At 44.7% G+C, this 288358-nt stretch overlaps 1 protein-coding gene across 1 annotated transcript; it reads left to right on the forward strand.

Moving 5' to 3' along the window:
* The first annotated feature begins 39472 nt into the window (after positions 1 to 39472).
* plxna1b (plexin A1b) lies at positions 39473 to 224751 on the forward strand. The gene is made up of 32 exons (XM_069678988.1): positions 39473 to 39565; positions 74033 to 75485; positions 90814 to 90996; positions 123301 to 123441; positions 139587 to 139687; positions 142441 to 142564; positions 143512 to 143665; positions 144778 to 144877; positions 152243 to 152357; positions 167886 to 168086; positions 180248 to 180344; positions 182406 to 182596; positions 188761 to 188912; positions 191659 to 191782; positions 191885 to 192021; positions 194524 to 194691; positions 198131 to 198224; positions 199262 to 199498; positions 201679 to 201822; positions 203012 to 203246; positions 206290 to 206438; positions 208667 to 208923; positions 211547 to 211613; positions 215282 to 215428; positions 215764 to 215923; positions 216600 to 216703; positions 217016 to 217112; positions 218087 to 218277; positions 220122 to 220291; positions 220553 to 220765; positions 220856 to 221006; positions 221143 to 224751. Exons 2-32 carry the CDS (start codon positions 74304 to 74306, stop codon positions 221236 to 221238), a joined length of 5682 nt encoding a protein of 1893 aa, XP_069535089.1. The 5' UTR covers positions 39473 to 39565; positions 74033 to 74303; the 3' UTR covers positions 221239 to 224751.
* Positions 224752 to 288358: the final 63607 nt, after the last annotated feature.

Below are 288358 nucleotides of genomic sequence, written 5' to 3' on the forward strand. Positions count from 1 at the left end.
TCTGTATTTAGGGCCTGGAATCTTCTCTTGCGCCGGCAGTAGGGGCTAACATGGATTCTACATTTCTTTGGCTCTTTATTGGAAAGCAGTGCACGGGATTTGAGAGCAGCTTTCCCGGAGAAAAAAGGATTTTGCTGCCATCAACAATCATGCCGCCGGCTCCTGGCAAGGTGTGATATTGTGATATTATGCCAGGAAGTGTCGTTACAACTTTACCCTTGGGAATAGAGCAACAGGTCTGAGAGTATTTAAAGGTTGAGTTTTATGTGAAATAAATATGTGGATTGTTTTTAAAGCTGCAGGCGGCTCATGCAGTTGTCCTATCGTAACCTCCCCAGGCCCATTATTTGAACTGGATCGTATACAATTAAATGTTTCCTCATCTCTGGGCTTTAATGTGTACCAGATATAAGCTGGAATTGGTGCCAGTATTATATTTCATTTCATCCATTTTCACCCATTTAATGTCACACTCTATACTTCTTTTTTCCCCAGATTTGTCCCAAACACTCTTTGTGCTTCATCACCTTAAAGGGGGGGGTATTATGCTTCAAGCTTCATATTTCACTCTGTGATACCTGAGGAGTAGCTTAGCGTAATTTGCAGTTAAAAAAACTCTTTTCTCTCACACTGGTGCTCTGTGCAGGCATTCATAGCCTCTGTCTGAAATGACAGTCAGCTCTGTCCCTTTAAGAAACCACGCCTCTACAAGCCCACTTTCTTCTGATTCTCTCTGAAGCCTGCCGTGTTTGAGGCACGCCTCCTATCCTGTGGCTGTATTACAGAGTTGTCAGCAAAGCGTAAACTTCACTTTTTTCTTGATTTTAAATTAGACACATTTTAGAAGTAAACACTGATGTCTTTCCTCCACAGCCAAAGAAACACTTTCTCCAAGACATTCTGATGAGCAAAGCTGTTCAGCAGAGGGGGAGTGAAAAAAATTTCCGATGCAGACTGAGCTGCTGGGTAGGCATGTCCTTGAACTGTGCCAGAGGCAGGAAGTTCTGCTGTGTCTCGGGGAGATACTCGAATATAGAGTTCCTCCACTTTGTGACATCACAAAGTGAAACGCCTGGAGAAGTCTGTCTGAAAGCAAGCGTTCACAGCACACCTTTTTAGCAGGGGATTACGCCAACATACTTTTACCTACAGATTTGAAACTCTTCACCCACGTTTAGTCTGGACACCCAACATTGTAACATTATAAATATGTCTTAAAATGTGAAACAGCGTTATACCTCCTCTTTAAGAGGCGTCCAAATTAGCGAGGAAGAAAGACTAAAAGGCTGACAAGATTGATGTGCCTTTTTGTTGTTTACTATCTTTTCTTGTCTGGCTTCAAAAAATATAACCAGTGTGATGCTCTTTGAGTCGTGAGCTGCAATTAAGGGCTTCACAAATTCATGTGATTTTGTTAAGTGTAAGGGAAGAAGAAGTAGAGAGGGGCACAATTGGAAGTAAACAACAATTACAACTAGACGCAGTTTCTCTCAGACTGACATCTTAAAAACATGACCAATAAAGAAGTTTATTTTAAAAAATAAAAGTGTTACCAAATTTGGTCACAAGCACACGCTTTGGACTGTTGTCATGAAATATGTTCAGAAAATGTGACAAAAGTCGCCGTACAGCCGGTTGTTTGAAGCAACTGTCAAAAACTGGCCACACAGTAAAACTACCATCTGATACACTCTCTTCTCCATACTCTCCCTCTCTGTCACTCACACACTCACACACAAATGCAGTGTATATAATAGCAGGCTGCTGTTTGTATAATGATCCTATCTTCCCTGATTGACGGGGTGCTGTCTGCTTTGTCTGTCACACAAAGAGGAGAGAGGCAGCGTGAGTCCAAGTGGATCGCCCCTCCGCACACGACGACGACATGGCGTCCTCCCATAGACTTCCTGTGTCAACAGAAGCTTTGATTAACAGGGGGACAGGCACTAGCTTTTCTACGACTTGGAAAAAAGCTGCTTACATGGTGAGTTTCCATTGAAGGCGGCACACTGCAAGTTGAGAGTGAAATTATGTGGTACAGACCGACACAGCGTGGGAGCTCTATAAAGAAAATTAGATTTTAATACATCAAATCATTTTCAATTTAATTTTGAAGCCTGGTGATTTGTTTTTCTGCGTCTTGTTCGTGATTAATAAAGAAAGAAACAAAATATATATGCCAACGCTCATCTTGTTACTTTAGTCAGAAATCAGCGAGAGAACATAAATTAAACTCAGCCAATTTCCTTGCGCACCGACAGTGATTTTACCTTAAACTTCCAATTAGCTGCTTTCACTTTAGTGATCCATCACTCTCCAGAAAGGCTTTCTCTTCCCTCCACATGATGTACATCAGCCACACTGTGATCAATTTATCTCTGGTGATAGGCATGTGGACTGTATCCATCATACGTGGCCGGTTATGACAGCTAGGAAATTAATTTTAAGCTGTTTTCATGTACGGAGCCGGATATGACATTAGTATGTGCATGCTGTGCGTGTGCTCACTCCCCTTGAAGCAGTGCATATGTGTAGTAGCAGGTAAGTGACAGGGTTAAGGACCTCTGAATGATGCCCTCTGCCTCTTTACCTGCTGGCAGGGAGACTGCCAGGTGAGAAGCTGGCCAGTGCCAACAGGGCAACTGGATGCCAATCAGCAGCAGCCTGCAGGTCAACTGTGTTAAAGGAGGGGCTGATAAAGCTGGAGTGTGGACTTTGTAATGTTTAATGAGCTCTGTGCGGGTGTAGCTTCACATCAGAGTCATGTGACACATAGTTAAGAGGCTTATTAAGAATGCTCATGTTCAGGTATGAGAGGAAGTGTGTTGAGGCATCAATGGGAGCTTGCTTCCTCCTATAGATGGCAGCATTACACTCAGAGTGCTCCGTCTTTGTGTCACACCCCTCTTTCAGGCGTTTCATTGCAGCACAGCACAGATTGTCTGTGTGACACTGTTGATCCCTGAAGGGAAATTTGCTTTTCACCTCACAAGGAGGTCAGAACAGGAAGGCTCCTGAAACTGCCAGAGTCTCAGTTTCTTGCTCAGGGACACTAAGGCAGGTCAGGTTACGTGATGTCATCGGGCTGCTGAAGACACTGGGTCATATTGAGATGGATATTAGCATGTTTTTATATAATACAGATGAACAGTCACCTTATTACACAACTCATTCCCCTAGTGAAAATCTGTACTCATGTCATGACCCTTAATAAAACAGTGTACGCTGGCACACTCTGCCCCCATCTACAAGGCAACATTAAATCTACCTCCCACCCTCAACACACACACACCATCCATCAGTACATGTAACTCTGGATAGTGTGCAGTTTGGAATTATTATTATACAACCTCTCCTACTTTTAAGCTCCATCAGATGTTACATGTTGGCATTTAAGCAGCTGTTTGTTTTTACAGCAGGAGACAAAAAGGATTCTGTGCTATGAGGGGGCGGGACTATCAGGGTTTGAATGTAATTATTGGATTTGGTGTTAAGTTGTAAATATCAGCTTGCATGAATCATCAATGTATCATTATTTCTTTGAATCATGATTTAGTAATATGCAGTAAGGTAGTTCTGTGCCAGACTACTCCTTGTCCATTACTACTGTCCACTCTGTGTCGCTTACCCTGCTCAGGGTCGCAGAGGGGGGCAGGAACCTTTTCCAGCTGTCACTGGGCGAGAGGCAGGGCACACCCTTGACAGGTGGTCGGTCAATCACAGGCCTGACACATAAGCCCTTTTTACACTGCCAGTTCAAGGCGGGATTATTACGCCTCTGTTACATTCCCTCTTCTATGTAGAACGCACAGAGGCGTAGTGGTGGGGCCAAGTTCCGCCTCTGAGCCGGCATCGTAAGGAAGTAACAGAGGCAAAACTGCAGAGCCGGCAGGGCGAAACAGCGCAGTGTGTGTATTTGAAGCATGCGCTGTTTGTTTACACCTTGTGCAAGTTTTTTTAAAAACACATACCTTTACGCCGGCATTGCGTGGTCCAATGTGGAATGACAAAGATGTCATGGGGACGGAGCTTCATTAAGGCGCTGAGGCAGAACTGCAGTGTAAAAAGGGAGACAAACACAAAGTCACACCTACGGGCAGTCCCTAATGAACCTAACGAGCATGTCTTTGTACTGTGGGAGGAAGCCAGGGTAACAGGAGAGCACCCACGCATGCTCGGGGAGAACATGCAAACTCCACACAGGAAGAGCCTCTTCGTCCGAACCGGGATTTGGACCAGGAGCGTTCTAGCTGTGAGGCGACAGCGCTAAGTCCTTGTTCCGAGTCACTGTGCCCAATTATATTAAATATATTGTGAAATATTTACACACATAACACCTTGTTTTTAGTTTTTACAAACAACAACAACAACAAAAAAGTCAATTTATGTTGTTTAGTTATGTTTACAGTATTTATGCTAAGCTAAGCTAACTAGCGTTCCGCTCGAGCTGTATAGACATGAAAGTGGTATCTTCTCATCTAACGCTCAACAAGAAAGCAAAAAGCAAAAACGATTCCTTTAAACCGGAGTGCCGATCGTTTGGGGCACACACCTGCGTGCAGCCCGTACAAACTGGGTCACACAATCTGCTGTAGCTACAGATGCCTCTACATTCTGTTTACTATCACCACCCATGAAATTGATTCTTTTTATCTGTATGTTTGTGAGCGTTTTCACGGCTTGACACGGGTTTGCTCTCCCTCTTTCCCTCCATGCCCTCGCCATACACTACCTGGTATGTCTGTGTTGTGTGCGAGATACTCATTTCATGCTTCATTTGTCGCCTCACGAGCTCCGTTAATAAACAAGACCCTTTGTTGCTGCTGTCTCTCTGACGCCTCTGCGTGCGTGTGTGTGTGTGTCGGCTCAGACGGCTCATCTTCAGCGCTCTTTCGGGATTAGGTGCGGCGTCATGCTCATCAGCGCCACGCCGTTGTGTCGATCGTTACCAACTTCATCATCACACATTTATAGATTTTAACTCAACAAATCAGTAAATCTGATTGTTCTCGGGCTGTGTGGCAATTTATTTATGAATTTATAAAATGTTAATAAAAACAGTTGAGCTGCTGTTCCCTGCCTGTGTTATCCGTCTGTCCATGTGTCGTCTGTCTACATGCGTGTGGAACAAAAAATATTACATAAGAATCGCTCAAGGCCAGGGTTCATCTCCAATCTGCCCACAATGCACCTGTGATGGAAGAGAGCAGCGCTAACACCTGAAGCGCACACAAAAGAAGGTCCATTTTTCCCCCCATTCTTCTTTTTCTAACATTTTATTTTTTCACAGACTTTGACGAGGCTGTCGCACTCAATTTTCTTTGCATTTTTTGTAGAAACACTTGTGTAAAATTGTTCTCTTTCATGACACATTCATCGTAGAGTTGTGAAGACGCTTTGAGAAAGACGCACAAAAGAACATCTGACATAACAGCGACTATAATAATAGCCTTTATGATTATCAGAGTAGTTTTTTGGATGTGTTTTTCAATGTTGTTTCTGTAAACTTAAGCAGACACATTCATGACAAGGAAGAGGACAACACAATGATTTGTGTTATTTTCACTTTATGCCACATTCTATTAAAAAGCCGCTTCTGTGGAGGCTAGCATGTATTTTCTTTTGGTGTATTTTTCCCACTCAGACAGCATGAAGGAGTGTTTATATGTCGTGTTATTAAAAGGGAGAGAGCTGAGACAGTGACTAATCTATTTCCTTTCACACGCAGCAGCCAGTAATCACTGTTCTATGGAGCCGCTCGCTCATCCATCCATAATGCTACCAGGAAACATTATGTGTGTGTTTCTGTGTGTGATTTTTTAGGGGCTTTGAAAGCAGGTGTTAAAAATGTGTGTGTGTGTGTGTGTGCTTTTGTGTCACAGCTCTGTCCGAGCTGCAGATCCAAACGCAACACATTCTCCCTGCAGCCTGTGGCTCGATCTCACATTGTCAAACTAGCGGAGGTCACACTCTAATGTGTGAACATCTCTCGCTCTGTCCGGCCCTGAAAGGCAGATGAAACTTTCTGCTTGGACAAGGCCACAGAGACACGTCTCCCAGCGGGTTTTTAACAGGGCTCGGCTTATTGTGCTGCCACCAGTGTCTCTACATTAGAATGGAAGTTTGCAGAGCTTTGGATGTTGTAAATGTGTAGAATCGGATGTTAGTGCACATGCAGGTGAACTACCGGGTAGAGGATGGATGTGCTGGGATGCAGACGGGATGAAGGCATCATGGAGGTCCTTAAAAAAAGACGCAACAGGGTGTTTTAGTCGGTGTCGCATCTCCTAAAAATGTTTTTATGTAAAAGAATATGTGATGGATGATAGGTAAGTATAAAATGAGCATTAGGTTTAATATATAATGAGCTACCTCAGCATTGTGGGAGTACATTCATCAGGATCTATCAGCTGTTTCGCTGTGACATCAACGGACTCCTCGACCACATATCTGCCGTTTGTGTTTGTGTGCGAAGATGACATTCGGCGGTCAGGCAATGATCCTCGTGAGAGCGTTCGGACCTCGACCTCCTCGTGACCCCCGGCTCTGTTTTACTGCCCTCAGCCCGCTGCACCACCTACACCTGTCGTCACCCATTAGATATTATGGCACACAACGCCGCGGGGTGTATTCTCGTTCGATCTTTGACCTTTTCTTTCACTAACATGTAAACGTGATGTCAGTAAACCTCTCCGGTTGAATTTCTCCTGTTTTTGATCAGCGGCGGAATCTGTCAGACGGAGACGTGGTTGGAGGGAATCCACGGTTGCTCGGCTTTGAGCCAAGGCGAGTATATCAGCTGCTACAGGTCTGTATGATGCGTTATGGTTGGAATTACTCACCATTTTAGCTTGGTAAGTGACTTGAATGAGGGCATGTTTGCCAAATACACAAAAGCTGTTCGGTTCACCTCTCGATACATTTCAAATTTGATGCCTGTGTAACAAATAGAATATGTGAGTGTAGGCCCCATCCAAAAATAGGAACTTTAGAGAGCTTACACCTATTTGAAATAGAGTATCCAAGTATAAGACAGCTCTAAGGTAAGGTGGAGAAATATTTGTGTGTACGGTGACTCACATGGTTCTCCTTGCTTCTGTCTGTATATTGGAAAGCTGCCCGCGCGCCTTGACTCATTCCCTTCTCCCCGGGGAGTCCTCTCTGTCAGACTGCAGGGGAAATTGACCTGTGAGTAAAGCGGGCATTTTTGGGAATGGTTATTTATTGAACTGGTAGAGAGGAGACTTGATGATTCACTGACACTTCACAAACACACACACATACAAATGTTCTCCCCGCACTGCAAAGAGTCGAAGCATCAAGGCAACTTCCAAATGTAGCAACGATCTTTTTTCGCTCTGCAGTCAGGAGTGTTTTCTTCTCCTCATCCTTGTTTTTCTCTCATCCCACTCTCATTCTGTGACTCACAGAAGAGCGCTCCGCTGGTACAATATGATCCCGTCTAGTCTCTGTGTAGTCAGCTCTCTGTAATATGATTTTACCTCTCCTTGTTTCCTTTGACTTCATTGTGCTGCTGTCAGATGAAAACCCACTAAACCTTTCAGCAGCCAGAAATACATTATATGAATTTGTCCTGTGGGGTTTGAATGCAACAGAGGGGTAGTGTTGCTATCCTGTAACAACAAGCATGTTAGCTTTGTGCTAAAGATCAGAATCTGCGCTCAGATGTCCAATTTTTTCTGCAAACTATTAAGTAAAAAGGAAATGATGTGATTCTGATTATCAGGCTACAAATGTGATCTTTCAACAGACATAAGAAAACAATCAAATTAGATTCACGAGGCTTGGATTTATTCAAATACTTATTTACATCACATTAAATTCAGATGTTGTTTATGGTGATGTTGCAATTCTCAGTCCAATATTTACTCTGCTTTTAGCTCCGATTTAATCTCCACCAACTCTTGGGGGAAATATCTCTTTAGTTGCCAAAAACTCAATTACATTTATCAGCCTGTTGTTACCTTTATCTGCTGGTGTGGTAATATACAGACACAGTCTGTCAAGTTTCCTAAGTGAATGTTTTTGTTGTCTTTATATTCGTGTTGTCATTTCCTGTGTTATTTTGAAACTCACACTTGTCAATTGTTGCGTCCCAATCCACGGGCTGCAGCCTTCGAAGGACGCGGTCCATGGAGGATGTTCCATTCATAGCCTGCGTGGACCGTTAAAGCCGAAGTGAAATGAGACGGTCTGGTGTCACCCTTGTGTCACCAAACGCCGCTCCTGTCACCTAGCAACACTTTGTTTGAATTGGCGCGCAATGCATCTCAGGATATTTATCTGCAGGAGCCTTCGAATTGGGTCAGCCTTCGGCATGATCCTGTGATGCAATCAAATACGGACTTCGAAGGCTGCAGCTCTTGGATTGGGACACAGCTCTTGTCTTCCACATATCTGCTCCCTGTGTCTCTCGCCTCTTGTGTCGACCCCGCCCTGATTGGACCCACCTGTGTCTCGTTTCCCCTTGATTATCTGTGTTTATATACAATGGCCAAATCCCAATCTCCACACACACAGACTTATGGACTTTGAGGCGCCTTCCCGGTAAGTGTGTGAGCGCTTAGTGCTGTCCCACTGTCAAATCACCAAGAGCGCGAGGGCTCAGATGCGGCCTTAACACTTAATTGCGGACTTTACGTGAGTCAGCATATCTGCAGACTTTCATTTGGTAGTTACCCAGCATTCAAAGCCAACTTGGTGACACATAGAAACAAGATTACTCAGGCCCCCACTAAATGTAAACACATTTTCGTATATTGAAGTAGTATTCAATAAATAAGTAATGGACGGTGACAGGAACTGCAATCTGACAACATGTAGTTAATCACTTTTGTGGTTATTTATGGCACGTTTTTAGAGATGTTTATGTTTTTCAGTTAAATATTTGCAAAGGATTGAAAATGATGCCTCTGACTTTGATATTTTGCTTAAAATGTAAACAGTGCAATGTAAGGCACACAGTTTCAAACTGGAGGTCGGCTTTTTTTCAATTATTGAATGGCGCATCTTGTTTCCAGGCAACATGTGATGCCATGATAGTGTGTCACAGACTCCGACACTCACGCACTGCACGCCTGAAGTCATTTAAGTTTGTAAGGGTTCAGTTCTTAGGCTTTGGGGTGGAGATTGGGATTGGGCCCATGTGTGTCTTCCCTCTCGTTGGCAGTTTGTTGTGTGTTCCTTTCGTGTCGCCTTGTTCCAGCATTTTTCCTAGTGAGTGATTTTTCTGTGTTTGACCACAGCCTGATTTTTTGACTTGCCCTTTGCCTGCCCCTTTTGGTTTACTGCCTTCTGACTACCTGTGTTTCAAGTGTGGGTCCTGCATTTTTGAGTCATTCCATTGGTTGTGTCGTATAGAAGATTTATCAGAGCCTCATTGAAATCCAGGCTGAGACGGTGATATGTGAGAGTGACTCAAAACAGTAAAGTAGCACACAGTAAAACCAAAACAGTCAGCTAAAGGACAAGTGCTCACTAAAACTGAGGGAAACTTAAGTTTGGTAATGTCTGTATTTGTCACTTCATACGAACACTTTCACCTTACACGCACTGAATGACTACTCAATAAGACTGCAGCCTACAGGGGCTAAAAAAAAAGAGATTAAAATGAAAGAAATTAAAAACCTGCATCCTCTGAAAACTTGACTTTTGCTCGACATGGTTCAACCACCAAACTGAACCGAGTGAACAAAGCAACACCGAGGTGCCTCGAGAGCATTTCATGATACGACTCTTTGAGAAACACACAAACGCACCCCGCCCAGGCCAGCGGCCCAGCTGATCTGATGCTTAGCGACATGACCTTCACGTCTTGCCCAGCACCATGAAAAGCCCCCCGGGTGCTCTCCCGTCCTTTCTGTCTTTCTCACCTCCCCCCACCTCGCTGCCTGTTCGGGGCTCCCCCTGCTCTGGTCTGGTACCTACTGTCACTTGCTATTCACGGCCTACATGTGGGCACAGCTACCGCACAAGACACAGGTGCAGCCGAGCATGATTAAAGTGCACGTAAAATCCTGAATACACACTCAACCATGCTGCGCACAAATGACAAATATTCACAAGAAACGCACAGAAGCACGGGTTTATAAGCAAATATCTAGGACAGGCAGGCTGGAGGAGGGTGAACAAAAGTACTCATTGGTGCTTAATGTGTGACGAGTGAGGGTTCAAGATGTTAGAGAATATTTAAGTTAGGGTGATTCTGTGATAATAATTTCTCTTTAATCACACTGTGATGTGAATCAACAGGAGGCCCGAGGAGGTGCTCATGGTCATGGTGTGTGTAACTGTGTGTGTGTGTGTGTCCTAACAGGCAGGACTGTAATCAAGCACTAGTCTGTTCTGTCCTGACATGAACTGCCCACTTACCATGCTTAAGACACACTCGCTGTGACAGATTACATTATAATTCATGAGGTAGATGCCTGTCCACTCCACACACACACACACACACACACACACACACACACACACACACACACACACAAAATGAACCATCTTTAACCTTTGATGCTAGTCGACACAGCAGAGAGAATTTCACCTCCTTCATCTCACAGTGTAACGTCACAGCTATAAAGACAGCCCTGCAGCCGGCCTGTGTTACAGCTGCAGATTGTTTTCCTCACCATGTGAAGAGCATGATCAGTTTATCTGCTCTGCTGGTGATGTATCTCTGGAGTGGTCTAGTAACTTTTTACAAGGTAAATTGTGCAATACTTTCTGCTGTGATACTGCTTTAAATAGTAAGGCCTTTGTTTGATGTGTAGGATTGTGAGCAAAGGTTAATCTTGAAAAATACCAACAGGAACTTTGCAAATCCTGTTAATGCAATCATTTACCAAGCCTACTTTTTACAGTGTTACATGTTATAGTTTAATTTAGCAGACGCTTTTGTCCAAAGCGACATACATCTGAGTTAACACAACACAAGCTATGATCAAGACAAGATAGTCAGTAAGTGCCAACAAACAGCTTCAAGTGCGATTGGACACTGGTCCGATAGGCAGTGTACAGGGCGTTTTCTTTTTATATCATCAACGACATCAACAAGGTCAATATAGTCATCATCATCAGGAACTGTAGTTTTCTTATCCCTTGACTCATCATTAATGACCAAATACCTGCAAACTAATAAACTAATTCCCATCAGCCACAGTTATACTTTGGTATTCACTTATTAGCTTATAAGCAAGTGTTACAGCCTGCTAACATGCTAAGCTAAAATGGTAAACATAGCAAGGATCATAGCGTTCTGATGCTAGCATTTAGCTCAAACAGTATTGTCATAATATAGCTTTCAATAAATGAGAATACATTTCAGGTTAACTCACTGTTAGATCTCATGAATCTGATAAGAGGATGTAGGAGGAGGAGGTGTTTTACTGTGAAGCAGCTGCAGTCTTATGCGGGCCATGTAGCTCGAGTTAGCCCAGAATGCTAACTCTAAACCAAGTGCGTGCATGAATGTTTTCAGAACTTTTTTGTTGTCTAGCTTATTATTGTCTATTATATTATCATGTATATTGTTTAGTGGGAATTGAACATATGGAATGATTTTAATACTGTGAGCTAAACATGTTTAATATTTAAAGCAATCACAAACTACAGCTGCTTTTACACAAAGAGCCAAACAGCAGCTCTTTGCTCTTTTCACCTTCGTGGCAGGCCTGATCTGTTCACGACTGTGAGGGGGGAATGAGAACATCTGATTTTTGCCACAAAGGGTAAAAATATCATCTGAACTTGTGTCTGTATAAATGGAGACTCGTGTAGAAGTCAGTGCTGGTATGTTCCATTTTCAACAGAAACACAAACATGACACGTCAGCAGCAACAAGATAAAAACAACATCCAGACACATTTCTGATCAATTGGTCATTGTACTTTTTCCCCTTGCCCTTTCTGTCTGTGTTTCCTTTTCTCTCTGTGTGTGAAAGAGGAGCGCTGCAACTAGAGCAAAGGACAATGTAGGTGTGCATTTCCTCTCAGGGCATGTTTGTTAGACGGTAAAAAAAATGCACTTTTGTCCACAAGCTGATTAACGCACGTCTCCCTGTGACATATCTGTCCGGGGAAAGTCCAGCTCAGAGTTATCTGTTTCCTTCAGGGTTATAAAAACTTGTTTGCGTCAGAGTCTGTTCTTCTCTCTCGGTGTAGGATTCTCTGAGGGTTATAATTTGCACAATCCACTCTCCAAAAAATTTTAATTGTTCCACAGCTGCGCTGAAATATGTTTTTGTCTCTCCTTCCTTTGCAGTGAGAATGAGGCCAGTGTGAGCGAATTCCTTGGGTGTGTGCCTCGCTGGACTAGATACTTGGATAGCCGGATAACGTCTGCGCTATGAATAGTCATCCCCGATCTGACCTTAAACAACCCAGCACATTATGGTGTGTTGTTCACACATGCTCACACACACGCGGGGAAAAAAACTTGGTGCTGTTCCTCGGGACACAGGGTCCAGGGACGTGCCAGACATCGCCAGCGGGCTCAAGAAGACGACAGTGTGTGTGTGTGTGTGTGTGTGTGTGTGTGTGTGTGTGTGTGTGTGTGTGTGTGTGTGTGTGTGTGTGTGTCAGTGGACCTGTCTGTCTCTGTGTCTGTGCATCTCTGCGTGTTGGTGTTTTGAAGGAGCCAGACATGATAACACTGTGCCTTTAATGGGGTCTAATTATTAATAATCAAGTAGAGTAACATTTCCTCACTGACTCCGTGTATTTGTTGCGTGTTTGTAGAATATGGCAAAGACTGGTTTTACTTCAGTTTCACTCTGACTTTGGACAAAATCATGTTTATAACAAGGACACATCACACCTTGTTTCGCCTACTTCACTGGTACTTTCCCTGTCTGCAGTTGTTGCTCTCATGCTTTCTTTAAAATAAGCTGATTTGATACCCAGTTTGCTCTGCTACAGTTTCACCTCCAAAATTAGCGATTTGCATCGTACAATTTGAGGTTTGTTTACAGGTCCTGTGCCCCCAGGCCTTATATTCATATTAGAAAACTCAGTTGGGCATAAATTAAATGCAAAAGCAGCATTCAGTATCAAAGCAGGAAGTAGTGTGTCCTCTATGTACTATGACGCCATTTATAGGTTGTGACATCTGGAACATGGAAATTGGATATTCTAAGACTCAACTCTGAATACCCAGGATGAGGAAGCAATTCTGCTGTATGAGCTCTGCTTATAATTACTCAGCAAGGAAGCTTCTTGTACAGACAGAAAACATGCACCTAGGTGATTTTCCGACATGTTGGGTACAAATGGAAAATCTGTAAAGTTTGCATTTCAGAGGTGGCAAATATACACACATTCTTACTTATATACTAGTAGAAGTACAGTGTAAAAAAAGACTTTGGTGAAAGTAGAAGTACTGATTTAACTCCTTTACTCAAGTAAAAGTAAGAAAATACAGGCTCTGAAATGTCCTTAAAGTCGAGGTGAAATGAAAAATGTTAATCCTTTAAGATCACATCCCCGGTTATTGTGCATCTATATGACAATATAGGCCAAAATAATACAGAAAATCCATTTCTTCATATTCTTATATCAAAAGCCGATCATATTTTCTTCCTGTAAAACAAAATATCACGTGTGCTTGTGTAAGCTAGTACCAACCGATTTCAACCAATAATATCATGACATCCACCTGTCAATCAAACTGCAACATTAAGCCGCAGAGTGCCAAGAATGATATGACACGCCCACTTCTCAATGATCAAATCAAATCCCTCTAATGATATGTCCCGCCTGCACGTCCTGTTTTTTTTTACAGCTTTGAAATCAGTCGTGATGTTGGGAAGGCAGCGTGCAGAGACGAGAATGTAAAGAGTTTAAAGTACAGATTTTTGTGTTCAAATGTCGGGAGTAAAAGTGAAAAGTTGTCAGAAAAATATATACTCAAGTAAAGTACAGATACCTGAAAAATCTGCTTAAGTACAGTAACTAAGTATTTGTACTTTGTGACTCCCACCTCTGTTGCATTTATACCTGTCTAAGATCTGATAATGTTCAAATTACTATTTGTTCTGCATATAAAACCTGCATTTGCAGGCGTTTGTCCTCATCCATCTAAGGTATAAAAATACAAACTGCATGTTAACAACATTGAGACATGGGCTATTTACGGTGCGGAAGTTGTTTCCCATCTGTAACTCTTGTTTTACTGTAAAATGAAGCCAACATATCTTAAGATAGTCAGTTTTAGTGACGCCCTTGTATCCCTTTATTAATAACACTGTGAAGAACATATTGTAAAAGCCAACAGGAACAGACCGTCGTAAGAAAAATATGGTCAAATAGTTCCCCCTTTGCAAACACCATGATATTTATGATTAATACATTTATTCAGTGGCGCTGTCGCCTCACAGCTAGAAGGTTCCTGGTTCGAATCCGGGTTCAGACGAAGTGGGCCTTTCTGTGTGGAGTTTTCATGTTCTCCATGTGCATGCGTGGGTTCCTCCCACAGTACAAAGACATGCTTGTTAGGTTCATTGGTGACTCTAAATTGCCCGTAGGCGCGAATGTGAATGGTTGTCTGTCTCTGTGTGTCAGCCCTGTGATTGACTGGCGATCAGTCCAGGGTGTACCCCCGCCTCTCGCCCAATGACAGCAGGGATTGGCTCCAGCCCCCCCCCGTGACCCTGAACAGGAAAAGCAGTTCCAAATCAGTTGAGGTAAAATCCCGCTACCCATCTGCTATCGTCTGAAGAAAATATATAGCCTCTGGGAGGGATGACTTAATATTTTATTATTGTAGTTGTAGTAGTAGTAGTAGTAGTAGTAGTAGTAGTTGTTGTAGTAGTAGCAGTACACAGTGTATGAGTGGTTGTGAAAGTATCTGTTTCTTTGTGCCGTATACACTCACAGGAGGGAGAGTGAAGGAGAGCAGCAGCTTGTGCTTAGAGACAGGTGCACTCATCTTCAAGACACTTCCCTCTCTCTAATAGCTACATCTGCATCTCTTCCCTCCCCTTCTCTTTCTCTTCCTCCCTTCTCTCTCTCTCTCTCTCTCTCTTTCTCTCTCTCTGCAGTGTTCAGGTGGGATGGTGACGCATCACCTCAAGCAGGCGTCTTATTAGCCGAGCGCTAACAGGCAGCCTGTGTTCCCGTGGGGGCTGAATGCTGCTGAGTCATCCTGTACAAGCTGAACAGTGCAGGTCTTCACTCTCCTCCCTGACACACACACACACACACACACACACACAAACAGCTGCTGAATGGAGAATACACTCACCTGCGCACACACAGGAACTTATGATTTGCTGGATTCCAATGGGAGTTTTTCAGTGTAGGTGTATCGGCTTCTGTGTGTGTGTGTGTGTGTGTGTGTGTGGGAGAGGTTTTACCAGTAACTGCTGCAGCCAAACCTCCAGCTCTCTTTGCCTCCATCACCTGCGCAGTGCTGACAGATCTTCTCTCCGCGCTTTAAGTCGTCCTCTTTACCTGATTACACCAACTCTGAGTTTGTAACAGGCCACACTGTAATGGATCACCGTGCTGACAGACCAATCACTGCGCTGCTTCCCGGTCATCCATCACAACCTCCTCATCTTAAGTCATTGTATGAACTGTTTGCTTTTCATGGCAGCTGCCCATGTCTTTAAAAAAGAAATTAAACATCCGACGTGCTGAATTTTTGGACACTGGACTTTTATTCTTGTGAAAATTACTTTTGCAAATGTAAAACTGAAGCCGTGGTGAAGATCTGCCTCTGCTGGGTTAATATAGAAGAGTCAAGGATGTCTCAGGAACTTAAAGTGAAGTCTGAGACTAAAACTCCAACTGAAATCGTCTGTAGTTCCTCCCGGCCACCAGCTACATAAGATAGATAGACAGAACTTTATTGATCCCCAGAGGGGAAATTCAGTAAAATGACAGCACTAACCTGGATGTATAAAGATAAGATAAAAAAATCTATGAACAGTCCCTTTAAGCAAACATTTAGTCATGCTAACATGTTTGCATCAGTTAGAGCAGACAGACACATCATTAAATCCTTTATTCACAAGCTTTTGTGATTCAGGTTGTAACAATGTAACAAAAAGACACTTTTGTTTACACAATGCAAAAGATTTTGGCACAAGGAGAAATCCAAAACTTAAAAGACCTCCTTAGCTGACCAAGTTGCACTTTGAGAGTTGCTGTCTGTATAAGGGGGTCTCTATTTACAGATTCAAAAACTAAAATGAAGTTTGTAGTCTGAGTAGTAGCCTATTGACCAATCACGTATCAGCAGGCTGCTGTGTATGCAGGAAAAAAAGTCTTTGTGGAGAGCTCAGCTTCTTATTAATCTCTATAAACAGATATCTGGATGCAAGTTTAGCTAACAATCTGCTCGAGATCAAATATTCAATTTGAGACAAATTACCTAAAAGTTTAGATTTCGATCCGGCCTCCGTTCAACAATTGAGCATTTTCAAAGTTTTTTTCAGACCTAAAAAAGCTTCATTTTGACTTTTTAATAATCTGCATCATGACGTTGAAATTTCAGCAAACATAAGACACGTTAATTAAAGTAAATCACAGGACAAACATTTTCTCTTTCATACCGCTGAAGTGAGCCAGAGTGCAGCCTCTGTGTAACTATTTACAGTGAAACTGAGACTCACCAGAAACAGATGAACAGTCGCTCGTCCCAGGGGATGTTATGCCAATTTGTTTTGCTGGAGTGTGAACAATGCAGCGCCCGGAAGTCTTGGCTGGAAGACGCTAAATACAGGCTAACGCTGGAATGCCCGACAAGTTCACTGTTACTCCCAGAGGCTATATCGTAGTCAGACTATCGCTGAAGGGTTCCGAGATAGACGTTAGCATATTCAATTAACATGCGACTGTGTTGAAAAAAAGACATGAGAAAAGACCGCAATGTTTAAAGCTAGAGACCTTTGAAATTTAAGCATGCAATTTTCTTTTGTTCTAACACTTTCACTTTGACAACTAGCAGCAAATCCCCCCGAAATACGAAGAAGAAGAGTCTTGGGTTGTATACACAGGCTCTTGAACTTATCTAAAAACATGCATCAATATCCTCTTCACTGTATGAATGTTTTTATCCATTAACAAATAAATAACAGGGTGCGGAGGAGAGAAATAAAGAAAGGTCATAAGGGGTCAAACTTCATTGGCTAACCATAGACTTTATGTGAGTGAGAGATAGCTGGACAGAGGCTGTGACAGGAAGAACAGAGAGTGAGAGTAACAGTAAACAGTCAAATGATCGATGAACGCCTGACGTGACTCAGCTCTCGGTTGCCGGCCAGCATTTCCATGACTGCGCGACGATGACAAACGACCCGGCAATGAAGGAAAATGAGGATTTTATCACCCATTTCCCTCTCACACCGTTGCTGGCCCACGCTCCCCGGATCGCTCGTGTGTGTGTGTGTGTGTGTGTGTGTGTGTGTGTGTGTTTTTCCTGCACATGGAAGTTAACCAAATGTGAGTCCCCCCCCTTTCCTGACAGGCCGGCTTACGGTCGTACACATGGCCCTTGGGTGCAGTTTAGAGGAATCACTCAATCCGTCTTAGACTTGTGGAGAAATGCCCAAGGTCTGGAACATCTATACATTACCTGTGTGCGTTTATGTGTGTGTATGCAAGGAAGTGTGTTTAAAAGGACATTTATCTCATCCTCAGATATAATTACACCGCCCTGGGGTAGACGGGAGTTATCCAGCTCTCCCTCCTCTTTCTCACACCCCTCTATCCCTCTTCCTCCCTCACCTTCTCGTTCTTATCCGAGCTAAGAAAGCCGATCCGACTCTGCCATCTTCGGAAGTCATTATGGGATTAACTTATTCCCAGAGTATGGATCTCTTCCTTGGATCCTATAAAGGGGGCTCCCCCTGTTCTTCGCTTACCCGCTAACGGTTCACTCTTGCTGGGTTAATCAACCGGCAGCTCTCCCTCCTCCAGCTCGGAGCTCCACCTCGAGGGAAATCTCGCTTCTCCTCACTTTACCCGAAATATTAAATCCCCATAAATCTACTCACAGAGAAGAATTATCTATATGAAATTCTTCCAGATTCAGGAGGAGGGGTTATTACATTAGAAAAATAAAGAAATAGCTGCGGCTGCTGGAGCTGATGAACAAATGAGGCCTTTTGTAATAATAATAACTGCCTTCCCGCAGCCTCTAGGGAAAGAAGTGTAATACCATCACTTCCTGTTTGTGAATCCCTTACCCCCGTGGGCTGATGGGTAATGACACCTGCCAACATGCCAACAACTCTCACTTACTCTGAGGGCAGGATTAACAGCTGAAAGCAAACCAGTTTCTTCTGAAGGGAGAGGTTGATTGAAGAGGCTTTGGAGGGTCGACTCGGCTGTGGTTTATCGCACACATACAGTAAAATACAACATATACACTGCTGCAATGACTCTTTATGATGAGCCTCAAATTGTACTAAAACGTATTAATTTATTTTGTCAAACAATTGCCCTTATAGTTCAAGGATTTCATGATAGAGCAATCACACTCAGAAGGCCCTCTCTATCCTCTACTGTCTTCACAACTGTGCAGCTGTCTCCAGCCTCGCCCGGGGGCAGAATAACCATGTGTTGTTGCCACACACACACACACACACACACATATACATCATACACCCCCGAACACACATCTTCAGAGTCACAAGTTGGTGTTTTTTTCTGAATCATGCCATGTGGCAGCCTTCTGTTACAAAGAGGCCGCACATATTTTGGCGCAGGCCGGGCATTTATCTAGCATAATGTGATTGTGCTGACGTGCCCTCGCTCTCAGAGGCGGCGGGTCAGGGTGGGCCACATGGTTTGGGGTCGGCCCCTCCCCTGGGCCCTGTCTTTACTCAGAGCAGTGCTGGTCCTTGTTTGCACAAATGTCGTCTGTCAGAGGAGGCAGGCGGAGCACAAGTGATGACTTCTGGTTTGAGCTCTGCCAGTTCTTCTGTTGTATTTTCTGTCTTTGCTTTTGTAGTTGGGTAATTTTGCTGAAAATCTATGACAGAAAAACAGATCAGTTTATAACTATGAGTCGTTTTTTTACATCGTTAAACAAGGGTTCTGTTTTATTTATATGAATGATAAAGATTAGACTCGGAGATGCATTTGATTGGCGTCTGGTCCGAATCTTTTCTTTCTAGCTCGTAATATCCGTAAATACTATCTTACTCAGTAACTGATGGATGAACAAATGTAATGAAAAACTTCACTTTATTTAAAACAGACTTCAGTAAAAGTAAAATGACTGACTTTGAAAAATACTTTAAGTACAAGCACAAGAAAAAGCTCCTCAATTACAGTAACGTGAGTAATATTGGTTACTTCCACCTTTGCTGAAGTCGATTGGAAGTATGATCACGTAGGAGAAATGTGGGAACATTTCTTTAAACTACACAACAATTTGGATTAAATGAATCATCACAGCCCAACAGCAGAAAACTAAATAACTGACCTTAATCAACCCTAAAGTTCACAAAATGCAAACAACTTGGCCTTTATGTGCCCTTATTCCACTGCCCCTCTTTACCATATACACTCACTGCACACAGACACACGTGTGTGCATCCTCAGGCCTTTGAGACGTGGCCCTTTTAAACCTGTGTGTGAACAGGCCATCTTTAATTTTCCTTTTCCCTTAGGCTCTATTTTTCATCACTTCTATCCACATATAGGAGTTTGTGTCCTCCCTTACCTTATTCTTTATCATTCCTCCACTTCACCTTCCTCTATCTGACCCTTTACCACCTTTCCCTGCATCCTTCTTCAAAGCGCCGCTACCCTCTCTTCCCTTTCTTTCCTCTCTGTTATCCCCTCTCCACCCGCCCGCCTCCTCTCTACAGGGATTCCTCGAGTCCATCTACAGAGTAATGTCTCTTTTCTGACCGAGTGTTACGACTCTTTCAACCGCAAATGTCTCTTGATTGACAGCCTCAGAGAGGAGAAAATGCCAGTGAGATTGCAGTTTTAGATTGGCGACAGAGGAGCCAATCTGTGCTTATTTCAGATATTCCACCTGGATTGAGCTTTGGTGACACCATTGCGAGACGCGCGGCTACGCTACAAACACTGTTGACTGCATTTAGACCCACAGATACGAACATAAAACACCCCTCCACTTTCTCTCCCTCTGTCGCTCTTACTTTCTCCTCTCTTCCTCCTTCCCATCCCCCCTTCGCTGCTCTCTGCTTTCCTCCGCTCACCGCTGTGGTGGGTTCAGTTCTTGACAAGGCCCCACATCCTGCTAGTTGCTAAATGAATAATACATGCATGTTCTAGCTGCACTGTTAGACAGACAGAGAGAGAGCGAGAGAGAGAGGTGGGGAAAAAGACGAGATGCTGTGTTTGTGTGGGTCTTTCGAGGACTGTTTGGACTTGAAGCACTCTTATGGAAAGGCCAAAGCTGTCACAGAACTTTAGATTCAGTCTATATGCAGCATTTATCAGAGGAGATGTCGACAATCTCATGTTATATTCTGCTCTTCTTTCCTTCAGCAGAGATAAGAAGCAGAGGTTGCCGTTCCCATCGGGGTGAAAGAGAGGCCGGTGCAGCCCTAAGGATCGTGATTGAGAATATCAGTCGCATCCGCAAAGCTTTGATTTCCAAGACTCTATATGTGTAAGTTTGTGCGCTGGTGATATAGCAGTTAGGTCCCACCCGTTTATTCCAAGCATCACCAGTTCCCTTTAACCCAGCAGAACGCGGTTTGCCCTACATTTTATCAGCTCCTCTCGTTCAGTTTTGACGGAGATCAAAGCAATGTGCCGGCAGCCAGCGGAGCATGCATGCATTATCAATCATGTCTGTGGCTTTTTGTTGTACAGGAAAAAAATATCGCACAACACAGATCAAAAGGAAAAGGTCATCAAAGGGAAAATCGTTTTTTTTTGGATGCAGGGGGTAGATTTACACGCATACAAAGGCGGGCGCACAAACAAATCCAAAGTCTTTCAGCTGAACGTGTAGGTCCGGTGTGAATGCGCGCGACAAAGAAACATTTGATGCAATTTGTCCTCTGACCCTGAAATTAGACAACTGTATACTTCAGAGAGCTTGTTATATTTCTTCCCTCCCTGTCTCGCTCTTTCAAAGACGAGCAATTCCTGGTATAACCACGGCGCGTTATCTCAAAGAGCACATGCAGAGTCAAATGATTCACCTCTCGCTCTGAGCTATATCCGCCTTTATTAGAAAAAGCACAGCAAATGAATGGAAGCAGCAGGGGTCTCTGCGCTAACAGTAAAGTTAGTGGAAACAAGTGAGCCTGACATGTTTTAAGACAACATCTTTGGGTGAGTTTTTTGGGGGGTTTGAAGATGGTGTTAAACCAAGTGTGATGTGCAGTCTCAGCAGTTTCCAGCTCTGCAGGTACAAAGGGGGTTCTGGGCTCCGGAGTCGGCAGGTTGCTGATTGATGCACCGTGACTTCATGCCTCGCACACAGACAGGCAGCTCAGGAATCTGTCGAAGCAGCTCTGCAGCAGACACACACAAACATGCGCAGACACTTTGTTGCCAGGCAGAGTACCTGTGAGGGCAGCCCCGCCATTGGAAGAGCCTTTAACCTCGACACAGACTGCAAATGACCCAGATGTGTGACTGCTATGCTCCGTACTGTAACACCTCATGCTGCTATTTTTAACACTTTTTGAACGAGTTCAATCCAATCTGTTAGAGAGCTGGAGGAACAGGAAGCGCATGCTTTCTGCCATATTCCCCTTGTGAGCAATTTACAGTCGGCTATTATTTGGATTTTTCTGAAAACTGTATTGCAGTTGGGGTTGCTAACTGCTAACAGCTAGCTGCACTGTTAGCTAAAAACCGAAGCCATACAGCCATATTTAATTGAATTGTCGAGCATGTATTATTGCAATTAAATTATTTCCGTAACAGTCAGTGTAAGGGATTTCAATTTGAAATTCTGTATCAACATTAATTCCTGGAACATGCTGTAACTTTGACATTTTAGTGGGTTAGCTTGTTTGCTTGCTTTCAGAAGCTGGGGGGCTGTGTTGATAGCAATGACTGTATAAAAAGATGGACGACGCGTCTCCCATCTCCTCTCGTAGTACAAAATTAAAGCCAAAGTACCGCCTGCGACAGGCGCTACTGTCCTGTGCTGGTGATGGTTTTGAAGCCAGAGACTGCGCAGTAAAGGTCAGATGGTGGAGCCGCGGTACTGACGTAACGCCTCTTCCGCTAACCAAAACACATATTTGATTTACAGATAAAACAGTGTATTTAACAGCAGAACAGCTTCTTGTGTTGGTCTGAGAACTGACTGTAATGACAGAAACCATGTTTGAGAAACATGTATTTGGCATGTATTTTGATTTTATAGTTTGGCTCATGTCCCATCTGTTAACATGGAGGAGGCGGGCTTTATCACCTATACTGCAGCCATTCAGCAGGGGGCGATAGAGAGGTTTTGGCTTCACTTTTAGGGAGCTGTCATGTTCTCCATCTTTTTATACAGTCTATGGTTGATATCAGTATGTGCTTGTGCAATTAGCGACAAACCGGACATGGATTTGTTAGCAAGAATGTGGCTAGCACATTGTGAGTTTGTTGGCTGATATTGTTAGCCGCTGGTAGGCCTGTTCAGAAATCATGTGGTTTAGTTTGGAAATGAAATTGTGTTAACCTTGATGATTCACTGTGAGAACTTGTGGAGTAGAGGACTGAATTGAGATTGTGATCCTGAATGACCCAACACAACTCTTGCAGGAGTGGGCAGATGAAACTCGGCTGTGTGCAGAGAAGACGGTCAAAAAATAACCTGCAGGAATTTTTCACGGCTTGAAACATTGTAGAAATTAGTTCCTAAATGAGTCGGCCAGTGATCACACTGATAAATATATTTGATTTTTGTCGCAGGTATAATTCAAGTTGCATCCTCCAACTGCAAGAAGAAGACAATTGGTCTGATCCTTCAGGATGGTCATGCGATGGAAGAAGAGACTGTACACTTACATGTGAGCTCTGAGAACCACAGATAACACTGAACAGCGGGGGGTTTCAATGTGTGCATGTGTGTCAACGTTGGGTTTTCAAGAGTAATATGAAAGGTGTGTTAATTATCAGTGTAAAAGGCCGGATAATACTCTGTTTAGACAGACCATGACCATCACCTTGCTGCCATCGACTTTCATGCGTTTAACACCTTTTTCAACAAGGTTTTGATTAAGTACAGATCACGACGTAGCTGTGGCTGCAGTAAGAAGACTGACAAGTTCGGCCAACAAGCCAAGGTCATAAAAATATAAGGCTTTATTGAATATGAGCTGGACAAACTTTGTTTCCATAGCAACTGTACTGGCAGCTTAAAGAGACTGTGTGGATGAGTGCATTTGTCATAGAGGCTGCCATGGCGCTGTGTATCTCTATACAGTGTTAGCAGACAAGAAGACTTAAAGGGTCAGTTCACTCAAATCACAAACAAGCTAATTCACCTACCTGAACCTATTGGAATAGTTTTAGTGATATTTTGCTTTAAATGTATAATAAATAGGATTAAAAAAATAGAAAAATTAAATATAGACTTTTACAAATATAATATAATATAAATCATCACTTATGGGCCTCTATACATGTGTGTTGGTGAGTGTGTGTGCAGACACTTGTGAGACCCCTCCCTCTGCATCTATTCTGTTGTTTTGCTTTGCACGGGATGTTTTCAGGAGGTGCGCTGCTGTGGTTCCCTGAGCCAATCACAGCATATAGGTGACTGTGGGAGTGGTTCAAATTAGCAACTGGGCCTCATTCAGACCGGCGAAAAGGAAAAATAGCGATGCAGAGCTGGCTGTCTTTCTGTTGGACAGGTAGGTGCCTCATACAAATGTACAAATGTAACTGTGATGCTGTCGGTGTTATCATGGCAGGGCTGGCGTTTTGAATGTGTTGTTGACAAAATGCAAGGAAAGATACTTATTATACCTTTAAAATTTGCTTTAAGTTTTATTTAGTTGCATGTTTTTTATCTAATAAATAGTTTATTGTGAATTCATAGACCTCCCTGTTGACGGATTTCAGGTTTAAAAGTTGTTCCAAATAGCACATCAAACTAAACATATCTATATTACTTGATCTGACCTTTATTACTGAATTATTGGGCTGATAATGTTGCCATAAGACAAACATATTAAGTTGACTATTTTCTCTCTTCCTTACATAATGAAATGTCTTTTTCCCACAACTAGGACGCTCACTGACACCCTAATCTGAACCTCCCAGCTAAGTGTTTCAGGTGCCTCTGACTCTGACTGTGCGTGTATCTGTGCCTGAGTGTGTGCTGTGACCCTATAAAAGTGAGTTTAAAAGTATCAGAGAGTTCACTACAGCGACAGACACACAGAGAAACTCTCCTGATTAACCAGAGGGCAGACAGGCTGAAAGCTGGGAGCAGATGCCGCAGCACTACCCTGCACGCTTCAGCTGGCACAGCGGCTCAGCACCACCACAACTAGCATGACACAGTCGCATGTGAAGACGTGACAGCCTCCTGCCATTAAATATGCTTCAGCACAAACGAGGAGCGTGGCTGTGCTCCGATCTCTCTGATTGCAATTACGCTGTTGTTTGATGCTCTCTCTCTCTCTCTCTCTCACACACACAGTCTCTAATTTACCTTCCCCTTCCCAAGTGCCTCTTAATCGCTTGTTCTCTTTCGATCTCCCTCCAGCTCTCTCGCTTTCTCGCCTCCTTCTCCTGCCTCAGAATCCATTGAGGATTCGCAACAATAGAGTTGTAGACTGGATTAAGCAATACAATGTGTGATGGAGGGGGAGTAGTGGGGAGAAATCAATGGGCAGATGTGATTTCCTAAGCCGCTAAACATCCTCTGACACGTCGACCAATTAGCTGTGTCAAACGGGGATATCTTTACTACGTGTACAAGGTCATTAGATAAGTGCGTCTGTTGCACTGGAACTCTCTGCACATGTGTTTCGATGTGTGTGTGCTAAAACAAAGCGAGGTGTGAGATGGAAATGTCTCACAATAGAGCTCAGTGTACTTCCTCCGTCTTGATTACCTGTCTGCATTGCTTAATAACATTTTTGATTGCACAATTTGCAGCTTGTCACACTCGTTGCGATTGCACTCCGTTTAGAGAAATGAATCGAGAAGCAATTTTGCCGTCATCTCTGCTTCGTGTTGTGAGAGAATGCAGTTAGAGGGAGCCGCATTGGTTTGTACGAACACCTTTCAATACACCCACTGCTTTCCATTCCTCCTCTTTATGCTGTCAGAGGACACCTACTGAAGGAAATGAATGACAGAATGATGTCTTCTATTTGCTTCTCTGCATTGAAAAAGCACCGTATACAAGAGCAAACAATGGCGCTCATATATAACTGCCCTGTTTTCTTGTGTTATTGCAGGAAAGGATGCTGCTTAGCTGTGCTCGTTGTTCATCTCAGCAAATCAATTACAAATCTCTCTTATGTAAGTGTAACATTTAAATAATGGTGACGTATTGCTATTTTACTACAAAGCAAGCTAACTCCATTAAACTAATTCCATTGCTGCCTTTGGTTTAGGTCAGGCGGACAAATCCGATGTCTTAAAGTGAAATTCCTCACATGCATCCAGGTATCCACTCGTTGAGAGAGTCTGGTAAGGTTTTATTATGGGCGCAGTTATTGCAGACTGTTGCCCAGAGCTCAGACATATTGGCTGATAATATGGAACAGTGCCCTTAGAAAAAAACGCTACACTGACAGTCAGAACTTTTTTAAAGGAGTTTGAAAAGAATGAAAGTTGTGATATTAATTTGATGTACACTCAAAATGTAACTGCAGTTTAATGGTCACACACGAATGGACCAAGGTGGAGGTATCTCGTAACTCTCCTTCTAATCTTACAGATTGTAGATTAGATAGATTTTAGCACGGGAAGTGTTCTGGTTTACATCTGTCGTGCGTTTGTAGTTCGGGTAGTCGAGCTAAAAGGGTGGAGCACAATCTGCCGCAATGCCATCCTGGCTCGGTGGTCATCTGACGATGATTTAGCTTTTTATTAATCTCTATAAAAAGACATCTGCAAGCAAGTGCAGCTAAGGCCGAACATATTTCCTTTTTAACCTTGCGTTCGCATGCACAACCGGCAGCGTCATGAACGTAATTGTTCACATACTTGTCTTTGCACTACGCGTATTACTGGAGGATACCTCTGGAGGGCACTCCGGACAGCTCAGGCTGTATGCAACTACTGTATTTGCAGGATGTAAACAAGAGACATGACGACACCCAAGGTGGTTACTATGATGTTAATTCTGAGATCACGGCAGAAAAAGCGTGCCCCCCTGCCGTTTCTCCAACCTTTCAGCCCAATACTTGTTTCCATTAGTTTTACACGTTTCCACGTCGACTTCTAAAATGGAACTTCAAATCTGCCTCCAGCTGTTTTGACAGGCATGTTTGTCGCCGTGCAGTGGCAATGACACATAGTACAGATATTGCTTGCCTTCAGAACTCTCTGCCATTGTTGTCCCTGCTGCTCTGTTGACCCTGCGTCACATCCGCTCTGCCTCTACACTGCCTCTACCGTTCATGTGCTTACGGCGTCTTGCATACTCCTAGGACGTACATAGCAGACGCTCTAAACAAATGCATAGGGCGTGGGGAAGCCATTAAAAGCAAGTATATGTCCGGCTTAACAATCCGTTCTTTGACGGCATCTCTCAACTCCATTCTCACTTCCCGAGTTGTTAGTCAGACTGTCTTGGCCAGAAGTATCGCTCACCACTGGCTACACCAGAATGCTCGAAAAGTTAAAGTTGCACCCAAAAGCTATATCGTCCTCAGGCGATGGCCGATGGGTTCCAGGATTGCTCTCCCTCTACATTTAATATGCCCTAATTTCCAGAGAGACATGTCTTGTCATTAGCGGTAGCTAGTAGCCTACTATATTTTAGTAACTTTGTCCATCTGCTGTTTGATGTTGGGCAGGCAGCGCGTAGAGTCCATCAGAGAATCCAAAGATCCAAAACAAGGAGCGTAAAGATGCTAAAAATGCTACGTTGAGCAAAGATAAAATGCTTATATGAGGTTTTACAGCTTATATGACACATAATCACTTTCAATGTGACTGAAATTACTTGTTCTGTAACATACAGAACAAGAACGGAAAATACTGCTGATATACAGTTCATGTTAGCACTGCTGCTGAGCAGAGCGAGGAGGGCAGTTTTCCAGCTCCAAGACAACAGAGTAAGTCATCATTTCCTCACCGTCCAAAAATAAAGGTTTGGTCTAAGCAGGGCCAAAATATCACCCTGCTGGAAACCACAGCTTCCTCAAACCTCCACCCTGTCTCTGCTCCTGCTTTATACTTTAACTCAGCAGGGCCCAGTAAACCCTAACCTGAAAGAATAGAGTAACAGTGTCCAGTAACATAAATCTGCTATTACTCCAGTGAGTTATTAATGATAAATCGGAGTTAAGTGTCCTATAAACATATGAAAGAATGCGTTTAGTCCTGTAGGAAAGATCCTGACTGATGTTCCTCCTCTCATTAGCTGTCACCTCAGCCGACGGTCCCGTGGATATCTAATGTATATGAGCGTTGATTAAGCTTCCTACTTTTACAACATGTACTTCTTTACTCCTCCATATGGCAGCGAGCTGTGTGTCAGGTTTGATGAAGTTGTGCAGAGACAGCATTAATTGAGCTCTGTGCTGTACTGCAGGAAGCTTGTCACATCCAATGATGATCAACGTTACTCATGCTGTTCAAGTTACAGATGACGCTGGTCGGCTGCTTCTATATTTATTGAAGATTACATTAAGAAGGAAGACCGAACATCAGATATACAGCACTCTTTACAGTATCATGAGTGTACTTTGCTGTGTAGGAGGATTTGGGACAATATGAGAGCTTTTATTTGTGATTTTTTTTAGAAATATACAACATTTATTTTCTTTGACTCGATATATTTGTCTTCGCCCACTGACAGCTGGGATAGGCTCCAGCCCCCTGGACCCTGAACAGGATAAGCGGTATAGATAATGGATGGATGGAAATATTTGTCTATGTTGTCCATCCTGTCATGTGATGTGGTGGAGTGGCCTATATAATTACAGTGCCTATGGGATTGACATTCATATATGTTTTCTGAAGTCCCTTTTTGTTGCCCTTATGTTTCCTGTTTCATTTTCATACTCACCTGAGATCTGTCCTCCTTTGTAACAAATCCTGCTTTTGATTTTGCATCCTGTCGATGAGTCTTGAGTCTTCACCTTGGCTCATTATTGACAGATAAAAACACAGATAATGAGCTAAGTAGCACTTCAGAGAGGGGAAACTAAATCACTGCTGCCAAGCAGCTGACAAGAAACTAAACTTTCAGGGAGACCACTTCTCAATCTAAACACAATGGCCGCCAGGGATGCTTTAAAAGAGAAACACAATAGGCTTGGGTAGAAAAGTCCGGCCCAGCACCGACAAGCTTCTCTGAGAGAAAACTAGGAGTGGTGAGCAAATCAGGCAGACAGGTTCTGGTGGTTCTTCTGCAGACTCACAGACACCTACACAACAGGAGAAAACAACAAGACAAAGCACTAAGAGAACCTCTCACTACCTCTGATGGTGAGATAATGAGTCAGCACAGAGCACTGGAACCCAAGGGCATATATAGGCTTTCCACACCTGGTGTTAATCAGGGGCAATTAGACACACACACCTAACCATGCACTGAGAAGATTCCCTCACCAGATCCCACCTTTGACATTTGTAATTGCTCTGAATGCACATATATGAACACTAAATTCATACACTTTAGTTTGGTTTCATGCACCAAGTCAATAAAATGACCCTGCGCAGCCACCGTCAGCCCCCTAACCTCAAACCATTCCCCCGCTCTCCTCCTATGGCCTCACGCATCACATCCTGTGTGACCGCTCCCAGCAGGAAGCTGTCTGCGCTTACAGCAACAGGTCGCATTGTTTAGCATTTAAATGACTCCCCCGTCCCTCCGTCTCCTCCAGGAGGAAAATTGCACTGCCAGGTGCATCTTAGCATCCTCTCGTGTTGTTTTGCAGGTTTGTGAGCTTTGTGCTCGGCTGACTGAGTCCAGGACAGCTGTGAGTGAGGGCCACTCACCGCTCCGTCAGGGGTGGAGATGGAGGCACTGAACTGAGGCCGGGCATCCTGCGCTTGCTCCGACATGTCACCTTTTCTCTCTGTAATGGGTTCCTGTGTGGAAGACAGCTCGGAGTGAAAAGGAGAAATATTGTTGTTGTTTTTTTCAGTGCATGTGTGTGTTCACAGAAATGCTGAAGAATTCTCAGGTAAACAAATAACAGCGAGTCCTCGAGCGTAATCCTACAGGAAGCTCAAGGTCTGGGAGCAGAAGAGATTATGTAAGCGCTCACTGAAGATTACGTAAGAAACACTAAAGGTGACATAACGTGACCCCATCAGAATAAAATATGATTCTCTGAACCATAAAATCATTTAAAGCTTAAAGAGAAACGGTTGAATGATGTCGCTTCGAATACAACACAAACCACCGTTTCATGTTATCACAGTTTACTTGAAACATCTCTTCTCTTGAGCCTCGTGTCAAACACAAGTTCAGGCTTTCACTCCAAAATAGGTCTCCACTTGCCGATTTGTCCAGCCGACCTTTGAGTGATTCAATGTCGCTGCTTTTTCCCCTTTTTGTAAACATAACCTTCACTTCAGATGTGAAATGAAATCATAACCCACACACAGGAGGAGGCAGAGTGGCGGAACGTCGTGTCTGGACTACAACCTCCATGGTGCCATAGAAATCAAGAAGTGGAGAGGTGAGGATTAAACAGAAACAGGGTGCAGGTTTTTCTGCTGCTGTTGTAAAACTCTTCTGGGAATACATTTACTCACCATGTAACCATGCAAAACCACCTTACATAGAGAGCCATTCTATAACATTTATATGACCTTGCACTTCTCGATGCAGAGCCGGAGATAAAGCTACAACACATGAGGTCAGTGAGTGGGACGCCAGCTTTATATTGTGAAAACTCTTCCACAAGTGAAACCAGGCACTGTAACATGGTAAGTTTGTGGTGGCTGCGGTTGGTTTCTGCACATTACATTAAAATGTACGTCTAGATGCATCGAGCTGCAGACTCTGCAGCAGCGTAGGCTGCGTTTGGAGAGAAGCGTGGCAGGATTTCCTGTGTAATAAAAACACGAGTCTAAGGGGAGTCTGACTGCTGAACTTCTGCTGTACTGACCTTTGTATAATCAATCATAAAAGGACAGGAATGCACATCTTAGTCCACCACGGCTCATATTTAGTGTGTTACTGCGGTTGTTGAGCTGTTTTCAAGGGGCTGAGTATTTCTACTGGCACCACAGATTAGGAATCACTTGTAGTTTTAAAGATGCCACCGGGTGTAAAACACTTCCTGCGTAAGCTTGTGAGCATAATAAAAAACTCCTGTCGCATTGCTTAGTTTGTATCTTTAGCCAATATTTTCCCTTATAGGACCCACGGGTGAGATGTAGTTGCTTCTAGGGGCGAAGCTGCAACACGGTTGAGCTAGTGGATGAGACCCACTCGGTCTATAGATATTAAGAGCTCTCTGTAAGGTTAAAATAACACCACAATTCTTATTTTCAGTTGATTATACACCAATTAAAACAACATTAAGAATATTAGATTCCATTTCTAACACTCTGCCACTAGAGATCTTACACTTTGGACCTTTTAAATCTAGTATTTAAGGTGTCCCAGCTGTAAAACAATTATCATCAGCAGGTGGTCTGCTCCTGCAACGGCGACCATGTTGGACTTTTTTTTCTACGCTTACACCAGTGGGATGTGAACAGTGCTGTCTCTGACTACATGGGATCCTGTGTCCTCTCCACCCTCTCAATAATTCAATGGAAAAAGGAGACGTCAGCTCTGGTATAATTACTGTGTGAGGGTGACACGCTCCTCTGTCAAGGGCAAGATGGGAGCGAGCTTTACAGTGCTGGAGAGAGCAAAAAAGACACAGCAGCAATGTGTACCGTGACAGTGTCGATGACAAAGGTTCAGCTACGGGGAGATGATGAAACTGCAGGTAATATTGGGGGAAATGCACTGTGAACACATTAACTGTTTTTGTTTTTCAGTGAGAATTCAACTCACTTTCCAATTGTGGAAATGCACCAGCAGTTTCCAAACACTTTGACACCACTGCAACATTTTAGTTATGAGCTTTAATGTGTGTTTTGTGGTTTTAGTGTTGTTTTCAATTGTCAAGGGGCAACATGATCCATCACAGTTAGGCAGAGAGGTGTGTGAGATCTGATTTCAGCTCTGAGTCCAGCTGAGATGACAAAGCCTGTTAATGTAACAGCAGCCAAACCCCAAACTTCCTGCTCAGAGAAACCCTCGGCATAAGCATACCTGCCAAGATATGACTAAAACTGTTACTGTCACACAGACCTAAATCCTGGCATGGGCAAAGGCTTGGCAAAAGGCCCCCCGGTTTAAAAATGAGCTAGACAAAGTAGGCAGTCATTAGAAGTAGATGTTTTGACACACTGTCTCCCACGGGTGCCCAGGAAAATGTCTGGACCAAAACGTATCAAGTCTCCCAGAGTAGGAGTGCTGATTTGGAATAACTAAGCTGATACCCTAACTGTCTCATTCATCCTCATGTAAGGCCGAGCTGATTCAGGATCAGCACTGGTGATGAAACTCTTGTTATGTGTCTGAAACCATCATAAGTGGTCTAAGGATTTAACATTATAACCTCTTTAATGTTTCTCAAAACTTTAGTAATATTTAATTGCCTAATTATGTCTCGTATATCATCTCTAGTATCATCTGTTTGAGCTCAAGGCACATTTCATATCCGTACCATATCGTATCGTATCATATTGCATTGTATAGTGCCGTATGGTACCGTATTGTATGGTATCGTATTGTATCGTACCGTATTGTACCGTATCGTATTGTACGGTATTGTAACGTATCGTATTGTACCAAATTGTACCGTATCGTATTGTACGGTATTGTACCGTATTGCATTGTATCGTATTGTACGGTATTGTACCGTATTGCATTGTATTGTATTGTACCGTATTGCACCGTATCGTATTGTACCGTATTGTATTGTACCGTATGGTATTGTACTGTATTGTACCGTATTGTACAGTATTGTAAAGTATCATATTGTACCGTATTGTACCGTATGGTATTGTACTGTATGGTATTGTACCGTATTGTACCGTATTGCATTGTATCGTATTGTACCGTATGGTATTGTACTGTATTGTACCGTATTGTACCGTACCGTATTGTTCCGTATTGTATCGTATTGTACCGTATTGCATCATATCGCATTGTACTGTATCGTACTGTATCATATTGTACTGTATCGTATTGTTCCATATCGCATCGTGTCACGTCGTATTGTGTCTTGTCATGTGGTATCGTACCATACCATATCGTATTGTATCGTATTGTATCGTATCGGATCATATTGTACCGTATGTTACCGTATCGTAGCATATCACATTGTATTATGTCATATCGTATTGTATCATCTTGTAGGTGGTCCTTTAAGCATATTGCTAACATCAACATGCTAACAGGCATAAAAGGACAAGCTAACATGCTAATGTTGAGAAGGTAAAATGTTGCCTTTTGCATCACTTCAAGTTTCTGTTTTAACATTGCTAACACTTGCTAATCAGCACCTAACACAAACTATAACTTAGGATAGTAGGAATATTAATATATTATATATTATATTAATATAATTAGTTTGGTAGCTATTTTTTCATATATATATTATATATATATATTCATATAGTATTCAACAAAATTAATATAAACATACTAAGGGGTTAGGTTATAAGGAGTCCTACACTGTGCACCATTGGTATCCATACTGAACTCCATGCTAATACATACAAAAAGCTAGTTGTGGAAACACTTTTCAGTTATGGCACAAAATGCCTTGACATCCCTTCAGTATTTGTTTATTTATCTTATAAAAAATACCCTCCATGTTTATTTATGCTAGCTGACATCAACAGAATCTCTGTTTTGAGTAAAAATCTAAATATGAATTCAGTCAATATCAAATGACACTGCTGCTCCGTGTGGTATTTTCTGACATGGTGGAGGAGGATAGCCTTGTGATCATGTTCAGGCCATATGCTGTAATATTGTTTCAAGCCCACACACTGAGCAGGAAAGTCTGAATCTGTGAGCTCAACTCATAAAGAACATCTACAAAAGCAGCTATGAGTTGTACATCTAGAAAAGTCAAAGCTCCCCTGTCTACACTTCTCTCTCTACTTTCCTCTTCATTGTCCTCCAAATCTATTGCCCGAGGAATTGAAAGAGAAACGAATATCAAAAGAAAGTCATGACACAAGTTTCTATAATTATGATCATAATGAAATATGTTGCATTTAATCAAAAGGCCGGTGTTTGCCGGTCTCCCTGTCATGCACAGCCCAAGGCGTGCACATCAGAGGCCGGCAAAAAGGCCACGTTCAGTGTTTGATGGCAGCAGGGACGACACAAAGAGGCTGTTTGTAACTAATTATGTTCCTTTTGCCTCACCTAGATTTTAATTATGATTGGCCGCTTCAAATGTTTCTGCAAATATCAACGTACCTTCTTTCAAGCTGCTTTGTGGACAGGGGGAGGGAAAGTGGAGCTGCTAACTAGCTTAGCATAAAGCATCTCTCTGTCCAAAATTGACTCTGAAAAGCTTTGTGGTTTGGCAAACTTCTGACTTTCCATGCAATTACACTACTGAGTTTTCGTTTTTTAAGGTCTTAAGTGTTTTTAAATTTACACAAGACCTCCAGCGTATGTTTTTAACACTTAATCAGGTCACAAATTTGCTATATTTTCACACTGGCTCCGCTCTTCTGCCACATTCATAATTAGAGGAATCAGTCTTCAGGCTTACAACTCATTCACTTTGATCCATTCTGTTAATTTGAAGGTTTGCGAGCGCCTTTAAAGGATTGAGTTACAAATTATTATCTCAGCGCTCCTTTTCTCCGCACTATGACAGCTCGCAGCCCAGAGGAAAAACATTCAGCAGCCGAGGAGCTCCAGCGCAGGCAGGTGATTCACTTCTAATGGATGTTAATGCGGTGGACACGACGGAGGATATTCCCAGTGGTGTACACTTACAGTTAATTGATAATTGAGGTCTATGAAAAGATGCACATTAAATCATGGCCAATGAGCCTGCCTATAAGGTTGCAGCGATTTAAAGAACAAGTCTCAAGAGTCTCTTAAGGTTTCCCACGACTGGAATGCACTCTGAATGAATAATTAAGGAGGAAATATTCTTAACTCATATTACCTTACTTAAGACATTATTATTTCAAACATGTAGCATATGCATGACGTTGAAACGCATAAACGCTTTCACCTCCGCCAACTCCAGGTTGCTCAGTCCTCTCATGCCTCCTTGATGTCTGATGTTTGATCAGTGTCGTTCCTAATGAGCACATGTGCTGAGATGTGATTCTGTGATTTATTTAAATGCACTGTGTTATCAGATTTAACATCAATGATCTGCAGCATGTTGCACTTGAATAACAGTCTGTTTGGCTGCTCTTTCTACCAACAGATACCATACCATGGAGACTTATCCTACAGCATGGTAGCTCCTGAAAGCTTTTCACATTTTCCTCTCGCACTTTATGTTTGCATGTGCAAAGGATGTTTATTTAAGCTTCTTCTGACTACTACAGTGCATCCAGCTTTTGTTTTTTGCAGGTCTTGATTGGTCTGGAGTGGTGCAGTAGCTAACCTCACAGCTAGAAGGTTCCTGGTTCGAATCCCGGTTTGGACGAAGTGGGCCTTTCTGTGTGGAGTTTGCATATTCTTCCTGTGCATGCTAGGGTTCCCTCTGGGTGTCTGTGTGCCTCGCGTTTTTGAGGAATCGTCTGAGCGCCTCAAGGTGAAAAAACTTCAACGCAAAGCAGAAAAGCGCCCGATGTCATGGGGCGTTTTTTCTCATTGTCCAATCAGATGAAAGGAGAGGCGGGCCTTCTGTTAGTTTACAATATAACGGTTAGGTTAATGACAGCTATGATTCGGTGGTTGCCTTAACAACAGTAGAAAAAAAGGCTACTGTTTTTAACCATAGGCTTTAACAAAAAAGGCAGTGCGGTGTGCCTTGCGTTTTACAGCCTGCAAAACGCGCTCTGTCTGATCGGGGCCTTATAGGAATCATTAGTTCAGATAGTAAATGGACTGCACTTACATAGCGCATTTCTAGTCTTATGACCACTCACAGCGCTCTTTCACACACATTCACACCCTAATGGCAGAGGCTGCTACACAACATGCCAAACTGTCGATCAGTACTAATCCCATTCACACGCCAAAGGCTATGCCACCGGTAACAATGTGGGGTTCAGTGTCTTGCCCAAGGACACTTTGAGATTTAACTGTAGCAGTCAGGGATTGAACAACCACCCTTTCGATTGAGAGATGACCGACTCCACCACTGAGCCACAGCCGCCCCATCAGAAATATATGAAATAATAACATAATAGTATCATCATCATTCCACTGCAAGCTGATAAATTATGATTTGAACCACATATTAGATATTACTGGGCTTTACAGCTAATGTGAAGCAAGTCTAGGACTACAATAAAAGAACTGTAATACTCACATTTATTTTGGTCATGAAAATAGGACATCCTTTACATATACATGTCCCATTAAGGTAAAACAAAAAGATAAAGGACTCAGATGTAGACTTTCAAAAATAAGTTTAATAAGCCTTAATAAGACTTATCCACGATAAATAAAGTCCAACAAAAGGTCCAACTTAAATCCAATCAGAACAGGTGGGAGCCACGAGAAATCTAGGAGCCAATCACAAATGCGGGAAAACACACAAAGGCAGGAAGTGAGCCACACAAGTGCAGTAAATTACAAAATAAAACGGGATATGTATTCTGAGCAACTTGTGACAATACATTTGGTCACCATTTATATTGTTATTAGAATATATCAGAGCAGTTTACTATTTAAACATCTAAAACAAGGAATTATGGACCCATGAGCTCCATACTAATTTCCATTCTCACCATTTATTGTCTCCGTTGTATGCATATTCATACCTTTTAAATAAAAACACTGCACAAACCTACAATTCCACACTATTACTTACTTTAGACAGACCCACAGAATGACTGGCCTTAAGTGGGACTGCGTCAAAGTGGCGAACAGAGTTTCCTCATTATCAGAGTATTTCAAGTCACTAACTTCAGAATAAAACAAAACTTCAAACAAATGCTTGGAATCATCAATCTTGTCACGAAACCAGGAAAAATAAGAATCTGGCAGGTATTTCTGCAGGTATTTACCCAAACAGTTCAAACACTTTATCACTGTCTTGAATCCCAACAGACACACACTGAGCGTATTTTGTTATTTTAGCTTCAAACAGGTTTTTCAAGAAGTTTCTATTTGCCTGATCTGGCAGCGGCGTGCACAGATGGCGTGGCTCCATAACGGCTGAGGATCCTAAAATGGGATTGGAGTGAGTGAACAAACAGATCAGACTGGTTTAGCCAGATGATATCCTGTAACCGTGCTGCCTAACAGCCAGCCATGTTGTTGTTAGCCAATTAATGGCTCATTACCTGTTTAGACTACGCTGTGCCACCTCGGGTTACAAGGCCACCAAGCCTGCACTCCACCCGCCGGCTCAAATCTGATTAAGTTAACGTAATTGGCACAGATCAGATGTTTTTTTTTTGCTTTTAAGTAAGAGGGATCGAGTTTCATGAGCTGCTAAAGGGATGGAGAATAAACACAGATCATCTTACAGGTTTAGAGAATGATGATTTTATCTGTTTGTACGTTAGCTTTTTTTATCAGGAATATCTGGAAGCACATACACTCTCTTAATGAATGCTGTCCAGTGTTTTGTTTTCTGTCTCTATACAGAGCATCTATAGAAAAGCTGCATGCATCTTTAGTGTATATTATTGTATGTTTGCACAGTATCAAACACTATGTATGTGCAGCTTTATCGAGCCTTTGTGTGTGTTTTCAAGGACGACTGGGACTCTTTTCTCTCTGATCAGTCAGCTCTTGTATCTCTGCTCACTTAAAATGTTTGTTCTTCTTGCCAAACACGGGCCCATTAATAGTGCATGAATGTGAAAAAAGCAAATAGAGAGCAAAACAGCAGCAAACCACCAAACAGCCGTGTGCGTACATTTATTTAATATTCTCTGTGCTTTCAGCCCAAGCTACTCGGCCCGCGCGCTGTCTAGTCAAATCATGACAGGCGAGATTAATCTGGCTCTTTAAAGAAATACATCACCGGGAACTGTATGCAAAATAACCTTTGGTTGTACAGTGTAGGAAAGTACGGCGAAGTGCTTTATTTATGCATCTTTAAGGTGCTGTATCTTTATTTTGACTGCATTATAATACAACACTGGAGAACGGACATTTTTATACAGCTTAGTTCAACAGAAAAAAGGGGGTGCACATTTTTTATCCAGGTTAGCATAAGGCTAACTCTGCACTCATCATGCTGCATGAAAACATTCCCACGAGAACCTACAGTCAGCCTGATGTGGAACTGGACATGAACTGCGCTGACTGGGAGCTAATCACTGTGTTAGTGTTTAACAGTGAGATTGGGAATAGCTTTGTCCAGAGGCCTTTCACATGGTAAGTGAGGCTAATCTCCTGGTATTACTACGGCCAAACCAACCATCTCTAATGGCAAACAGTGGCCTTTTGAAAACCAGTCAAAGCTGACTGCTGTGATAGACTTGAGGGACATTTAGCAAGAAGTGAAATTCAGCAGCTTTAATTCACATAAAGAGCAGAAAGTCTTAATCTTTCCCTATCACAAACACACATTTTCCCTACTAACACACACTCTCTCTTATACACACACACTCGGAGTAAGAGGCCAGGTGGTGTGGTTAGTGCCAGATCTTGCTCTCTGCTCTCCTGAGTGCAATCGGTAACCTGAGCTGCCTGTTTGAATAACTCAGTTATCCCCAAAGCTTCCTCGCTGCAGAGACATCATGGAGCGCTGCCCAAAACACACTTTGTCTCAGCTCCTCCTCATATTCACAGACTGCGTGATGAATATTGAAATTCAGCTTTCAAAGTCACTTTCGCTGTCTCGAGGTCGCATGTAACAAGTAAATACTAAGAATTAAAAGTTGCTCAGAGAGCCTCAGGGGGGTCGAGTTTGTATCCAAAATCTGTCACCACAGTGTCACTCAGTGTAAGTTAGTCAGTGTGAATGTGTCGGCTGATGGGACGCGACAGGCCGGCCCGGGGCCTCCTCATTTAATTAAGGAGCCCGCCTTGTTTTGAGGAACTCACAACCATCCCGTCTCCAACATCATCTCCCAGGGCAGTTTCTATTTTGAACGCTGTTCACTGTAAATCTAGCTGAGATGTTTTCTGCTAAAGATGTAACATTAAGTTATGAAATGTTCTGCAGCACACTGAAGCCAAACTGTGCCTGTCAGGACTTTAATCACTATCAATGTAAGTTGTCAAGCCTGCCGCCTCCAACCTTTATTTAGTAAACCCTTAACAATATTTTTTGTAGTTGTCCAATTCTCGTATAAACTTGTTTTTTGTTCAAAGTGCAAAACTGCATTAAATTGCATTTTAGGATGATGGCAACTGCTATTATGATTTTAATGTGTTTTTGACTTTAATGATACTTCTGAATTTGGCCCCACAGGCCCAGTTGAGTAGTAACTTAAGACTCAATAATTCTGCTCGTACAGAGCATTTCAGGCATTAGGGTGACGGACTTTGTGTAAACTTGAATGATCACTTCTGGGAGTATTTTTACAGTGAATGTGAAACTCCCACGCGGTCTTTAAAGTGCGACAGGTGTTCTGTGTCGAAATTTGGCACTGAGAAATTGTTTCTTAAAAAGAACTTATTTTCTGACTATTAATTGCGCTAATTTCTCTTACCTGCCAAATAGATGGCTATTATATCTAAAATAAGTGAAAGATGATGAAGGTAATCAGTACAATTAACAGTTTAATGAAGCCTTTTTATCTGCTTTTTTATGAGGGAAATTAGTTTGAGTAGTTCAATGAGCTTTAATTATTTCATAAAAATGTTAAAATACGCACCTCAAAATTGGCATCAATTTACAACTGACATTACAATTGAAAAATACAGGCAAATAATAATTAAATGTAATATAAAACACTGTAGTACATGTATTTAAAAAAAAATATGCTGACAATAACATTTAATGAACACATTTGTAAAAGTATGGGACAGGTGTACTATTATAAAGCTCCAAAATGTCTCTGTCACATCAGGTGTTGGCGCGGGGGCGCCCTCTATGGGCTCAGGGAGGTACTGCAGCAGCAAAGCGCCTCCTCCCTCTACACTCTCTCTCTCCCCCCTCCCTCCTCCTGGAGCCGGAGTTGCATTCCTCTCCTGTCCTCTCCATTCACACGCAGGGAGCCGCCGGAGAGAGAGCACCGCCGCTCCGTGATCAGAGAGGAATGTCCCCAAGTTTTGGAATTTAAAACCATGGCGAGGATATCGAGCCTCAGGATCACCTGAACCTGTAAGTACCGTGAAAACTCCGACGCGAGCCTTTTTTTTTCTCCTGTGGAAGGAGCGGGGTTTTTTTTGGTGGAGCCGGCTAAAATATTTAGGTTACATTTTTTTCTCCCTCCAGTGCTCCGTGTGGTGAGTTTGTCGTTGTGTTTTCCCTCCGCTTCTCCTCATGTCTTCTCCGCTGTCGGCGTCTGTTTTTTCTCCACGAGTTTGAAGAGCTGGAGGCTTCAACCAAACCCAACCGTGAAAAGGCACGAGGAGGACATGTAGATATCCAGTTAATGTTTAGGTGTGTGTGTGGAGGCTCGTGCTTGTGTTAGCGGTGTGTTGAACGTGCGCCCCGGTGTGACCACCAGTCGGATTAATCCGCACCAAAACTGTAAAACTGGATACTTTGTCGCCGAATGAAGCTTTAGCTTCCTTACTTAATTTATTCCTACATTTCCTTTTGGTTTTTTTCTCGTGAAGCACCTGGAACTTAAAACTAGAAAGGTTGGTGTGTTTTTGCAAGTAACGTCAGATTTGGTGCAGTGTGAGGTGAATTTGTGGCGGCTTGGAGAAAACACACTTTTCTCGTGTGAGAAAGCTTGCAGTAGCCTTATATGTAGAAGAAACCTCTGGTATCAGTGATTGGTGACGAGCTCGTAGGTTTATCCGTGTTTGGGTGCGTATTTCTGTTGCATTGCCTCAGAGTAGGAATACCACCACCACCATGATGCATAATTACAGGTATTCACGAAGCTGACACTCACTGTCGCCTGGATAAACAGCCCGTGGAGGGTGGTTGGGGCTGTCTACAGCTTCACATTAAACATTTGCTCTCATGCTTGTTCGCTGCTTGTTTATTCTGACACATTTGAATGTATCCTGCTCTGGCTCTCTGTCTTAAATGGACCTGAGGGAAGAGTTGTGCTGGATTTCTCTTGGGAGGTGGACGTGGTTGCTTGCTTTAAAAAAAAAAAAAAAATCGATTCACCTATTAGCTTTGAAATAATTATAAATTGTGTTGGTGTGGCGTGAAAAGAGCGTTAATCTGCTAACGAATGGGAGGCAATTTGTGAGCTTTGTTATTCGACAGCAATTGAATTCCCCCTTTGAGCAGGGCTGGAGTGGTGAGGGCTGTCTGTGGGTGTGTGGAGTGCGCATTGGTTGTCAGCTATTGAAAATGCTCTCATTGCTCTATCGGATTCTCCTCAGCTCTATTTTTTTAATCAAATCCTGGTTAACCAAATTAGACTACCCACCACGACCCCGCACAGCTACGTGAATTCATTTGGAGCCCAATTTAAATATGTATTCATGAATGATATTAGAGGAGCAAGGGCTTAGACATCATTTTAACCTTTTTTTGGAAAAAAAGGAGGGGCAGTGAGGCCATCTGTAAAGAAATCACTGCAATATGTTTAGCTTATATTTAAACTGTGCATTAAACCCATTTAATAAAACCTAGTGCTTCTGATTGGTGTCTTTAATCTCCCGTGGCATCCCTACAAGACTCAGGCGTTTTATGACTAACGTGATAACTCTTTATCATAAGTGACGTGACCCAGTTTTTGCCTCAGTTCAGTCAAGCAGCAGCTCCTTATTGACAGTTCAATGCGGGGACCAGCATTCACATGTAAATGATGCAGGATTTAAACCGTGACATGAGTGTTTGTTTAAGAGGTGGTGCCCGGTCACAGCTCTAAATCATTCAGCCACAGGACCCGGTGACACCTCGCCAACCACACAACAGAAGTGTACCTAAGTTGTTCAGTCAAAACAAGCATTGCTTTACACGACAGTGTGACAGACAGCGAGGAGTGGCAGTCGTGTAACCAAACATAGTAATGGCTCCCTTTGTGCAAGAACTACAGAGCTTAATAACACTCTTTAAATTTAGATGACAGTCTGGAAACGAGGAAGAAACTCCAAGTGATAATGCAGGGGAGAGCTGTGGATAATAAGAATATTTGAGCGTGTTCACACATGTCGAAACAACCACAGATTATTATCTGACCTCAATCACAATAGACGTCGGGGAAAATCTGCAGGAAACAATCTCACCTCCGTGATTATCCCTTAATGGTTTTCAAAAAGTTCCCACCTTTCGGAGCCGAGGTCTCCACACAATCTTTTTCATAACCTTGCATGGCATTTCACATGAAAGCTGGCAACCGAGGCAGAAAATTACACGCAATTTGCCTCAATCTTCCCTAATTATGATACAGATCTGCCCCACAATAGCCCAGCAGTGTCATGAATTTTTGAAAGTCTGCCCCGTCCGGTCTGGCTGCTGCCGCGAAGGGTAAAATCTGTGATGTCCAAACTTTGGAATTCGAGCTGACATGTGCACTTTGGACCCCCTCCGCTCCTGCCTTTGTGTGGCTCGCCCCCCTGTCGCATTCCTCTGGACTTTTCAGTGAGCGGCATATTTAAAGTCTAATTAGATTGTAGATGGATGACAAAGCAGGAGAGTTTGCTCAAGTGAGAACTGAATTATCGCTTGGTGCTGTAAGACCGGCCCTAAATATGTTCATTTACTGCATTTATTGATGAATTTTAAAAGAGGACTTGAATTCAATCACTCGGGACTTTCTCAGCTGGAGTAAGAAAACGGCTTCAGTTGGACGCTGAAATTGTTTATATACGTGGAAGGATTTTCAGCGCACAGCTGTATTCTTCAGGGTATACTGCGCTGTGATTCATTGCTTTCATGCAGCGAGCCGATATATATGAGCTGTGTTCACGCTCACAGTGTGCAGGCTGAAAAATCCAGCTTCCTTTACTGGTGGACATTTTAAACCAGTGTGACAACCTCAGCCTTTTCTCTTCCCTCTGCCGTTCTTCCTGCCTCCAGATTTCTGCTGCCACTCAGGCTTTTTTTTTTCCTCCACCAGTTTTCCTCCTTCTCTTTCTCTCTTCCTGTCGGGAGCCCATCGCTGTCTGCTTCTGCCTCCCATCCTTCCACTCCAGTCTTCCAGTCCCAACCAATGATTCTCCCTTCCTCTCTCTCCTACACTTTTACATACCACACTCTTCTTTCATCATCCTCTGTCTCTCTCTCTCTATCTGCCCGGACTCCTTAGCATAGTTCTTGCAGTCCTAAAAACCCCCTTTTTCTGTTTTTCATCCAGTGTCTGTCGGTGTATGATTAGTTGCTGCTGATAGAGGACCCTCTCTCAGACCGATGGGTTTATGTTAGAGAGTATCCCGGTCTGAACTCTTCCCCCATGTGTGATTGGGGGTTTTCCTGGCACGGCAGCACTGTAATGTAATATCTGCTTTCATATCATAGGCAGCAGAGCTGGTGTGTTTTTATTACATAAGTTTTCATTTGTGTCAGTCTTGCTAAAGAGGTTAGCTATGTTGCTGGCGCTCTGCTCCTGCTGCGCTTCATTCAATCTACACTCGTCTGTCATTTGCTCTTTTTTAACACGTCAGTTTATTTTCCTCCGTTTTGATTTTTTTACTTCCTCTTTTGCCTCGTCCCATCCTCTCTCTCCCTCTCACTATTTGAGTGTTTTCACTTGGTCTCTGGGGTTTGTGTGGCGCCCCGAGGCGAGGAGCCACACAGCGGCAGCAATATTAAAACGCACTAAAGAGGGACCAGCAGCAGGGCTGTACCCCAAGGCCCTGTCACATACACACATCTACACACACATACGCGCTCACAGCTCTCGTGGTGCTAACACCTCTCCAGCCGACAAGCCTTAATATGAAATAAACTCACTCGCCAATACCTGGCGGGCCTGTCTTGACTGACTGCTCAAATAGGAATGACCTCCATTTGGCCCGAATAAGAAGCTGGGATTGAGAGTCAGTGGGCGGTGTTGAACCGCAAAGTGCTGGTGCATTACGAATCATATCAAGGGGTGAGTTTGCAGGTGAGCCGGCAGCAGAAACCCTCATCAGTGCCAATCAGAGGGGAATTTGAAGGCAGACTGAGCTATCTGCAAGCTTCATCACATTTTTAAGAAGGGTGCGCTCAGGGCTGGCAGTTTTTATTTTAGTCTCATGAAACTGCCTGAATTAGAGAGGATGCTTGAAGTGAGTGCCAGTGCGGAGAATTGGAAATGAAAGCTCGGTCTGTATTATTTGACACCTTGACCTTTTTATAAAAAAAGATTCCTTGTTGCATCCCTCACGTCAGATGTTGCCAAATAAATACGACCAACAGAAATTTCCTCAGCCAGAAAATGGCTTTTTTTTTTTTTCTTTGAGGGAAGCAGCCTTAGTTTCTCCGTCTCTGTCGTGCTCATCCAAGTGAACTGTCTGTTATGTATAATTAATTTTCTCCTCTCTCCCGGTTTATTTTTATCGCCCACTTTTAAGCATTCCTTCAAAGGACCCCTCCCCCGCGCCCGTCCTCCGCAGTGCCTGCTGAAAGTGACAGCTGCTCGGGTACGGGGGATGCTTTTTGAAGCAGGCACTAAAAAGGCCACTCACTCAAGACGACTTGGAATAGAAAAATCTCCTCGGTTCTGACAGTATCAAAAACATGCCCGCTAATCTGGCTGCAAATTGAAAATAAGTGGCGTCTCCTCTGTAGCTCGTGCCGCCTGTTGGGGAACAGAATTTACATGGTCCCCTTTTGTTCAAAGGGCTGTTGATTAGTTTGGTTGAAATGTAAAGCAGGGCGATGAGATCGACTGAAGTGGGGCACAAAGACGGTCTCTTGTTCTCCGTTTGAAGGCTCTTGGTTTTGACAGGAGCATTGGATTTTCTTTTCTTGTAAAATCAAATTGACACTCTGATAATTTGTGGAATTGGCTCTCATCCAAACCAAACAAAAAAAACGCCACTGTTATTGTTATGTTTGACCCTCGGGCCCGGCACGTCACCACTTCGATTGAGTTACAGTCATGCTGATGGTTCTGCCTGCAGGTCCAAAGATGCAGTATTGACCCCGGTTCCACTTCTGACCCACTGGCCTTGTGTAGAAATCCCACCGCCCCCACAGCTCGCGGGCACAGCCTCGGCGTATGAGGTTTCCCCCCTGGCATGCTAATGCTCTCGTCAGCATTCTGTCCATCTCCCCTCAGACACTGACTCAGACAGGCAGCTCGGGTCCCCATTCGCTTGGACATAAAAAAAAATGGCTTCTCTTGTTGCATTTCCTGTGAAGAAGATCTGTGAACTGCTATCGATCAGGATGTCACAGCTCCTTCCTGAAACTTGAGACAACAACTACACCTGTCGTCTGTATTGTTTTCTATATTTATCACAATGGTTTATCTTTGTGATGAAAAAAAAATGGGGTTTATGATATTTTACTGTGAAAAAATCTCCATTCATATGTAACTGTATTGACTTTTACAGTCTCTGGGCTTTATTGGTCTTAAAGGAGCAGTTCACCCCTGTAAAAAGCCACCGTCGGTCAAAGCTGGTGTTCTCTGTAATCGATAGAAGCAATAATATTTGAAATTGGCGCCATAGCTGTGGAGAAAGTCGCCCATTTTACATTCCTACAACACCCAGCGTGCATTGCGCCCCTTCCTCTGAAAGGAACGGCCCAGCGAGAGGCGCTGGAGTGAAATACTACCGTTTTCCAGTCAAGGACACTGATCACTGCATGGCTCAGAGCGGTATCCGAAACACGACGAGAATATACCGGTATCTTTGGGTCTGCAGTCTACATTTCAAACCTGACGATTTTGAGACATGACATCGGAGGCGGGCGTACTAGATTGAGGAAGTGTAGTTTAGCGAACTCCCTCGCCAGACTACGTAAAACGCGTTATCTGGCGGAGGTTTTCCAGGGCCCATTGGAGAAGCGGATAGCATTTTTTCCCTACCATAATGGCATGAGCTCCCCATGATAGCATGATAGGACTGAGGTTAAAACTCGGCAAACTGGCCCTTTCAGAGGTTGTTGTAATTTAAACTGGTGACCAACAATGTGTGGAGATAAGCAATGTTGGTGATTACTGTTTTGATTTGATTGGCTCCTTTATAATACCCATTTTTGCTTGATAATCCATTCAAAATAACATCAGTGAGCCTTAGCTATAGTGTGCAGTGAGACACTGAACAGAGGATTCCACACAGGTTTTGTTTAACGTTATATGGCGCCACATTTTCAATATTTTCCTGTATTGTCAGATTATGGCAGAGCCCAAAATGTGGGGATGTTGTCAGAACCATCCCTTACACACACTGTTTGCCTTTCTAAATTCCCCTTGAGCAAAGAATAGCATTTCCCCCCGGTTCAGTGAGAAAAAAGCAGATCCTTGAGCGGATGTATCCGGCCCCGCCTGTCAGTATCGTCGGCAGAAAGTGTGTGTTGCTGATGCTGAGATAGTCTCAGCGTAGATGAGGGAGCCTACTGGTTGTTTACCGTGCTCACCAGAGTCTGTCTGCCTCTTCAGGCATGTTTGGCTTGTTAATGAGAAGCACTGAGTGAGAGAGGAGGCAGCGCACTGTGGGTGTGTGCCTCTGCATGTATTTGCATTGAGATAAGCAGAGCATCTTCACTGTGCATTTGTTGATGCGCACGCTGTACGGTATACAGGATGCTATCTGAACCTGTCTGTGTGTGAGCATAGGCAGCCCTCATGTTTAATGTAAGGTAACACTCCACTGTGGAGGAGAACGGAGTTTACACAGGCACATAGCCATTTATTGTTGTGATTAATGTTAATGGTGCAGCAACTCATAATTGCTCAGTTGCTTTTTCCCGCTTCTTAGTGTCTGTATCTCCCACTTCTTCATCCCTGTCTTCCATCCTTCGCCCCCCTCCTTGCACATACACACCCTCCTGGTTTCTCTTGTATTTACCAAAGGGAATCTTAAATAATTCAGGCGGTCTGTTCTCCCCAGCCCTGTAAATAAGACTAATAGAAGGCGGGCCTTTGAAGAGAACCACTTGCCCAGGGAAAGCATGGCTGTGGGCTAGCCTATAAATCAGCTAGCTGCCTGTCTGGCCCCTTAACTGTGGCTGTGTTGTGGACTAACCAGCAACAACCTCCATGTTAGCGGAAGGAAGGGCGACTTGTTCCTAGTGGGGTCAGCAGCACGATGGTGTCGCCCCGGAGAGGCATTGAGAAAGTGTGTGCACATGCGTGTAGGACACAGGTAAGATCACCCTCCCTCTCTTTTCCCTAAGTTGCATTCTGGCTCTATTTGTGTGTGTGCACACTCCATGGCTCATAAAGCACAACACACTGATGTCAGCACCTGTATGTGTGTTTACCAGATGGAGATAAGTGCCCATTTATTCATTTTGTTTACCACTCATTTTTTCCCTTGAGTGCCTGGCACTCTTTAGATGTGGGCTGGTGCTTCTTGCTAGTTTAGTGTGTGTGTTGGGTGAGGGCTAATGTAGGCAGATACTTCACAGAAAATCCGTCTATAAAGGGACATTTTATTCTAGTTTTTCAGCGTAACAGAATGGGCAGTTAGCCTTTTTAAATCCTCTGTGCGATCCCACTTCAGCTGCAGAAAGAAGGGTAGATTTTGAGCAGCTTTAGGCCTAAATCACTTTGGAGCACTTCCCAGCCTCTCACCTCCCCATGTTTAACATGTCGGTAGCCACTTTTCCACAGCAGAGCCTGAGCCCTTGCGGAACCGGAAAAGTTTTGGGTCCAGCTCCGAACTTTTGTAAGCTTTGACTGAGAGCAATATTAGTTTACTTTAAACAGTAGTTAATATGACGTCCGGGAGAACCACAGAAATGTTATTTTGAACACAAATAATAGTACAGTGATTTTTACTCTGCAGCTCAAATCACAATGTTTTGTCCTTGTCTGACAAATTGTTCGCATTCCAGACATCCATTGCCCCGTGCTTACGGTGGAGCCAAATTCATGTTGTCAAACAACACATGCAGCCTGAACTCCCCTTAAAATGGTGCTGTAGCACCACAGAACATCCTGCACCTCCTCCCTCTTCCACCTCCTTTTCTCTCCACAGCCTCTTTGTCAGCTCCCTCTTTTGTGCTCCTCTCAAAGGGTTAAAGAGGGAGAAGTGATGAGTAGCCCGCCGAGTCTGGTCTCCATTGTGTGTTGGCATTGTGCCACTGCATAGCATGTCGACCATGGACACATGTACAAGGGACTTTTCTCTATTCACAGGCGCTACAGTTACCCAGTAATACTACCCTCACCTCTTGCAAATCAATGCAAATTCTCTCCAAAGGTTAGTAGCATTAGCAGGCTAATGATAACACTGGTGTGTCATTGCTGAATGCAAAGGACCTCAAATACTGTTATAAAGCTTTACTATTGCATATCATTGCTTCTCCGTTGGCCCTTAAACGTCCTTGTCGGCCTCGCTTGACAGCTTGAAGAACATTCTTTAAACGAACAACTTAAGGCGAAGTTTTTGGACGGACCAGGTTGTTTTTTCCTTTTCTCCTCCAGTGGAAACATGTGCACGAGGACCATAAAAGCCTCGTTTCCCTCCCTTTCCTCCCGTACATAGCTTGTTAAGAGGAAAACCACTCGACGGCATGTTGTGCAGAACATTGGTGGCTGCTCGGCCTAATTATTTTAGCAGACCTGGCTACCTCCATTCTGCAACGAGGCCAGTCCCGCGGGTGCTTTAAAGTCGCCTCTCCCTCTTCGACCCCCTGCGGAGGAGAGGCAAGCAGAGCAGGGGGACTCCAGGAATAAGCTCTCCAGACTAGACAATGGCAGGCAGATGAGAAGGGGGGTAGGGTGTTGATTGTAGCCAGAAATAGAAGAAGAGCAGGAGCAGGAGGAGGAGGCCTCCAAACTGCAAGCAGGGGTAGTATAGGAGGAGGTCAAAGGTTAGACTGATCCTCTTCTTTCAAGGTGGAGTGGGGCCATAGAGGTTTTATTGCCAGGGCCCTCTTGTTGCTTTTTGCCCAGCTTGGGGGGAACCTTTGAGCTGCCGCTGCATCACGGGGGAAGGGTGCTTACGTGGCCGTGGGTGCGAGCTTCACATTGCTGTCCCATGATGGCTCCAGTTGTGCTCGGTGACCTCTGACCCTGGCCTCCTCTCACCCTACCAGGAGCTGTCACATAGGTTAGCAGTGCGCCATCTCCCACATCAGAAGAGGAAGGCTTGTGAAGAGTGTTTTATGTTGTTGCTCACTGCTCACGAGTTTGCCACAGTGAGTCTGCTCTCTCTCTCGGCTGGTAGATTTTTCCCGGGCGGATAAGGAGGCAGAGCATGTGATGAAGCAGCAAACTTACATTAAGGAATGCGTCAGCGATGCCATTCAGCTCTTGACGGGCTGCAGCATTCCAAATCAAATGGGGTGTGTAACTTGTGACTGGTGTGATGTGCTGATGCATGGCAGCTGGGAGGAGTTGCTTCCTTTCTCCAAGCCTTTTCTCTCGGGGCTGCCCCTCCCCCGCCTAACCAAGATTCATGATTTCCTTGGTTCCCGTTGCATGTGAAGGAATGTGGCTGTTCTGGTTGATCAGCTTGGCTCTCCATTTCTACCCAAGTGTGACCTCATTTGGCTCTTGAGATCAGCGTGACATGGCCCCTGGTGCACCAGCAGACTCTCCCTGCTGGCCCTCTGACACTTGACAGATAGCATTAGTCTAACTGGCTCTTGATGCAGCACTGACGGTGAAAACAATGGCATTTATTTTACAGCCGACAGACATGGCAGAAAAGGTTGCATTATCCATCCTTAGACGCGCTCAAGCCTAAACCTCTTTTAGAAACAACCATTCACGACTTCCAAACTACTAAAGAAGACTCATCACAGAGCCACTGCCACATGTGCTGCACTCACAACACGGGGCAAGCTGTTTTGAGCTCATTCAAGAGGCACACCTCATCCTGCCCTCGGCAATCAGCGCTGCAGTCAAACTTGGCCGCAGCACAGACACATTTTCAAAAGTAGCCCGTCTCCCAGTCTGCTTGTAGCGGCATCAACATAAAAGCCTCGAGCATTTAGATTTGTAAAAAGGGCGGGGTATGAGAAATCCGAACAAAATGATGCCAGAGCGCGCACCTCGGCCAGAAAACGTCGGAGGGAAAAAAAATAAGACAACAGAGGAGTGAGGGAGGGAACTTGGCAGCTTAGCTGAACTCAGAACTGCAACAAGGCAGCTCGCACCAAAGAATAATAAATAATGTTGTTGTGGAGAGAAGCCCTTGTGTGGAGAAGAGCAGAGTGTGTGGGGAAAGAAGGATGACAAAAACTCAGAGAGGCTGTGTCAAACTTTAATTAAGGCCTGAACGCGGCATCGGAACAGCTGCTGCTGCTTGCGCCACCCCGGCTTTACGGCTTTTTTATTTGGAAGCCAAACAGATGTTACGAGGGGGTGGCGATTTTATCGGACGAGAAGTTTGGTTTCAGGGAAGAGGAGGAAATTAAACTCTCCCACTCTTTTGGAGTGGTGATTTCAGGGAATTACTGTTAAGGTCTGCTGGTCACACTAATGATGATTGTGACCCAGCTACATCTTGTAAGCTAGCTCCCCCACGTTACAGTGTGATCGAGTCCTTATAGAGGCATCCCCATCTCTGTTTAAGTGCTCTTGACCACGATACAGACCTCCTGCTTGATTCAAGGCCAACAAACATGAGTGCAATGTCGGTGTGCCGTATGTTTCTTGTTCAATCACTGCAAGCCTATAAGGATAAAAACATCGGACTGAAATCTGTGTTTTCTCTTCATAATGGTGCTTGTCATGGGCTGTATCTTTCCAGCGATTGGTCCACTGAGGCAAAGACTGAGTGTGATGTTTACACCCCCTTGCACTCCCTGAAGTTTCAGTCTCTTACTCCTCTGATCCGAGATGTCTGCTATCAACGTGGACAGAGATGGTCAGGCTCACTCCCCTCTTTTATCAGAGTGTCTCTCTCGCTCTCTCCCTCTTTCCCATTCTGTCACTCTCCTATGGAGGACGTGATGAAAATGGCTGTTTAATCATGCAGAGAGGTCAACCAATCAAAGGGCCGGGGCTGAGTGATTTAAGGGCCTATTCAGAGCACAGCTGGAGGGAGACAGAGAGGGAGGGCGACAGGGGGAGAGAGTGGAGACGGGTTGAGGTTTGATTGCTGCATGATGCAGGTCGGCTCTCATCCACTTACCACTGGTCTCGTCTCACCAATAATTGTCCCTGATAGATTGATGTATAGGCGGAGAGATGAATGGATAGAGCGCGTAGAGGGCAGATAGTCGGAGACACGCGCACATTAGCGAGTCGACCCGCTTGCGATGTGATACGTACACACACGGCAACCTCACACGACCTCATCAACAGCGGTATAGTCCCACGTCTTTCTCCCATTAACTTTGGCAGACTGCTTTGACTGTAACTGCTGAGCTCCCTACCCCACATCGACACACATGTTGTCTGCAGACGAGGCAGTTCTCACCTGAATGTCAATGGGAGAGAATGACAGATGGTCGGGAGGAGCAGAGGAAGTAGGAAGATAGCCGGAGACAGTGATTGTCTCCTGAACCTCTTATCCTCCTCTCACACAACCCCCACCCCTGATTTACAATAAAGATATTGTATGCAGAGTTTGGCAGTTTATACCAAACATCGTTAAAATGCGAGACCCAGGTCCTCGGCAGCAGCCTCACACACCCCGACGCTCGAGCCGAATTTTACAAGAGCTTGTATAATTCTGTGTGCTTAACAGGATTATCACGTTTCAATGTCACCAAAGTGGTTACAACAATGTTTTACGCTGGATATTCAACATGGCCGACTGTGTGGGCCAACCTAAGTGTTTCTTTATGTGCGCACCTTATTAAAGGTTAATGCAGTAGCTCCTTCTCCGCAAGAGCCATGAAATGAATGGAAGTATCAAAAGAGGGGAATTAATGGCCGAGAGGTATGAAGTCGGTGCCAATACCCGCCATAGTAATGTTGAAATTATAGGTTTACTGACCTGCTTGTGGAGTTTCTGTTGTAACTTCCTTTCACCTCTCGCTACCAAAGATGGCTGTTTCTGGACCTGCAGAGAGCCCTGGTTTGAGCTGGGTCATTATTGCCTCGCTCTCTCTTTCTCCATCGTTCTGTCTTATATATACTATTATGTTGCGGTGGCTGTCTTTCCTTTAATAAAATAAGTGCATAGAATACACGACGTGATTGTCTCTCATGCTGAGGAGAAGACTAAAATGACTCGGGAAGGCCTGCGTATAGATGCCGATTGCCGATTTTCCCATTGTCAGTGGAGTAGACTCCTTTCGGTCTCTTTTCTGCTGCATCGCCGTCTGATGTCACAAATGCGCCGGAGACAGGCTTAGTAAGCAATATTACGCACAAAGAACTTACATCATACTCTTTGGTAAGCAGCATGGAGGCCAGTGAAGATGTGTAGACGGGTCTACTGCAGAGTTATTTGACCCGGGTCTGAAGGCCCATTGTAGCCTTTCCCACTAGGCGAAAAAAGCCGGGTGTTAGCGGGTGTTAGCTGGTTTTTTGACCAGTAGGAAAGCGGCCTGTGTCATCCCTCATACTCTCTCCACTAGCTTGCTCAGTCTACACAGAGGTGTAATGTAACCCTTCGCTTCCCCAGCTTGGAAATGTGTGTATTTTTTCACAGTAGCGTCACCAAGAAGATGGAAGGGAATTTCACCGGGTCCTGACAGGGGTATTACCTGATCAACTTTATTGAGTCAACGGTATTGACTTTAGCTCCTGTTCACTCGTCACCCTGACACGGCAATTTTCCACAAGGTTTCTTGGGGAAGCTAAATGTTTGAAGGGGATGTCAGTCACTCCTGCCCTGCATTTTCTGCCTGACTGTCCCTCCTCAGTGCTTTCCTGACTTCTCTGTGTCTCTCTTCAAACACAGTGTTGGTTTACTGGTCAGTTGCCTCACATCAGTTTAACACTGGGACCGATCACACGGAGCTAATGTGGCTGCTGCCAGCGCAGTTAAATTAACAACCCACTAAGTAGAGTTTTGTTTTGGATTCATTTGGTGTTCCCTAATGCATGATGTCGGCTTTTCCTGCTGAGGCAGGTTTCAGACTATTTATATTTAATGCTGTTAGATTACAGAACCAAAGCAAAGACGACCTGCCGTGTGGGGGCAAAGACTTCGCTCATCAAGGTTAGACGTGGGAGCTAATGTAGAGAGGTGCATCAGTCCAAAGTGTTGATTTGACTCTTTATTCTTAGCTCTATTAAAAGTCCATCTTCAAGTAGCTTGTTTTAACTGGAACAGTCTTACAAATGAGGTTTTAAATTTACAAAGCTATAAACAGAGCGGAGCAGCAAATCTTGTGAAAGAGCGAAGCAGCGAATATTCAGCGTTTTTGTTTAATGAATTGATGAATCAGTGAATTAGTCATTAAAAGTTTTGTTCATTTTTCTGTCGGCTGAATAATTGTTTCTGCTTTTAATCTCTTTCCCATGATCTCTTGTGCTGAACCTTTTAAGCTGCATCATTCGTCTGTAGAGGTTTTGTAACTTTGTTCTCACTCTAGCTCTGCCACTGTGTCTGATACAGCCAATGAGTTTGTATTATAGAGCACCACTCCAGCAGATAGCTGGCCTTTCTCTCTCTCTCTCTCCCTCCCCATCGCTCTGACCTTGCGTCGGCGTGTGCTGATGAGCGCTGAGTGGATACACTCATGAGTGGTGTGTGTGTGCGCGCGCGTGTGTGAGCGCCGGAGAAGCCGTGGGAGCTCCATTTGTTGTGTAAATGTGAGCCGCTAATTGACTGCCGGGCACGCAGCCTCTCCTTCACCGGCTGAACCCTGCCCTCCGCCGGGTCCCGGGGATCCTGCCAGGGGAATGTTTGCCCCCTCATACACACACACACACACACACATCCACGCGCGCTCGCAGCCCCCCCTCTCTCTGTGTTCCTCTGTGGGAGCAGGCCTGGCACGGGGCCAGAGTGAGGATGGGCACAGCGCGGGCCTCTCTGTTCTCTCTGAGGCTGTCTGTCTCTGTGTTGAGCTCGTATTATGAAAAGCTACACGCCATCTACTCATGATAACAGGCCCAGCTTTTCAAACCCTTCTGATGACGTTTCTCTTTCTAAAAAACAAACAAAAATTTGCCGCTTTTTTTTAAATACCAATATTGTAACAGTTTGAAAAATTATCTTTTTTATACAAACATACTAAACCTTCATGAACAAAGACCCTCTCTTGCACACATGTACATGCAGTAACCCTCACTGCACCAACGTTTGTCAGGTATATTCCATTGTTAACTTAAAACTGATATGACCACTGCGCCATAGCTGCCGTGGTCATATCAGTTTTAGCCTCGGTGGTAAGCCCACATGAGACAGTTAGCCCAGCTGTTGGCTGGCTGGAGGCCCAGATCTCACACGCACTAACAGAGCGGTTTTTATGTAAGGCTGGATGAATTAACAGGCCCTCGCTGCAGATAATGCCCCTTTGACCTCTCCACTGAGTGTTTGCGTCTCTCTGTACTATCACATGCAAGTGCCTTTATTCTGCTGTCAGGGTTAAGTTGGTGCGACAGTGATTGACATGTAGATATTTTATACATTAAATAACTATATTAAGGAAAGCAGTGGTGGGAAATATTGTCAAAATCAAATATAAAGTGCCTCCTGACAATTTGTTTATGTTTTGGTTATGACTGCACCCAAGAATATGTTAAAATATAAATGTTGTTAAAGGGCCAGTTTGCTGATTTTGAACCTCAATCCTATCATGCTATTATGGGATGCTATCCGCATCTCCAATGGGCCCTGGAAAACCTCCGCCAGGGAGCTCACTAAACTACACCTCCTCATTCTAGGACGCCCACCTCCGATGTCATGTCTCGTTCAAAATCGTCCGGTTAGAGATGTAGACTGCAGACCTGAAGAGTTTTTGGACGATCCACCGGTGTATTCTAGTTGTATTTCGGATTCTGTACCGCTCTGATGGATGGATGTATTTTAAAACTTATTTTGAAGTTGAACAAATATAGATCTCCCATTGACTGATTTGACGACATGTGGGACATAATACTTTAACACTCAAACTATTACAGTCTGATAAAAAAAACAAATCACTGCATAAACGACACAAACAGCTGAGTGGATGGACATATTACGGGCTTTTTTACATGCATGTAAAGGAAGCAAAGACTAAAAGCGTTCGCACGGTTCAGCAGAAACACATGTTAGTTTACACAAAGTAACTGTGATTAGTGTGTCATGGAAAATGTTACAAAGAAATCACGGAAATGCAATCACAATCACAATACATATTTGGGCAAAATTGTACGCACGCACCCGGATCAGACCTCCTGCGCGCAGGTTTTCCCAGGCCAGTCTATTGTTCTGCAGAGGTAAACATCGGGGCGCACGGAGAGAGGAACAGACAAACAATAAACTGACACACTCTCCCGTAACTCTCTGTTTAGACTGCAAACACAAAAGAGCAAGTGTATGTGTGTTTGTGTGTGTGTAGCCGGCACCAGCGTAAACTGCAGGCCTGAGAAAGAGAAAGAAAGAGAAGTCGCAGCGGAGGACCTTGTGCATAAAAATGGCATGTTGCCGATTTCAGACCCACGGTTCAAAGCATCCAAATGTCAAGTATGTCACTTTTCCATTACTGGGCGTTTAAAATGCTGATAATGCAGCGGATTGCTGATTCAGTCCGAAAGGTATCAACAGTCAAATGCTCTGTCATCTCGACTTTTAAAATGGTCAGTGCTTAATTATGAAGGAGCATTATTTGTGGCGTTGGATGGCAGCAAATGAGACACAAAGAGACCCAAGCAAGGATTTAACATCAAGCTCGCCACTTATGCTCCAGCGACAACAACAATGGGATTAGCGGGCACGCTAAATAACTAAGGCCTTGGCCAAGCCTCTTATACTGTCACAAGGCTCTTTTTAATGTATGTTAATTTGGTCACCAGTTACTTTGATGCACTAAATGGCCTGAAAAGTGCACAATTACTGCTTTCTGAGACACAATAGAAGAAATATCTGGAGGGAAATTATGACATTGGCTTTGAGGGCATTGAGAGCATCACAGGTGTCATGTTTCATGTTTGTGTTTACATTTCACAGTGTGATGCACTGAACCAGTGGAGCCGTTAATTCACTAAGTTGCCCAACAGGTCTGATTCACCACAGATACCGCACATGAACAGGAACATCCAGTATCCACAAGTGGGAACAAAACAAAAATTAGAATAAAAGAGAGACGGATGAAAGCTGTCACTGTCGACGACCATTAAAAGGAAGACTATTTCCTGTTTTAATCCCCGCTGTAATACCCACCTCTGCTGAGCAAATAAAGCTTATTGAATGGTATTGACTGTGTGCGGAAGCAGTGAAGAAAAAGGGGATACAGAAAACTACAGGGTGGTTTAAAAGTGGAGCGGGGGAATGAAAAGGAGAAAAGAGGAAGTGTAGAGTGAAACACAAAGTAGAGGGAGGAAGGAGAAAAGGGGAGAAAGTAACAGAGACAGGGAAAAGAGCAAATTGCTCTTCCCCCCCTGCTAGCTGCACCAGCAGTATTGCAGCCAGACAGGCAGTGTTGAATCTGAGTCAGCAAGACTTGAACTGGGGCCCTAGCCTATAGCCCCGGGGCCGCTAGTAACACACACACTCGCAAACACACTCTCACACACAGACACGGTGTCAGACCTGTCGCCCTGCTCTCCTCAGCCCTCCAGCTCCAGCCCTAACTATAGCTGTTCAGCCAACCAGTCTTAATTAGTAGCTGCTGCTGCCCTGCCCCGGCGCCACCGTGGTAAAGCCCCATCCCCACGTCTGTGTGTGTGTGTGTGTGTGTGTGTGGTGGGTTTCGTTTTGTGTTTGCTCTGTGCATCAGCTGCAATCCTGCCTCTGTGCAGTCTTTCAAAAGTGAATGCTTGCTTTCTCTGCCGCGTAGGCACGTGCATGTGCGTTACAGGTGGAACAGGAAATACAGAAGCAGAGATTACATACCGCTGTGTCTGCTCAGCAGACGCACTCTGGTTTTGTGCATTCTATTGTTGCACCACATGCTCCGTCTCTTTAAGTCACTCCATCTTTCTCCTCTTGACGCTCAAGAGAGCTGCCGCTTTTAAGCAGCCATCACAGAGGAAAACTAAAATGCTTTCTTAGTGCCACTTCTGGAAGATCACATTGAGTTAGTGCATGAGAGGAGACGTGCTCCGAGAGGCTAAAGAGACTCAAGGACTGTTAGGGAAACCTATATTTCCCCCATTTCCGTTGTTCTGGGAGCGCTTCAGTAACAGACTGTTGGCTTTCAGGAGATGGTTTCAGGATCCTGTTTCACTGTTGTTCTTGTTGAGGTTTATGCCTGTCAAGAGAGCCAAGTGTGTGCTCACATTTTTGTGTATTTACTGCTTAAATACTTGGCCGTACGTCAGCGACCACAGGAGACAAAGACAGCGCTGCACACTGTACTCCTTCAGCTCCCCGTCCGGGCTCCTGCAGCTCCATACGTCTCCCTCCTTGCTGCTTCTCATCGCGTCCTGTCATGTTCATAGTGCGAGTGCGGCGGTGAGGGTCTCGTCCAAGCTGCGGATCAGGCTGACAGATTTCTCCCAGAGGATCCCCAATACAAGCACATAACTGGAAAAACCCTGCCAGACAAATGCCTCAGCCACTGGCCTGCTAATGAACACCATATTACAAGGAGGGAGATAAAAGAGAAGACTAGCTTAGCTCAGCACAGGAAGCACGCACAGCTGGAAAACAGTCAATGGATAACGTTTAACTAGCTCCACATGCACGCTTTCTATGCACATACATTCAGATCTGCTCCTGGGCTAACACAGGCCACAACCCGGCAACACAGTGACCCAAATTAGCGGCATCGTCGTCCCTTTCACTCCAAAGCTGGATCTAGGCCACACGGACTCGTGCTGGCTGGACGGAGCACCTCAAGCGTCGCCTAGCGCCATCCATTCGCACACAACCACAGCAGCACATCCATTGATGGATGACTCAGAAATCCATTGTGAAGTGAGAGATTTGGTTGTGTGCTCAGCCGGGAGCTTGTAAAATAAATGTTCAGAGCGCAGCGCTGCAGTCGAGGCTTTCCAGGATTTCTCTTATTTGACATGATAACAGCTTTAAGAGGGGTTTTTTTTGGTGGTCGTAGCGGTTGTGGTCACTCTACATAATCTGTCGATCTCGTTTACTCTTATTTTCATCCGTCCTCCTCTCCTCCCCTGTGAATCAGCTTACAGAGAAGCTTCATGTACTAGTGTGCTTGTTAAGCCCCACATGTAGCTGCACAATATCCCTTCTTTAGCGGCAGGCTGGCGTGTGTGACTACCCAAAAAAGAGATCAAAATAAAGGCTGCTGAACTGAGCCGTCTGCATCTGCTCAGCAAACATTAGATGTACTGACCCACGGCTGTTTTCAGGACCAGAAAGTTTCTCTCTCTCTTGCCTGTGCAGCGAGGTGTTTGCATTACGAGCAACAGTTTCAGTCGCATTTAAGATGCAAATGTAGCCTTTGGGGTGAGCAGAAATGGCGAGAGTGTGCCAGCGCTTTGTTTTGTACCAGTTATTCATTAGGCTTTAATAATTGCTGCCTCGCGCTTCATACAAACACCGCCAGCAGAAATGGATTCACTTCATTCTCTCCTCGGAAAGGTCAGGGCACATAGCAAGACACCTCCCCGACACCCAGATTCATGATTCATGAGTCACTTCTCTCCGGGAATGCGCTTTCTCTTGGACAATTGGAGCTGCAAAATCACTACTTGTGTGTGTGTGTGTGTGTGTGTGTGTGTTAAAGACAGTTTAAGGCAGCCGTTGAAATTCAAATGAGGCGTGCAGGTCGAGACTTGAATATTCCTCGAGAGGGAGAGAAAGAGAAGAAGGGATCCTCTGGGGACATCTCTCTCTCTCTCCTTCTATCTGGCGTGGCATTGTGAGTAGAGGTCACGAGCACGGCTCTGGTGACAGGTTCTTGTCATTGCGCGAGCCTGAACCTTTCCCCCCTTGTGAAATCACGACTTTTAACAAGCCAGAACAGATCATACAAGCCGTCCTTCAGCACAACCAAAGGAAGGGTCAGCCGACCTGCGGAGGAAAGTGGATTGCAGCGCTGCGATGGAGACCGGCTTAGCGCTGAATCCCATTATCAAACAGCGTTTGTCAAATAATAGGTCAAAGCCCACTGGTACCAAAGACATATTAGGTTGTGGTTTAATTCCAGAGCTTCGTTGAAGTGATTTTGCTTTGGACGGACTTAATACAGAAGCCCTTTGTTCTCCATCAAATCATTTTGCACAGACACCGGACTGAGACGAAGCTTCATCTCTGTTACTGTGCTCAAAGAATACATGGATGACAAGGCTGGTTGTATCCTAAAGGCCTGCACAAATATGGCCTTCCTTTGTTTTGTATTGAGAGTATACAGTATGTTTAAAGAGGGGGTATTATGCTGTTTCACATTTTAAGACATATAATGTTACAATGTTACAAAGTTTCAGATCTGTAGGTAAACGTTTGTTGGAGTAACCCCCAGGCTTCTCAGCTCAGTCTGCAGGCTGCTGTGAACACCAGGTTTTACACAGTTTTTTTTACCCGCTGCACTTTGTGACGTCACAAAGTGCGGCCTCAGCAGGCTTCGGAGAGCCGGCCAATCAGAAGAAAGCAGGCTTGTAGGGGCGGAGTTTCCTAAAGGGACAGAGATGATGAGATGAGTCGTTCCAGGCAGAGGCTGTATGAGGGCCTGCACAGAGCAGTTTTTTTTAACTGTGAATTATGCTAAGCTACTCCACAGGTATCACAGAGTGAAATATGAAGCTTAAAATTAGCACAATACCCCCCCTTTAATATTGATTATTTTTCAGCTCTCTTGGTAGGTCCTTTAACATGTTGACTTTGTGTTCAACCATAGCAGGTACTTACATACTGACACTTTACCTTTATCATTATAAACAGTGGAAACTAAAAGCCCTCATGTTTTGTTTCTTACCTCAACTTTCCATTATATATCCAAACATCTCTGGCATCATTACTAACACCGTTTGCTTCACTGTAATGCTCAGAGACCTCGCTTTCATAAACACCCATACAGCGTGCGATAATGGCCCTCGAATAACGCCTCAGTCATATTTTCAATCTGCTTTCAAAGTGGTGTTGAGTGGCTGAAATAAGCGAGGGATCTGGGAGTTATGAGTGGCAGTGGGTCCCTTGGGGTCCATGGAACATGGCAGGTCATTTGCTTGGCCAGTAACGGTGTGATATATTTGTACACTACGGTGAGGGGAGGCTGACTGAGAGCGCAGAGGAAGGGGGTGGAGAAGTTGAGGCAGCGGGGCGCTTATTCAGCACACTAGGAACGCAATAGAAACAGAGGGGGGACTTCATCAGACGGGGGCAAATAACATTTAAACACATTTAACTCCACAGGGAGCCGAGTGTTTCTTATCTTTTCAGTGATTGCGTCCCTCAGTGAGGCCGTGTCTGTCATGAGCAGCGATATTCAGACCTGAGACTGAATTACCGCCTTTATTCGTCTCCTCTGTCGGGTTCGCTCGGTGTGGGGCCAAGCGCAGAGACGTTTGTCTTCTCTGCGAATTCTCTTGTCAAAAAGTTGGCAGACGTACAACAAGAAGAGCCTGCGTGCAGCTTCAGGCCTGTAGCATAGCTTGTCCTATAAGACTTCTTATATGTAGCTTAGTGTTATGTTGTACAAGACGCTGATATATTTAGTCCCTCTCCTCCCCTCTTTGTCTCTGGCATTCCTCTCACTCACCACTCTTCCTCTCATCTCCCCTCTCCGCTCCCACCAGTCTCTCCTTATCTCTCTTCCTCTGTGCTCACATTTCCATCTCTCCAACACGTCTCCCTCTGTGTTTTTCTTTCTCTCCACGTCTGTTCTTATCCTCCCCCACACTCTCGTCCTCCCTGAAGCTCTGCCGCGTCCTGGGCTCTGTTGCTGTAACGACACTGACAAGCTCTTTGGACACAGTTCTGGCTTCGTCTCCTGAACCACCTTTTTCCTTTCCTTTCCTTCGATGTTCTTTCATTTGGACACAGGAACGTCTAATGTAAACTTGGTCGCACACAAAGACGGTCAGACACCCACAGAATACACACACGCCCTGTTTACACTAGCGCCAGCTTTACTAATTGCGCTGTCTGCCAAGTTGAAAGACGGCCTCTGTAATATGACCTAATGAACGTGTGTGCGAGGTTGCCGTGTGTGTTTTGTCTTGCGCTCAATCTCCCTGCTCCCTCCTCTCGTCTGCCCCCTGACTGACTCACAATGGCTGATGTTACTCGCCGTTCTGGACCGACCAGTAGGCCCAGCCCTTCCTTTTGGGTGGGCTCCAAGAACAGGCAGGCGCCTGTGAAAAGGCTCTGATCATGAAATGGACGTGTTGGACTGAAGACTGGAATTCTACTTAGACTCGAGTGCCAAAAGTTTTTTGGCCTGGGGAGGGATATTTTGGTTAGGAAGTTGGTTCATCATCAACGGTTAGAGAGAGAAGAATCTGTTATACCGTCAGGACAACCTTATTCCTGCTCCTTCCAACTGCATCGTATAACAGATGCTAGTTTGATACAATAGTGTTTACAATAAATTAATCTTTTATTTGCTTTAAAAATAGTTTTAAATCATGCTGGAAATGAGAGGCGATTTCAAACAGCCCCATTGTTCTTTGTTTTTCTTAATGCATGGCAAATATTATGCTTTAAACAATAGTATTTTCTAGAGGTGCAGCGATTAACATATTTCATACTGTTTTAATTTATATATGAAACAAAGAGAACACATTTTTTCATTAGACGTTAGCTTCATTAGCATAAAACAAACCAGCGGAAGAAGGAGGCTGTGGGAGGTGTGTGAAAATTCACACCTAACAATCACAGTTAGGTTAAATTTTCACAATAACAGAGCTTGTTTATTAAGAAGATGTTTCACACAGGCTTTAAAAAAACACCCAGAGCTGCAGGCTGCGATGTTTGACTGACTGTGGAAATAATGAAAACGTTGAATTCAAGGAAACTTAAAAACAGCTGAGGGACTTTGTCAGCCATAAAAAGCGACTCCCATCTTCTCCTCTTTAAACTCGGTGTAGTGATGAAATGCTGCGCCATTAAAACACTCGATTAATCTCTTAAAATATGTGGATCCTTGTGGAAGCGGCACCATAAAGAGTATTGTTTTGAAGTACTTGGTCTAAGTTGAAGTGGTGTTGGAGTGTAGTTATGTGACAGGCTCTCAGTTGCCCACTAGCTGGGAGAAAAAAAGTTTCCCTTTTAGTTAAACATGCACAGACCGCTCTTCTCTTATCTCCCTCCATTCCTCCTCGTTCCGCCCCGCCGCCTATCTGGAAAGGTATCGTCGACTCCTCTCATCTCGCCCCTCCATCCCTCCCTCTTTTTTCCCCCTATTTCCATCACCTTTTTACCCGCACCATTTTCTCTCTTATGTCTTCTCAATCTCCCGATGATTATAGCACACTTTCTCCCTCTATCTTCTCTTCTTACTTTTCACTCTCTCCCTAAGCTTGCCATCTAATTCTGATTTGAGTATGTAGACGTCATTAAATATACATTTAGTCTCTCATGTAGTTAAAGACAGTGGAACTTACTGAATACAGTTGTCCAATCAGATGTAGCCACACACACTTTTACACGCCAGCCTCGGCCTCTGTCTCTGTCACCGCCTCTATAGTGAAGCAGCGATGCATGCGGCGCTGTTTGTTGTGCTTCAGCAGGAATACAGTATGTGCTGACGATCTGGGACAAGACAGGAAATCGTCTGAGCTCACAAACCCCTATTCTCTTCCTCCGTGCACGAGCGTGTGCGCACGCACATTCACACACTCACTGTCTGTTGGCTTGAATATTACCCGGCTTAAAACCGGTGCTCCTGAGCTAAAAACGGTCGGGATAGATGAGCTTCCTTTGTCTCAGCTCCACGGCGGCGCGACTGAAGATAATTGGCGTTGGCCCCACATGACTCAGACGTAACCGTGCCATTTAAATAAAATGAATGGTCGTGTCCCGCTGAGTTCCTGGACATGGAAGAGTCTTTGTTTTGTGTGGATGCTGTTGCAGTGCTTCCTGTACATTGTGATGAGTTTGACCGTGTGGGGCAGCGGGCTTTTGTGCGGCTCACTTGTTAGCTTTTCACACCTCTTGTCTTGGGATTGAAGTAGAAAATAGAGCCAGTGAGAACTCTACTTTCCAAAAACAAATACACTTACTCGCATTAAACGTTTCCCTGTTAAGGAATCAAACCTGCACAGACATGTGAATCAAAGATGATGTCTTGTGACCCATCAGAGGAAATAAATCGGATGAACACCATACGACACAAGCCACACGCCTGTCCTAAAGCATTTAGAGCATGGCATAAAGCCCTGTGGTCATAGCCAATGATATGGTTACTAATACTCCTCAACAGCACACATCCGGAAACAGTGCAGGCCCTAATGGACAAAGATGGATAAGGATGCTGTCGGAGTCAATACTGTACCAGCACGGATACACTGTGTGCTCGTTTGTGTGCATACCGGCGCTGCTGCCTGTGTGCTGTCACTACAATAAAGCAAGACATTTATTTGTGTAAACTTGTACTGGATGATGTAATGTTGTAGACAGAGGGGGAACGTGGAGAGCAGATGGTCACTCGTCTGTCTGTTTCTGTAAACTTAATAAGTGGAGACCATTTCTGGTGTGATGGGGCAGCAGAAGAGCTCACAGCTCAAGTCTTTGAAGCGCTCAGGTCAGATGCCGGTCTCCTTTTATGACGCGATCTGAGATTATCTTTATCTATAGTGCATATTTCTTCACATTCTTCCCGTCAGTGATCACAGACATGATGGGCCAAGAGCAGACTGTACCTTGGACTTCTTTTTGTTTTGCTTTGCCTCGCACCAAGACTGAAACTTGCTGGTGATTAATGCGATCTCTGAGTCAGTATCAGATGTAAGAAAGAGCCGCTTTTCCCGCTGTTGTTTTACAGCTGGTGTGTTATAACAGAGTTAAGAAGGGAGACAATACACAGTAATTTCCTGTATTTGTGTCACATGGGTTTTGCGTTTGCCCCGCCCCCTTTGGGAGACTCACAGGTCTTGAATCTATTCAGTGAATGTGAGCGCAGATTGGACCGTCGCATGTCTTCAGGGATTTCTGAGACTTGGATAGCAGACAAATAACGTCAAAACAAACATGTAAAAGTGCTTACATGTGAACTGACATAAGACTTAAAAGTGTCATGATTATTATCTGTGTTTGTAAGCTGTGGAGAAAAGAGACGAGGCCCACTTAGGACACAGGATCTTCCCATTGGTGTATCTTATAATGTGTCATCTTTGTTATAGTCGGAGAGCTGACCAATTGTCTCGCTCTGACAGTTGGCGGTCCACATAAGCTCACTCTGGAAGCACTAAGTCCAGGAGGAGGAGGCTGCCTTTATTGCCCCATTAAAACAAAAGGAGACAGTGATTCTTTTTAATACCTTTCTCCTTGAGGCGACACCTCGTCCACCCACTTCCACCATCAACTTCACCGTCCCCAGATCCTTAGAGAGAGTCTCTATAATGGCATGCCTGTTTTTACAACAGTCAACACTCTCTGCTTTTTAAGAAAGCAGAGCCGCACAAGCCCCGTCCAGCACTCTGGGTGCCGAGGGTCAATCAGGCTCATAAAAGGAGGGTGTGAGGAGGAGAAAGCAGAAGGAAGGAGCTGCAGTTGAGGACGGCAGCGGTTGGTAATAAGCCGTTTCGGGCAGAGCAGGCTGCATTCCATTATAGTGAACTCAGCAGGGAGAGAATAAGCAGCGCTATGAAGGAATGCACCGGTTCAGAGCGGTCTATTCAAGAGTGAACATTCCTTATTCAAGTCATATTTCAATGAAGTTCATTGTTATGCAAAATAATTATTCTTGAGTGTACACAATTTGCTCCATTTTGGCTCCCACTTCACTCAGTCCACTGACAACCTGTTCTCACCTGTGGTTTCATGACATCAACACCTGTACACCCAGCGACTTGATTGCTGGTATGAATGACTGGTGGAAAAACCACAGCGCTGTTTGTGGTTGACCTTCATTGTGACTGACATTACTCAGTGTTGATTCAAGTCATGGGGTGGCACGTAGGTGCAGGCTGGTTTTGTGATTAGCAATAACAATGCCCGGCATCGCTCGCACGCCAATTTATCCACCAAATCCATCTGTGCAGACCTGTAGAGTTTAGTTGTTATGTAGCGTATGTAATGTACTATACTTGGAACTGCACCTGTGTTTCTTTTTGGGCTGTTCCTGATAAAATAACAGGAATTATTAGTCATCAGGAAACTTCCTGATAGCGTCATATCCAGGATATCTGTTTTTCTCCTTTATGTTTGCTAAATTTGCTAACTAGAATTAGCATTTTTAGCATAAGCTGCTGGTCGTACACGACCAAGTAAAGTTTAAAGCAGCAATGTGCCCCTGGAAAAAGCCTCTGTCACAGCTGGTGTTCTCTGTAATCAATAGAAGCAATAATATTTGAAGTTGGTGCCATAGCTGTGGAGAAAGTTGTACAGACAGCTCGTGGTTTCGCCCGTTCTACATTCCTACAACACCCAGTGTGGATTGCGCCCCTCCCTCTGAAAGGAACGAGCGAGAGATGCTGGAGTGAAATACTACTGTTTTCTGCTGCAGGCATTGGCTCAGAGCGGGACAGAATCCGAAATAGGACGAGAATATAAGATGAGGCATTTCACGTAGTCTGGCGGAGGTTTTCCAGGGCCCATTGGAGAAGCTGAAAGCGTCCTCCAAAGGCACAGAGTGAAATAGCATCTTTTTTCTACCATAATGGCATTAGCTCCCCCTAAAATCCGCGCACTGGCCCTTTAAGAGGATATTTTTGAATGTGGTAGTGCTATTGTCATTATTATAGACAATGTGCAACATAAAATAGTTGATTTCATTTCGTCTAGAAGCATTTAACTCTGCCTTGTAAGACATTTGCATATTACAAACTTCTGTATCAGAACAAGTTAAAGTGAAATTACCAACCTGCTGTTGCTTGTCACCACCTTCTCTGATCGTTGACTGTTGTTCTCTTAAAGCCCTGTCAAACACACACAGCATTAGCTTTATGCTAATGACAACACTACGGGCTCAGAGTGATATTACCTCATAAGCCAGTGGTGGAACACTGAGCTAACTGCATGTTTATTGCGTTCATATCTGGCTCATTGTAGCCTTGACCTACATATCGCCTACCTCTCCTACCTTCACACAAACACACATGCGCACACATGTACACACAGACATAGGATTTGTCATGGAAAGAAAGACCCAGTCGCACAAACACAGTCGAGAGATTAAGAGTAAACCACTAATCTGACGCTGCCTGCATCAGTGTGTTTGTGTGTCTGCGCGCTGCCTTTTTGGAGTGTGGGCAGGTTTTGTGCGACGGCTGCTGCTTCAACCGTTTTTCATCCTGTCTTAGCAGCTGGAATGAAGGCCTTTTGTTTAGTTTTTTCTTCAAGGATTTCACCCCCGGGAGAAGAAACGGGGAGGGGGAAATGTGTTCCCTTGCTCATGTCGTGTTTGTTGTGATTGTCATAAATTTGACGTTTGAGCAGTTTGATTTTTTATTTAGGTTTCCGCGCTGCTATGAGTCATAAAAGGTGGAGGAGACGACGGAGGAGATGTGAGCAAACCTGAGAGGCAGAAAAGGATTCCGTGGAGATGATTGGGGGAGATATAAAGATGTAGACGACTACAGTCTGTCTGCTCTTCCTCTGTAATTGTAATGACAAGGGGTTGCATGCCTTGGAGACACCCTGGGGCGCCCAACCCTGTGTTCACCAGCCAAATCAGACACAATGTTCATAAACTGTTCAGAGACGGTGCTGCTCATTATCCAACCACCTCGAGCTCCTCACAAACACAATGGCTGCATCACTTTGTACCTGATACAGAATGCTAGCTTAGCGCTAGCGATGTAGAGAGCGATCAGCTTAGAAGGGCGGACAAACACCTGTCAGACATATTCAGAATCAGAGAGGTTGCAGGAGCTGGTGTTAATGCTGCCTTATTTTGTGTGTATGTATACTAAGGTGTGTGTGTGTTCGTAAGGCCTCATTTTAAACACACACAGTAGCCGACGACCCCATTCTCCCTGTCTCGTATTTGACAAATGCACACAGAGTGATCGCAACTGTGCCCTGTAGCCTCGGAGGACGGGACCGACCGCCCGCCACACACACACATTACCACACACTTGTGTCTGAAGTAACGTCTGTCAGCATATAATCCCGTTTACCTCTGAAAACACAAGAGCGCGAGTGTGTTTATTGTCGCAGGGAACGAGGAGGAGAGGAAGAATGCGTGTGATGTGGTGCCCACAGTCTGTCTACTGTCTCCGAGTGGCAGCTGTCACACGCACACACACACTAACACACACGTCTGTAATCCACACGCCACATTGGGTGTCAGAGAAGCAGTTGTCCTTGCACTTATTGCCGCTCCAGCCCTTGAATGTGTGAGTTTATTGTCTGGCAGTTTTGACATCGTCCTTGCAGGCTGCAGATTCAAGCCTGGGAAACAAACAGGAGAGGACAGCGGGAATAAGTGACATCATCAGATTATTAGAGATTAACAGGCCAACATGAAAAGACTGTACTTAAGTTTTTTTTAAATAGGTGTTTATTTTGATGTGTTTTATGACCGTGCGGCTCGTGATACTTTCTTAAAAAACACTTTACAACATTAGGATTCCATTACGCCTCGGAGCAGAGCCGAGCGGCTTGTAAAGCGACCGCTGTAAAGAGTTTACTCTTGGCTAACACACTCAAAAACTAATACAGAATGAACAGAGGACGATGTTTGAAGCCTGTGTTCCTACTCTGCAGCTTTTCCTCTGCTACTTCGCGTCAAGGGAAGTTGCTAGACAGGTCTGGATCAGGTTTTTATCACCCCCGGTCGGGCCGACTGCTTGAAAGTCAGCCCAGCAAGGTCCTGTAAAGACATGGGGCTCAATTTGTTCCAATGCATGACTTCCTTACGCACACACACACACACACACACGCACGCACACGTACACACTACTTTTGTTTTGGCAGGCCACCTGCCACAGAGAAAGAGAGAAAGGGCACTGGCGCTTGTCCTTCACTAAACTGATTTACGTTGGCCCTAAAACACGACTCATAAGGACTTTTAATACACCTCCAGACTTGCCAGTCAGCTTGTTCCTGCAGCCGAGGCATGGAAGGAAACGATACAAGATACCACAATATACAATACGGCTTTGTTGTCCGACCTCGGGAAAATTGGTCCTGCCTCCTCTGACATTTGTCTTGGCTCGCTGGGTGACTTGAACATAAAGAGAGACGGTTGTTTTTGGCAGTTTGAAACCGCTAGCTCGTTCTTTGTGTATTCATTCCTCGTCTCTAAATACTGCTTTTTACCTTCTTCTAATAAAGTAAAGATATGACGAAGAATTACAATCAGATATTTGGACTGTTTCTGGTTATAGTGCCCCAAAGAGCCCTGTAGAAATACTCTCCATATTCCTTTAATGAACACATTCCCGCTGTCATTCAGCTGTTATTGAAAAAGGAGGACCTTTATGAACAATTCTCCACGGACTGCAACAGATGGGCCCAGCTATTTTTTTGATGATATTCCAGCGAGTTATTGCAATAATGTTGACATTCCTCGATAATCCTCAACAGACAGAGTGATTGCTTTGTTGCAGTGTTGAGGGTTGAGTTTTGGGTGGACCTTTTCAGCTTAAAATGTGGGGGTCTGACCCCCCCCCCCCTTGTAGCCCCTCTGAGCCCCTGAGAGAACCTCTGATTTGGTCATACGTCAGACTGGTGGGATAACCAGGCTGCAAATGACTAGCTTGCAACGTGCCTACCTGCAGTGTGTGTTTGTTCAAAGCACAAACCCACATCCTGCCTCCTGTAATAACTTCAAGCCGACTTTTTCTGTGCTTGTCTGAGAGCGCGTAGTCTGCCCAACCCATCCCTCCGTCAACCCATCCCTCCGTCAACCCACCCCTCCGTCGGTGCGTCGGGGGATGGTAATCCATTCTTCCCATATGCAGATAGTGGCGTTGAGATTAGGCAGACCCTGGGAGAGGATTAAGGCTTCAGGGCTTGGCTCTCCTTCTCTAACCATCCTACCTCCTGTACCACCATCCCCCCCCTCTTCTTCTTCTTCTTCCTGCCGCTTCCTTTTCGTGCTGCTCAATCCTAAACCCACCCCTCCCTCACCCAACTCCCCCTTTCCTCCCCCGGGCAAATCTCCAATCTCTGGAGTGTGTAGGCTGCTGAGTGAAGAGGTGGAGGGCAGATTAAGATAGAGACCCATTAGGTTTATGTACATGTGTGTTTTGATTCAATGTATTATTCTGAGGGGGGTTTTTCTTTCTGCATTTTGTAATATGTTTGTGCGCTCAGAGGGGAGGAGGATATGCAGTGTGTCTTTTGAACCACATTGCTTTCCTCGATTATGCCATGCTTGGGTTACAATAATTGACTTTATGCACATAGAGAGAGAGTGTGTGTCTTGAGAATTTGCATACGTTTTCATAGCTTTTCCCACCTTCTCACACTCACATCTCCTTACTAAATGTTTCTTTCCTAAACCCTCAGTTTCACCCCCTCACCCCAGATGTGACCCACGTGTTGTGAAAAGGCAGAGTGCTGCTCTTCTTCCTTCCTCATCATCATCACCCCTCTCTCTCTCTCTCTCTCTCGCCACCTTCTCTCCCCTCTCCAGCCGGCGAGTGCTGTAATTGATATGCCACCGGCAATAAATCAGCGCGGCTCTGGGGCTGAGCGGCGACCATTATCTGAAGGGACAGGTTTAGCTGCTTTGGCGAAGAGGGTGAGAGAGGGAGAGTTGATCCAGCTCAACTCACGAGAGTCACCAACAGCTCACCACTTCACCAGCACCGCCACCCCCCCCTACCTCTTCACCGTTAAGCCAAACAAACAAAAAGAAGTGAAGCTGTGAAAAGACCCCTCTTTTCTAAGCTTTCTTCTACTTCCTCATTCCAACTCCCAATATCCATGGAGACGCCGTACAACCCTGTCAATTGATAGGCCGTCCCGATATCGAATCCAATCCGCTCGTCCCCTTACAGCCCGTCCCCTCTAATGCTCTCCCCTGATGTGATAACGACCTCGGCTCCCCCGATATGGCGGCTGCCCATTCCCAAAGCCACAGACACGCTCCAGCCCAGAATGATTGACATGTTTTTCCTTGATGGTGCCAGATATGGCTCGCAACCTTGTTCCTGCGCTTTTCCCACCATTTGACTTTCGCTGTAGAGGAAATTGAAATTGAAGAGGGTTTGGAGGGATGAGGAGGGGCCGAGAAACCGAGGAAATTTGAGCAGAAAGAGGAATACGTGTGAGAAGCTATATCTCCTCGGTAGATGGGCGTTCCCGCCCTGACAGGATATAATTCTGTTATCCATCCTGCTTCCTTCTTTGTGAGTTTGATGTTGAAAGGAGTCACTTTTTCTTACATTTCCACATCTAAACAAACAACCGGATATGACATAACAAAAGAGAGTCCCGCCCATTAATGAAGGGTTTAACATTGATAAATATGCATCTAAATGCCAGTCTTGTCATTGCACATAAAGAAATCGTTAATACGATGGACCCCGGGCTTATAATTATCAGCCTGCTAGGTGTCAAAGAGACCAGGAACAGGCCAGGATGAGGAGACATGACGGCCACAGGAGAGACGTTGAGCTGTAGTGCGGCGAGAACCGGCGGAGAACTGGGCAGGTGTCGTGATGAGTGACCGGCGTATCTAGCGCTGTGCTCACATCACGACATTGTAAAGTTTTCTATCCTGATACTTTGTTTGATAGGTGCTTGTGTGTCCCGTCCCGAAGTCCTGTCGCTTCACCTGCACAAAACACACCCAGGCACGAAAGCTAGCTCCGCTCCTCTTCCTGTCAGGGGGGCTCGATGTCCTGTCGACCATAAGAAGTTCATAAGAACTGGTGAAATGCAATGTCAGACATCCTAAATAACATCTACACAATATGATACGACCGCTCAGACTCGCTACCACCTACTTCTGCACGTTGAGCTAAGGCAGTCGGACACAGCGAGTCCTTTGTACGTAATGTGACGCGACACTTTTCCCTCTAAATGTGTGCCCTTATTTCTTGCACATAACATGCAATCAAGGATTAAACTTTTCCACAGCCATTTTCAGACAAGATTGAGCATTAATGTCGTAAAAAAATTAACCTGCAAGTTGCTCTGTAAAGTACAAACCTGGATACTTCCTGCTGCCTCTGCACTAGCATGCGTTTGTGATGTCATCATCTAATTACGGTGCTAGATAACAAGCAGCGGGAGACCCCCAGATGCAATTTGTTGTGCGATTCACACTCTCTTACATCAAGCCGAGGCTGGTCTAAATGAAGAGGAATTACTGTAGGGACGTTTTTTTTTCCTCTCATTTCCCCGCTCACTCCGCCTCATTGTATCTTTCCCTCACTTGGAAATGACAAAGGGAAAATGAGGCAGCCAGCCTTCCTACGTGCCACCTCCCTTTAAATTGACATCTGCTCTCGTCTCGCGGCACGCCCGTACCGTTGAGCAAGAAATTAGTTTTTTTTTTAGGTTGTCTCGTCACTTTATTGCTGCTGCTCGCGCCGAAGAGGCTGCGATCTGCATCGAGTCGTTTTAATCTCGCAGACTGGAGAGCGGGGGTATATCTGATCGCTGCAGCTCAGGCCCTTCTGTCTGCAGTTACCGCGCTGAGCTGCCTCAATCCTCCAGGCTCCCCAGGTGTTTGATTCAAGCGCCGGTATAGCTCTGATTAAAATGCAACAGAAGTGCCGCCTTTTGTTTGGCTCCTGCTGCTCCGCGCTCACCCTTCTGCTCTTCTCTTTCTTGCTCTTTCTGTCCGTGCAATTGCTCCTCTTCTCTGTCTCCTACTTTCTTTTTTCTTCCTCAGCTCAGTTTTTTTTTTCTCACTCCTACACATTTGTCTTCTGCCGGCCTTTCATTTGTGGAAATTGGATGACACCACCTCTCCCTGAACCTGGCTAGCACTGTCTCAGCTGAGCTATGGTTTGCTATTCCATGAACATCGCCACCACTATTTCTCTTCCCCCCTCCTCTCTCCCTCTCTTTTCTCTCCCACACTGTTTGCAGCCGCAGTGACTAAAATTGATGTGCAATTCAATGACTCCTCTTACTGAGGTGTTTAATTCTTTCAATACTCGCGAAAGTGCATTTATTTTCCCTCTTAGTGCTCCCCTGAACTCTCTCTTTCCTTAAGTAGAGGTGTATAAAACAAAAGGATTGAAACACTTTCACAGTCATCCCTTTGAGCTTAGTAAAGTGACCTGTATATCCTCGGTGATTGATGGACAGATAGCCTCTCTCCTGACCACATGAGGAGCAGGAGGCAGGAACTGAGATAAGAAAGGAAAAGAAAGGAAAAACACGCATTCCTCTTTGCCTCTGCTCTCTCTGTCCTCCTTTTGATTTCCCTCCATCTCATCTCCCTCCCCCCCTTTACTTTCCTCCACATCTCACTGTAGCGTCTCATCTTTTCTGATTCGGCGTGGCCATAAAACACCCTCCGCGCAGACACTTTGATAGTCAAGGTGAAATTGAAGTGCGGGGTCCCTGGGAGAGTTGCGTCCTCTTTTGCATAATCAGCATTTACAGGAGAACTAATGTTCCAGTTTTGCAGGAACATGATTGGCCTGTCAAATAGCAGCATGCGGCCCGCAAACCCCTGCTCCTCATCATCGATGTATTGTTGTTGCAGGACGCCCGAAGGAGCAAACACTCTCCCTTTTGACTCCTCCTCTTCTCCTCCTCCTTGTCATTTACCTGTAAAACCTCCATCCTATAAATTACCTCCGCCCTGCCCTTTTAATATACTGCATCTGTTGTCAAGCGATAGCAGCTGCATGGTGTGGTGTGTGCTGTGTGGAATACTATAAAATATTTGTGTGTTTGTGAGAACTCATAAATAAAAGCAGATTTAAGTAAATGTGTATTTGGCAAGCATCTGCTCTTCATTTATTAGCTGGTATGAGAAGACAATGACAGCAGTGAGGGAGGAACACTGAGCATATGCACTGAAACACTGGCAGAGCTAGACTACCTTCCCACTGAAAAAGAAATAACACAAGGAAAAAAGACGACCAGGGGTTACATTGGTTTTCGGGGTGTTGCCACAGGTGTTGGGTAATAAAGCTTGGAAGTCCAGTTTCAAGGAGCAATTTATCACTGGAAAAAGGCACTGTCAGTCAGAGCTGGTGTTCTCTGTAATCGACAGAAGCAATAATATGTGAAATTGGCGCCATAGCTGTGGAGAAAGTTGTACAAACAGCTTCGTAGTTTTGCCCATTCTACATTCCTACAAGACCCAGCGTGCATTGCGCCCCTCCCTCTGAAAGGAACGTCCCAGCGAGAGATGCTAGAGTGAAATACTACCGTTAAGCTGCAGGCAACGGCTCAGAGCGGTACAGAATCCGAAATATGACGAGAATATTAACGGCATTAGCTCCTCATAATAGCATGATAGGACTGAGGTTGAAAATTGGCGAACTGGCCCTTTAAGATATTCATTCATAGATAAGAACATTTGTCAAATACAAAAAAGTATCAAAAAAGTGTCAAAGTTACCATGGCAACAATGCTTTTAACACAATAGAAAGAACATTTGAGGGTAAACAGTAGAACCAAATGCCAGATATTGTTGCTTTCAGGTTCAGATGATGTTGCATTCAGGTTCCAGTAGGTCAAGTTTTTTGCTAGGACCTACACAGGGACCCTCAACAAGGCATTATTTTCTTTCAGAAATTGAATGTAATGCAATTGTATTTGCGAACATAGCTGTAATCACATAGATAGCTGAATAACAGATTTAGCAGGTTTGCAGTGTGATTGCAGTGTAAAGGGGAGGGTGCAGGGCTGGCTGTGGAAGTATGTTGTGTGAGATAAGGACCCTTCAAAAATCAGTGAATTGTAAACAAGAGTTGTGCTGTGTATGTAACTCAATCATAGTCAGAGGTGCTTAAGTTATATTTGTCCTGATATGTACGTAATATATTGTAATCACAGCTCCCTGAGGGAAGGCAGAGTTTGTTAGGTGACTTGCTTCAGAGCCCGGTGCCTGGATACAGTTGCTAAAACTGCAGGCGTAATTACAATAAGGGGTTACTTGAGTGTGCGTTCTTGACTGTTGAAACCATGACAGGAAAGCCTTCGAGCGGACCTGGCTATAAATTGCTTGCTGTCAATGTAACTGTGCCCACTGGCAATTTTTCAAACCCACGCCTCCTCCAAAGCCACCATGGTAAAGTTGAAAGTTATGAAATATTAAAGAGTTCTATGTTGTGAGTCCATAACTCATTCCAGCAACACTCGCATTATGCGTTCAGAGCCTTTAATAATCGGCCCATGCCTCCCCGGCTATCTTCACTCGTAATTAAATGCCGACACGCATTTGCCTTCCAGACTTGATTTGATATAATTTATTTATCTCTGGGGCAAATGTCAGCCTGATCTTTTTTTTCTCGTTTTTGCTGTGCAGTGTGTGAGCCTCTCTGCCTGTTTGATGCATAATCAATAGGAGATGTTACTTGGACACTCACCATGTGTTCTTTCTGTCTTGCAGGGCTCCCACCTTGTGCCTCTGCGGATGATGTTCCTGATGACGGCTTGCAACGCAAAGACCGGGACAGCGGATCAATAGGAGTTTTGTTTTCCCTCCCTTCATCCCCCTCTCTCTCCCTCAAACTGTCTTTCCTTATTCTTTGAAGGAAGAGCCGAAACAAAAGAAAAATCCTGATTGTGGACTTGGTACCAGAGCTTGTACTCCTCGTCCTTCTCCTCCTCTCTTCCTCCTCCCCCAACCCCCCTAAGCCTCGCCTCCAGACAGCCCAGAAATGTGTCCCCTAGCTCAGTCAGCAGCTTCCCCAAGCCAGGGGAGCTCCTTTCTCCTCTTGGGGCTCTTGCTGATCATGGGCTCATCCTTCTCTGGAGGCCAACCCCCACCCTTCAAAAGATTTGCCCCTGCTGAGTGGGGGCTTACACATCTGGCCATCCACAACAAAACTGGAGAAGTCTATGTGGGAGCTGTCAACTGGATTTTCAAGCTGTCTAGCAACCTGACCAAACTGCGCAGCCACATGACCGGCCCAGTGGTGGACAATGAGAAGTGCTACCCTCCACCAAGTGTCCAGTCATGCCCTCATGACCTGGCTCAGACCCCCAATGTGAACAAGCTTCTTCTCATAGACTATGCACAGAACCGCCTCATTGCATGTGGCAGCACCTCACAGGGGATTTGCCAGTTCCTACGTCTGGATGACCTCTTTAAGCTTGGCGAGCCGCACCACCGCAAGGAGCACTACCTCTCCAGTGTGGCAGAGTCGGGCACCATGTCCGGAGTCATCATAAGCTCCCCGCACAGTCCGACCAGCAAGCTTTTTATTGGAACGCCCATTGATGGAAAGTCTGAATACTTCCCTACCTTGTCCAGCCGCAAGCTGATGGAGAATGAAGAAAATGCCGACATGTTCAGCTTTGTCTACCAGGATGAGTTTGTCTCCTCTCAGCTGAAGATCCCCTCGGACACTTTGTCCAAGTTCCCCGCGTTCGACATCTATTACGTGTACAGCTTCAGCAGCGAGCAGTTTGTCTATTATCTAACAATGCAGCTGGATACCCAACTGACCTCACCTGACGCCAGCGGAGAGCAGTTCTTCACTTCCAAAATTGTCCGCCTCTGCGTGGACGACCCAAAGTTTTACTCCTACGTCGAGTTCCCCATCGGCTGCACCAAAGACGGGGTGGAGTACCGCCTGGTGCAGGACGCCTTCTTGGCTCGGCCGGGCCGGCAGCTGGCCAACTCTTTGGGGATCTCTGAGAATGAAGACATCCTCTTCACAGTCTTCTCTCAGGGTCAGAAGAATCGGGCCAAACCACCCAAAGAGTCAGCGTTGTGCCTGTTCACCCTGAGGAGGATAAAAGAGAAGATCAAAGAGAGAATTCAGTCCTGCTACAAAGGAGATGGGAAACTGTCCTTACCCTGGCTGCTTAACAAGGAGCTCGCCTGCATCAACTCGGTAAGCTCCAATCTATTCTTAGTGCTTCTTGAGTTTTAAGTTGAGTGCCTACTTTCTGTGTTGCCTTTTTCCTTCAAATGAAACCGTCTACTTATCAGTGAAGGTGCAACATTATGTTCCGATAATTGCGACATTGATCCAGACAGCATTAGCCATTAGTCCAAGCTACGTTCAATCATAACGACCACCATAGGCCTGCAGTGATTAACAATATTCACCGTTTCTTCCTCATGCCGCTTTCTCATTCACTTCTTGCTGCCGTTATTCCCTCCCCCTACGACCTCTTTCTGCTTTGAGTTAGTCAGACGGGGGACATCATTAGCCCGGTCCCCTGGATTTGTGAAATGTCACTCAGGAGTAGCCCTCTCACACACGTACACACAGCGTGGTTCGGTGCACTGCAGCGTGAGATCCTGGGGGATGGCTTGAGCTAGACTTGGTTTTTACTAACTGATCCACGGTGCATGGCCCTGCATGCGTTAAAGAGGACGCATCTCAAACAGACACATGCACTCACACTGGAGTTCTTAAGGCAACACACACACAGTTTAGTTCTCTAAATAGTGAACATATATACCTCCTCTCTGACCTTCACTCTTCATTCTCTTCTCTTCCCCCTCCCTCACTCATGCTCCTCAGGCGGCATCCGCCTGAATCCTCTTATATTTTTGTTCCATCTATTAGTGTGTAGCGAGCCTCACTCTTAAATGACCACCTGTCTCGGCGACCCCATCCTCCATCCTGCCTGCTCTTTAAAGTCACCCATCCATCCGCTCCGTCTCGCTCTTTCTTAAGATGGCTTAATTAAAGGAGCTTTTTAAAAGCCTTTTCTTTAAATGTCAGTGCACACCATTTTCAGCGGCAGGTGTCTTCGTTTCTACATACACAAAAAAGCCATTTACCCTGTGTTGCATAAAAATGCTTTGGTATTACGGGTAAGAGCAGCCCTTTTTCTCTGTGTAGCTCTTTATTAGCTTGAGTGCACAGGTGTGTTTTGTGTGGCAGTGTAAGACCCTGCCAAGTCCTCTTTCACCTTCCTTTGTTCCTGTCTATTGCCACCTTCTGTAGATGTAGTATCTTTTCTTTTCATCGGTTGTCTTCACTCTTTCTTTTGCTTTTCTTTGTTAGGGCCAATCACTCTGACAATAGCTCTGAGGTAAAAACGCAGGCTATCTCATTTATTTCAATTAGACCTTTGCACTGGTGCAGTGGGAGCTCTTGGTGCAGAGTTCTGTGCTACAGAACCGCAGGTTGGTACAAAGAATGAGTGTGATGTTTATGCGCTACAGAGCATCACCCACTGGCTGGTCAGATACTAGTATGTGCAAGTGTACATGGCAGGTAGATAACTGCACTGTGCTGACACACCGCTGACCTCATCAGCATTTAGCAAGAGGAGAATTATTGCCGTCATGATAACTCTCAATAGAAGGTCTGTCCAACTTCAAAGGTATATAAACCGCCGTGCAGTGTTTGCTTTTGATAAGAAAACTAGACATCCTGGTTCGCATTTCAGCCATGCAAAGGAAGCCTGTAGTGATGTAGCTGGTGTTAGCAGGGAAAACAAAGGTGTGACCAATAACTTTAGAGTTGACTTTTATTGAAATGTTCCAAGTCATACTGTTGAGCCGGCTCGCACAACATAAGAGCGCTTCAACTGGCACACCTACCGTACAAACGGGAATATAAGTCGCGCCGGAATATAAGACGCAGTCTGTTTCTGTGGGTATCCCAGAGGGAAAAAGGTGGAGCTATTTATTAATAAAAATGCGTATACAAGTTTTTTCAATTTCTTGTAATTTAAAAAACACTCAAAACGCACACTAACTATAGCCTGCCATCTGTTTTCGCCATGTCGAGTTTGCCTGCAGTAGTTGAGCTCGGCCTACGGTGACGTTGATTGTTGTGCGGAAGGCGGCCGCACATGTCAGCACATGTCCGTGACGAAGCTTTAGCTAGATTATTGCCGTCGTCAGGGTAAAATACTGTAACACAATAAAGAACCTCTCTCAGCATTATATACTGGAATATTGGTCGCACAGGTATATAGGACACGGCCCACCTTTTTAGATGAAAAAATGTTTTAAAAGTGCGTTTTATACACTAAATTGTTTACGGTAAATGAAATGCAGCAATTAGTCATTTCATTATTGAGTATTTCTTGCTATTAAAAAACTCCTATGCTTCAACCCCCTCCCCCCATTCTGTGATTTAAGCCTACATTTGCATTCACTCATAACTAGCACCATTTAAACATCGTCTCAAAACCGCCCCATGTAAGCTGTCATCACCGATGATGTAATAGCCTCAGAGATAAGCTCATTGGCTGACCCCGTGACAGCAGCGAGGCTGGAGGGGTCGTCGTCAGGTTAATGACGCCTGCCACTCTGCCCCTAAGCAGTGACCTGATGTCAGCTGCCCACCACTGACCTTAACCTCAGTCAGTGGTCCGAGGGACCTCGTATGTGACCTCGGATGAATGCCTGATATCGTTTTTCAGCGTGGGAGCCGGTGCTGCGCAACATAACTAAACACAACAAACACAGAGAGACACAGAGAGACACAGAGCAGGCTGGATCAGATCTCACAAGTCAAATAACAGAGAGAAGATGTTTGATTTAAAGAGGGGAAAAAAAATACTCCATCTTTTCCCCATTTCTCCCACTGAGCCTGGTATATGAACCAGCAATCTCCCACTCCCCAGCTCTGTGTTTAAGCTACTGGTGTTTGATGCTGAACCACACCCAGATTTTCCCGGCCATTCCAGCCTTCCTCATGTGACCGAGCAGTGTGGGAAAAGCCGTGTAACGTGGGGTGGGCGGGCAACTGCGTTTAGGTTGACCCTGCCACATAGCTGTAGAGAGGGCGGGTGGAGGGGTGGAGGTGAGGGAGGCCTGGACAGCTGTTAGCCACACAGCCATGATGGATGGCCAGGCGCTCCGTCAGCTCTCTGTGAGGAGCTCATGTTAGTGCTGGACGGTGATTTCTTCGCCTCTGGCCATCTTTAGGATGACATGTTTACGGGCACAGTGCGCTGCGGCCTGTTTGTCTGCAAACACAAATGTTTGAGCACATTAGAAGCATTTCTGATACATAACGTTCATCACCTCAGCCCTGTTACCTGGCTATATTTGTCTGCTTTGTGTGTGTGTGTGTGCAGGCGCACACGTGTTAGTTTGTGTGTCTCTGTTTTGTCCCTGAGCTTTATTAGTGAACCCCTGACCTTCTCCCCGCTTTGTGAGTGGATCAATACAAACCATTTCCACACAGAGGAAAGAGAGAAAGAGAGAGAAGAGAGGTATAGAGAGAGCGAGGGAGAGAGAGGTGCTAAGTTACGGGATTGTGAGATGGAGATGAATTAAAAAAACAGGTGTGAAAAGGAGAATGTGTTGGGAATGGGAGTAGGGGGGGGGGGGGAACAAGAGGCAGCAAGAACCAGAGAGAAGAAGGGCGTGGGCGAGCGGAGAAAGAGAGAGAACACGAGGGAGTCGGAGGGAGAGGAAGAGTCAGACGCCAAAGAAACGTACAGGAGAGAGTAGAGGAATTTGAAGGATGGTGTTCAGGAGATGAGGGAGACGGAGTGAGTGTGAGAATAGAAGAGCGAGCCAAGGAGGCTTGGAGGGAAGCAGAGGAAGGAGGGGAAAGTGTTACCTGTCCGCACTGCTCGATGCATGTTGGCATGCATATATACTTTAACTGATGTTGCCGTTTGGAATCAGGAGCCCCAATCAGCAAGCTGCAGACTAGATGAGGAATGCAGATATGTTCTTCTACTGTAGCACCGTGAAAACGCCAAACAACATCAGTCATGCAGAGTTTGATGTGGAGCCATGTTTTGTGCTGCAGTCACGCAGGCTAACGTCAGAGCCTCTCAAGAAAGTTTCCCCAACATTTTTTATGTTTCTTGAGATTTAGGCTATTCCAATTCCAATCCATGCAGATAAAAACTATGAGCTTCAGGCCTCCGCATAACCATAAACACAAGAGTGGTGATTTTAATGGAAGAGAGAGAGAGAGAGAGAGAGGGATAAACAGAGGAAGAGAGGAAAAATGGCATGCAGGGAGAGAAGGAGAGAGCGGCAAGCCTTTTACAGCCAGGGTGTGCTCAGAGGACAGGCAGTGATTCACCGACGCAGAGAAGAGGGAGGCGAGAGGAAGAGTGATAGCCCCAGAAATCTTTTCGCCGCCACTGCCAAGAACAGCGGGAGAAAAGGGCGGATGACAGCGAGAGGGGAGAGCGATAGAGGGAGGAGAGGAGAGGGTGATTGAACGCTGGCTGCGACACAAATAATATCGTGTCCGTCACCTGGCCACCGCACTGTCCTCTTCAGCAGCACGCCTCTCTGTCATGTCAGCTCTCTATGCGTGTGTGTAGCTGTGTGTGTGTGTGTGCTCATCTGACAGGGAGTGTATATCTGGGAGTAGGTGCTGTATTAACAAGGTCTCAGGAACACAACAAAACTCCTTTGGTGTGTGTGCTACTTTGCTCAGGGGTCACTTTGCTGAATATATTTTCTTACTCACTAAATACGTCACATTAAAAGGTGATTACAGTTTTTTTTCTCTCCATAGCAAGCAACACATTCAACTAGTAACCTTCAAAGGTTATATGAACGCACCTATAAAGTGGTGATATTTAACACCAGGGCAGTTTGGTCATATTAGCTTGTGAATGTTCTCCTGAATGGCTCCCTACACGTCAGTCCTTGGTAGAGAAGTTCTCAATTTCCAGGGTTTGTTTGGGGCATGCTCACGGCACTTTTTTGGTCATCATGGCCGACATACTTGTGATCAATTCCCACTAGAAATCATTCTGCTCTGGACGCACACTCCTTCCTCAATAGCAGAGCTTTACTACAGCTGTCATTGTGCACCATTAAAATACTTGACGTGCTTTTTGACTACAGGAACCTTCCCCAGGTACTAGGAACCTTTTGAGGAACTTGAGGTCTAAATGTAGTTCGAGGGTAATTGATTTACCCCCTGAAAAGTCCCTGCTCAGCGGGTAGTACTTCCCAGTGGTCCAGGAACTTTCAGGGCGGGGCCTGCAGTGCTGATCGTCTCTGATTGGTCGAGTACTTACACCGTTTTATTTCACCCGCCATGTTTAAAAGACTGCTGCTGCAAGCTCACTGTTATCATCATTATCAGTCAGCTGTTCTCAGTGCAGTAAAGCACAATCAAATCGTGCTTTATGGCGTCATCTTTGTTGTATGGTCTTCATCTTCATCTTACCGCCACCTACTGGACTGGACCTACTGCACAGTTACTTTCATTGCTTCTCCATACGTCATTGGTCTGGTTTGTATAATCCTCCCGGGACTTTAGGCCTCTGTGGAAACGCAGACAACAATGGGCCACAGGAACCATTTACTTCCTTAAAGAGAAGGACTCAATCAAAGTTCCTGGTACTTTTGGTTGAAAAAGCAGATAGCGACATAAACGAATGATTATCAGCTACAGGATGATGTATTTTAAGTATGCCCGTAGCGCTTTGCTGTTGGTCAGAGCTGCATTTGTCATCACATATTTGGTTTATCCAGACAATGATGACCGGGCATTCAAATCCTGACCAAGTTTTTCCGCATGAATGATACTCAACATTGAAGCAAGCTCTCAGATAGGCACTAGTTTCTCTAAACAGAGCTGCTGTGAAGCTTTTAAACCTGCTAGCCTTTGCCTTACTCACTGCAAATAAGTTTGCTGCAAGTAACCATCTACAAGTATAGAAATATAGGTTAAAGCTCCTGTGATGTGTGAGGAGATTTCAGACCTATTTTCTCTTTGCTGATCTTGTCCTGTACATGTGTAAGTTGTGTTTTCTGGTGAAAAATCTTCTTTCTTTTATGATTTAAACATCACTAATCGAGAATCTTTGCTCTGAAAGATGTAAACAAAGGCTGTTTCGCCCACATGCTGTCAATCTCCTCGTCCGGCACCTACCCCGTGGCAGCAGTCACAGGCACTGAAAATATCTACAAAGAAATAATCAATCCTGTCGCTATTGGTCTTGCTTGCTTTTGTAGGTCATATAGATGCATCTGTATTCATTTCAGTCCGTTTCATAACAGGAGCTTTAAGCACAGAGAATTGTTACATACAAAGTCTTAAATGACTAATTGTGATGTAAGGAATAAAAAGACTCTTGTCTCGTCTTGTCTTGACCAAAGACCATTCAAAATGTCGATCTGCTTTCTCTCGATCGCAAGATGGATGAGGAGGCTTTGAACTTTGTCACAAGCCAAAGCATCAATCAATCAGAGTATTGGCCTTTGTGAAATAAAGGAGTTGATCTCAAGTATTCATATTTTGATGCTGCATAGACCAGCTGTCGCACCACCATCAGTGCCAAAGGTGGGGTTTGATGGATGGCCTGACATCGATATTGAAACTATTGGTTATTTAGATTTGTCACTGATGGTGCTCGTTGCTGCACTGCAGTCATAAGACTTTAGTTGCTGTGTGCACTAAATGGACTTGGCCAATATTGTCTAATGTACGTGACTCACTTCTGCTCTTTGTGAAACACAGTCGTATTTCTGCAGACCTAATCTAAAAGGATGTGCCTGCAAATGCGTTTAAGTAATTAGACCTGATTAATTGAGCCAGCGTTGACGAGTAGAGTTAATTGACAGTCTAAATGAGTCAAGCTAAGAGACACCGATTGGGCAGGTTGACTTAAACGTTATTGCTACTAATGGGTCATGTTTCAGTTAATATTCAGTGATTTGATTTTAAAAATGGGAATTTGTTAATTTGTTTACAGGTTTGACATTTGATTATGTGTGTGTGCGTGTGTGTGTGTTTGAGCTAACAATGTCACACCCACTCCGTGCTCGAGTGTGGCTCTCATCCCATTATTACAGGACAATAGGAAACCTTTTGGAGAAGACCCCATGCAGACGCTGTGTGAGCTGCTTAATTCTCCCTCTCTTTATTCCTGACCTTTCTCTCTCTCTCTCCGAGGAGTGTTTAGCTCAACAAATCCCCATCCCTCGCACCACTCTAATGATACTAATTGTCAGTGTAATTATGTATTGATCTGTACTGTGTGTGGGTGTTGTGTTGCATACATCATTATCAAGAGTAATCAGAAAATGTGGAGCCGGGTTTGTGTGTGTACCGCGCATGCTAATAGACTCTTTGTTTGTTTGCCTAAAGTTTCTTATTAAAGAGCTAAATCTGCTTTACAACAACACACTGGTTTTATAGACACATTACAATAAGATGATTCCCAGTGCTCCCAGTTGTGTTCCAGGTTTTTTAAAGCAGGCTTTTGTCTTGAAAGAATTTTTAAATGCAGTCTTTATTAAAACATAGACAAATTCCTGAATATCCATTTATAACCAGATATAAATAGAAACAGTTAAGTGTATGTTTTTATTTATTAAATCTATTTAATAGCAAGTTTTATTCACAAATTTAAAAACTTGATTCACTATATTGACTTTATAACTCCTTAATATGTCACCTCACATGTTTTTGACTGAGCTATAGGAAGCACTCAAATTTCTTGAAGTAGTAAAACTGCTTCTATGGTGTCAAAGGTCACAATCCTTACTTGGCAAATCACATTTTGAATGACATCCCACGGCGGTGCATGTGACAGTCAGGGTGGTGCAGCCATGTAATTTAAACATGCGATTCAGAATCAGAGGATAAAGCAGAAGCACTGCAATCTGATACTTATAAATTCAAATTGATCAATGAATGAAAGGTCACAATATGTTAGCGGTTAGCCTACACATGAGCTACGTGATGCATGATGATGCTCCTCCTGTTTTCAAAGGTATGAATGCAGTGCTTAATGGTGGATCTATACCACGAGTTAGGGGCATAGTATACATACGCCAAACTCCTCCTCCCTGCACTCATCACATGCCGCCAACATGAGGTCATCAGTGTCCCACACTAGAATCCGGCAGATGACAAAAGAACAGTCAGCACCTGCAGGAGTCAATAATTACCCTTAGGTGATGTCAGGCTGGGTGTGGATAGCAGGATAGCTGCTGTGTGATTGGGTTGCAAAATTTACTGCATTATTTTCCTAATAGAAATAGAAATAAAAGAGGTTCAATATATCTTTTGCTGTTGAAAACCTTCACATCTTATGGCGCTCCTCTTTCGCTGCTGGTCCTGAGGCAGTCAGAGGTGAAGCAGTGTGCTTCAGTGCACCTGTTGAGCGGTTTATAATGGCGGGAGAAGGTGTGTTACCCACTCACTTCCTCCACCCACGTTTCCCCGCACTATAGCGCTCCTCTTGTCTGCCTTTGAGCTCGCATTAGCATAGGTTTATTTTCAAAAGACTGTATGCTCCTTTGTGTGCATTCACAGGCGTGTTTCCTCCTCTACATACGCCATACACTTTACATTATTCCTCCACTGTCTCTCCCATTCAGTCAGATCTGGGTCTAAACATGTGGTGACAGCTTCTGGAAGCAGCTCTCTGAACAGGTGCCAACTGCTTGAGGTTTCTCTGTCTGCCTGGAGTGCACTCAACATCGAAATTACTACCCTGCAACCCATGAATATGGAATCATTGCAGTCATCTCTTTTTCTGAATTATTGATCAGTTAGGAGCCAATGACACATTCCTAAAAAACATCTCAGAAGGAAACAATTCATTTAATGTAAATAGTTTGAAAAATGTCCTTATTTCCTCAATCACATCTTGTCTTAAGTTTTGAATCATTAGCTTCTATAAATGCTTCAACATAACAAAAACACTTTTCCCTCAAGATGTTGGCAGTGCGTCGTGCTTTTTGTCCAGCACCTTTGAGACACAACCAGCGAACACACTCCATGGAACATATCTCCAAGGAGGCAGCAGCGTCACAGCTGACGTCCGTGTTCAGCCTTATGAGACTCTGTCTTTTCATAAACACAGAGGGTGTTTAAAGGTGTGTGAGTGTGTCTGTGTGCGGCCTATTTTTACCTCGTATACCACATTTTAATTGCATGTTGTGCACAGTGTTCTCCACATGGAGGCTCAGCCCTGGCAAATGTTGTGTTTATTGGCGTGGACTAAAATCAAATAATGGACAACTTTATAGAAAAATATGAAACAGGCTTTCGAAGCTTCTCATTGTTTAAAATAATAGTTCACTACTTGAATAAAAGTCAGACCCATTGTGTGTTTGGTGACTGGATGAGTCATGGCTGAACTAATGTCATGTGTTGGATAATTCCTTTAACTAAAACAGGAAATGCTTTTCGTTGTGTGAGCTGAATGGACAAGACTTCCATTACCGGCTGTTTATTCTTGGTGTCAGTGCTGTACTGTGCATTATGAAGCCTGTAATGCACTCTGACCTGAGTTGAGGTCAGTAGGTTGTGTGTGTGTGTGTGTGTGTGTGTGTGTGTGTGTGTGTGTGTGTGTGTGTGTGTGTGTGTGTGTGTGTGTGTGTGTGTGTGTGTGTGTGTGTGTGTGTGTGTGTGTGTGTGTGTAAGAAAGGTACCTTTAATCTGGTTTGGCGGTGATATCAGTTGACTTTCACCTCACAAACACCTATACACAAACATGCAAACTTTCACTTTGTTACCATGGAAACCATCAGATGCTATCGGAATGTTGCTCTTCTGCTTTATAAACAAGCACGGGGATGCTTCCATGCATGCTCGCACTGACACGCACTCGCACACAACCTCTGCAGCACGTCTCGTGTTTATTCTTCTTGAAATAAAACCCAGGCGGTGTCTCCATGAGTTCAAGGCCCCCCGCTGAGATTTCTGGGTAATTTATGAGCTGCCCCTCTCCCAGAATCCCTCACTCTGCTTGGAGCCAGCCACATGCACACACAAGCACATAGACTCATTGCAGGTAGAAGGCACCTGCAACTGCCAGCATACTGGCTAGTAGTGTGTGTGTGTGTGTGTGCGTCTCATCTGATATGAAAACAAGGTGGACGGCTGCAGAGAAACAGCTCTTATGGTTGATGCCAGATAATTTGCCTTTTCCTACTGTCCTCTTCTTCCTCTCCTGTTCACACACACGCAGACAGCACATGCTCATGCACATGGAAACAACACACACACTGACCCTCTCACCACCGCAGCAGGTCATTTCGTGCGCACGACTTGGTTCGACGAGGAGACAGCTAATGACTAGCAAGAAGAGCTCCATCTTTTTTTGTCTCGTCCTCACAAACATATGCACATGCTCGACTAACACACACACAGACACACAGATGAATTGAAGGCTTGTCTTGAAACCTCGCTGTCAGCATTTATACCCGCCACTTCTTTCCCTCTCTCTTTTGTCCCCTCCCTCCTCCTGTCATACAACAACATATTTGTTGTGCAGATTTCTCTGTACAAACAGGTTTTAAGCAGAAACACAGCTCCCGTCCTGTTAACTCACAGAGTGTTGTTGTGTTGCCGTCCATGTTTTCCTTCCTCCTTAACAGCCATAACTCACAGCGGTACATTCACTCAACAACACCATGTATGTTCCTGTACATAAGCCCATATTGTGTTCTGCTGTTTCCACACGTTTTACTGAATGGAGGTCACTATTGACAAATTCCACTTGAGGTCGGCGTAACGTGCGCCCACACATATTTTCTTGGCGTAATACGTTGAAGCAATAGCGATCACAGGGGAATGATTATTCAGCCGTTTCCTCCAGTCGGTGCGGGCCGGCCTCAAACATCTGCAATCAGTCAGTGTTATTGTGGGCTGAGTTGTGTGTACACGCGTGTTTGGTGCCATATGAATGATCATCAGTGTGAAGTGGGTGAAGCAGCTCCACCCGGGGGAAAGCTCCACAGTTATGGCTGTTTGTGAGCAACACACGTGACTTCAGCTGTTTCTGGAGTGTCTGTATGCGTGTGTGTGTTTGTCTTTGTGTGCAATCCTCGTCTATAGTATCAGCAGTATCTTGGTCACATATTTCTCCGTGACCTTGAATATCACTTGACAGCTCACATGTCTGGTATACACACCACAGGTATAATGCATCACTCTCTGTATATTAACCCTTTCAGTCAGGGTTTATGGCAGCTTATATGGTCTGTCAATTACCGTATTGCTCTGATTATAAGACCACCCTGATTATAAGACGACCCCCCCGCCACATTTTCATTCTAAAGTAATTTCTAAAGACCTTTTAAATAAAATCACGTTTTTCAAAATCTTATTAATCACATTTAAATTCAGTAGTGAATAAAAGTGAGGTCTATTTATAGAGCAGCCTTTAAACAGCTGGAGATGACGTTACCTTCGTTCCGTTTTCCACACTCACACCCTCACCATGGAGGGCCTGCCCTGTCCTGGGGGACTCCGAAGAACTTAACCAGGCTGGGCTGAGAGCGCAGGAGGACATAGCATGGAGCTCCGCGGATAGCCATGGCGCTACGCAGCGCTACAGCAGTCCATGATCTTTCTGGGCTCACCATCTTCAGACATTACATTGATGTGGGTTTTTCAGACGGAAGGACCCGCTAATAAATGTTGATGGTCTCTGTTCCCATTGCCAGTGGAGTGTGCTCTCTCTTTTCTGCTGCGTCACTGTCTGACGTCACAAACGCGCCGGAAACAGTGAAGATGTTACAGTGCTTACGTCTTTATTGTATCTATTACTCATTCAGTCTGTGTATCAAACTCGCCACCGACAAATTTAGAGCGATGTTATGTGTGTAGCGTGTCGACCTGGGGATTGTGTTCGCATCAATGCCGATCAGAGCTGAGGCAGTAATTACCCGGGTCTACTGCAGAGTCTTTTGACCCGGGTCTGATTGTAACCTTTCCCATAAAGCAATACAGCCGGGTGTTAGCAGGTTTTTTGACCAGTTGTTGGTTAACTTGGCCTAATTTAAAGCTATTTTGTTCCAGATGATCACAGTGTCTCTCCATCTTTCATCCCCTTGGCTCTGTAGTTGTGAGTGACGGCTGTCCTCAGTCATGAGGGGTCACGCGCTTTACAGATAAGTGGCGCTGTCTACTGTTGTGAACTATTGGCCTTTAAAAGTCTAGCCCCTGAATATAAGACAACCCCACTTTTTCAGATGCATTTGTGTATCTGTCTTATATTTAGACCAATTCGGTACTTAATACGTTTGCATAATCAGCAAGAATTTTTGTATTAAATGACAAGTTTTATTCATTTCTAAGCAAAAACAGCTTTCTCCTTCTCGCATGTCTTTACACCGAGGAGTTGGTACAAAGAGATGACACCCACGACCGGATTGTTACCCATATTCAGATGCAGATATCTGATTACAGAGATACATAAAAAGCTAAATCATCGTCAGACAATAGCTGCTGGGTTCTGGGGTTGCATTTCAGCAAATGTTTTCCACCGTTCTCGCCCTCCTCAAGGACGGATTTCCTGCAAACAACCAGAACCTGCTCAAACACAAATGGTCAGACAGAAACCAAACACTTCCAACACCTTGTCCCTTGCTTACAGAGAGTTTAAGCTTGTGTTTTAAGTTTAACTTGCACTTATACTTCCTGTTTTTGTAAGGGGCTATTTGGAGAGCAGAGAAATCTGCAGAAAATCAAAACAAGAAACCTCCTCTTCTGCATTTAAGAGCCTCCTTCCAAAGTCACAGGAAGGTGGCTGGCTTAACTCTCTCGTCCCCGGCGGACTTTTTGCGTCTTTGAAAGGAAGAAAATGCTGCGGGACGTTTACGGCGGTCTCCAGCCAGTAACCCTGCAGAGACCACAGAGAGGAATATTCTTTCCATACTGAATATCAGCTCCGGCTCACGTGGGAATCTTTTAGTGCCTCAAATTGCAGCGCCCGCATCAGAATGCAGCCTCCATTAAAATGTTTCCAACCTCATGGGAAACGCCTGTTATTCCATGCTGATCCGTGCTGTTTAAACCCTGCAGACCTGCAGGAATGCTATAGCACCTTTACCCTCTAGTGCCCCAGTGGGACCTATATAGGCTCGGTGTGTGTGCTTGTTTGTGCATTGTGTGTAGTGGTGTGTGTTAACCCTTATGGCCTCTCGGGGATACTGTATACAGTATTTCTCACTATTATGCTCCTCTGTAGAAGATGGATTAACCCTTTTAACTGTTTTCCCTCAGGCTCTGATGTCATGGGCTTGCTTTTGTGTGTTAGTGTGTGTGTGTGTGTGTGTGTGTGTGTGTGTGTGTGAGTGACTCTAATCCAGATTGATGGATCTCTATCCCATGACTATATTGTTTAGAATTGTTGCCCCTAGTTGTGTGTCATATGAAGACGATGGGAATTGTTTTGTAGCTTGTAGCCAAATCCGTTTGTACGCTCAGACAATAAACCGGCTGCTTTGGTTGAATGTGCGTCTTTTGTGTATGTGCGTGTGTGTGTGTTTGTCGTGCACGGGCTTACAAGTCCTCACATGTGTGTTTGCCGGTGTGTGCTGTCTGTCAGTCGCCTTTGTTCGGAGGAAAGAAATGGCCCCCTAGCCATTAGCGGTCACAAAAGAAAGTTGTTTCAGGTAATGGCTGTGTGTGTTTCCGTCCCGCTTACACACACACACACACACACACACACACACACACATATAGATGCTCAATTAAAATGTCTTCTTTTCTTTTACCATGTGACTTTACCCTGGAGCGGAACAAATATAGAACAAGATGCAGAAGCTCTTTGTTGACTCCAGCTGATAGCCCGCTACCCCACCTTACACACACATTGACACACACACACACACACACACATACACACACACACGCATGGTCCAAAGAGGTGTGAGAGGGGGCAGAGGAAGACTGATTTAGGGATGGAGGCAGATGGACACTTGCCGAGAAGGGACGGCTAAAGAGGGAGATGCAGAGCGATTAGGCGAGGAGCGATGGATGGACGGAGGTAGAGAAGGACAGGGAGGGGATATTGATGTTTGCTCGGTTACTGTAGCCGCTGGAAGGAGACGGGGAAAACGAGAGGGAAAGTACAAAAAAACAGATTATTGACATGTGCCGAGCCGCAGGCAATTTAGGCAGATCAGGGCAGAGAGAGAGAGAGAGGGAGAGGGAGGGAGACAGACAGAGGGAGGGAGGGGGTGTGTTATCTTTTCTCCTGTTTGGATCAATCAGATGATGTAGTGATAAGACTGTGGATTACGCTGCCATTTATACACTCTCAGAATGTGTTTGTGTGTGTGTGTTAATCACACAGGCATCATATGGGTCAGCAGGCAGCCCAGGGCGACGGGCCCCCTCATGACACAGGAATGCTCCACATATTGTCACATGGTCCTCCAGCCTGACCGACATGTCACCGCCGTGACTGAACACTTCACAATGTGCTGAAGCTTTTTCTTCATGGTGGGATTCAGTTGGGGAGAAAGAGGGCTGTGTTCATGAACGGCTGTGTTCATGAAAGGCTCATGTTTGAATTGGCTGCTTAACTTGTTGGATAATCAAATTAAAGTGTTGAAATAAGATGACTCACCTACAGCCCCGTCTGCACTCCCACTGTGACGCGGAAACAAGCAACAAGTGGACCTAAAGACGGCTCTGCTGCTGTTTAAATAAGCGCTGAGGAACTCAAGTGCTGGTGTCTTGGGGTTCATCTGACCTTTGACCTTTGTGTTTCATTCCCAGCTCTCTGCTAGTGTTTCTTCTCTCTATCCTTCAAACTCATGAAGAAGGTTGTGTGCTTAATTGGAAAATATATGCCTCATACAAAATACACTAAAAAATGTAAATAAAACTTGGTGTTTATTATACCAAACACCAGACTTAAAGGGCCAGTTCGCCGATTTTCATCCTCAGGCCTTTCATGCTATTATGGGGAGCTAATGCCACTATGGTAGGGGAAAAATGGGCCCTGGAAAACCACCGCCAGACTATGTAATACATGAGCCCGCTAAACTACACTTTCTCAATCTAGGAAGCCTGCCTCCGATGTCATGTCTCGTTCAAAATCGTCAAGTTTGACATGTAGACTGCAGACCTGAAGATGTTTTGAGACAATCCAACAGGAATATTGTCGTCTTATTTCGGATTCTGTACCGCTCTGAGCCATTGCCTGCAGCGAAGTGGTCGTATTTCACTCGGAATTTCACTAGGCATGTAGAAAAACCGCAAGCTTGTACAACTTTTCTCCACAGCTATGGCGCCAATTTCAAATATTGTTGTTTCTATCGATTACAGAGAACACCAGCTTTGACTGACTGTGGCTTTTTCCAGGGGTGAATCGCTCCTTTAAGTGTAAACATCCAAATACCCAATGCCCATTGCAATCCCACAAAAAGGGCCTTCTCTACATACATTTGTGTTATTTCCTTACTAATCTACAGAATGAATGCAGAACAGGAACAGTATTTTGAACAATTTCCCAATGTTTCAAACTTCATGTCTGATCATTGTCTTTGCTTCTGTCTTCCAGCCGCTGCAGATAGACGATAACTTCTGCGGCCAGGACTTTAACCAGCCTCTCGGGGGAACCAGCACCATCGAGGGGACCCCGCTCTTCATCGACAAAGACGATGGCATGACCTCGGTGGCCGCGTACGACTATCGCGGAAACACTGTGGCTTTTGTCGGCACACGGAACGGAAAACTGAAGAAGGTAGGAATTTTTTTATATATGTGTGTTTTTGCTATTCCATAAAAAGTTAATGAAATGTCAGATGTGTCTGTTTTAGAGGATTTTGAGGCTTTTTGGTGCTTGCATTTGAGGGACGTGTAGAGAAAGGGATTGGACTTTTTGATGCTTGAATGGCGAGCATCTTTTCAAGCAACTTTTCAGCGAGCTTTTTGAAGCTTGCAGCTTAATTGTCGTGCTCTAAACAGAGCTCTTTGCACTTTTTACACTCAGATTAGCTACATTTTTCTCACTAGTGCCCGCTTCCAACAGGACTTTCAAGTGCCTCTTTACAACCTGTTCGTTTAACAAGCAATTTAAAGCGAGTCCGCGGCTGCTCCCCTCATCGATTGTCATGGTAGTCACGTCAGACATAAAACTGTTACTGCTGTGTCCCAACACCACGTAGCTCCTCGCCTCTAATTTTAAGAGCTCGCCTTCAATCAATCCAACAGCTTTGACTGTCGAATGGCTTTTCTGTTCTGGTCAAGCGTAGTGTGGAATAATTCAGGTGGGTGGATAGAGGAGAGGACAGAGGTGATGGATGGATGGAGAAGTGAACTTTCTGCCTTCTGTTGGAGTCTGACTTTCAGTGGAAGTGCCTGCTTTGGCTTTTATTTTGAAGGGCAATTTTAGGAATTAATTTCCTCTTGAATTCGTGTTGGACGAGGCTGATTTGTGCGTAACTGCCTTTATGATTGTGTTTGAAGCACACTGTTCCAATATGCCATAAATCTGTAATATGCTTGTGTGCAGCCTGTGTATTTGTGACCATGTTGCATGTCTTTGTGTGTGTGTGTGTGTGTGTGTGTGTGTGTGTGTGTGTGTGTGTGTGTGTGTGTGTGTGTGTGTGTGTATCCAGTCTATAGAGGACAGAGCTCTCGGGGTAAACGGTAGCTCATTAGAATTCACCCCGTTTCTCTCCGCACTGCTCAAGACCTGTCATCCATTCAATATTATGAATGTATAATCAGCCTGTGTGTTTGTGCGCTTTAAATGCGTGTTTGTGTATGCACGCCGCGTTTGTGTGTTTGTCACTCACAGTGCGCATAATAATGTGTGCGCTTGTGACGGCATGGATTTGTGTGCGCGCGTGTGTGTTTGTGTTTATGAAGGAGCGAGAGACAACAAACAATACAATGTTGACTAAGATTCAGGGCTGTGCATTTGTCAAAGTGACACCCGCTCACTTAGCTCGGCAGAAGTCCCTTTATTTATGTAGCTGTCGTCACATGTCTCCTGCGCGTGGACTGCGTCACCTGGGGAAGCAGTGCTACAGTAGGTTGTTGAGATGTGTCCTTTGTATGTGTGTGTCTGTCCTGTGTGTGTGTGTGTGTGTGATAACGGAGCCAAAAAGCCTGCAGTTTTTTTGGCTGCCTTCTGTTTCAGACACAAAAATCCCCCCAAAAAAACAATAATTCTGGTCTTGGAAAAAATTCAATTTGCATAAAAAGAACAATATCTAAAAGCTGACATTCAGGCGCACGAACGTGCACACAGGGACTCACAGCCGTGCCAGTTTGAATCCTGCTATGAGGGAAAAACACACTGAAAATTTGACAGTAAAGGCAAAGTAATAAAGAGACGGATGGAAAAAGAGCAAGAGAATTAATAGCATCTGATAGCCAATCCTCCTCTCTGATTTGGCACACATCCTCTTCTACTCAGAGTTTACCAGTTAAATAAGATGTTTCAGTCATCAGGATGTGCTCCTGCAGCAATGTCATTTCATATTCTCACAGTTTTTCAGAGGTGCATGCAGGCCGTGATGCCCTGTCTGTGGAGGGCCCTGCATGAGGATGCCGAAGGGATGGCTGAACTTCTGGAGTTTTAAAATCTTGTGTTATCTTCACTCAGAATCTATTTTTAACCCACTTTATTGCTCAAGGTTGTCCAGAGCAGCAAGACGGTGGCACAAACAACATGTTTAATGCACTAATGAAGTCCCTCTGTGCTCCGTCGGACACACACACACACAAACACACACACATGCACGCACAAGGGAAGCTTTTGCTAATGAATCCTGGTTTGGTGGGACACAGATAGGAGAGATACAGGGACAGGAAGGGAGATAGATAGATAACGAGATGAAGAAGATAGAGAGAAAAGCAAGAAGAGGAGGTGGAGAGCGGGGAGTCATGAACAGAGGTGATGTCCACTGGTGTGATTAACTAATTCCAGCGGTCATCTGGACACCGCTGCGGTCAAGGACACAGCGTCGGATCGGCCGACGGCTGCGCTTCATATTTAGGATTTAAAGCCTTCATTCCTTTTGACTGTTTCAGTGCATGTGTCTGCTTGGCCTCGTCCCTGTGCGTGTCTGTTTTCTGTTCTCCAACTCTTCCTGTTTGAAAGAAACACACCCTAACAGCAGATGGACTTTCAGATATAACTGATTTGGTGATTCGGGCGATTCTCTCGGCCTCTTGTGCACTTTAAGGCGCTGTTGAGCATCGACAATAAAAGGGCACCCACCATGACCCTCACACACTTGCCTGCACACGCTCAAACTCAATAGGTGTCCCGAGGACAAAAGAGAGGATCCCGGTCGATAATCCAATACCTATTAAAAGTGCTTGTTTTTGATACTACACACACATTTGCGCGTGAGGATTCCTCAGCTGCGCCCTCCACCGGGAGCCTATTCAAGCCATCTGCTGTGTGTATGTGGCCAGGTGGCTGGAGCCCCCGGTGCCTGGTGTTTGCCCACTGTGGCCGTGCCAGGCTCAGGTGGGCGCGGTGGGGAGTTGCCGCTTAATGCCTATTCATCAGATCGGGGCATCAATGAGGCAAACACGGGGCTTTTAACAGGAGCAGGGGGGGACGTGAGCTTTGAAGGCCAGTTCAAAATAAAGGAAAAAAGTTTGAAAAGTAAGATGGTTAAAATATGAGTTAAAAATAACTTCATCTGCACCGAAGATTCTTAAATCTGAGGGCAGCAGAGTGCCTATAGGTCAGTGTGAACATCTCATAACCAAAAGATAACATACCCCTAGAAAAACGCAACTGTCAGTCAAAGCTGGAGAACAATATTTTTTTAATTCGCTGCAGGCAACGGCTCAGAGCGGTACAGAATCCGAAATACGACGAGAATATACCGGGTGATCGTCTAAACCATCTTCAGGTCTGCAGTCTACATTTCAAACCTGACGATTTTGAACGAGACACGACATCGGAGGCGGGCGTCCTAGATTGAGGAAGTGTAGTTTAGCAAGCTCCAGAGGTTTTCCAGGGCCCGTTGGAGAAGCGGATAGCGTCCTCCAAAGGCACAGAGCGAAATTGCATCCTACCATAATGGCATTAGCTCCCCATAATAACATGATAGGACTGAGGTTGAAAATCGGCAAACTGGTCCTTTAAATATGAGGGCAGAAGAGTGCCTATAGGTCAGTGTGAACGTCTCATAACCTAAAGCTAACATGATTCACTTCTGTGTTAGCCAAAGTGTTTCCTTAAAGTCATTAGCATCAGTTCTGTTGAGGTGTCCTTGAACACAAACCTCGTAAAGGACGAGAGGATGACGGCATCAGCACAGCAGCTACAATCTAAACATCATGTGCCCGATTGGGTTTGATACGTAAAGGCTTTAACACTCAGTCGGCCTCTTAACCACACAGGTTTGCATATATCTACTATGTTTATTTACAGGTTGAGCTTTACACCAACTGTATGATATTTGATATCATTTTCCAACCAGTCAGTTTTTATAGTGTCTGCACTGACCACGTGGCTTTCTCAGGGTTAAAAACAAGTGACAGTTAGTCTATTGTATGTGTATATTGCTGTGTAAAGTCATTGATGTATTCCACTGGGGCTGCCGGTGTCACCATCAAGAGACCATGTCACAGCCTAATTGACTGATGATTGTTATTCTACTGGTGCATAATGCTGCCCTGTCAAACGCCCCCGTGTTTGCGTGTGTGTTTGTGTGTGTGGCCTGCGTGCCTGTGGTTTGCATTTAAATGTCCGCGTCCACCTCCCTGCCTTTTACAGAGGAGACCTCCACCCAAAGAGCGACAAATAAACACAGTGTGGAAACACAGAGCGCACAGTTGAATAGTAGATCCAGTCAGGAGGAAGGAGAGATGATGGAGGAAATGTTTGTGCGTTAAATCTTGTGTTTCTGCGCCATATGATTCAAAACAAAAAATCCTAATCAGAAAATTTGACATAGTGACTATTTCTGTGCGTGTGTGTGTATTTGTGTGTTTTTATGTCGTCATTTGGCCGAGCCACGAGTTGTTTGGCCCGGGCAGCGCCACAGAGGCCGGCTTTGTGCAGGCGTTCGGTCGCCCTCGGTCATTAGTTCACACAACTGCTTTCGGTCACACACGCACAAGCACAAGCTCAGGGCGGATGAGAAAGAGACAGAGGGAAATGGAGATGTAGCGAATAATGAAAGGGATCAGATACGGTCGAGGGAATAGAAGTTCAGACTGAGCAATAAAGACAAAACAGATGATTTCGGCTTTACATTTAACGCTGAGCTTTTCCACTTAATTTAGCTCTTTCCCAGAGCGCCATCAGTCATCTAATCTTATCAGGATGTCGCCAAATTAACAGCAAAATGTGTCGTTTTCTGCAGCTCTCTCTCCTCACTCTCCGGCTTTTAAACCGCCTTTTACACTTACATGCAGCTCAAGCCAGGCATGTACAGTCTATCTATCTCCCGACAAGAACCCTCTTTTAGCAAGCAGCCTACCATGAAATCAACCCCATCAAACGACGTATGACGTATGGTTTCTCGCCCCTGTGTTATCCTAGCCCGTGCGTCTGAAGCCCTAAAACAGGTGGAGCGAGCGTGCCTGTGGAAACGCTGCATATTTCTCAGGCCTCTTTGTGCGTTTGCATGCAGGCGTCCTCCTGAAGTATGCGGATATCAATTATCTTTCTCCCATCTGTTGGCATGTCCTCTTGTGTGGCTACACTCAACCCAACAAAGCACACAGCATCTCCCTGCGGACGCACACTCGCACAGATGCACATATTTATACGCACACTCCAGACTTGGAGGGTGCAGAATTTCGCACGGTGAATGTAAGACGCATGTGTGACTTGAGGCCTCGGATGCTGCCACCTCTGCCTTCATGGGTGTGAGTCATTTAGGTTGTTGGACATTATAAGCTTAAACAATGTCCGTAATTGTAGCCACTGTAAAACCTCAGTTATGAATTAGTAACCGGAATCATCCGTGGCCTTTTCACACTGCCTCTCCGCGCCTCCTTTCCCTCTCATTTTCTCCGTTTCATCTGCTGCTCACATATTCTCTTTCCGCTCTGTCTTTCTGTCTCCGTCTGTGATCAAAGATTCCTCTCCCTGATAATAGTTGAGCGTTGTGTGTGTGCACATTAAGATGAGATGTAGCGATCGCTATTTTTTCTCTAATCATTTTCTCTCATTAAAGAGAAGGGCAGAGCGCACACATGCAGGGTATAGATATCAAAATGTGCATACATGTCAGAAGTTTGCTTGTAAAAGAGCTCAACACACGCACACACACATATATTCACAATCTTGGAAAATAGGTTATAGCACTTAGGTTGTGAGTGAAGACACTAATGAGGGGTCTTCCTAAAAGATTTAATGCCATCCCACCGCCTACACACACACACACTACTGAATCTACCCACACAGTCTCATTAAACCAGCGTCTCCAACTACCCTACTTCCAAGCACTGGCGACATTTAGTGACACAGCTACAAGTTGATTGCCCTCGGCGCTAATTGTAACAAATATTTATTTTTAAAGAGGGGGTATTATGCTGTTTCACATTTTAAGACATATATATGATGTTACAATGTTGGATGTCCAGACTAAACGTGGGTGAAGTTTCAAATCTGTAGGTAAAAGAATGTTGGAGTAATCACCAGGCTTCTCAGCTCAGTCTGCAGGCTGCTGTGAACGCCGGGTTTCACACAGTTTCTTCACGCTGCACTTTGTGACATCATGAAAGGCTTCAGAGAGCTGGCCAATCAGAAAAAAGTAGGCTTGTAGGGACAGAGCTGACGGAGTCTTTTCAGGCAGAGGCTGTATGAGGGCCTTCACAGAGCACCAGTGTGAGAGTAACTGTAAATTATGCTAAGCTACTCCACATGTATCACAGAGTGAAATATGAAGCTTGCAATTATTATAATACCCCCCCTTTAAATCAAGTGGCTATTTAACCGTATTCAACTCATGCCTTTCTAAAATGTTCCCAGGTAATCACTTCCCAAGCACAGGATAAGTTACAGTTAGCTCCCGTGTTAGCTAATGCTATCAATGACAACAGTTCAGTCCTCGCTAATCTCTGCGCTAATGCACTTTCGCCGAACCCAACAGCGTGTGACTGCGCCGCATGGCGCTCATTCACTACCTCTGCGTTGCCGTTCTAATTCACTACTACCCGGGTTAATGAGGCAAAGTGAGGAGTGGATGAGAGAGGGAGAGAAAGCCGAGGGAGAGAGGGAGGCAGAAGGAAAAGAAAGAGCGAGGCAGATGAATAATAAATGTACCATGCTAGAATCCATTTTTAAGGGAAGATTAGAAGAAGTCTGGATGCAAGCTGGGATGCTCACATGATCCAAGTGAGGACTAGGCCAGCCTGTTTCTAGGTCATCTCCATTAGACATCTCGGGGTAGAACATCAAAGCAGCCCTGCTTTTTATATCATATATGTGTGCTAAGTTACACGCCTTTTGCTATTTTAGTTTTTCTATCAGTTTGACTCTCATTTTTAGACATAATGACATTATAAGATAAGATTTAAGCTATTTCTTATTAGCTTAAGGTAATTATTTTCTTTGTAGTCGGGTTTTAAAGCCATGAAATGAGGATGGTGTTGGTCAGATTTGCAGTAAATTGTCATCACTGTTGACATGGAGCTATATTTGTGCATGTAAAGAGGGAAGTTGTTGGTAGAGAAGGGGATTTAGAGTCCTGGCAAAGCTCTGTCCGTGCCAACTGATACAGCCAACAGCACACCTGGTGTATGGCGCAGTGCCAAGCCTCCATGTGCACACTCACTCCTGGCAAGGCACACAACCACAGCTACACACTCACACCAGAAGGGTTGCCATATCTCCAGCTAACAAGCCAAAAATGAGCACATTCATGCAGGTGTATACAAACCTCGACGCACGCTGGGGCAGGTTGGACGGCGGCGCAGTGTCCAGAGGGTTCGGCATGAGTGGCGCAGCGGGCATGGAGCACCTTTGGCTCACAAACAGGAACGCACGCACACACTCACACAACGTCTCGCACGCTCGTTTCCTTGCAATTAAGCCCAGCAGCTCACAGTATATGCCTTGGCTTAGAGGAGGCTGTCTTCAGATGGCTGTGCGGCTCTCCACAAGCCTTTCGTAGCCACACAATGCTTCAGCGCTAAAGTGGCAGGAATGATCGACTGTTTACAGGGAGAGGAGTGAAAATGGAGCAAGACGCAGCTTCCCTTAAATCTCTGTAAATCACAGGATGTGAGGGGCTTCTTCATCTCCATTACACCAAATGACGGGTGTAAATGAGTGCAAATATGTGAGTTACTATCAAATGAGCTAATCTAGTGTGAAGAACGCAGACAGCACTGGATACACACCCACACACACACACACTCTCCTATGGGAAGCGTCTGCAGCGGGCTTATCAGATTACCCAATGCAAAGCTAATAGATTTTTAATAGATTGTTTTTGATTAGTTCCTCCGGTTTAGTGACGTTAAGATGATTAACTTTTGTGTGTGTAGAAACAAAAACACATTCTTGTTTATCCGGACTTTCAGACATTTGCATGCAGTGTTTTAATAGTGAACAGAAAATGTGATTTCTGCAGTTATTTGTGTGTGTTTTTGTCAGAAGAGCGCCGTCACATGGCTGTCATATGCTCCGGGAGCAAACTAGGGCCACGATGTTCAAACCGGGCACATAGTTCTCTCTCTCTCTCTCTTGCTCACACACACACTCGCACAGCAAAACACCCTTGAGACACACACGCATACGAAAAACAAGTCCAAATGCAACAGCTCCCTGCGCTCATGCTTCTCACACAGCATGGTGGCGTCTCCCGCCGTCTAACTAATTACCCCCCTGCCCCGCGTCTCCTGGAGGGAAGTGCTTCAGTCTGTAGGCTCCTCACAACGTTAGCATGCTCGGTAACTCGTCCCCCCCCCCCCCCCCCCCAAGCCTGCTTGTTTTTACCCTACTCGCCTTCTGACCACCGCTAGCCATATTGCACTGACCCTGTGGCTAATCCTGTTAGCGTAAGAGTTGGTGATAGCCAAGCGGAAAGCAAATCCCCCCCCTTGTGCTGGTCTAATGCCCTCTGGCTAATCTTTTAGCGTAACAGTTGGCTAAAGTGAACTTCCTCGAGTTTCTTTGGCTCGTTTGTTATTAGTTCTTGCGTGCAGGTCAGCAAGTCGGCTTTAATTACCGAGCTGAGATTTAATTAAGTGCTAATTAAGAGCAGTAACTGTTTTTCCAGCAGTGGTGTAGGCTCTTGTTTTAAGTGTTAGCAGAGCTAGCAAAGGAACAGCTAATGGCTCTATTATTGGTGCAGCTGACCTTGTGGCTTTACCATTTCCATCTGCTAAGCCCTTAAAAATGAAGAATTAGGCATTTAAGAGGAGGCTCACTGGGCACTGAGTGTAACTCACTTTCTCACAGAGGGTTATTTCTTCCCTTTTTCCTGCATCGCTCCCTCTCTGTTCTCCATCTCTTATGAGAGACCTCATCGTCTCCTCTTCGTGGTAAAATATTTATCCTCGCCTCCCTTTGCTTCGAATGTTTCAAACTGATGGAGTCTTTAATTAGTCATGTATGCATCCATCTCTCTTCTCCCTGTCTGTCTTCAGCTCTGGTCGTTTTCACTCAGCCTCTCTGTTTTTCTCTCTTTGATTTACTCACACCATCGCTCCTCTCTTTCTGCTCCTCTCTGTTCTCCATGGAATTAGTCATTAGCTGACTGACTGAGCTGATTGCATCTATTCCCAAGGCTAGCATTTGTTTGTGCATCTTCTTTCTTTCCCTCCCTCCCCTGGTCCTGTCTTTTACTCCCTCCCTCTCTTCCTCCTCCCATCTTATTCTTACTTCACCTACCTTATTTACACCCCCCTCCTCCTCCTCCTCCTCTCCACCATCTTTCCCATATAATGATCGAAGCAACAAATACAGGTTCAGGTTGCTGAATTAACACACACACTCCCAACAGTGTCCTCCATACCTTCTCCATAACATTAATTGCACAGTGTCATCCCAAATTGGCTAACACCAATTAAGCCCTCACTATTATATTTAATTGCTCATTTAGCTTGGCTACTGTCTGACTGCAGCATCTCCCTGGGAAGTGGTTTAGTTGGCCTTCCGACAGCACATGTGGCCATTTCGGAGACCGTTTCCTCCTCCCTGCGGATTTTACAATAGTCCAGCCAGCTACCGACGCTGCCAAGAGCCAAGATGGAGGGGTTGTGTGTGTTCGAGGAGGAGTAACAAACGGCAGGGGGAGAGATATTCTACCCATCCCCTCTGTCATACCATCCTCACACCGGTCTCCTTTCTCTGCTCCTCTGTCCATGTGTTGCTGGTGGATTAAGCTAATTAAAGCACCGCAAACGGGGTCCCCAGGGAGAGGCCGTATTCACACACACATTTTTACATGCACGCACTCATTAACGAATGCAAGTACACAGGCGCACACAATAGGAGGAAGCAGCAGGAGACACGAGAACATGAACGGGAACATACAAAGACATGCACCACACTCGGAGCAGATAGCGTTTGCATGTGCAGTAACTATGGACACTATACATTAACATAGTGGTCAGTATATGGTCCTGTCACAGCATCCTTTAAAGGACCAGTTTGCTGATTGTCAACCTCAGTCCCATCATGCTATCATGGGGAGCTAATGCCATTATGGTAGGAAAAAATGCAATTTCGCTCTGTGCCTTTGGAGGATGCGATCCACTTCTCCAATGGCCGCTCCGACAGACTACGTACAACGCCTCATCTGGCGGAGGCCAGGGAGCTCGCTAAACTACACTTCCTCAATCTAGGACGCCCGCCTCCGATGTCATGTCTCGTTCAAAATCGTCAGGTTTGAAATGTAGACTGAGACTGAAGAGTTTTGAGACGATCCACCGGTATACTCTCGTCGTATTTTGGATTCTGTGCCGCTCTGAGCCATCGCCTGCAGCGAAAATGGTAGTATTTCACTCCAGCGTCCCTCGCTGGGCCGTTCCTTTCAGAGGGAGGGGCGCAATGCACGCTGGTTGTTGTAGGAATGTAGAATGGGCGAAACCACGAGCTGTTTGTGCAACTTTCTCCACAGCTATGGCGCAAATTTCAAATATTATTGCTTCTATTGATTACAGAGAACACCAGCTTTGGCTGACAGTGGCTTTTTCCAGGGGCCAATTGCTCCTTTAAATACTTTATGAACCGTTTCCCTCCCCTGCAAACAAGCTGAAAATCCTCTTCAGTGGATTTCTGTTGAGATTTAATTATTGGTCATTTCTTCATTAGTGAAGAATGGAGCTTAAGTCCTTATAATGTAACCCCTCTCTATACATCGTATCCCTTTGTTTGAACCCGTCTTCAGTCTGTGCTCGCTCCGAGCCTCCGCCAAAGGACTCCCAGCTATGTGTTATCATCCATAAGAGCCTTGTGCTGTCTATTTATGGGTCACTGGCAGAGAACTGGTGGCCCAGAAATAACACCAGACTCTCCCACTTCACCCATAGTTTATGTGTGAATGATCTGAGGGGACAAAAAAGTCCTCCTTTCTACCGTGTTTGACTGAAGCTTGAATGTGAAAAAAAAAAAGTCCCCGACAGATAAAAGAAATGATCGCAGTAGATGAAAGAAATCATGGAGGACAGAAGGAACTCATTCATCCGGCCATAAAGAAAGACAGGAAGCCAGGGAATGCAGTTTCACTTGGTAGGAATTCTTCCGGATGTTTCCGCTTTCAGGATATTGGCTCTGTCCCTGGAAAACTGCCTGCTTCCAGGGAACCTATTGGATTACTGATAACCTTGGAATGGATAGGGCCGGCACAGAGGGTGTTTATGAGGGGCGGGGGGGGAAGTGATGGGTGCACGTGCTTCTCCCAGGGTTTGCTCCTCTCTCTCTTTCTCTACATTCTACTCTGTTACAGTTAAATCAATGACGAGCTGACGTTAAATATGAGTGTACGTTCGTCTTTCATTTTTTTCCCCCCCGAAATTGTATTCGCCGTCCCACGTTGGTAAGAGGTTATGTCTCTCGACTGCACCGAAGCCCCCCTGCGAGAGACCCGTTTTATTATTGTGCAGGAGGATATCAGAGGGTTTTTGAGCGCACAACAATAAACACAGTCGCACACAAGCACACACCCAATAATAAGGCTCCAATAACATAGGGGTCTTTACTCCAAGTTGTCTCCAAATCCCCCAGTGGCGGGCCTGCTCCTCGGTTGCCATGGCAACAGTAGTCAGGGCAGCCGCGGTTGGCGATAGTGAGGAAGAGGAAGGATGCGGGAGAGAGAGAGAGAGAGAGAGAGGGAGTCACAGGGAGCATTGATGTTGGCGGTGCAGGCAGGGGGATTTGAACACAGTCACAACATTGAAACTGGGTTGCCGCAACGTTGCCGAACGTAGCAGCGCGGTGCTGGGGAACGCAGCTTCAACTGGGGTTGGAAATAAGTGGGCTTGTAGGTCATGTTTACCCCTGTGTGCATGTGTGTGTCTGTGTGAGTGGGGGGATAGAGTGAGAGAGAGAGAGAGAGAGAGAGGGAGATGAAACTGCAGAGACAGCACACTCTCTCATTAACTCCCTCGACATGTTCATTCTGTCTTCATGTTTGTGCGCTCGCAGATGAGCTCTGTGTGTTGGTGAGGACATGCTCAGCCATGCACAACACAGTGTTTGTGAACAGCGTTCAGGCTGCACTCTGTGTTTCTTTGCTTTTACATCTGCTTACAAGACTATTGTAGGAATTTGATGCAACTGGAAAATCCATAGACATGATGTAAACCTTCCTAATTAGTTATAAATTGACCAAAGTGGGTGTTGTGTAACGTAGGAATTGTGTAGGAGTAGTATTTTCTTACTCTCTACATTTTGGCTCCGGCAGTCTGAAGCTGTCTGCACATTTCTTGACTCCTATCCGATACAGTACAGTAGTGGGTTAATGCTATTCATTTGACAGACCATTAACAGGGGCATTAATATTCCAAAAGAATCACAGAAATGTTACTACAGGGGGAATCGTCTCTCTCCTCTCCATATATACAGTACAGCAGACACAGGATGCACAGCAAACAGGCCGTTAGTGTCACGGCTCGGATGGAAAATCCATAGTTTCATTACAGGCCCAGTGGTATGAATGTGGCCGCGAGGCGACCGAAGCTCTATCACGGGCCCTACGGGAGCCAAAATGGCCGCATTTAGTGATGCAGTGGAGTGAAGAGGAGGCGAGAGGGTCAAGGCTGCCGCTGGGAACGAAGTGTGTTAGAGAGACGGAGCGAGGCAGCCAGATAAAGTTCATGTGCAGTAAGTGGCACAGCTGCAGTTTGTAGCCTATTCACCTTCTGTGCCACACCGTCTCTGCGAGTGTGTCAAGGACCGCGCGATAGGATTTGACATCGGTGCTGTGGGTTACAACATAATGCCATTTATCACACAGGTCCCTGACTGCATTGCCTGGGAGTTTATATAACATAGACAGGGTTTTCTATACTTGTAACAGTGCTGATTTCTGATGCTGTAGTCCTTTACTGCAGTTTGATTACACGCCACTTATACTAAACAAGTGCAGCTCTTTCAGACAATAAGCCGGTCACATTATTTGTTTTATGCTATTGCAGTGATTCCTCTTGTATATAATAGTTACTGCATGCATCTTGCACGCATTGTTAACATAAATCAATTCAGTACAGGCTGCTATTTATTCCCATGCAGCTTTTGATGACATAACGTTAACACTCTTAAACTCGCCGTCTTGCAGGATACTCCATTTATCATGCAGTGATTCCTCTGTTTAACGCACATCACAGACGGCCTATTCGTGCACACGTGCATTCCTTTCATCGTTTATCACTTAATATCGAGGAACACATTGAAGTCACAAAGCCACTTAGAGTTATTGGACAGGGCCTGAGGTGAGTTAATCTGGGGGAAGGTAGCGTTCAGGAGCTCCTGGCTATTGTTGGCCCCTCCGGGTGATTAGAGTAAAAGAGGCAGGCTTTAAGGGAAATGAGCTTTCGATTGGACCTTCTGATAAAGAGGTAGGATTGTAATTGTTAGTGACCTCCAGGAGCAGAAAGTAAAGATCAGGTGGGACGTATTACGTATCCAGCGTAATGCGGATTGATTTGAAAGTGTTGCAGAAAGTTGCTTGAACCGCAGAAACATTCTTTGATCTCGACTTAAACCATTCAAATAATCCAGCACTTATATTTTTTCCTGTTTATGCATATTTTATTGCATGTGTGTGCAGAGTGTATCACACGGTTCACTAACCTCCATCCCCCTTACCGCCCCCCCCTCCTCTCCGGGTCCCCCTCATGAATTAACAGCTGTATTTTTGTCGCGCTTGCTCTTCCACGTGTATCTAACCAGATGATATAATGTCGTACCTTGGAAAAACAACCTGATTCCTCTGAGGACGAGGAGAGTGAGGGATTACAGTGCAGACACACACACGCGCAGACACAAACACACACACTTAATCAGACTGATTGCTTGCGGCTCTGACTCCTCTCATTGCATCATCTCTCTAATGCATCGCTCCTGCATCACGCTCTCCCTCTGCGTACGTATTAGAAAAGCAATGTCCTCAGTAGACTGGTAAAAGCCACAGAGGGCATGTGCTGATGTTGTGAACCCTTGGAAAACGCGTGTTTGCGCGCTTGTTTACGGCCTTCTGATTCACATCCAGTTAAGTCTGTTAAGTCTGCAGGCGCTAACATTTATCATGGAGGGACTCTTTTCAGAACGCATTTATACAGAGCCAATTTCATCAGCAGTCAAACCTGGCCTGCATCCTTCAGTGAAACAGTTTTCGAATGAATAAATGGAGTATTGAATGACTGCGTAGATGGATGACACAGCTGAGCAAGTGAGTACGCAGCATTTAAAATGTGCAAACAAGCTTTTTTTTTTTGTTCCCGAGCATTCAAAGATGCACATTTCTCTGCTGACTTAACAGACGTACATCTTGTCTTGTCTCCTTCGCCTTAGTTATGACACTCTACAGAGACGCATACATCCACACGCACACGCACACACCTCGTCTCCTCTCCTCTGAAAGAGCGTTGCAGCCAGGAGCAATGCAAATTGGGTAAAATGTTCCGGAAAGTGGCTTTTCCCAGTGGGACTTCTCAACTCCAGCTCTGAGTTAGCACTCTGTGTGTGTTTGCGCGTGTGTGTGTGTGTGTGTGTGTGTCACTGTTCTTGCACTTGTGGGCGTGTGAACGCCAATTGTTCTGAATGTGCTTGAGTACATGAAAAGTACTCTGGGTGTGTATGTGTGTGTTCATCCATTTTTCTCCCATGCTGCTTTGGGCTACACACATTTGCTCCGTGTGATTTTAAGGCTGGTACACAGAGAGGAAGGGAAGAGTGTGTAGAACAGCAAGGCGATGAGGAAAATTAAGGTCACCTCTCTGTTAGACGTCACCAATTAGCTGCTAGAGAGGCTCGGCTAGCTGTTAATTTGACCATTGGGACGGACTCAGAGAAGGACAGTTAGAAGAGGAGAAGAGAAGGAACAATTAGAGATAAGAGTTTCAGCTAGAAGAATAACATTAGCATCTTTTACTTCTCTATTTGGAAAGCATATGATCCCATGGCCAGCAAGGGACATTAATACACAAGAAGTAAGGCCTCCAGTCTTTACTGTAAGCTATCGTCTACAAAGTTAAGTCATTATCTATCGCCGAATGAGGAATCACAATGGTGATTGAACCTGTGGCCCACTGACGAAAGCCTTTGCATTTGCAGAATTACAGACTGGGTGTCTGCGGCGACTTTTCGCAGAAAAAATCACAAGCGGCGTCCAGTTAGTAACGCGTTTTCCATCAGCCAGCAGTGGTTGGTCTGCCAGAGAGGGTAGGCGGAGCTAAGCGGCTGCTTTTCCGGGCTCTACAAGTGTTTTGAGTAAACAGTAATCTACTATGGCCGAACAAACAAAGAAAAGATAGATGACTACAGATACAACTTCAAAAATACGTAAAAATCCAAAGAAAAAAAAAAACGTTGACTCTCAGATGAAGGCAAACAGTCTAAAAAGGAAAGCGACCGTCAGCGAGGAAAATCAAGAGTTACAACCGGAGCCAACCGTGGACGTCACACATGCAACACTGTCTGGATATCGGGGAAGTGTGCTCCCGCAATTACCGTTTAGCGCCATAGGTGCCGCCAAAGAGAACAAACACATCTTTGAAATTACTACTTTAAGTGTTTTCTTTGCCTTTGAGATGATCAAATCTAGCTTTATCTTGCAGAAGCTGTTACTTGATCGACTTTGAGGCTAAGCCACATTACTGATAATGTTTTACAGCTAAAAAATACATGAACATAAGTAAAGAAAATCCAAATAATCCAGCTGTGGTTGAAATCGTGCCTCTCAGCCTGTTGTCACAGTTAAACGCAGAGTGTATAGCTGTTTGAATGGAAGAGAAAAATGTCTTTCATTTTTTGCCAAGTTGCTTCATCTTTGAAGAACAGCATCACATGCCCTCCACATGAGGGTGAATGAAGTTTACCTCTAGTTGAACTCGGGGACGCTGTATGTTTTTCTGGCATTACCCGCCTCTCCCACCATGCCCGTTGCGGGGGTTGTATTGTGCTGGTTTGAATTTATTGCCCTCCCTGCGTGTGCGAGCGAGCGTGCGTTTCTGTGCATGTGTGTAGGGCAGACAGTGAAGCATCGCCCCTCCACAAATGGGCCGTGGAAAACCTACAGGTTGCACCATCTGCCTCGCGCATGTGTGTGCTTCCTGTGTCTTGTGACTTCTTTTCTGAATGGAAAGGTATTGTCTATTCAAAGTCTGCGACCTGGCCAAGAGCAATTTACCCAAACACACACACACAAACACACAAACAGTTGATTTATGCAGCCGGCTGACTCAACAGACTTGGCATAGGCCAAACTTGGAGGATGCAGGCGAGGAAGACAATGGGACTGTGATACTTAGTTTTACTGGAATCGACGCAAAGGAGGAGGAAGAGGGAGAACAGAGAGAGGAGAGGAGGGGAACTTGGAAGAAAAGGCGAAAGAATGGGAGGGTTTAGGAAGGCAGGGCTGTGAATAGTTTCAGGCTGGAGGGAGGACATGACGAAGACAGGGAACAAAACAAGGTTGTGAATATACACAGTCTTGTTCCAGACATAAGCAAACAGATCTCAAGCCAAAGGAGTGAATTGCCTTCTGAAAACACACAGTATCATCGTAGCATCAGCATGTTAAGGATGTGGGAAGCTCTTTCATTGGGCACTTGCCTCAGCAGCCTGGAAATCACGCAGCACCATGAGACATATTTACATCAAACCCCTCCCTCCTCTCCCCCACAGCTCCCCCGTGTTGTCTCCCAGGGGGGAAAGCAGCAAAGTGTGTGTTTTTAAACGCACGAAGCGAGCCACGCCATCTGCAACACGCTCATTTCTGCAAATAAGAATATAAGTCTAATTGAGCTTTTTAATTGTCCTCTAAATCCTGCTGAGCACCCATGCTGCTGTTTAGTGCTGTGTGTGTGTGTGTGTGTCCGGTCTGCTGGGACGTGAACGGTTGTGTTCGTAAGTGAAGAGAGAGAGAGAGTGAGAGTGTGCATGCAGGCACTTTCTATGCATAATGAGCTAATAGCTACGTGCGGTTACCCTTTGAGAAATCTATTAGCGTGCTTCTGTTTTTGTACTTTCTAAAGTGTGTGTGTGTTGCATGAGTCAGGAAGTGAGAGCTATCCGTACAGGGTTTGATGCGTCATCCTGGCTCCTTTTTTTTTTGACCTCTTTGAACCCTTATTTGTGTGCGCAACGATCTGATTGGTTGTCATTGTTGCAGCTTAATTACAGTGTAATTCACTTTGATTTGAACCCTAATCTCATCACATGTATGGATTCAACATAGACTGTGTGACAAAGTGGATATTTAATTTCTCCGTGGCTGCAAGTCAAGTCAGCACAGCTGGCGTGGAATCATCAATATCTGTGTGTGTGTTAAAGTATAATTACCACCACCTCCAATCAGGCCTTATCTCTTTGATTGCATGTCTGTGTAATTATCCGTACGTGTGTTTGTTGTTGTAGACATGTGTGAGAGAAAGTAATCCAGGACAAAGGATTTCTATGGACAACTTCCCCCTCTCATTCACACTTCCTGTTTCTGTGTGTGTGGGGCAGTGGGAGAGAGAGAGAGGGGCAGGATGTGACCGTGCGAGATAAGCTGCCAGATGTTTGTGTGCGAGCGAGCGAGCGAGTGAGAGAGACACAATAAAGAGCACTGCTATAAAAAGCGATCTTGTGACAGTCCAGTGCTCTCAGCTGACTGTCTGGAAACTTTGCCGTGCTTTCTTCCCCTCTTCTCGCCTATTTTGGTCCCAGTGAAGCCATCTCACCAGTTTCGCAATTTCCGTGTTTATGCCAAAGAGGTAGCGCACATTAACTCTTAACACAATTTCACTTGTGCATTGGTTTTGCTGTATTTTAAGCGCAGTGCCCTGCAGAAGCAGACAGAGAGGTTGGAAATCAGACTGAAGAGGAGGAGATTTGATGCTCGGTGACACGTGTCAGAGGCTGCTTTGTCAGGGACGCACCGCAGATACTAGAGGCGCTTCCTTTAGATGCTGATGGTGGCACACAGAATCCTGATGCCCGTGCCATTTCGGATCAAGTGATGCTGCCAACCCTCCGCGTTTGTGCGTTGGAATATTTTATTTTGACTGTCACCAGTTGAGTGAGAATTGAGCCTCAGGCGGAGAGGAACTAAGGAGTGGGATTTGGTATTTAGGGTTAGTCAGAGCTTCTGCTTTATTAAAAAGTGGCTCATGTTTAAGGACACTGAAGTAAACATGTTTGCATTTTGCACCCCATTGTAACACAAAGGGTCTCTTCTTGCCATCTCCTTTTATCTGTCTATCATTCCTTTCTTAAAGGAGCAGTTCACTCCTGTAAAACCTCATGTGGAGGGCATGTGATCCTGTCAGTCAAAACTGGTGTTCTCTGTAATGGATGGAAGCAATAATATTTGAAATTGCTGCCATAGCTGTGGAGAAAGTTGTACAGCTTGTGGTTTTGCCCATTCTACATTCCTACAACACCCAGCGTGCATTGCGGCCCTCCCTCTGAAAGGAACGGCCCAGTGAGAGACGCTGGAGTGAAATACTACCGTTTACGCTGCAGGCAATGGCTCAGAGCGATACAGAATCAGAAACACGACGAGAATATACCAGTGGATCGCCTAAAAAATCTTCCGGTCTGCAGTCTACGTTTCAAACCTGACGATTTTGAACGAGACATGACATCGGAGGCAGGCTCCCCATATTAGCGTGATAGGACTGGGTTTGAAAATCAGCGAACTGTCTCTATAAGTTTTTCTCTCTAGCATCTACTTCCCTTCCTCTCTCTACACCTCCGTCATGTCCTTCCTCGCTGACACAGAACAATGCGAGTTGACTCAGCTGGCCACAACTTTAGATAAACTCTGCTCTCTCTCCTCTCTGTGTTTGCTTTTGTCCCTCAGACAGACAAACTGCGCACAGAGAGAATATCTGTTAGTAATTGGCAGCCAGGAGCCTCTGATTTAACAAAGGTCTCACGCTTATCACTCCGATTTCCCTGAGCTTTCTTCCCCGTCCTTTTATCCTTCCTCTGTCTCTTTCTATCTGTCCTCTCTTTATGTCAGCGCCGCCTCCCTCTTTGTTTGTACTTGGAGCCTGTGGGACTACTTGAAGTTCAGCTCTTTCAACACATAACATAATAGTGATGGTTTAGTGTACTGTAAATCATGTAAACACAGTTTCTCCAGCGCTATCCCAAACAAAAGACTCACTAAATCTTACAGAGTTCACAAACAATGACTTCCTGGTTTTCCTGGTTGCGTCCCCGTTGATTTGGACGTTGCCAAATTATCTCATAGTCGTTGTGTGACTGCAGCTCAGCCCTGCGTGAAGCCGCAGAAACAAACAGCCAGTGTATTACAGCTTCTAATTGAAATAATTTGACAGGAATGTGGTTGAACGTGGGTGGGCTGTATCATCTGGATAGCTTTGGGTGTCAACCAAACCCACCCCCAGCCCCTCCCCTGAGACTACAGCCATTGTGACGCCATGGCTTTGGGCCAAACCAGAGGCGGGGCATCTGTCTTCCACCTGGTGGTACCAGCTGCTCACGCACTGCTATGGCATGCCTGGAGTTTGTGTGAGTGTGTGTGTGTGTGTTGCATGCCAGCTCCAGTGTAGGCATACTGTACACTTCCTCATCTGTAGTCTATCTCTATCTTTGCCCTCCGTGACCCTGCGGTTACGTAAGTTGGTATAAAGTGGCTCTGTTTGAGCAGTGGAGGTATTAATAGATGTTATTTGAGTGCAGTGCGCTGAACCTGCAGCCCACATATAGAAGCATATGATGCGTCTGCTCAGCTGGGTTCAGAGGCTGGAGAGCTGCAGCCACTTTCATGTGCAGCGTACCTGTCGATGCTTTTCATTGACTCGGATGTAGTAGGAGGGGTTTTATCAACCTTTAGCACCACATACTTGCAGGGAGACAACTTTTGCTTCCTAGTTTTATATATGCATTGGCCAAGAGACTTGTAGCTTTTGTTGTTTTCCATTGGTGCGTTGCACCAAGATGACCTGTTTACCACAAGGGATGCTGAGTCAGTTGATCCAAACTTGAGAAAAGGGAACGTCAGACATTGAGCAATCATGACGTTTTTACAGAACATTCAGCAGAAAGCTTGGGTTAAATAAATGTCAAAAACTGTATCTTCCTCATTTTCCCTTTCCACTGGCACCATTTAATGAGTCATATGACGACTATTAGGCATTAAATAGCACAGGGGACTAGGTCATGTCTCGGTTGCAGTGTGCGCTCATGCACATGTGCCTGCACACCCTTGGCGAGCACATCTGCCAAATGTCACTATGCATACTCCACAGCTGTCCCCTCACTCCGTCGCGCACACACTCCTACACACACCGAGGCATAAATGTTGCAGCGTTTAGTGTTTTTGAACAGGGTCAAGTTAGAGCTATGTGTGGTCTCTTATTCCCTGTCCTCTCTGTGACTTTAACAGCTCATTCTCTCTTTCTCATCCTTCACTCGTTTTATTGTTTCATTCCGGCTTGTTTGCGACTTCACTCATTTCCACTTTCTCTCCCTCCGCCTCTCTCTCTTCTTCACGCACACACACACAGATGGAGGGCAACGTTTTCTCCCTCTCCGTCCAGTCCAGTCTTTTGGCTCTTGAATCAGTCATGCTTGTTGTATTTGGTGGGCAGCAGCCAAGACCGTCCCCGTGGACCATTACAGCACACTAGGAGAGCTGAACGAGCCGGCAGGGAGGGAAGAGAGGGAGAGAAATGGGAAAGTGAGCTGAGAGATTGAGTTAAAAATAAAAATATAAAGAAGAGAAGAATGCTGAATGAACAATACGGAGATGAAGCGTTGAAAGAGTGAAGTGGAGGCGTTCAACTCTCACTTGTGTTCCTGTCAGTGGCACTTCTCCCAGTTCTCCTTTTTCTCCCTTCCTCAGTTTCGTAGGTGGATTCCCGACATCAGACCCGTACCAAGGCCAGGGACTTTCCTCTGGCTTCTCCCCAAAGAAGAGTTAGCAATCTGGGCAGAAAAAAGGTGGCCTCACCTTGGGATGGAGGGATGAATGGATGTAAGCAGGATGTGGTGTATTTTGTCATTTGTGCAGTGTCAGAGGTTTGGTTTGAGAAAGAACCTAATGTTGTCTTTCTTGGGTGGTAGAAGAAGAAGGGCGTACCGCATTAAAGGAAGTGAGTTATTTCGCGTATATGTGCCCATTAAAAGCCAAACTCTGTAATAATTTGCGCAAAACATTTAACACCCTGAAGTTCTACATACAAGTAGATACAACAGCTAGACCTTCCAGCTCATCCATCAGGACGTCTCTCCCACAGAGGGCATTACAGTTAACCTCATGCCAGGGGAAACAGAGTTCTGCCTCCTGGACAAACACAAATAGAGTCCAGCCGTGTTAAGCTAACAGCTGAAACCCCCACCAGACCTACACATCACATACCACAACACCATTAGACTCACAAAAAAAGACACAGATTTGATATTTTTGACTGGAACCCAAAGTTCATCCCCCTCCCCCTCGCACTTTTCCTCCCTCCCTGAAACTATCCTGTCATGTGGAGCTGACACACACTCCTTTTTCTCTTCCTCCGTGCCTCCCTGCACTGTGTGTTGTGAGGTTGCCATGCCAATGTCTTTCCAGTTAAAGATGACATATGGAGTGTGTTGTTAGATTTGGGTGGGTGTGTGTGTGTGTGTGTGTTAAGTGCAATGCTGAAATTAAAATACTTGTAGGCAAACACCAACTCATACAGACACACAAAGTTGGTGAGGCTGTAGAGGATTGAAGGGCAGGATTAGGGCAGTCATGTCAGGAATGTGCCTCCTCCTCTCTTCTACAGTAACCAGGAGCAGCCTACACACACACACACACACTCGCACAGAGCTCAACCAAACATTATATACCTTTCCCTGACTTTGCACTTTTGACCCACATACACAGTGTGTAACAGACACTGAAAGAGAAGTTGGTATAGGGGCAAAGTTAGCACGGTGATCACAATTATGCACAAAGCAGAAATGAAAAGTTACTGAAAGAGTTACTCCTTATAAAGTCTTGTTCACAAAGGCGTTTAAAATGATCACTTCCTCTTTGAACTTTGATAACACAAACTTGAGCCTTTTACAAAAGGCAAACTGTCACAACAGCGCTAACTCTGAGGGTGTGGTTAGCGCTAGAGTAGAGGAATCAATGCTAATCCATTTAAAACCACAATTAGCTCTTTTGCTCCTTCCACTTTTATTTAATCCCCCTCTGGCAAGATAAAAACTACTCCAGAAAAAGGAGATAGTTAGCAAACTGAATTGAACTTGATTTAAGTTGTTTAAACTAGCTAATACGTTTGCTAACTGACATTTAATGTTAAATACCTGTGATTTAGCATGCTAGCTAGCTAGCTTAGAGAGTGCTTTCCTGTCTTCTGTAACTCTTCAGTGAATTAATTTATGTACAATCATGAGAACAAAGGGCCACAGTACAGAAATAATAAGAGAAAGTTATTTTAACTAGCTTACTGGCTGTTTACAGACTTGCTAGCATGCTAGTTGTTAGCTGTCCTGAGAGCTGCCTCAAGCTTCTAGCACTGCCTATTTCACAAAGATTGCAGTCGTTCTTCGAGGTCTTACTGCCGTTTGTTTATACTTTATTTAAAATTCTTTGAGTTACGACTGTTGGTCCAAGAAAACAAGACATCAGTTTGAGCTGTAGTAAATCGTGACGGACATATTTTACTATTTCCTGACGTTTTATAGACAAACAAGGAGAAAAACAAAAAAAGAGGCGACGTGTTTGTGTGAGTCTAAGGGTGGAGCAATTCATCTTACTGGGACACTTTCAGCTTTCAGGACCACGATGTGAAAAGTGTACCATGCTAGCACACTGACACTAACTGATTAGACACACACACGCACACACACATGTACACACACAAAGCCAACCACTGCTGTAAATCTCTCTAAACCACGCTATAAAAGCTCATTTTAAACACCATCTGCATTCCTCATTCTTTACAACTGCCAGACGTTATTTGTGTGCGTGTGTGTGTGTGTGTTCTGTCATTACTTCTCTCCCCCCAGACCTCCTCTCATTTAAGCCACCAAGCTTCCTATTGTTACCAGAGAACGTATTTCTAATTTAAAACATCTTCTGTGTCGCCAACCGAGCGATGCTGCGGTTTGCTGGTCCCAGCCGCTTTGTGCCCTGCGCTCATCTCGACTTTGTTTACGTCAACTTCTCTCTATGATCTCTCCCAATGTCTCTCTTTCAGCCGTTGGTGTTTGTGGTCTGTGCGAGAGCTGAGTCAGGCTTTTACTTTTTTTGCTGGTGTGTTGGAAAAGGCAGAAGAGGAAGATGCTGTTGAGATGTAGGGTGAGGAAGAAAAAGAGTGGGGAAATGGAGGAGAGGGAGAGTGTCAAAACAAAATGAAAAAGGGGGGGAAAGAAGTAAAAAAGGGGAAGAAAGAAAGGAAGGGAAAACAGATAGAGAAACGAAAGAGACGGAGGAGGAGGAGGCGGGCATTTGCGACGAGAAATGGTTTGGCACACATTGCACTGAGGTGTGGTTTTGGCCTAGCTCCCATTAGCCTCTTGTGTTACATCTATTACAAACATCTGCAGACGCACACGCACTCACACGCACACACACTCTTACATGACGGCACAGTCAAAACAGACCCACATCTTAACCACCGAAGAATTCCTCCGCCATAATTCAGGTCCTTCCCGAGAAAGATGGAAATCACTCATCGCTCCCTCTCTCTCCCTAAAAGATGCTATTAGAGGCACCAGTGGCCATGTAATCACTTTGGCTCTCCCACAGGAAGACGCACACACACACACACACACGCACACACACACACACGTACCTACCTTGGTAATTACAGCTAGCTACAAGATTAGGTCCTATTCGCTGTAATCCCAGTGAACGGCGGATCTAGTCCATAAACGGTGGGTCAAGCTGCGTTTAAAATGTCACATCGCGAGTGTGAGCGTGTTTTATGGTCCTTATTTCTTCAATCTATTAATTAATGCCTTTTTAATGCGACTGATTTCGATTAACTCTGCACACACAATTGCACACTTGCATGCATTCTTTGCACGCCAGCGTTCTGCTACACATGCAAATTGATAGACTGTCTGACACACTTCGTATGCACACACACTTTCTTCCATACAAACAGCTCCACCCCCCCCCACTCCTACACAAACACTCTACTCCCCAGCCGATCTCTTCCTGTGTTTGTGTGTGCTCCACTTCTCCCTTCAAAGCCACATACACACTCCACAGATGATAGCATCTGTTTCCCCCTCGCTGCATCGAGCACTCTTCCCAATCTTTGTTTAGTTTCCCACCTTCCTATCTGATAAGGCTAGCGGCGTGTTAGCATGGCTCGCTCTGTTTCTATGTGGCTGGAAGGGTTAGCAGGGGTCCAAAGACGCCAGTGTTGGAATAATGCGCCAGATTGCTGTTCTCATATGCATGCACCCATAGCGGTATAAATATTAAATCTACTCTTTAAGTGAATTCACTTTATGTCTTTAACATAAATATCCTCTCAGCAGCCTTAAATGTAAATGTGTAATATTGTTTCGGTTGAGATATCCCATGAGGGATTTGTGTTGCGCCTCCATGTAAGAGGAGGTCTTTTCTCATTTGAATGGCGACACTAAAAAGGCATTCAATTGGAAAGCTCTATCTTCCAGTCTCATCTTATTGTATATGATAATGTTGTGGTGCAGTTTCTTCCCCCGTTTGCAAGACAGCTGATAAAATCAGTCATAGTAAAGCACCTCTCTAGATGCAGCGCGTTTCACACTTGCAGGCCTGTGTGCGTGTGCGTGTGTGTGTGTGTGCGTAATTGCATGCAGATGATTGAGTTAGTGTGATTTAGTGATGGTCGGAAGATGAAATGCCGCCGCCGCGCCGTGTCTAGCGACTCGCTACACACACTTATCTGACGACTGCTAGCTAAAGGCATTTAATTTGCAGGGAGAGAGGAAGGGAGGAAAAGGGGAGAGGTAGAGAGAGAAGGGAGGCTGGGGGAATAGGTGATGGGAGATGAATGAGAGGAAAGGAGAGAGATGCATCGCAGGGGAAGGCTGAGGATGCGAGACATGGGTAGATATAGAGGGATAGAGCGATGACAAGGTCTTTTTAATTTCAGTGAGCGTGAGGAATAAAAGGCCCGAGCAGTGATGAATAGGTTTAATTTACTGTTAAAGCAGCTCCCTTTCTTCCAGCCTGTTTACACTGTATTGTCTGCATGCATGTGTGCGGGGGGGGGGGAATCAAACCACATGTGGCTTGGGCTTTTGTTCCTCTCCTCTCCTCTCCTTGTTTTTTCTTACCTCCTCTTCCTCCGCAACCTGTTATAGCTGTCTGCGTGTGTTTGTGCATGTGTGTGTGTGTGAGTATGTGACCTTTCGTAAGCTCTGCTGGTGAAAGGCCACAGGCTCACACATGAATAACCATGGTGCAGACATGTGGGTGAATACCCGAGCCAGTCGATCAGAGCTGGCATAGCAAGTAACCTGATATGACAGGATGCTCGGGATTACACGGTCGCGTATTTGAACACAGAGACGAGCGCTTGAAGATCCTTTACGGAACCTGTCAGGTGGGGCTTCAAAAAGTCGTCCAAAAAGCTCCATTTCAAAAATACTCCAAGTGCTTTTGAAAGTAAATCCTTTTTTGACCAAATTTCAGCTCCGCTCATAAAGTTTTTTTTAATATGGAAAATGAACAATAGACAGTCACTGCCGTCGGAGCTTATCTCATGTAGAAACATCAAAAAGATAAAAATAGATGACTTCCTTAACAATAGTCGTTTAATGGAGCAGTAATAATGATAGACGAGCGCTTGAGAACCCATAATTCTTTGTGCTTCTGAGTACTTGAAGGTGTGTGTGCATTAGTGTCAGTAATGTTTGGTGGTGTGTGGAAGATTTACAAGAGAGGTGTGAGAGCTGCCAGAAGGTATGATTTTGGTTTGTTACACATTGAAGAAAAGGGGACAGGTTGAAGATTTCTCTTTTCCGTGTCTAGGTTCTTTGTTGTACTGAGTGCCTATATTTCTATTTATTTAAAGGGGGAGTATTATTCTAATTTCAAGCTTCATATTTCACTCTGTGATACTTGTGGAATAGCTTAGCATAATTTACAGTTAATAAAAATCTTAATTTTTCTCAAACTGTTGCTCTGTGCAAGCCCTCATACAGCCTCTGCCTGAAACGACTCAGTCAGCTCTGTCACTTTTAAAGGAGCAGTTCGCCCCTGGAAAAAGCCACTCTCAGTCAAAGCTGGTGTTCTCTGTAATCAATAGAAGCAATAACATTTGAAATTAATGCCATAGCTGTGGAGAAAGTTGTACAAACAACTCTAGGTTTTGCCTGTTCTACATTCCTACAACACCCAATGTGCATTGCGCCCCTCCCTCTGAGAGGACCGGCGCAGCGAGAGAAATACTACCTTTTTCCAGTCAAGGACATGGATCGCTGCAGGCAATGGCTCAGAGCAGTACAGAATCAGAAATACAACTAATATATACCAATGGATCGTCATCACTACATTTCAAACAATTTTGAACGAGACATGACATCGGAGGCGGGCGTCCTAGATTGAGGAAGTTTAGTTTAGCGAGCTCCCTGGCCTCCGCCAGATGCCGCGATTTACGTAGTCTGGCGGAGGTTTTCCAGGGCCCATTGGAGAAGCGGATAGCGTCCTCCAAAGGCACCGAGCCACATTGCATTTTTTCCTAACATAATGGCATTAGCTCCTCACAGTAGCATGATAGGACTGAGGTTGAAAATTGGCGAACTGGCCCTTTAAGAAACCCCGCCCCTACAAGCCCGTTTTCTTCTGAGTAGCCAGCTCTCCGAAGCTTGCTGAGGCTGCAATATGTGACCTCACAAAGTGTAGAAAAACGTGAAACCTGGCGTTTACAGCAGCCTGCAGACTGAGCTAAGAAGCCTGGGGATTACTCCAACATACTTTTACCTACATATTTGAAACTTCACCCACGTTTAGTCTGGACATCCAACATTGTAACATTAAATACATTAAAGTGTGAAACAGCATAATCCCCCCTCTTTGAGGAGAAATGAACTACCACACTAGCATACATTCAGTCGAATTTCACACCAGTACAGCTTTTTTCAAACTAAAATGAAAGAGAGTAAAGTTCATGGTTGCATCTGCTCTCCTTCCCAGACCTTAAAATAACCCGCTGCAGACACACACTGTGTTATGATAGCCACCACAATGACATTCCGCTCAGCATGTGTGTACGTGTGGGTGTATATATGTGTTTGAGAGCGCGCCTCCTCCATCATTGTCACCATCGCTCTTTGTCCGTCTCGGCGCTGTTGAAGGAACTGCTCGCTCTCTGTCTGTCTGACCCACATATGGTATAGTTTTACTCTGAGCTCTTCTATATGTCGGCAGTATAGTGTGTGTGCGTGTGTGTGATGGTGGCGATGGGGGATTTGTCCGGTAGATGGATCAGGGCGATCACTCACTCATGTGTGATGCTCCATCTGCTCCCAGCTTCTTACTCATAGCCACAAACACATACACACACTCCATCGTATATATACACACACACACCACCTTGGAGCTATGGGACAATGTTTGTGCGTAAGTGTTTGTGTGTTTGCTTAGTGTAATTGCCCCTGTTCTCTCCTATAACTGTAGGAAGTGAAAACACGTATACACACTCAGCGAGAGCGGGAAAAAGTACCTTTTCGTCATGTCTCATGCTGCTCGAGAACAATTGATGAATTTGTTTTGTATCTCGCTTCGCTCAAGTTCTGCCAAGCTCACCGTGCGATAGGAAGTGAGTGATTTCAGCCCGTTTATCTGAGCGCTCCTGCTGCTGATAGCAAACGCTGCTTAAAGAGGGACACAGGGGAGATGGGAGACGTTTACATGAAGCTGTCACTAAAGTAGACTCCGCTGAGACTGATGGAATGATGTCAGACTTTAAGAGTTAGTTTGACTGAAGTTTCAGGGTGGCTATGAGGTCACGATCAAGGTGGAGTTTTTGTTTGGTTTTTCAGTTACTTCAGGATGTCCTTGGTACTTGAGGCACCCTGCCACCTTGGTACTTGAGTCCACTCCTTCCCGCAGTCCACTGCAGCACCCTGCCACCTTTCTCTCTCTCTTCACGACCCTCTTGCTGCTTTGCTTTTGTTCAGGAGAGGGCCACGTTGAATTCCCCACTTCAGTAGGGCCTCCTAAACACACATGCACACACACACACACACACACACGCACGCACACACACACACGCACACACACACATCAAAGTCAGGAATGTGGGGCCTGCTACCATTAAGCACGGGTAGACCTAGTTATGTCAAGTTCACCCCTCTATAAAGGCAGCATGTGCGCTTGTCTTCTTGTTGATGTGTGCTCCTACATGCTATCAGCGAGCCGAGTATGCTTTATGTTCACACACACCCTCACGACCTGCTTTGAAATGTCAAACTCAGGCTTCACGCTGGTGCAGGTATGTTATGGTTCTGTGTCGGACCCTGGAACACCTGGACCATTTCATTCTTCGTCCTTTGAAGTTCCTCCTCACCGCCTCTTTATTTGATTCATTCAAACTTTCCTGCATAAAACAAAATTTCTAGACAGGAAGTGCTTCGTCTTCTTCCCTCCTTCCTTTCTTCCTGTTCCTGCGATAGAAAACACACAATTGATAATCTCTGCCTCCAAGTCTCTCACTTCCTTGTACACAAGCTCCATCAGTTGTCACTGGCGGCTATGACAGGCATCATTCTCATTGACGTGCCTCTGTCTTATCACCCAACTCTCTCACCTTCATACCGCCAGCCTCGCTATCACCGAGCTAGCTATCCTGTGTGTCTATCAGCGCTAACCAGGCCTGCCTGGCACAGATAAAAACCCCGCATTAGGGGCTTTTGGGTGAATCTGCAGGTTGAGGGAGGGTGTAAATGCACGGGGAGCTGATTACAAAAAAAAAAAGAGTGTCACTGGAGGATGAGGAGGAGGGTGGTTGGGGATGTTTGAGTGAGGTGTTGGTTTAATTCAATCTCGTCTGTCAGACAGGAATTATGCAGGGTTTTTGAATATCAAGAGGCGTGTTGCAGACTGGGAAAGGCAGAGATGGTAATAAAATCTCTGGGGATGTTGGGAATGGGAGTTTTAGAAATGGGCCACTTAAAAGGACGGCGCTTGAAGTTACTCTAAAACTTGTTTTACTCATTTAGAGCATAAAAAAGCAGATTTCAGTTGTTTTTCAACATGGTAGGGCCACTTCTCTCCAGAGAGCACGGCTGTAGTGGAAAGAAACTCATTACTGATTCATCATTTTTTATTTCCAGTTTTGCTGAGCTGACACCATTACACCGTTACCAATCCAGGAAGTGTAACAGATGTAAGTCGGTGAGGATCTCTTAGCAGATGTTATTAAAAGTCAGGTTTGAAGTTAGAGCCATTGAGAGACTTTAGTTTTATCTGCTGCAATTTATTCATCCGCTAGTCTTTGCCTGTGGCTTCGCTCCTTATTATTCGCCGCTCTTAAACTGTCTGCTTTGCCCCCCCTCCCTCCCTCTCCTCCCCCCCTCCTCTCAGAGCTACTCTGCGTCCTTACTTAAGACGGAGCCGCTAATGTGTTTAAGGTCTGTTAATGTTACATTATACATGTTGACAAGAGAGTACAGATGGGTTTTTCCCTGAAAACACAAGCACAGCATCACTCTACGAATCCATCCATCAAGCACTTAGCGGAGAGCTACGCAATACAGAGGAGACAATGAGACAGCAGCGGCATCTCCCATCATCGCTATTGCTGCATCGATTTCCAGACTGCACGCGCACACGTTCATATGGAGCTGCGCAATGTAAATATAAACCTGTGTGAAAAGCAGATTTATGCACGCCAATACGCTGCATGTGACATGAAACAGACATACATATGCACAGGCATTTACACACACACATGCACACTGTAAGCTCCTCTAATAGAAGCTCTAACCCCTCTGAAATGCACAGCTACAGTCAATCTGATTATTGGCTGTAGAGCTCATTTCCAAGTCACAGTAGCTCATCAAAGTCAGGAAGGAAAGACAAATGTCCATCCATCGCTCCATCTCTCCATCTGTTCACCTTATATATCCCACAGTCCTTTGTTCTCTCCACACTCTCAGCCTCTCTTGGCTGCGGCGCCTGCAGAAGAAATTGATTTGAGACGATTTATTACCTGTTGTGTTCACACGTCACCTACTCCCGCTCGCCCACTCTCCCCGTTTTCTCTCTTTCTCACCGTTCTCACTCTCCTCACACGTTTTAAAAAAAACATGTTTGCACTGCATATGATGTGCATCCTCGGAGAACGGGGGAAGCTAGAGGAAGAATAGAGGACGGGAAAGGTAAATGAAGTAATGCGTAACCAGCGCCCAAGTGTTGGAGTCTGCGTGACAAAGAGAGAAAGTATGGAGAGACAGTCGTTTGTACATTTGGGATTGTGCAGACTGGAGAGGAAAGCAGATGGATTCAAACAGACGATAGGAAGGCTGACAGAAAGACAGACTTTTATTCTTCCTCTAATTGTGCGTTTGTCTGTGCACAAACAAGCCCAGTCCAGGACTGGTCATTAGCCAGTGAACTGGACTTTGGTGTCTGGTCCAGAGATAGATGCGGCTGCCAACTGAAATGCTTCCTTTTTCTCAGAGAGAGAAGGAGAGAAGGAGAGAAGGAGGAAATGATGCTGAGCCCACAGAACAAAAACTATCCTTTCACCTCTGTGTGTGTCAGCCAGCATTTTTCCCTCATTCTGGTTGTCTCTGCTTAAAAACTATGTTGTCATGCGTGTCTGTGTGTGCGCGGGCTCGTCTAAATGCGAGCCATCCGTGAATGAAACGTATCCTTTGTTTACGGGCCCATTATCGAGATAATAACATCCATATTTCTCCTCATCTCCAGTGCTTCATAACAGCCTTATGAGCTCTCTCTCTCTCTCTCCATCTTCTTGGCCTCTCTGTGACACACGCACACATAAACACACACATGCAGCGAGAGATAATGGGATTGTTGCCCCTGGTTTCTTTTAAATTCTTTCATCTCAAAGTGTGTGCGCTAAGTATCCAGCGGTGGAAACCTCCTTCCATGTGCGTGTACATATCTATCAAAGCACATATTAGCGCCTGCATATCTATCATCGTCTGCATGTGTGTCTGTTTTCATCTTATCGTTTTCCATCTCTTCCAGTGTGAACCTATTTGTCTGTGTGTATCTTCGTGTGTAGGTGTGTGTGTGTGTGTTCGGTATCATTTCCCAGCTCGTCATTGCCTGCTGTCCCTTCCTCGTCACTGTGGGCTGATAGCGGCGTGCGAGTCGACAAAGCTCAGTAATGGAGAGCTGATACTTGCCCCCTCCCCCCCGTTGCTCTGTGCTTTTCATTTGCTGCTGAGACGACTTTGGCTCACAGCCATCCCAACCAGCCAATCTGCTATCTTGTATCTGCACCATTACTTTCCATATCTGGGCAAATTATTCGCCAAAAGCTCACAAAGAAAATCTGAGCGTGTGCGTGTGTGTGAGAGAGATAAATAGTTGCATTTGTCTACAGGTGTTTTAGATGATTAAGTCTTCATTGTAATCCAAAGATGGTATCTCACTGTTACTCTCTCCGGGCTTTATACAGGACCACAATGTTTTCACACACGCCACTTTTTGCGGCAGTTTCAAGTGTTTTCATTAGTTCCCCAGAGGTGCTGAACGCCGGCGTCTTTTACACGGCTGTAATAACACCATTATCCCGTCAATAACGCTTCTTTCCATGCATCTACCTCTGTGATCATGCCTGTGTTCACAAAAGTGATTCTACAATCAATACTGCTATTAACACAGCCTTTCTGTTCACCATTTATATGACTCTGTAAAGGAGACTTTCTCCAAGATTTTGATCACTTCATGCTGCCTGACACTGTAATATTAACCAGCTGTTAGTGCTGAATTAAATGCAGTGTAATTCCCAAGTTTGAAAAGCACACGGAGAGATTCACGGTGTGTTTAACCTTTGGTTTAAAGCAAAATATGTAACGTGAGATACTTTTTTGGAATATTGGAAGGGGGTGTAAGAGATGACTAGATGTCTAAGTGTTTCATTTTGTTGTTTGTATCTGCTGTGAATATAGAGCAAGGAAAGGGATGTGTTGTTTGATGTTGAATAAGTAAATGAATCAACTTTGTTTGGCAATGTATCCTGGCTTTTAACAGTTAACCAGTTTGCATACACCTATTTTACCGATACATTGTGTGTGTGCCTGCAACATCTTCAAAGTGCACTCCAGGCTATCTTTTATTTTAAAGCTTTTATTGTGAAAATCTTTACTGTAAAGCAGCTGGTTTCATTGCTTGATAATTGTCGGTCTTTTGGAAATGACCAAAACATTACCTTCCCAATCATATAGAGTAATTACATCGGGATCATAAGAGTGTTGGGTATTAGCTTCTTTCGCTAACTGTCTTCTGTTTCTCTGCAGATCCTGGTGAACTCTGTGAGTCCCAACCGTCCGGCGGTGCTCTACGAGAAGGTGACTGTAAGCGAGGGAGGAAGTCCCTTACTGAGAGACATGCTGTTCAGCCCGGACCAGCAGCACATCTACACACTGACGGAAAAACAGGTGAGTTCAGTGCTGTGAGATGCGCACGAAATTATGCACAAATTAAGACGCGCATGCTAACAGCGCACAAACAGAAGACATCTTTCTGTGCAGCTGTGATGTGGGAACCAAATGACAACATAACCAGTCACATGGAATCAAATTAATGAAATTCCTCCATGTGGTAAACAAAAACGCACACAGTGTGCGTGCTGTAATGATGGGTGTGTGTAGCCATCATTAACCTCCACATGCAGCATGTGGTACGAGGCTAACAATGTCTTGTTAACACAAATGGCTCCTGTTACATATTTGGGTGCACACACACACACACACACACACACAATTATGTTGCATGTTCCAGCAGTCATTTGTGCCGCAGCAGTCTAGTACCAACTGTCCAGAGCTGATCTCACCCCTATTAGCCATTAGCTGCTGTATATCTTTACCCTGCTACCCCACTGTACAATCACAACACAACTCATCCCTACTGAGAGTAATTACACAGCAACACACATGCACACACACGCCAGCAACACGCATCACCACCATGACGGTTCACTAATAATCAAGACGTTACCCACACCCAGACATATAGGGAGTGTTATAGGTCACATGTGGTGCGTGTGTGTGTGCCCGCGGTCATTACCAGCTCCACCGCTGGTAAAGGCCGTGTCTACTTTGATGGTGAGTCGGGGGGGGAGAGGAAGGAGAGGGGGAAAGAGGGAGGAGGAGGCGGAGGAGGAGAGCATGTCGCATCTCTGTCGACTCCCCAGGCCCAGCTGCTCCCCGAGTTTTTCTGTCTCATTAGTGCGGTGAGTGAAGGAAGCAGAGGTGGAGGGAGGAGGGGAGACGGGAACCTGGAGTCGTACATCATGTGAATATGTCTGTATTTAATAGATCTAAAACGGGCTTTGGGAAAAGATGGAGTGATTAAAAAGGGTGAGATACAGTCTGGGGTCTGTTTGGTGGAAGCCCTTTGAGGCTAGGCGAGTCGATTCAGTAGCCTGGACGGAACACCACACTTTTATGTGCCAGTGGTTTGTTACTGGGGCTGAGGTGATTCAGCTGTTAACCTGTGATACAGTCTTTGTGTTGCTGTCGCAGTTAGAACTAGGTATTGTTTAAAATAATGAACACGGGTGTCATTATGATGGCTTGGCTTGCCAAAATAAGATGATCTAAAATCAGAAAAACAAAGGTCAGAAGACGTGTCATTAAAGAATAAATGGAGATTTTCTGATGCTGCTGACGTATATTTAATCCGACTCACTGAGAATTGTTTACCTCAGTTTCCAGGTCAGTGTCGTCCTTTTGAATTTGGCATTTTCAATCATGCTGAATGGGCGCATGTCACTGTGAATACATCAGCACTTGGCTGCAGAGATAGGAAGAAGTTAGGGAGGGGGCAGTTTGAAGAAGCGTTAGCTGCTAACTCTAGCGTTTCTTGCATCGAGCGCACATGTTGTCTCGTTGGATTAGTCGTGAGGTTTAAGGTGCCACTGACGATGCAACTGTGAGACTAATGTGATGTTAGGATTCCAGGCAGCGTGGTGCGCAGTAGTCTGATGGATATTTAAGGCGCATGTGTGGTTATTAAAATGAGGAAGATGATACAGAAGTAGGTTTGTTGTCCAGTGATTGTAGAGGCAACACACAAACAGGTTGTAAGTGTGTGTGTGTCTTTGTGTCTTGGTGGCCTGCTCCACTTTATCTTTACAGCTAGAGCAGTGAAGGGCACGAGGGACACACACACACACACACACACACACACACACACATTTTTACTTAAAGACACCAGAACAAGACAAGAACATACGCTCAGGCTCACACACACACACACACACACACACACTCGTACACCCATTTACGCTCAAGGACGCTCTGTCTCCAACACCCATCATGCCCTTTTCTTAAGAACTCCCCCACACATGTTCACACACACACACTCTCCCTCTCACACACCTTCATCTCGCTGCGTGTTTGATCCCCATTAATGGTTAGCAGGCTCGGGTTAAGCAGAAAGGGGCGGGCGGGCGGGCGGGTGGGTGGGGGGGTCTGCGGTTGCCAGACCTCCTAGCTAAACCCCCTTTCCAGCACTAATGACTAGAGGGGGCAATTCCCGTCTCTCGCCCTCCGTCCTACCCTCATCTTTATCCTCTGCCCTCCATCTATCCCACCATGCCCCCCTCACCAGTACTTTTATAAATCCGTGCCTCGGCTGCTACACACACACACACACACACACACACACACACACGCTCACACACACACACACACACACACACACACACACACACACACACTCGCTCCCATGTTTCCATCTAAGCCCAAATTGAGTCCTCCCCTCTCTTCTGCCTTCTACTGATCCCATTCCCATGTTTTTAATGATCTCCCACTATCGCTGCTGTGGCCCTCTTTTCTCCCCCTCTCTCTCTCTTTCTCCTTCACAAACACACAAACACACACACACACACACACACACACACACACACACACACACACACACACCACCACACACTTGGTGTCTGTCTTAAAGGAGGCAGAGGTGGAAAATTGTGGAATTGGGAGAAGGACGGATAGATGAAGGGAAGGAGGAGGAGTTGAGGGAAGGTGATAGGAGGCTGGTTTTGAGCTGGAGTAGGATACACACATACACACAAACACACACACACAAGTAAGCTTGCATAAGGAACGCAGCCATGCTCTGCCTATTTTCTCATGAAATAGATACACGCAGCACTGCTCTCATCCTGCGAGCTGACATCTGTGTGTGTGTGTGTGTGTGTATGTATGTGTGTGTGTGTAGCCGGTTGCCTGCGGGGGTTCCTCAGACAAGCCAAGCACATTAAGGTGTCACTGGACATATCCACTGATGCGTAGCCCACGACAAGTCCTCCCTTCTCTCCCTCTGTCTCACACACACACACACACACACACACACACACACACACACACACACACACACACACACAGACACAAATGAGGCCCATGCGGTGAGTCAGAGTTAAGGGCGAGGCTTGGTGATTTATGACTCGTTCTGTTCCAGCTATATTCATCACTGTCATTATTATCAATGGAGGATATGACAGCAGGAGAGGACGGCCCGCTGTGTGTGTGTTTAAGTGTGTGTGCGTGCGTGTGTGTTTTATCAGGCTGCATGTTGTTACAGTGAAATTCAAATCAGTTAATTTTTGACTGCAGCTGATGTTGTTACTCTGGCTGTTACATTCCACAGTTAAGTTTGAGCGTGAGCTTGCAGGTAAAGGTTGCACAAGCTTGTATTTCAGACATCTTGACATTATTGATGAGAAGCCCGGACACACACACACACATGCTGCCCTATGCACACGTCAAACTGTGTTATTGTCGGTGTAAACGAGGAAATGTTTCCTCTCTGATTAGCAACTTGGTTCAAGTTGTAATCTCGAAGATCTCAGTTTTGTTCTCTTTGGCGGCACCTAGGGCGATAAACGCTAATTGCGGGAGCACACTTCCCAGATATCCAGACAGTGTTGCATGTGTGGCGTCCACCGTTGGCTCCGGTTGTAACTCTTGATTTTCCTCGCTGACGGTCGCTTTCCTTTTGAGACTGTTTGCCTTCGAATTTGTTTCTTTTTCTTTGGATTTTCACTTATTTCTGAAGTTGTATCTGTAGTCGTCAATCTTTTCTTTGTTTGTTCAGCCATAGTAGATTACTGTTTACTTGCAACACTTGCAGAGACCGGAAAAGCAGCTGCTTAGCTCCGCCTACCCTCTCTGGCAGACACTCTCCGGCATCACTAACTGACCGCTGCTTGGGATTCGCCCACAGACACCCAGTCTGTAATTCTGCAAATGCAAAGGCTTTCATCAGTGGGCCACAGGCTCAATCACCATTGTGTTACCTCATTCAGCGATAGATTATTAGATACATTAAAATCTTTGAGATTATTACTTTAAGTTTGCTTGTTTTCCTCTTTCCATTTCCATGTAAAAGGTTTCACTTAGAACAATGTCACTCTTTGACTCAGACGTAACTTATTTAAGCGCCTCTCGTTCGCGCAGCACTGCCCATGTGGGACATCATCTCATGATGCCTTGGCTCAGTCATGACTTTCCGTCTTCAAATCATTCCCTCCGCTCTTTTGTTGCCAAAAAGGTAGAAAAGTCGACTGCATTTGTTGCCACAGCTGCCGTTCTTTAGACTCATCCTCGTGCACATCCTAGCGTCTTTGATAGCAGCCATGCACATGATAGCGATGTGGTTTGCGGTACTGGCTAATTGCTGAAACATGAATATTCATTTTTTCCCAGTGTTGGAAACGTGTTTGGAGTGTGTGTGAGCATCCTGGAAACAGAAGAGACGGACTTACATGGCTTGATGTGTTATGTGTATGCATGAGACAACCTTTGTTCGAGTGTCAAGCGTGCTACAGTGAGCGGTACAGTGTGTGTGTTTGCACATTAAAAGAATGCATGGAACATTTATTCAGCCATATCTGCATGTCTTTGTCGGAATCTGCATTTTAACACACATCATTCAAACATATATACTGTGTGTGTGTGTGTGTGTGTGTGCGCGTGTGTGTGTGGGCTAACACCATTGTCTGCTTTCCCATTCAGCAGCTGAAAGAGATTTCCCACTCCACATTTCACCAGGACACTCATCCCTCCAAGGAATCTGCATTCATGCACTCACACACACACAAACTTCTTGCTCCATTCACAAGATGCCGGTGTGAGTCCCACAATAGAAAACAATGGTGTGTATTGTGTTGTCGCTTTCAACAAGGCCTCATCAAGTAATATCTTACCCACAGGACTTCATCAGACATCAATCCCGCGTGCGTGTGCGCGCGTGTCGATCTGTTTACGCTCACATATTACTGGTTCGCTGCCAATCTCGTTAGCAAACACATTAGCGCAGACTGACATCAACACACATAATAAGCAGCTGGTTGTATCAATCAAGAGCGACATTTTCGTGAGCGAGATACAGCTAATCAGTCAGTTCTGAGCAGCTCAGAGATTAATTTTGCACATTTATCAAACTCTGGCCGACTGACGAACTCCTGAAGTTAACAAGTGCGTAATGCAGCGTTTAAACACCAGAGAAGGCACGCAGGGAAAGTGATTTGCTTAAATGCTTGATCAGATTTAGAATGAGGAGGAACTTTTCCCCTCATTTTTTAAAAATTAATTACTCACTTTATAATTTACTCACTCTTCAATTTGTTCATAAACTGAGCCAACTAAACACCCAAGCACGACTCCAGCTTCATCTGTCTCTACTCGCTGGCTAGAGAGGGTAAAGCTTATGTATCCTAGATTTGAAACACACACACATCCTGACTGCCCATGCACACACACACGCAGACGCACACGCAGACTTTGAGCAAAGAGCTGGTCATTGTTATGTAAATGTTAATAGACGCGGTGCAGCGAGGCGAAGATGGGCAGGACAGAGTCTACGAGGCTGGTGTAGCCATGAAGGTGTATCACACTCAATTACAAGGGTTCAACCCATTATAGCACCTCGCTCAGCACGGGACAGAGCACATACACGGACTCTCGTATGCAACACTATTAATCATACATTAGTGCACGCTGTCATGCGTGAAGATGTCCACGGTTATAGACCTGTTTTGTAACTACATATGTCTGAGTTGGGTGCTCTTGCATTGGTATGAGCTGTTTGCATTGTAGGGTTAAAGTATAGAAAATGTAGAAGTTAAGATTGATGATTCGTATTTAAGATTTGACCCCTTATAACCTTTCTTGTGACTCCCTCTGTCTCTCTACAAGCAACAATAGTCCTTTCTAGAGATAGATTGATTGGTTGATCAGAAGAATACTTATTAGCGACTGTTTTGATTACGTTTTGTTTTGATTGAAGTTATTGTTCCCACCTAAAACCGTCTGGTTCCAGTTTCTCAAACGTAACGTTTGAGGCTTTTTGTTGAAGGAAAAAGTAATGTTTTAGGGTTTTGAACTTCTGGTTAGACAAAACAAGATATATAATGTAGGGGTGCAACGATTAGTCGACGTTGTCAACAAATATTAGTTGCTAACGGGCTGCTGGTTTAGCTCAGTTGGTTGAGCAGGCACCCCATGTACGGAGGCTACAGTCGTCGACGCACTGATCTTAGGTTTGACTCCCGGTCTGCCGATTATTTGGTGCTTGTCAACCCTTACTCTCTACTCCCCACACTTCCTGTCTCTCTTCCAGCTGTCCTGTCAAATAACGGAAAATAGCCGGTTGTCGATAATAGTGGGTTACGTCATGTATGTTTTTCATGCTGGGCACGGACGTTATCCAGAGCTGAGTTTGCTGAGGGGTGAGCCATCTCGCATCCTTACTATCTCTGCTGAGAGCTGCGCATGCAAACCAGCGACAATGAAGCGATAGGTAAACAAAACATGGCAAAATAGCAGCGGCCGATGCAACACCAGTCTGGGAGCATTTTACCCTCAAAGCTGCAAAGACAAGGACCCCCTGCTACATTTGTTAAGCGGACCTTGAATATCACGGGAGCACGTTGGTAATGCACGAGCGTTTGAAGAGAAGTTGGAGTCGAGGATGATGCAGGGTCGCCAGGATAAGATAATTAGCTTCTCAGCTAGCTAAAGTTAGCTGTCTATAGATGGAGATGTATTGGCTTTTTACATTAACACTGTAGTCCTGCAGAAAGAACCTGACACATCTCTCTTTTGAACATCAACTATGACATCCAAAGTTACAGTTACAGACACGCTGTGTGATTTTCCCTCATTTACATTTTCACTCTCTCACCTTAAAACCTTCATCTTTTTATCTCCTTCTCATCTCTTTGTCCTCCTTTTATTTCTCTTTTATATCAGTAAGAGCCAAGTCAGCAGCAAAGTTTATTAAAAGGCACATTTATTGTCTTTATTGTTAGTTAGCACATGCTTTAAAGAACCTCCAACTACATTTAAAAGCTAAGAGCTATATATATCTAACATTTTACAGACACAGCAAAGAACTGGTCAAATGAGAAGACAAATCTGCAAATCAATACTAAGAGTTATTAATAATCACAGCCCTGCTTCCAAATAAAGAAATGTTAATATCTAACGCAGGCTAATGTGTGAGGAGGTTGACCATCATTAGCCAGAGAGGGACGGTTTCCATGTCTCTTAATCCGTCTAACTCCTTGTCTTCACTTCTCTTAATTGTATTTCCTGCTTTTCCTCTCAACTCCCTCTTTCCTGTCCTATCACTCTCTCTTGTGGTTTTTTTTTTAAAAGGAAATGCGTGTACATGAAAGCGTGTGTACGTGCCCAATCAGAGAAGTGTTCTCAGACACTTGTCTTGGGTGTGATGCTATCAGTCCTAATGGAAGTCTAGCTGTCACTAGATAGCTCTGTCTTTCTCTCATCTCTCTCTGTTTTACTCGCCGTCTTCTCCCAAAGGATGGCGTGATAGAGCAGACTGATAGGGTTAGAAAAGAGGATGAGATGGATTGGGAGGTTAATGGTTTCTCTTTCCCCCCCGTCTCCCCCTCCTTCCCCTTTCTTCTCAATCACTATCAATCGGTCCGCCTGTTGCTTGACAGTGATCGGGGCGGGAAGATGTGGCTCTCGCTGACTGTCGTCGGATGAGGCCAATCATAAGCCTGCCCGGCCCCGTGGAGCCGCTCTGGACGGCACGTCGGTGTTCTCGGTCCCCTGCCGTAACCACGAGACACATTCAGAAGAACAATGAAGTGTCGCTCATGCGTGGCAGCACGGGGAATTCATTTGAATTTTAGTCAAATTTTCTTTTCAAATTCATGCACAGCGGGCCTCACCAGGCCGGTTAGGAAGTATCAAACGGGGGGGAAAGCGAGAGGAGAGCAGAAAGGCAAATTTTCTTCCAGTTTTACTGTCAGAAATTACAAAAAGAAAGAACATGATACTGATAAATACACCTGCTAAGACTTTAGCTCACATTTACAAAGGCAATGATTATTTTGTTTAATTATTAAATCACAGTCCATAAACCAGCAGTCTAAAACCCAAAGACCAATGAGAAAAGATGGGCATAAAATGCTATTTCTCTCTGCTCTTGTTTTCTAGATTTTGTCCATTATAAGAAAATAACTGATGTCATGATGATAATGGCACAGAGCCTTATTTTGTCTTATGTCAAGCCTGTGTTACAAAGTGGAAGCATGTATCTTGAATAACTTTGGTGTTTGCCAGGCAAGGAGAGTCTCCTGAAATATGCTGTTAAGTTGCATTATGGGAAACGTAGGATCCAAGCCTGATCCATACAAGCAACAAAAAATCAGGAGCCAAGTGCATCAACTGGGCGTAAATAATATAGGTCTCTTCTCTTACGTCCGACTTAGCTACGACCGACTTGATTCAAATTAACACCGAGCGCACCTGAACGAAGCATTTCAATCAGCTCACTTTCTCATTAGATTTCCAGTGGGTTGGTGCGATCACGGGTGACTCTGCCTCGTTTTAATGCCGTTTTATTTATCATCCTGTAAAACAACAAGAAGTTTTGTCACCGTTACTTTTACTGTGGATTTAAATCTGACTTTCTAAACTTAAGCCTGCTCCATCCTTGGCGTAAAAGATACACTCGGGTACTTAAGTCTAACTGGGTCACAGGGGCTGATTTATCTGTCGTAACTTTCAGCTCTAGGCCCGACGTAACGTTTATGCTCAGGCGTACACCCAGCTGGTGCACTCGGCTTCTGACTTTTATTCATCAGTTGCAACTATTTTACCCATTCTGCAGTGAATTGTAGGACTAACCCTTCATTTTTCTGCCATATCTGTTAATGAAATTGTTCCAGCATTTATAATAACCAGAAGGACTGAGTCATACGTCTCTTACATGAATCTTTCTTATTAGTATTTAGTAACTGTGTTAGGTTTTCTCTTCCTTTGATCAGATTAATCATATAACTTCATCAGCTGTGAGACACATACTCATCTGATCTAACTTTTTCTTGCACATCTTCTGATTATTTTTTGGATGTAGCTTCCTTTAAAAGCATAAGTATCTTTCTACCAGTTTCTCTCTAATTTGTAACTTTATCATTTCAATCAAAGCTCCTGTACAACCTGGTAGCGGTGATTTTAAATGAAGTATCAGCACAAGTCAATCAGACAGTTTTAGTTTATTCTTCTCTTCACCATCACCACAGGTACCGTACAGGTACCACTAGGCATGACTCCGACGCAGCTGCTCCTGTGAGAGCAAACAAAGAGAAGCAGCATATGTCCTCTTCCTCTCCTCTCTTTCTTTCTCTCTGTCTGTGTATATGGTGGTGGGTCGCATGGCAGTGCTAATGGAAATGCCAGCTGTGTGGCTCCTCACTCCTCACCAAGTCCATTTACTAAAGTGACAGAGTCATTTACCAGGCCGCCGGCCTCTCCCATCCTCACTTAATTAGAAGACCCCAAGGCCCGTCTACCTGAGCTGGTCACATTTACCTCTTCCTCACTCTTCCTCTCTCTCTACAGTCTCTTTGTGCCAATACTTTGTTTTCAATCTCCGTCTCCTCCTTTGTCTCCGTCTCAGTTTTCCTCTTTTTGCCCTCTCAGTCCACTTGTTTTCTTCTCCCTCCTCCTGTCAGGCTCTCCTTCATACGAGGGACCGAGTATTATGGACAAATGGCTAAACAAAGAGAGGGGAGAGGGTATTGACCTGAGGTTTGAGATGAGCTCTTTTTGGGAGAGATAATGGGAACGTCCACGCTGTGAGGGTGGTGATGAAGAGTGATGAGGTCTGCCGTCTTTATTTGTCAAATAAAAACTTATTTTCTACTTCTTTCAGATATCACTTTCTTCAAGGGCAAGGACGTGTAGAATTATGTCCATAGGCTTGGTTTCGAGGTTTTACTTCTATTAAATCTGGAAGGCTCTAATATTAGTATGCAAACACTGATACTCTGAGAAAGCACTCCCACAGCTGCAGCACCATCTCATTTTGTGTACTCTATATATACGTCGTCTCATCGCTGTTTCCTAGAAGAAGTGAATTTGAGCTGTCATCCTCATTGGCCTCGAGTCCACGATACGTGCACGCTCAAATGACAAATAAATAGGTTGTTTAATCTGCCTCTTGTTTTTCGCCGAGATGGAGTTTAGAGGAAGAGATCAAAACAGTATTTCAGAAGAGCAAAAACAATGCAGCCGATGAATAATTGAGCCCCGGCGCTGGAGAGGGAGGATGAAACGATAAATTAAAGAGGCGAAAGAGAAGGAGAGCTCGACGGGAGGGAGAAACAGCAGACAAAACACAATATGAGGCAGATAAAGATAGCGAGGAAGGGCAGAGGGTGCAGAAAAAAATCCTGCAGGGAGAGAGTTCTGAGAGGAAACACAGCTATCAGAGTGGGCACTATTTTCTTCCAGCGTGACACGTAAAGCCCTAATTCACTAAAACAGGTCTGCAGCAAACAATTTAAGTTGACCACAATGACCACATCTGTCAATAACATCTCTGCAGTGTCGCGGCAATTTGCTGCTTGAACACCATTCAGCAAATTGAATGTGACAGCAGATTATTTTTCCAAGGAACACAATGATGCGATTGCTGTTTCTTTTCTTTTCGTTCCTCTTGCTGCACAACCTTCGCCCATCCTCCCCTCTCTCTCTCTCTCTCCACCCTTTCAGCACCAAACTCTCCAAGTCTTGTTTGCTCTGCTGCTTATCTCCAATCAGTCAACACGTCGAGCTCCTGGCGAGCCATTGATCTCGTAAGCCCCTTACAATCCAGTCAATGCACACATGCTAACCCAGTCTTTGATACAACACAACAACCGCTCCCCCCCTGAGCAGGTAAACTGGAAGGAGCTGGAGGAACTCCCTGTTGGGAGCCATTTTTCTAACTATTGGTTAGCCGGAAAAAGCTACAAGGTGCAGGTAGAACTCTCAATTCTACTAATATATTGCAGACATAACACACTGAAACTGAAAGTAAAGACAGCTGCCGCACATGTTGGAGCTACAGGTGCGCCCTGACTAACAAGTTTGGTTGTATCTGTCTTTATTTTCTCCTGCAGCATTGAGCCTCTGTGTTGGTAGATATCATAGACTGTATAAAAAGATGGACGACATGACAGCTCCCTAAAAGTGAAGCCAAATCATCTCCATCGCCCCCTGCTGACTGGCTGCAGTATAGGTCATAAAGCCCGCCTCCTCCATGTTAACAGATGGGACATGAGTCCAACTAAATCAAAGTACACGCCAAATACATGTTTCTCAAACATGGTTTCTGTCAGTATAGTTAGTTCTTATCATGCTGATTTATGTCCACGTTTATTTTTAATTACTTATTTGATGCTGTAAAAAGGATGATTGACAGCTCTGTAGACAAATCCAGCTCCTGCAGCCAATCTGTTCTGGATTAGCAGAGTGGAGGACGAACGGCAAGAGGAAACGTAACTAAAACAATCACTACAGTCATTGAAGTTTACATACCTGTGAACGTCTGCTTCAGACCAACACAAGAAGCTGTTCTGCTGTTAAATACGCTGACATGGCAGTGGATCTTGCCTTTTCTTTACGGTAATATTAAGTGTGTGTATTGGTTAGCGGAAATGGCTAGGGCGGCTCCACCTGCCGATCTCTACTGCGCAGCTCTGGCTCTAAATGACGTCACCATCGGAGGATGGCAGCGCCCATCACTGGGGCTATTTTGTCATATGGTGTTTTTTTTCCCTTCCATATGGCTGTTCACTGCCAGCAAAGATTACACCACGAGAAGATGGAAGATGATTGACGGTTATCGAAATAACACAGGTGTGTTTAATGTCAGTTTTACAGAGAGGAGGGGATGGAGCTGTGATGACAGACAATAACCCGTCCTCATCTTCCTCCTCATCCTTCTCCCGTTGCTGTATGTTCCCTCTGTAAATAAGAAAACCCCAAAGCAAGGAAACTGTATTTTGTATTTATTTTTTAGCTTAAATTGAACTCTTTTCTCCTCAACCACGGCTAGTTAAGATTACAGAGTAAGGTTTGGATGAAAGGAGAGGAGTAATAAAAGAGCCACAAGTTTATGACATTTCTGAGAATTTTTCTCTTCAGGCTGAGCATGTGACTCTTTTTCCAAGCACATGCTGCGTTCTTAAATATGAAGAAACGGACTGTTTTTGTGCTCTTTTCTTAAATTGGCGTCTTACACTTTGACCTTTGGGCGCGTTCCAGCAAAACCAAACTCCTCTACTACTGGTTCCCTAGCAGCAGGATTAGAGCCATATGAGGTTAAGTGTTAAGCACAAGAGGTTCAGTGGAAGTTGTGGAAGGCACGGGCGTTACTAATTTATGATGCAGGGTCTTGTGCAGAAATCAAAAAATAACTGAAAATAAACCGTTTTCTTCCTCTTGGCTCCCAGACAGCGTAACCCAGAGAAGAGGCTCTCTGCTGGTAGACATATCTGCTCCGCCTCCTCTACTGTAGACTCCCTGTGTGTTTGGATATTAAAAAAAAAAGGAAGCCGCAACAAGCCCGATCCTTTTATGTCTTTAGATTTAACAACCAATGAAAAGCTGCGTTGAAAGCTTTACAGGTCCTCTGGGTTTTGAGGGGGGTGACCGTCTCAAAGCCTGTTAGCTGGACGTTTAAAGGCAGGTGATGGCGCTCTGTAAAAACAGATTGGAGAGGAAAGGTGGAAAGTTTACAGCAGAAAGGAGGATGTCATGGCGCTGCGGTACAGTCGGGGGGTAAAGGGCTGACAAGAGAGGAGGAGAGAGAGGGAGAGAGCGAGGGGAGAGAATTGAGTTACAGCGCTGGATGCTATTGTAAATAAGGAGATGGCAAGAGAGGGGAGATGGCGGGCCTGGTTTATAAGGTCATTTAAAGGAGTAATGTGGCACGCTGACGGGAATTGGCTTTCATTAAAAGAGCCATCGAGGAAGACAGAAAGAGGGAGACAGCGAGGAGCGTGTGTGTGTGTGGGTGAGCAGGATTCCCAACACACAAGCAGGCACACATTTTTTTTAGATCTACATGCAGTTATACATTTCCAGCTCCAGTAAAGCAGTTTATATCCCCAGTGGGAAAAACAATCATCATTGCCCCTGACCACATCAACAGCTGCGCGCCACTCCCACTGAATAAAGCCCATAGTGATGCTACTACTACTAGTACAGGAACAATAGTCTGTCATTACACAGGGCAGGGATGGGGTTATGCTTGCTCACCGAGCACCCATAGTGTTAGTGTGATTTATGTAGAGCATTGTCCTTAATCACAGTTGTAATGATTGTGTCTGTAATGAGAAACAGGCCATTCATGCTCCTTTTCTCCTTCTTTTTTTAAATCATAAACCATATAAAAGATGGCCTGCGATGATTTCTTTCACCCAAGGTGTCCCATCACACATCCTCAACCGTAGCCGCCTTTCCCTCTCATCCATCTCTCCATTATCTGCTCATTCATTCACACTCCTTTCCCCCCCACACTGTCATCCTTTTATTATCTAAGACACACCAATCCCTTGTTCCATCCTTCTTTCAGCTCTCCTTTCAGACGAAAACTAGACTCTCACTCGTTCTGACAATGACACATCGCAGCCGTCTGCCACCATATCCCATCTACTCAGCACAACGTCCTCGCCCATTCGCCCCGTGCGTGTCTTCCATTACACCTCTCTTCATCCATCCAGCATGCAAGCACTTCCAGTAGATGACCGCCGCCCCTCTCGTCCCTCTCACCCTCTATTGCTCGTTTGCATCTTTTCATCCGTCTTTCTCTCTCTGGGCGGCTAGCCAGCTATAAAGCTACTGTTCTGAGCTCTGTATTGACTTTGGATTGGAGGGAAAACCGCATTTGAATGAATGAATGAGATGCAAAGAGAATGTTGGAGAGAATGTTGAGCAGAGAAACAAGCGGAAAGCATTTATTAGCTGTCTCCCAATTCAGGGGCTGCATCCTTCGAAAGATGCATTTGAAGGCCGACTGCGTCCTCCTTTTTTTGGGACGTGAAGGATGCATGGAGTGCAACGTCCCTGGAAAAAGACACTGTCAGTCAAAGCTGGTGTTCTCTGTAATCAATAGAAGCAATAATATTTGAAACAGCTGGTGGTTTCGCCCATTCTACATTCCTACAACACCCAGTGTGCATTGCGCCCCTCCCTCCGCCAGATGACGGGCTTTACGTCGTCTGGCGGAGGTTTTCCAGGGCACACAGGGCGAGATTGCATTTTCTTTCTACCATAATGACATTAGCTCCACATAATAGCATGATAGGACTGAGGTTGAAAGCTGGCCCTTTAAGCGGCCGAGTCAACGCAATCGAATAGCTAACAAAACAAATGTTAAAGATAGCGAAAGGGGCCTTGAAACTTCAAATTATGTTGAAAATAATATGTTATGTGATGTTGGTTATGTTAGCTAGTTAGCCAGCTAGCTACCTGTTGCTAGGCGACAGGAGCGGCGTTTGGTGACGCAAGGGTAAGTGCGGAACAGCTCATGATGCCAAAAGGAAATCCTCTGTAGACCAGACTGTCCCATTTCAGTTCAGTCTTTGCGGTCTAGACAGGCTATGAGTGTCGTGGTAGCCCACGTCCTCCTAAGGATGCAGCCCCTGAATTGAGACACAGCTATAGTGTAATGTATATAACTAAATGTGCAGTGGGGAACGTAAAGAGGGATACGTGACATGCTGTGTCAAGTGTTTATGTCAGTCAGCCCTCTGCTTTGGCAGCATTCTTCATATCAAATATCTGCTGGGCTGGTCTGATACAAGACATTTCAGAGCATTTATGAGTTCCAGCATGTCGTATCTATCTCATATCTGTGTTGTACTTAAAGCTCAGGGAGGAATCCCGGCCTGGGTTTAATATTTCAGGGCTGCGTTCCTTTGTCCGCCTGCTTTCCGTCCTGCAGCTAACCAGCTTTATCTCTTACCTCGGGCCTATACGCTTCCTCTGCCATATGTTTTTCTTTTCTCTTATCCCTCCATATATCTCTCCGTCTCCCCCCTCCTTTCCAAAGCTCATAAAAAAGTCAGCTCATGCTGAACAGATACTGCTTTAGTCCTGGCATACCACTTGGACAGGGTTCTCATGGTTAAATCTGTGTGTGCGTGTGTGTGTGTCCACGCTATAATAGCCAAGGGTAGGGCTGTTAAAGGATCTTACACACTGACCAGCCGGCTCACTCTCTGCTGCATGATTTAAATCTAGGTCTGCTGAGCAATTTGATACATGCACACACACTCAAACACACACACCCGTGATGAAACGGGGATCAAACGACTCATCAACTTTGAGGCCTGTTGGTGAGGAAAAGTCGAGTGCGCCGCTGACACCTTCAGCACATGCTCGCGCTCAAAGCCTCGCCGACTTTGTTGCAAACCAGCATTCTGCGCATATGCTAGCAATCTGTCTGTCACACACTTAAAACACACTTAAGCCCCCGTTGGATATCTTTAAATACACACACACACACACACACATTTGGATCCATTGGGACCATGTTGTGAACCATCTGTCGTCACCTTTAACCAGAGGGGAGGGCTAACTTTAACACTTGATCTGGTTTCTTAGGCGACATCTGTAGGCTGTCACCGAGCTCGTACATCCAGTATCGCTATGAATGACTGACGCAAACACACACACACATTCTTACACACACACACACACACACACACACAGCAGGTATATTCACATAGCTGCACCATAGTCTCTGGACTCTCCTTCACACCCACACATACACACACAGATATACACTGGGGGTCTGTCCTTCTGCTCCTCTGCCTCCCATTGGTTTTTGAGGTCACCTGTCAATCACACAGCGCTGTTGCAACGGCCACCTGTCAGGTATCCCAGCATGCCTTGCGAGGCCTCTCCTGTACACGCTTCACCGGACGCTGTCACACACCGCTGGACCAGAATCACTCCCCAGAACACACACATGCACCCAAACATACACACACACTTTTCACAGACTAGCTCTCCTTTCAATCTCAGCACAAACACACACACACACACACACACACACACACACACACACACACACTCATACTGCCTGCTGAATTGAATCAGTCTGATAAGCTGTCAAACGCTCATCTCCATCCAGCTGAATATAGCGCTCGTCTTACGAGGTTGATTACAACGAGGATACTAATTATTTCTTCTTCACCTCCCTGCTCTCTCTCTCTCTCTCTCTCTCTCTCTCTCTCTCTCTCTCTCTCTCCCTCTCGCTCTAGGTGGTGAGAGTTCCAGTGGAGAGCTGTGAGCAGTACACCACTTGTGGGGAGTGTTTGGGCTCCAGAGACCCTCACTGTGGATGGTGTGTCCTCCACAACGTGTAAGTACCGCACACACTCACGCACACATTAACACACTTCACCCCCGGTGCCCCTGGCATGCAGCCTCACTGTGCTTTGTGTTGTTAGATCAGTGTGAGAGAAGTGTAAAGGTGCTTTAGGTGTGTGTGTGTCAGCTGATCATGTTGGAGTGGAGGCACCTACCCGAATAGTTGCACGTAAAGTTCAGGAGCGTTTTATTACCGCACAGGTTCACACAGTTGTTATTTAAAGGGACAGTACACCCTAAAATAGAGTTTGTCGTGTTCGTCCAGTTTTTCAAACAAAACCAAACAAACACAAGTACAAGGAGAGAAAGCAAAGTGAGCTGGGTAACCCATCTTGTTGAAAAGGAAGGTTTGGAGCACGTTTTTAAATGACTGAAGGGCTCTCTACCCTTAAGTCCACAGGCGGGTGGAGGAACGTGAGCAGGCCCATGTATTGAGGGCCGCAGAGTCCGGGACGGGGTATAGGGGTGGAGGAGGTCAGAAAGGTAGAGTGGGGCCAGGGCATGTAGGGAGATGCAGGACCTGACCGGGAGCCAGTGAAGGTGGATGAGGGTGGGGGTGATGTGTTGCCAGGGCTTGGTGCGGGTCAGAATACTGGAGCCTGTCCAGGGATTTGCTGGGTATCCCGGACAGGACTCTATTGCGGTAGTCCTGACGGGTAGCAGTGAAGGCATTTCAGCCACGGAGTCGGGGAGTGATGATCCGAGTCTGGAAATGTTTTTGAGGTGGTGGAATGTGGATTGTGTGACTGGAATGAGAGGGTGTAGTCCAGGATGAAGCTTGTAGGGAGCACACACAGTGGATACATATGAGGTCTTTGGTGTCTTTCTACAAAGAACATTAGTTCTACATTTATTTTTATCTTCAAAAAAATTGAGTCTATTTTTAACTCATTGTATTAGCTTAAGTCTAAGGCCTCCAACGGCAATTACTTCATCACATAATTATGACTCACAGAAGGAAATCTGACTGGTACAACCTGAGCGCTCCCTGCCAGGACAGATACATTCATCCTGTGTGAGCCTGTCAACCGGCTAAACCTGTTAGTAGCACATAAATAACAACACAGCTTGGCAGCCTGCATTGCTGACACACCCATTTATTTTAGTGGTATTTAGCTTGTTTTTGTGTGTGTGCTTTTTAATACTTCTGTGGGCAATTTTTGGCAGCAGATTAAGGATTAGTCGTTTGTAGTGTTAGCGTTCGGTTTATGGACTAGATCTTTGTTTGCTGTAAGATTACAGTGTTACGATACATTAGACATTAAACAGTGAAAGTGGAGATTTGGTGAGATCTACAGGAGAAGTCTAATCACTCATGAGTGCAGTGTAGTTCAGTGGCACAGATTCTGTGTCTATTACTTCCCTTTGACTTGAGGGCGTGTGTGCACACACAGGAGAGTGTGAGAACAGTTATGTGTTACTGAAAGGTGACAGCATGTTAAACCACGTTTGGAGCACCTCGAGGATTTGGCATAATGCCATCTCTTTGTGTGTTAATTAAACTTACGAAACATTCTGTCTCTCCTCAAGGCGCGCACACATGTTTTAAATCGCACACACATCCATGATGGACTTGAACCGGCGATAACCTTCAGTTCGGGCACATGTTCGACCTTGTGTCTTGAACGCAGCTCGCTCATTTCTTACCTGAGAGCGTTGCCAAATCTTGCCGAGGCCCTCGCAGAGAAAATGGGCATGTATTAATAGGCAAATTATTTATAAGCTTCTTTTCAGCCCTCTGGTGCTTTTAGCCACATCTTATTAAGAGCCATGGTAGTTTCAATCAACACACAGTGGAATTGAATAGGGAACACACACAGACAGAGAAACACACACACAGCGTGCATGTGTTGTGTTTCTACACATCATTCACACAGTCACACACCAGAGGAGCAGGAAGAGGAAAAGAGTCCATAATGAGAAAACGTGTACATACCTTTGTGCATGTCTGCTCGTGCCTGTACACTGTGTGTGTGTGTGTGTGTGTTAGTGACTCCCAGGGGAGCGTTTGGCGACAGCTTTTTCTTGCTGAGCGCGACTGAAGGCTAACTAAACGAGGGGGTGCGAGGGGAGGGGGGGGCTACCTCGCCGAGGAGGCAGTTAGCATTTTTTCAGCCTCCCTCTTATTGTTAAGGCCTCGCAATGAGCCGCATCAGCACTTTCCCCTCACCGCCGGGACCAGTTGTTGTTAGCGCGTAGGTGAAGTGATAGCTAATGCATTATGAATTGCTAATAGTAAAAGCGCCACAATACGGGCCTGTATGCTGATTTTTAGCACGATCAGTTGGCTCGTAATAAGGGGGGGAAATTGCTGACCCCATTGATATTCGACTTGTAGGAATTGTATCATTTTTACGGTTAGGGGGAAACTTTAATGACCGTCTGTATATCTTCAGAGAAGTTTGAATTGGGTGGGGCCGTAAACTGAAAAGATGAGGGAGACATAGTGTTCGTATAGCTGAGCGGCTCTTGCACAAATGTCAGGGCCAATAAGGTAATGATGTAAAGGCCTGCAGTAATGGCAGGGGAAGCTATTAGCCTATTTGTCTTCTGTTATTGCTCCCATTTCTGTGTGACGGTGATGGCTGTGCATGTTTGTCATCTTAATATGATTGTCATATTAGTTTAACAGTTGCTCCTCTCTTCTTCTGTCTCACTCATCTCTTCTTTCCCTCCTTTTCTCCTCACCTCTCTCTTTCCCTACATCTTCTCTTTCTCCTCCTCCTTCGCTGCTGTTCTCTCTAGCTGTTCTCGAAAGGACCGCTGTGAGCGAGCAGGAGAGCCCCAGAGGTTTGCGTCAGACCAGCGGCAGTGTGTGGAGCTCACCGTTCAGCCTCGAAACATCTCCGTCACCATGTCTGAAGTCCAGGTATGTCTTCTCCTGTTTATGGCTCCAACTGTTCTGTAAGTTACACAGTTATACCATTTAAACAATCACTTGAAGGCTTAGACCCCTCGTCAAACACAAACTCAGTTTATTTTACAGTCGCACTTTGATCCACTTGCTCCTTAAAGGTCTGAGTGTAAGAAAGAAGTCTGTTACAGTGCTTCTTTGTCGTATCATTATCTACACATCCACCTATATTTTTAACAAGCTTACATCAGTGAAGCATGAATACAATAAAATCCTCAATAATATACTTGAGAAATACAAAGATTCTCCACCAAAAAATCCTCAAAGAACACAAAAGAAAAGCAGTCGTACAACTGTTTTCAGATCTAATTGGGCGACTACACATCACATCAGAACAAGTCTATAAATTGGAAGTTGTTTTGTAGCAGTGGTACAATTTCCACACAGCGGAGTAGCTGTGTTCAGTCTGCATCGTGTTTCTTCTGCCTCTGTGCCATCGCTGTGATGTCCACATTGACCTTTAGTAATGAAGAGACTTATAAAAGTCATGAATTTCACACAAAGGATGCAACTGTTCGCTATTTAGATTTAATTAAGAATCTGCTTCTCTGTCTCGTCTCTATCATTGGAATCTGTGCGCGCGTGTGTGTGTGTGTGTGTGTGTGTGTGTGTGCTCCCATTCTGTCACCAGCTCCTCAATGTACCCACATAGGTTTGACTGATTACAGTTTGCCTCACTTCCTCTCTGCACATTAACTCGTACACATTAACCTTGCTGTAATAGCTGCGCTGACTGACGCACTCGCCCTCCCTTATTCCTGCTGTCACACACACACACCCAACCCTCCTCCTCCCCCAGCACCCATTAACCCTCATGTCATATCTTATAACAATCCATGTACACCATGTCCTTCCATTGATCTTGCACTGATTGTCCCTCTTTCTCTTTTCTCTCTCTCTAGCTGGTCCTCCAGGCTCGTAACGTGCCCGACCTGTCGGCGGGGGTCAACTGCTCCTTCGAGGACTACGTGGAGACGGAGGGACGGATCCAGGGCGGGCACATCTTCTGCATGTCTCCCTCCGTCCGGGACGTCATCCCAATCACGAGGAACAAAGGTGGGGACAGAGAGGGCGAAGGGCGGTGAAGTCATTGGGGGAGTGAGATCACTGGGTGGTAGCGGCGAGCAGGCAGGGTGTGGATGTGGGGAGTTTGGATTATATAAGAGAGGAATTTAACACTGTTCCTTCGATTTGACACGTTTTGGGCGTATTTGTCCATTTTACTTTCTCGTTTCAGTCTTCTTATGCCATCTCCCCATCCTTCCCCTCTCTCTTGTGCCTATCTATAGCACTGTACACTCCATATTCACAACCAGAGGCTGATGTGTCTCTTCCTATGAGGTCTTTTTTTACGTTACAATTGGAGACGTTTAAAGCTTTGCTTTGACCAGAACAGAATCTTAATCACAGCAGATGATTTGCTTGGTGTGTCTAAATTCAGAATACCTTGTCACCACCAATAACGCATGCCCATTCCCCTTCAAAGCCCCGAATGCGAGCCTACATTTATCTCCTGAAAATAGCACTGTTTTTGAATCCCCATTACCATGCATTATGCACTGTTGTCACTTTCATTTTCTGTATTTTCTGCTATCTACCCGACACTGGTTGTGCTCCTAACTTCTTTTCAAAGCAGTGACTTCAGCGTGGTTTATCGCTCTATTTAAAAATATCTGCTTCCCTTTTTTCTGCTGAGACGATGCACCTGTTTCACGTCCAATCCTGTCAAGCCAGAGGACGATAAAACACGTGTTTGGTATTCGAAAGCAGTGAAAACATGTCAGATTGCGCTGCAAGTTTCCTCAAAGCGACATCGCAGTAGTTCTTCAACGGAGCCCATTATGCCCCATTACGAGTTCTCATCAGCTCTGGCATCCAAACACTGATTGGTGCTGCTATTTTTAAAGCCACCCCACTGTGGGTGTGACATGAGAGTAGTGTTGCTAGGCTACAGTTTCTTTGTGTGTGCGTGTGTGCATCTGTTGAGGTCACACAAGTTGAATTCAAATGTAAGATGTGACCATGAAGAAGTTGATTTCACATCTTTTTTCTGTGTTAAATGAAGTCACGAGTTATGATTTTGAGCTTTTCGGTCGTGTATTTCTCTAAAACATTAAAGATTTAGTTCTGATAATCTTCTTCTGAACATATTTGTTATGTTTCTTCAGGTGACAAGCGTGTGGTGAAGCTGTATCTGAAATCCAAGGAAACAGGCAAGAAGTTTGCCAGCGTAGACTTTGTCTTCTACAACTGCAGCGTCCATCAATCGTAAGTAACAAAGACTGAATGTTTCTTGATACATCTGTTGTATGCCATGTTTCAGTGTTTTCCCTTGTTCATTAAAGAGGGGGTATTATGCTGTTTCACAGTTAAGACATACACACTGTACAATGTTACAATGTTCGATGTCCACACTAAATGTGGGTGAAGTTTCAGATCTGTAGGTAAAAGTATGTTGGAGTAATCAACTGCTAAAATCGTCTCAGTCTGCAGGCTGCTGTGAAGCACACTTTCAGACGGACCTCTCCAGATGCTTCACTTTGTGATGTCACAAAGTGGAGGAACTCTATATTTGGGCATCTGCCCGAGACACAGCAGAAATCCTGCCCCTGGCACAGTTCACGCCACTCTGCCCAATGGCTCTGCTTGTCAAGTCAGTTAAGAATGTGTTGGAGAAAGTGTTTCTTTCACTGTGAAGAAAAGACATCAGTGTTTACTTCTCCAAAGGACAAAAGCAGCAGATATACATTTAAAATCGAAAGAGTGAAGTTTACTCTTTGCCGACAATGTAACACGGCCACAGGGTAAGAGGCGTGCCTCAAACACTGAGTTCTGCCCCTCGGCAGGCTTCGGAGAGCTGGCCAATCAGAAGAAAGCGGGCTTGTAGGGGCGGGGTTTCTTAAAGGGACAGAGCTGACTGAGTCGTTTCAGGCAGAGGCTGTATGAGGGCCTGCACAGAGCACCAGTGTGAGAAAAATATATATTTTTTTAAACTGTAAATTATGCTAAGCTTCTCCACAGGTATCACAGAGTGAAATATGAAGCTTGAAATTAACGCAGTACCCCCCCTTTAAAGACCTGGTCTCTGAGTCCAGTCTCCCCAGGGTCTGTCTCTTGTTACTGTCCATGAGACATACAGTTACACGCACAAATATCCCACCCCCTCCGACCTCCACAGTATAGAGTATTGTGTTACCATACGACTGAAAAATCGAATGTGCCGTATATGAGAAGCGATCAGGATATGAGATGGTAATTCTAGTCTTATTATCATAACCCAGGACGCACTCTAATGATACTTGAATGATTCATTCATTATGCGATAGTCTCAGTATTGCCCCCCAATCACAGACTCTAACCTCATTAATACCTCCATCCCACAATAAAACAAATGCCACTAGTTTTTTGAGCTCTCCGTACTCGGTCTGGTTCTTATTTACACAAGACACCAAAAGCAAACTCAGTAATGCTGTAAGAAGGCGGAGGGAGTGTTGTGTCTTTCCGGATTACTTCGTCTCCTTCACACTCCAGACGCCCTCAGCTATCCGCCCAATCGCACTTGACTGCCTCTCCTAATCCACCTTCTGCTGAAAATCTCCACCACCCATCGAGCCACACCCCTAGGTCAGTCCTACCACGAGCCCGGTGCACCCTGCCGGGGTAAAAGAATCCTCCGACTCCTCCACCCTCCACCCCGCCCCACATGATACCCTCCCTCCTGTCCATCCTCGGCTGATCCAGGGGAGGCTGAAACGTCTGCTGGGGTATTAGCCTCGGGGCAGCAGATGGCTCGGAGGCCCCTGGGGTACCGCAGGGCTCCATCCTGGCTTCCCTCTGGATGTTAGATTAGCCTCCTTCGAGGATTGTCTGCAAACACACACACGTACACATAGACGTGCGCAGCCACACCTCTCTGCGCTCTGTCACTTACGGCTCGCTGAAACCCCGGACACCTAATCTGTTACTCTGACCTTTGAACCAGCTACCCTTGTCTTCTTGCCCTCGTGCAGAAAATCCCTCGCTACTGCAGCAATGATTAGCTCAGCTGGTTAAGGGTGTGGTGGCTTACAATGACAACTCACAGTTAATTCACCCCCCATAAGGACCCTGTGATGTTTGCTCCAGCTACCAATGTCTTTTGCTGTCATGGATACATCCTGCATCCTGTGACTGAGAATTAAATAGAAACACCTAGTTAAAGGAAAGATGCTACATGGTGTCACATTACAGATCCTAATATAGCAATGATCTCACAGGCCAAGTGTAAGACAGGTATGAGAAGTGACACAGACAGGAGGGTCGCCCATTTGAGGATATTACCCCACTGAACTTTGATTAAATCCGCTCCCTGTGCTGATCTAATTCAGCCTCACAGTGATGTAATGGACACGTCTAATGAAGTTACAGATATGGCACGTTGCATCTTCAGCAGTGACTCCGATGACGACGAGAGATGCTGAGATAAGAATCCCATTTGGAGCTGGTACTCCGGCCCGCATACCCGCTGTGCCCCCCGGACGTCAGTGATGAGATCAGACTGGTAATGTCGTTGCTGTAATGACTTCAGGCCCGAACAGCCTCATGCATGGCCCTGTTTCCAGAAAGCTCGGTGCTGCTTTACAGAGCTAAGTCGTCCTCTAATGGACTTAAGCTCTAAATACTGCAGGCTTTTGCACAGTGAAGGACGCAGATGTTCTGAAACACATTCATCAACTCTGGCTTCAAAAATTCCAGTGCACCTTTTTTCCGTCTCTTTGTTCTGGGACTGTACTGGTGTCAAAAAGGTGCTTTTCAACCAAAGGTACCAGAAAATTTAACTTCCAGGTCGCGACGCGCGTACGGGCCAGTATCATCATTTGTGGGACGCTACAGTTAGCCTGTTAGCATGGAGGAGATTCAACTGACTCCATCTCAAAGCACGCTGGTAAACAATCCCGAAAACACGATGCTAACAGTGAGCTTGCAGCTGCAGTCTTTTAAGCGTGGCGGGTGAAATAAAACGCTGCAAGTACTCGACCAATTAGAAACGATCAGCACTGCAGGCCCCGCCCTGACACAGCCTGGAGCTTTGAAAAGTAAAACCCCCCGAGCAGGGACTTTTCAGGGGGTAAATCAATTACCCCGGAACTAAATTTAGACGCTGGTTCCTGCTATTGAAACGCTCAAAAGGTTCCTAGTTCCTGGGGAAAGTTCCTGCTGTCGTAAAGCACTTTGAAACTACCTTCTGGAGTGTGAGAAAGGAGCCTGGCCTTGGCGTCGCCCCATCATGTTTCATAATAGTTTACACTCACATGGTGACACCCAGCCCCCCCATCCCCAAAAAACACACACACCCCTCCTGCTTATTTACTCTACTGATTACGTCGTGGCCCTTTGCCTTTTCAAAAATGCCATAAATTTGCATAGTGGTATTAATCTAATTAGAATTCCCACTGTTTCAGTTTAAGGGTTGTCGAGATTGAAATAGAAAATCACCCACGGCCATGATTGCTCCTTAATTAAATATTTCCATACGCTTTTTTCTCATTCCACAGCCCCCCGTTTATTAGAGATAGGGAGGATAGTCTGGCAATGAATTGGGGTTTAACTGTCTGTATAAAGCTGTATGAAGCACCTTTTCTCACTAGGGTTAATGTGGCTCGGGCTGTGAGTGGGTCATTTGTTGTGTGATTGAGGGTGCTTTTAGGGTAATTGGGAATAAAAGTGTTCTGGATGTCATAGATGGAGTTTCTTTGACATAGAGGAATGTAAAAAGCCGTGGATCGAAGGTAAACGGACAAAATGTAAATTTAAAGCATATTGTTTTCCAATTGTTGCTGTTATTTCGGCCCTGCGATAGGCAGCTTCAGATTGCACAGTTGTGTTATAAACTAAACCCCCCGACATGCATTATTAAAATGATGTGCATAAACACTATCCCCTCTGTTTTTTATCACCCCCCCTTAAATTACAAATGGATCCAGTAATGATAGGATAGACCGTTCCTGAGGACCATTAAATTATTCACCTCCACTCCTTTGAAATGAATAGAAGCCAATAAATATCTCATTTTGCCAAGTGCAGGAGTGTCAAACGCACCTCACCGGGAGAGCGCATTGTATTAAACACTCCAAACTGACCGAGGAGAGGAGGAATCACAGCCCATTGTGTAGTGCCTGATAAAACACTGCGGCTCCAAAGCTAGCGAAGCTCGATTAGCATCTGAATATGAACGGATTAAATTAGCATTATGAGCGTGGCCATACGGGGAGCGTGTCTGCGGCCTCTCAAAGCCTCTGAGTGGCTGAGGGCGATGGCGAGTGACAGGAAGGAGGAATAAGGGGATACTGGGGGGTCTGAAAAAAGGGAGCCCACCCCTGGACAGGAGAATAAGAATTATTGAACGTCCCCAATTGGCCCTGGGTGGGCTTTTTTCCTTTAAAGGGTTTTTGCCCAGGCTAAAAGAGAGGTTTTCAGATCCTAAGGCTGCTCTTGACAGGGGGCCCTGGGTTACTTCGAAGAACCAAAGAGCGAGCGGTAGGGGGTTGTCAAACAGGGCCTACTGCTGGCCCTAGGTGGCACACATAATGGCACCGTCTTTTATTTCAAAGGGCGTGATCATAAAAGTCAGAGAAAGTTGGCATCGGGTACCTGCTGATATTTTGCTCGTTATTTCAAAGTCACTGCCACACTAACAAGGCTGATTTGACATGAATAAAAGATAAAAGTGACGATAGAAATAGTTATTATCAGGGCTCAGCGACAGATGTTGACGGGTGCCTGGGTGTGAACTTCTAACTATACATTGTACTGTTCACCGTTTGGCTCTGGTTACCTGCTGTGTTAAGTCGGTGTTGTACTGTATTTTGATGAGCGCTGATCCATTGGTGGGCCCCAAACAACAAAAAAAGACTCTTTGACATTCAAAACAGTGATTGTTGCAACACCAGCAAGCTACACAAAGAGCTCGGCTAACTTGCCGCATGCTCATTTGTCTTGCATCGGTAATGTCTTCAGCTCCTTTGTTCAGCACTGACGTCCTTTTATCTGATTCTGACTACCTCGCTTGGGACTAAACGCCGAGCTAAAACCCCCAGTTCTGCTATATGAGTCAATCTACTGTATGCTAACCGAACCTAGCGTAGCCTAATCGCTTTCCCTCCATTTGTCGGCAACATTGACAAATCTCCTATTTGCTCTTGTGTGGTATTAAGAGGCCTGTTATTTCCTAAGCTGCACATCTTTCATTCTAAATGGACAGCTTCTCTCAGCACAATGCTAAATTGGTCAATTAAAGCGGCAGTGGGATTGAATTAAGCTCCAGCTTCTGATCTCGCCTGAAAGGGAGGGGTCCGGGCTGGAAACGATCGCTTAAAGTGCGCACCTGACAAACGAGGGGCCCTAATTGATCCAAATGAATCCACGTCAGGGTTTTGATGGAATCGTGCACGGGCTCCATCTCGGAGCTCAAGAGCTGAAGCCCTAATTTTTCATGCGGATGAGGGGGAGCGCAGTTGGCATTTTACACAGGGTTAAAACGCACTCGAGAGCTTGTCGGCGAGTGTGCTCAGACAGACGTGCAGAATTCACACCTGGCAGATGTGGCTGAATACAAATCAGCCTGTTTGTTGAGCCCTTTTATTGTTATGGATTCAGGCTTGCTTAGCGGGTCTGTATTAAATTGTATTGTATTATTTTCCCAATAAAACACATGCTCACACAAACTATAATATAAAAACTAGTTACACAGAAGAAATTCTTTGTAATCGAATGAAACAAATTCATTTGTGAGCCTTTAACGGCTACATTAGATTATGTCATGCAAATTAGTAAGACACCAGATAGCACCGCATCGTTAAGAGCTGAGAGAGGACCGGAAACATGAAGCCCTGTTGATTGACTGTGGACTTGAACTTGTCTTGCTCCCCTCTATAGGTCCCTTTAGATCTGAATACACACACACACATACACACGCACACACCAACTTCCCAACTTCCAACCCAATGTTTCCTCCTCCTCCCACGAGACTCCCGCGCACAGCCCCGCAGGCAACACCCCCCCTCTTCTCCCCCCCTCTCTCTCCCACGATACCTGGCGTCTCCACCTCTCTCAGGGAAATCCACCTGCTTTTGATCTCTCCCCTCTCTCGTTCCCTCTCTTCTGTCTCCCATCTCTCTCTTTTCAGCCCGTCTATCTGCACCTCTCCTCGGCTAAAGCAGGTGAATTTAAAATGGTGGAGCGTTCTTAGCCCCGCGGATGAAAGAGAGCTTTAGACAAAGAACAGGGAGGGGGGGGGCTTTTTAAAATGAGACGGGAGCAAATGAAAGGGATGGATAGAGCGCGAGATGGAGGGACAGAAAGAAGGGCTCAGGGCTGAATGGAGAGAGTGATACAGCTGAGGTATAGAAAGAGGAGAGATATATGCAAAGAGGAATTGTGAGGAAGATCTTTGAACATTTAGCAGCAGCGAGCGCCGGACAGTCACAGGGGAGTTTGGAGTGATGAATGGAGGAAGTGAGGGGGAGAAGGAGGTTAAGACAGTTGATGGAAGACGGGGGGATGAAAGGGGAGAGGAAGAGAAGAGGATTCCCGACAGGATGGGGAAAAGTCCAAATTTGACACTGGATGATAAATAGACATTAGAGTGAAGATTTTAAAAAGTCCAGTGGGGTTTTGGGCTATTTACATTTTAGCATCTCTGTTACATCACAGCCAATCCCAACACTAAAAACCACACACTTACATCTGAGCTAAATGGCTGTCATCCTTACAGGGCCAGTTCGCCAATTTTCAGCCTCAATCCTTTCATGCTATTATGGGGAGCTAATGCCACTATGGTAGAAAAACAATGCAATTTCGCTCTGACTTCGGAGGACGTTATCTGCTTCTCCAATGAGCCCTGGAAAACCTCCGCCAGGCTACGAAAAACGTGTCAAGCTTGCTAATATACACTTCCTTAATCTAGGACGCCCGCCTCCGATGTCATGTCTCGTTCAAAATCGTCAGGTTTGAAATGTAGACTGCAGACCTGAAGATTTTTTAGACGATCCACTGGTATATTCTCGTAGTATTTCAGATGCTGTGCTGCTCTAAACCATTGCCTGCAGCGATCAATGTCCATGACTGGAAAACGGTAGTATTTCACTCCAGCGTCTCTCGCTTGGGCCGTTCATCTCAGAGGGAGGGGCGCAATGCACGCTGGGTGTTGTAGGAATGTAGAATGGGCGAAACCACGAGCTGTTTGTGCAACTTTCTCCACAGCTATGGTGCCAATTTCAAATATTATTGCTTCTATCGATTACAGAGAACACCAGCTTTGACTGACAGAGGCTTTTTCCAGGGGTGGGTTGCTCCTTTAAAGTCCTTATTTAGGATGGAGTTAACATGGCAGAGCTTTAATGAAATATAACGCAGATCTCTAAATAGATTTTTTAATTGTTTATCACTTAAGTATGAGATTTACATGCTTCAAAGTCGGCCATTCTCTCATCTTTCATGCATAACGCAAACTCATTCTGTCCTCTTTTTGTAGCCGTCACTCTGCTTTGTCAAATGAAGCACTGATGCAGTCAGATGAATAATTTAGACTCAAGTTAGAAAACAGGTGGCCCTGCTTAACTCCCTGTCTCTCCTCTTGTCGCTCTCTGTTTTTAGCTGCCTCTCCTGTGTGAACGGCTCCTTCCCATGCCACTGGTGCAAGTACCGCCACATGTGCACCCAGAACGCCAACGACTGCTCTTTCCAGGAGGGACGCGTCAACGTCTCGGAGGTAAGATTCTTACTTTGGGATGCATACATGTTGCTGAAAATATATGTCGACCAACTCTTTTGCACATACGCCCATATATTTATACGTTCTGCAGGTGCGATGGTACATAAAAGCTTCTTATTTTCTCTGACATGCAAACACAAAGTACACAAACATAAGCACAAACTGCACTCAGCTGCACACACACCTTCACGCTCTCAGCTTCTGTGGCTTTCGCCTCAGGGTCTCCTCACGTCACCCTGCTGCGCGTGTCTGCTGTCTGTATGTGTGATGGCGGCTCTTGGCACGGGGACAACAGCTTGTGTACTGTGCAGCAATAATTCTGTCGTGGCCCATAAGGCCATAAGCAGGCGGGGATGAATGACTGTCTATGGAAATACTGCCTTGTTCTTACATAGCCAAATGCTGCATTAGCATAAAAGCTAATATCAATCTCGCCGAGCTGCTGCTACAGGGGCGACACGCGAGGCATAACAAGTGTTTGTCAACCGCTGTGGTGTGTGCGAGGATATTAGTGATGGACACACGGGCATGCTACGTTTCTCTTTCAATCTCTCATGCACGGCACAGCCTCGCATACGTTAACAGGAACAGGAAAGGAAGTCAAATGCGTATCTTCTCAATGGACTTATGGATGTAAATCCACTGCACTCCCCTGTGACTGACAGTCATGCCCGGTCTTTATCTGACTGACACCTCGCACACATAAACGCACATACACACAATTCATCCCTATCTCCTGATGTTTGTGCTCTGACTCTCCCCGTTATCTCCATGCAGATTAAAGCCCCCCCTTGTTGGCCGGCCCGAATCACCGGCCTTTATTAATTGGTCAACCTTTATCCAATTACTTTCCTCTTTATCTCGTCTCTCAACCGGAGCTGTGCAGAATCCCAAACACTAGCATGCGAAACCACAGCCTCGGTGCCCGTCCAAAACAACACACGAGCCCAGCCTTCACGCCTCACGGAGCTAATGTTAGCGGATTAGTGCGCCCATCTGCAAGACATGGGGAGAGCGCTGGCTAGCACACTCTGAGCTGAGGGAGGCCAGAGGGGCAACGGATGGATAAACAGGAAGGGCCTGCAGTGACGAAAGGAAAAACGGAGGAGAGGAGGATGCGCAAGTAAACATACAAACTGCGAAGTTAATATTGGTGGACGACAGGGGAGGTGACGCGTGTTCATGTAAGATCGACATCTGTCCACTTGCAGGATGAGAAAAAATAGAGACAGCATGACAAAGGGAAGAAGGAAGAGAGTGCGAGAGAGGTAGCAGGAGGAAGGAAGGGACAGACAGACCGGCTGACAGTGGCATGTGGACAGAGAGACCTCTCCTGTCACCTCGTCTGCCCAAGAAACCACTGACCACATGCTCCGCTAGAGAATCCATCATCTGTGCTGTCACACACACGCACACACGCACACTATGGACCCACAACTCCTATACTTTGTGTATTTCATGCACTAAAGTGTAAACATTCTGACAGTGACACGCACACACAGTCATTCATCATCCTTCTCCGTGCTGCCATATCCATTAGCTGTGCTCTCAATGCCCCAACAAGTACAGCTCTTCCTGTAGGCTAGACTTATAGCCCGTCTCTCCTTCTCCGCCTCATCCCTCACCATTTTTGATGCTCGCTCACCTCCTCTTTTCCTCATCCTTCTTTCCCTTCACCTTGCATCTCTGTGGGTGGATTATATCTAGTTAAAAAAAAGGCAAGTCATGGTTTTTCCTCTTATCAGCTGCTGAAGTGGGAATGCATGCCATCAAGGACCTGTGTGTGCGTGCGTGCACATATGCTTGCACCCTTAATTTAGACCTCTAACGCTCCTTTTTCCAGCGTGCTGTAGCTCAGCTGTGAATACAAATAGCAGTGTTTAACATAAGAGTGAAATGGGCTCTCCTGATAGCAGACATTTCACTCAGACCTTTGCCGCTCTCTGCTGCAGATGAACACAGCAGACAGGATTAAATAAGACTCATCTTCAGACTGCGATCAAAGGCCAGATAGATGTTTTCACACAGGGTTGAGAGGTCGCCCTCTCATATCTGTCTCCGTGTGGTCTCAATGCTTTTCTACTGACTGCACAGTGGAGCAGAGAGGGAATAAAGGGCCAGCTGGTCAAATGTCCAAGAACTTTTATACACCCTCCCTTCCACAACTACTCTGCTGTGCTTCCTCTTCTCCTTTCTCCCTATCCTTTCCCTCTATTGCCAAAAAATACCAACTTAAAATGAATAAAATCCAAGAAAACAAAAACTATTAAACAACCCAGCCAAGAAGCGGAAGTGTTGTTTGTTTTTGTGAAGCGACTGTGTCAAGTTAGAAAGAGAAAGCAGTAGATAGACGCAGTAAGCAGGGAGGAAATAAATATAATGAGTGACATTTCCAAATCAAATATGCATGAATCAACAATGCCTCCAATGGCACAACAAACAAATTCTCGAATTAAGGAGCGACCGGGCGGAAAATTGCAGGAGAGGAGTAAGAGTTACTTTATTAGAACAACAAAAAAGCTGGAGAGAAAGAGAGAGAGAGAGAGAGAGAGAGAGAGAGGAGGGAACGCCTCGGTGCTGCGTTCTTCTTTTATTAACACACTGAAACTTTTTCTTCCTTTGTCTCCTCTTCTTTCTTTAAGGAGACATTTTTCTCCCTTCTTCCTCCTCCTGCTCTCCTTCTTTCTCCTCCTTCCACACCCCTGGAGAGAAAGCGCTATTCTGAGCCAAAGCCTTGATGAGTGCCAGGCAAGGTTCAGGGCGGTTGGGCTCAGCTATGTTAAGACATGCTTACGTGTTTGTTTTGCTGCAGAGCGAGGCTCAGTCTCACTCGAGCAATCAAGGCAGCGGTTAACTTGATTGAGATTTGTGAGTACAGCGCTGCTTCCTTTACTTCCCCCTTAAACTCTCTTGCTGTCACTTTTCTACTGTTTCCACATTTCACTTCTCGTCCTGTTTGTGCTTTAACTTTCAATTTAGAAGTTTTATCCCTCACTTTCTTTAAACAAGGCTCATATTGTTTGGTTGAGGTTGTATCCAGATTGAGGAATAGTGGTCTGAACTCCTCTGTCCGTCAGGATGTAGGAGCTCATCTGCATCCTGTGTCTGCAAATCTTACTTACTACAGCCTTCCCTTCAGTGTCCTCTCGTGTATTTCTGGTGTGTCCTCAACGTCTCTTCGGACTGGAATGTGAGGCTGCAGTGATGAATGTTTCAGTCTTTGATAAATTCAACACCTCCCGCCACTTGTCCTGCTTCTGTCCCCCTGAATCTGCAAATGCAAAAGATGCCTCCTCTTACTCATCAAGTTCTTCCTCTTTCCCCTCATTAGCGGGATTATGTTGCATTCCGTCTTCTATGTAGAACGCACGGAGGCGGAATGGTGGTGCCAAGTCGTTCCGCCTCTGAGCCGGAATCGGAGGTAGTAACAGAGATGAAACAGCGTCTGTGTAAACTGCGTAGCAGGCAGAGCGGAACAGCGGCGTGTGTGTGTATTTGAAGCACGCGCTGTTTGTTTACACCTCGCGCACGTTTTGCTTCCGCAACGGCGGAACGCTATTTTAAAACACACTGGGGGTGGCTTTATGCTGGCGTTGCTGGCGTCCAATGTAAGCGGAGCTTCATTACGGCGCTGAGGCGGAACCGCAGTGTAAAAAGGGCTATTGTGTCGTGGTGTGCAGATGAGAAGCTCTATGGCACTCTAATATCTGCACTGTAAATAGGTAGCTGTTACTTACCTTAGCATAAAGACTAAAAAACAGGGTAAAGGCTAGCCTAGCTATGTCCAAAGCTAAACGAATCTGCCCACCAACACTCACAAATTAACACATTTTGCCTCTTTAAGCACACAATGCAACTATTAGGGGAATGGGCTCGACTATTTCTTGGCTTGGACCTGTTGCCAGGCAACAGGTGGATTATCCAAGAAGTAACTGGTCCTGTTTAGGAAAAAGCCTGAATGTCTGTCAGATATAACATGAGAGTTGCTTATTTTGGTTACCCTTCAACAGAGCCAGGATAGCTGTCACTTCCTGCTTAATGCTAAGCTAAGCTAAGCTCAATGGCTGCTGGCTGTTGCTTCAAGTGCAAAAAAAGGCCCATAATGTTGAACTTTTCCTGTTTAAAGCTTTAATAAGCACATATATCTTGTGCGCACAGTACAGAAAAGCATGTGTCTGTTCCACATCACTAGAGTCTTACTGGTGGGCACACCCATGTGTTCACACTGCCAATTACACAGCTATAATGTAAGCGTATGACACATTGTCCCTTGACACTCTGTTAATAAGAGAGGCTTGATATAGGCTGCGCTCAGAACAAAGTAAAACTATACACATATATATATTTCCCCAAGTGCTGTCTGTTTCTCAAACCCTAAACCATCACACGTACACATATAGCATCCAGCCTGCCCACACATTTTAAACAGTCGCACAAACACATGCTTACTCTCTTTTTCTCCCCTTTCAAAAACACACACACACTCTCTCTCTGTGGCTGAAAGGGTTATTTGTGATGGAGGTGTGAAGGCCCCGGACCGTGACATTCTGGCACTCTGTGTTTACCCTGGCTGGTACTCAGACACTGAGCAGAACACACACACACACACACACTCTAGAGAAGGACATCCCACAGATTGTAGGCCAAGGCCGCTTGAGGGGGCTCGCTGTGTGCATGGATATATGTGTGTGTGTGTGTGTGTGTGTGTGTGTGTGTGTGTGTGTGTGTGTGTGTGTGTGTGTGTGTGTGTGTGTGTGTGTGTGTGTGTGTGTGTGTGTGTGTGTGTGTGTGTTTGTCCATACTGCGTGTGTGTGTGACTGTCACTGGTTCTTATCAGGACAAAGCACAACCAGCAGCAAGGGGCTGCAGGGGGCATGTGGGTGAGGGGGAGGCTGGAGAGGTTGAATAATACCCACCTTTATTTTTTTTTTCCTCCTTCCCTCTCTCCTTCTTTTTGTCTCTATCTGTTCGTAATATCTTTCTTTACCTCTAATCACCATCATCTTTTTTTCTCCCCTTCTCTTCCCACGCAGCTCCTTCACCCAAAACATGTTTCGGCTGTGTTTTTCATCTTTCCTGTCCTTCCTTCTTCCAAAATCTTTTCATCACCTTTATCCTAAATTATTACTGAACACAAGTTCCCAATTTTAATCCCTAAATTGTCCTTGTTTCCTCTTGTTTCCCTGCATCGTGTCGCTCATAACTGGACGCCCACACACCCACACATGTGCTTCTGCTTAATATCAAGAAGAGACGTGCCTTAGTCATGTTTAATCAAATGTAAACAGTACTTTGAAGAAGAAACAAATAGAGAAAATGGGTGGAGGTGGCTCTCAATGCGCCCCATGCAGTTCTCCAAAACAACGCAGTCCTTCCAGCTCTTCGTTTATTCCGCCGAGGACAAACCAAAGGCGGACAGGGGTGCTGTAATTGAGAGCAGATGTAAGCAGAGGGAGAAAAAAAATTCAAGAAAGAAACAAAGACAAGGGCAGGGAGGAAATAGAGAAGCCTGGCAGTAACAAGCGGCAGATTACATCCAGAGTGACGCATGTTATTTTCCAAAAAAAAAAAACCCTCCATGGTCAAGGGGAAGGGAGGGAGAGAAATTGCGGGAACATGGAGAGGAAGCGGAGGCGACGGAGTGAAGAAACCGCGCGCTCTCTTTGCCAGATGGATCTGCGATCGTTCTAGTGTTTAACCCTTGATTTGGTCGAGGTTCACCGTCTGTAGCAGTTTAAACAAAGTCTGACAGCCCTCAACCCATTCTCACGAAACTTCTCACACACTTCCACCTCGGGGGGACATTTCAAGTGGGATGTATCAGGTGTTTTGGCAAACTCTCTTGTACATCCCTCTAATTTGTTAATAGAGAACGGTGCGATGAACTGAGGAAGCCTTGAGGGTTTATTTTGTACCGCTGGTAATGTAATTCAGCCCCTCAGACATGTTTTACTTCTGCATGTGTGTGTGTGTGTGTGTGTGTGTGTGTGTGTGTGTGTGTGTGCTTCCCACGCGATCATCAGGGAGAGAAAGAAGAGCTAGAGATTTGGATCCCGTCCCCGGATGCCGCCGTTGCACGCACACACACACACACGCAGATATGTTCACAAGCTAACACACATGCGAGCTCTGTCACACGCATGCAGATGTTTCAGCTCTCCTTCTCTCTGTGGTTATTTTTAGCCTCACCGTCCCAAAGCTTATCTCTCCTCCAGCTCCTTCCTTATGTTTTTTTTTTTTACCTAAACTTCCCACACTTGCTCTTGAATCCTCCTTACATCGTGCTTCAGTCCCTCGCTAACAGAAGGCAGGGAGGGGTGGGTCGCCCTGGCTGGGAGACACCGTGGAGAGACCAGCCTGTCGTACCCTAAGATGTGCGCTTAGTAGACGACTACACAAGGACAACAGAGTTATATCCATGGAAGAGGCTTGCTTAAAGTGTTAAGTTTATGCAGATCGGAAGGACACTTTCTTGCACTAATTGGTTGAGGAGTGTTAATCCTTCTATGACATTGAGAAAATGTAAAGCAGCAAGTGGAGCTCAGCGCTGGCAAACGCACGTGTTAGGTGTAACGTCGCTGCTACATTATTCTCTCCTTGATGTAATCCTACGCCACCCGGCAGGGCCCACTGATGCTGCGAGTATCGCCCCGGCTATGCCAAACGCGGCTGGCTGCAGCGATGAATACATGATGAATCAGGGGGGAGCTTAATGAAGAGCTAATGTGAAGTAAAGTTTCACACACAGGAATATGGTGGCATGATAGATGCACAGCGGTTTGCAGGCCATGCACGAGCGTGTTTAGTGTTTGCGTCTGTGCAAGTGTGTGCCAGTCACAGGTCCCGGCGGTTTAATTATTCAGGCTGTATTAAATCTTCATTTCCGCAGCCTTCGCAGCCAGCCCACCTAATAGTGAACACGGATGAATATTGCATTTTCACCACCAGGCCCCCGTGTGTGTCAGAGAAGAGGAGGAGATAACTGCAGAGTCACTGAGAGAAAGAGACAACGGCAGTTAGAGACAGATGAATAACGCTGCAAAGTGAGCTGAAGGAAAAACAAACTCAGGCAGAGCCGAGATGGAGAGAGAGAGAGAGCGACCGCCTGCTGGGATGGAGAGGCGGAGGAGGGGGGGAGAAAGCCTTTAGCGTGCTGCGTCCTCCAATCTCTCAAGACCAGCTAACTGTCTCTTGTCATGTTGGGCTTTTCATCATGCTGTTTTAGTAAAGTGGCCTGCGCTGATTTTTACTCCAACCTCCATCGCACTCCCAGAGAAACGCGAGAGGGTCAGCGATCCTCTGCCTGCGAGCTTTGGGGACAGGGAGACAGACGCAGGTGACACAAACAACATAGATTGGTTAATACCATGACTTGTATAGTTTCTATTATGTATGAAACCTGTACTTCGACCTGATAGCAGCCGAAGTTGTATTTACTGATATTGCATTTTACAACTTGTGCTGCCAAGTTATGCATCTTCATGAAGGCACATGTTTTCAGAAGATATTTGGCAGCATCATAGAAAGACTAAACATATTTTAAGAGTGTGAATGGAGCATTATGTTCTCACACGTTGGGATAGCTTGCAGCGCAGGTCATTGTTTGTGAACTGGAGAAACTGTGTGCTGGTCTGTTTTCTTAGTGGCACAAATCAGTATGATTCTGGGCTTCAGTCGTCTGGTTTCCGTTCTTTGTCTGAATGAAAACTGCTGCAGGAGGGCAAGTGGGCTTACTTATACCTCTTTCAAACTGAAATGAGCGCGTTGACTCAGGTTTGTCAGACCTGGAAGGACCCACAAAAAATGCCGATTGTCTCTTTTCCCATTCCCAGTGAAGTATACTCCTGTCGGTCTCTTTTCTGCTGCGTCACCCTCTGACGTCACAAACGCTCCAGAGACAGGGTTAGTAAACAGTGAAGATGTTACGGTGGTTAGGTCTTTATTGTATCTATTACTCATTCAGTCTGTGTATCAAACTCGTGGCAGACAAATTTGGAACGATGTTCGAGCGCTGCTCAGACAGAGACGGGCGGAATTTGTTGCTGAGACGACAAGGAGTCTGAGAAGTTACCGACAGAGCATAGCATCGCACCGGAAAGGGGGTGGAGATTAGCGCGTCGACACTGGTTTTGTGTTCCCATCAATGCCGATTGGAGCCGAGGCGATCATTACCCGGGTCTGAATGCCGATTGTAGCCTTTCCCACTTAGCAAAAAAGCCGGGTGTTAGCAGGTTTTTTGACCAGCAGGAAAGCGGCTTTATAATGATCCGTAAACCCTCTGGATTCTTTTTGTCCAATCTTTTAATTCTGTGCAACTAATATTAAGGTACATTTTGAGTGTGCTGATAGTTTTTAGTTCTGACACTGTGTGAAGAGAGGAGCCGTGCAGGCAGCAGACAGGAGAGCGAATCTACCTCTGAAATCAAGGTTTGTCTTTGAAAAGCTGAAAAGCACCAAGTTTGATCGCTGCTGACATATCTGGGTTAGAATGATAACGGGGTGCTCCGAGCCCCCTCCCCAGCCAAACCCCTCTATGCTATAAAAATCCATAAGGAGAAAAAATATTCTCACATTCCTTCTTTTTCATTGTTTTTTAAGCCGAGTGTGTCGTCTATGTCGACAGGATAAACCGTGTAGGTTTGGCAGCTTGCTTGTAAGTCAAGGATAAGGGATTAGGAGATGAAATCAGCATGTACTGTATGTGTGCCTGGGTGGTACATCAAAGCACATATGTGTGTGTATAGGAGGAACATATATGTAGGTAAATTCAGTGTAGCTGCCACTCTGAGAGACTTTGATAATCCATGCTGAATAACATTCATGTCACATGTTCCCCTGCATCTCCTTTTAATTCAAACTCTCTGCTTCCTCATTCCTCCCCTCTCTCTCTCTCCCTCTTCCTCCCTGCATCAGTACTCTGCTAGGAAACGTAGGACGTGGGCGGACAATCTCACAGTCCCTTTCAAGGTTCAAAGTCCCTTTTCTTCTTCTGCTTCCATCGCTCCTGCACTGTTCTACATGTTGCTGCCTTATTAAGTTGTTCCACTTTCTCCCTCCCCTCTCTCTCTCTCCACCTCCCCCTCTCTCTCTCTCCCTCCACAACTGTAAGTGTCTGGTTGGTCACAGAACATCTCTTATGGTTTCTGCCTGCTAATGAGCCTGCACACACACACACGCGCACACAGAGGAACGCTTTCTCTTTCACTCACATGTACATGCTTCCATATGTGCACCACGTCCTGCAGCTTGTGTACACATTCTCCTTTAATAATAGTGCCACACTTGTTTACTGTTTATTACATGTAGTGAAACGATATCGTACAGATGATATATTTGTACAGAAGCACGAGCCAGAACAAACTTCTAGTCTCTCTAACTTGTGATTTAATGGGAAGGCTTTTTTGTCTGGTTCCTTTCATCCCTGTGAAAGGAAGAAGCGAACACACACACACACATACACACACTCTGAGACAAACACATGGCTGTTGGCCAGCTGGTACATGGGGAAATAGGGAATGCGGTCTTGGAGTTTGACAGTGTGATTTATGACATGATGTTACATAACTTATCTTGATTAGGGAATCATTTCTTTTAACAATATGGTTGAGTTTTCAAATCAGGTATTACAATTGTAATCTCAAAGATCTCAGATTCGTTCTCTTTGGCGGAACCTGGCGATAAACGTTAATTGCAGGAGCACACTTCCCAGATATCCAGACAGTGTTGCATGTGTGACGTCCACGGTTGGCTCCGGTTGTAACTCTCGATTTTCATCGCTGACGGTCGCTTTCCTTTTTAGACTGTTTGCCTTCATCTGAGCGTCGAATTTGTTTCTTTTTCTTTGGATTTTCACATATTTTTGAAGTTGTATCTGTAGTCATCGATCTTTTCTTTGTTTGTTCAGCCATAGTAGATTACTGTTTACTCGCAACATTTGCAGAGACCGGAAAAGCAGCCGCTTAGCTCCGCCTACCCTCTCTGGCAGACCAACCACTGCTGGCTGATGGAAAACGCGTCACTAACTGGGCACCGCGAAAGTTGCACCAGACAGCCAGTCTGTAATACTGCAAATGCAAAGGCTTTCATCAGTGGGCCATAGGCTCATCACCATTGTGTCACCTCATTCGGCGATAGATGGTGACTTACCAGACATTTATTTAAATGAAAATCTTCAACATTATCACTTCAACATCTATCCCAATGTATGCTATGTTATGTTTGTTCATAGTGCCTTGTTAAAATGGCGGTTCAGTCTGAAAAGCTGAACAGAATTCGATTAGATAAAAAGAGCAAGTTCAGGTTTAAATACGACGGGCAAATTACAGTCCTGAACCAGAAAATTTGTTGCATTGCAAAAGCATTCCTATTTCTTATTCCTGTCTGTCTTTTAAAAGCGTCACAAAGGTTGTCTGTGTGTTTGTGACAGCCCATAAACAACCACAATAAGACCAAACAACACAGTTACATTGATTTTAAGTTATATTATACGCTAGTTAATTGGAAATGCATGACTGTCATTACAAAGGTTAGAAGCTGCATCACCTCTGTAGTTCCACACAGCCAAAAACACTTGACACACCATGTCATGTAGGATAAAAGGATCCACCCGGTGCCATATTTTATGATCTAATATTAATGTATAGTGGGGCTGTAACAAGCCGTCGAAGAGACTCTGGTTCAAGGTTGAAGACAGCTCTTTTTGGGGGGGGCATGTCGACAGGCGGAGGGGGAGCATTCAACATTCTTTATATGCCCCTTTGTCAGGCCCCTGACGCACACACACACACACACACACACATAGAGTCCCTTTATTTGTACCAGTGTGCCCCCCTCGCTCCTCTGTGGCCGTCCATGCCATCTCATCTCTCCCCGGGGCTCCCCATATCGCTTTACTTCATTATTTAGCGTGTTATTTTTTCTCCTCCCTGATCTATAGTCCCCACATCACAGAGGCGGCTAATTAATTATGGATGGACTTAAGGGAGGGTTAGGGGAGGGAGGGGGGGACTTAAAAAAAGCGAACAGACACCCGCCTCATTACATATGCGTAGTGTTTTTGGAGCTTTATTAATTTATATCTTGACAGACTCCGCCGAAGCCTTCAGAACTCTTTTGGCTTTTTAATACATTTATTTATTTATATATCATCCTGCTCCTGGTTCGTCCTCCCATCCCTCGCTCTCCCTGCACCCCACCCCGTCTACAGTGTGTCATGATTCTAATCTCACCTTCCACATATCTGCATCCACACACACACGCGAGCGCACTTGCCTGCCGACTGTCTCATTATCTGCTTTTGGCGGATGTTAAAAGGTGTTTTGCTCACTTGCGAGGTGAGATTATCTCATCCGCCCGCTAAACACTCGGTTTATTAATTTTTTTTCTCCGTCTCTTCTGCGTTCGGTGGTGAACGCGCCGATGTGGTAGACATCAGAGCGCGCCGAAAATGAAGGGAGGAATATTTTACAACCGGCTTGACCTAGAACGACAGCTGCTCTCCTTTTGGAAAAGCTTGTGGCGACATTGAGTCTAAACTGGCATCTGGATGTCTTCAGTGTGATGTCACATGAATATAGGTCATGCTTTATGTGATGGTGAGAACGCCATTGTTGGGAAGAACAGGTTTGTCTCCTGATGACATTGAGGTATCAGAGCAAGGCTATTTCCTCTTGTTCTGTGCACAGGAAACTTTCACTGAGCTAATATATACAATACATCGTTATAATCTACATAATTATAAATGCCTTTACTGTTAACAAATGGGAAGTGCGGCACTAGCCTCAGGCGGCAAAGCTAACGGCGGCCGTTAAGGGATAGCAAACACGGGGAGGTAGGAAAGCCCTCTGGCAGCTGTACTTTGAACAGAAGTTGGAGCCTTGGACGTCTGCCATCGCAAACACACTCGTATTAACACATACACTCATTCACGCAATTAAAAAACAAAGGTACAAACACACTTTTAGAGAGTGTGAGAGCTTATTTCACACTTAATGCTGGATGTTTGTTTACCCGGCGTCATCTGTGGGCTGCGAAACAAAGACATTTAGATTTGGCAGAGCTACTTTTCTGCTGCAGCATACACATCTGTTGGTGTTAAAAACTCTTATGAAGTTGTCAAAATGCAAAGACAGTGATCAAAATATTAAAATAGAGCAGCTGTTGATGTGCCGTGTTGTGGTGAGGAGGAACCATCTGGGGCGTTCATTCTTTCACGCATCATCACCGCTTCACATACATGCAACTTTACTGAAAACGGCTCCTTCACGGTTACAGCAGAGCAGGACAAAGTGAACCCTGTGATGAAGCAAGCTGCTGCAGCTCTGGTGCATCTGTGTGTAGAGAAGAAGCTTCACACAGATGTAGTGCTGTTAGACATACACCTCCCTCCTCTTGCTTCCTCTCCTGTTGGTCTTCCTGAAAATCAACCGGATGGGCTGTCACATCTGGCCACGGAAAACCGCAGCATCCGTCTCTCGCAGATGAAATGAAAGCGGAGAAGTCGGACAGAAAAAGGGGAGAAAAAAAAAATGTGTTTCAGCTTCAAACAAATCCCCTCGGTGAAATATTGTTTCAATGTACTCTGCACTTTGTAGCCCTAAAGCCGGCTTTGAACTGTTTTGGCACCTGTCACAAATACTGATGAAATAGTTTCTCTCTGCAGAGCATTTTCCCCTTTATCCTCCTCACGTTTCCCTCAATATCCTCGTTTTCCTTCCTCCATCCTTCCGTCTGCACCGCTCTCCAGTCAGCCTGCATCGTGCATTTGAGAAACCAGGGGCTTCATGCAGCAGGTTTCTGAAGTCTTGCAACATGCCACCATGTTGCATTACCATTACAGTTGGACTCTTAGCAGAAAGCCTGTTTTCTATTGCCTTGTAAGGCTACTGTAAAGATCTTGAACTTATTTCACCACTTATTTGAGGTTTTCCATGAGATATTCCTAACAATAGCTGTACATTGGACTCAATGCAGTAAAAGGATACTTAGAGGAAAGATGACCAAGATCCAACAGCTGATCTGACACAAAGTCAATAGATGGATGAATAAAACATTGGTTAGCTCCAGCTTGCGCTAGAGGCTATGCTAGCTTCTGACACACCAGCACCTACAAGTTAGCTTTAGCAGCAGGATGCTCAAAACCTCCTTTTTATTTTTCGACTCTCGTGGCACCTCGGACGATGCAAGCCCTCAGCTTTTGACACGAGCATCCCTTTCTACCGAGACTTCAAAAGCCACAAGTGCAAATCAATCTCTTCTTTCTTCTCTGTTTGCCCTCTCCATCAATTTCCAAGCGTTGTCTGAGGCTCCAGGCAGTTAATTAAATAGGATGTTGTCGGGGGGCCCTGGTACGTGGTGTGGGATGAGGCTTTGACTCTCAGGTGGAGGAGAGGATGGGTGGAGGGAGTGGATAAAGAGACAATAAGCTTCAGAATTCTTCCTTTTTTTCCTTTTTCTTCTCCCCGCATCAACTACTATCTGACTTCCCCGTTTCACTCTGCTCTGTTCCCAATTAAATTCGCCTCCTCTGCTTCTCCCCTCACATACTTTTCACATCCCCTCTTCATCCTCTCCCTCCACTATTCCCTACCAAATCCCGCTCCTCCTGAGCCATCCGTTTTTCCTCCCCATCTTCCTCCTAGTTGATTATACATCAGGTCTTCTGTTGCCCGTTTCCTTCTCCTATAGTATTCCCCTCTCTCATTATGAGCTACGCATGTGTTGGTGTGTGATCAGACACACAAGGCCGGGGCTAAGCAGTCTAATGAACAAACTCCGGCATTGTGTTCAGACCCCGGGGGACACGCTGTAGCTTCTAATGTACAACCGCTCAGAGGAGAGGAGGGGAAGGGAAAATTCACTGACAGCAAGCCAGCGATCTGCTTAAAGGAGAAGCTGCAACAGAGTGAAGGAGAGAGTGTGCGGTGCGTATTTTACTCTGATCGATGTTAACATGGGTACGTTGGACTGTCCTGCAACTTCAGGCATGTAATATACAGTTTAACATGTTTAGGAGTGAATGAATAATTATAGTTTATTTAAAGGGGGGGTATTATGCTAATTCCAAGCATCATATTTCACTCTGTGATACCTGTGGAGTAGCGTAGCATCATTTACAGTTAAAAAAAACTCACACTGGTGCTCTGTGCAGGCCCTTATACAGCCTCTGCCTGAAACGACTCAGTCAGCTCTGTCCCTTTAAGAAACCCCGCCCCTACAAACCCACTTTCTTCTGATTGGCCAGCTCTCTGAAGCCTTTGTGATGTCACAAAGTGCAGTGTGTCAAAAAAACTGTGTGAAACCTGTTTTACCTACAGATTTGAAACTTCACCCACGTTTAGTCTGGACATCCAACATTGTAACATTATATATATGTCTTAAAATGTGAAACAGCATAATACCCCCTCTTTATGTTTCAGGTCATTATACGACTAGTTATAATGTAACCCAGCTGAGGTATATATTCTTGTAGGCGAAGGATTCAACGGAATATTTGACCTTTGACAGTTTCAAGGCCTCTTTTCCTCACATAAAAGAATCCTCCTCCCGCCACATGTCTCTTATTACGTGAGTCACTTAATAGTGTCTCTAGGTTATACAATGTGTGATTTGTCAGCAGATTTGTTATCCTTTTGGCTACAAAACTACAGCACAGGCTGGGTTAGTTCCACCCAAGCTTTAATTTATGTTGTGTAAGATCTGTCATCCCCCACCCTCCTGCTCTCGTTTCTCGGTGTTGACGAGCTCTGCAGCGCTGCCAAAACATGGCATGAACACTGTAATGACTTCATTCCTTCCAGCACATGCACACATGAATATATAGAAACTGTTACATACCGAGTGGACTGTCCTGTCTTATAATGCTTGGTAAAGTGAACACACGCAAGCACTGACACATAATAATCCAACTGTACATTAATTTGTCCAGATATGTCTTTGCAAGGACACACACACACACCCTGCAGTGCTCTGAGCCAGAGGATGGGCGGCCTCCAGATGATCTAAACAAGACTCAGAGTCAGCTCTGGCCAATATCAATGACTGATTTGCACACACACATAGAGGCGAAGACAAAGTTCATGAGCTCATTATTCCGTCGCACACATGGACACGATACACTTGAGTCTTCTTCCCGTAACAGTGCAGCGCTGTTGGGGTGCGAATACTTTCATTGGGCGGATAATCTTTAGTGAACTTTGTGTGAAACGCTCTCTCTCGCTGAAGTGTTGTTGTGCAGCATTTTCATCTGGTGCAAAGCCAGTGGAAGTCTTGCACAATCCTGTAACACGTGTGAGCAGTGCATCACAGCACAGCTCTTTAAGGCTGAGCGTGTTGGAGCCAATCTGGCGTGAAGTCAAATATGTAACCCACGGCTCTTATCAACAAACAAGTGATTTATTTCATCGCTCCTGCTCTTATCTCACCGCTGGTTGCTCTCTCTGACTGTATCAAACAGCTCCTTCCTCCGTACCTGACCCCATCAGGGAATACAAATAATAAAGTACCTGTTGTTTTGTCTCTCTGCAGGACTGCCCTCAGATCCTCCCCTCCACGCAGATCTACATCCCCGTCGGGGTGACCAAGCCCATCACCTTAGCTGCCAAGAACCTGCCTCAGCCGCAGTCGGGACAGAGGAACTACGAGTGCGTTTTCCACATCCAGGGGGAGACGCACAGTGTGCCCGCCCTGCGCTTCAACAGCACCTCCATCCAGTGCCAGAAAACAGCGGTGAGTAAGACGATATTGAACATGAAATTTTTGGGTAATCTGGTTGTATGAGTGGATGCCAATGAAGCTCTTTCAAGGGTGGAAAGCAGAGCATGTGATGTTGGTGAAAGAAAAAACCAACCAAGCGGATTGTTGCTATTTTTGTGTTTACAGATAATATTTAGTTTTGCGTCAAGAGGATTCAGGTTGGAAGAAGCCAGCGTGACTCCTGCCCTTACAAAATAAAAGCATTTTGTTTGAAGCGCAGCTGCGAAACAGACTCAAGCTCCTGACTGGAGCCTGAATGATACTCAGCTAAAAGCCTCGTCATTTAGAACTATTACTCTTCTCCTAATCAATGCAACTAGGTAACTAAATCATGATCACAGTGAGGACATTGACTCGGCCACGGTTTAAATAATGGCCTCCTACAACTAATGAGCACTTTAGACACTAACATGCTCATTGTCCTGATAGATCGGCGTGCACCCTACGGACACTGGCTCGCGCACAAGCCAGATAAATGATCCAATGCTGATCGTCCCACATTGAATTGATAGGTAGGAAATTGGTATTGATATATTTGACACTTATGACAAGCGTTCACTGAGGGAGGATTTTCCCAGATAGTCCGTGTGTTGGTTGAAATTCTGAAAAGGTTATCATGAAATAGATCAGTTGTGGAGGGGAAGAGCTGATGTGCTCCGCCATATATTTGTGGCTGGTATGTGTGAGCGCCGGATTAAAGTCTTCTCAAGGATGTTTTTTTGCCAAAGTTTTCTTATAAGCATTTGTGTGTGTGTGTGTGTGTGTGTGTGTGTGTGTGTGTGTGTGTGTGTGTGTGTGTGTGTGTGTGTGTGTGTGTGTGTGTGTGTGTGTGTGTGTGTGTGTGTGTGTGTGTGTGTGTGTGTGTGTGTGTGTGTGTGTGTGTGTGTGTGTGTGTAGGATTTACAGGTAGGCTTACAATATATGAATGTGGGTCCATGCTTGTTCTGTGTGTTGAAAGATGGTTGTGTAAATGTGTGTGTGTGTGTTTGCGAGGCTTCAAACTAGCGTGACAGATAAGAGGTAGCTAGCGTTGCGCTTCACTGAGGCTGAAAATGTGAAGAGGAAGTCTGTCTCTGAACCTAGTTGGGAGCGGATTGATCATGTTTACACCTCCACTCTATACCTCTCTCTCTCTCTCTCTCTCTCTCTCTCTCGCCCTTCCTCTCCCTGCAAGTCGAGCTCATCTTTCTCTCTGCCTCCCTCCCTCCCTCCGTCTGTCATACTTTCTTCCTACAGCCGTTCCCCACTTTCACTGCATCTTCCTCGTCTGTCATACGCTCGCCTCTGCAGCTTCCCTGGCCGTGTCTATTTCCATCTCAACATTTAATGCAATACAACAAAAGTGAGATGAAATGAGAGCTCGTGCTGGTAATTTAGTCTTAGATTTGGGTGTTAAAGGCGTCACCGCAACGTGTTGCGCATAGAAGAAAATACTTTACAAACTTGTAGAAGCTGTCATGTTTGGCTAATGAGCTGTAGCACCTTCAAGAACTCCACCACATGTCTATATGCTGCACTTTGTCATACCTGTCACGAGTCACTGCAGTCATATACATATAAGTAGACACACGTATACAGCACACACACCAGCAGCAGTCCCACTGTGACAGCTAGCACAGCATTTGTTTCTCCCTGTATTGACGCCGAGTCTTCAGGTGCTGGCACACGCTAGCAAGTTGTTTGTGAAGACAGGGCTAATTAGCTAGCGATAGGGTTGTCTCTCCACAGAGATGTCTGTTTATTGACTGTTTATTGTAGCTGCAAGGGCAGTGCTAATCAGCGGCAGAGCTTAGCCCTGGCCAAAAGCTGAATTTCTCCATTTGATGTCCACAAAGCAGACATGCTAGCAGCAATTAGCCCGGGGCTGTCAGCACTTAGCCCTTGTTAGCAATTAGCCGTGCCAACTTGACTGCATGGTCAGATATCGATGCAGCCTGTGCATGGAGGCTGCGTGAGGCTGCAGTTAGAATCAGTAGATGAAAAAGATGCCAGCTGCATGAACTTGCCATTAAGGCATAATTCATCGCAGCCTGAGCTTATGAGTATAATTATGTGTCATAAATTATTAGGATGAGAGTCTTATTATAGCTCCCGAGCCGTATTTCAAAAGAACGAGCGTCTTAAATATTAGTTTATCCGTTTATAGACCTTCATATCTCTACTTTTCATGCGCCCCCCCTCCATGTTTGTTCCTTCTTTGACAGTGTTCGGCACCAACTTAATGAATCATTTATGACTCTGCAGTAGAAATAGACTTCATCTGTTATGCTGCGTACACACTGCTGCCTCCTCGCTTTGCAGGCACACAGCTATGGGGAGAGGGGTTAATCAGTGTCTGTGCGTGTGTGCACATGTGCATCCTTCAATATGCCTCCGGCTATGGATCCCAGGATAGCTGTGGATGTGGGTGTTTGGGTGTGCAGCTTCATTATACCGCTGCAAGAACACTGTTCTGAGGGGGGTGGCTTGCTAATCAATGGGATAAACACTGGGGTGCTAATCCACAGTTTAGCCTTGTGTTTGAGATACACATGAGTGGTAACCACCTAGTCGAACTGACACTCACTGAATCACTTCAGAGGAAGATGAGGGCAGAGACAAGAGAGCCGTGGCAAAGATTCCTGTAAAGTAATAAAGGAGAGGCGAGGGGAAGAGAGAGGGCAGGATACCTCGAGGTCGAGGAGACAGGGGATACACGTAGAGGGAAGAGGGATGAGGAAAACAAGAGAGGTAATACGAGACAGCAGTGAAAACTGCAAAAAAAATGGAGATGAGAGCAGGCAAGACAGACTAGGGAAATTGGAGCGTAGTAGACAATTTCAGGTGAGATGAATGGAGAAAAGTGAGAGGGAGAGTGATATTGAAAAGAACAGAGACGGAGAAAAAGAGATGAGAGAGTGCGAGGGAGAGAATCAGCTCCAAAGTCTCTCCTGAGGCCAGAACTCATTCTCCTCTCTTTCATACAGTATCATCACACTATCCTTAAGAAGATGACTATCCACAGGATACTCCGGATCTCCACAGTCGGATCAGGTTTAAACTCCAGTTTCCCATACTTTACTCCTTTTACAGTGACCGTAATAACTCAATACATATATAGTATCCCCTAACAGGAGGCTGTCAATAAGCTTCTGTGTATGTGACACACATGATATATGATAGTGTAACATCAGCTCTGCGCTAACCTTGCTGGATATTGACTATCCATAGCGCTTCTGGGGGAAAATATTGGTGTTTCTGTATGAGGTTACTGTACATACCAAGTGATCCCGAAGGGGAAACGGCAGGCGTATCACAAGACGTGAGAAAGAATGCAGCGCTGGAATAAAGGGTTTCTTTCGCAGGCAGAGACATGAGACAAGCAGGCCGCACAATATCCAAGGTGTTAAGACTTCAAAGAATCACATTTTCAGGGCCCAAAGCTTCAATTTTTTCTGTGCTGAACTTCCAAAATGTTCGTATTGTGAGAAATATGGTCCTTCACACAATCTCCCTTTCTCACTTTTGAAGTTGGACTCTGAGCCAAACCTAACTCGACATTTTTGGAACCTGTGAAAGTCGACGAAATGGCAGATTGTCCAAGGTCCTGCAGCAAGTTAATTGGAGAGGAAGGCTGATCTTTTTGTAAAAGGACTCCATATTCGTGAGTGCCAAACAAGCCCACATTACCACTGACACATACGGAGCCATCCGCCAGGCCGTATGGTAGCAGTTAACTCCGGTCAGCAGCAACCACAACAACAAGCTGGTGTCTACATCGCTTCCTTCCGGTTTCCTGACCCGGCCCAGGCACCTTCCTGGTGCGTGCGGACCAATCGGAGGTGGAGGTGAGGGTGCGAGGGCGAATGCGACGCTGAGCTGTGGGCTGGGATGTTGTGATCGGAGCGCCAGAAGGGGTCACGGGAGCGAATAAACACATGTACAGACAATGCCTGCACACACAAGTGACCACGCTCTGGGGTCAGTGAGGCTGATGGAGCACAGCTGGGCCCTGCTCGAAGGCCGAGGTGGAGAAAAGAGAACTAAACTCTTCCTTTCTCTCCTCTTGTTCTCAGCTTTTACTCCAGTGTCTCTATTTCCCTCTTTATCCTTCTTTCTTGTTACTCCCTGGAGGGCAGGAATGAGAGGACGGATAATATCAGCGCGGGCCTTACACCATTACCTTCCGTCTGATAAACCACTCGGCTACTCCATCACCGTCTCTCTCACTCCTTCACCGGGTAGAAAAAAAAGCAGACACGGGGCCAGCGGGAGAAAATCTAGTTTGGGATAGGCTGTGTGTCTGTGTGTTGTTCTGCTGTGTGTGGAGAGAGCAGCTGTTTGTTAAAGGAGAAATGGGAAGTATCAGGGGTCCTGATGGCATCCAATTAAGGCAGATAAAATGATGATGAATTGCAGGCGGGCAGCGGAGACGGACGCTCCTGTGCGAGTGTGTGTTAGCTCAAGCACTCATACACACACATACAGGAAGATGGCAGGAGGAGAAGGCGGGGAGGGAAGCAAATATGAGGAAGGAAAGGAAAGGAGAGAAGGAGAGAGAGTGAGGAAGAAAGAAAGGGAAGAGGTGAAAGAGAGAGGGCACAGAGAGAGAGGGCGAATAATCTGCTCCCCTCCGATGGGAAATGAGAGAAGGGTGGCAGACAAGAAAGATGGATGGATGGATGAATAGATGGATAGACGGAGCAAATAGAGGTCTAAAGAAGAGGCCAAACATGTCTGCAGGGAGAGCGGTTAACACAAACCACACTGGTCTAATAGTGTCACACACACCCACATTGTGTGTGTGTGTGAGAAGCTGTGCTGATGCAAACTTCAGCCTGACTTTCCAAGACTTTCCGGAGTTTAGAGGATTTGTTAAAAGATGTGACTGACTGTAAAAACTGCAAATTATAAATTATGGAAAAAGATCTTTTATTTTGAATAAATCATTGCGGACGAAAACACACGCACACACACACACACACACACATGCAGAGTGCTAAAGGTGGCAGAGACGAGACTAATGAGGGCCTGTGCGCTGGTCGGTGGAGGGTAGGCGCAGCGGAGCATGGTACAGGCCGGTCTGGCATGGCCTGGCACAGCTTAATGAGATATAAACACTAGACCTGCCACCGCAGTCAGCCACAGCACACACTGACACTGTTTTAATTGGCTTGCAGACGGTGTTTGTGTGTGTGTATGTGTATGTGTTCAGCGTGTGGGTTGACTGAAAGTGCACAGGAAATTCACTGGAATTTATTTTCGGAGCTTCAGATTGAAGACCATTCGTTGTTTCATTAGTGTGCCGCCTCAACATGTGATGCTTCAGCTCGAGGCAGCACTGATCCGATTTACTACTTTGTGTTGCTTTGTTTCACATGCGATGTCTGTTTCAGAGGGTTCTTTAAAACTGTGGGAATGATCCGTCTTAATTAATGAATGATTGTTCTGTTTGTGCGTACTACATTTCTTTTATTAACTCATGTCTTTGTAGAAGTGGATGAGAAATCTTTGGCGTATGGCGTATAACTTTACACTGCTCTATACTCCTTTGAAACAGCTGAAAGTAGAGGAAAAAAATAGAGAGAAGGTCCCTTAATATTCTTCCATCATTCCAACCCTTTTCGTCATCTACCTGTCTCCATCTCTTCCTCCTCCTCCTCCTCTCCAGCCCCGTCATTGGCTCTCTGCCTCTCCCCCTCTCTGACAGGTGGAGAGCCGAGCTCCCACGCTCCTGTCCTGGATAAATAAGAATTAATTGCCGCTCAGCCATCAGCATATGCCAGCTCCTCCACCCCATCCTCCACCCCCATTTCATCATCTACTTCTCCTCTCTCTCCCTCCTTGTATCGCCTGCAATCTGTAACCTTTACTCCAAACGCTCTTTCTCTTATAGCATCGCTCCATGCTCAGCTCTATGATGAGAAGCAGCAAGTGATTGTTAACGCAATATTCTCCTGCTCTTTGCCTGATGGGAAGAGATGAGCAGAGAGAAGGTGGTTAAAGAAGTCTGACTTTTTTTTAAATCCAAACAGCAGCTTTATTAGCAGCCAACAGCTCAGATACACTTTCATATGAACAGGGGTGTTGGTGGCTTGCAAAGAAAATACAGGTAGTGTGAAAGAGCGATGGGGCTTCTCAAGCGGAGAATGGCCACCAGAAGAATAGCGTGAGTGTACAGAGGGCGAAAAGGGTGAGCGCACTGAAAATATGACCGTTTCTGCAAACGACCAAAAATCATCCTTTTGTCCGGGGAGAAGTCTCGGAAGCTTACACTAGCTTAATGCGCAGGCTGGAAAATAAGAAACACTGGCGATGGCAGCATTATTTTTCCCTCAAGCCAGCACTTTTCTCTCCCTCCCCTCTCTCTCTCTTTTTCTTTCCATCAATGAAGAAAGTATGTGTGCCCATATGTGTGTTTGTGTGCCTCCAAGAGATAAGCTGGGTAACTGGGTCCGGCAATGCCCTCCAATCCTGTTAGCATTAGCGATTAGCACTGGCTAACAGCCCTTATTATGAGCGGCGGCTGATTCCTCGCCGTCTGACCCCTCGCATACACACATACACACCCGCTAAGCTATAGGAAGGATTACCACTTGATCCTTGATTAGGACGCCATATCTGCCTGGAAGTTGCGTGTGTGTTTCAAGTGTGTATTTCTATACGTGGACAGACACTGTTTGCTGCGTCTTAACATTCCACACGTCCTCTGCTTTTTTAAGCGCCGTCCCTCGTGTCTCCTGTTACAAAATGCGTCACCAAACTTTTTAAAAATCTGGATGTACTTTGACAGATGTGTTGTGTCAGGTCATACTTTTTGATAACTGTCGTTGTCACCTTGAGAGGGAGAGGAGAAGAGAGCATCTCCCAGGTACGGGCCTGCCCTGGGCTACTTTGATATTTTTAGCCGTCCAGCTTGCACACACCTTCAAAATGACTAATTATCAGGCTGTGACCCTCACAGAAGGTACCCCATGTTACTTCAAACCTGCCTCCCTTCATCCCTCCTTTTCCATCCATCTATGCTCGCCTCCCCTCCTCTCCAGTGTTCAGTGACAGAGGTGCAGCTGGTGATGCTGCGTTGTTTGAATGGACACTTATTATTATCTTGTAGAGGCATTCTTTCCATCATTCAGATCATTAACACGTATTTTATTATGCTTTATTTGGCATCTATCGACTTCTCTCAGAAGCGACTATCCCCTAGATTTAACACTCTTTTCATCCATGCTTCTTTTTCTCTTTGTTTCCCTGTGCTCGTTCCAAATGACTTCATAAGCGTGCACATCGATATCCAACCAATCACCTTCCATTTTCTGCAGGTCCAACCATCACCTTCCTTCCTAAACTGTATCCTACTTTAAATCAGAGTGTAAACCACAGTGGTTTTACACTCCTCTTTCCCCTCCATGAATGCAAATCCTGACCTTTTGAGCGCATCCTGCTTAATGTTTGCATTTTCCTTTTGGAATCTGCTGTGCAGTGAATAAACCATGTACAGGCTCCATGTGTGTATTCCCCGAGCTGCGTATGGTGCAACAATGCTGGTTCAGTATGAAAGTTTAATAAGCCTTTGGTGCAATGAGAGGAGATGAGCTCTGGATCATAACCTAACCTTTCCTATGCCTCTCCCCGCCCGCTGCTGCCCATTAAACACACACACACACACACACACACATGCGTCTCCCTGACTAAATATTCATGTTTGTTGTCGAGTGAAAGTACAAGCCCAAGCAGATCCCAGAATCCCCTTCCTCAACATACACCCGCCCTTTGAGGATGGATGTGCAAACACAGACACAAGCAGTAACATGGATGGAAAAGGGGGGGTGAGCAGGAGGTGTTATTGTTTTAGCCGTCAGCACCTTCACACCTCTGTCCTGTGTGAGGAGCAGGTTTAAAGGGAGGAGACATGTCAGCCTGTAAAGCAGGGTTAAGGGGTCCTCACACATCTATCAACTATTTCACTATCAGCGGGATCGGCCTCCTCTGGTGATTCAGAGGGGTATCAGGCCGTGCTCTGATTGGCCAGTCAGCAGAGAAGTGGGGATGGAAGTGTAAGGAAGGTTGACCTTGTGTCTTTTACAGTGTTCAGACCTGAGGGGATAAAACAAAGAAGCAGGAGAAGAGTTGGTTAATGGAAGTGAAAAAGAAAAATGATACAATATATTTGTCAGTGAATTACATATAGAAAATAGTCCCTGAGGTTCTGTCGTCTTATGTCAAAAAGGCTCCTAAAAGGCCTCTTTTGTCGCAGGATCCAAACCTCCCCAAATGACCCTTAAAGGGCCAGTTCGCCGATTTTCAACCTCAGTCCTTTCATGCTATTATGGGGAGCTAATACCATTATGATAGAGAAACTTTCACTGCAGCGTCTCTCGCTGGGCCGCTCCTTTCAGAGGAAGGGCCGCAATGCACGCTGGGTGTTGTAGGAATGTAGAACGGACGAAACCACGAGCTGTTTGTACAACTTTCTCCACAGCTATGGCGCCAGTTTCAAATATTATTGCTTCTGTCGATGACAGAGAACACCAGCTTTGACTGACAGAGGCTTTTCCCAGGGGCGAATTGCTCCTTTTAGCTTTTTGTCAGGTGAGTTGCCACCTGAGGAACGTGAGTCTCATATTCAACAAGCTTTAGGATTGGTTCCGTCCACTAACCCTTAAAAAAGTGGATCCCCTGAAATCTGGGTCTTTGTTTGTTTTGTATTAAGAGAGAGGTTGTCTAACGTTTTATATAAGCTTGCATATTTTCCTCCTCTAAACATACATCATTATCTTTAATTCAGTGTTTTGATAACGTATAGTTTAATGGAGCTTTATTGCCGCTGCTGTTTTGTATCACTTTGAACCACAAGTGTGTGAATGTGTAAAGCCCACCTGTCGCCATGTGTCCAAATGGCAAAGCAGGCTGAATTGGCAAGGGTAGTGTTGCTAATTTTGTTACATTACAATGAGGCTGCCTACCTCTCTATCTCTCCCTCCTTACATTTCTCTCTTTATCATCTTCTTGTTGCATTTCATTCACTCTTTCTCTCTCTAATCGCACATATTCTCAGTGCAGTGTCCCTGCTCATCTCCTTTCCTTTACCCCTTCCGTTCTTTCCCCCTTATTGTCTTGCATGTGCGTAATATTCAAACACACTCATGTTCTCTCCATCTCTTCTCGGTGAGGAGGTGTCCCTGTTCCCATGCAGCCTGGGTGGTCTCTCGTGGGAGAGGGGGAAGGAGGGAGGGGAAAGACTGAAGAAGTTCATATGCTCGGACTTTAGCGGAGAGAAATAACAGCAGACGCTGAAACATGTGTTGTTGTGTTGGTGTCTTATCTTCCCGTGTTTCTCACGTCTTCTTATTTATCAGTTTTTATTTCCTGTGCAGCGCTGTGCGATTAGTCTTTGATGCGTTCGCTGGCATCCGTCTCTTGGAAAGTGTCCCGTGTGCAGAATGCATATTTATAGTGCAGTGCGCTCACATGTGCTTCTCAGGACATGCATGCGATAAAGGAATCCGCTCCATATTTCCTTGTTTGAATGTGGGCGTCCCGGGGGATGGAAGCAGGGGAGAGAAAGTCGGACTGAGATTGATGGAGGAGGAGGTTTGTAAAGAGGTAGAGGGAAGGAATAATGAGAGGGGGAGAGAGAGGAAAAAGAGTGGGTGGAAAGGAGGATAGCGGGAGAGGGTGAGGCAGAGGAATGTGTGAAAAGACCAAGGCAGACATGTCAGGGAACAAATTGAAAATGCCAATTTCACTTTAGCCCCCACCAGCTCAGGCGCTTACGGGCCGGGCCGGGCCTCTTATTCCATGTGTAAATGAATGGTGTCCACAGAATAACACACAATCACCTCTCTCTATCCATCTCGCCCTCGCTATTTCTGCCTCACCCTCGCTGCTGTATCGCCCCCTCTCCACCTCCTCTCCCTGCCCACTTTCTCATCCTTCTTATCACCATCTTTTCATTGTTTTTCTCCCTGCGCTGCACTTGTCTAAGCTGACTCCACCTCCGGCTTTCCGACCCATAAAGGCACTCCGAACATTTTCCAGTATTTTACCCATCACTTGTCACTTTTGTCCTTTTTTCTCTGCACTTTTGCTCCGTATCCAGTCTCATTGTCACTTTTCAGATTGCCCCTAACCTCACCCCCTCCCCTTTCTTCATGACCTCACCGCGGTTACTTAAGCATACATGCCATGTTGTTTGTCTTAAGAAACCAGGTTCACTGGGCTTGAGGGAGAAGAGACGTCTCTCATGAAACTTTTGTTAACTCAAAGTTTATTCTCTCTGTCTTCTGCTTTTCACGTTACCCTTATTCATGTCATAAGCGCCACCGCGAGGAGTCATGAAGTAGTGACCCTGTGAGTCACATTGGCAGGGAGATCTGTTGAGAGCGCAGTATATTTGTAAATTAAAATATGGATAAATGGCACCAGCCTATCAATAATTGTACAGCACGAGTCAGGACGACGATATATTGACGTATCGATATTTGGTCCCACCCCTAATAATCTAGATTTCCAAGAGAAGCAAGGAGCAAATCTCCGCTCTCTGCTGTGAGAGCCTGAAAACCTGAGAATTTGACGGTTAATTGATTTCAAGAATAGTCACCAATAAGATCTATGACACTAAACTAAGCTTTGTATCTACTTTACCTGTCTGTACAAGTTTCCTTGTTGACTGTTCTGCAGGTTTGCCCCCCGGTGACTAAAGTTTCCTCTTCAACATTTGAATGCGACTAAATAATTTAGGGCCCTAAAATCTGCCTGAAATCGCACACTGAAAGAATTTCCCTTTAAAATAACTCCAAACACAAAGTACGAGTTCTTCTGAGATCCACGCAGACATCTCCCTTTATTTGGATCTCAGCATCTGTGCCTTCAGGGCGGCTGAATGTAAATCATCCAATCACACAAAGTGAAGAAAGAATTAATCAGCCGTTCACTCATTGTGACATTGCTGTGTCCTCTCATTTCCTTATCTTCTCTCTGCACATTTCTCGCTCCTTTCCTCCTCAAATACATTCAAATTCACTATTATTACAGATGTCAAGATAAATCTCACAGTATCGCGTCGGGGTGGGTGATATCACACAGTGGCCGAGTTGTAGCTAGATTCAATCGGTGAGGCCCCCGGAGCCTCGGGCATTGGGGCTTTCACACTGGATTTTATCACCACTCCACTCGAGGAGAATAGTCCTGCAATCTGTCACCCCGAGGCCACTGGAGATAGTGACCACAGCAGTGTTAGCGAGAGTGACCGGGCACCCTTTGACTGACAGAGGCATTAGGTTAACACGGCCTATCTCCAGTCTCAACAGCCATCACGCTCGCGTCACGGCAGTAGCTAGTCCCTCGCTATCCAGCTTCTGTTTCATGCTGTATCAAAGATGATTAATGAATGGAGGAGTTAATAATGCAGATATGTGTCAGACTGGGGGGTGTGGGGTTGTTGATGAATTAGATGATTGTCTGTTTACCTCAGCTGCGTTGTGAAAGTGAGGGGGGGATCGACGAGGCGGCGTAACTTCTAAAGCTGCATTTTATTTGCCGGTGATAATCGACGTCGATAATTTCCTTGTCGGGAGGTTGGGAGGGGTCTCACAGGAGCTCTTTCCCTGTTATTCCCACAGTTAACACAGCGCCGTCTCATCGCCCGCTTCTGTAGCTTGTTGTCTCATTTAAAGCGATTCCATAAAACTGATTACGCCGCCGACGAGTCAATTACATTTCAACTCTTATTAGTTCAGGATGCAAAAATGAAATGAGATGAGAATATTATTGTTGGAGATATATACCGCTTTTCATTCATCACTGGGATGAAATGAGTCACACAGTGATGGGGATTCCAATCTCTTAATCAACTCTGTGCTCTGCCAGGCAGCGGCGGATGTGCCGCGTGTTAAAATCACAATATAGCCTGTCTTTCATCATTCATTTTTATGGCCCTTCAACTGTGTGAGCGCCGCAGGGTTTCACATTACCAGCAGCCACCAGCTGAACTGAGTGTGCTCGAGTAGACTTCTCCCTCTTTGACTCATTAAATATTTTATTAAAAGGCTGACGATGTCTTATAATTATGTTGTCAGGGTGTAAGAAAAGATTCTTTTACGATATGATATTATGATTGTGAATACTAATCTTGATGTTGTTTTATATTTCAGTATACCTACGAGGGCAACGACATCAGCGACCTGCCTGTGGATTTGTCTGTGGTTTGGAACGGCAACTTTGTCATCGACAATCCCTACAACATTAAAGGTGAGTTAATGTGTCACATGATCCACCCTTAAGGTATTTAACCTGCTTGGAGAGGATGAGTATCTTCAGCTGAGTTATGGTTGTAACGCCATCTCCGTAGAGCAGACGCCCCGTGTACAGAGGCTAGAGTCCTCGACGCAGCAGCTTCAGGTTCAACTCCCATTCTCGGCCCTTTGCTGCATGTCACCCTCCACTTCTCCCAATATTTCCCGTCTCTCTTCGGCTGTCCTATAAATAACGGCAAATAAATAATAAAAATAAAGACAATTTTAAATAGGACTTGTGTAGTAAATAAAGTAAACAGTTTGTCTTTCATGAATGTTTTGCATCTAAAACACTGCAAATCGAGGAATGCTCAAATGCACACACATGTGAGAGAGCACACACACTGTACACAAGGTCATTTGCATTCACTAATACGTACTATATTGACTAATAATTATGTCTGTCAGGGCCCAGGTTTTACCCCTCCAGACTGTCTTGTCATTGCTAATAGGTGGCAAACAAGTAGTGACAGCAGGTCACCATAGTAACACGCTGAAGCGCAGAGTGAGCAGGCAAATGACTGATGCGTCAGAACGAGGACTTTTCATCTGGAATAGAGGATTGGATTTATAATCTGTTAATGGGGAGTTTAGAGTTTGTCTGTTAGATAGGCAAGATTCATTCATCACCGTGTTTAAAATGGTTTTTACAACTAACAATAATATGTTAATTAATAATTGATTTCCTACTGTTGATCACAAACTGTAACACAGAGAGAGGCTGCATTAATATTGCCTCGTGTTTGAAGCTACAAAGTTCCTTATTAAGGTGGAAAATCTGTGAAAACTCAATAAAAAAATGTTTTATACTGCAGCTCATTTTTCACATTATTTCCCTATTTTGGGAGCTGCAGATTTTCACACTTGAACTAATAAGTATTGTGACATGTAGATCCACTTTTTACCCAGCGTTATATTGTATCCACACTGATGTTTAACCACGCCTCGTCCCCATAACAAAGAAGCATGTAGGTAATCATTAAACAACATACACATTATCAATGCACCGCTGTGGGAGAAGAGCATGAGATCACGTCTGTTGGATATAATTACTGGTAGGACAGTCTTTACATCCCTGTCTCCATAATTATTGCAGCCTGTACAGCACAGCGGGGGTCTGTAACTCTACCCCCCCTGCTGTGAGGTAAGGTAACATCATCTCCTGCTACCACTGCGTTCGATACGGCCTGTTGACGACATGCACGTGTAGTTGAGGGGATGCTGCATTGTCTGGTCCTGTGTGTAACTTTCACGGTTAAAGAAACAGCAGGGGGTTAATGTAGTGTTTCAGATTAAAGGTTGTTATACGTCTGTGAAGCAGTGATCAGTGCTGTTTTGTCAGTAATGTAACGTAACACCACAGAGTCACTCTGCTCCATTTATCGATGTCGCTCCCTGTAATGTACCGAGCAAGCTGCCGAGGGCTCAAGTTTCACATATACTGATATGTTATATGGATTTGTTTGTAACATACACTTAACGCACTTGTTCTAACGTAGAGACCCCACTGCAATCCACAATAAAGGGGTGTTTGTACTCATGACAGTCAGTGTATCCAAATGGTATCTGTTATACTGCCAGCCCCCCTCCCTACATCTCAGTCCTGATAGTCATCTGGTGGAGTGTGAGCGATGTCTTAAATACTGATATGTTAATGTAATTAGAGGGGAGACGTTTAGCGGCCCGTAATTGGTACAGGGTTGCTTTAAAGCCGGTGCATGACCAATCGGATTTGGGGATGGAATAGCAAAGAGAGAGGAAAAAATTCACTGTACAATTCCGGAAGCCTTTGGGAAGTAGTGCCTTAACTCTCAGTGACATTGAATACGTTTTAAAATTGTTGTGTAGAAGTTGAAAACCTTTAAAACAAAAGTATTTTATTGTTTTTTAAAAGGGTTGTACTGGATTAATTTGACACAAACTTTATTCATATTAAGGTCGCTTAACTCTCTTTCTATCCCCGCACACCCCCATAATAATGTACTGTATTTCTCTCCCTTTCTTCCTTCCTCACCAGCCCACCTGTATAAATGCTATGCCCTGAGGGACAGCTGTGGGATGTGTCTGAAGGCGAACCCCAGGTTTGAGTGCGGCTGGTGCGTACAGGAGAAGAAATGCTCCCTGAGGCAGGAATGCACTCCTCAAGAGACAACGTGGATGCACGCCACCACAGGAAACAGCCGCTGTGCGCACCCCAAGATCATCAAGGTAAGCCTTGATGGATAAGAGACACGTGCTCACACAGGAGGCCATACAACTGCTCGGAAAGGTAGCTCATAGCTAACTGCACGTTTTGACACACTCCCACCTCTTTAAGATGGATGGAGTTAAGTGCATACTTTCTAATGCAGTTATTGTATATCAAACATATGGAACTTTCCAAAGCTATGCTCTCATTTTTATTGAGTGTTTAAAAATAAGGACGACGACACTTCTTATAATGATCCAACAAAAATAGCAGAAGACGTAGCATATGTTTTCTTTATGTTTCCAGCTCATTTTAACAAATTTTTATGGCGCCGTCACCACTCATATTAACACCCCGAGGTCTGTGAGGCCAGGCAGCGGCCCGCTCTACAACCAACACTGCATAGAGCTGCTAAATCCAAAGTTAAAGAAAACTCTGCTCAATTTAAAGCAGACACTTCAGCTGCTATTGTGCAGGCATTGCCCATCAACTCAACCTCCTACACACGGACAAGTCAGGTGTCAAGTCAGGGAGGTGGGGGCCCTTCGTAACAGCAAACTTTAAAACTGAAGACTTGTCTTTTGACACAAATCAGAGTTCTGCCAAAGTCAGCCCCTTAGTTATAAGAAGTTTTTGAGATTAGAAATAGCTACGTCTGCTGCGTCATTGTTTGGCCTCAGCCAGTGAAGGGGAGGCAGCAGGGAAGGAGAGACAACTTAGAAGCAATCACCATGACTGCAACCACAACACAGATGGGCCGGCCAGGAGGAGGCAGTTCACACACACCAAGACTGAGCACACTGACGAGATTAGAGATGATGGCCACACACACACACACATGCACAGACACACCTGAGGAGACAGAGAGGGTGATTGTCTGGAGAGTGCAGGAGGGAGACAAAAAGAAAAAAACAGAGAATTTTTGAGGTGTGCTAATTGTGTCCCTCCATGGGCGCAGAGAGTGTGCGTGCGTGTGACAGGCTGGGTGAGCTAAGGCGTCTAAGCATCCTGGCGGTCCCATCTGCTGTCACTGGTAGACATGGCGGTGGTCCTAGTCTGACTGTGACCCGGGTCAGCGTCCCCACAGCTCAGCTCCGGGACGTACACACATGCTCGCATGCACCACTGTGTGAGACGCGTCTTCACTCTTTTAAATCATTCCTCCTTCTGCTTTCTTCTTTTCTTTCCGTCAGTTCTTTTTTAAATTTAATTCCATCTCAGATAAATTGAAGCGTTTTCTCGCTCAGAACGAAGGGCCACTTCTCTCCATTTAAATGAGTGTGAAATATATGTATAGTTTATAATGCATGGCCGTTTCATCGATGCAGTCTTTTATGGCTGGAGCCCTCGGTACATTTCCTGCGTGACACGGGTTCGCCTCTCTGAATGCGTAATGGAGATATTGGATAATTGGGGCACTGGCACATAGATAAATCCGTTAGCTAATGCTCTCCCTCTCTTCTTGCTCGCTTCAGTTATCTCTTTGAAACAAGCGTACAGAAGCAATTGGGTTGTGTGTGCATGTATGTATGAGAGACGTGTGTGTGTTATGAAAGGGGTGGGGTTGGGGATGTGTGTATGTGCGTGCAAGCATGTGCTCCTGCATGCATATGGAGGGGTAAATCCTGGCCTCGGGGCGTGATGTTGGTGGCAGTCAAAAAGCAGACGTAGAGGAGCTTCAAAAACAGCAGGAGGAGAAAACCTACAGCAGGTTTGCCGAAAACATGGAGGAGACAAAGAAGGATTGAAGGAAAGAGAGAGAGACACACCAGCGAGCGGAGCTGGCAGCCTCACCTCTCGTCTCCACCTCTGACATTTACAGTGTGACATTTAATGCCAAAAGAACATCCGCGGGCGACAAAGAAAAGCTCTTCCTTTTCCTCTGCCATTTCATCCCTCAGTTCTCCCAAAGAGCATCACATCCACCACACAAATTGAATATTACTCCACTTTCTTACCCTCCGCTCTGTCAAATCCCCTTTTCCCACTATGACACCCCCTTTTTTTTTTTTTTAGTTCTTTTTGCATTATTCAGGCTTCTTTGTTCGCTTCAGCTGCATGCTAGCTGCTGTGTGGCCATTAGCTAGGGGATTAGCCGCTAATTTCATTTGGACCGGAGAATGTGAGTTCGACCGGGAAGGAAACGCTACCGGAGAGAGCGAGAGAGTGTGACCGCACACGCACACACACACACACACAACATACAGACACATATTACACACACATACACAAAGCCATCCAGAGCTTTCAGAGCAGCAAACGTTGAACCCATTTTGTGTCATTTCCGAGCGTGCTATTGCCCATTTGACGTTGCTCAATAGTGTGCAGTTGGGTACCGTTCCACTAATGGCTCTGGCACCTAAGTACTGTTCTCCGAACACAGTCATTTGTGTTCTAAGCTCTAAATGATTGGTTTTAGACATTGTAAGAATTCGGTTGTTAGGCTGTAAAAGTGCTGTTTTTATTGTGCTGCATTTATTTCCAGCACTGACATTGTGCACTAAGATTAATTACTTCTCCTTTCACAGCACCCAAACACAATTGGTGTGTGTGTGTGGAAACAAAACAAACACACTCACACCAGCAAAATAAAAATAAAAAAACACCCCCACACGTATGCAAACACACTCTGAGAGGCCTGCGTTCAGACATAATATGTTTAAAATCAGAGCTGCAATGCGTGACTCGTGTGGTGTCCTTAAAATCACAGCCACACACCCCAAAAAACACACACATACACACTGTCTGCTGCCGTCTCCCAGTGTGGTGCAGCAGTGTCCTAGTACTGGCCTTGGATGCCGCCTGGCCCTCCATCATCCATCATCTCCTGCCTGCCTTCTCCTAGGGGACAGGAAGAGCATTACAGCTAGCCCTTAGAAACCAATTAAAACAACACAGACCAGGCCTGTGTGTGTGTGTGTGTGCGTGTGTGTGTGTGTGTGTGTGTGTGTGTGAGAGGGGGCGTGCATTTTTAGTGCTCTAGCATGTGGATCACTTCTGTGTTTTTAACTTCTTTGTGATCTTTTGTGTACGAGTTTTTTTGTGTGTGTGTTTGTGTCATCCCAGAAAGTATCTGATTTATGTGTGGATGAGCGTCAGGGTGCGCCTTTGTTCACTTTCACAGCTTGTGTACTTTTGACAGGCCAATAATTTCTCTCTCATTTATTGTTTGCCTGTAATGTTTTCCTTTAACAGACTTTCTTTGTCTCTACCAGTGTTAGTTTTGACAGCAACTTTAGATGTAATCTTAGTCTCAGTCTTTAGATGAAAATGCTTATTAGTTTTAGTCACATTTTAGTGACTTTTGCCTTCCTCCCGTTCCCTTTCCAATGTCCTTCGTCTGTAATAACCTTGTATCGTCTTTCTTCCTCCATCTCTTGCTTAAAATTAAGGGAGCTGTCTTGCTCTTTAGTATCGACCAGCCTCTGTGATATGGAGCCACACAATAAGTTTCACTGTTCCAGCATTAAGAGGCTAAAACTGATTGTACAATGATTCGATGTCTAAACTGAGCAGACCATCTTAATGATCACACAATGCTCTTAAAGTTCAGCCACAGTTATATAATTGGCCCCATTGTGGTTATGACTCCTGTAACAGTTTTGTTCTCTGTTTGCAACGATTCATCTTCATTTATATTATAATTCGCTTGAGTCATAAGTATTAAATGGCCTTTTATCAAGTACTTCATCGCCTCCATCCCTTTGGTTGTGACTTTTTATTTCATAAAGCGGAAAGACTTTGGAAAACTTACACCATGTTTATATCATCTCTCCGTGTGTCCTCTGCTCCCCCCTTCCTCCTCCTTCTCCTCTTCCTATAACTAGCAGATGCTATCTGTGCACTGCTGCTCAGCCAACCACAATAGGCCTCACACAAAGCCTCCGACACAACGGGACAAGTCAGAGACGAAGAGAAAAAAGAGGGTTTGAATGAGTGTTGAGCGCAGCGACGGCGAGAGGAGAATAGAGCGAGTGTTTAGGCTGGTGGCTTTTATCAAAAAGGGCTTTTTGTTTGTGTTGTTCAGTTGTGGATGCAACAACTTGTATATGTGTGTGTGAGTGTGTGTTTGTGTTTTGATAAGCCAGTGCTTATGGAGAAAGAGAGATTTGATTACCATATCTGAAGATTGTGACTGGTGCACCACTGTGTGCCACTCACTCTTTTGTCTCCATCTGAAATAAACGCATTCAGGCGCATTGACAAAGAGACAGAGAGTGAATTGAAAAGACACAAGTCCAGAGAGGAAGAGGGAAAGGGCGAGGGAAGGAGGAGGGATGTTCATCTGAAGACTAGCTGCTGTAAGATGGAAACACTCCTTAATTATATCACTGTGGCATTTCAGTTCTGGCCCGCACGACACCGGGCTTTGTTCCCATTGTGCGTTTCTGTTGGTGGTGTCCTGAACACCTGTGGCTCCTACTAGCCCGCCACCTTTTCTATAATGATGTTGGGCTGGGGATCATTGCCAGGTACCAGGTGGAGATATAGAGTTGCAGAGCAGGTTGAAAGAGTGGATCCAATTTATGTGTGAGATTGTAGATTCTCTTAAAGGGGCAGTGCCATATTTTGGAAAGGCACTTATATGTTCTTGCCAAGAGTTTGATCTTAAAGGGGCCATATCTTACAAATGGATATTCTCATATTTTGCATGGGTTTCATATTTTTTAGTGTTAATTGTTCAGGGGCCGTTCAGAACAGCTGCAGGTTTCTACATGGAACCTTGACCAATCGTCATTCACCGTCACCTCAGCTTAGCTTGTAGTCAAGTCATCAAGATTTCAACTTAGCATTCCGACCTGGCGACTCTGTCTCGTGTATTTAAGGCTGAATAACCGATCCTAGAGGAGCCATGTTTTCTACAGGGGCTACGCGGTCACTCCAAACACTGTCAGCCAATCGTGGCTAAGGTCTGACCTTTGAATGGCAAAACGGCGTGTTGGTTTCAGGAGGAAGGAGAGGCTCCGAAAGATATTTCAATTAAAATATGTGTACAATTTTTAAAACGAAACAAACTTTACCAACGTGATTCAAAAACACATTAGAATAATAGAAAATTGATTGCTTAGCTAAAATATGTCCCATTTAAGACACCACAGCTAGGTCTGAAAGTATATTAGGCTACAGCCAGAAGCTGGTTAGCTTAGCTTAGCATAAAGACAGCTAGCCTGGCTCTCAAAAGTCTGCTGGAATGTACTAAAAGAATATAAAACTTTTTAATTAGTTATTCAAGTTTTGGTGTGTTGGTAGCTGGATTTTGCTACATTTAGACGATACAAGGCTTGTTTATTTAGTTTTTTAGTCTGCTTAGCAAATAAGCTGGCTCGTCACCACGTCATTGAGCTTCCAGCAGCATCTCTTTTTCACCACAAGCGTTTCTAGTTTTAGAACTGGCCAACAAAAATCACTAATCATTGGCACTCTGCCCTTTCTTTCCATATACACTTTTGCATGCTGTGTACGTAGGGCTTTATCCTGAGAGCAAGAATGAGAGCTTAATTGGTGATCATTCGTTTTATCCTCCCTTTAAGGGAAGCCAGGTCAAAGATGGTCCTTACCCACATCCCCACTTCACGACACCCAATCACGAACGCCTCATCCCCCTTCACCCTCGCCCTACCCCGCTGTGACAAATGACCCCGCCCTCCCCCCTGCCAGGTTCTAATCCAATTAGCTTTAGCCCTAATTATGCTAGTAATGACTGATTACCAAAGGGGCCATTGTCTGCGTCTGCGGGCTGGATGAATGGGCCGATGATTAGTGACTGGGCTAGCCTGGGGTAGCCATTAGCACCTCCGCACACCTTTCGCAGACCTCTCGGGGAAGGAGAGAGAGCAGAGGTCGCCGTGTGCAGTAATTGTGTTCAGTAGATTAATCGTCACAAGGTTAAATGAGAGATGTAAGCGAGGGCTTGATGGGTGGGTCCAGGTTAAGTGTGTGAGTTGGCAGGTTGTGAATGTTTGACTGAGTTGAGGCAGAGTTAATGGATGCAGGGTCATTTTTCATATTACTTAATGAGGTATGTGAGTCATTCAGAACGGGAGGCGGCCATAATGACTTAAGTAAACTGTCATCTACTCTGACATACAATATATGCTCCATGATGTACTGCTTTGGGTAAAAAATCAATAGTCACATATGTTCTGGCTAACATATGTCCTCTCTAATCTGTTTCCCCATCCAGCTGTTCCCAGAGACGGGGCCCAGGCAGGGGGGAACCATGCTGACCATCACGGGTGAGAACCTGGGTCTGCAGTTCAAAGACATCCAGAGTGGAGTCCGCATCGGGAAGGTGGCCTGCAACCCTCAGGAGGAGCAGTACATCAGCGCCGAGCAGTACGTCAACACTATCTCCTCTCTCCTACCGCTCACTCTCAGTCTTCTTGTTTTGTTTTTACGCCCATGCTTCTCTTTGTCCAATATTGATGTGACACAGAGTGCTGAGCACAACGCTGCAACACTCCCCGGACATGTTTCTGTTAAGCACCTCTGTCCTCTTTCAAACAAAATCCTTGCTAGCATGCTGTGTTCGGTACGACCTGTCCTTATGCGTGGGAATGGTCCAAGTCCATGTAGTTTATGAGCAACCTTTCATCAGAAAAAAGCTCAATCAGAATCACATCTCCTCTTGTAAAACCTTCATCAGAATTAGTTGGGCTCATTCAGTGACATTGAAAGTGAATGACGTACCACAAATAGCTCGTCATGTGAGCGCTGCCTCTGATTAAGTTACGTTTACTGCTTCCTGGGAAATTCTGCATCAAGGCGAGTTCTCTTGTTAGACCTTAAATCCTATTTAATAACCAAAGTCCTACATTCGGAGAAAAGCCTTCCTGTTGCAACAGCAGAAAACAATCATAGCTCCAAGTCCTTTAATCAGAACATGACTGACCTCTTTGTTTGACCTGCAAACAGGTTGCATCATCGCATTAATTTTCTAGTGCTCATGTAATCATGGAAATCATGACTTAGATTGCATTTAAAATGGATAAAGATGTGATTCTTAACCACAGCCTGTGTGACGTTGCTGCATTATTACAGCTACCTCAAATCATCAGGGCCTGCAGTGAAACTACTGCGTGAGTCATACTTTCTATTTTATGTGGAATTCATCCGGAAGCAGAGATACAATTTAGGGCGAGGAAAAATTGGAGCCGCTCGTCACTGCTGGAGGTGTCCTCGATATATATTTATATATATATTTGCAGCTATGTAGCTGTCATTTGTACACAAATGCTCCATTTGTGAGTTTTGCAGCACAATCCCAGCAGATTTAGTTTCCTCTGCCTCCTCCCTGAGAAGGAAACTAAGAAAGTGACTTTGATGTTTTGACAATCAGGACAACAGAATGCTGTGCAGCTCTCGCTAGCGATGACAGGTGTACCCGGATGGGTTTAGAAACACAGCAGTGACACGTCAGGATGTATTTATAATGTATAACCTCATAACTCAGAGCAATACATTTCCTACGTGTATAATCATCTTTTTCTTTACCACATGTTCATTATGTCGTAGTGATCGCTTCCAAACCAAGGTGTCGACGTTTAACCCTGTCAGCCCGGTAACACTGCACTGGCCTGTTGCCATAGCACCCGCTGAAGGAGGCGGGCGCGGCTGGCAGTGAGGCTGTCATGCTAATTAAAAGTGATGTTAGCCATACGGTGCCATTAGTGGCCCGGTCGCTCTCTTCATTCCCGTGACCCCATCAGAGCTGTAGCACGGGAGACAGGACAGGGTTACGGGACTGACAGCAGAGGTCAAAGGTCAGCCGTTGGAGAGAAGGAGGTTCGCTAAATGTAGACACATTGTTCTCGCTCTGACTTTTTCCTCTCTCTGCCTGCACTTTTACTCCTTTCAGCCTGCACATATTCCCTGACGTGTGATCGCGAGAAAATCCCCACTTCTCTTCGCATTAACAGGCTCGTCATTCACCGCTGTCGTTAATTATTTACTAGATGGATCTGATTCCACATCGAGAAAAGTAAATTACTGCAAGAAGTGAGCGAAAACAGACGCTTGTATTCCCTTTTCAGTGCCTTATTAATAGTTTCTCTGTGACATTTGGCACGTTTAATTTTTCGCCATTACATTTCACTAAGTGACATGATTGAGTGACTTATAATTTATAACGTACATGCACACGCACATGAATGTTGTGTCTTTCTAACCACATAATAACAGCTCCATGTAGCCACCTGTCATCTGTGCGGTAATGATGCAAGCGAAGCCGCCGCTTCTAACTGAGAGCTGTCCAGCATTTTAATCACGGCCCCTGTCACAGAGGGAGACCTGGGGAATAAATGAAAGGGAAAATAAAAACAATGGGAACGAGCAGCATCGGCATGTGAAATCCATCGCCGCCGCAGCGCTGCAGTTGCCATGGCCACCTGCAGGGAGGATGGCAGCGGGAGAGTTAATAACTCATCTCAGGGAAGCTGAGGAGATGTGCAGGATATGAGCTCGTTCAATTAATCAGCCTCTCTCACTTTAACCCTCTCTCTCCTGTGCTCGCTCGCCCTTTCTCTCTGTCTCATTCATTCGCTCTCTGGCTAATTAACAGTCAAGTGTGTCTCCAGTGGGTGAAACATGAAGTGTGTGTATGTGTGTGTGTTCTCCCCGCGGGCTACACTGCCCCCCACCCCACCCCCCCCTCACTCAATCATTTCTCCAGTGGATTTTCATTTGGCCAGCCAGCACCCAAGGCCAAGTGCAACGCTCATGCTTCTACACTACGCACTAATGCAGACACAGAACTCCACCCTGTCTTAGCACTGCAGCTTTTCTGTAACAGAACATTCGCTCTGCTTTTTTGTTACATTTATGAATAAGGCTTTAGAAACAGTTTATTCCAAACTATTTGGAATCTTCCTCCGACTTGAACGGAGCAGAAGCAAAATGTTGCTCCATCATCTGTTCTCTACTGTTTCCCTCTCTGTCTGCGCCGCGCTTGTTCCATGTTCAGCCAAGCGTCTTTTATTGTGAAATAGCTGTCTTATTGTTAAGCTACAATTTAATGCATTTATTCGTAAGCAGTGATAATGGAACTCACCTCTCCGCCTCTATTTGTCCTTCTTTCTCTCAGGATTGTTTGTCGGCTGAATGACGCCACAGGTTACAGAGTGCAGGAGGCTCAGGTAGAAGTGTGCATCAAAGACTGCAGTCACCCCGAATACAAAACAGTCTCCACCAAGGCCTTCACCTTTGTGGTATGTTGCTAAATATAATTCCAGCTATAATAAAGCTTTTTTGCAGTTTTTATAACAGCATGACTATGATTGATTTTGTCCTCTGCTTGTGTCCCTCCTCAGTCTCCGTACTTCACCCGCGTCAATCCGTCCACGGGGCCGCTATCTGGAGGAACGAGGATCACCATTGAAGGCAGTCATCTCAATGCAGGAAGCGCTGTTTTCGTGAAGATAGGACTCCACCCCTGCCGCTTCGAGAAGTGAGTGAATCCAAACTATCTTTAACATCTTCACTTTGTTTGTTTGCTTCGAGCTGATCACAATCCCAGCTGATTTAGAGAAAAAATATTAAAGTCTTCTTTCTGATTACGCTCCTCTGTCCACAATAACAAATCACACTGCATGGTAATTTCCCCTCCCGTCTTTTACTCCTTCCATCCGTAATCTTTTCCCGTTCTTAGTGTTTAATAATTATAGTTATTCCCTGCTTTAAAAAAAAAAATCACCTTTTTCCTGTTTGCCGCCTTCCTTTGATTTGCAGAACGTCTGATAAATGCAGGCAGCAGAGCGATGACCTGCAGTGCTGTAATTCACAGCAATTGCGAGAATGACAGTGTCAACTTTCTCGGGGAAGCTGATATCATTGTTCAGCCGTGCTGTGAATGGCTTAAGTGCATGACCCATATTTTGTCGGAGACACGGCTGTAATTTGGAAGGAATGATGTGCTGTTGCTGGTAATTGGTAACTCATATTTTTCCTGCTTTAAAGTCGTGTTTCAATGCGTCACTTTTTTTTTGCCTAGAATAATCTGCCACCTCATCTTCGGTTGTCACTCACTGTGCGAGAGATTGTGCCAGGATTTCAAGAAGAGGAGGCTAAGATCCAATTTGATATGACTGTAATTCCTCGAGCCAAGAACTCTATTGTTTCTTTGAGTCCCTTCCTGGCAGAGTGACAGTAAACTGAGCTCTGGACTAAATCCATTCATGTATGCTGTCTGGCAGAAAGGAAAAGACACCTCATAGGAAATATTGTGAGTGAACTTAAACAAGCGTCTGTACTGAAAGGAATATTCTCCTCTTATACGTTTTCCAGTGAAGCTGAAGCTCTGGTGTTTCAGTTCTAAAGTGAATCCTCTCGAACGTCAGTGTTTTTGTTACAGTGCTTCTTCCTCTCAGGCAACAAGTGACGGGTTAAACTAATGAGCTTGGGCCTAGCGAGCTATTTTTCTATGATATCAAAGGAAAAAGTAAAGGCCAATTTAAAGCTCTGTAGCACATCCCGAGAAAGGTGAACATAATAGTCTTGGCCTTTCATTCACTGAGCAGCAATAACCTTTATGGCCGAAGTAATGAACTGGATGAGTCCATCTCTTTAATGTGTCTTTGTATTCAGCGAGGCCTCCGCTTTAATCAAAACCTATTTACCTCAAGTCACTCATCCTCTTATCTGCCTCTGCAACCCCCTTCGCTTTCCTTTCTCTCTGTATCCCCTCTTGGCTTTCTTTTGTGTGGCCGCAACCTTGTCAAAAATACGTACGCGGCACCACAGGCGCTCTTGAAGGCGACAGTGTTGTGCAAACAGTTGCCTTGGAAACGCAGCACTAGTGGAATGTAGAAAAGCAGTTTTTCTTTTATCGTCCTATTTTTCTTCTATCTTCATCCCCTCTTCAGTCGCCTCTCACTCTGAGGACGCTGTTGAAATTGCCTCCTGGGAGACAGGCGGGATGTGTCCAACAAAGACGTCCACGTTTTTTTTCCTTTCTTGCGCCATTTTCGCTCAGTTTCCCCTCCTCACCCTGCCGCTGGGATAACGCCGCCAAAATAGGTTTTCACTCTTTCATCCTCCTCATCATCTTCCATCTTTCTGTTGATTTTTCGCTCACAGTAGACAACAGAGGGAAGATTTGTGTACTGATCAGCTTGTCAAAATTTCACACTGTGCCACCTGCCATCATTGCTGCACAATGCACAAACAGCCATTTACACATTTACACACATGTGCGCCGCTCTGTAGGACATTAACACCCGACGAGGGACACAAAACACATAGTTACTGAATGTTAATCTCCTACTTACACTAAGTATTTATATGCTAATTCACAGACCTCCACACTGTGCAAGCGCACAAGCTTAACACACCGATTACACCCATTCTGCACGTAGGAGCGCACACGCATACAGGTAGCCATCTGCACGCAGCTCGGTCAGCGGTGTCCCCCCTCCTGGCGGTGGGAGGGGCCGGTGCAATGAGCCACTGGAGTGGAGCACAAAGTTTCTGGCAGCTGCACAAAGTTTTCCCAGCAGGTCACAGCTGGCTGCCTGTCTGCTAGGGAGGGAGTTACATCACACAGAGAGACGACCAGCCTGATCTGCCACTTCAGATCTATCAGCCAGAGAGAGCGCAGGAGGAGAGGAGAGACTGACAGAGAGAGAGAGAGGGGGAGCTTTGAAGTACAGCACTCTGTGATTCATGCTGATGAAACCACGGCTGGACAGACTGAAAGATGCTGGCCTTGGTTATAGGAGACTATGTCACCATGCTTTGTGTTTGTGTGCCTGTTTTTTTGTTTTTATTAAGTTATTTCATGAAAGAAGTGGGATGTTTTCATAGTCTGTTACAGAGTCATCTACACAACACTCACGATCCCTCTCAAGACCCTCTGGTATTAGAGACGGTGCACACAGTCCCACTAACAGAGGCCATCTACTACCTATTTTTGTAACATCATTCTTACTCCCTTCATCGTATGCTCTTCCAGGCGGAGCAGCAAGGAGATTGTGTGTGTGACCCCGGCGGGACAGGCCCCAGGCTACACACCGGTCATGGTGGACATCAACGCTGCTGAGCTGAGGAACCCAGAGGTCAAGTTCAACTACACCGACGATCCCACCATCCTCAAGATCGAGCCTGACTGGAGTATCGCCAGGTGAGGACACAATCAGAGCCTTTCCATCAGCTGGTGCAGCAAAGATAAAACCTTTGTGTGGATCTGGTTCTTTGTTGCGTCAAAGCTTGCATCTATCTTAAATAAGGACTGCTGCACTGATTTATTCTTCTTAATACATACATCTTATCAATACAGAGAGTCACTGACAGTGACTAATAGCATGGATTAGTGAATTGTTGAAGTATAAGCTAACTCTTTCAGGTATCATTGTATGATACATGTGCATGTCATATATGATCATTTCATTATCTGTGATTTACATCAACACACGGCTTGATCTCCTATTCTGCTTGATGTCCATCCGCAGAACAGCAGAACAAATGCATCAATACTTAATTAATCCCTAGAGGTGGTTGTGCCCAACATTCATGTCTTTTCTACAAGCAGCATATCCAATTGAACTGAAGTATGAACTCTATATGAAAGGTGATACATCTATTATTCTGCTAGCATCGTCCCCGACTTAAACTAAACATTACCATTTTCACTCGCTTCTCAAAGGCACATTATTTATTCTGTTTATCTTTATGTTTCTAAAGTCAATCTTTGAGAACAGGAGCAGCTGTAAAGGAGGCTCCTGAAGCAGTGCGCTGCTAGTTGATGAGCTGCAGCAGAGATCTATCTTTAAATATTATTTGACTTATTGAAATGAGACTACATAGCCACGGGAAGGTTTCCTGTGCAAACACAAGCTGTGTTTTGGAGAGAGAGGGAGCGAGAGAAAAAAAAAAAGCTGGGAGCTTCCAAGTGCTAATGGGCTCACTAGCATGACCTAGAAATTCTTCTACTCCTCGGCTCAGTCAGAAGTGAAACCACAAACACACACATACACATACACACACTAAAAAAACACACACACACCCACACACACACACACTGTTGACATTCATATACTTCAAAAGTAAAGTTTCAGGAACTTGTCATATGTTATTTCCTGAGATTCTTACAGTGTGTTTGTTGCTACATTTCCTTAAAACTCTCAAATACAAGCTGCTATTCAAGGATGGATCTCTAACCAGAGGATGTAGTTCAAATAGAGACTAAAGGCCAAACAAGAAAAGTAAAACACTGTTTTGCTTATGTTAAACTTTCGGTTTAGTAGGGGTTCTTAGTTTCTACAATTCTGAATCGATTTGAAACTTCCAAAAATTGATTTTTATAAATGCTTTTTTCTTCCTGAGTAAATTTTCACCAGCAGCCAGTTTGTGCACGACAAACCCGCTGCATGCATCGTTTGCCTTGAGCCTTAACCGGCTTCCGTTGTACACTGTTCCAGCAAGGGGTGTGTCGGTCCTGTCTAGTCAGTAGCACTGCCAATGTTAGCTAGCACTCGGCGTCAGTAATGTATGGGGGGAAGCCCTGACCAACGCCCACAGAATAGCTCTTACCTGCGATGTGCGGACCTCTCGAGGCACCCAGTCATACGTGACAGTCGCCGCTCACTACATCACGGACGCCTGGCAGCTCGAGTCTCGTGTATTACGTGAATTACAAACGTGAGTGATGCACGAAAATGGCTGTGAATCTGCAGTTTCCCACACACAAGCTGAAAGTCTATGCCTGAAAGAGTTAGTTAGTTAAGTTAAATTGATTTTTATTTTTTATAACTTCAACCTGTTCTTAAAATGTTACAGTTGAAAAGTCATCATCAATACTAAACATCTTGAATCTTGAACACATTATTTCTGTGCTTTAATGTCATGTAATATGCTAGTGCGGTTTCTTAGCACACAGCAGACTGCAGTAAATCCTGACATAAGCACCACTTTGTGACAAATAGGGCATTGATTGTGAATCGAGAATCGATTTTGGATCAAATTGTAACCTTAAGAATCGAAATCGAATCGAATAGTGAGAGTTGAAAGATTCACTCCCCTACGGTAGTTTTAAAAGCCACTCAGGCATGTATAAAGTATATCTCAGGTATTTACTTGGGAGAACCAGCTCTCAGGGAAGCCCACATTACACCTCTCTAAAGCAGATTGTCTGTTCAGAGAGTTTCACAATCCACTGCTGCATCGCAGGGGTTGGAGGTGAAAACGGGAGCCGCGTTTAAAACTCTGCAGGGAGACAAACTCTCTCATCATTCCAAAGAGGTGCGAGTGGATAAGAAGTTTCATTTAGAACAGGATGAATGAAAGGTTGAAGGTAGGCGAGGGGAAAGCTGAATGAAAGCGCTGGCTCCAGCCTTGGGGGGGAAATAACCTCGGCACCAGGCTTGTGTTTGGTGTTTCACTCCCAGAGGAGGAGGCGCATGGTTCTCCTGGCCAGTCAAGCTTTTGTTTACCACTGTATTTTGTCGTCCTGTCCCCTCTGTGACCCTTTGGTTGGGCGATTTCAAACACTGCTGGGCCTCCCTTGTCTAAAACCCAAAACTGACACGACTGAGACTTGTTCCCGTCAGGAAGAGGCTCACAGGCTAACAACACTGCAGAGATTACACTCCACCTTGTTTACACGCTGCTGTACACTTCACACAGTGTCATAGAGTGTATGTGCACATTTTAGGAAGCCCTTATTTCATTTATAATAGGTGCAAAGGCGGAACAATAGTAAAGAATATGCTGTATCATTGCTTGTATGAAAATAAGCCATTTTCCAAACTATCGTTTGTATGATGAGTTTTTTGGTTCATTGGTGGCAGCAGTGACTCACAGTGCCAGCAGGCTTCAAGCCGCGCCTTATCCCGCTCCAGTTTTTAGGTTGTATGCTAACTTATTTAGCTGCTGTCAGAACCGCTCACATCAGATAAAGTTCAGCCTCTCAGGCCAGCAGAGGCTGTCGGGAAGGCGGTGTGGGGGAACAGGACTCTCACCCATATTACCCATGTCTCCGCTGGTCAGCGTCACACAGAGCCGAATAGGTCACAGGTGGAAAGGTTAGAGCAGAGCGGAGCAGATCACTGACAGCGGTGAGGTTTCTGACTGCATCTCATGCTGAAAAATACCGCAGTGCAATTTGAAAACACTCTGAAAATATGTCCCTTGTTTGGAGAGGTGCTGAGAAGAGGCCAAAAGCTTCTGCTCTCGGGAATCATGCTTCATATTCACTTATTCTTCCCTCCAGCCTCCATATTGGTTTAAAGAAGCTTTTAACATTCATGCGAGGGCTTTAGCGTTACTGTCATTACCTGAAAATGGGCTTCCATGAATAAGCGGGCGAGAGGCTACAGCAGGAGCGAGCATTAATGGTAAATCGCCAACTGGAGGGCCCTCTTGGCTCCCACAGAGAACAGATTTATTAACATTTATCTGTGCTGATAGGCCTGCTGAATACTGCATGCTCCTGCACCCTGCAAGAAGAAAGGGCAGCGGGGATACATGAATATGTGACACACAAGTGCACATAGGATTGCCTTTCTTCTCCCTGTACCATCATATAATTGTGTTTGTTTGATTTTGTCCCTTTTTTTTTCTAGTGGAGGAACCATGTTGACCATCACTGGAACCAATCTGGCCACCATCAAGGAGCCCAAAATGAGAGCCAAGTATGGAGCTGCCAAGTCCGAAAATGTGAGTGCTCGGATCCAGACACCCACACACAGTTTTTATTGACAAAACAAAAAAAGCAGTGACTTGACTTGGCAAGTGAGACGGACTGAGACCGATATAGACACACAGGTGTCTCTCTCGCTCTGTCTCCGTGTCTCTCTGCTCGCTCGCTCGCTCTCCCTCTCTGCGGAAAAAAAAGTGATTTTCAGCCGCTACACACACTCCTGGGACGCAGACACAGGCGCACACACCTGACCCGCCGGTCAACCAGCCAAGGGCCCATTTTCTGTTTGTTTTTGATGTTGAATTTCCTTTTAGCAGTTTAACCTTTGAAATGTCAACCAGCAATAAAGCGGCTCTGGCAAATCCCCCTCTCTTCACCTAGCACCACGGGGCTGAGCTAACCTTTTTCCCTCTCCTGCTCTTAGCTGCAAGTAAAAATATCACTTCTTTCTCTTTTGTCCCCCTCTCTGCAGTCAGCTTTATTTTGCTTGGTTAATATTTCCATTGACCTATAAACACAGTCCCACTCTGTCTCTGTGTGATTCTGCACACACTTTGTGTGTGAGCGAGTTAGCCTGTGACATATAGAGCATAATGTAGGGCTATAACATGCTGGGAAACTATGCAAAGGTCTCTTTAGCCATGCTGTTTTATATTTAACAGCTACAGGCTGACCTCTGCTGTTTCTCTGTGTGCCACTTTGTCTAATTTGTTCTCCGCCGACTGATTTAAGTGTCAAAGCCCACTGGGGATTTTCTAGATGATATCAACACTGATTACAACACTGATGTTATTAAGCCAGCCTCTTCCTCATTATGTCATTACTGAGACATTTAATCACTCATATCACATAACCCGTATCAGCCATAGCCTTGATTACAATTTAACTTGATCTTTTAGGTATGAAATTTATTCTTGCAAACATTTCAAACTGTGTAATCAAGGTAGGAACGCTGTAAGATGGGAAATTAAATCACCATGGTAATAATATTGTCTCTTCTTTTTCCCCTACTTCATGTTTCCTCTTCATTCCCCTCACTCCTCCTCTTCCCCAGAACTGCACAGTTCTCAACAACACCGTGATGGTGTGTCTGGCGCCCTCTGTGGCCGGATCCGACAAGAGCTTCTCCGAGGCGGGCAGCAGTCCTGATGAGATCGGCTTTGTCATGGATGACGTGCGCTCCGTTCTGGTGGTAAACGAGACGTTCAGCTACCACCCGGACCCCGTGTTTGAACCCCTGAGCCCCTCGGGCATGCTGGAGCTGAAGCCCAGCTCACCACTCATACTCAAGGTAAATTGCCTGGTGCTTTTATCATTGATCTGTTTTGGCCTTGTCTCTATCTGGCTCTGCCTTACAACCACGCTTCCCCCTCCGTCTCTTTCCTTCTCCTCTCTCTGCGTCTTATGAATCAACTTTTCTGTCTAGTCTTTTCCCCCTTTCCCCTTCTTGCATCACCTTCTCTTTCTTTCTCTGCCGTCTGCCCTTCACATAGTAAACCTTTTCTCCAAGTGGTCTGGAAGAAAGGGGTTCTTCTGTGTGGGCGAATAATGCCTGGGTGCAGTTTTTGGTGGTTTTGTATCAAAGGTTGCTTTGAAACGGTGTGAAAGAAGTGCACACTAGGACTCAAGGACAAACGATGGTAGGCTAAGGTGACACACTGGAGAAGCAGTAATAGCAGCATTCTGATAATAATGAGTATTGTCAGCAATGTAAAAAGCTCAATCCCACAAATACCTATTTAGGAAATGCTGCAGCGACCCACCAGTCAGCATCCAACACAAGTGATAAGACGCTGAAGAATGATGTGCTCTAAACATTCCTGTACAGATACTTTACTCCCCTCCTTCCTCTTCCTTTGAGAGTTTTTCTTTCAACCTTAAAAGATGCTATTTCTTCGCCTGCTGTCTCCGGTGGGGTTTGGAGACCTTTACAAAAAAAAATAACGCCCTCTTTAAAATCAGGCGCAGAGGAAAGTAATGTTTATAAAGTGGACCTGTGCGTTCCTGTGCCACCTGCTCAGATTTCTATCAGATAACTTCTGAAGAGCGACTTCACAGCCGTGTTTACTCTGAGCCGTGGAGGCAGTAAGCGTTTAAATCCAGAGCGTATTTAAAAAAGACTTCGCCCCACCCACCCGCCCTACCACGCTGCCTTTTGTCATGTCACCTCTCCTCTTGAACTTCAAAGCCTCGGGAGCGAGAGGGGAAATTATCACGCAATTTCATGGGAAACTAAAGCCTTTTTTCTCTCAGCCTATCAGGGCGGAGTCATAGAAATGTAACTTTAAACATAATTTTATAATGAAAAGCTCTGATTGCCTCGACGTGTAAAGAATTGCAGGAATAGGCGGCACAGAGACGGCATCCTTTTATGTAACTGAGGAGAAATGAGATGTTCATTGGTATTTTTGAGCAATTATTTCCTGTCGCTCTGCAGAGAACATAAAGTAAGGATGAGGAGGGGCAGGTACATTTAAGGTAGCGTAGAGAGGGGCCAGTTTGACGATTTTCAACCTCAGTCCTATCATGCTATTATGAGGAACTAATGGCACTATGGTGGGAAGAAAATTACATTTTGCTCTGTGCCTTTGGAGGACGCTATCTGCTTCTCCAATGGGCCCTGGAAAACCTCCTCCAGACTATGTAAAACGTGTCATCTGGCGGAGGCCAGGGAGCTCGCTAAACTACACTTCCTCAATCTAGGACGCCCGCCTTGGATGTCATGTCTCGTTCAAAATCGTCAGGTTTGAAATGTAGACTGCAGACTGAAGAGTTTTTAGACGATCCACCGGTATATTCTCGTTGTATTTCGGATTCTGTACCGCTCTGTCCCATTGCTTGCAGCGAAAATGATACTATTTCACTCCAGTGTCTCTCGCTGGGCCTTTCCTTTCAGAGGGAGGGGCGCAATGCACGCTGGGTGTTGTAGGAATGTAGAACGGGCGAAACCACGAGCTGTTTGTACAACTTTCTCCACAGCTATGGCGCAAATTTCAAATATTATTGCTTCTATTGATTAGAGAGAACACCAGCTTTGACTGACAGTGGCTTGCTCCTTTAAACAACTCACACATTTGTACATGAGGACTCCTCTGTGTGTATTTTCACACGTGTTCCTTCAGTAGGTTTTACTGAGAGAAAACAAGGTCAGCTCTGTTAAAATCACAATCCACATTAATGTTTGTCTAACTCACGGTTTGCTCATAGTTTCTATGAGAGGTAATATTTGGCAGCATCAAGCAGAAGCACTGTTGCTATGGTTACCTGCAGTTTTGAAGTACCTTGCAGACTGTTTAGAGCTGTGGCTGGACCGCTGACAGACACCTGCCAGCCAATCAGAGACAAGTAGAATCAGAAGTATTTCATAGGTTATTGTGAGTCCCTTTGTGTTAACACTGTATGATTATTATTCTATTTGTGAACCACCTCAGACTTTGTGTAAGTAACTGATGCATGTGTGTGTGTTTCCAGGGTCGTAACCTAATTCCTTCAGCTCCAGGAAACTCTAAGCTGAACTACACGGTGCTGATCGGGGAGACGCCCTGCGTTCTCACCCTGTCTGAGAGCCAGCTGCTGTGTGAGTGGCCCAACCTGACCGGAGAGCACAAAGTCACAGTGAGTAAAGCTTTCAGACTTGTCTACAAAGTGTTTGCTGAAAAGTTCCATTGTGTCTTTTCCCCCAACTAGTTTCTCACACACCCAGGAAAGCTATGTCACATTCAGGGAACAGGGTTTTAGATGCAGCCTTTCAAAAACCTTGAAATGAGCATCATCCCTCCTTGGGTTACATTTTTTTCATCTCAAGTGCCCGTTATTTCATCATCCCTCCTGGTTTCTTTCTCTTATTCTTACCACCTCTCGTGCGTCTGGCTTTCACATTTCTTTCAGCCTCTCAGCCCGTCTTCTCCCATACCTCCTGTTCTGGCTCTGTTTCCGCTGTGCTATTCATTCCTCTTCTTTATGTCAATACACTTCCTGCCTTTTCAGTCATTCATCACATTCTTTCCTCCCCATCCATCAGACCTAAATCTCTTCAATTACTCCACATTTCTCAGTCCCATTCATATAGCTGCACACACACACAGACACACACGCACATTCCGTCTCTCACACCGTCGGCGGTGTTTGCGACTGAGCCTTTTGATGGGTCTCATTTTGGCTGGCATCCTTCTTGGGATTTGAACAGTATTGATATTCAATAGAGACAAAAAATGGCTGGTGGGTGTGAGAGGTCTGCGTCTATTTTTACTCTCCTCTGCTGTGTGTTTCATAGTCGCAGGCCAGTTGAACGTGGAATAAAAGGGGAGGAAAAGCAGGGGGGAAAACATATCCCACAATTCTTCTGTCATGTGATCTGCAAGCCAGACCTGTTTTGGTGTGATATGGTTGAAAGTCATATGGATGCATGACTGTGTACACATGTATGTGTTTCACAGCCCCCGGGCACAGATGTTGCCTCCCCCGACAAAGATATATAAAGGTTTAAGGGGGTTTGGGCCTACACTTGGCTCAACTCAAGCACAGCTTGCTTTTATAAATGCAGTGTGGGATTCAGCTTTGGCACCTTGTATAATTTTTATCATCAGTCAGGATGTATTGAGGTTTTGGCCATGTGTAAACCATGTCATATGGAATATCGCTCCTGTAGAGGAAGTTACTGTATGATTTTTAGCTCTAATCTTGGCAGCAGCAGCTCATGTATGTTCTAACTTATGTACTTGTGAAATAAAAAGTGCTGTGTCCTGTGTCTCATCCACCTGCTAACAAGCAGGAGAGGTAAACTTTTCTGTCTGTGTCTGTAAAGGTGCGTGTCGGAGGCTTTGAATACTCCCCGGGGACTTTACAGATCTACTCAGACAGCCTGCTCACCCTGCCTGCCATCATCGGCATCGGAGGAGGCGGCGGCCTGCTCCTGCTTGTCATCATTGTTGTACTGATTGCTTATAAGAGGAAGTCACGGGACGCCGACCGCACCCTGAAGCGGCTGCAGCTGCAGATGGACAACCTTGAGTCCAGGGTGGCCCTCGAGTGCAAGGAAGGTGAGCTCGGACGAAATCTGATCGCAGGAGGGTTGTGATGCTATTTGCTGAGATACTCCCATAATGATGTACTCACCTTGTTTCTCTTCATCTTTTGCTGCTCAGTTTCTTCATATTGTTCCTCAAATAACTCCAGTGTCCCCGAATAACTGTCTGTAAATCTCTCCCCGGCTGCAGCTTACCTCAAATGCTGCGCAACTCCCATTCAGCAGTCGTATCCATTTCTCTCTCCGCTCTCTCCTTCACTCTCCGTTTCTCCCTCCCTCTCTCTGCCAGCCGTCCCCCTGCTTTTAGGTGGCAGCGGTGTGTGTGCGTGCATGTGTGCGTGGGTGTTGGTGTGTTTCCAGAGGAGTACTTTGATCTGAGCCAGCCACCAGATGTTGGCTCTCCACCCCATGAGAGAGCCGCCTGGCTGGCCTCGCCACCATCCGCACCGAGAGATGGAGGGAGAGATGGAGGTTAGATAGATACGGGGCACGGAGGTGGGAAAGTGAGGGGTAGTAAGGAGGGAGGGGTTTGGCAACGACTGAAGCAGGGGGAGAGATGGAGAGGGAGACTTACACACCAGTACATTAGCATATATTCATTTGGCAGGAGACAGCATGGATCCAGTGAGAGCCTATTGATGCTGCTGCTGGTTTGTCTGGCAAGATGGAGTGAAGCAGATGGGGAGACAGAGAAGAGAATACTGATAACCATGATCATCAGAACGCATTTGTTTAGGGATCACTTCACTTGTTGCGCTGCTTTAGTCAACCACAAATATACCAATAACAAACATACATTTGCTGTAGTTAGGGGTGTCCTTATGTGACCTGCAGGTTTGGGAGTATGTCAGATAAAGGTGTTCACTGTGCAGCTGGAACATGCAGAGAAAGCTGAAAGTTGGCTCAGATGGGGTCTGGTTCCTACACTTCCCATAATGCAACTTTTGTTCGAGTTAGGCCATCCCTGTCTCGCCCGATTCAAGACTTTCAAGTGCTCTTAGACAGCTGTTCAAACTGCTCAAACAGTCGACCAATAAGAGCTCCAAAGTTACAAAAAAAGTGGTGACATCATCTTCTGCCATACCTTATTTGAGACCAAACTACATCCATGAAAACTAATCAATTAACACAAACAACTTTCAAAGTAAAATCCTTCCAACAACAACTATCACAGCTTTTGTGTCAACTAGAAATGACATAAGCGGATGCCCCGTCACTTGGTATTGATTGGTGAGTGCAACATGAAAGAAAACTATGGCTAACATGAACACAATGTCTGGCTATGTAGATCACCATCCCTTTAAATGTTGTGCTGAGTGTCTTTAGCAAGTCACCTGCTCAGCGAATGACTTTATGTGTGTGCACTTCCCACCCCTCCCCCTGACACTCAAGTCTTCATGTCCTGGCCTCCTGCAATCACACACACACACACACACACACATAAACTCACACTGCAGGTCAAACAATGATTGGCTGCGGGTGTGTGGCGGTGAGACCAGGAGCCCTGACCCTGTCTGTCCCCCGCTGTCACCACTGTCTGGAAGACGACAACAGGATGGATGGAGGGAGAGGGACGGAGCGAGGGCGATAAATAAGGCGGACGAGTAGTGAGAGGAGAAAGGGCCACTGGAGAAGAGATGGATAGGAAGATTATGAGAGGAGGGCAGCAGGTACTGCGCGAGAAAGAGAGGGAAGTTGAACATGAGAATTGTTGGATGAAGGGGCAATGTTGACAAATACAAAGACTGGGAGTGAAAAGTAAGGGAGTAATTAAAATATAGAGGAAGATAAATAAGGGATGGCTAAGGCAGCATCAACACAAATGTTGACTTTAAAGATTAAAATGGAGAGAAGAGATGGTGCAGGGAGGAGAAAAAGAAGACTTAGATTAGAGATACAAAGAAAGATGGATGGCACAAGGGAACCAACAAGAGAGAAAAAACAGAGATGGAGGGATGTAGCAGAGGAGAGGCAACCATAGGCGAAGGAGAGGTGACCTCTAAGATGTCACTTTGAAGGGAGGAAGGAGGGAGAAAAGGAGAGATAGGAAGAGAGGGATAGGGTGACACGAGCCATCTGTTAGTCTGGGCTTTGCTTGGTTATTTGTTTGGGTTGTGGATCCATGTGACCGTGTGTTTTGGATGCTGCTTTAGGACGCACACTCACACAAAGTCGAGCTAATAGAACCACATAGCTGTGTTTGTTATTGATACAGTTAAGGTGGTATAAGAGAGCATTAGCTATACGCACTATTGTACAGGTTTGAGTGAGAGAATGCATTTGATCCCATTTGTTCCCTCTAGACGTGGCTCGTGCAGCCGCTGGAGTATACCGAATGGGGTCAGAACACACACTCGCTGCGAATGGAAAATGTGTAAAAACATTGACACACGCACTCACATAAATCATCCGGGCACAAGGTTATGTGTTCGGCTGTGGGGCAACACAGGAAACGTGTATGTGTGTGTGTGTGTGTGTGTGTGAGTGTGTGTGTGGCTGCTGGAGTATGAGCATGTAAGGTGGAAGCGTGTAATGTGCGTGTACTCACAGGCTCATGTTCCTGTGTGCAATTCCATCCTGAACTCCCCTCCAGCCACGAGTACCACAACACTTTCCTCCACCCTCCCTCTGCTCCTCCTTCCCTCCATCTTTCTCTCAGCACAGAGCAGGCGCACAATGCGGCTTTTTACTGCAACTCCTCCACACGCCTCCATCTTTTCCTCAAGTTCACCTGAGTTGCCTTTTTCTACTCCTTTGATTGTTCTGCACTGTGACCTGACAAGATACATTTCATACTTCTAGAAACAGAGGTTTGCTCGGTATAAGTTAACACGAGAACATGTAAAGCAGACTTGAGTGATAAAATATCTCTAAATTGGTGTTTTGAGTTTGGTCAGTGCTAGCAGATTACCTAAATTGTCACCAAAACAACCTTAAAATCATGGCTTCCTTTGTTCCTTAACTTCTTATTTCTTCTTCAGAGACCTGCATGTCCCTTGAAACAAACTTGAAACTTTCATGATATATTTGTAACCAGTCCCTTCTCCTTTGTGCAGCCTTCGCCGAGCTGCAGACGGACATCCATGAACTGACCCAGGAGCTGGACGGAGCAGGAATCCCCTTCCTGGACTACCGCACCTACGCCATGAGGGTCCTCTTCCCTGGGATAGAGGACCACCCTGTGCTCAAGGAGATGGAGGTACGGGTCAGTAGAGAGCGCTTCACACACATGCAAATACACACACATAGTCACACTAATAAAATGAATGAAAGTGTGTGTGTGTGTGTGTGTGTGTGTGTGTGTGTGTGTGTTAGGTATGTAATTAGACTTAGTTTAAAGCAAGGACTTGGGAATAACGTAGACTTAAGTAAAGAGGGGGTATTATGCTGTTCTCTAAGATCTAAGAAACACATTACAATACAAACAATTAAAAACAATACAAAGGAACAATTTTGACAAACAGTATATGACATAAAAACTACATGCATTGCAAAGCTACCTTCCCTTCCCTCCATGTAGGAGGACAGTTCCATACAAAGGTTAAAATCAGTGATCACATGTCTGTTGGAGTAATCCCCAGGCTTCTCAGCTCAGTCTGCAGTTCAGTTTTTTTCTACACACTGCACTTATGACATCACAAAGTGCAGCCTCAGCAGGCTTCAGGGAGCTGGCCAATCAGAAGAAAGTGGGCTTGTAGGGGCGGGGTTTCTTAAAGGGACAGAGCTGACTGAGTCGTTTCAGGCAGAGGCTGTATGAGGGCCTGCACAGAGCACAGGTGTGAGAAACATGAGGAGGAACTGTAAATCATGCTAAGCTACAGGTATCACAGAGGGCAATATGAAGCTTGAAATTACCGTAATAACCCCCCCTCTCTCTCTAATTAACAGTTTGAGTTTCAAAATAAAATGCTTTTTGGTAGAATTCAGGAAGTTTGGGTTTGTCTGGATGAAAACCATAAATCCAGTGGGATTCATGTTTTGCTCTGCAAGTTGCAAACTAATTATTACGGATATCAAAAGTTTCTTCTGCCTGTACTAGGGTTTGATCAGTAGCTATAACTTAAATTAAACTGTGAGGTTATTAAACACATTGAAATCAAAAGAAGTGAAAATCCAGCAGGATGTTAACACAGTTTTTATTAAAGCAAACAAAACGTCAGCAGTCAAAAAAATGCAAATTGGCAGTTTGATAGACTGATTAGATTCATCCTGCATGTGATTTTCATCATGTCAGACCTGGACCGTCTTACATCTTTCATCTTCAGCTGCCTCTTACTCAGAGAGGCTTCAAGCCCAAACTAGTCAGAGAAAGACCTCAGGTAAAGTAACTCTCAGGGTGAGGGAGTATATTGAAGGTCCTTTTTTGGGGGGGGATTGAGCAACGTCGGAGCTCCTCGGAGTCCTTCTACGAGTGATAGATTGCCTCTACAGGACCCAGCCTGTCTGAGGCTTCTGAAAAAGCAATGTTCACATGTTCAATAAAACGCTCTCCCCTCCTCAAGAGGGAACACTCTATCACTCCCATGTCCCTCGTCTGTGTGGACACTGTAACGCAGCGTGCACACACGCCTCCATCATTTTTCTGTGCGAGCGCTACGCTAACACACATACATCACACGGAAATGCACGCTGACATGCATGCAAGGTGGCGACCGCGGGGACGGGGGCTACGAGCCGCTCCGTATCTGCTCGTGCTATCAAGTGTATTCCAAGGGGAAAGTGTAGCGCGACATTGGATTTTCATTTGTATGGCCCAGGCAATCACAGGCCACAGTAGTGCGCTAGCAGGCAGATCAATTTCTTATTACAGCATGAAGCTCGCATTCTCACTTCAAACCTCTGTTCCTCTCCCTCAGAGGGGGAGGCCTGTCCTCTGCTTTGAGAGAGGAAGAGAAATCTGTGGGAAGGGGGGTTAGAGAGGGATGGAGGGAAGTAAAGAGAGAAGTGGGAAAAGGTGGCAGTAATAGGATATAAAACAAGAGTGCAAGGAATGAAAGCTGTGTTTTATGGATGCATCTGGAAGCTCTCTGTCCCCTTATGTAGATATATGTATCGTGTGTATCTGTGTGTGTGGCCTTTTTGTCAACGTCCCATCATCTGATATCCCTTATTCTCATACACACTCATTAATCCATTTCCAACTATGACTCACAACCAAATCTTCTCTCCACATCCTCCTCTTAATCCTGACCTCCACCTTTTTATCCGCTTTTACTTCTAATGTTCTGCCTTCTTTCTTTCCTTGCACTTATTCACCTCCTTTCACCTCTCTCTTTCTTCCTTTGCTTTAACTTTCCACCCCTCCCTTTATTCCCTTGTTCCTCTTCCCTGCCACCTTACCCAACCAATGGCTACCTTTCCCCTCCATCCACCGTCTCTCTCCACATTTCCTCACGCTCTCCTCCATCCTCACCTTCCGCCCCTCCTCTCTAGGTCCCCGCCAACGTGGAGAAGTCCCTGACGCTGTTCGGCCAGCTGCTGACCAAAAAGCACTTCCTGTTGACCTTCATCCGCACCTTGGAGGCGCAGCGGTCCTTCTCCATGCGAGACCGGGGCAACGTGGCCTCTCTCATCATGACGGCGCTGCAGGGGGAGATGGAGTACGCAACGGGCGTCCTTAAACAACTCCTGTCTGACCTCATCGACAAAAACCTGGAGAGCAAGAATCACCCCAAGCTTTTACTCAGAAGGTAGGAAAAACATGTCGCACAGGTAGTTTCCCCACTGAGGGTTCAAGTCTGAGGTCACCTCCCTTTATTTATCATACTTGTCACTGGTTCAGGGCGTCCTTGAGAAGTGGGCACCGTTACCATGTAGCATTAAAAAAGGACAACAAAAAGTTTTGTTACTTCTTGTTGTTCCCTTTTTTTTGCCAGTCTGTTGTCATGGGGATGTTTACGCACATGCAACGTTCTCGTCATTATGATAAAATAGGAAAAGAACAGAAAATGATAGAAAATAGACGATGATGCTCCGTGAGAATAACAAGAGATTAGTTGTTGTTTTTTTACTCGGGCAGCTGAAGTCGGTGGACGAGGGCTGTAGCTTTTAGAGGCCTGTGTGACGTTAGCTAGTCTCTATCTCTCAACCCTGTCCCTGTCAGAGTGGATTACACCCCTGAGCACACACACACACTCCCTATGGAGCCGCAGTCAGACAACACCGCACTGTCCTCTCTCACACACAGTGAGAAAGGTAGAGAGGGGTAAAGTATGAGGGGATGTAGAAAGAGAGAGAGAGGGAGGATTTACAGGGGAGGCAGTGAGGGATGAAGAGAGAAGGGGAAAAAGGGGGAGAGGACAGAGCGGGGGGAGAATGTGAGTCGAAAGAGAAGGAGGGGAGGAAACTATGATTGACAGAAAAAGAGGGCAAATGTCTGGAGGGAGACTTGGGCTGGAGGGAAAATGAAGGAAGGCGAAAACCTATGGAGGGAGAGAGGAGACGAAGGAAAAGAAAAGGTGCAGTATGTTGAGAAGACGGGCGGAGGGAAAACGAGACGGAAAAATGAGCTCCTGCAGTCAGTCGGGAAGGAAAAGATCCACGTATTTAAAGACAGACACAATTAGAGAAATGGCCTGTCTCCAAATAAATTGGAATTAGACATTAAATGATAAAAAAAGTTATGTTTTTTTCGCTCCTCCTTCTCCTCTGAGAGATATTTAATTAAAAATCTAATCAAATAAATGACTCTCAGCCAGTGTGCCTGTGTGAAGCCTTTTCCAATCCCCTCTTGGGGCGTACGGTCACAACACGCTGTCCCTGCTAACTACACTAGCCTCGGGAGCCGGCGTTAATAAGCTCGGCAATTATGACACATGGTTCAGCCTGTTTTGGTCTTTTCCCGGCAATAGATCGACTTTGAACATATACACAGGAAAACCCAGGACAGGACTAATTGTCTGCTCCTATGTGGATTTCCATCCGCTGTAGTGAAATGATGCTGCAGCGTTTGGTTTGACTTGTATTAGGTGTTTGTGGCTGCATTGGGACAAATGAATGTAGCAAGTCGCCCACTATCCTGTCCTGACGTGCCCAAAAGCGTGTTCTGTCCAGGTGTATTCGCCTCCGTCGGCCCTCCATCCTCTCCATTCCCCGTTGCCTCATCTTTCATCCACTTGATTTTGCTGACAGCCATGTAGGAAAAGAAATTGCTCCACATACATCAAACAACAGTCAAACAGGGAGGCTCGCGGAAGCGTAGGAGTTCACGTCTCGTTCCTGCTACAGGCCTTCGCTGGTTTCACCAGATCACTGGCCCAGTTTCCTGTTTATTCCCTTTATTCTCTCCTCTGTTCTCATGAAGACAAAACATCCATCGCAAAGTTGAGAGTAAAATATCCTCCTACGCTCTCGTTTCTCATGTGCCTTCTTCACCTCTTTGCGCCCTGCGCCTTGCTTATGACAAAAAGACTAATAATTGCTAGTAAGGGAATATGGCCCAGTTAGACAACCCAGTAACCCAGCAGAAGACCAGTTCCTGTTTGCTTTGATGCATCTAAGAGGAAACTGAGTGGATAATGAAGCAGTCTTCCTGTAGGATGGTGGAAAGCGAGGAGAAGAAACAATCTCACTTGCGTTCCCCCCACATGCCCTTACTGCCGGTCTCCCTCTCAGCTGTTTAACAAATTAGACACAATAAGTCCGTAATTACAATGCCTTTTAATTGCTCTGTTCTCATTCGCCGGCTGTTCACGTGTGTCTGTTTGAGAGCGTGCACGTGCAGAGGTTCCCCTCATTACACGGCAGGTTTGTGATTAACGAGAGAAGTTAGCGAATTATACTAATTGCTGTATTTTTAATGAAGACGAGTGTGTTTGCTTGGAGGGGGGATAAAAATGTGTGCGCGATAGGAGAGGGGGGTGAAACAATGAAAGAAATGGAGGGGTTTGTTTTGCCAAGTTAATTTGTTTGCATGTGAGGACGAGGGGAGCGAAGGAGAGCAAAGGAAAGGGCTCGGCTGTTTGAAGGCTAACCACACGACGATTGATAATGCGGCGTGTTCTCTTTGATGTGCGAGCGTGTCTTAAATGCCTTTTCTCCCCCCTTGATGAAAGTGTTGGTTCATGCACACAGATCGTAGCCGGGGGTTGGGGGGGTGGACGAGGGGGGGCACTGTTTGGGTGTGCTCGGTTTGGACTGAATCCAAAACCTCCCAGTGTCTTGTGCAGATGTGAAGCCTGGTGAGGAGGTGGCAAAATGAAGTCTCATCCTTGTTTTCTTTCTCCTTCCTCCTCTTCACTCCCCTCCTTCCTCTTCCTCTATCTCCTTCCTCACCCTCCACCCTCTCCTTTCTCCCTTTCATCTCCCTCCCAGGACGGAGTCGGTCGCCGAGAAGATGCTCACCAACTGGTTCACCTTCCTGCTTTACAAGTTCCTCAAGGTAAAATTGTCTTTCACAGCCACATTCACGCGCAACTTTTTGAAGCAATCCTAATACCACTGCTGTTTGAAAATATAAAAATGCCTCACAAACGCACATTGACAGCTGCAGCGTTAGATAAGGCAGAGGCAGCAGGCTACCTATCCCTTACCTCTGCCTTTCATGTGCTTCTTCTCTCTGCATTGAGGAATCTGCAGTCTGAAGCTCTGTTCACACACAGCAATGTTGTAGCGATCGCCGCAGCCTGACGCACTAACCTGTCCTCTCTTTGTGTCCCTCGCTGGATTCTGTCACAGCCAGAGAAAGCATGTGTGTCACTATGCATGTGTGTTTGTATCCACCCTTCAGAGCTTTTCGGGGCTTAGCAAAAGAGGAAGCCGGAGATCTTACACAAACGCATTCCCCCATTTCTCTGCGTCTGTATGTTCCCTTTCTCTTCTTGAATTCCTCTCCCTCTGATATGGAATCAGAGAGAATTATTGAGGCTTAAACTGTGCTAAATTCTTGTTTCCACACATGCATTCTCCTCATTCAAACACGGCTGCGGCTAATCAGTTTGCAGCGGGGTCCTAAGCCCCTCGCCAGGACACGCATTCTGGTGGACGGCGAACCAGCCAAGCCCCCGGGGGTCCCAGTTAGCATCTGTGTGTGTGAGTGTGTGTGTCCGTTATGTGTGTGTCTTGGCTCCGAATGAGAGAGTGGACAGCCAGAGTTGGGTTCAGAGACAGGGGAGTGGGCTCGCAGGGAAGCTGTTGGGGATCTTCTACAACAGCTGTGTTTATGAACTTTAGACAATAGAAAATAAAAGGACGGAAGAAGTTGGAGGAATGTGAGAGAGAGTGGTCAGAAGTGGTGAAAAGGAAATGTTGAGGATGTTAAAAAGGGGTTCGAAATGAATAAAGGAACAAAGAGTGAGAGGGAGGAATTGGTAAAACGGAGCACTGAGGCAGACTTGCCATAGCTAGCAGCAAGGTTACCAACCCAGCTTTTATCTAACCTCTGCGATTCAGCGCCTCTCTTTCTCCGGAGTTTTTAAGGGTCACATAAAAGAAAGGCTTGGAACAATTTCAAGGTTCAGCCAGGTGTGAATAGAGATGGGTAAAGGTCAAGTCGTTGTTCAAAGGGAGGAAATAGATGAAGCTTTTTCTCACCAAAGGGAGCAGGAGTAAGGGAAAAAATCCTTTTATCCATTACCCTATTGGAAGAGTTCAGTCGTCCTCCTTTGCTCCGGCTTGTTTGAAAGAATGAGGAGACACGGTTCCTCTCTCTGCAGCAGATGGCCTGTGTGTGGGCTTACTGCTTTTAGGATTCAGAATGAAAATGTTACTCTTAAAGTATAATTAAATGAATGTAAAGGATGTATTATAATAGAGGCAACATGACTCTGAAGTCATAAATGCAGTAGAACAAACCTAAATGTGCATCACATGAGCCTTTCATAAACACGGAGCGCGAGGAGTGTTGCTTTTCCACGCTGGTGCCGTCTGCAGGAGACAGCAGGGCTGAGCTGCAGCGCTGCACCGGTTTGTATGCTGTTAGAGGACGTCAGCCAGTGTGCCGTGTTTGCTCGGCAGGAAGCGGGCAGTGCCAGATTATCCCACAGAGTTCATCTGACAGCTCACTAAGATGACTGACGTGTTGATGCATGAACATGCCCGGCTGGAGGCTGGAGGGCACGACTTGTAGACAGACTTCCTCTGCCTCGAGGCACAAAGTGGGATGACAAAGCTTTAAAGGACGATGGGAGTCATTTGTTTATGTTAAGTTTAGTAAAATTATGAGACCAAAACATTTATATATTATATATATATATATTCCAATTTATGACAATTTGTATCCTTTTGTTTCCGTTTTTGCCATTATTTCAATTACCGAAAAATCTGTAGATAAGTCGCACCAGAATATAAGACGCAGTTTGTTTTGGGGTCTCCAAGAGGGGAAAAATGTTTCTAAAGCTATTTATTAATAAAAACATGTATACAAGTTGCTTCAACACTATTTCAGTTTCAAAGCTTAAAATACAGAGGCTTATATTTCCAGCTCCGTCCACCAGGCAGTTCAGAACTGAAGAAGCCTTTCGGATGAGAGGTGACACGTCTTCAAGAACTTCAACCAAGTCCAGTTGCTTATTGGGTTAAGCTTACCATGACCTGGATGACTGAGAACCTTCACAGACACTATTTCTGATTTATTTCATTTGAAACTCGTGCAAAACATACAGATGACAGCCTGCCATCTGTTTCCGACATGTCGAGATGGTCATCCTGCTAGCTACCGGTGTGGTCGTTGAGCTCAGCCTACGGGTAGATTATTGTGAGGGTGGCAGCTGCAACGGCATCATCAACCTGTAAAATACCGTAACACAATGAAATACCTCTCTCTGCATTTTATACTGGTATATTGGTCGCACCGGTATATAATAGGACACAGCCCACTTTTTAGATGAAAAAATAAAATAAAAGTGCGTCTTACACAACAAATTTTATGGTACATTCGGCTCACTAACGTAATTATTGAATTGTAGGAACAAAAGGACAGCCACACACACACACATTCACACAGTGGCCCCTTCCTTTCTGACATGTGATCCTTTAAAATGTGGCTGCACATGACTCCTTGTTACAGGCTGCATATCAGTCGTGTTTTTCGGACTGTTTGATGAGGCTGAACACCATGAGGTGATGTTGAAAAATCTGAAGAAAGATACCAAAAACACAGGGAAGAGTGTGTATTTAGATTGCATTATGTACAATATAAGAATATATAATATTTATCTATTATTTTTGCCCAACTTGTGAATGATCACAAAGCGTTGGTAACGCCTCAAGGGGTCTCGGCCCTCAGGTTGGGAACACTGATTTAAAGTACTTACATGAAGGTAAAAGCAAAAGTCAGTCCAAACAAAAAGTCAGTGATGATAAGTTAAGATAAGATATGATAGAGCTTTATTAATCCAGAAGGAATTTATGATGCCTCATTGCACAGGAAACTGTTGTTGATGCACAATCACAGTAAGACAATGGGAGTATAGTTATAGTTGCCGACTTGTAATAACCAGAATCGTCCTTTAAAGAGGAACTGAGCACTTGTAAAAGCAGGCAGCGCTTACTTGGCAGGCCAGCTGAACGAGTGAGTAATAAAAAGAGGTGAAAAAGAGAGAGAGAGAGAAAGAAAGAAAGAAAGACGGAGGCCCAACATCCCAGCGCTCGTTGCCTGGTTGACACGTCTCGCACACCAAAGTGCTTCTCCAAGCGTTCTTTACCCCTCAGTCGTTAACCTTCTATTAACTCCTCCATCAATTGCCACTCACTCACTCTCACACTCTCCTCTCCTTCTTGCTCACTCGCTTACACACACACACACACACACTAACAGAGATTTACAAAGGGAGTTTTTTTTCCACAGAGGAGACACAGGGGAGAGGCTGGAGTGTGTGAGAGAGAGAAATGGTGTGTGTGCTGTCAGAAAACAGAGCGTGGCCCGTGCCCTCGTCGTTTACCGCTCAGGCTGTGATTGGCTTAAAGAAGATTAGAAATATAATTGGAGAGTTGCTCAGCAAAGCTATGTACCTTTTGCTTTTGTGTACTTTTTGCACAGTTGCATTCAGTAATCTGTCTTTTTTTTTCTCCTCTCGCTTTGCCTCGTCCTACTTCCTTCCCTGCCTGCAGGAGTGTGCTGGCGAGCCTCTCTTCATGCTGTACTGTGCCATGAAGCAGCAAATGGAGAAGGGACCAATAGACTCGATCACAGGAGAGGCCCGCTACTCCCTCAGCGAGGACAAACTCATCAGGCAGCAGATTGACTACAAGACTCTGGTCAGTATGCGTACAGTCGGGACACACACTTGGTTTCAGATACAGACACAGTTGATACAGTACACTGGGATTTAACCTGCACACTATATTCGTACTGGCTTAATCAATGAGCATTTGGTATTGCTGACAGCATTGGGAATCAATACCATACCAGTGATAAAGACTTCCATTTCCACTGCTCCACAGTTGAGTATTGATTCTAAACTGCCGCATGAAGTGTCTCTTTTAGGTCACACATCTTCGCGGGGTCACGCCTCCTCACATCAATAGTTCACAAGCCCACTCTCTGCTTGTTTCCTGGTCTAACTGTGACCTGTCCCCTTTGACATCTGCAGACGCTACACTGCGTGAACCCAGAGAATGAGAACGCTCCCGAGGTGACGGTGAAGAGCCTGAACTGTGACACGGTGACGCAGGTGAAGGAGAAGCTGCTGGATGCTGTGTACAAGGGCACGCCGTACTCTCAGAGACCCAAGGCCTCCGACATGGACCTGGGTAAGGATAGAGGGGGAACACACACACACTAAGTGCACACGTAGAGCACAGGTGCGCTACCACAGGGGGTGAAGCTGGAATCATTTCAAGGGCTCTCTGAAGCAGGAGGGTGCCCTTCAGATGGGAGAAGCTATTTTGTACAAAAATAAATTGAAGAGAGGAGCCAGAAGTCGGAAAGACGAGGCACTGTAGTCATTTTTAATCATCCAGTCAATGAACTTTGCCGTCTTCGTGCTACAAGTAAGCTACAAGAATTTGACTTTTATTTGAAGGAGGGAGTTTTTGTTTAGTTTATTGATTCCATCCATCCATCCATTATCTGTACCACTTATCCTGGTCAGGGTGGCAGGGGGGCTCGAGCCTATCCCAGCTGTCATTGGCGAGAGGCGGGGTACACCCTGGACTGATCACCAGTTAATCACATGGCTGACACATAGAGACAACTTTCACACCCGCACCTGCAGGCAATTTAAAGTCACCAATGAACCTCACCAGCATGTCTTTGGACTGTGGGAGGAAGTAGGAGGACCCGGAGAGAACGCACGCATGAACAAGATGAACATGCAAACTCCACACAGAAAGGCCCACATAGCCTCAGGCAACAGCGCTAACCTTCTATGCAATCCATACACCGCCTTACCTGTTTGTCCTTTGTGTGTGTGTTTGTGTGTGACAGAATGGCGGCAGGGTCGAATGGCTCGCATCATCCTTCAGGACGAAGACGTCACGACAAAGATCGACAACGACTGGAAGCGACTCAACACCCTGGCTCACTACCAGGTACCCTGCTGCTCAACATAAATCCCATGATGCTTTGTGTCTTGCTCAAGTTATAACTCCTCATTGATTAGGTTGCACAATTAGGTTGTCAATGTTTTAGGTAAATGTTGACCATTGAAGCAGTGTCCTCCTTGTCATATTCATTTAAATAGATGTTTTAAAATGTCACTTACATCTTCAGTTAATCATTGATTTAAGGATTATATGACCTAAATATTTGCATCACTGTTACTGCGTGTGAGGTTGGACTGCACTCTTGCTGCTAGACAGTTTGTGCCACGATGATAACTGCTGATTAAATCCCTGTTTCAGGTGACAGATGGCTCCGTGATTGCCCTGGTGCCTAAACAGAACTCGGCCTACAACATCTCCAACTCCTCCACGTTCACCAAGTCCCTCAGCCGATACGGTACGAGAGAAGGTGTGTGTGTGTGTGTGTGTGTGTGTGTGTGTGTGTGTGTGTGTGTGTGTGTGTGTGTGTGTTTCTCGTGTGTGTGTGTACGTCCGTGTGTACAAGTGTGTGCATGTGTCATCTCGCTTCATAATATGTGCAAATTAATTTCGAACAAGATTTTAGTAAGAGCCAAATGTCTGCGTCGCATGTAAATACATTCTGACTGACACTTTAAACGATCATGCCAAACCCCGTCAGGCACATGTGAAGGATATGTGTGAAGTGGACCTCTGAGTCCGACATCTCTCCTTTATATTTTCTCCATCCCTCTCTGGTGCACAGTAACTCTGCCTCCGTGACACACACATAAATACTCACTAACACCGCCATCACACTTCCCCCTCATACTTCCCGGGTCCACATTCTCTCGTGACATTCTGAACCTCTCAATCGTTTCCCGCTTTGTCACGGGAAGTGACAGGCATTCAAACTGAGAGCGTAATGCTCCGTGTCACAAAGTAGCAGATCACTGTCCAACAAAAGGGAAGGAGGGAGGGAGGGAGGGAGGGAGAAGGAGAGAGAGTGACAGACAAATTTATTCTGGAATGAAAGAGTGACATGCACGCAGGAGAAGCTGTCACCTTTCAGAAAAGCTTTTAACTTTACAGGGAGATTTTGCTCTTTGAAGCTGCCTCAGATTTCTTATTTATGTGGGTTTTAGACTCCGGTAGATCATTTACAGGCTGTTGAAGTGGTTGATTAGTTGTAAAACATAAGATTGTGAACATGTTACGGGCTGCTTGATATATGTCAGTAAATTGTATTTATCTCACGTTGCCTGTTTCATCCAGTGGACCCAGATTTTGTAGGTTGGATTCATCTTATTTTTTTGTCTTCTGTCAGAATTGGACAAAAAAAACCCCTTCAAAAATCCCCCTACATCCTTACCCTATTCATTTAACTCGTGTGTCCTCCTTCCCTCCTTCCAGAGAGCATGCTGAGGACAGCCAGCAGTCCGGACAGCCTGCGCTCCCGAACGCCCATGATCACCCCCGACCTCGAGAGCGGCACCAAACTCTGGCACCTGGTGAAGAACCACGACCACTCGGACCAGAGGGAAGGAGACAGAGGGAGCAAGATGGTCTCTGAAATCTACCTGACCAGACTGCTGGCCACCAAGGTACCAGAGGATGTCGATTCACACGCTCACATTAAGCCCTTAAAAAACAAAAAAACACTCCGCCGTATCCCATCTTCTCCTCCAGCAGCCCCTACCTCTGACCTTTGTTTGGTGGTGGTCTCCAAGCTCATTAACATTTTTCATAACCTTTTGCACAAAGACACACATATGCACAGGATTGAGTGTGTGTGTGTCTTAATTAGGAGGTTGACCTTTGACTATTGAGTTGTTTGGTTGGTGTTACTGGGCCCTCTGTTGGCAGCCTGAGGGCTTTTAGGCGCAGGCCTTTACCCTCCGATCATTACTCACCACATTCCTCCATGTCCTCGGCGGCGCTCTGCTGAACCTGCGCTCGGGCTTTTATGCAGAGCGCGTCCTCACATGATGATCTGAAAGGTTATTTGGAGTCAGAGTTTGTGTTTATGTCCCGGAGAAACAACGGTCAGCTAGTGCGTATTTCATCCCTGAGTAAGTTGTTAACCACCATCGGGCAGAGTGTGATGGAGCTCACATCACTGTTAAAATGTTTTGTGAAAAAGCCGTTTCAGCCCTGGGACTGTTTTATATTCTGGGGCTGTTGAGGCTGGTGCAGTGTGCCATGTTTACCAGAGCTGCTTCAAGAGTAATGGAGGGAGGTTTGTAAATGCTCTGCACCTGGAAGGTTGGTTAGGTTAGAAGTCCTACGAAGCACAAAGTGGAGCTGCACGTGTGCCTATATAATTATTTAAATTAAATCAGGAGAATTGGATTAAATCGCATGAATCGTATCAGGATTAATAAGCCGACATTCTTGTTAAAAGTTGCACAAAAACCTGTTGACCTGTGATAGACTCGCTTGTGTCCACAGTGAGTTGTCAGCTCTGCCACATCTTACACACAGAATAGACCCCAGCCATTTATTCCCGAAATCTGCCTGCACACTATCACACACATTACCAAATGTCTCATGAACGCAGCACGAAGCAGCTCAGTCATTATGAAAAGCCCAGTTCATAAAGGTTCACAGTTTACCAACAGTGTCAGGCTTTTGTTCTCATTTGCACGCACTAACTATCTCACCCTGATTCCTCCTCTCCCCCAGTGTTTCTCTCATTAGCCGTAGATTTCCTTTGTTCCAGCTCCAGGTAGGAAAGTGCGAGGTTAGCGGCACCAGCGTTAGCTCGACTGAGAAATGCAATCCAGAGGAAGACAATGGGGGGGGGGGAATTGGAGCGCAGCAGTTTGTTGGTATTTATTACCGCCCCCACAGCTTTGTGTGTTTAGGAAGCTGATTTGTGGATGCGTGAACGAATAGAAACTGCAGATTCAACTTCTGGCAGGTTTAAATAAGGCTTTGTGAAAGGTGGCCTGGATGCTTGGAAGATGGAAGCGGAGACGGCGAACGCTTGTGGGAAATAGAAAATCGTTTCAACTTCAGAGGAGTTTTTGAGGATTCAGAATCTCCGGAGTTGTGTGATGTGGTGAAAAACATTGCAGAACAGCCTCAGGTTGAACTCTCGTTGGGCCGCATCCTAATACTGTTAAGAACACCGAACGCTCGGCGCCATCACAAACTCTCAGAAAGACGGAGGGCTAAAAGCAAAGCAATGTCATTCTCAAACACCTGAAACTGACAGCCAGCGCCTTCAGCCAGACCATCTCGAGCAGACAGGAAGAAGCACGCAGAGGCCGTAGAGTGGTCAACTCACTCCCTCACTTCTCCATGCCTGCTCCGTGTTAGCTAAATGCATAGAGGACGTATTCTGCACCTTAACGTTCCTCACTGTTTGTGTTTAATTTGCCATTTTCTTACACGTTTGATGTTTTGTTGTAATGACTAAGCCTGTGTTGGTTCTCGTGCTCAGGGTACGCTCCAGAAGTTTGTGGACGACCTGTTCGAGACCATCTTCAGCACTGCGCACCGAGGAAGCGCCCTGCCTCTCGCCATCAAGTACATGTTTGACTTCCTGGACGAGCAGGCGGACAAACACTCCATATCAGACTCAGACGTACGGCACACATGGAAGAGCAACTGGTGAGTGTGTGTGTGCGCTGTAAAAGTGCATTATCAGAAGGGTTTGGTAGCTGCTTTTGTCTCATTAGTGTTGAGGAAAACTTGCTGTAGTATGAAAAAAAGTAGACGCATGCAAAACTTTCCAGAGCTGCAGAATGTTCAGTGTTCCTGTTTCGCTCGCCTCAGGTATTTTATCACACTGCAGTGCTTTTTGCACCTTTACAGCATGTCGAGTGTTCTGTCTCACTCCGCCTCACCCCTCTGTTCTCTCAATCCTCCCAGTCTTCCTCTGCGGTTCTGGGTGAACGTGATCAAGAACCCGCAGTTTGTCTTTGACATCCATAAGAACAGCATCACAGACGCCTGCCTGTCTGTGGTGGCTCAGACCTTCATGGACTCCTGTTCGACATCGGAGCACAAACTAGGGAAGGACTCGCCCTCGAACAAGCTGCTCTACGCTAAAGACATCCCTAACTATAAGAACTGGGTAGAAAGGTGCGTCAACACAAGCCACATTGATGTGCTCTTAAAGCTGGTTTAAACGCACCTCGTCGGGATCTAAAATAAGGTGTTTTTTCTCTCCAGGTACTACTCTGACATCTCCAGGATGCCGGCCATCAGTGACCAGGACATGAGTGCCTACCTGGCGGAGCAGTCGCGCCTGCACGCAAACCAGTTCAACAGCATGTCGGCCCTACATGAGATCTACTCCTACATCGTCAAGTACAAGGATGAGGTGAGCTTCCTAAAGACACTATCTTTTTTCTCTTAACTTGAGCCCTTGTTTGGGAAGAATAACTCCATGTTTGGGAAGCAGTAGCCCGCACACAGTAACACTGCCTGACCTCTTCTCTCTCTCTTTGTACCTTCAGATCTTGTCGGCGTTGGAGCGGGACGAGCAGGCGAGGAGACAGAGACTGAGGAGCAAGCTGGAGCAGGTCATCGACACAATGGCCCTGACCAGCTGAGGACCATCCAGCAGCTGCATCTCCTCCTCTTCTTCACTCCTCCTCTCCATCTGTCTCTCCCTCTCGCTCCTCTCACCCAGACGACAAACAAAACTCCAACCCCCCAACAATATGACAGACGAACTGCAAAGAGACTGAAGCAGTAAACTGTAGAACGGGGGTGGGGGGGTTCAGCAGAGATGGGCGGGCCTGTGTACGCTTACATGTGTATGTGTGTGTTTGTGTGCAGCCCCGTACAGTGTGTGGGCTGGTGTCTGTGAGAGACTGGGACACCGGACGTCTTCACACACGGAAACATGGAGAAACATGTCGACTGACAGCATTAGATTATCGTGGATGTTGGTGTTTGTTGTTTGCTTGATTTTGATTTTGTCGTGATGACGCGATGGTCAGGAAACAAACAGAGGAAGCCTGGACAGGAACTCCTTATATGGCATCATCAGCAGGACAGACCAATCTGCGATGAGCCAATGGAGAGAGGCTCTCTAGGTCATGTGACTCCAACGGGCGTCACAATTTTAAAGGATGTTAGATTTTTTTTTTTCTTTTGTATAAATGTAATCAACTGCCCACTCTCTGATCTCTCGCCACTTGTATTACTGCTGAATTTGCACAATTTACAGAAACGTTACAAAGGAAGACGATATAGATATTATATAAATACAGCTACGTTTTTAAAGAAAGATTAGGGAGAAAACATTTCAGTTTTTTCTTCTTTTCATTTTGAACCAACAAACACAATAAAAAATACGAAACATGATTTGATATTTCAAGTACAAAAGAAAAAAACAACGTAGACAAAAAAAAACAACAAAAAGAAACAAAAAAGTCGTACTGTGCCATGTTTTCTTTGAATGTTGTTTAGTGCAAAGACATTTTGTTAGATGGAATGTGCTACGTATGATTTTTAATATGAACATGCCTAGTGACTGAAAACAATTGTTGGAGTAACGACCCATCATACGATCCGTTTTTTTAACAAAGTGTGAAGTTTGACGACGCAGACAGGAAGTCGTCCGTCTTCTCCCGTTAGCACAGTTCACGGTGTCACGCTGATGACATGAAGTTGCTGTTGTTTCTAATTCAATCAGTGCAATCTTTTGGTTTCAGAGAACCAAAAATATCCTCACAGGATTGTTGCTTTATCATTAGCATCATGTGCCACGGCTGGTTAGAGAAGTGACGGTTCAGTGGATCACGGTTTAGTGACCGAACAATGAAGTAGCTACATTGCACTACCTGAAATATTCCCATTTGCCCTCCACGCAGCCGCCGTATCTATCCGCCGGGATCCTGAGTTTGTTTCATCATCCCCTGAAGGGTCATTCATTTTAAGACACAGTCCTGTTAGAGCAAAGTGGTGGCGCTCGCAGACGCTGTTTACAGGAGCGACATTGAGGTCAGGTAGAGCTTAGCCGAGCCGCTCAGTGCTGAAAGTGAGGAAATCTGTTTTCAGCCTGAAGCCTCTTTTGTTTTTCATTTTGAAAATGTTAATACCCGAATACAGGGGCAAGGAAAAGACAGAGTGATTCTCTCCACCTTTAACCTGTCTGTTGAGAAGGGGTTTCAGCTTTTTATCTATGGGGGGCATAGAGAGATATGGAGGTGAGACACCTCTGATCATTAGCTACACGAGGCTGAGTAATCCTCCCCTCAGCCTGCAGCTCTGGTTTCAAAACTAGCCTATTGCCATGTGTGGCTTAAGCTTTTTTATTACCGCTCTCTTAAGAGGATTTCTTTGTTTCTCTTTTTTTTTTTTTGAAGTCTTGAAGTCAGGGTTTTTGACTTTGTGGTGAAAAATAATGTTTTCCGATTTTTTTTTTTCTGCTTGCCGAAAAACCAAACTGTGGTCTGTATAATGTTTTTGTTGATGTTTTCATTTGTAAATTGTATACTTTTTCATGATGAACAAAAGCTGTTTGCCATTTTTTGTAATCAGGTTTTATTTTTTTGTTGTTTTTATTTGTTTTTTTGTCTTTTTATTTTCAACATGTAAATTGTACATTTTACGGTACACAGAAGACAGATTTCTCTTTAGTTTGCCTGAAGTTGAAGTACTTGACCTGAACTCAAGGTTTATTCTCCTGATCTCAAGGATCAAAATGAAATTGTTGCATCAGATGAGCATCTGTGTCTTTGTGATGGAAATGTGACTTGCTGCTTTAACTCTTGTACCTTGTTTTTTCTATCAAACATTAGGGCTGTCATTCAATGCTGATCATAAATGCTGTCGCTGTCCATTTTTATGCCAGGTTCCTTAAAAAACAAAAACAATCTCTCAAAATCTAAACCTCCCAAATTAATATCATTTGGTACATGTCTGGGATGTGACACTGCTTTCCACAGCTGCATACACATGAGCCGAGTTCAGCTGGACACCTGTTGACGTGATATTTACAGGTCAGTCTTTAGGGACCACGCTGCCCATGATGGGATAAAATGTCTCCTTTGTAATACACACTTAATAAGCTCTATTAGAATCATCTTTAAAAGAGAGTTCTGCAAAACCTCCATATGAAAATATGCTCAGTCTACTCTGAAACATTTTAACCATATTTTAATGATCACTTTGTTCAGTGGAGGAAAATCCACCCGCTCCATGCAGAAGCACACACACGGAAACCAAACGAGGCCACAGCGCCCGGTTGGTGATCCGTCAGGCTTTTTAAAAAACACTTTAAACATTCTCGATTTATCCTCAGGTCCATGCTCCATTTGTGTCGTGTTCTGGTTGTAATTTGGTTGATTTAAATGTCTGCTGGGGAGTCGGTTTGTTTATCGTTTGCATGGCTCCTTGCCTTTCAGATTGACCTTTTTTTTGTCTGAACGCTTCTTTAGAGAAACTTCCCAGCCATCGTTCTCTTTAATTTTGCGCTGTTTGGTGTGAAAAATGACTCGTTTTTATTGGTGGTAAAGAGCATGTCTGTTGTCAAAGAGTGTTTGGTGTCATCAGGAGGAAGAAGCATCAGCTGCCGGCTTAGAACTTGTCACATGAACAACATGCTGACTGTGGTTTGACAGATATGCAGGGTTCTTCAACTCTTTTTCTGTCAAATGACAAAACAAATGAACAGGCAAAGTTTACTGCACTGCATTCAGTGTGAGCAGAGTCATGTTCCTCATGTTCTCAGCTGTTCAGACATGCTTTGTCACACGATCCAAAAACCATAGTAGTCAATAATCAAATGCAAACCCTGGCACCGTTCTGTTTTCAGTTGTTGCTGTTTCCTGCTTTCTTCAGATTCTGGAAAATTCAGTAGTAGTTGTTTTTCTTTCTTTCTTTTTCTGAAATGGAAGTTACAGAGAATCCAAGGAAATACAAAGCAGATGAATTTGGGACAGAGCTGGCAAAGGACTTTATACTACAATAACTCAGACACACGCAGAGTTTCTGACTTGAAGCGACTGTCAAAAGTTTGCAGGTTAACATTCATTGTGTAAATATTCTGTTATTTCCTATTTTGCAGATTTACTACTTGTAAATAAACACACATCAAGGAGAGATTAAACATTTTTTGCTAAATATAATGTGGTTTGGTATTTTTATTTACTGACTTTAGCAGCTTTTTATTAATTGATGGAGGAAGATGTAGTCATGCACGTTTAAAATATGTTCCCATAATGATATTTAATGTACAAATCCTACTCCACAAAGGAGTTTATGATTCCACATCTTACACATTCCTTCTATGGCCAAGCATACTGATTCCTAGTAGGTTTTTTTCTCTACCTACAACTTTCCTTCCCACATACTGACACAGATTGTCCCCTCACCTGCCTGCTCATGGAAAGGGTTGCAATCTCAGTGGATTCATGCTATGAATGAATAATGAATCTGTTAGCTTGTGGTTTAGCATTTCTACCTCAAAAAGTCACACCAGAAAGTGTCACTTTAAAAAAAAAATCACTGTACATGCTGTAACCTTATGTGTAAGTGTAGAAACTTGTTGACAGAAGGACTTGAACTTACTTCAGCTGGCAAGCTAGCAACCAACACTTGCTAGCTAGGAGCATGCTAGCTCTCTAACCTACTGTGCTTGCTAACTTTTAGCTCAGTCGCCCTCATTTATTTAAAAGATGTTTGTCTACCACTGTCTCCTCCTCTCCTGCCTGTGAACTATGTTTCTTTTGAGTGGCATACTTTAAATCTTATGTTTTAATTACAGAAAATGGCTCAACACAGCTAATGAGCTACAACAGCTTCTTCCACGTTCACTTTGCGGCTCTCTGTTCCCTTTAAGGTCAGCACTTTTGGGAGAGTTTGCTATTGGTCTATCACATGAAATCTCAGGTCAAAGCTCAGTAAAATTGATCTAGATGCTTTGACAGTACGTCACCCCCATCAGTGAAATTCACTGATCGTAGCATTTCCATTGAAATGAATTGATTTTGTGGCAGAATATTGCGGTTTGAAATGCTGGTGTGACCAGACCTCAACCTTCAGGACCGTGGTGTTGTAGCTGTGTATTGACGCCTTTAAGACTGAATTGTGGGGTTAAAATCATTTTTTAAAATGCACTCATCATTTGTTCTTTCATCAGGTTTTATATATAAGCAAAGTTCAGCTTAACATCTGTTATTAACCCTCAATCTAAGGAGCTTAAAAGGGTAATTTTGATAAAGGTACCAACACTTGTAAAGTACCTGCACTGATATTGAAATTTCCCATCGATACTCAGCCTGAATTAGCCTTTTAATGGGCTGTGTCATTTATTATCAAAGAATTTCTTTTCTCAGCGTTCACAGTGAAGAGAAACCTTCTTGTCAGCCTGCAGCGTGATAGCTTCCCGTCTCCGTCTCCCTTCTTTCATAACAGGACCTGCATCATTAATCATTCTGATGGGAATGTACTTGAGTGGCTGGTGGAGGTTTTACTCTCCGGAGGTGTTAATACTAACACGTTTACCCCCCAACCATACATCATGCTCGCACTGCCCTCAGCTTACATGGGCACTTACATGGAAGAGTGGCTCTGAGTGTTAATACAGCAGAGCGTCAGCAGGCTCAGAGAGGGCTGGGCCGGGGATTTTTTAGGCCTGTATTGTTGCTGAACAAGAAGGCATGGAGCGACACAGAGAGAAGAAAGCGTATTCGATTGAACCAAAACCACCTTGTCCTTTTTTTCCACGGCCTGCCTTAAAGCGTGTGCACCCCCCCTGCCCCCCCCAGCGGATTCAATGAGCCCAGATAGACAGAAAATGTTATCGTTCGCACCATGTGTAACCAGCCGGGCTAATTCAATTAAAATTCCATCCGAGGAGGAACGCTGAAATTGCGTAATGGTCGTGGGAGCACTGAATCTCGTAATGATCCTGTCAAGAGGCAAATGATCTTGCAGCGCGAACATTATGATAAATTCCTTGCAAAGCACAAGATGCTCGATCCCCACCCCCTCCCCTCTGCCTCCCTCCACCACCTCTCCTTGCATGCAAAATTCTGCTTCCATAGTTAATAAAGTCATGATCTGTATTTGCCCCCCCTCCTCCTCCCCTCCCTTTCCTCTTTAATCTCGCTTAGTTACAATTGAAGAGGGCTGTGTTTTATCACACACTGAACCCAGTGAAATTGGAAATCTATTTTAGCTGAGCAGTCTTTTGCTAACTGTCAAAGTTTGTTGCATCAAAAGCATGGCGGAACCGGGGTGCCATAAGTGTCAGTGGTATCTATGGGGCGCCTAAATCTGGTAACGTTGAGCTTCTCCTGGCGAGGGGATGGTGGCAGCTGTGACTGGTTGGGGGATGCTACAAGATGGATTATTGTCACTGTTCTTACCTTATGCTGCACAAAAATAGCGCCGCGTGTGTGAGTCTGAAGGAGAGGAGTGGGTGTTATGTACAGGTACTGCCAACCTTCAGCCCACCACAGGCATTCATAGTCACACCATACAAAGCTTCCCAAGCTGTGCAGCATAGTGACTTTTTACAACAGATGGTTAGCTGTTGAAACATATATGTGGTGCAGCGGTTGGCGCTGTTGCTTCACAGCAAGAAGGTTCCTAGTTTGATCCCCGGTTTGGACAAAGTGGGCCTTTCTGTGTGGGTACTCCGGCTTCCTCCCACAGTCCAAAGCCATGCTCGTAAGGTGAATTGGTCACTCTTTGAGTATTGCCCGTAGGTGTGAGTGTGAAAGGTTGTCTGTCTCTAAGTGTCAGTCGTGTGATCAGTCCAGGGTGTACCCCGCCTCTCACCCACACAAAGCTGAGCTTCATAGAGCTTTTTAGGCACTATAGCTTTGGTTTTAAGACTTGCAAGTTAACTGGTACTTTACTGTTATTTCATGATGCAGCTGACAAACCCACTATACAATACAACACCAAGCCAAACCAGACAAAGTTGCAAACTAGATGGTTAACATAGTGAAGCATTTGGTAGCTGAAGGAACAAGATGTTCGACTCATGAGTTGGTGGAGACCAAAAAAGATCCAAAAGGAGACATTGCTTTTTATTTTGGCTGATGAATAGAAAACTGACTCTGAATGAATGTACATGTGGAAATAAGCTTTATTTTTTTACTTAAAGCTCCTGTGAGGAACTTTCAGTTCGTGTCGACTTTGCCGCCCCCTGTGGCCAAACAAGTACCTATTATGTCTTTACTGATCTTGTCCTGTAAAAGTGTAAGTCGTGTTTTCTGGTGAAAAATCTCAACCTGCTTTCTTCAACACGTGAACATCACCCATCGAGAATCTTTGCCAGGGAAAATATAAACAGAAGCTGTTTCACCCATGTGCTGTTAATCTCCTCGTCTGACACCTACCCTGCGGCAGCAGCTACAGGCATTGAAAATATCTTCAAAGAAATAATCAGTCTTGTCGCAGTTAGTCTTGCTTGCTTTTGTAGGTCATGTAGATGCATCTGTATTCATTTTCAGTCTGTTTCATAACCATCAAAAAGTCCTCACAGGAGCTTTAAATATGGTTCGTTTAGAGCTTATTGTGAGGTCCTCAGGTGACCAAAACTTCAATGGCTTCAGGTTTAAAGGGTGCGTTAAGGTCGTTTCTGTCTTCAGTCTGTTTTTATGGGATGTCTAATTGTTCAGTATAATCTGTTAGTAGACTAGTTGTAATGGAGAGAAAATTGCTACTGTACCTGTGTTTATTCAGACAGTCCATCTGAGCAGCAGACTTGTGTACCCCAACTAATTTCATACTGCTGTGAATCCATTAAGGAACCCATTATAAAAAGCAAAGACCAGCAGATGACTGCCTTCAACAAGGAGACAGGACATCTGTGACTCAGCTAGACTCACAATCCCAGTTACTTCTCTCAAATAAAAGCAGAGTCTCCTACAGGCGTTAATCCTTAACAAACTTCTCACACTTCAATTAGCCCCTTGAAATGTCCTGTAAAAAGCCAGTGAGTGCGTTTTAAGTGAAGCGTTCACCGCGTCTCCGCGTCTGAGGTGCAGTGAAAGTTTGCCGGCTGGTGTTGCTCTCTTCTGACTGGCTTGTTAATTTCTCCACAGGTAGAAACCATTACGGACGGCGTCTCCCTGTCAGGGCCAGAGAAAATCCATTCCCTGCTCCACTGACCTAAAGCTTCCTGATGTCTGATTAACACACATGAGTTGACAATCTATATGGAGCGTTGCAGAGCTTTTAAAGGGGTCGGCTGTAGTATCTTCTGGACTTAATCTGGCGAACAAAGCCGGCCGCTCATGACTGAAGCTTTCAAAGAATGACGGTCTGCTTTCTTATTTCATTTATGTCCCTGATTTCCCCCTTTAGCCGAAATGCCTCAAATCGATTATTGGCTGAACTTGACTTCCAAGCATCACCTCTGAGCTTCCCCTCCTCCCAAATCTCAGCACACAAAGCTGAGGAGACGCCCTGCTGAGATTGGGAAGAGTTTGTCTGTCTGATTCGCCTGTCTCACAGGCCAGGTGATGGGGTCACATCCCCCAGGACCCGGAGGAGTCTGTCTGATTAGCCTCACACGGCCATTCAAGTATGGAGAGATGAGTCCGAGTGTGTGTGGGAATCTTCATGCTTCTGTATGTGCAGAAATGCTTTCGCATGCATGCATTCGATGTTCAGCTCTGTGCGAGTACACATGAATGGTTCGTGTGCAGTCTGAAGGTCAGAGAGGTCAATTTCAGACTTCCCACACAAGACATCGTCAGTCAATTTAATCACGACTCAACCAGCTGATGCTCCGTGCCAGATTAATAAATGCTTTACAACTGTTGCTTAAAGCTGCAGTCCACAGCAGCTCCTTCTCTTCACACACACACACACACACGTGCAAACACACCCACAAACACACAATACAGCCCACTTTCATCTTCAAATGTGTGTCTTTGGCTGCAATTTCCCTGTGTCTTGCAGCTTCAGTGAAGCAAACTTGAAAGCAGCTGCTTTTCCTCGGAGAGAAGAATGAATCTCTTTGGGTCTATTGTGGCATTAAGCTTTGAGGGGGCACAACAAAGGAGTCAAATAGATATGTACATATTTTTCTGTTGCTTTTTTTTCCTCCAATTATTTGAATGGCTCTTGATAGAGCCGTTCCTTAGACAATAAATAGAATAATTCTTTCCGTTATTTCCATGCTCGGTAATTAGCTACGACGTGTAGCAGTCAGAAAAGATTAAATTGCGTTGCGTGTTCTTTAAAGATAACAAAATAGAAAAGATGAAATGGAAAGAAAGTGTTTATTTTTCATTCAGAAACACACATGTACTCATTCTACATTTAACGATAAATTATTAATGCTGATCAGGCCTATCAGAGGCAAACCAGATGCTCTCTAATTCCCTCAAAGATTGAGCCTAAGCTCTGACCTTTGACCCCTGCATTCAGCTTGTGTGTCGGTCTTTCATATGTGATCAACAGAGTGCTTCTGAACATGCTACTTTAACTCCACCTCCGCTCATCCTCCCGAGTGTTCACTGCTGTCACTTTGATGTCACATGGACGTCGCGCGTCTTAACGACCCAGCGCTCATGAATTAATTAATCACTTCATGCGAACGTCTCACACACAGCAGCTTGTGATCAAGTGCATTGTGGGATTAAGATAAGGTACGGACATCGCTTGGCAATGGAACTGACACAAGGACCCTTAATTAGCTCAATTAATTAACCACAGGGATGAGGCTGTGGTGCAGGCGTGTGTGTGTGTGTGTGTGTTGAGTTGAGTGATACCTGGAGGTTGAGCTTTAACTGCTGGTACAGTTCTCCACCAGGTTGTAGCAGCGAGATAAGAGAAAGGGTTAATTAATGCATGCTGGTGAGGGATGCTGTGTTATTCCTACTGCTGTAGCTCCTAGCATCACTTTACGCTGCATAACCTACAGCATGAAGTGATATTTCTCACTGACCTTTAGGTTTCATAACTGTAGAAGCCACTTGGGACGATGTCGTCTTCATGATAAACCTCAAACCCTGCGTGTGTGGTTTATTTCTCTTACTAATAAACCGCAGCTTTGCCCTGTGGTCTCTGGATGGAGTGATTCACTGTGGTCTCTGTGTGTGTACAATTACATTACACATGTGACATTATAGAAATAGCTCGACAGTTTCGGAAACACAGTATTCCTGTCTCTGTCAGCTTTAGTATTAAGCTAGTCAAGAGGCAGTTAGCTTAGTTAGCCTAGCATAAATGACTCAGTAGCAAACAACTAGCGTAGCACAATTGTTATTGTTATTATAATTCTGTTTGAGTAGTAAACCAACTAGATACAACATGCTAGTTTGGTATATGTTGGTTGTTTTTGGACAGAACCAGGCAAACTGTTTCCGTATGCTTACAGTCTTCTAAGCTAATCAAAGGTTAGCTAATAGCTTCCTCGCTTTAGCTTTATATTTAATGGATAGGTGTGAAAGAGGTATCAATCTTCTCAATTAACCCTTGGCAAGAAAGCAAAGTAGTATATTGCAGTGTTGCGGGGTAGCTAGACGGATGGAGAAAGAACGAGGAAGAGGTGTTGTGCATTGCTAGCTCAGCCAAGATTTATTTCCTTGTCGTAACAACAGCTAACCCGAGGTTGAGGTGTCCCAGGAAAAACAACAAACAGGTTGGCTCGCTCACTCAACACGCGTCTTCTCTTCTTCATAACGCCGAACTCCCACTTAAAAGTAGCTTTATAACAATAACTCCCTCTTCCCTCCCCCGGAACTACTTCTCAGCCAGTTACCACTACGGTGGACACCTCCCTAAATAATAATGGCAAACATAAATAGGAACTTGGAATAGGAAATATTTTCTAAAATGTCAAACTATTCCTTTAACTTTAGAGTTAAATTCCTGATTATTTTGAAGAAAGTTGTGTGCTGAAAATTAACAGAACAGCTTCTTGTGTTGGTCTTAAGCAGACGTTCACAGATATATAACCTTTACTGACTGTAGTGATTGTTTAAGTTACCTCTCGCCATTCCTCCTCTACTCTCCTTGACAGGAACAGATTGGCTGCAGGAGCCGTATTTGTCAACAGAGCTGTCAATCATCATTTTTACAGCATCAAATAACTAATTAAAAATAAACTTGTCAGTAAAATGAACACCTGGACGTCAATCAGCATGATAAGAACTAACTATAATGACAGAAACCATGTTTGAAAAACATTTATTTGACGCGTATTTTGATTTTATAGTTTGACTCATGTCCCATCTGTTAACATGGAGGAGGCGGGCTTTATGACCTATACTGCAGCCAGTCAGCAGGGGGCGATGGAGATGTTTTGGCTTCACTCTAAGGGAGCTGTCATGTCGTCCATCTTTTTGTACAGCGTATTTGAATTGTCAAATAGAAATGACCAACTGATCAAGGACCACTTTGCCTTCCTCTTTATTTACAATCATAATGAAAGGTGCTAATCCCTGCAACAGCACATGAAGCAATTCATTAGCAAAATGCAAAATTGTCCCCAATAATATTAGTCTTAACAAGGGATGATAAAGTGGTTGTAAGAAAGTTTTCTTTTGCAGTATTTTAATTATAAACCACCTCTTAGCTGCTCCGTCAGTGATCGGGGCGGTCTGCAAAGTGCTGCATGATTTACTGCACGATATGAAAATTCTGCTGCTTCTGCTCATCTCCCAGCCAGCCCAGCTGCCAAATGTTCAGATGTGCTTTTATGTACTGTGGCAGGGACACTATAGTGTGTACACCCGGGAAGCTCATAGATCAGCTTGTGCAGAGAGTTCATAAAAAATGACTGGTCTCTACCAAGGACCAAAAGACATCATGCTGTATCATTTGTCTTCATGTTAAACACATGAAGTGCGTGGATGGCGAAAAAGTGTAATCGTGTGAATCCTAAAATACACATCGTTCAGCCGATGGTGACTTTAAGACACATCTTCCTATAAAATCTGCTTTCCCAGCAGTGTGACTGACTTTACTTTGAATTTCTTGCAGTAGTTTTTAAAATAAAATATGTGCAATAAAGTCAGACGCCTGAAATCCAGCAGAGAACTCTAATAGAAAAAAAGGACTGTAACACAGAGAGGCAACAAAGAGAGAAGTTTACAGTGCACAGTTCACACACTGTCGGACTCCCAGTGCATTTCTATTGGCTATGAATTTTTTATAGCCCCTGTTGCTTGTCGCTCCCTCTCTCCCGCCTTTGTCGGCCGAGTTCAGAGCTTCTGTAGCCGCAGCTTTTCATAAAAGCCGGCAGCCTCGACCTTCTCCTCTCGTCTCTGTATGAATGGCATATGTATTGCGGGGGTGGGGGGGTGGTGGGAGTGATGGAAGGCAGGGAGAGGAAGAGAGGAAAGGTTAGAGCTGGGCGAGGTGGAAGCAATTGCTGCAGCACAGATGGATGGAAAAGTGCCTTCGCTGTCAGGCAGGCCTGGTATTCTGTCACACAGGAGTCATCACGGGATTGTTAGGAGCGAGTTTAGAGTGATGGTAACAACTGGTTTAGCACATTTCACCTTGCACTTCACGCAAAGGCAAAGTGTTTTGTCTTCCAGCAGACAGAGGTTATAAATAATACGTCAAGCCAGAGTCAGCATGTAGAAACAAACCAAATACAAGCAGTCACGCAGCATGTTTAGGACTAAATACTGAAGAAACAGATTGTTTCAAAAAGAAAAATAGATTTTGATTTGCCTACCTCAATCTTTTAGATACACACTGTGAAAAATCAAAAACGACAAATGGCCGTTAGTCGTGGTTAAGTGATGACAAATGACCTAAAACAGGCAAGAGTTAGAGCACAAGAGGAAAGTAGGCATGGTAAAAAGGCAGCAGGTGTGTGTCTGATAATGACCAGGTGGAGGTGGCTCAGCTCTGTTTCCCTCCATCGCTCCGCTGAGTCCTGGGAGGCGAAGAAGAGGGAGAAAAAAAAGGAAAAAGAGGTGAAAGGAGCCCAGAGTCCAGGGAGGTGCTGCCAAGATGAGGCAGGCTTCCTATCAGACCTTTCCTCAATCTCTGTTGCCCCTTCCACCGTTTCCTCCACCTGAGCTCCTGTCAGAGCCGGGCCCCTCAGCCAGATCGATGACTGGACCGTGGGAGTATAAAGATGAAGACCAACCTGCAACATGGCACCAAAGTGAGACGCAATTTTTTTGTGATTTGATGCCCCAAATGTTAAATGTATTACATGCTCTGTCTGTCTGCTCCTCTGGCCCTTGTTATGCTCCGTAGCTGTGCACCTGTCTCACCACAGATGCTTGGATGTGTCACAGCAGGAAGAGCACAGGTGTAACTAATAACATTAACAATGTCCCTGTGCAGGTTAAATGTGTCTGTGAGCCAGGAGAGTGAGACAGCATGCACAAGATCCGGGCTCTGTAACTACACCTTAAGAGAAGGCCGTGGTGAATGTAGAAGAGGCAAATTAGTTTAGTTTGATTAGATTTGATGGCAGATTTGGCTTCATATAAGAACATTAAGAGGTAGAGGAGACCCTTTGTCCATCTTTTTATACAGTTTATGATTACAAACCAGTGAAACAAAAGCAGACATGCAGAAATCTCTCATGTGAAACCGACAAAACTGTTCATTTTTGCAGAAAACACAATGCTCAAGTAAAACACAATCACTCTGCACTGACTGCACTCAGTGTACCCACTGCATGCTCTCGCAAAACTGGGACATCTGTGGCCTTGTGTTATGTGATAAAACTGCACATTTTATGTGTACTTGTCTACACGTACACTGGTATTTTTCTGGAGTTTTTCCCTCCTTCTTTTCCCAAAAAATCCACACAAGCACTGTTATTAAAAAAACTCTGGTCCAAACGAAAACGCAAAGACACAACAGAAACGCAGTGATATTACCCAGTCATGCAAAGAAGAAAAAGGAAATCGCAGCCAATCAAAAGTCTGAAAAAATCTACTGCCGGAAGACTACCTGGCGGAATAGTGGACGAGTAACTGTGCATGTATGTGTAAACATGTAAGAGTCCTGTTAGCAAAGTTAGAGGCATCACTGTTTTTGTCACGTCCGTCATTTAGCAAAGAATGTCGCCTCATTTGTGACGCTTCACAAAGCACAAGATCCGTTTTCAGTGACCTAAAACAGCGTTTCTGTGTGGACAAACGGTCAAAACACGGAGAAAAAGCTGCGTTTTGAAAAATACCAGTGTACGTGTAGACATGACCTAAGAGTCACCTTTTCTTGTGACCCTTCCGAGTCACACCTGTGTAATCAAGCTGTTTAATCAGCATCCTGATTTGCCACACCTGTCAGCTGGATGGATTTGAAAAAGCAGAGGTGCTCACTAATTGGTCCATGTTTTCGATTGTTAGATTCCTTCTGTCTATATGTGGAAGTATCCTTGTGCAAGAGACTGAACTTCATTCATACTGTTGCACTTTATTGCGTATGATGTGTGTGTGAAAGGGTGAATGCTGACACGTAGTGCAAAAGTGCCATGAGTGGCTGGAGGACTAGAAAGGTGCTTTATAAGTGCAGTCCATTTACCATGTGGTGTACCATTCATTTTCTCTAATCGATGGTGAGTCCTGTTTTATTGTGAAGGACCACCTGCTGCTTCCTGTGTGTCAAAATGTTCTAGATGATGACTCAAATGAATGCGGTCTGACATGTAAAACACGGTGAGTGGATGTGTGGGCAGTGGGGTCTCATTCAGGGAAACGACATGCTGCACTTACACTTCATGATTCAGACTAACATGACTGATATGTTTAGACATCAACTTTTACATCATGCAGCTAAAAACAGATGCAAAGATGAATTCATTAACCAAAGTGTTACATCGTGTTGACGACGGAATTCTATACTCTCAATGTTTTGGACGTGCCGCTGTTCGTGCGGCGTGCCTGATGTGGCGTGCGGAGCTGTGACTGCGTGATTTCACAGTGTGTCTGCCACCTAAAGCAAAGTTTTCACCCACTGGGTCCACTGCCTCAGACACAGTCCATTTAACTGCAACCTCTGCACAACAATCACGTCCAGGTCGCTGCCTCTGAGGACCCAAACACACACACTAACACACACACACACAAACTCGAGCACACACACGCATACAATAAAACTTGCCACAGAAAACATGTCTGATTGATATTTATCGTTCTTAGTGTTTTGGCTAAACATTATATCTGTAGTGTGAAGTACACAAGCCGAGCCATTTGACCTGCACGCTGCCAACTGTGTTATTTAAAGGTCCAGAAAGGATAGTTATTAATTATTTAAAAAAGGTTTTGACAGGCGCACACTTACACAACATGTGCAGCACGAGCACCACATACCAAGTGACAGTCTTAATCAAACCTACACATTCAAACGCCCACTGATGTATATTTTAAATCAAAATGTCATTAGTCATCTGAGGGGAAAACTGTATGCATTTGAAGTCCTTTAATATATATCACCATTTGGCCATCATACGCAGTGGGAGGTTTTCCTTTTTGCTTGAGTGCTCCTCTGTTTGCTTTTACTTCTCTGGTCCTCTTCCTCCAATTCTGTGGCAAGATCCCATGTTTAGCCAAATCTTCTTCTGACCCCTGATCTCGCCAAAGCAATAAAATATTCCGATATAATTCTCAGGGAGGATGTGATAGAGCCTGTTGCCACTTTGTAAAGCAGAATTTCCCTTCAGGTGCGGTCGAAGTGTTGTCACCTGCGGAGAAAAGGTCTTGGTTTGTGTGTAGTCCCCACTGGATATCTTCATACCTTCTGGCAGAGTATTTTTCTCACATGAAAAGAGGAACTTCACAACACTTGAAACAGTCAGAATATGCACTATAAGAAGCAGAGGGGACAGATTAAGCTATTAAGAAAGCACCACAACCAGCTAAATTAAGTTCTTCACAACTAACTTGATGACATACACTAATGGGTGCAGGTGATTTAGATTACATTGGATTGGACCACCTGGTAAGACACTGTGTGTGGTCTGTGTTTTGGATGATTTGTATGATTGACTGTTTGACAGATGAGCCTAAAGACATTGGCCTAATACGACCAAGGGTAGCTCACACTTCTTCAAACAGACATGTCTGTAACTGTAAAACACGTTTAACATGTGATTAACATTGTGTCCATGTCTCCTGTGTGAAAGTCCCCTGTATGCCTGACCCATTAAACACCACAACCACCAATCCAAGTGAATGTTCCGGCTCTGCCACCAGTCTCCTGCCTCTGCTCCTCATAATCACCTCGGCCTCTATTGCCCTCTAATTATAACAATAGATATGTGACACTGTTAGCTGTTTCACAATTGATCTTTACAGTCCTATTGTTGGTGTGGACAGTCTTGTAAAATATGGCATCTGTTCTGGGTAAACAAAAATCTCCCAAGCTAGCCATGAAGAGATCGATTTTAGATTCATCTCAGGAGCAAAACAGGCATGCAGTTGTTGAATCCCGTTTAAAGGCCTGGTGGCTTATACTTGTTAACATGGAGTTCAGTAAAGAATCACATTTTAAAGTGTCATTCCCAAAGTTTAAATCCGTGTCTCCTTTATTTCTGCTGTTTCTCTTACTTTTTATTCTGACAACAAATGTCATGACCGAACTTGAACCGAGTGCATCCATTAGTCTTCCAGCGGCAACATTTATCAGAAAAGTTAGTTTAGCTGCATCTTAAAAAAAACAAGTTGCAAAATATGAGTTTAGTTAAAGAAGCGTGAAAAAAAGATGCAGGTAAAACAAGTTTTGCAGAGAGCGCTGTGTTTGTGTCAGCGCAATGTTTTTCATTTTCCCAGAGCGGGACCTCCGTGTTTTGCTGGTGTCACACTCTTTGACAACTCACAGCTATCCGCCTTGATTGTTTCCCTGCTTGGCAGATATGGATGTTTCTTCCTCCCCCTCCAGCCCCCCCATGCAAGCTCTTTCTAGAAAGTTTGTTATGTATGCGTTCGTTCAATTTGAAAAAAAAAAGAAAAAACACCTGTCAGAGTGAATTTGAATAAAGTTTTTTCTGCTTTCTTCCTCCCTGCAGAAGAGACAACAAGTTTGTGACTGAAGAGGGTGAAGAAAGCGTGAGAAAAACAGCCGTGTGATGGATGGTAAGGCACAGGCAATTGTAGACAACATACCGGAAACAGTGTGCACACAAGATATATCAAACACGCACACACAGACGTACTCACAACAGCATATGCATACGTTCAAGACACTGGCAATGAGAGATAATCATGAGTTTCTTTCTTTTTGGAAAAGGCGAAACAGTCTTACTAAAATCCATTTAAGGCCTCCTGCTTGGCTGACTGATAAACATACTGTACAGAAAGTGCACACACACACACACACACACACACACACATATTCACCCACACACCCATCGCCTCCAACAAACTCCCACATGCAAACACTTAAGGCACAGCCAAGTCCGGTGCACTTGTAGCAGCAGTACACAAAGGCCAGCTATCCTATCATTCCCGGTTCAATTACACTCACGCTTACACACACACACACACACACACACACACACACACACACACACACACACACACACACACACAGACAAATGAGGGCACAAGAGGGAAAGGTGGCAGCCGCACTATTGGTGTTCGAAGGTGTTCCTGAGCCGCAGAAGGGAGGGGCTGTAATGCAAAGAGACAGATTCAGGTCACTCACTCATCGCTGGGATGAATATAGGAGAAGATGCTGCATGAAGAAGAACGTGTGGGAAGAGGCGAAGGACGAAGTGGAGGAGGAGGAGGAGGAGGAGGAACATCTAAAGTCCTGGTGAAATAAAAAGGAGAGGAAGGTGAGGGAAAGCAGCACGATGGAGACAATAGAATATAAAAGAACTGATCGGATAAGAAAGGAAGAGACAAAAGATGAACACGGAGAAGCTTTGCATGCAGGGATCGTGGAGTTAAAAGAGAGAAGGGAGGGGAGCGTGAGAAGGAGGGATGAGAAAAGGGAGGGATACAAATGAAGAAGGTGTTAGAGAGGGCAAGCAGTGCCAGCAGAAGGAAAAAAAATGGAGGGGAGATGGTAATTGACATGAAGGGAAAGTGACAAGCGAAAAGATGAGTATGTAGGGAGAAGGAGGAGAGTCGGAGAGAGAATTACTATTGAATGAGGAATAGACAGAGGGTGTGGGGGGGGTTGGAGAGCGAAGCAGACAATAGAGAAAGAGAACAAGCTGCGTTACAGGCTGACATTCAATACACACAACTCACCAGTATCTTAAATCATTGAACAAAATAGCTTGTGTAATAACAAGGGAACATACTCTGCCTGCACATAATTCATGTAGCAGTTTCGCATTCAGAGAAGCTGCAGCCACACCCGGTTCAGTTTTCGGCTTCTGTTTGAGACATTTCTGGTTTTTATATTACAATAATTTTAATATGACAGTCCCTGTGAGAGGCAGCGTCAAAATGAATACTTGAGTTTTGATCTTTAGTCGTCTTTTTACTCCAGTGAAGATGTGTTTTCAAAAGATTCACAGAGTTTGTGCTCAGAAAAAGTGAGCATTATTAGCTCGAGTGCCTTCCTTGCCTCTTCCCTTTGTCTTGTGAGATCTGAGCGAGCAGAGATGATGTGCAGAGGAAACAATACAGGCCAAAGTCTGTCTCTCTCTGTGTGTTGCACTCCCACGTGCTGAATATATAAGAGAGAGAGCTTTTATGTGGATACCGCAGGTGTGCCACGCAGGGGGTCTTTGTTCGGAGGGGGTGCAGAGCGAGACAGTTGGGCAGGAAACACGAGCACACTTCTCTATCCCAGCAAGAGCAAATATGACTGAATAAGTCCCACAAATTATAATCATGGCAGAGACCTGTGCTATGATACACGATGGCTTAACTCTACGTGAGTTTGTGTGAGGAACATATCTGCTAGAACAGCTTAAACGGGCAGAAGGTCACTGTTCTGTAATGTCAAAAACAATGGCAGTGATGATTGAAATACTGAATACAGTGTTCTTGTTCCCCTGAATATGATATAGGCTAGTTGTAGATTAAGGACATTTTAATTCAGGTTTTGCTGTGTAATTCTAACAGCGCTAATTTGACTCTGTCTGCAGCTATCTGCTCTCTCTACTGCAGAGCAAAAGCTTGATTTAAGCTAAATCACTACAGCGTCTGGCTTTAGCATGAGTAGCTAATACTAAAAAAGTTATTTAGCAAACATCCGTGTAAAGATTAAGCTTATGCTAATCTTACATTTCCAACCAAGAGCTAATTCATTTGAAAGTTAGCATGACAAATGTTTACACGAACATCCACAACAGCAGCTGCTAACTTTAGTTAACCTTTGACACAGTGCGCTAGCCAGCCTGATTTTATAGTTTGTTCCACATATTTTGTTGCTGCCGGCCTGTCTAACACTAACAGTAGATTAATTTTGATCTTAAATGTCTTTTTTGTTAGCTAACATTACTCAGCTTAAAGGACTCAGCTAAACCCCAAAGCTAACTAGCTAAAATGCAAGATGCTGCGTAGGCTATTATCCAATCATTCATAATAATTCAACATTAAAAAACATTTTGGTAGCAGCATAATACAATTATATGTATTTTTTGTGTACTGTTCTGAATATACGGGAGCCACACACACTTCAGATGAAGGTTAGAGTGAAGTGATATGCTGTGGTTGGGTTCAGCATTAGCAGCAGGTGTGTAAACCCTTTCTGCTATACGGTCATAGATCCTGAGACCGAGTGCTAAGGTTCTTAGTAATCGATTGTGACTGTGCTGAGCTGTTGGTGATTCTTTTTTCAATGCTGGATCTACCGCTCACTGCAGGTGATGGGAGCAAACTGTCTCTTTTTCACAGCAGCATGGAGTCGCCCAACAGCAGCTGGAATAACCATATCTGTATCTAGGCCTGCATCTGTATTAGGGAATTTTGAGTAAGTACTCAGGGAAGCAGGAATAAAGAGGAAACGTGTCCTCGTAGCAAGAGGTCATGTGATGTGACTCTTCAGAGCGTTGACAGCACTGGCAGAATCAACTATCCGAGAAGGAGTCAGAAGGAGAGGGAAACATACAAAGGAAACATTATGATCTTAGGTGCTAAAATTAAAGAGATAATCTCATACGTGGACGGAGCCAGCCGAGGGTGACCATATTTTAAAACCTACTAACCCACATGTATGAGCTCATGGTACAATTGGATATTTCATCAGTGCATTTTTCAACACCATGGAAAGTGTCAGCAAATGAAAAACCATGTCTCCCAAGATCAACCGAAACTTTAGGCCTATTTGAAAAGTGTAATTATATAACACCAGTAAACACAAAACATATTCATTTATTTATTACCAGATCGGTAATTTCTATTCTAGAAATGTAGAATCTAGGGATGGCAAGTCGTTTCCGTTTGTAGTACGCTTGTAGTCTGAGTAATATTGACCAATCAAGTATCAGCAGGCTGCAACATATCCAGGAAAAACAGTGTGTGTGGAGAGCAAAAGCAGGCAGATCCCATCAGAGTCATCTGACAACGATTTACCTTCTTATTAATCTCTATAAACAGATGTCTGTATGTAAGTTCAGCCAACAATCCGTACTATATGTAAAATTCAACTTGAGATAAATTCCCATGACGCTGTGTCATGAAAGCCAATCAGCGTTCAGATTTCCCGACCTCCTTGAATGCATCATCAGATGATCAGCCGACCTCCATTCAACAAACGAGCATTTTAAAAGTAGTTTTCTTCTCCTCTTGATGACAGACCTGACAAAGCTTCATTTTTACTTTTTACTAATCTGCATCATGATGTTGAAATTTAGGCAAAGGTAAGACCTGTTAATGTGTTTTAGAGATATTTGTCGGGACTCAGGACACAGAGCTTGAAAATGAGACGGTCCCGATCAAATCGGGATGTATGGCCACCCAATCCAGCCTTTATTTAAGCTAAACTAAGCCCTTTGAGCTAATGCAGGCCTGACTCAGGCGTTAGACTGCAATCATCCAAAGGGCAAAACTACTATTTGTACCATTATATCCCCTGATTCATTTACCCCATAAATATTACTCTTTCAGCTGAGGCGCTAACAAGGACAAACATATTTAACTTCAGTGCTATTTTTTTTTTAATCACCCACATATGTATAGAGTAAGCTATGCAGTTTTTAAAAATACACAATGATGCAACTGCTTGTTTTGGAGATGCAAGAAAAGAAAATGATCTTCTTTATGCTTGAAAAAGTGAGAACATGAATTGAGTAACACTGTGTGCTATGAAGCGTTAAATGTGTGGCCTTGTGCAAGAGGTCGCCAACTTTAGTGTGACTAGAGGGCTTAAAGGGGCCGTATCTTTTGAATACACTACCAGTCAAAAGTTTGGACACACTTTCCCATTCACTTGTATAAGAAAATGTGTTGAAACTTTTGACTGGTAGTGTATATATTCTCATATTTTGCATGGGTTTCACATTTTGGGGTGTTTATTGTTCACAGTGAAAAAGTGAAAACTGCATAATTCTGAGTTTTTCCATAATGAATTTTTAAAAGGTAGTGTAATGGGTCGATTTGCTGAAATCGACCAATCATCAGTCACTGTCATTCACCTCAGGCTGCCTTCTCGCAAGATTTCAACTCACCAACCCTATACCTCCTGGTGATTCTGTCTCATACATAAGGCTGAATAACCGATCCTAGAGCAGCCATATTTTCTACAATTTGAGTGACAGTGCAGAGCGGCTGCTTGCACACGTGGGGGAGGGGCTATGCGATCACTCCAAATACTGTCAGCCAATCGTGGCTAAGGTCTGACCTTTGAACGGCTTGTTCGTTGTTCGGAGGACGGAGAGGCTCTGAAAAATAATTAAATTAAAATATGTTTACAATTTTTAAAATGAAACAAACTTTACAGACGTGATTCAGAAACACACATTTGAGTAATAGAAAACTGATTGCATGGCTAAAATGTGCCCCCTTTAAAAACAATGCACTCATTTTTTAAATTCATTTAACAAATTCAACTTTAACTCAACCCCAATGTATGGCTACAAGTGTCATCCTAGAGCTGATTTCAACATGATGCACAATAGTTTGAGCTGGTACCAACAGATAAAAGCCGGCACTGAACAGTTGAATCATAAAACTTTCATGATCCGTCCGATAAACAGGCAAAGGCGTCCAAATTACTAAGCTAGTGCCAGGTCATAAAGGACACACCGGGGGCCTTTCCCAAACCACTCCCTACACCCTCGCCCTCCCCCCGAGTTCTGTGTTGTTACCCGTACAAAGGAGAACTGCTTTAATGTCAGCGTCTTACAAGTACAAGTAAAAAGTTTGAAGTGTTTTTATTAACAGGTATGGCAGTAAAAACTAAAAAATATTTAAGGCTACAAATAAGAAATGAAAGGATGAAATTTATGTTCCTCATGATGTAGAATGAAACCATGGTTACACACATTTCCTGTCTCCGCCGGTGTGAGAGGAGTTCGCTGTATTTAATCCCTTCACCTAAGCGAAGGTGCTCCATTCAGCTGTGAGTGTGACATCAAAGGGAGTAGGAGTGGGGAGGGTCCGGTTTGGGAAAGGCCCCTGAACTCTTGCTTCTGAAACAAAGAGGAACTAGCAACAGGCACTGAGCACACGGACCAAATACACAGGGGAAGAAGGGTGATGGGCAGCAGGTGAAGCTAATGAGACAGGTGAAACTAATCAGGGCAAGGGGCAGGCGTGACTGTCAGTACCCGATCTGTCCTGGCTGCCCGATCCGTTCTGCGCATGTGCATACCTATTCCTGCCAGACGTGAACATTTGACGGCAACAAGTCTTTTTTAAAATAACTTTATTAACAACACAATATTAGACAAATACACTACACTGCAATACAAGTAACAGTACGTGGCCGTTATTAGCCAACATAAAAGCACAGAAAGGTTGCATAACTGCTTGTTTTATTAACATTTATTGTGAAAAGATGTTTTACTAAAATCACGTGGTGATCAATACAGACACGCATGCGTGGAACAAATTGGGCAGTGTCGTAAAACAAGTTCAATTCTACTCATACACTGATTTTTGCGCATGCGCAGAATGGATCGGGCAGCCGGGACGGAAAAACATGAGGCCAGGAAGTGGAGGTGAGTTTACCAAAATAAAACGGGAAGTAACTTAAAAAATTTAAACGAAAGAAAACAATCCAACAGAAGGCTAGGATGTAACAAGCTGCTGTCAGTCGGAATCAGACCATTTTCTGACCTTTCACCTTATTTGATTTACACACCTGGGGCTGGATTCACAAACATATTCTTAAGATAAAAAAATGTCTCAAACGCATTTCACTATTATTTTCTTAAGAACAGTCTTATTTCGTACAAACTTCTTTATTTTCTTACTTACAAACTTCTTAGATGAGATTAGCTATATGTAAATTAGGCGTGTCATTATTGACTATAAAGGACCGAAATGTTATTTCAATTTATTAAAATGTTAACTGTCACATTTGCTAGCTTAACTTTAGTAGATATGAGATGTGTACCAATAACAATAGTGACATGCTTACATTATAAATAAATGTTTACTAAATGGCAGTTATTGTAAGAGAACCTAGTAAAACTGGAATTCAGTGAATTGTCTAAAATATGTTTAAATGAATGAATGTAGAGGCTTACGTTGTCACTGTCACATATGAAGGGTCATCCTTAAGTTCTGAAGAAACTTAAGAAGAAATTTAAGAACTTCAGGAATATATATATATATATTTTTATAACTTTTTTCTTAAAACTAAATTGCACCTAAGACTGCTTTGTGAATCCGGCCCCAGAGTGCATCCAGACTAAACTGTATAATTTAACAGGTAGTTCATACCTTATATTGACATGACAGCAGCTGCTCTGAACAATCTCATTTATTTGAGTTGAAAAAGAAACTTTAAAAAGTGTAAAAAGTCGTCTTTTATTGAGTCTGATTGTGGTTCATTTTGCACGACCTCTCCCCTCGCTGAACGGTACAGAGTCAGCTTTTCATGCCGACACAGGTGAACTCATTATGAAGTGCTTTTTCAAAAGAAATGCTCCTTCGATTTAAGTCCATGACATCTGTCAACATGCAGTGTGCGTGCGTGTGTGTGTGTGGGGTCTGACAAGCAGACACCCACATATTTCACAGACATACCGCTACGTTTCCTCCTCCTTTGTGTGTGTTCCTGTCTGTTTGGATGAAGGTGTGACCTCTGGCTTCTCCACAGAGAGGAGAGGGAGAATTAGAAAAAAAGGGAGCAGAGCGAGGGATGGAGAGACGGATAGAGGGCTTGATGAATAGAGCGCAGTGGAAGAAAGTGTCTCGGCAAAAGAGAAGAGGAATGAGGTCATTATCTCTGTCCTCACCTGTGGCCTCCAGTCCACCATACGCAGACTCTGACACACACACACACAGGATGCACATTTCATCAACAACAGCAACATCTCTGCCCCTCCCTCTCCCAAATCCACCTTTCTTCTTTCTCTCTCTACTTTTCCAAACTGAAACTCTTTTTCTGCCTCCTCATATTTAGATTTGGTGGCGTCAGTCCTGCATAACTCTTTTAATCTCCCCCTTCCTCCCTCGTTCATCTTCTATCTCCTTTTATGGTACTCACATCACTATTACAATCGCTCGCGCCAATTCCCTTCCCGGCCCTGTTACCGTTCAATCCTCCCTCCCTCCCTTCCCCCCCGTGTCCCCCCTTTTAGAGCACAGTTGGTCGTAATCACATCCACTGGACCATGATCACCCCTCTCCTCCTCATCCTCTTCTTCTTCCTCCCTTTTGTCACCCCTCCCCTCCCTCCCTCACTTTTCGCGACACGGGTCACGCCTCTCGAGGCAGCGGAGCAGAGAAATTGCCTGTTATCGAGGGTCGATTTTTCATGCGCTTGTAAATTGCTTTGTATTGACACTCTGTCAGAGCGGGGTCGTCACACCGGCCCGGGCCGCTCGCCACCCCCGCGGCCTCGCTGCTGATCTCGGGGTGCTTCCATCGGGATAGAGGGGGTCAGGAGGGGTTCAGACTAATGTGTGTGGCGTATCTTTTGAGTGTGCGTTGAGTGTGGGGTGGCTGCAAAGACCTTTGGGTGGAAATTACAATGCTAACAGTAGCTGCGCTGTCTTTACGCTGATAATGGTTCTGATGGTGTTTGCCCTCTTTGAATACTTTCAAGATAAAATGTACGTCAACCTAGATATTGTTGCTGCCGATTAAGAGATATCTTCTTCTGTCACAGACTTTGACTCACATCTAGCCCTTTATTCACCTTCTTCAAAGCCGTTTTGACCCCTTCATGACCTCTTTGAGAACTAGAAAGACTTTAAATCACTCCCCAGCCTCGACTCGCTTGATCTTTTTATACATTAGTTGATCACGTTGTTACAAAAAAGCCTATTTCACGGTGAGCAGAGTTCACAAGCTGTACATCGGTACCTGCGGCCTCACGTCCCTTTGTCTTTGTTGCATCACTCTCCTCTCTCTGAGTTTTCTGCGTTAATGTTTTGCTGTCTGTCTCAGATTCCACCTCTTTCTCACCCGTCTTACATCTTAAATCTCTCCCCTCTCTCTCGTCATTCACGTCGTCTGCACTTTCATCCTTCGCACCTCTTTTGCCGCTCTCTATTTTCTCTGTTTCTCTAAGTTTTCTCCTCATTTTCTCGTTTGTTGTCACACAAACTCCTGAACTGCAGCGCTGAGATGTAACACTTTGCCGCTGTGTTGAATGTTTCAAACATGTTGTGAATTTTGCCGGCTAATAAGGGAAGCAATGTACGTAGTTTTTACTTTGAGTTAGCTGAAGTGTTTTGCGCAGTGTTCGTGTTTGAGAGTAAGAACGCTGGTTGCTTTCCACAACAAGGCTCCATATAGAATCAAAAAGCAAAACTCTCTGTCTATGCACAGCAGCGGCACACAGGCAGAAGCTGAGCAGAGCTGGTGGAGATGACTTAAAGGAAAGTTACAATGAAATATATCAAATAATAAGTATAAAACACTGCCTGTAGGCTGTCAAAGTTCTCTGAGAAGTTTGCAGCTTGTTTCGGTGAACAGATTGGCAGCTGTCAGCAGATTCAAATAGTTCCAGTGGTGACACACAGATATCTGCTGTAAGCTAATAAGTGCAATTAAGGCTCTCCAAACAACTTCCCAAACCTCTGCAGACCAATCCACTGACAGTATACAACCTCGCCTGTTGATCCGTCACTCAGTTTATCATTACAGATATTTGTCGCAACCAACCGTCATAGTGCCTCCAACCCTGCTCCTGGAGAGGGTTGGAGACCCTTGTCATAGTGTGACTCAAGGTAAAGAAACAATCAATGTAGTCTTTTGGTAAATGGTTTGCACATTCATAGCGCTTTTTTCTAGTCTTCTTCAGACCACTCGAAGCAGTACATGTCACATTCACCCACACACACAATCTTTCACGGTTGTGTATGAATCTCCCATCTCCAATCGGGATTTAACCATTCACGCACAATCGATCCCAGATGGCTTGGGGTTCAGTGTCTTGCCCAAAAGCACTTCAACATGTAGAGTGCGGGAGCTGGGGGTCAAACCGCCAACCTTCCGATTCGGAGACGACCAACTCTGCCACTGAGCCATGGCCACTTGTTATGGGTTTGAGTGCTTGGGGATTTGGTCTCTTTGCGTTCAGTGGGCAAAATAATGGGGCTGCACGGTGGTTAGCGCTGGAGCCTCACAGCGAGAAGGTTCCCAGTTCGAACCATGGTTTGGACCAAGTGGGCCTTTCTGTGTGGGTTCCCTCTGGCTTCCTCATAGACATGCTCAGTAGAGTCATTGGTGACGCTAAATCGCCCGTAGGTATGAGTGTGAGTGCGAAAGGTTGTCTGTCTCTATGTGTCAGCCCTGTGATTGACCGCCGATCAGTCAATCACAGGGCGATTGAACATGAAGGCTCTATAGTTGGGACATTTGCAGGAGATGAGCTGAGTAACAAAGTAAAGTGATAACTTTTAACTTTACTTACAAGTAAAATCAATAAAATACTGATCTTTTTGGACTATTTTCTATATGCGGTCATCATTCAAACTCAAGTAGTTAACCATCTCTGAGTAACCCTCCTGTCTTCCTGTGGCAGGAATGAGGAGTGACCGACAGAAGCTTTTAATTTGAAATAGAGAGATTCCCTCTGATTGAAGTGAACCAAAGGGATCAGGTCCTGCAGGAGTGGGTGGTAGCAGACATAATTTCATGTTTCTCTGCAGCCATTGGCTTCAGTGTGCTGCCATCTCCCTGGCAAGCTGTGCCGGTGTCTGTGTTTGACACCCACTCTCTCGGTAGGGTGGCACAATCTAGACTGCACTGGCACAGATCGCACGCCAAGCTCTCTCCCTGTGAAAAGATGGAGCAACGAGGAGACGCTTAAAACACACACAAAGAGGCAGAAGTGGAAAGAAGGTGCCGGGGAGAGATAGAGAACTATGAAAGGAATGAAAGAGAAGGATGAAAGATGAGTGGATGTATAGCGTCTGGACAGGAAGGAGAAAGATTGGCAAGTGGGGAATCCAACAGTGGTGGTGAAAGGGGAAAAAAAGGATAGAGTGAGTCCAGATGCCGTGTGAAAACGGGGAGAGGAAAAGGCAGAGACAGATAAATGAGAGAAATGAGGAATGCCGGGGAGACTTTCTTTCTTCCTTCTGTTGCCTCCGATGCAGAGCCAGGCCGGCCCTCCTGGCAGATGTCTCCTCCTCCACCCGTCCGCCCCACCTGCTTCCCCTCCCTTTATCCTCCCGCCGTCCTCCTTATATCCTCCTCCTCTGTCCTGTATGGCTCACAGCTGCACATCCACTCCCCGTGCATTAGGACTCATCTGGTATGAGTGCGTCCTGAAAGAACCCTCCAATCTGCATCTAGCTTGTCTCAGAGTGCATTAAAGCTGCACCGAGCAGGACACTCCATGAGAACACTGTTTAGCAGCCGGGCACAGGTGAAGATTTCCTCTCAACATCATGTGGAAAAGGTGCGTCTTTATCTGTAACTAAAGCACCACATTACATTTGAAGAGCCGTGTGTTTGTTATGTGATTCGTTTGGACGTATCCTTTTAACCCTGTTTTGGTCTCCACCAACTGTGGCAGGAAATGTCAGGTAGCCCAATAATTAAACTTAAATGAATGCATTATTCTGTTGTATTGGAATATGAAAATCATGGATAACTTTAAAGATAAATGCATATTTGGTTTACTACATCCTGACATGACTGCGTGCATTCACCTCAGCTTAAAGTTTAGAGGTCCTGCTGAACATCACTAACCATAGCAAAACTAGCATCCTGTTTTTAGTTGAAAAAGCACAACTGAGGAAGGTTTATGTGCACAAAGCCAATCCCAGCTGTCATTGGGTGAGAGGCGGGACACACCCTGGACTGATCTCCAGTCAATCACAGGGCTGACACACAGAGACAGACAACCTTACATGCTTCCACTCACACCTACGGGCAATTTGGAGTCACCCATTAACCTAACAAGCATGTCTTTGGACTGTGGGAGGAAGCTGGAGTACCCAAAGGCAACCCACGGGGAGAACAAGCAGACTCCACACAGCTCTTTGTACAAACCAGGACTCAAATTAGGAACCTTCTAGCTTTAAGGCAATGCTGCTAGCTACTGCACCACCATGCAGCCCCCATTATACCATTTCCATGCAAGTTGCATATTTTACCCCAGAAAATGTACAACGTTTGTCAGTTGTAAATAATATAAAATATAATATAATATAAATATATAATATAGTTGCATGAATCTCTTCCATGCTTGTGCTAATTCTGTTACAATTTTAAATCAGTTTGTATCATGGATGTAGCTAGGTAGCTAGCATGCTACATGTAGGAAAATGACTTCCTTGTTCATCCCTCCTGCTAAGCCCTGACTGGTTGATTGTTCAAGGAGGAGTTTAGAGATATTTGGGCGAAAACAGCTGCCTGCAAACGAAGAGTTAAAAAAGAAAAAGAGTTAAAGGATGCACTGTGTAGATTTTTGGGAAGGAAAGTCACATGATAATGTCATGGTTCATCATTATGAGCAACTTCTGTCACTTAACAGTTAGTTCATTTTTAATATGAAAGTAATAATAAAATTAATAATACAACAGTTTATATGATTGTCTTATCTGTTTTTATATGTGTAAATAAGTTCAATTTCAATGCAGTAATTTATATTCTTGATGCCTTTATTTTGTAATCTTCTGCTCATTTCCTGTCTGTACTGGAGACTCACCACTCCTCACTTGTGGAAATTCTCTCAGATGCAGGTTCCAAGCGATGAATAAAAAACTTCAGCAGCGAAATACTCCCAAAAGCAGAGTCTGAGCGCTCAGTCTACAGAGGGTTGGCCTCATAAACAGCTGAAAATGCTGCCATGGGGATTTTTTACATAACCAGACACTGAAAATGAGGGAATTTAGCTCTGAGAGTTAAACAACACGTATTACATCATTTCTGGGTAATGAAGCCATTCGAACTTTTCAGACATTCAAACTGTTATCTCTCGCTGCCACTCGGGACTACAGAGTTGCAAATGAGGCTTTTTAAATGTACAAAAGTCACATGTTTTCTGTAATTCCCTTAACAGACAGGTCGCTGCACAGAGATATGGAACATTTTGCTACTGCGAGTTAGAGAGGGGATGTCTATTTGAGATTTAGGAGAAGAGGCTACTGCCAGAAAGTAAAATATAGATACTTTCCTATTCCGGCTAACATGTGAATGGTCTTTTAAAATGCAGTTTGCTCTGATTTGCTGAAAGAAACACACAAGATGATCTGAAAGCACTACACTTCTACTTTAAATGTCAAACACATCATCTGCAATAGACCAAAAGCTCCATTTCATGTGTGTGTGTGTGTGTGTGTGTGTGTGCGAGTGGAGAGAAAGGAGGTTGCTGAAAGTGGGTAAGTGCCGTCATTATTCACCCTCCACAGCAGACTGTATGCCGTTCTGCAGCTTCCCATTACTCGTCAGAGTTACATAAGAAAAGAGTTTAATTTTTTAACAGACATGTGAGTAAGGAGACAAAAACACAGAGTCATGTCGGGCTGAGCGAGGCACAGAGGAGAGGTCGTGAGAGGGCCGAGATGAACGGCAACAGAAGGTTAAGAGTCTGAGTGCGTTGTGCTGGAGGAGAAGAAAAACTAAATTAGTCGTTTTTCGTCCAATTATTATTTTATTGATCAGACAAGTGTCATTGATGTGCCTGAATAATGGTGCTATGACAGGTCACCAAGAACATCCAGGCCGAAATAAAGGATGTTCTTTCTGCATTCTTGCAGAGCTGTAACCACGTCCACAGCTGCAAGCAACTTCCTGCTGAAGTTTTGTGCACACAGAAATATCTGCATCAGGGGTGCGAGGTGAGAAAGCTAAAACCTGAGCTGCCTGACATTGATAAACATAAATTTACGTTATATGCATATAATAATGTAATCATAATCTAGCTTTGATTATGAGAACACTTTGATAAAGTTGTTAACATGCAGAACAAAGCAGGCTTTGATAATATGCACAATTTCATGCATGGCTGAGAGCACACAAAGGCAGCAGCTATAAAAACAAGGCGTCTCTGCTGGGAAGAGATGCACCTTGTGAAACTTGTGAGGAGAAAGACTTCTCTGCACGGAGCGCCCCACCAGGAGCAGCAGGAGAGCCTCTGGTAGGCTGTCCGGTCGCCCCTTACATGATGGAGATGACAGTGATCTACTTATTGCTGTAACATCAGCAGAATCTTTGCTCCAGATGAAGAATAGGGCCCCAGTGAAATTTTGAATGACTAGAAACTAATAACATTATTATGTATCACTGTACAACAGCTGAAACACTGAAATCTCTGCTATACAGGTGTTAACCCTCCACCTCGAGCCCAACAGGCCCTAGAAATACAGATCACTGGAAGAGGCGTGTCATCCTCAGTTTCTCACTGCAAGAAGAAGAGCATGACTATGTGACCTTTAAATGTGATTGAATTACAACCTATAAATCATGTTTACATATTTAAACATAAAGAATATACAATGTAACATTGTATAAATGTACTGCGTGTGTTGACCTTTAACCCTCCTCCTGACTTCATCAGCTGAAAGATGACTTAATTATTGCAGATCAGTCTGAACAATTTTTCTTGTCAAACAGCAGTAGCTGCAAAGTAAGGTATTTGTGCTTTAGTGCACAAACTTTTACTTTGATAGGCACACATACACGCTTTATAAGCATTTTTGGAAAAGCCAGCAGCCAGTCGTCTGCGCAGCTAGCTAGCCAGGCAGTTGAATATTGTACCCTGATGGATTTGTTTCTCCTAAATCATTATGAAAATGTAAAACAGTTGCACGCTCTTGCAAATAATAAGAACAGTTTGAACCTGAAAGTCCTGCAGGGACTGATAAGTCTGCTCAGCTATCCAATTCTACCAGATAGTGTTTGGATAAACATACAAGCTCATAAAGGCTGGATAAGAAATCTTATACAAGTCACTAAAATTACTTTTTCATGGGGAATGTTTGAGAATAAAATCTCCCTAAATCCTCCTGCTTCTCTATGTGTGTAAAACTTTCTTTACACACAACCTTTCTTTCAATAAGATCCTCAGAACAACTTACACGTGTAGACAGAGCAAAAGTTTGAGGTTACACTGAGTCAAAGTTGTTGTTTTCTTTTAAAAACTCTCCGTGCCTCTGTTTGCATCGAAACACATTGAAATTCAAAGGTTGAGTTTCTTTCATTAGCCGAAGACTAATTAACTGTGTTTTGATCGATCAAATACATCTGGAATTCTGATCATACTACAAAGTTTTAGTTATGTCTGACCTTATGAACCGCCATCGACCTGTTATTTTAATTCAACTTATCAGACAGCAAAAACTTTCCCAGCCTGCTGCTGCCTGCGAGGATCTCTGCAGGTTACTCCAGGTGAGCGCTCGGGCTTATTTTAGGTCATGAATGAGTCACTGTGTCTCAAACTGCTGTGTCGAAAGATTGTGCTCTGCAGTTCATCGGTTACAACTCATAAGCAGAGACTAACAGGTTCATCACATATATTTATAGGTTATAAAACATTGAACAGTTCACAGAAGGTCTGATACAGCAGCACGTCTCAGTGACAGGACCAAAACTCCCATAAGCAGAGACTCTCACACACTGTCACTCACCAGTACTCACTTTATATATTTCAACCACTAAATCAACATCGGTCACAACCCATTCATTATGTAAAGATTAATTGTATCTAAATATTTATGATAATTTACTGCTGGGTTTAAGCAATCACTCGCTATGTAGGTTAACTTACTGCACCAAGGACGCTAACATTAGCTTGCTGCTATGTGACCTGTTAAGAGTGAAGAGTAAAGATAACATGGACTGTATTGATACATTGGACCTGAACCTTAGTAAAATGCTGTTAAGTTAGGACATAAACTGGTTAGCTTTTTAATTAAATTTAGCAAAATAAGATCCTCAAATAGCAAAGTGAGCAATACTATGATAGTTGGTTAGCATAATGGGATGTGTCCCTCTCACGCTCATCTGCAACTCTAACATTGAGTGCTTGTGAATGAACAAAAGATGTTTCAAGATGACAAATTCACACATTACTTTTATATCCGACATTTTATTTAACTACATTTTGTCTGAGGCACACTGAGTAAGTAAATCATTCGTTTGGCGCTAGCTAGCTAGCTAGCATTTGGGAAGGATATCAAGCAGAAAAATTGGTGATGAAACAAATACCTGCTGCAAGCTAATTCAGACAGTAAATGTTAATGAAACTGAACTTAGGTCCAAGGAAATGTCCCCTATTTTCAAAATATACATTTCTTTTTAATTGTTGGAATTCAAACACTCTTTAAACTCCTCACATCAGTAATGCGTTGGCAGTGATTTTGTTAAACATTGTTGAATTAGCATCAACCTGTAAGCTAACACAGGTCTTGCTTAACCAATGAAAACATCTGGATGTCAGTACATATGTAGCCTATTCCAAACTAATAGCTGGTTATCCCCCTAATGCAATATCATCTCCATTTCAGCTCAGCCTGCCACTGGGTGTCTTAAAAATTGAGTTGGACACACACACACACACAAACACACACAGACACACACACACACACACACCCTAGGTCCCTAATGCGTTATTTATTTACATTTTCATTGCTTATGGATGCGGAAAGAGGGGTGCAGAGGGAGCGGGAGAGGTGGCGGGGAACCGTGTTTTTGAACAGGTTGGCGATGATCACAGAGTCTGGGGGGCCAGTGTTAATGACTTATTCATGGACCCTTCTGGCCCCTCACGGCCCCTGGGAATACACCAAACAGATGCAAGAGGGAAAGAGAGAAGGATGAGGGGGGAGGAGGGGGAGAGGTAGGGGAAAGGGAGGAGTGATGTGGGACAGAGGAGAGAAACAATATGTTGGGACAGAGGTGGAGGGAAGCAGAGAGGGAGGGATTGATGCGCTGTGCAGAACAAGATAAACACAAAAGCAAGATGAATGAGAGGAAATGGGGTGTGGATGGACAGACGGAGGGAGTGCTCACACTGGTGGAGACCACGTCTTTACTTTGGTATCAGACCTGGGACACCGTAAGTCAGGCAGAGTTGCTGCAGAGGTCTATCAGTCCAGGATTTCTATGTCTTTTTTTGGGATTGTTGCAGCCTTAATGGCCTGATTTTGCAGCCGCTATTTTAAAAGGTTACAATGCTAGTTGCAATGTTTTGAGGCCATCTATAGGCCGAGCAAGCCGTTTATGTTCTGACATCACTTTTGGTCAATTTCTGTGTCAAGACGTCAAATAAAATGTGTAAAAACTGATTGAAACTACAGTAATGGAATGCTAGATTTGCACCGTGTGTGTTCTTTACAATGCTTTACATATGTGGAAAGGAAAATCTTGAGCTTATTCGTTACATTTACGCTGTTTTATACTTGTTGTTTGGCCGGGTCTTAAATGCACCTGTAGCGAGACTGGCCAGGTACTCCCAGGTGCATGGAAGTCCCTCCTACCAGAGACCTGCAACACAGCAAAGAGAGACAGAAACGAGGAAACACAAAGCAGGTGAGCACAGTGATGCACATGACAATGCTAGAAGGGGAATAGGGTGATTGATTAAATTTGCAAAAAGGTTGCATTGACTGGACAAAATTGCAAGGTTGACTCGAATGGTTGAATTTGCGTTAACTGTTGCAATCGCAACAACTTCCTAAAGAACTGGTTAGCTCCACATGTGACTGTTGGCCTGGATCATCATTTGCATCCAAGAGAATATTTATTTTTCTCTTCAATGAGCCAATCAGATACAGTTCGTATGAGTTTAATGATATACTGAGTGCATTGAGTGAACGACAAACTCTGCACCTGTCCTAAATGTAGAGTGTATGGAAGAGTGCAGCCTGAGTTACCATCATCACCACAAGCATAAAAAAGCTTGACAAATTCTAAAGCTCGTGACAATTAGCAGTGAGACTGCTGCACAGTGGACCTAATTGCAGTTTATGGAGAGCACAGCCATATGCAGATGTTCTACTTCAAAGACGAGCACCAACAATTAAAGTGTGATCAACACTGTCTTCCCATCGCCTCATTAAAACATGACCCTAAAATAGTTCCATAGTCTTTCATACCGCTAACAAATGAAAGCATTTGAAATATTGATCAAAAAACTTTTGTTCTCTTCTCTCCTTTTCGCCTGTCTCAGAGTAATAAAGCGACGACTTCTTTATCAGAAACACGGAGGAGATTTTTGAGGCCCAGTTGAATCGTCGACTCTCCGCAGAATTGGAGACCTTGTGATGTTTTTTGCACTTTTTGTTCAAACGCTTGTTTACAAGGCTTGTTCCCGATTCCACAACACCTCAGGTTGTTTATCCAAGCCATCAGAAATCTCTGTCTTAATCAGAGCTGCGTTCAAAGGTAAGATAAGGGCTCGGCAAATCCGTCTTAACCCACCAGCGAGACACTTCACAGCGATTTACGATGTGTCATAAAAAAAGAAAGTCTCAGCCTCGTCTTGATGGAGTGGCAGATATCCACAAAGAATTACGGCTCTTTGTTTTCCACTGAAACATCATCACACTTCAACGTTTCTGAAGCGGCTGGCAAATTTAGAACTCCTGAGATCTTTTTTGAGCGATAGAAGATGACAGATGAAAAGTTATTGACTGGCTTTGGCTCGAAACCTGCCCCAGAATCTGCATATTTTACCGTTATGTTGCCCCAGTTTAGCAAACTCTATTTTATACCTGGAGTTTAATATGATCTTATTGTTGGAGGCAGAGTGCTCCCTCCTTCGGACAGGTTCAGAAACATCACTCTATTATTTTGCTGTGCTGTTTTATGATGATTGTACATCGGTTAATACATATGCGAGGTGTCGAGCACAACCACAACCATATCTATACAGTTTGCACACCAATTTTCTGACGAGCTCTTTGATGGCATGTTTTGTCAACCATCCAAACCATTTAGGGTGATAAACAATTAATCGTGTACAAAATATAGAAAATTACTTTAAAAACAGTATCACAAAATTAAATTATAAACACCCTGAGGAATTATAAAGAAATGCAGACAGCAACTGTGACAGCCTCTGCTTAGAGAGACTTAGGTCAGATATGTCGTGGAGGTGTCAGAGGAGCTGATTGACCTAACCCTCCAGATCTGGAGCAACTGGGCCCAATGCTGCACAGGATATAAAAGCCCAGCCTCTCTCTCTTTCTCTCTCTGTGCACCTGTTTTGTTTCACTCCACAACACCGTCCACTTCTCACACTCCCACGCACCCTACTGATGCTACTGACTTCACACACCTCACAACTATTGTTTTCTTCTCAGTTTATATTCTTTAATATTATACTAAATTACTTCTGGCAACCCATGTTTCTTTCCGTTTTTTTGGCCAGGTTACGGCACAATCCACAACTACGGTGGCCAGCAAGGACAATCGTGCTGCAATCGTGCTGCAACGACCCAAATCCATTAGAAGAAACAGGCTGCTAATTCAGATTCGATGCAATTTCAATAACACGTGCAAAGGTCCAAAACAAATGGAACTATGGATTTTTGCTGCAAATGAAAAAATGTGCTGCAAAAAGCCGAAACAAATGCATTAATATCAAACATGCTGCAAAGTCAAAAACACACAAACCCAGAAAACACAAAAGAAAAACGCTGCAAATCCAGTCAACACAACAGAAGTGCTCCAGGCCTGCAGGGGGCGCTCTGTGTAACAGGTTCATTATTGACAGGAGAGAGCGGAAGACAAGACAGCGAATTTATGAATTATGAGACTTTGTAAAGTTAGACCCTTGTCAGCCACCGTAGACATCCCCTACATATATATCTTTTTGTGGCACTGAGTCCGTGTGCAGGCTAGCATTTTTCCCCATAATGCTATTGTTCTGATTGTGCACCTACGTCTTGAGCATAGAACTAGCCTTCCTCACATATCCCTCTCTCTCAAACAAACACATCCACGAACACACGCACAGCTCTGCACCCACAACCCTACTATTGAATATCATCATAAAATATGAAATGAGGCTTTTTTATAGACGCTGAGTGAGGAGTGAAATCCCCGTCTGCCCACACTCCTCCTCACCTCCCCGTCTCTGCACCAACTTTGATGCAAATCCTTAAAAGGGCAGAACTGGCGGGTAAGCTGTGCATCGCCATGGCAATGCGTACTGGGAGAGATCCATTTTTCATAGACAGGCATCGCCGGTCGGGCTACTCAGAGTGCAATGCATGTGATATCAAGAGAAAGGAGAGCCAAGGGGAAAACCAAAATACACTCAAACAGCCAGAAGTCTGACAGAAACAAGCTGCAAGACGAGGCTTGAAAAGGTTTCTGCTTTTTCTGCGGTTTTACGAGGCAGCGCGCTCGTTTGGCTCACAGTATGATGCAGTTCATAAAAGAAGGAGGGTTTGTTTGTGTGTGCCTCAAATATACGGCAGAACTTGTGTAAATAAAAGCACACATTCACTTAATTTTACAGTTTGAGCCTGTCAAGCTCGTGGAAACCCCCTAGTCCACTATGAAGGTGTTTAGGAGTTTCTGCAAAGCTGGGATGGTCATTAAGAATATAAGTCTGACTTTATCACTGTTTTTTGGATTCATCTTCAACGTACACATGCTATAAACAGAATATAAATGTAAGCGATTACTCATTGGAAAGGCAGAGGGTAAGTTGTCATGACAGCTCTCTAAACTCTGGCAGTTTGTTTCTGATTTATAGCACAAATCTGACTCAGCTTTAAAGCTGGTGGGCTTCAGGGAGATAGATTTAAAAAGGATGGTTAAAATCGGCGAAGCAAATGCCGAGGTATATGAGCTATAAAAATACTGAATCCTTCAAATCCCATAATGCAACTCAAATAAAATGCCTTTATCTCTAAAGCATCATGCCCTCAGCATCATGTCTCTAAACCAAACCTCATGTCATCATCAGGGTGTTTTTCTTTGACTTTTTAAAGCTTCACTTAAATAACAGAAGACATGAATAAGATTTTATTGTGGCTGGATATTACACCCATTGCCAAGTAAACTGCTCTATGTGTGTAAAATCAGTGGAATGTCCCTTTAAAGTCAGTAAAAATGAATCTATACTTTACAAGCGTTGTGAGCAGAGCTGGATAAAAAAGGGACGTTATGGAGTACAACTTTTGACTTAAGTGTTGTCCTGCGTCGCCGATTGCAACGAAAATAATAAAGCACACACACTGCTCAATTTGGATACCATGCACTTAAACATTATCAGCTAATTGTTTATAATCTGTCCATATCCAAAAAAACACATCTTTATATTTATTGACACCCAAACTCCAAAAGCAAACCCTTTTAGCATCCTCCCACCTGTTCACAAACACTAAACTCCCCCTAAATACACACACACCCCATGTAAACACACACACACCAGTGTAGCTGTTAACACCTGCTTATATACACATTAGTTTTGCATGGGTACCTGTGCAATGACTGTAATCCATCATGGGCTGTACCACCCTGGTATCACAGCACAGCTACAACGCAGGCCTGCAGATGTTGGGCGCGCTGCCAGGACCAGAGGAGGCAGAGACGATCCGCACAATATCCCCCCACTGCTCGACACACGCTGCCTCCCCCCTGCTTTCTTACACACAATCACACACACACACAGGCAGATGCAGAGTCCCACGCAAGCACAGGCTTGATTATAGACGCACACAAACACTTACATGCACATCCAAGAAATGTGCAGGCTGACAGTCACAGATGTGTCTTTATTATTCATTGTTAGTTTGCCCTGGAACAATGCGTGGTCACTCTCTGCTGTGAATTAGGCCTGATTACTACTTTGAACTGCATTAGCTGCCAAACAGCTTCATTTTTAAAGCTACATCAAACGCTCTCATAACAAACTCTTAATTCATACATTGATGGAGCAGATGGTAAAGATGATGTTTCCTTTTCAGTGATGATTCCATCAGAATTTATGATCAGTTTCAGGTTCTAATGCACGTTTTATCTGGGCTGGGCATATTATCAATGCATGACACAATAACAAGATAAACACAATCAATTAAATAATACAAATTATGATTTGATTATTCAAGCCCTGGTTGCTGGTTTGGCTCTTAAGACTGTATAAAAAGATGGACGACATGACAGCTCCAAAACCTTCCTATCGCCCCCTGCTGACTGGCTGCAGTAGAGGTCATAAAGCCCGCCTCCTCCATGTTAACAGATGGGACTATAAAATCAAAATAAATGTCTAATACATGTTTCTCAAACATGGTTTCTGTCATAAGTTAGTTCTTATCATGCTGATTTACGTCCAAGTTTTCATTTTTCTGACAAATTTAGTGTTAATTAGTTATGTGATGCTGTAAAAAGGATGATTGACAGCTCTGTTGACAAATACGCCTCCTGCAGCCGATCTGTTCTGGATTAGCAGAGTAGAGGAGGAACGGCGAGAGGAGACGTAACTAAAACAATCACTACAGCCATTGAAGTTTACATATCTGTGAACGTCTGCTTCAGAACAACACAAGAAGCTGTTAAATACGCAGACGTGCGGGATCCTTGCTGTTTTATTTCCGGTAATTTAAGTGTGTGATGAAGTGGCAATTGCGGCTTGACCCACCGATCTCTACAGGGCAGCTCTGGCTCCAAATGACCAGTGCAAGATGGCAGCGTCTGTCACAGGGGGTATTTAGGCTTCAATTTTGTACAATGAGAGCAGATCGAGATGCGTCGTCTATCTTTGTATACAGTCATTGGTTTAGCTCAGCGGCTAAGGTGCCACCTCATGTACCGAGGCTCTGACCCTCGGTCCTTTGCTGCATGTCATCCCCTGCTCTCTCTTCCCACATGTCCGACTGTATCCGCTGTCCTGTCAAATAAAGACAAAAGGCCAAACACTTAATCTTTAACAAAAAAACACTCCATGTTTCAATTGTTGTCCGGATTAAATGCCAGTGTGTGCTGATGATATGAATGATTAAAGCAAAATAACAATCAAACAGCTTTTATTATAAACTTCAGCAGAGAGAGAGAGAGAAAAGAGGCTTCCCATCTCTCGTGCGTTTTCAGGCATGAAAGCCTGGAACATAAGTACCATCTGATGCACAGATCAAGTGCTGGCCTCTGCCTGTACTGTATTCACACTGATATCAAAAGGCTAGTAATAATTTAATTGGTCTCTGTGCTCTCACTCTTTTCTCTTTCTCTAACATGCATGCACACTAACGGTGGCACACAACTCGAGCTGTATACCCACCCACCAGCAAACTGGCACCAGCTCTTCTCATGCATACTCACACATGCATGCACACTTCTGTCACAATCATTTGTATGCAAAGTGGCTGGCTGCGATTGGGTTGCTATGGTTGCTGTTACCAGGTTATGTGACAAGGAGCAGCAAGTTGCTTTACCTCTTATTCGTGCCAATGTAAAGGTGTTGGCGTGGGGACATAAGGAGCTGGAGAGGCAGTAACACAATGGAGGGAGGAACAATAGTGGTGGAGACAAAGCTGCAGAAAAAAACATCATAGCTGCACAGTAACAGACACTAAAGGGTTTAAAAAATATGTTATAACCACCTCAGAGCCTCGGTTTAACAGCAATAAGCAGATTGTGAGGTTCATGTTTGTCAGTCACATGACACAGAGCTGTGAAGGTAGCAATCATGCTAGCTCCTCGGGAGAAAAAAGGCATGCAAGCACACAACACAGTAAAGCGAGCGGGGAGGAAGCATTTGATAGCCAGCCAACATGAAGGGCTCAGCTCTGTAATTGCCTCCATGAGATTCGTTAGTATGCACATGTGCGTGTGTGTGTGTGTGTTTGAAACTCAGTAAGTTTACGGTGATGCTCTGTGTGTTTGCGTGTATATCTGCAGCAGATAACACCGACAGCTTAAGGTCATGAAGAAGGGAAGGGCACAACTGGAGACAACGTATCTTTGATCTGGACACGAGGAAGGTGTGACGGTGCGTGTGAACCGCCGTGTGCCGTATGTAGAGGAGATGCATGCCAGAGTCAGCATGCTGTGTGTGTGTGTGGGTTTGTTTACGTGGTTTTGCGTGCATGTGTTCATGTTTAATGCATGGAGATGTTTGTATTACATGTTTGTGTGTGTGTGTTAGAAAGAGAGAGAGAACTACCCTCTCTCCAAGCTTTTTAGAAGCTTTCTAAATGTGTGTATGTGTGTGTGCACAGGTGTCAGGATATGGTGCAGACAACACCCAATAACCAATAATGACTTATGCATTGATTAGATTTGAAAAACAGATCACAGACAGACTAAAAGACATCGGTAGTTTTTCAAATCCCTCTCACACCGACATTAGGCCTTCTATACATGCTATAATCACGTAACACCAATCAAAATCTGAGGATGGGTGTGGATAATGGAAGGCAATCAACACGGTGTCTCTGGACAGTCTCCTAATGGAGCGTTTGACTAATTGACTGAATCTATCTGTGAACTGCCTCGGCCCCCTCAGCTTCTCCGTCACTCTTTAATTGGCTATTGTTCTGTTATTACCAGATCTCCAGGGCAGAACCATCTGCCAGCGCCAACAGGTGAGCTGCACGAGGCTCATGTGTGTTTGACTACATCTGTCTTTAAGATCTGGGTGTATTTAAGTGCATTTGTCGTCTGCATCAGCACACTTGTGTCTGGAAATTGTGTTTTGCTATTTGTGCGACTACGTTTTCCTTTTCTCCCAAGCATGAGAAAAAGTCAGGGAGGACTGCAGCGGGCAGAAGGGAAAAGGAGGAAGAGATGAAGGAGCTGCAGAAGGAGGAGAGGAACCTGTATCATTCATCAGCAGTGCAACAGAGCATGAACCGTGCTGGCTACGGTATTATTTTAACTCTCCCTCTCATTTACCTTATTATCTCCTTATCTATGCGCATCATTATGGTGGATGTAGCCTGTGTGATGAATAGCCTTTTTGATTAAGGATGCATGCTTCCTTTTATTTAACATATGGAGCGAGCCGTGTGTGTGATGCTGCACTCCAGCTTCCAGCGCTGCATGATAGTAATGTATATTAATGGTGTGATCTTTAACCTTGAGGAGCAAATTACATGGAGATTTGTTTAATCGTGTTTGTGCTTATTTCCAATTAAGCTAACTCTGAACTTTGCAATTTTGATTTCACCTTTAACCTTCTGGTTTAATGTAAATCTGATCTGTGTTTAAGGAAAATATATGTAACTATTTGTGTTTGGTTAATGTGACCTACCTAGCGTGCCCCATTCTTCATGAGGGTGAATTACAGTAGATAAAAAGTGTGAGTGCTGCTTAGTTGGAGTGGTATAAGCAATGAAAAGTTAGATCAGAAGGACGTGAGCATCTGGGCCCGGTAAAATAATCAGGCAGCTGCGGCCATATTGTTGCCACATGTTGAGAGGAAATGCCTGAGCTCTCTGTCTCTCCAACTTCCTGTTCGTGCTTTGTAGTCTCACATGAAACATTTTTTAATCTCCGATTCAACTTTTGCCTGGCCGCATGATACATCACATGATAAAAGTTCTAACAAATTCCATAAGCACCTCCTAACCCCTTCAGACTTATTATATTTCCTTCTGCTCAAAGTTATACACAAGGGTGCAATAGAGTCTTAACTGAAATACATTCAGCCTGACATGTTGTCAGTACTCTTTTTGCACATTTCAAAATGATTGTTGATGTATGAATGAGAACAATGTTTATACACAGAGGAGATTGATAGGAGGAGCATTCAGTCAGATTAATATTGTGCTGAGTCGTTCCTCATGGACGGTCCTCCACACACAGGGGATGCAACAAAGGTAGTGTGAGCTGGTGTTTATCTGTTGAAAGAACAAATGAAAATGTGATGACTGGATGGCTGGTTAACTTGAAATTATTATTTTTCAGTGCACTGGAGTCTAAATGTCTAAAAACATAATTTGCAAGATTTAAATAAAATATTTCACACTGTTTGATGAGAAGTGGGAACGTGTGCAAATTTTGCCTTCAGAAAAAGTGGACTTGAAGACATTGGGTGCAGTGGTTGGCGTTGTCGCCTCACAGCTAGAAGGTTCCTGGTTTCGAATCCCGGTTTAGACACAGAGGGCCTTTCTGTGTGGAGTTTGTATGTTCTCCCCTTGCATGCGTGGTTTCCCTCCAGGTACTCTGGCTTCCTCCCACAATCCAAAGACATGCTCGTTTGGTTCATTGGTGAATGATTGCCTGCAGGTGTAAATGTGAGTGTCAAAGGTCATCTGTCTCTGTGTGTCAACCCTGTGATTGACTGCCATCAGTCCAGGGTGTACCCCACCTCTCGCCCAATGACAGCTGGGATCGGCTCCAGCCCCCCGCGACCCTGAACAGGATAAGCAGTATTGATAATGTATGGATGAACAACATGGATCATGGATGGATAGAGAACATGGATGGAGAAGAGGGCTCAAGCTGTTATTATGAGCCATCCACAAGGCATGTTCTCTATTCAACAGCTCCTTCATAGAGTAAGAATGCTTAAAATATAGGCTTAAGTAGAATTTTCCTTGAAAAATAAAATATAGACTGATACAAATATAATAGAATATAAATCATCACTTATGGGCCTCTATACATGTGTGTTGGTGAGTGTGTGTGCAGACCCTTATGAGACCCTTTCCTCTGCATCTTTTCTGTTGTTTTGCTTTGCACAGGACATTCTCAGGAGGGGTGCTGTTGTGGTTCCCAGAGCCAATCACAGCGTATAGGTGAGTGTGGGAGTGGTTCAAATTAGCAGCTGGGCCCCATTCAGACCAGCGAACGAAAGAGCGATGCAGAGTTGGCCTTCTTTCTGTTGGGTACAACTGGGTAGGACAGGCTTACTGCCGGTTAGCATGCTAGCGCAGCGGTAACCATGATGCTGCCGGTGTTAGCTCGACAGGGAGTGCGTGTTCTCGCATGAGAGAGTGAGAGTGAGCTTCTGGTGATGAAGAGCCCAGGAGGAGGGGCCCAGTTTGAATGGGTTGTTGACAGAATGCAAGGAAAAATCCTACTTATTATACCTTTTAGTAAGGCAAGTTAAACTAAGGCTTCATCCAGACCAGCATAATTACTAAGATTACGACTGGCATCCTCACTACTGTGTTTAAGAGCCCCAGGGAGACTTTTGGAAACTTACTGGACCCCCGTCAGTTTGAAAACTCATTGTTTGCGTTTTAGTGCAAACAGGCAGAAACAGAGACTTTTGGAAAAGATGACGCAGACACCCACATTTACATGCTGAATTGGTCACGACAAGCCCTTCCCTCATTTGTCATGCTCCTATCAAGTGATCCTTTTCTGCAAGAAAAGCGACAACATACGTCTTGACTTGCAGCTATTTACTCCATATGAATTACTAATTACAGGTGCTGCTGACCTTGACCTCTCTGCTAGCTGCTGGTGTGCTGGTAATTCTGCATTTTAAATTTGCTACTCCAGCCTGCATAAGGAATAGGACATTTGAGCTGTACATTGATGGCCACTGTTTTGGGTGTGCCTGTTTAAATGGTGCATGCATGCCCATACGTTAATGGCCATGTGATTTGCATATTTAGGTGATGATGATCCGTAAAACTACTTCAATAAAGTTGATAAAAACCAGCGTAATAGTGAAATGAGCCTGAATACCAACTGTTTGTAGGAGACAGAAGATTATCCTACATGTTCACACCCTAACTTTTTGCTGTCCTTTAACAATGTCACAGTTAAATAAGAAACTCTCGAGAGCTCAAGGAGATCTCCAGTGTTTAGAATACGCTCTAATTTAAAGTTTTAGAGGTGGAACTTCCTGCTGTAAAACTAGTTAATATTCCCACGTAGGTATTCCCAGTTGATGCAACATTTGTGCAAACCCTGAATTCAAAGTATTTTCATGCAATAAAATTGACATTAACCCCATAAAAAACGCTACTGACCCTCTAAGGATGTCATACAACTTTAATAAGCGATGCAACACAAACCATTACAACCCATAGATGTCATTTTTATGAGGTTGTAATGAATGGGTGCGAACGCTGTCTGTTTAGCACTTTACTTAGCCCGCTCCAATTTGAGTCGGTTTGGAGCTGTAACATGCATGCTGTGTTTCTGACAGGATACAGATGATATGCTGGAAAGAGGCTGCGCTCGCTAGCCTGACTGTAATGAGTGCTAGCCGCTAATTAGCTTGTTGCTGGATGCCAGATACGGCTGGAGCTAAAGCCCCGTCAGTGGAGCAGTGCAGCGAGGAGAGGAGAGAGCTCCTCTAATGAGCTCTCAGCGGTGTGTTTACTGTTAACCAAAGTCATGGCTTCACTCGCGGTGTGTCTCCCCCTCCATGCAGTGCTTGCACACACAGATACACACTTTTGGATCTCGACAGTCGTGCACACACGAATCTATTTTAATAACTCTTGTGTGCAAATGTGTACACACGGGCAGGCACGCACAGAAAAGCACCTCACTGATTCAATCCTCAGTGCTTGCCAGGGATGGGGGCCTAATTAATGTGGCTACACTGCAACTCTTCATCATATCTGTAACAAGCAATCTCCGGTCAGACATGATAGGCCTGATGTATGATGCGTTAGTTAGTGATGGACGGCTGCTCCACTGCAAAGCAAAGGAGGAAGGATCTGCTTTTGGTCAATAGGACCTATTCCCATGTTGACTGCAATTCCCTTTATCCTCACGAGTCCATTTAAAGGAGCGGCGCCTCTTAACAACGGCGGACAGACTGTTTAAAGGACAGAGACGCACATTTGTTCACTTGTTCCTTTAAGATTGATCCCTGCAAGAATTGAGGGATGCCGGTGTCACTACCAAGCAGGCTATTACCTCTGTAGAGCGTGAGTGTACATGTGTATCTACTGCATCATCGAGCAGACGCACAAACACACACATCATGCAGAGTAGGTATGAGTCAGTGTGTGTTCAGTTCTACCTCGAGTCATTGGCAGCAACAGCTAGAGGACGTTTGCTCAGCAGTGACTGGAGTGCCTGCGATGTGGTCCCCCTACGCTTCATTAAGAAAACACACCTGACAGAGCAAACTCATTCAGGATGGATGAGCTTAACACGTAAACACACACACACTGCTAATGCCAAACACATACACCCGCCATGGCTATTGAACTTTTTTATGCAGTGCTGTCAGGAGAGCTTCCTCTAATGTGAAGATCGTACTTTGAATCAGTCATCTGAGGCTAGTTGTGAAGACTGTGATTTGGCAGACAGTTTGCATGTACAGCTAATGTGCTCATCCCACTGTCTTTGATGCAGAGGCTGCTGGCACGCAGAAAACTTTGTATGTTTCAAATATATTAGTTAAGCACAAGTTTTCGCTTCCTCCAATAGTTGACACACAGTCAGTTGGATGTATTGTCAGTTTAAAGGAATTTTATTTTCTCCTTTCGGCACATCTAGAGCACTTCTTGTTCTCTAATGAAGGTATTAAAGATCCAGGTTTCCTCCTTGAGAAACCTGATCTCTTGTCCATGAATACACGTTGTTTAAATGGATTCTAATACAGTTTTAACATGCACTCAGTGACGAGCTTTAGACTGTTTTGCTGTGATATCATTGTAGCAGCAGTTCATCCTCCTGTCCTAAATAATTAGCTTCAAAGTTCAACTAATGAGAGACTGAAGGTAGAATAAATAGGTACGTGGTAGCACATACATGCCTGCATAACATACTTTACACGCAAAATCCTAGCTATGTTTTCAAAACAAATAAGGGTGTTGAGGAGGTTCAAATTTAGAGGCTGACCATCACCACAGGTATCGGGTCAGAATGCAGAGGGTACTTTGAACAAGCATTTTTTTCCCCAGATAAAGTAAATGGATTCAACAAAGGGGGAACAAAACACACATAGGATGTATCAAGTGATCTCAAAGACAAGGAAGACAATATAAGGACTTAACATGTCATATAAGAATCACTTGTGTCTTAATAAAATATGGATAAATTATGTTCTCAGGGTAAATTAATATGGACAAAATAAGAACTAACAGTAGGAAAAAACACCTTATCACTGCCGTCCCATGTGCAGGTGAAAGAGTGAATGCAAGGGAAATCAGTCTTTAAATAAAGACTGAGCAGGTGGATTCAATCTGGCTAACGAGGAGTGGCACAGAGTGCAAACAACCAAACAGTGATGAGGAAAGGAAAACAAGGAAGGTGAGGAAGGGAAGTGCTGAAAGGTAACAAAATAGTGATCTTTGCTACAATGGATTTCCTGCCTCAAGGAAGTTTGAAAATGCTAATTTCATTTTGGTTGAGCGTTAGATATGAGACTGGAACATCTGTCTGCTACATTTAGGCAGCAGCTGGTTAGCTTAGCTTAGCATAAAGACTGGAAAAAGGTTTAAATTGTGGGTCATGCTTTTAGAGTAAAAACAGCAAGTATTAGTTTAACAGGGATCGGAAAACTAATTTCATCTGGAGCTAATTTACTGGCAACACAGGTCAAAGTTATCACAAGCCTTCACAACTTTCAGGGCCAGGCTAATTGTTTACCTATTTCTAATATTTATGCTAAGCTAAGCTTACAGGCTGCTGGCTGTAGAACTGTCCACACAGATTTGAGAGTGATCAATATACTCATCTAACTCTCGGCATGAAAACATGTGTGTATACGTCCTAAAAATGACTATTGCTAAAGCAGAACCTACTCCCATTAACCCAGTTACCTTTGTGCTCATAAACATGGGGCCGGTTTCACAAAGATAGACTTTGACTGTGGCTTAGATATAACAAATAGTCAGACTTCAGATAGACGTCTAAATTCATCCGTTTCACAAAACAGTTTTGTTCTTGACTGAATTAAGCAGGACTATGATGCAATGAATTCTGGGCAAAATAAAACAAAAACATGGCCGACCGAGTAACCGCATCTAACCGCTCAAGTCCGTTAACCCCAGAAGAAAATGTTGGGCTATTGGAGGTTATGAGGGCATTTTACTTGGAGAATTCAGCGACGAGTGTAACAACAACAACAACAACAACAAAAAAACATGAAATGGAAAAAATTTACAGCAAGAGCAAACGGTGATAATCTGACCGTTGAAAGGACCATCAAAGACGTTCAAAATTTGGTGCTACTGGTCAGCATGTGACACTGATTGTCACTGACTGAAGTTTTTTGGTTTAAAATTAGCCAGTCTTTATTTTTGTGAAACAGTCTAACTTGCATTAGACTAATCTTTGAGCAAAATGAAGACTGGCCTAACACTATAGACCAGTCTAAAACATCTTTGTGAAACTGGCCCCTGGTGATGGCATTTCAGCACGAGGTCCAAATGGTCTAATAAAGCAACTCACTTTGTTAACATGACTGATTCTTTCAAAAGCAGAAGAACACATGTTACAGAGAACATAGTGAAGAGAGGTGAAACTGATCAATCCTTAAATAGTGCAACATTGGAAGATTAAGAATGTATTGTTGTTGTTGAAGAAAAAGGTGCAGCCCAGGGTTTAAAATCATTTCTCACATTTCTCAGACCACCATTGTCTCTTACATTACCTGCTCCTGATACTAAAAGGCCAAAGTCGTTTCACCTCTGCCTCCTCTCGACAGTCAGGTTTTTTTGCCTTTATTGATGCACGCTGGCCTTCACATTTGTTTCCTTCCTGCTGTGTCCCCAGGTGAGTTGGGACAGATAGCGGTCCTCAGTTATTCATGGGGCTGTCGCACACGGTGACTGGTGACTTCCTCGGGTCGCCACAGGAAACACAAATGGTCTGTGACTTTCAGGGAGCGTGTGGAATCAAGACGGAAACAAACAGACAAAAGAAATTACAGAAGTAATTACATCACATGTATTCAGTTATATATTATACTGTGGCACTGTTGAACGTACGGTCAGGGAGCCTCTGGTGATGTAATCCTGTGAGAAAGGTCACAGGCTGCAGCGGCATCCGAGAGCTTTTGCTCCTTGCTGTTCTGTTCAATAGCTTTTCCCTGCATGGCTCCAGGCCTGCGCCCAACCACACTCCCTGCAGCTGTATGAATGGCATGCCTCAGTATCTGCTGCAGGAATCTACACCTCTATGTGATGGGAAGATTACTCTGTGTATGACAGTGTGTGACGTGTCTGTGAATATGTGTATCCCCTTCATAACTGTGTGCAGGTGGTGTAATGAAGCCTCTCAGTGTGACACTGGGAATATGTGTTTTTGTTTTCAAACGTGTGTAGATGATGAATCTCACATTAGGGCTTCCTGAATCTGTGTGTGTGCCGTGAAACAGTTAAGAATGTGGATTAGAAGCGTCTGCATATTTTGCATGCACATGAGTTTGTGTATGTGTGTGTGTGTTCCTCCCCAGCTCTGTGTGTATCCTGCTCTACAGCTGGCAGTGTGAGACCCCCTACGCTTCCAGCCAGGTGTGCGTGTGCACGTGGGTTTATATCTGCACGTTAGTGTGTGTGTGTGTGAGAGAGAGAGAAACAGACAGACAGGACTCTCCTATGGGCTCCATGCTGTCACTGAGGAAAGCCGATTATGGGACATGCCAGGGTGTCAGGAACACCCCCCACCAACGTTATACACACTCACAGCTTTCCACTCATCTGTATGGATGCTGCTGCAAAGAGCCGTCTCTTCTGCTTCCTCCCGCCATCTGGAGACTGGGCCAAGTGCTTCCTCCCCAGCTTGATATGAAATTAAACAGTTGTTAGCCTCATATCTTTTAGCATGGTTTACCAAATTTGGGGGGGCATTTGTCTGATTAAGAATGTGACAGGCTGGCATGAAGCCAGGCTGCAATTGGTTGGACTAAAATCAGTATTGGACTCTTTTAGGCTCAATATATTGTAAAGCTCATAAGTCATGATATCAGCTTGTTAAGTAAGGGATCATGTATCGTGAGCAGGTTGTTGTCGCAGAATGGACAGACCTCGGAATGCCGTAATTAACCAATCAGAATCAGAATGAGTTAAGGCTCAACTTAGATGCAGACTGACAACAGGTAAGGTGTTAAAAAGGTGCACTTAGAAAAGCTGGCAGGGGATAGTGAAAGGGTAGATTGTGGGGTCCTGGGCTGGTGAGTGATGGAGTGATTCGGGAGACAGGGAGAACAGGGGTAAGTCAACATGGCAGGCAGGCAAACAAACAAACAGGTAAGCTACACCGGCAGGCAAAAAGGCTAAACTGGAGCTGGACTATCGGCACATAAACAAACCGTATATGGCACAACGAGCTAGCTGACTGTCGGTGCAGAGTTCTTATAGGAGGTGGTGATTGCTTGATGGCAGTCAGGTGTGCTGATTGGAGATCCTGGGCAGGTGTGCAGAGAGTGAGCGAAACAGAGGGCAAGGGGAAAACAAAAAATCACACCAAGCACTCCTCACTCACACTAAAACACACACACTTACAGGCACACAGATGTCACAGAGGAGGGACTGTGACAGGATGTATCCTACTGACGTGGTTGATCCTCTTTCCCACCAGCAGATTGGCATTTGTGGTTTAGGGGAATGAATGAAAAAAAACGAAATAATTGCAATCAAAATGGATGCACATGTTCACATGTTCCCTATAGGATATATTGTAATTACGTCGGTCTTCATCATCATATAGGGTCAACAACAGTCATGCAGTCACTTGCAAAAAGCCAGTGACATTCTTATCAGCTTCAGACGGACTTTAGCAAACGTTAGCATGCTAACAAGCTCAACTAAGACAATAATAAAGTCCCTGGTTCAAAATATAGTTTGACAGTTGCCTTGGCCATTTCAGAGCAGAAATTAAAAAGACACCATTATATCACCAAATCTGACATAGTGACTGTCATTTGGCTGCCAGGCTAAAGGTAAGTGAAATGGGCCAATCTGTTGTTGACTCCCCGCTCGGTGCCTCTCCGATGCTCATCACCTGACTAGCTCGTGCTCCGTGCTCCGACACGTCCTTGCATCAGTGTTTCCGTTGAAAGTTCATTTATAACATAAACAAACAGACTTGAAAATGAGTTGAAAGTCAAATTTGGAAAATTCAACTGTCTGTCCTTTTTTGCTGCACTTACAAACATTTTCCTCACGCTGCAGCTTCCTGGCATCTGATCACTTCGGCCCTCTCTCTTTTAAAGGGGACATATTTTAGCTATGCAATCAGTTTTCTATTATTCTAATGTGTTTTTGAATCACGTTGGTAAAGTTTGTTTCATTTTAAAAATTGCATACATATTTTAATTTGATTATTTTCCAGAGCCTCGCCTTCCTCCTGAAGTGAACAAGCCGTTTTGCCATTCAGAGGTCAGACCTTAGCCATGATTGGCTGACAGTATTTGGAGTGATCGCATAGCCCCTCCCCCACTCGTGCGATCCCATGCGGGGGAGTGGCCACTGTCACTCCAAAGTTGTAGAAAACATGGCTGCTCTAGGATCGGTTATGCAGCCTTTTATGTATGAGCCAGAATCGCCAGGAGGTATCGGGATGGTGAGTTAAAATCTTGACAACAAGCTAGTGCGAGAAGGCAGCGTGAGCTGAATGACGATTGGTCAATTTCAGTGAATGCAAGGTTCTATGTAGAAACCTGCAGCTTTTCTGAACGGCCCATTTCAGAGGCGACCTTTTTAAAAATGTAATTCTAGAAAAACACGGAATTAAACACTTTTTCACTGTGAACAATAAACACAAAAAATGCGAAGCCCATGCAAAACATGAGAATATCAATTCATAAGATAAGGCCCCTTTAAACACTGGCCGTGCAACTAGGTAGGGCCATCCCCCTGGTCTGACAGCCATAAACATAGGACAGCCAGTAGGGAGATAGTGTGCCGTGACCATCTTAATATTCATTTTTAATGTTTGGTCTTCTGTTTCCAGTCCATGCTCTCTCTTTGAGGAACTTCATTGCCAAAAGGCATTGCTGTTCGTACTACATGGATTCCTTAAAGCCTGGGTAGATCTTTAAGAAAACTGTTTTGTCATAATGTTATCTAAACATCCTAACAGTAAATCAATAAATCAAATGCTCTGACAAAGAAAGAAAAAACTATCAATTATCCGTGGCTGTCCCCAGTCCATCCAATCATCTCATTCAGATTTTTTAACGTGTCCAGCTCAAACAAATTGTTATGACACATCAAAATTAATTAGATTGAATAGCTCAAAGTTGAAAGAAGCTAAATGGGGAAGAGAAAACTAATTGCCACTATTATGAAGAGTCTGTCTTCTTTCATGGCACTAATTGACTCCTCTTATTGAGCGCGTTTCCCTCTGAGGACACAGCGATAGAATCTGTGAGGCCCTCTGTGTCAAACCTGTGTAAGTGTTTATCTGGCATCGAATACTTCTCCAATGGAGCTTTGTGTTTGTCTAAATGGCGGCAAGGAACAAACAGATCTTAGCCGGGCCAAAAACCTGCTTCATACACTGACCGCACACACACATACATCAGTGACAGAAACACACACACACAAGTCCTGCACTCTCATTACAGATACAGTGCGGCCCACTGTCAGCTGTGATGCCAGGGACATTTGGTGGTGGAGAAAGTGACCAGCCTCCCATGAGTATCCAGTCCACCCAGGGCTCTTCAGTACGCGCTAATTATTCTTCACACCTAATCTGAGAAGGAGGAGAGACAGATGAGAGAGGAAGAGGAGAGAGATGGAGGGAGTGAAGGAGAAAGCGAGGAGAGATTGGCGACCAGTGGGACTTGTGCTTTCTTACAGGAACAATGAATCACATGTAGCCGCCACCTGTCCTGTGTTGTCCCTTCTGTTGCTCTCAGCATTGCCGACAGGACGACTGTGTTTGTACAGTATCGAGCCAGCCGTGTTGGTATTGGCTAGAACGCCGCTCACTGGGCGTTAGTCATTAATAACAGATTGGACAGCCGTTGGCAGAACAATGTCTGTATTTACTTTTCTGTTATTATCGAGCTTTTTATCTATTTACATAGAGATCCCAGGTTGTTTCTAGTCTTGCTCTTGAGTACGGTAGATATTCATAAATTCTGTGCTAAAACACTATTACATCATCATCCATGGACGGACAATTGAGGGAAGCTTTGTGTTTGACTTTTTTATCAACTCAAAGGGCAGCCTTGTTGTGGTTAAGAAGTCTGTGTGATCCTGGAAGTAAAAGTTGTTTTGTTTGAAGGAGAGGTCATCCCCGGTGGATTCAGGTGACGTGCCAGGCAATTCATGATTCACAAAGATGTTAAGTACACAAAGATTAAACAGAAAACACAAAGCCCAGTGTGGCTGTTACGAAAGGGTTCACTTGTAGTGACAAATCCACAGAGAAAATAGGACTCATCAGTTTCCCTTAGCTCTTAAGAGGGTTCAAGCCTGAATCCCAGTTCTCCCACTTAACCATACTACTTGGTCCAATCCCTCTGCTTTGAGTGCTCCAACTAAGGGAAGGGTCTGTCGTGTCTGTGGGGACCAAGGGGTAGTGGTCAGATGCCGACTACAAACAAAGCGGGAGAAGATAATTCCCAGAATGCTTTGTGAACTAAATCAATGGAACATGGCCACCCTGCAAAATTCTCAAATTGGTTGGAATATCTTCATTTTATGTTGATGCAACGGAATATGTAATGGGATCAGCTTGAAAAACTTGACATTACAAGTGGGGCCCCTTTCCCACTGGTCATAAAACCCACTAACACCCGCTAACACCCGGCTTTTTTGCTAAGTGGGAAAGGTTACAATCAGCATTCAGACCCGGGTCAAATGACTCTGCTGTAGACCTGGGTAATTATCGCCTTGGCTCCGATCCGCATTACTGGGAACACAAAACCCGTTTCGACACGCTAATCTCCACCCCCTTTCCGGCGCAATGCTGTGCTCTATCGTTAACTTCTGCGACTCCTTGTGATCTCAACCACAAATTCCGCATGTCTCTGTCTGAGCAGCGCTCGAACATCGTTCCAAATTTGTCGTCTATGAGTTTGATACACAGACTGAATGACTAATAGATACAATAAAGACAGTAAGTAACATCTTCATTGTTTACTTACCCTGTCTCTGGCGAGTTTGTGACGTCAGGCGGTGGCGCAGCAGAAAACAGACCGGAAGCAGTATACTCCACTGGCAAGGGGGAAAGAGACAATCGGCATAAGTGGATCTTCCCCACGTCAATGTGCTAATTTCGGTGAGAAAGGGGTATTAGTAAGAGATTTAATCTCCTAACCGTTGTCGCTTCAGGGACTCTACCCAATCAAAGACACCCAAAAGCTAGGGGTAGCACCCAGGGTATTGGGCCTTAGTGTCTTTTAGCTTGTTTTGGTTTCACAGCTTGTTCCTTTACTGTTGTGGTTCACACTCATCAACATAATTTCCTGCCACAGCATGTTTTAGTGAGAAGGTTCTTACTGTAGACTCACTGCAGATGGACAAAGTTAGCTAGCTCAGTTGGTGGAGACCAAAAGTGGAGCTAAAAAGTATCATGACTTCAAATAAGCTGTAATATTCCACTGTCTGCTGGATGTGCAAATATACAACTGTTTGCCAACATTTTGACAATAACAGCTAACAAGATGATGATATGTTGATGGGGTTACAGGTTGTTGTACTGCCCCCCAATGGCCAAAAATGTTTGACGCAAAAGGTTGGCCAATAGTTTCATTCCGTAAGATTACAAAGTTATTATTTTACAATGTTTTTGATTTTTTAAGAATTTTGGGAAGCAAAGAACCAGGAGTAAACCAACACCCTTCAATATTTGGACCTCATTATGTTCAGAGAGAAGCTGCAGCCTGTGCCTGTGATTGTAAATGCAGTTTGCGGCCGTTCAACATGCTTTAGAGGCCCATACCATTTGATTTCTTTACTGGCTGATTCTTGGTGAACTCTTTGTAGCATTAGCATGGCCTGTGGTTAGCAAGGTCTGAGGTTGATGTGGCTTGACATGGATCTGATGCTGTGTGAGCTCAGCCCGTGTGGTAGGTGTACTTGCTCTCTTCTGTGTTTTGACCCCTGCTTGAATGTACTAGCTCATATTTGCATGTGTCTAGCTTTTTGTTACATGAGTCTGGTCTGTAGTGAGTGGGTAAGTATGACGTCAGAATATAGCAAGTAGAAAATACGACTGATATTTTTTTCTTCAGAAAGTATCCTTTGCCATATAACAGACATGAAATACAGACATGGATACTGTAAAATTTAAAGATGTTGTCATGAAATAAGACGGTGTATAATATATATGTATAAAAAATACTACTTATCAATTCCCAAGAACAATGCTCTTCTCCTTCTGGCATGTTCTTTGTTGTAATTGGGCAAAAAACAGAGGAGAAAGGGAAAGAGACAGATGGCAGCAGAGGAGTCATGGAGGTAAACAAGGAAGGATCAACTTAAAGCTTCAGCAGACAACAGCCTACATTCACCTACAGCTCTCCGTCATGTAATCATGTCAACCCATGCTGCTCAAATATGAACAAATATGAACAGCATGCAACCGTTTACCAAATAATCTCATATTGGCTCCTGTGGACAGAGAGGATGACAGAAGGAGGGAAGGGCGCTGGGACCGGGCAGGAGCATGTGACTTATGATTGAATACAATGAATACTATATAGACATACATATATATGATAATTTCTAATGAAGTCTCTCTTGATTTAACACATGTATAATCTCCTCCCTCTTTCTTCATCTCTCTTCTACAGGCCTGCACAGTGTGAGACTACCTCCCTTCCCTGACACAGTGACCGCACACTTATGGTAACGCAATTCTCCATCTGGAGCATCACTGAGGTTGATGCAGACAAGGTGAAGCAACAGCTGGCACGACTCGCTGCACCTAAATACTGTACCGACCTCTGACCCCGGAAGTGATGGAGGATTTGCCCTCTTTTCCTCTCTCTGTCTTTCCTTCTGTTCTTTTTACCAATATCGACAGCAAGTTAATACAACTGGGCTTCTGCATACATGAAATTTACATGTTTCTTTTGCTTCATCTCTTACAATGGTCCATGATTAAAACCAGAGGTTGTTTCATGAACCTCCTGTCAGAGAACCTTTTCTTTCTACCTTGACTTGACACCAAACACAATTTTGTCATGGTTCCATGTATGTCGCAGTTTAACATGAGTAATACTACGGGTATTTAGAACAGTTTCATATAATCTAAAGAACGTTTCTTATCCTTAAATGTGGCCCATCTGGTGGCCAGTCTGGTGTGCAGCTGGTGAGCTCAGGGTGGTGACGTTTGACGCGAGCCTACCTCCTGTCTCGGAGGCCCTTAGCCAAATACAATGTTATGTGGTACCTGATAAGTGTTTGGGTGATTTCCAAGATATATTATGAAACTTATCGCCATTAGAAATCTATGATCTGCAAATCATACATTGCAATTCAACAATTGCTCTTCTTCACCATGCAGGCTTATTTGGATGGAGGCCGCACGAATAACAGCTTATCTTGTGGTCTGACAAGGAAAACTCGTTTAACTTGTGAACTTTTGGCTCTGCACTGCTGCTTCACGAATACAGCTTTATATTAGCAACACAACATGACACAGCAACTTTTTATTCCTTTAACAGGTCTCAGCTTATAATTCTGCACATCACTGATGACCTGAAAGTGGCCCTGTTTCCTGGTGGAGTCTCTGCTGTTTTCAGACTGTTAGACCTGAGGTCCATTGGTCCCGGATCAATATGAGTATGAAATGCAGAATTGATTTGACTTTGTCTTGACTCATAAAAATCTTTACCTGGAAGCAGGGAGCCCCAGCATGAGTGCACTATGTTTGGATAGAAACTTAGCTTTTAAGAATTTGGCTGACTGCATCGGGTTAAGCAGTATCAATTGTTTCAGCATGACTTAACATTAGCCTGCTGCACAACCAAAGCAAGGGGAACCCTGTGTTCTTTGGTGTATAGTGAAGAATTAGGCATCAATTCCTCCAATAAAAAGAAGTGATGCTGTGGGGACACCTGCCAAACAGCTACATAGTCCTGACATAACCATATCTTTTGTTTTGGTGTTGCTAGAAGTGTCTACCTACTGTAACCCTGAATCTAAACCTGAATAATTCATTCACTTTGGCAGAATTGGAGGCGTTTTTCATTGAGGCTCCATCACTGGGGACTGCTCAGATTTTAAAGGCCTTCACACTCCTGGTCCAACCACACAGGTGTTTTCACTTACCGTGCCTGATTCATCCTCTTCTCAGGACTGCATGCTTGATTGACAGCTCCCTCGTTCCTTTGTTAAGTTTTTATGAGGCTATGGATTTTGGTGACCTCACAATATTCCCAGCTCCACCGAACTCCCCCTGTCTAATCCTTGTTAAGTGAGCACACCTGTGTGGTGGTCAGGGCCTGTGATGTTATAAACAGAGCTTGTATAGACCCCGTTTTGTTCTGCACAACGAAACCAAAACTCTGACATCATCATTGTGCTGCTACTATGCTTCTAACAAAATCCTCCAAATCCTCCACTGTTTGACAACTATTTTAGACCTAAAGTTTAGTACCTACCTAGCTATAGCTGTATGAGCTACTGCAGAGTTAATGAGCTAGCTTGCAAAGTAGGCTCCCCAATTAGCTAAATGTTGTTCACTAACATTAAAGGGTAGATATGATTCTATTTTTGTATTGGTCAGTATAATAAATGAGGAACGCCCCAAGAGAAGGAGTTAAATTGACTTATTCAGGCTAATAAGTTCACAGTTGTTTCCAGGGTAAGTTTACTGAAGAGATCAATACAGTACAAAACACACGTTGAATTGCGCCAAAAACTATGTAGTGTCGGAGACATCTGTGTGTAATCAGTCCTCATTCACAAAAGGCTGCAGCTGTGACCTCATCTATATATCTACGGGAGCGTTATTTGTACAAATTACAACAACAAAATTGCTGACTCTTACATTAATGATGAATTATGTCGAGTTTTTCCGACCTCCGACTAGAAAAATTGCTCTGGAGTTCCTACTTGTGAACTCTGAGCAGGTTCATCTACCCCGACTTCACAGGAAATCAAAGATCTGACATCACACAACAATGGCCACACCCATGGAGAGGCACATCGTTAATGGTAAACTATCATCTGAAAAGCAAGGTAATATATATTCTCCTATCATATAGTAACACATGTTCTGCATGAAAGCTTTTATAACAAGTCAACAACATGTCGATAGTTAAGTTAAATTGGCCAAAGACTTGCCAAAGAAACATCAGTTCGACACAGTCGGCCATGTTTTGAATTTACGTTTGTTATCGTGCACCTGGAATGCTCTGAGTTCAGAAGTTGGAAATTTCCACTGTGAAGTTCTCGAGTTCCAGCAACGCAGCATAATCATCTGTAATCTTCAGTGACATTGATAATACTCTAGCTAATTGGCAAACTTACTTATTAGCATAGCATACCTTCTTGTTAGCGAGCTAACTTGCAAATCCTGCAGTAGTTTATACGGCTACAGCTTTATGTAATTAAACTGTAAAGCTTACATTTTAATGATAAAGGGCACACAGTTACAGATTTTGTTCTGTTTTACGAAGGATTTTGTCCAATTGTTCGAACTTAAATTTTGAAAAACTAAGCAAAGCAGCAAGGCATTTTGTGGAGGGGCTTGGGCGGCACAATGATGATGTCAGAGGTAATCGATGCATTGTTGGTCCAACATTGCAATGTGGGAGGTTGTGCTAGGGCAGTGGTTCTCACACCTTTTCTGTCATGCCCCCCTTTGGAGAAAGAAACATTTCCAGGCCCCCCAGCCCCAACAAAACGACAGATTTTTGCTGCAACGTCCCCGACATCGTCATGTTGGTATCTGACGCGTCAGCTGTTTTTGTTTTCACCCCTGTAATATATTTGTCTATTGGCAATGCTAGACTTTTCTCTGTGTGTGTCTGAATGTGAAATCTGTCATGGAAATCACCAGGGCAACGCGTTTGTGTACTGTGCCACCCGAAAATGAGTCCGGGTTGTCCGACGTCAAAACATAGTTCCGCCTGCTACATTTTCCAAACAAAAAAAACCCCACACAGGAGCTGTCATGCCGCCGTGCCCCCCTAGGGGGGGTGCGCCCCACAGTTTGAGAATCATAGGGGCACGTTCCACTTGGCAAAATTGCGTTATATGTATTGCAAAAGCGATTTCAACTTAAAATGAGCAATGAAAAAATGTGGAAGCACTGGATTCAATAAGTGTATCTAGCATTTAAGCTGTAACGATGTTGGCAGCCTGCCTAAAGTCTTTTCTGGAACTGTTGTATGTGTGTCTGGCATTGACTCATTACATAAAGCAGATTGCCGCCCGGCCTTTTGAAAGAATGTCAAGTGTGTTTTTGAATGTCAGGATGCTTTAATTCCTACTCTCTCATGCCATAAGCAAGGTCTTTTTTTAAATCCTCGTTAGCTTTAGCACAGTTAAGTGCTGTGTTGTCAAACTGTTCACGCCCATCTTTACTCAGGGGAGGAAGGGGACACAGAGGAGAAATATACAAAATTACACCCTCACCACCCTGTAGCATGAACTATTAGGTGTTTGATTAGGATGTCATATTTTTGTCAGAGCTCATAAGTGCCTAATTTCTGATTTGTTTCCTGGCAGACTGAGTCAGGCAGCCGTGATGCTTCTCCTCCTATTCCTCTGCGTCTGTGCGTCTGTCTCCATCACTCGGCTCAACCTTGGATAACATCCGGAGGCATCAGGGAGACTTGGCCAAGGTGAAAATTCCTTTTGGAGATTCCCACCATCCCAGCAGCATATGGACACAAGCTTACACACCTCTCCCATCATCCTTCATTCCACCCGATCCTCGATCACACCCCTCCTGCCTCCACCCTCTGACTCTCGAGGAGGGCTCAAAGCACGACTGTAATTACAACCAAACACACACCCTTTGCTCCGTCACAAAGTCCCCGCACACAGGCGTCTCCATTCATTGTCTGGCTGCCCCAGATTGATCCCCTCCTGCTGAATATTAAACTCAATGACATGCTTATACCCACCCGTGCCTCATTCTGCCTCCATCTAGTGGGCCTGCAGGATGGAGCATGGGTGTGGGGGTTTTTAAAGGCAGCTGGAGACGACAGGAGAGGAGGGAGGTTGGAGGCTCAGGATGGGTGGATGTATGGTTCCAGTATTAATTAAACTGGAGCAGGTTCTGTAATCTGCGGATATCAGCTAGCACTGATGCTGCTGCAAGCTGCTGCTGGCTGTGGTCGCTGTACACGAGCAGCTGATGTCTGCATGGTGCTGGCTGCGCAGGGCTTCATAGTGTTACTAGAACAGCGTGAGAGACAGTATGGGCGGTTATCACAACACAAATGTGAATGAATATGATGAGATTTATGGTGAATATTTGAACAACGTGACAAATTGATAGTTAATTGATAGCAGGCTAATGCCTCGCTCCCGGAGCTCTCGCATAAATCAGATGTCATTTGGATTCCTAATGCAGCCAGATGGTATGTATTTAAGTCACTGTGCTCTGCCATCTGATGCTGATTGTAGGCTTGTCTCATTGCGCATGTGTACTGTGCATCTGTGTGTTATTTTTTTCCCTGAATTTGACTTGAAGATAAAAAGTGAAAGTACAGTAAGTTTCACTTTAAAACACCTCTTCAGTAGGGTGCTTCTTCATGCAGACAATGTAGTCTATCCCAAGTTTGCAGGGCACGCTGCATGAATTTTAATACATCTCCAAAGATCCAGCCATCTCAAAAGTCACAAAATATTCCGGTTTCTCATCCCTGTTCTTTTTTTTTCTTTACGTCTAAGGAAGAAACTACCCAACCTGGCACACGCTGTGGCTCTGTGATGTAGAGCAGGGTATAAAAACACAAGGCAGCCGTATACACAGTACATTAATCTAATCTAGCACAGAGCCCATTGCTCCGTTCAGCAGTGGAGTTGCTCTGTACTGTACACAGACCTCTGTTTTTTTACAAGGGGAAGAAAAACGCAGTGCTTTATGCTGACCCAGGTCTGATCAGAAATGATGTATAGCAGGCGCAACTAGCAGAGAACTATAATCGCCTGCCCCAGGCTTTAGTACTGTTTCTCCCTTTCAATTCGGGGGTCAATTACTGGCAGGTTAAAGACATCATTAAAGCGGTGTTTCCTGAAGTGCCTCTTGCTCCCCGTCAAAATAACTTATGATGCATTGACAGGATTGATTTTAAATGGGGACCAACAGCGTGCCCGGAAAGCCTCGGCACAGGCATCTATTTTCATTATGCATCACGTTGCGTCTCCAACAAATCTTTCTCTCTCCTTGGACCCAACGTCGGTGATTTGTCATTGTGGCTTTTTTTCTGCCTGTTTTCTTTCAGACATTTTTCACAATCCAGAGGCTCATTGGTGGACTAGGCTGGAATTCAGCTGGCACACAATCTTTGATTTAGATGAAGGTTTCCTGCCCAATTATCTGTTGGTTGAGTGTGTGTGTGCGTGCGTGTGTGTTCTTGAATTTGTTTTTCTGTGTGCCCACGTGTGCAGCTATCTGTCTGTGTGCAAAAATTTGCCAAGCCATTAGAAGCGTATCTCTATTTGGGCCTCACTGTGCAGCGGTGACAAATAGAGTTCACTAACAGGCTGACCCATAATCGGTCCATCTCACCAGGTCAGCCGTGATGAGCTAAGTATAAAATCATGCTTTTAAAAGGTGGTCCCTGCAGGTGTCATCAGCCCTTTTTACACTAAGGTTCCACCACGGCGCTGTAATGCCACCTTTGCCGTTTTACATTGGACCAAGCAATGCCTGTGTAAAGCCGCCCCAATGTGTGTTTTTACATAGCGTTACGACGTTGCGGAAGCAAAAAACCGTGCGAGGTGTAAACAAACAGCGGGTGCTTCACATACACACACACACTGCTCTGTTCACACTGACACGGTTTAGCATCCGATGCCAGCTCAGAGGCGGAACAACATCGCCCCACCATTTCGCTTCCGTGTGTTTTACATGAAAGACGAGGCGTAGACTGTATAAATACTTGACGTCGTCTCAGTGACGTCACCCACTGGTTTCTGAAGAAGCGTTTTGAAGCCCAAATTGCACCAGCGCCTGGGGTCGCCATATTGGAAATCCTAATCCAGAGGCAGGCGAAGAGGCAGAGCGTGAACGAGCTGAAGCCTATGGCTGAGCTCTATGGGCGGGCCGCATGAATCAGCCAGCTACAGCTAAGAAGCTAGGCTATATGCTTCTCAGCGTAGCTAGCGGTTATTAGCCATATACTGTATAAGTAACAAATTAGCTAGTTTAACTTTGTGTTCCCCGCAAAGGAGATTCTGTTTGTGACGGTGACTGATTGCAGGTGTTTATTTGTCAGACTAAAGAAGCAGCAGACTCGCCTGGTGAGAGAGCGGCGAGTCAACACATAACAGGAAACTTAAAATAGCCGACCTTCTCATCACTACGGTCTGCTGTAATCTCTCCAGGGAAAAGTTGACTCCCATTTACAGGCCGACGATTGAATAAATGTTTGATAAACACTGAGCAGGCTAACAAGCAGCTAAAGCGAGCACAGAACACCTGCTACTTAGTGCTAAAAATATATCAATACAATCGCATATAACTCACCGAAAAGCTGGAGCTCAGACTTCTTGCACCATAAAGTTCCATAAATCCCACAGAGAGATTATTTGTCCAAACTTTGTAAAAGCCCAAAAAGGCTCCAACAACACAAACAGGTGAAGTTAAGCTCAGTGTCTGTGTGTCTGTGTTGACGTCTAGCAGACAGCCAGCGGAATCCACCTGTCAATCAAGTGATCCGGCCCCTATGATTTATGGCTTAATATAATTAAAATGAGTGTGTTATAAACAAATTTACCCCCGTACAGTTATCCTGAACAATAAAATTAGCTGTTTATAACAAAACCGTTTTTTGTACCAGGCGGTAAATATGTTTATTTCTGCTGTAATGTTATTTCTTGTTTTCTGGAGCCAGCCTCAAGTGGCCACTCGAGGAACTGCAGTTTTTTGCACTTCCACATTGGCTTCATTTTTCACCACCAGATGTAAACCAGACCTCCTTTAATTGTTCAGAAGCACTGTGTTGCATTTCTGCTAAATTAGTGCTGCTGCTAGTTTGGAGTCATATTTGTAGGATACTTAAAATCCAGATGAACAGGATGCCTTTTAGCCTTTACACATAATCGTGCAGAGGCTCTTGTTTGGCTTTCCTATTATAAAAAGTGTACTAGATACACCTGGAGCATTATACTCCCAAATTTATGATGGAATAAAGGTGCAAATAAAGGTATCAAACACCACAAGTTTAACCCCAAAGCGACCATGAGCAGGTATAATTTGATAATAAGTGTTTGTTTTGTGGATCTAATTTAATTTATGGCATCTGCAGACAGATACAGGACCATAACGATTATCATCTCTGTGAGACTTCAGCGCAGAAAATGGAGTTTTCTTTTGCTTTATGCAGGACAGATGGAATCGGCCCTCATTAAAAATGGCCATGCGTGGCAGTGCATGCTGGGAGCTGGTCCGATGGCAACCATTGATCCTTGACACCGGCGATATAGAATGGAGCTTAATGAATTCACAGAACAAAGTGAGTGAGATTAGAGAGCGAAAGAGGGAGAAACAGAGAGACGGTAAGAGAGAGATAAAAAATGGAGGGAGAGAGAGAGAGAGAGAGGGAGGGAGAGAGGGAGTCGGGGAGGTTTATGGGAGCAGAAAGGATGAGGCTATTAAAGAGAGGGATGAAATGGCATTGTTCCCCTGCTCCTTTTGGGAGTTTGTGTGTCTTTGTGAAGCTATGCCAGATCGCTGAGCCCAAACCGTGTGCTGCTGGGGCGAGTGTGTGTGTGTGTGTGTGTGTGTGTGTGTGTGTATGTGTGGAAAAGATAGCAAGAGAGAAAGAGAGAGAAAGTTGATGCTAAAATGTGAAATTTCTGAGGGGAGAATAATTCCTCTTTGTGTGAACGTGTCAGAGGACAACCTTAATTATAATTGCATAGCAGCTCAAAGCAGGAACTCGAGCCAAGCCCGAGCCAAGCCATGCTGAACTAGACTAAACCAAGCTTGGACCCACTCGGCTCAACATGCTTTGCGCTTTAAGCCCTGGCTAATTGGGCCAAAGGCAAGCAAAAGCCCCTTCCCAGCTGTGACGGGCACTGGACTGGGAAAAGAGAGGGATGGAGGAAAAGAAGGAGGGAGAGACAGAGGGAGATTACTTTTCCAACCCCCATTGGATCAATACCATTTTGTAGTCTTCCCTTTTTGACATCCTCTCCATTCTGTATGCACAACCCTTTTTTATTGGCTCTTGTAGGGAACCCCAGATGTTGCCTTCGCCTGGTTGCTCTCTCAGAGTGTGAAAGCGATGTCTAGAGACTTTCAACAACCAAGCAATCTGGCCAACTAAATAGGAGGACCGCGCGGAGAGGAGTGCACTGCTTATTGCGGCTTGTATTCCTGCCAGTCTGTCAATTTAAAGATAGGGATTGAATGTCTCAAGTCCACCTCGCAGCTGTTTTTAGCAGCAGGGGGCCCCCTAGCCTCGCCAAGAGGATGGCACAGTATCGGATGCAAAATAATTGCATGTCTGCCCTGCAGAACTGTGGATTTCATCACCCGGTTAGCTGCGTGCAGCTCTCTTTCTCATCCTCTTTTCTGACCCTCATTTGTGATCTCTGTGTATTCTTGTTATAGGGAGCTGCTTTTATATTATGTAGTGCCCATATGCAACACTTATATTCCTATTAAATGCTGGTTTGTTGCATCATATAGCAGTGTTTGTTGCTAACGCTAACGTTTAAAAGAGTTAAAGCAAACACTCAGAAAGAGGCGGTGTTGTTACAGCAGATTGCATGATCTGTGTGCGTTTAAGTGAGTGTATACTGTATGCAAGAGTGTGTGATGGGGGGGAGCAGTGCCCTTAAGGCTAATCTTCAGCATGCAGACAGACAAACACACACTACACACACACACACACATGCACATATGTATTCACCGCAGGCCCCCCGCTTCTCACTGGCTGAGTGACAGCATGACTACTGCATGCAGTCTCTCCATTATTCAACAGCATTAGAGAAGAAGAGGAGAGAGCCGAGATGAAGAGAGGAGGAGAAGAATAGGCTGTTTGTGCTCGCACATGATGTTGGATGCCAGAAAAATAATGGAGGAGTGTGTCTATGTAGGCTGAAGATGCAAAAAAAATATAAAGAGACAAATGAGGGAGGGAGCAGAACAAGCGAGTGCAGACGAGGAGAAAGAGAAAGAGACAAAACAATTTACAAGGAGGAGACGGATCAGTCACAAATTACAAAGCGTGCAATGTTAGGGTCAGGACGGTCTGGTATGAATTAGAAAGACAAAGCAACATCCCCCACTAAATTCTCCTGTTATCAATCTTCATGCGTCTCTTGAGTTATCTCTGACCTAAACTCAGTATATATTTGGGATGTGAGACCTGGAGACACTGTGTACGTTGAGAAAAAGGATGTGTATCAGCGTCGCCTGATATCCTGTCTCAAATGAAAGATAAGCCGGGGTTGATATCCTCTTTTGTTGCTGATCTGGATGATTAAAAGGTTGTTTTTGATGAGTTGACTGGAGATAAACCTTTGCATTTCCACCTCGGGGGGCAAACATGTCCGTGTGGGTTTATACAATCGTTGCTGTGATCTTGGTTTTTTTGCAAAGAGCAAAAAAAGGAGAGGAGAGAGCTGAAGAGGCATCATTCAAACAATTGACAAAGCTACTGTTAATGAATATGTTTTTACCATCAATAAGATGTTATGTGTAGTCTCCTGTTACTCAGCCCTGAAACATCATGCAGCCATATTTTGACTGATAATGTCTGAGATGATGTTTTTTTATCTACCTGTTTAAGACCACAGCGCCGGGCTCCCCTCCAGTGTTTGGGATGGCGAGCGTCTTGGCAGGCTGGTTAGAGTCGGACACTTCTTTGATGGTGTGGAAACTAGATAAGGACTTCAAAAACATGTTATCAGTGCACGCTGCATCTGTTTACCACCAATCAGAGGATTCGAAACAGATAAGGTGGCACGTAAAGCTGCCAGTGGAGACCGGAAGCATCACAATACTTTTAAGAAGTTTGTGTATTTTGAAGCTTTCTCTTCTTGAGATTTCTCAGCATTTAAGTATTTTAACATGGAGTTATATTTAGAGAACTATTTACACCGCTTGTTCTAGTAACGTTAAAAGACTTTTTGAAACCAGTAGTAGGGACAATACAAGTGTATTTGTATGTTTTAACCATTGACTGTATAAATAATTGATGTAGCCAACATGACATCACTCATTGCTTTCTTGACTGCGTAAATGAAGCTTTGAGATCGGTGAATGAGCTACTTTAACTAGCTCGCATTGTGAGAGAGTGGCGGGTACCGGATAACGTTAAATAACTGGACATGTCATCTCTACAGTTCTCCATAATCTTGCCAGGGAAAATATATGCATGTTTAGCACAGTATACCTGCTACTCTGTGCTAAATATATATCAATACAATAATAGTGGAATTAAACTCACCGAAAAGCTGGAGCACAGACTTCTTGCACGGCCAGAAATTCCAAAAATCACAAGCCAAACCAGATTATGTCAGATATTTTGGCTGACTGTCGGGGTCAGCCCAACACACAAGTCTGTATGTGACTGAGTGAGTGAGTGAGTGATGGTAATTTCAGGGCCGTAGAGAGAGAGAGTTGCGATATCACAGTGGCGGATCATGGAGCATATTGGACCTCCACTGAGCCGACTCTCTGCCTATACGGCTCTGGATACTTTGATCGGGGGAGTAGGCGGGGCTGCTCCTCCGCTGCTCGTCCGCTGTTCTCGCTTACGTCCGCAGCGCGCACCTGCTTTCAAACACGTTGTCATCGGCCTCATAAGGACAGTCCTTGTAACACATTGCCCACAAAAGCACACATTGACTTAATGCGGTCAGCCACATGCTAGGTTTTGACCTCGTCTTCCTGAATAAAAAGTTAAGCTCAGTGTCCGTGTGTCTGTGTTGACGTCTAGCAGACAGCCAGCAGTATCCACCTGTCACTTAAGTGACCCGGTCCCTATAATTTAAGGCTTAATATCATTAAAACGGGTGAGTTATTAAAAAAATGTATCCTCTGTACAGTTATCTTGAACAGACCGTTCTTCGCATTAAACACATGGCGAAAGTCAACAATTATTAAATGATCATTATTATAATTTTACCTACTGGATGGAGCATTGGGTATAATACCCATGCTTTCACTCTGTTTTGATGTGATCCAATATGGCTCGCTATCAGCTACCCTCAGATTAACTGGTGTCAATTTAGTGGTGAAAGAAAACAGCTTTTTGAAATTACATTTCCTATTCAGGACAGGTGTTGTGTAAAACATGCAGAACAGCAGATAGATATAAAAACTGTGAGTTATAGCTAAAATGCACTCTTCAGTATTTGTTTATTTATCACCTTTGATATCGTGCAGGCCTAATACATGCTACACAGTTCTTCCTGAAGTTGCTTCTCTCATCACGGTGAACACCAAGTCACCACTCTTAAGTAAGTAAATTGGTCCGGCTCAGTGATAGTCCTCACAGCACAGCTGCACTCAGCCTGTATACAGTCCACAGGTGGTCCTTGTCTCGGAGCCAGAACAAGAGCCACATATGGTCCATAACATACTTACTGTAGAACTCAGCCAACAGTGTGACCTCAGCTTGACCTATTCTGGCGGATGTGGCTACAGGATTTTGAAGGATTACGTCCAACACAGAAGAGGTCCAACAATGGTCGTGCAGTTGTCTGGGACATGTGCTCTGGCTTCCAGGTCAACTGTGTGGACATTTTATCCATTATTTTTTTTCATAGAATCAAATTTGTTTGCTTCACAATATCACAAAATATACAGATAGCATCTGTCATGATGGAGACTTTTCTCTATATCCCACATGCCTACACTGTGGTGCAGCTGAAACACACATTGATTTGAAAGCCCATTAGCTTACAGCAGTCGTAAAACTTGATGTCCCTTGTAAAGGATTATACAGCTCAGGCAAGTTTGAATGGTCTGCTAATTGATTTTCCTACTGTATGGAGATGGATGGAAACAAACAGCTGCATTGAATACTGGAAAAAGTTATTTCACATTTCTTAAAGACAATAGCTCTGATACAAAATACAAACATGGTTTCTCCTAAACTTATGATGCAAGTTTGTTTCTATGACGACTTCTTCTATTTTTTCCTTATTCATCTTCACCCCCTCATCATTACTCTCCCATTTAGCTCCATAAAACAACCACAAACCGTCTCTGCCGAACAATGTCAGCCCAAAATAAGCTTTTGTGTGTGCGAAAGGCCGGTCTGTAATTGTGCATAATTGAGAACACTGTACACAATACATTTGTGTGATTTCATATTAGTCCCCTTGAATACACAAAGCTCCAAGTCTGAGTGGTTTAGATTGGATCGCAACAA

This window comes from Semicossyphus pulcher, unplaced genomic scaffold (assembly GCF_022749685.1).
Source record: "Semicossyphus pulcher isolate SPU_LCO1_2020_fin unplaced genomic scaffold, fSemPul1.0.p SCAF_3, whole genome shotgun sequence".
Classification (NCBI taxonomy): domain Eukaryota; kingdom Metazoa; phylum Chordata; class Actinopteri; order Labriformes; family Labridae; genus Semicossyphus; species Semicossyphus pulcher.

Bases quoted from the DNA above. Each gene is read 5' to 3' on its own strand.
- plxna1b (XM_069678988.1), top strand. From the start codon at position 74,304: ATGTGTCCCCTAGCTCAGTCAGCAGCTTCCCCAAGCCAGGGGAGCTCC. The intron at 182,597-188,760 runs GTAAGCCTTGAT...TTCCCCATCCAG, and splicing joins CGCACCCCAAGATCATCAAG to CTGTTCCCAGAGACGGGGCC. The intron at 215,429-215,763 runs GTCAGTATGCGT...TGACATCTGCAG, and splicing joins AGATTGACTACAAGACTCTG to ACGCTACACTGCGTGAACCC.